Source organism: Equus przewalskii, chromosome 16 (genome assembly GCF_037783145.1).
Source record: "Equus przewalskii isolate Varuska chromosome 16, EquPr2, whole genome shotgun sequence".
Classification (NCBI taxonomy): Eukaryota; Metazoa; Chordata; class Mammalia; order Perissodactyla; family Equidae; genus Equus; species Equus przewalskii.
In genome coordinates, this window is record NC_091846.1 from 16,512,643 (window position 1) to 16,739,364 (window position 226,722).

The window sequence follows — 226,722 nt, forward strand, 5'->3', positions numbered from 1 at the left end:
ATCTGGGCAAAATATATTGAACATCATCAGGAAAGGATATACTATTCTAGATGCCATTAAGAATATTTGTGATTTGTGGGAAGAGGTCAAAATGTCAACATTAACAGGAGTTTGGAAGAAGATGGTTCCAACCCTTATGGATGACTTTAAGCCATTCAAGACTCCAGTGGAGGACTTGAGTACAAATGTGGTGGAAGTGGCAAGAGAATTAGAATTAGAAGTGAACCCTCAAGAGGTGACTGAATTGCTACCATCTACCATGATAACACTTTAACAGATAAGGAATTGCTTCTTATGGATGAGCAAAGAAAGTGGTTTCTTGAGATGGAACCTGGCATCTATGCCTGGGGAAGATGCTGTGAATATTGTTGAAAGGACAACAAAGGATTTAGAATATTATATAAACTTAGTTGATAAAGCAGCAGTAGGTTTTGAGAGGATTGACTTCAGTTTTGAGAGAAGTTCTACTTTGGGTAAAATGCTATCAAACAGCATCACATGCTGCAGAGAAATCATTCGTGAAAGGAAAAATCAATTGATGTGGCAAAATTTATTGTTGTGTTATTTTAAGAAATTGCCACACCCACCCTATCCCTCAACAGCCACCATTCTGATCAGTCAGTGTCATCAGCACTGAGGCAAGACCCTCCACCAGCAAAAAGATTGCACCTCACTGAAGGCATAGATGATGGTTAGAAATAAGGTATTTTTTAACTAAGGTATGTATGCTCATTTTTTTAGACATAATTCTATTGCACACTTAATAGACTACAGTATAGTGTAAACATAACTTTTATGTATACTAAGAAACGCCAAAATTTGTGTGACTTGCTTTATCGCAATATTTGCTTTATTATGGTGTTCTGGAACTGAACTTGCAATATCTCCCAAGTATGCCTGTGTATACAATGGAATATTATTCAGCCTTAAAAATATAAGAAAATTCTGCCATTATGATAATATGGAAGGATCTAGAGGGCATTATACTAAGAGGAACAAGCCAGACAAAGGCAAATATATTATTAGCTATGTGATCATAAGCTACTCCCTCATATTTAGGTTTCTTCACACTTGTTCAAGTATCTCTATATACTAGATCAGTAGAAGTAAGATTGATGGTGCAAAAGGAGGTCCATTGTCCTAGTCATGGTTGTTGATACCAATAGTGGAACCAATTTAGTTAGCTTAGGCAGAAAAGTACTTTGCTATAAGACGACTGTGTGGTTCAGAGCATCATCAGAAATCTTAGAGAACCAAACTCAGAAAAAGTCAGAAAACTAGGAAGGCAGAGTAGCCAATGTCTCATCATGGGCTTGTGCATCTGTTGAGACTTAAATGATATGCATTTCATTATTTTTCTGAACATAAAATATTGCAAAGATCAGGGCTCGCTGGCAGTGAACAATCCTCACCTCAGCACTGGGACTTTAATCCCACCACTGCCACCAAAATGACCCCTCCCTGTCCCTACACCGTGTCAATTCTCTCAGAGATCAAAGTCCTGGGCAGGAGTATCAGACTGACCAAGGTTTAATAGTGTTGTTAAAAAATTTGGAGAAAAGGCATCTGCTTCACTGAAGCTTTTGTGCAGGTGTGGTCCTGGATGTCTGCAAATTAAAAACTCTATCCAGATACTGAGGAACCTCAAGCAAATTGCTCAAAGTATATACACATTTTCAATGTTTATAAACACCATCAAACTTCATTTCAAATAAATTGTACCAATTTACACTTCTGTCCATAGTAGGTGAGAATATACCTTTCCCAGTAAGCACTGAAAATTATGAATTTTTCAACTATTGCTAAAGTGACAAAAAATGAAAATTATCATTGCATGTCACAACTTGTATTTCCCTGATTACTTATCAAGATTAATATCTTTAAATTTATTTTTAAATTCTGAGTTTCCTAATAATAAATTTAGCATATTTCTTTTTCTCACTTTTAGGGGCTATTTTTATTCTGGGGATGTTAAATGTTTATTTAATTAAATGATGTGAAGAATTTTTGAAATATATTTGGTTCTGGCTGACTTCTTCCAACATATTTTCTATCCCTCTTTTGTTTTGCGAGGTCTTAAAATTTGAGAGTATACATAGTATTTGCTGAAAAAAAATGAGTTGGAATAGAATGTGTTTACATGACATAGCCTAGGAGCAAGAAGTCTCTGATAGTTTAGAAAGGACTGAGATTAATATTCACAGGTAATTAAACTACGTATAAATCCACCATTAGGACTAACATTTCTAAGTTGCCCAGTTGAGTGTCATGAAACACTGTTAAATCTATTTTTGCTAAGTTAAAAACACACTATTATTTTACCATCAGGTTGATCAGACACTCTATCGCTTAAGGAAGTGAGGGCCTTTTTCTCAGCTTGGTGCCGTCATCTCACTTTTACATTCTATATTCACTCAACAATATTTATGGACCAATTACTTTTTTTCTGGGCAGCGTTCTAAGTTTTGGAGATACAGCAGTGAACAAAGCAGGTGATCTACTTTCACAGGACTTACACTGTATAGGATGAAACTGGCAAAAAGCATAAAAATGAATAAATGTATAGTGGTTCAGATGCATAGAAGTGCTATGAAGAATGATAGTGCATTGAAAGGGCATGAGAGAGAGCTGAAGTGATGCCTGTGTGCTGCACATAGATTGGCCAGGGCAGGCTCCCTGAGAAGGCGATTTTTGAACAGAGGCTTGAATGAGGTGAGTGGTGAGTCTCTTGCAGGCAGGCAGAGTGGTGAGAGCCAAGGCAAGAAGGCAGGGTAATGCATCAACAAGAGACTTGGTGTACTGCACAACAAATTAAGAGAGATGGTTCTAAGACATAGATAGATGGCACTCTAGATTACATAGGACCACAGAGTCATGGTAAGGAATTGGGTTTGTGCACTGAGGGACGTGGGCAGCCATTGCAAAGCCATTTGAGAGATGAAGTGATCTAACTTGACTTATGTTTTTAAAGGGTTGCTTCACTGTCCTGTGGAGAAGAGACTACAGAGGAAGAGGAAGGGTAGAAGCAGGAGACCATTCAGGAGATCTATTGCAACTATCTAGGCAAAAGATCACCAGGGCTCAGAGTAACTGAATCATTCTAATATTTTTACATGAGAAGGCATAGATTTCACAGATTAGTTGATTTCATGGACGTTTTCTATCCGTGTATATTGCGAGAACACAAGAACTCTAGAACCGCAATGTGTGGTACCACTCTCATCTCTACCAATTATTAGCTGCGTGATCATGAGCAACTTAACTTCTCATCTTCAGTTTTTTCATGTTCGAAATGGGGTTATTGTGAGGATTAAACAATTTATCTGTATAAAGTGTTTACAGTAGTGGCTGACACAGAGAAAGTGCTATGTAAATGTTGGCTTATTATTATGTTTATTTCAGGCAAAACTCACAACAAAATTTCTAGAGAAATCATTATGGCCAAACTGAATGTCTACTAGTCTGTTACATTCTCATAAAGTAATGTTTTCAGACAAACACAAGTGAATAAAAGTCCTTTCAATTAGATACAAGTCAATGGTTCTCATTTAGGGGCGATTTTGCCCATTAAGGGACATTTACCAATGTCTGGAGACAATTTTAATTGTCATTTATTGGGATGGGGGAGAGATGTTACTGATATAGAGGGGGTGGAGGGTTGGGATGCTGGTAAGCATCTTAAAATGCACAGAACTGTCCTCTACAACAAGGAATTATCTGATCTAAAATGCCAATAGTGCCATGGTCGAGTAAACCTGATGTAAATTCTAGACAGAGATTAGCACAAGTATTCAACCTTTTAAGTTTGCTTAAAAGGATTTCAACTGGAAAGTTTTCACTATGTGCCACACTTCTACTTTTCTCCATGTGACAGTCACAAATATACCTCTCTCTTCCTTTTCTTTCTTCCTTAAATCTTTCCATCTCTGAAAAGTTTATCCCCAAATCAGTATAGTTTTTAAGACAACAAAATTTCCTGGTTTTAGTGTTTAAACCTGGCACTATTACTAAAGAAAGCTCTTGGAGCTTGAGTTCTGCTATTTTCAGCCTTTTCCATGTCAGATCAGTCTATCCCAATCTTCACGATAATATTTGAACTTTCTCATGGGATTTGTTTTTTATGTGTTTATACAGTCCTTTTTAGAGTGCATTTTAACTGAGTGTACCAGATAATTCATTTTATTTTGTATGACTTTTCCCTTTATAGGAAACTTCTTTGGATTATCCAGTTGAATTTTCAGAAGAATGGACGTAAACGTGGAACAGTATTAGACAAGTACCTCAAACAACTGTAAAGCGAAATGCATATGAGGTCACCCAGTTGGCGCTGTGGAAGCACTCACAACGTTTTCTCACTAAAAGACATGAAAAAAGTTGGAAACTTTTTCCTGGGGCTGCTTTAATCACCTCTCTCTTTTTCTTACTGATAGTGTGTATGCTTTTACAACTACCATACTTCTCAAATTGTTTGCAGACATTAGTGACTCCTCTGTATTATCCATGTGTTTTCACTGGGTCTAGGTTACTGGAAATCTGAGAATACGAAGGCCTAGGAAACTCCTTACTTCCTATTTAGGTAAAGACTTTCAATTTATTCTTCTTATACTGCTTAAAAGAGGAGCATTCTAACATAAAACTATGAGTCACACCAGCTGCGTGGACTTTATTTTGTGGTGTTTTTAAAAAATTTTTTTACTAGTGCCTTCATTAAGAGCTGCAAGGACAAATGGCTCTCAGCGGTAGGGCGGGGCTGGCTCTTACCTCTTGGTGAGAGCCAACTATGCACATTCCATCCTCTCTTGACATTCAACCATGTCTTATTGATAGCATAAAACTGGCTGTGGCAGAAGAATTTACACTACTGATGTTGGCAAGTGTTACAGGCCAGGCTTTTCTGTTCCAGAGAGCTGGTTCTTAGCTTTAGTTTCCTCCTAGGCATCCAACTTGTTCTCCTTGTTTTGTTAGAAACTTGCATAAGAGCTCTACAAGCTTCCCCAATGGTTTCAGTGCAAGAGTGTCCGGGAACATTATCGTCAAGCTGGGAATTAGAGTTTATTTCAAACTGTGTCCTCCTACTTTACATGAGAAATGTATTTCTTCCAGCTTGTGAGATCCACTGAGATACCTTCGTCGGTCCAGGTGAGTTGAGCAATCCCTTTTCAGTTCCTCCCATGATGGAGTGACTGCTAATTTTTCTCAATGCTTTTTATTCATGTCTTCCTTGCTGAGTGACTGTTATTAGGTAGGTGTTTCTGGCAGGTAGATATCCACAGATATACCTTAGAATAAATATTGTATTCACCCCCTTTGCTTGTTTTGGAACCTTTCAAAAATAATGATGGGTGGATTGTTATTGCTTTCAGCATTCACTGAAATCACTGGGTTGCACATCTGAAGTTGGAGTCACTAATTTTTCCATAATTATATGTTGGTATTTAAATCTATAGACTCCAAAAACAAAGATTTGTAATTTTATGTAGTATCTGCCATTGAATTCATCTCTGAAAGGATCTTTCACTTGGGGTTCTGCTCAACGTTGTTCTCATCTGTTCTATCAGCTAGGCTATAATTTTTGGTAGATGCTTTCATCCAAGGGCATATGTCTTTTGCCAGCATGTTTGGAGAGGGGTATTTCATAAACACAGCACCTCATATTCCAAATACATGTCTTACAGGTGCAGCATTTGTGTGAAACCATTTAGGACTCCTGTATTACAAAGTATATAAGGCTATTTAGGACTCACATAGCAATTAGCCTGCTTGCTAGTTACAGATTCTCAAACTCTAGTCCTATCCCCAAATCTCATATTTTAATGCTGCTTTCATTAGGAAAATACTTAGGAGTTTTTAGATCTTAGTGAAATGCATTTGCTTTTACATAAATCACAAAAATGTAAAAATAAAAAAACCATGAAATTAGAACAAATGACACAACAGTTCCCCAAGTTCTTAAGCATAAGCCTGCCTTCCTATCACTTGAATTTTCCACACGAATATCCCTTTTCTAGAAATTCTCACCTGACAGGATTTGGGGCTTCTCATTTAGAAGCATCTTACTCCAAACTGGAGGCTTCAGGAGTTTGGTTCTTTTATTCTGCGTTCTATACGTCCAATGCCTCAGTCTTATCAACTCCCTGTAGGTGCCACTGCCCACAGTTCCTTAGCTGGTGTTAACAGCTGTGTCTTCTTCCTGCAGGCAGCCCCACTTCTCTCTGAGCAATGGCTGAGAACAGGCTGCTCAGCAGTTCCAGGATGGTGACCCACAATGGGGCTGTTGTCCTTGTGATGTTTGTGCCTATACACCATGCTAACCTGCTTTTCTTTATTGACATTATATTGTAAGTATTTCTCTATGTTATTTAAACTCTTCATAAATGTTGGCCTTTATAACACTTTAAAACATTTTCTAAATACGGAAGTCATAAATGTTCAATGCAAACAACTTGGCAGAAGTAGAAAAACGTAAAGGAAAAGTAACACACAAAACTACCTAAGACTTTGGGGTATATACTTCCAGTATTTTCCTGTGCCAAATTTTTCATATCTTTTATTTTTAGCTTATTCTATAATGAATATTTTCCATGTGATTGTGTATTTTTCTCACTATGTTTATTTTTAATGGCTGAAATCAGCTCAGTGTCTATTATATATTGTTAGCATAACTTTATCAATATCTAGTGTTGGAATTTAGATTTTTTTTAAATAAAAAAATGTGATTAGTATCCTTGTATACATAGTTGTTTAGAAAGTTGCTTTAAAATAATATTACTGAGCCCAGTGAAAACTAATAACATTTTAAGGCACTTAAGATATTTTTCCCAGTTGTGTTCTATGCAGGCTGTTAAGATACATACTCTATCAGCAATACACAAAGGTGCCTACTCTCACACACCTTGGCTGCTCGATAGGATGCTCAAAGAATTATAGTTCTTCATGAATTATATCCCAAGAGGAAGAAACTTAAACTTGACCATTTATTTTTTCAATAAAATGCTTACATATAACCCTCTGCATTTAGGTTGGATGCCTAAGGACTCAATATTAATATCTTAACATAGAGAGCACGGCTAATATTTTCAAGAAATAGCCTCCTTGCTAAGTATGCAGAGATCCTTGTTTTTTGAGCTTTTGTTCTCCCATAGTCCATACTTTTTATGGTCTTTTGAAGAATATTATTACAAAATTTTGACTAAAGTTGCTTTATATAGGTGATAGGTGATGTCTTAATAAATGACAACAAATTGTGATAGGTCCTGCTGATGTCATATTTATTATATTTGACTTGGGGTTTTATATTTTAGAGTATTTTAATTACTCCAACAGAATAAAAAATGGATTGTTAGTAGAATATGAAATATGTGATTTTAGCACAATAATAACAGAGTGATGTAATAAAAAAGGGGCTAAACAAAGAATTAATTAGAATTGCTACATATGAAAGTATTTAAGGGAACATATTTTTATGCAGTGTCATTTAAAAAGTATGTATTCAACACTCATATGGATTGAATAGGTACCATACATGGTCAGTATCTGCCATTTATTATTCAGAAAAAACTCATTTTCTCCATACTCCTATGGTCTATTTTTCATTTAAAAGCAAGACTTTCCACTTTCTAATGTTTCTGATTATGTCAGATAAAAACCACGTGTGACAATCCACAAGACTTTGCTTTTATCACTGAAACCTACATGCTGAAAACAATTCATCACCATTTTTACAGAGTTTACAATTCAGTTCGTATGTATGAAAAGAGCTTACTACCTTCCTCACTCAGCTTTTCCTTTGAGAACACTGTTAACCCAATTCCTAATAAGGAAACTGCTTTGCACATTTGCAGGAAAAAAGGCACGAGTTTCCTTGGCAACTGGAGCCATGTGCAATCTCTCAGAACAGCTCCTCCTACACTCAGGTTTCCTAGGTAGCAGCCTGCAGATAGTTTATAAAGACAATGGGATAATGGGGTAGATATTACCCTGTTCAACCCTGCATGTGAAAAGCTTCAATGGAAAAGATGCATTTGTATAATAACTGGCAATTTGAGAGAAAATATTAATTGTATAATGAGGTGGCTTCCTGTAATTCAGGAGTAACAGTTTAATTCAAAGTCCAAAATATATTTAGGTATTCATCAAGAATTTTCTACAGGTGAAAATAACTGTCTCCCATCTATTTCACACCCATCACATCACCACCAAATTAACTCATATATGTTTGCTGCTGAAGCCAAAGTTAAGTTGCAGGTGAGCGCTTTCGTGGTAAATAGCGGTTACTTCACACTCTCCTAGAGCTCTGTCACTGAAGCAGGGAAGCTAATCCTTTATCTCCCAGGAAGGGAAAGAAACTCAATTTATCCTGACATTGACTGCAAAGTGTCACAAAAGTTTAAAACCTCTAAACAAAACTTGTCTATAGAACTGGAAAATATTAGGGAATGAATCATATATGGCCTAAAAGAAATGGATACTCACAGTTAAATAAAAAAATTAAAAGGATAATCATTGAGATAATTGCCTATGCACAGTCTATACACAGGATTATTCTCTGGGTGTAGGAGTGGCCGGAAAAAGTTAAGTGGAATCATTTATAATAACAGATTCCTCTGTTTTTCTAACATAAAAACATTCAGAAGACATCAAAGAGCAGATGTACATTATTATTAAATGTGGACAGAGCCAATGCAAAATTTTCTGGCTAATTAGGAATCTTTACAAGTCAAATACTGTTTTTAAAATTATTTTTGAAACCTTTTAAAATTCTTAATTTCGAATATTAGGAACTCCTATTCTCTGACATGCAACTCCTATTCTCCCTCAACGTAATTAAGTATAATTACCCATTGAGCTACACACAAAGAAAAATATAATTTATATGTAATTAATCAGCTCTGGAGCATTTTGAATTTTAAATTATGTGCAACTAGAGGAGTACACATTACATTGTTTAAACCTGTTTTGCTGAATACTTAGAAGGACATCTCTGCAACTAGAACCTAAAGGGAAGAATATCACAATACACTCATTTTTATATTCTTCTTGCAAGACACACTGTGGGACATTCTATATATGTTTATTTTTTGAATCAAAAATTGGGGCAAGTTTTTGAATAAAAATTTGGGACAAACATTTTTATATTGCTTTTTCAAATATAAATACATTTAATCTCTCTCTCACACCCACACACATTCTTTTCATCCAATCACTTTTATTGGATTAATTGAAATACTATGTTTTCCTTTAATGCATCATGGGCTGTTTTTCAGGTCAACAGGTGTAATATAATGTAGCTATTTTTAATAGATACATTTTATTCTAGTGTATAAAATTAACACAAATTACTTAAAAATTTCTCCTGTGATGGATATTAGTTTCCTTCAATTGTATATACATCACACACACACGCTTATCCTTTTTCTTTCCCTATTTGTATGATTCCAAACAGTATCTGTTGAAAGGTTTGAGAATCAATCTTGGAAAGTGATTTTGAGGTTGCAATAATGGATTATCAATAATTTATGACAATAACAGCACAGACTCCTTATACTGGAATTGCTGGTTTAGTGCACTGTGGGGTATGACCACTCCATCTGTGGGTTTATCTGTCTCGCGATGCAGATTTGCTAAGTTTGTGCTCAGCAGCATCCTTGTTAATTCTTGCTTTTATTCAAGTGCACCTTCCTATTCTGCCCCAAAATTCTTTTTTTTTTTTTTGAGGAAGATTAGCCCTGAGCTAACATCTGCTGCCAATCCTCCTGTTTTTGCTGAGGAAGACTGGCCTTGAGCTAACATCCGTGCCCATATTCCTCTACTTTGTATGTGGGACGCCTACCACAGCATGGCTTGACAAGCAGTGCCATGTAGCAGAACATGCGCATTTAACTGCTGAGCCACCAGGCCGGCCCCTTCTCCAGAATTCTAAGTCCAACTTTCCCTCTTCTGTTTTCAAAAGCAAAAATGCAACAAGAACAATAATAGACATTGACTTAGTTATTTAATTACCGCGTTAGTTTTGGTTTTAGTCTGTCCTAGGTACCGAGTGTTTGCCCTGCATTAGAGGGTCAAGTATCCAATATTAATATCTGGTAAATGATTATTTCATTATACTTTAGTCTTATTTCCAATATAATTTTATCAGGCAATTCTGTTTACATTTTTTGTGCCTGCCTATAGTTTAAAGCCCATCTTCTAGTTGGTTGTAAGATAAGTTTTATTTTGATTTTTTAATCAGGAAGATCTTTCCCATTACCCCTAATAGTGCACGATGAACATATATGAAAACATATGAAAATGAATAAAATAAGAAGAGGAAAACTACTAGCATCTGGTTCGGTTGTATAGAAGCAATGCTTTTTCCGATGGGTCACTAAACTATGCATCATTTGTAACTGATGATTAGTTGCCATGCGGCACAGGAATTCCAGAGAAAGAATGTCAAATTCTTTGTGTATGCGTTCTACCATAATTGAATTTTATCTTATGGTGAATAACACTAAAATCAAAGTAATACTTGATAGGCAAATTTAATTTAATATATTTCTAATTTTAGTTACTTAGTTTATATATTATTATACTATATTTAAGAAAAAGATGTTTGAACTGAACAAAAGATATTAATTTAGTTTGCTAAATGAATTAACTTTTCTGGAATGTTGCAGACAGAATCTCTTGCTTGGATGGATTACCTGGATTTTGCCTGCAAGCCCTTTTTCATCTCTAAGATACTCTAATTCTCATGCTGCAGTCTTGTCATACAGATCACTAGTAAAGTTTTGTATGGTGCTGAACTTCATCCTTTTCAAATCATGTCAGCTCCATTAGCCACAGATAGGACCTTTATACCCCAATTCAACAGAACGGTTAAACTTTACCTAAAACTGGCAGAGTAATATTCTTTAATTAGTTAAAGCTATGATGTAATTAAGATACATCTGGCTAACTATTTTGGAATATATACATATTCTTATATGAAAGTGGCAACTTACAATTTCCCAAGAAATATAAATCCATTTGTAAATGGTATGAATATGTGATTGAAGAGCCAGCAATGTCACAAAAGCCAGTTTCCATTCGAAGGATTATTGAAGTGCATAAAATAGGTCTTCCATTAATCTTTTATGAGACTATAAAAAAAGAGTCTGAAAATATGCATGACTATGAGGAATTTTCAATTTTGACGCTTAAAAATATATTCTTTAAGTTTATAAAAATCTACGTGTAAACATAGACTTCATATTCACAAAAATGTGTTTCTTTCCTCTCTGAAGACAACACACTCAGATATGCCCTCCATGCTCTATAGGATTGTCTACAAAGGGAGAAATAACCAATTATCTTTTACTTTGCCCAACATTAAACTGCTTATTTTGCAACATATTATTCAACATATTGTCATATGTAATGAACTCTAATCCCTACAGTGAAAGCTTTCTTATTTGATTTGCTTAATAGAAAATCGTAAGAAAATGCAAAATATGTCTGTGACAAATGATATGGAGTATCCTCTTTCTCATACAGGATGCGAAGTGAACTGTCTAATGAAAGAAGCTGATATTGTCCCAGTACTAAGAAAACAATAGTTGTGTATAGCAGTTTAAATTTCTCTATTTTTGCTTTATCAAATTTCAATGTACTGGATAAACACAAATAGATAGAAGTAATATAAATATGACTGACAGAGTAAAATGATGTAATAACCATTAACCTCCACCCAGTACAAGGACTAAAATATAGTCAATAACGTGTATTACCTATTGCTGATTTTTCTCTCTCTCTACTTCCCTCTATATTTTATCATACGTATGTTTTTCAAAACAATAAGTTGCTTAGTTTTTCTTGTAAATTGGTTAATGGAAGATGATATACTACAGGCAGTTTTGTAATGCAAAACTTGTTGCTTTCACTCAAACTTATGCTTCCAAGATCCATTCATGTTGCTCTGTGCAAGTGTCATTCATTAATTTCTCTGCAGTGTAGTGTTTTATTGTGTTAATATAGCACAACTTATGAATGTGGATGGTTTCTAGAGTTTTTTCCTAGTAAAAACTGTATTGATGAGAACATGTGTTTGTACATGGTGCAGCAGGCAAAGGTTTCAGGATAGCTCTATGAATGGGATTGCTGGGAAATGTGTCTGCATATATTTTGCTTTATGAGATGCTGCCAGATTATTTTCCAAAATGGCTGTAGGGGTTTACATTTTCATTATGTATATGAAATGTATAAAATAATGGTTATATTATTTGACTTCTTAATTTTGAAAAGTTAGAGTGTATAAAACTGTTTATCATTTTCGTTTTAATTTATATATCCTAGGTTAATACTGATTTTCAGCAGCTATAAATTGGCCTTATGTGTCTCTTTTTGTGTCATGCTTTTGGCCTATTTTTCTATTGCGCTGTTTTACATTTTGTTTTATTTATTGATTTTTAGGAGTTCTTTGTACTCTGCCTGCTAAAACTTTATTAGACATACATGCATATAAACGCACACTCGTACATTCTCCCAGTTTGTGTTATAATGTCTATCAATGAACAGGATTTGTGGAATTTTACTTTGGTCACTTTTTATTAATATTTAGACTGTCTTTGAGTAGCCAGCTTAGTACAAAGAGGCCATAGTTTTTTTTCTCACATCAGGCTAATCACTTTGGGGTTCCTAACCACAGGCAAATAAGGAAGTTGGTGAGTTTGCATGTAACAGCCAAACAGTACATACTTACAAATCTTCCTGTCAGGAGCCTGACACAGGGAAATGAGGAAGCCATCCTGCAAACAAGCAATATTTGCTTTGCAACGAATGGCTGCGGGCCAACCCAGAGCTGCCTCTGCCATCACAATCTCTAAGGCTAAGGGACTGATTTACGTTGTCCAGCTGGCGCACTCCCCGCGCGAAGTATCTGTTCCTCGCTATAAAATGGGTCATTTCTCAGCGGGCTGTCTGGACATGGCCTTGGTCTGCACCATCACGTAAAAACCACACTTATTGATAAAATCACTGCCGGGAATTTCACAGTGTTCCTAATAATACTGTTTGGTGCAGAGTGAATATAATTCCTAAGACTCTGCCTTCACTCCCTCAGCATCACAATTTTACTGAACTTTCATTGTTACAGAAATCAGTTTTGATTCTATCCATTAAAATATCCTTCCATTCAATGCTTAATTAATAATATAATTTGGCCTGGCATCTGGGATCATATTTTACTTATCACAGGCACATGTTCAGATTTTGAAGGTCACAGATATTCCTTCTCTGAATTACATGTTTTTAAGCCCGTCAATGTCAAATGTCAGATTCAATATAAAAGAATTTATAGCATGTTATTATAGCCTGAAATTTTGGTTTGTCAAAACGAGAGAGAGAAAGGATTTGGGAGAGAAATGTAATGTCCTTATTGTTTCAGTACATCCTTCCTCAAGCATTCTTTCTGTGCTCCATACGTCTCCACTAAGTTGCCAAAGAGCTGGGAGAAGGGCACCAGTCAACACAGTCAATGTTCCCTTTTTAAGGACAAGGACTTGCCTGGGTAGTGGCTCCCGCTCCAGCTGGCACTCCCTCCCCTGTGCCATTACAAGTTCAGAGATGAGAAGAGGAAAGGCCATGCATTGTCGCAAACTGAACTGTTCCAACTTCAACCTTCTTTTTCCTTTATCCCTCTCTCTTGAGCCTTGGACATTGCTTTAGTAGAAGACTCTGGCTCCTTCCCCTTGCCTCACCCTGATTAAGCCTTTATAGAGAGGCACCTCGAGTATCTTGGGGCCGAAGATCAAATATTAGAAGTTTAGCAGTGCTGAGGTGCATTTAATGTGTGAGTTAATAAAAGAATGGAAGTCTCCAAGTAGATTCCAAATCTACACAGGGCATATGATTGTAAATTGAAGACCCTCAGCTCCCCCAGTTAGCTAGGCACAAAACCTCAGATGGATCCTCTGCCTGGTTCCCAACATCTGTTTTCGTATTTGCTGATTGTATTTCACCATTACTTTTCATTTTTACCTCCACCAGCCTAGTCTAAGTCTAACTTCTTGTTTAGGTTCTACTGTTTATATCTTGTTTGATCCTCTCTCTTCCAGGCACTGTTTTCTCTAATCCAGCCTACAGTCTACTGCCAGGTTAGACATCCTCAGCTCTAATCATGTCATTTACTCACACTTAAAAATCTTCCAATACTACTTGATATTTTCTGATAATGCCCTAAAGTTCAATTCTGGTGGCAATGAGATTGAAAGGATGGCGATTTCTCTGTAGAATGACAACTTTGAAAGTGCTCCAAAAATGTACACTAGAGAATTGAGTATCTGAAGTAGTAGTCTTGCTCTTACTTTTGTGCTATTAAAATAATTCATTTTTGCGTTCTTGTAAATTAAATAATATACACTAGTGAAGTCACTGTGCATAAAATTATTTTTAAAAAAATGACGACTAAAAGAAGGCATTGGGCAATGTATCATCCACATCGAAAAGAACTGTTTGAAATCATCGTTATTCACAGTCCCTATGTATGTGGCATCTGCAGGAGCCCAGTAGGCAGGGTGAGCCTGCTTTAAAAGCAAGTCATTCTGCCCTAACAGATGCTTACAAGGTTCTAGTCATTACAATCAGCTATACTTTACTGCAGACTTACAAACGCATGCCTTTTCACGAGACAAAGGAACAAAGTCCTATGGGGAAATGAATGAGGAGATTAAAAACCATTATATAAAAACATAGAAAACAAACAAACCTCATTATCAAATATGAAGGTGGGCCCAGTTTTAGGATATGTACATGCCAAAGAACACTCTGGTCTTTTCACTATGAATAAATTGCCTGTATATATTACCACAATATTCTGAATATAAATCCTTTTTTTGAAGTAGAAATGACCTTTCTCTTGCTAAGATATTTTGACAAAAGAGGTCAAATCCATTTTTTGTTGGTTTTTCCATCTTATTGTTTAAATGTTTTTTATTGAACTAGAATATACATGCCAGAATTGCACAATTCAAAAGTGTACAACTTGATTTTTACAAACATGTGAATCCAGTGATCAGTACCAATGTAAGAAAGAAACCGTGACCAATATCCGAAAAGCCTACTTCTCAATCACTATTTCCTAACATCAGGTAACCACTATTCTGATGTCTTACTCTATAGATGTGTCTTACTTCTTCATGACATTTTCATTAACAGAATCATGTAACATATACTTATTTGTACCTGTGTTCTTTCATTCAAAACTGTATTTTTGAGATTTACCATTTTTTATAAGCAGTAACATTTTCAAATTTAGTTTTGTCTTTCCAACATTGGCTACTATTATTAATACTGCTATGAATATCCTTGTACATTCTATTGACAAACACATATCCATACTTATGTTTGGATATACATAGGAGAGAAGTGGCTGAGTCTCTGGGTATACATACTGTAGTTGTATTAGATACTGTTAAACACTTTTCAACAGTGGTTGCCAATTCATTCTTCACTAGTGTCTGAGAATGCTGGTTGCTCTACATCTTTGCCAACATTTGCTATTATCTATCTTTTTCATTTTAGTCACTCTGGTAGATGCATAGTAGTAGTAATTGTGGTTTTTATTTGAATTTCCCCAATATAAATCAATTCCTTAAGCATATTTCCGTTTTATTACCTTGATGGCATCGTAAAGTGTGGGTTTAAGTCTTTTGTCCATTTTTCTGCAGAGCCAATGATCTTTTTGTTACTGATTTTGATGTGGTTAGATATGAGTGAGATCTTTGCCAGATACATGAACAATAGATATCTTCCCCAGTCTTGCCTTTGCAGTCTCTTTATGATATCTTTTGGTAGACTCAGGTTCTTAATTTTAATAGAGTCCAATGATTAATTTTATTTAGTGGTCTTAGTGTCCTGTTTAAGAAATCTTTCCTACTTCACTAATAAAAAGATATTTTCTATGTTTGTTTCCTAAAGTTTTATGTGGTTACATTTCATGTTAAGATCTAAAATCAGTCTAAAATTGATTTTGCAAATGGTCTATGGTGGGGGCAAGATTAATTTGCATTTATTTATAATTGTCATTTCCCTCACTGTACCATGGTATGACATTTGTCACAAACCAAATTACCCTAGATGTGTGGGTCTGCACTCTTTATTACATTAGTCTACTGGTCTCTATGTATACCCACGTGGCATTGTCTTAATTACACCATGTTGTTTTCCATTGTACTTAACAGTAAAAATTCTCTAGCTTTGCTCTTCTTCAAGATTTTCTTGACTATACTTGGTCTTTTGCAGTTCCACATTAATTTTAGCCAGCTAGACAGTTTACATAAACACACACACGCACGCACATGCACACGCACACATACATAGATATATACAGTATTGTTGGGATTTTGAGTTAGTTTGAATTTGTAGAATAATGTGGAAAAAATAATATCTTTAAAATATTGAGCCTTGGGGCCGGCCCGGTGGTGCAGCAGTTAAGTTCACACGTTCCGCTTCTCGGCGGCCCAGGGTTTGCCCATTCGGATCCCCGGTGTGGACACGGCACCACTTGGTAAAAGCCATGCTGTGATAGGTGTCCCATGTATAAAGTAGAGGAAGATGGGCATGGATGTTAGCTCAGGGCCAGTCTTCCTCAGAAAAAAAACAAAGAGGAGGATTGGCAGTAGTTAGCTCAGAGCTAATGTTCCTCAAAAAAGTAAAGTAAAATAAAATAAAATAAAATATTGAGCCTGGAAGTCAATTAACATGATTTACCTTTCCATTCATTTAGTTGTTTTTAAATTTCCTTAATAATGTTTTTGGAGTTTTCACTTTAGAGTTCTTGTAAAACTGGTTTTAGAATTATTTTTAAGTACCGGTGTTCTCTTGATAATGATAGAAATGATCTCATTCAAGCTTTACTAAGTGTACTTATAAATCAGTGGTATTGGAACCTTTTTCTTGGCACAGCTCGTAAATTTGTGATTGCATGCTAGCCATTGGAGGTTGGGGTGATTTGTTTCTTCCAAAGAATGTCTACCCTTTCAGGCAGATAGAAGGGGCTGATCACTTCAATATAATCAGGGCAAAGCTGTCTAAATGCTGCGTTGCAATGTTGGCAATGTTCCATCCACCGGCCTCTGGATTGCCTCTGCTTCTGGGGCAAAGTCTTCCAGGGACTCTCTCTGAAAACCTGGGACGTTTGCAGTTCTCCCTATGGCTGATCCTGAACTAAAATTTACTCCTCATTGTACAGAACTTGGAAAATATAATCTGCATTTTTAGCCTCTTGCTCTATGCAGTTGCAAAATGTAGTAAATAACTTTAGAGGAAAAGCAGCAAATTGTGCAGGTCATATCTTGGACACTCCCCTCCCTCCTTAACACCAAGACTCTAGTTTCACAAATCTCTAACTTTCACTTTTCTAACCCTTGGAAACTACCTATAACATAGTCAATTTTACTGCCTTTTAATGGTAGCCACTCTGACCAGGCACTCTGCCTGGATCTCCAGTATCTTGCCTCATATGCAGAATGTGCAAATGTCCTGAGGTTACCAGAGACTGCAGAATGATGTCTCACCTTTTATTCTTTTCTGGAAATTTTACCCACAAGTCTAGCTTGTCCCAGTACTTCTCAAATGCCTTTAAACAAGTATTCTCTCTCTCACACATCTATTATAGTTTATTGGACATTTTTTCCTGCCTGCTTTTGATGGGATATTTGGTTTGTACAAGCTACTCCATTATATCTGAAAGCAGAAGTCCCTCACTTACATTGCATCATTTTTTATGGCATTTCTTTTCCTATTTAAAGAAGGAATCCCTGAAAATTTGATTTTATTTTTCTTTCATTACTTCTGAAAAGATATCACTTTAATTATTGACTTCAATTATTTTAATTAACCAATGTATTAGAGAAAATAAGTATATCAAGTTAAAATATTTTTGTTCATTACACAATGGTGTACTGTGTATGTGTATTTTTATTTTTGTTTTTTTCTTGTAATGTGAAACTTAGTCCTTCAGCCAAATGAGATAACTTATGTTGGTTTTTTTTCACTTTTCTTCTAACCATCAGTGCTAACTCAATTATATTTCAAGCCAATATGTGTTCTAACCAAATACATAACCTACAATTGCCCCTAACTTCAGTCATCTTAGGATGTCAGACAGTTGTTTTTGATTTTTCTATTTCAAGCCAGAAAGATAAAACCCAAAGTAAAATTTGCAGTAAGCTCATTCCATAGCTACACATTTATGTAGACAGTAAGAACGGTCTAGGTACACAATTGGATAATTAATCAGTTTCTCAAAAAACAATACAAACAAACAGAAAACCACATATTTCTGATTGTAGGTGTGGAAAGAGAACAATTGTTTCGCTGTTTTATTTTAAGAAGACATGGAGACTTCCTAATCTTTTCTAAAAGGTCTACATGTTTATTAACTGCTAAAGGAACCAATTCTTGTATGCCGACAACATTTACAAAATCACTTATCATTTATCTGATAAAATGTGTGTAATTCTTCCCAAAATGAATCAAATAGCCAATAGATTATAAAGACAAATGAAAAGACCACATAAATTCATTCCTCAAAACATCACATATGACATAAAATTTCTCTTTAGTAACACAGTTTCTGATTAACCAGGTACACTGGGAAGGACCTCTTCTGTTATTTGAAGAGAAACAAGATCAAATTTGCCCAATATCTCTTCACCTCGGGAGGTAGAACTTTTAATTTACATGTTCACTTTTGTTCTTTGCCTTAAAAAACACTAACATTGTTATAAAAAAAATTATGAAAGAATATTCCAGTTAGCAATTCTGTATTCTTTTTCTAAACCACACTTAGAATCAATTTCATACTCAATATCATGGCTAACATCTCTGAACTCATCTTCTGCCCTCTAATCCCACTTATTACCTTGAACAAGCTGCACTTGCAATTTCTGTTACCCTCACAAGAAATGCCTTTCCTCAAGATTTTACCTGTCCTACTTCATCACTTCATCCAAATCTCTGTTTTAATGGCTCTCTTCAGAAATACCTTCCTTATTATGTTACGTGAAATAAGCTAGATAGAGAAGGACAATCTCTGTATGACTCTACTCATATGAGGAATTTAAAAATGCAGACAAAGGGAACAGATTAGTGGCTACCAGGGGAAAGGTGGGGTGGGGGGTGGGCACAAAGGGTGCAGGGGTGCACCTACAACATGACTGACAAACAATAATGTACAACTGAAATTTCACAAGATTGTAACCTATCATTAGCTCAATAAAAATTTTTAAAAAAACAAAGAAATGCCTTCCCTGCCCCAAATATCAAAATGACACTTAAAATCTGCTTAGACTGTGAAAAGGCAGATCTTTGGGGGAAAAATCTTGAAAACTTTCCTTTTAGTTTTAAAATAATTAAACATACTTATTTGATTTTCTTCAGGGATTTTTAAGTTCAGGCATATAATGAAGCTTCTCTAAAATCTAATCTAACAGGATCTCTTATTATTGGGTATGTCCACATAGTCGATCTATGAACATTGTGGTCTTGTCAGTGATATTTACCACCATACCTCCAATTTCCTTAATGGTATATGTCAGTAGCTCTGAAAATAATCAAACCTGCAGTTTAATAGCCTAGTGTCACAGCTGGAAATGAGCAAAAGATCATGCAGCAAGAAATGTCTATGAGGAAACACCAATTCTCAGCACAAATTGCCGTAAAACGTATCACTGTCAGCAGGCAAAGTAGCTAGAGTGTGACATTTTGCTAAGGTTTTGCCACTGAAATCAATTGTGCTAATCAAGTGCTCTAGTTGTCAATACTTAGTTTATAAAATGAAGAAATTCAACTATGTTTTCTTTATAATCAATAAGACTGCAATAAGTGTTAATCTATTATTAATTCGCTCTTCAGAGTAATCCCCCATCAAAAGCAATTTCACAGAAAAACAATGAAAAAGTTAACGTTAGTGAAAACTGTCATTCAGGTTTATCCCTATGACAAGAGAAAAATATCTATAAATTATACGTAGTATAAGGTGTGTCTTTTTTCTTAGAAAATATTGATAAGAGAATTGGAGAAGCAACAGTTTAAATTTTAAAAGTGGGATGCATGCTCATGATGCGTCTGTTTATGAATGACATCACATACGTTCCAAAACTGAAGAAGCTTCAAATAGAAGTGGATTATTTTCCTTTAACTTGAATACATTTCTACTCAAATTGAAGCTGGGATATATTTTAGAAGATATCTAAAATTGGTTCTTTTTGTTTTTCCCAGCTGTAGTTTCTAATCTTCATCTTTAAGTTAATTTTCAGTCAGTTACACTTACAGGGAGAATTCTCCTCTTTCCTCCTGCCCATCCTCCTTTGGTAAATGTGTGCCTCCCACAGAGCTTTGCTTGAGCCCCACTTGGTGGGAATGTTTGAAATGAAATCATTTCTCTCTCAGTCTGTCTTACCCGAAGTATATTTCTGCCTTACTTTTCACATTCCTTTCGATTTCATGGATAAATCCAAGGTCTCCTTGTAAAACAAATGACTAAGTGTTTTCTACTAAATGTCAGAGATGTGCTTTTGAATGGTACCAGGATAGAAAGTCTTACCTCGTTGAATGTTAGATGAGATGAATAATGTCATTTTCATATAAAAGCTGATTTTAAAGAGAAGACTCCACTATTTATATCAACAGTTGCTTTTCTTTAGAAATCCTTAGAACAGAAAGCATGTCAAACAGTTACAATTCATTGCCAAATTATGGTATATTATCAAAAATCTCAAATGATGCCAATTTTACTTAATTGACTTCTGCTTTTAGAAGTACTCTGGACTGGATATCCTACTTAAAAATATCCTGATTCTGGGTAAATTATAGCAAATGTGATTTTAAATGTCTTGCTAAGCTCACAGAATATTAAAGACAATCCCCAAGAAACGATCAAACAAAAAAAGAAATAGCTAGTTGAATCAGTGTTAGGAAAAACTAAAACTTTTCTTTTTTGCAGAAGGAGGAGGGGTTGTCTCTTGCAAATAACTTGATAAATTAGACAGTGAAGACCACTGTCTCAGAGAAAGACTGGGAGTGAAGGAATTCAAATATGACTGTGAGCAAAGGGACCCAAAGAATAACTGCCTGTGTCTTAGCTCCGAATTTAAAATGGTCTCCCGTGGGTTTTGTAGTGAAGGCCTCTCTCACTTAGGTCTAGAGTTTACATCTGTAGTGTACATACAGTTGGAAGATCTCTAGTGAAGACAATGTATACCTTGACACACACAGAGGTCGGTTCAAAGTTTCTAAATGCAACCCTCTTCAATAAACACCTTCAAGCTAATGTTCAGGTAAAATTAACTCAAAATAAAGAATTAAAAAAACAGACAAAGAAGTCAGTCAATATGAGTGAATATAAGAAAAAGATTCAAGGATTTAAAAGGACTTATCAGAAATAAAACATAAATGGTTAATTATGTACAAAATTATTAAAAATTAAAGATGAACTTGAAACAAAGAATCATGGATTAAAAGACTATCAAAAATATCCAGAAAGATTTTTAAAATGGACCAAGGAGCTTCTAGGAATAAAAAAAATAATAATTGAAATAAAGAGCAATTGGGAGTAATATAGCAGATTTTGTGATAGATTAAAAATTATTGAACCACAAGATATACCTATGAAATTACATCTCATGCAGTATACAGATATAAGAAGAGATGGAAAATATGAAGGAGAGTTTAAGATATATGTAGAATAAAATGAGAAAATTTAATATTATTTTAAACAGTGTTCCAGAAAGGGAAGTGATAGTTTGAGGATATAATATCTGAGAATATTCCAGAAAAAAAAAGAAAGACTCAAAAGCTTGAGTTCAAATAGCCCAGTGAATTTTAATAATAATAAATAAAATAATGGTCCAGTCCCAGTGACCTAGTGGTTAAGTTCAGCACACTCCACTTCAGCGACCCTGGGTTCAGTTCCTGGGCACAGACCTATACCACTTGTCTGTCAGTGGTCATGCTGTGGCAATGGCTTACATACAAAAAGAGGAAGATTGGCAGTGGATGTTAGCTCAGGGCAATTCTTCCTCAGCAAAATAATAAAAATAAAGTAAAACCACATCTAGTCCTATTGCAGTGAGAGTGCCGAGAACTAGAGAAAGTATTAAATTCAGCAAGAAAGAAAGGAAAGATCACATACAAAGGAATCACAAAGAAAACTAACATATCTTGGAATAATGCATTCAAAACACTAGGAAATAGAACTGCTAACCTAGAACTTTATACTAGACAAAACTGTATTTCGATAATCAGTGAGATAAATAAAACAAGAGGAAAAAAAATGACACTGGAATAAGAATATGTCCAAACTCAACAGAAAACAGAAGAAAGAAAAAAAAGTCATAGAAAAATCAAGGCAGATTTAAAACGTAAATTCAATGTGCAAAAGATATGAAAATAGGCTGGCCCCATGGCCAGGTGGTTAAGTTTGTGTGCTTCACTTCAGTGGCCCAAGGTTTTGCTGGTTTGGATCCTGGGCGCGGATCTAGTACCGCTCATCAAGCCATGCTGAGGTGGTGTCCCACACAGCACAACCAGAAGGACCCACAACCAGAATATACAACTATGTACTGGGGGGCTTTAGAGAGAAGAAGAAGGAAAAGAAAAGAAGATTGGCAACAGATGTTAGATCAGGTGCCAATCTTAAAAGAAAAAGATATGAACAGCCATTTTATGGAAGAAAAGAGACGAGTGGTCAATTAATACATGAAAAATGCCCATCCTCGTTAGTAATCTGGGAAATTCTAATTAAATGAAATATAATTTTATATCAAACAAACAGTAGAGTATGTGGGAAGTACCAACTGTTGGTGAGAACATGCAGCGATGGGATTTTGCGTATAGCATTTTGAAAGTATATTAGTATAAACACTTTGAAGACAGTATGACACTATCCAGGTAATTTGAAAGATATGCACGCTTGTGACCAAGCATTTTCAGTCTCAGGAAAGTACCAAAGAGAGTCTCACATAAATGGGCATCAGGAGGCATCTGCAAGAATATCACTGCTATACTGATTTTAAGACAAAAATGGAAAATAGTCCACCTGTTTGGACTTCGCACTTTGACACATTGAGTCAGTGCTACTCTTATTGAAGAGTAGATAAATGAGAGGTAGAGGGATAAATAAGCATGGAATTCCCAAACATAAATTAGGCGCACAAAGCGAGTGGCGGAACAATACACTAAGTGTAAACAGCATTATACCATTTACATAGGAAATTTGCATGCATGTATATATTTATATAATTTAATAATATATTGCTTTGGTATACATACATCTGTGGTAAAATTATAGTAAAAGTGAGGAAAATATAAACAGAAAAATCAGAGAAGCAGTTAATATTGATGAGAGAGCCACAGGGGTAGAGAAATGGAATGCAATTAAGAAGTAACAAAGTTGGGTCCTTAAAACTGTTAATAATATTCTATTTTTAAAGATGAGTGGTTACTACATATGCTTTGGCCTATTATACTTCCTGCTATTTATATTTTCTATAAAATATCATTTTCTTCACATGTGAATATTTCCTTATTAATGAATTAGGTAATTGGCCAAATATCTATTACTTTTAAATTTAATTTAAATTTGCTGTACAGTGCCTGACAATTATTTATCAATATCAAAAGCCATATATGACTTTAGAATTACAGTATTAAAGTTTTACTTCAATTAATTATAATTTAAAAGATATAAATAGCATTGAAAATACTATTTCTGTTTAGTGTATCCTGTATTTTTTGAGTTAGAATGGTTTTTGTTTCCCTGAAGAAGCTTTGGGGCTGATTTTCCAGCGTGGGATTTATTATGGAGCATGAATTATACATAAGGGAACTGTTATCATCATAAGAGAACTGTTGGGCCAAATTCATTCCACAGAGATCTTAGACGTAAGTCCCAAAGAAGGTCATGAGTCTCACTGTGGATGCTGTTTACACTTTCTTATGTACTTTTTCCTTTTTTTTTACACTCTGTCAGTTTCTAAGGGTTCAATTGTGTAGCCAAATTCCAAGTTTCAACAAATTCTCTCTCTTTAACTAATCTTTAACTTTGAGCAAAAAAAAATATGTTAATTCTTCCCAAAACATTGAGAACTCATTATCAAGATTTTATATGCATGGAAACTGAGGATCAGAGAGATTAAGTAAATTGTTCAGGATCACACAGATAGTAAGTGACAGAACAGATTCAAACCTATATTTGAATAACATACTCTATCTTATTTTCGAAAAGATGATGCTGAAAGAGGAATTTCAATGTATACATATATATATATATATATTTGAATATAGGCTCCTAAATGAATATATGACTCAAAACATTTTTACCATGGGGAGAATTTTCATTTGGTACATCTGTGTATTCTACTGTCCTGATGACTCTGCATTTTGGCAGTTTAAGACATATTCTCAGTATTACCTTATTCAAATTAGTATTTATTGGAGAAATCTCCTACCACATTGGTCTAATACCGTCCAGGCTTTAGATACACACTAACTGTTAAAAGTTCTTATGTATAACTCATCCACTTTCTCTAGATTTAGCAAATATACAGTAAATTGTGCTTTGTCTACAAACCTAAATTTTGAGTTGTGTTAGCATAATTTAGCAAAATTCTTCTGTCCTAGACTATGGAAAGTCTGCTTTCAAAGGGATGCCAGGAGCTCCCTATACAATCCTGTTATAAAAAAATCTGATAGTATATATGGTGCCTTCCACTCAAGAATTTGAAAGGAAATCATTTATACAATACTCTTCTGCCTAAAAGACATTTTGTTTTTATCACTAGATGATTCCATGTGTTAGAAACATTTTGCTTTTAATTCATTTTATTTTGAAATGGAAATGTATATATTATCAAGGTGTAATAACTATTAGAATGCATTTAATGTTGAATGACGCATCAAAGATGACAATGGACAATTAACCAGAAAAATATGGTGTTACTTCACAAAGGCAATATAAGCTTTCATGATCAGCAGGTCATTTAAAAAGCAAAGACCATAAAGAAATAAAATCATTGTGTGAGTATAAAAAGTGTAAGCTTATAAGAGATCACTTGAGAATATTAAAATTGATTCCTTGATACAGATACAACCTACTTTTAGAGTCATTAATTAAAAAAAAACTTTTACTTGTTTTAGGGCTAGAACCATTCTCCGTGTATGTGTATTCTGTGTGCATATGTATTCTCTATGTAATACAAAATCTCAGTCTTCAAATTTAACCTAATTGAGCAGATAAGACCTACATAGGTAAAATGTGAGGATTAGGTAAACATACAGTCAACAACAGCTTAGACTGTTAGCTCTTGAGGAACTGTGAAAATTTGAATAGATGGAGAGAAAATTGGCACATTTCTAGTCAAAAGGGTTGGGATGAAGTGGGCCATGTCAGGTGGCACCTAATCCTCTTTTGAGACACCGCTGTTCTCCCAGTTCCCAGGAAGGAGTCCCATTCTCTCAGTCAATTACATTAAAAGTTGTACTTGCTATGCTATGACTCTGTCTGTTTTCCCTCTTATTGTCTTATTTATTTAAAATAAATTTAATTATTTTTAAATTAAGTAACCTTTTTATTAAATGTACTACAGAAGTAATAAAAGCTTCATTTGAGTCAAGCTTACCCTCTGTTTATTAAATGATATTAGGCCCTTATTAGTCAATGCTGCAGAAGCTGTATCTCCAGGATGGATGGTGAAGGGCTTACTGACACCGCAGGAGAGGGCAGGCTGAGTAGAATACAGACATGAAAGCAGGAATGGCCCTGAGGAAAGGTTACTGGGAAAATGATGTTCATCTATAAAGAGGAAAGGGAATTACTTTGTTCTTTGATTTTTTATGACATTTTCCAAATATACACTATTTCTTCTCTTTTTCTGGAGTGTGTTTTTGTGTGTGAAATGCATAAAGTGTCCACGCCTGTATTCAAGTTCTTTGCATTGTGGCCATGGTGTCTGACTGCAGGCAGTCTGCCCACTTGTCACCATCCACCGCACAGGAAAGCATGTCTGGTCACACGATGGCGCAGTGTACACTGAGCCTACAGCCAGGCAGCAATGCAGAGAAGGGGCTTTTAGCAAGATATTGTAAAACTGCAGAGGACTCTCCACAGTTTAGCTTTGCCTATCAACTCACATCTTCAAGTACCGTCAAAATCTATCAGCGATCTTTTGAAAATACCTGATGAGTAGAAGCGATGTGCAGAAATGACCAAGACGAACAAGTTATTTTGAATGAAACTGAGAGAATTCATTGATTAGATGAAAATAATAAGAGGAGCCACTGAGAATTTTGAAAGAGTGTTGCATCCATCAACCAAAAGTAAGATAATGAAAAGGCTTTTGGAGTTTTTGATTGTTTATTCATTTTTAAATCTCTGCCTATTTTGCATTAAATTCCCTAATATTTTGTTTTAAATGGGGGAATAGTTTATATCTTTTTGTTGATAGGTTGTTTGACATCTTTTTTATTGAATTGTGAGAGTTCTTTATATATTCTAAATACAAGTGCATTGTCAGATGCAGATGTTGAAAGTACTTACTCCCAGACAGTGGCTTGCCTTTTCAGTTTCACAGTAGAGTTTTTGAAAGCCAAAATGTTAATTTTGATGAAGTCCAATTTATTGACTTATTTTATTTTTATTTTGTAGTATTTCATTTTTTGTGCTCTATTTAAAATTTCTTTAACAAGTCCGGAGTCATCTGATTTTCCCCTATGTTTTCTTTTGGAAATTTTACAGTTTGGGCCTTTATCTCTTTGAAGTAATTTATATATATATGGTATGAAATATTATGTGGTATCTACTGTGATTGTAGCTTACATTTCTTGCATTTCCCTATTAATAATGACATTGAGCATTTTTCATATGCCTTATGTCAAGTCATATCTCTTTTTATTTTAAGTTTCTGTTTGAGTCTTTTGCCCATTTATTCCCCATTGGCTAATTTGTCCTTTTATTATTGAGTTGTAAGAGTTCTTTGTAAATGCTTAGATACCAGACCTTGTTCATAATTTTTGGTGAATATTTCTGTCTGGTCTATGGATTACACATTTATTTTCTAATTGATGCTTTTGATAAACAGATTTTCTAAGATTTTCATGTAAGTATAGTTATTGCTTTTTGTGAACTAGCCAAAAACACAAAAACAAAACAAAAGCTTGTGCATTCCAAGTCATGTGGATAGTTGCTTATGTTTTCCTCTAAAATTTCTATGCTTGTAGATTTTGCCTTTAAGTCTATGACCCGTATTTAATCATTTTTTTCTGCATCATGTAAGATAGGAGTCAAATTTCTCTCCCTTTATTTTTCCATATGAATATACAGTTTCTCTGGAAAAATTTATTGAAAAAATTTTATTCCTCTATTTTACTAATGTGACACCCTTTTTACAAGTCAAATGTCTGTACAAATGCGAGTGTATCTTTGAGCTCTCTATTTACTTACATTGATCTTTTTGTCAATACATGAGCCAGTACCACACAATCTTGTAACTTTGTAGTAATTCTTGAAGTCAGGTAATGTAAATCTTTCTACGTTGTTTTTCAAGATAACGTTGGTTAATCTTTATTTTGTAATTTCATATAAATTTTAGAATTAACTTGTCAATTTCTACAGACAAAGTTTTCTGGTGTTTTGATTTGGATGGCATTGAATTTATAAGTCTATTTTCTAAGTCTATTTGGGTAAAATTGACATTTTAACGATAATGAATCTTCCATACATAAGTCTAATTGTTTAGTTTGCCTTCGATTAGGTCAGCAATATTTTGTACACCTTTATGCAGAAGCATTGCGTATCTATTATTAAGTTTATTCAAATGCACTTTATGTTTATGGATGCTATTTTAAGTGGTGTTTTCTCTTCACTTCTTTTTACGTTTACTTATGGCTGATATTTATTAACCTGTTCTCTTTCAAACTTGCTAGATGTATTCATTAGTGCTAGTAATTGCTTTGTAGATTCTTCAGGACTTTCTATGTAAATAATCATGTCATCTGCAAATATAAACAGTTTTACCTCCTCCTTTTCTATCTTTATTCTTTTTTTATTTCTTTTTCTTTTCTTGTTGCATCAGAGAAGAGCTCTAGTACCTTGTAGGATAGAAGTAGTGGAAGTGGGCAGCCTTTCCTTTTTCCTGGTCTTTGGAAGAAAGTGTTCAACATTTCAATATTATTCAGTATTATTTTAATACTTTAAGAAATATTCTATTTAGTTAAGAATTTTTTAATTGCTGAATTTTGTTGTATGTTTTTACAGCATCTATTGAAATGATCACAGGTTTTTTTGTCCCTTATTCTTCTTTTTATGGTAAAATATAAGATTGATTTTCAAATGTTATACCAATCTTGCGTTACTGGGATAAAAACTTCTTTTTTGGCGTCTAGTAAGCTTTTTAAATATTGCTGGATTTTACTTGTTAATATTCTTTTAAATAATTTTGCATTTATATTTATGAGAGATGTTTACATTTTTATTTATTTTTACTCTCTCTTTGTGTTTTGTGTTCATTTTGTTATTTTGTGTAAATGTTTTCTTTGGTGTTAGAGTTATGTTGGTCTCATGAAATGAGTTTGGAATTGTTCCATCCTCTTATGCTTTTTTGGAAGAATTTGTGTGATGTTGGCATTTCTGCTTAAATAGTTGGTAGAAGTCATCTTTGAAGCCATCTGAGCCTGAGGTCAGCTTCGTTGACCGAATTCTTATAACACGTTCTATTTCTCTAAGATATATAGTGATTTTTCATTTTCTCTTTAATTTTGAATCTGTTTAGGTATAGCGTATTTTTTGAGGATTTTTTTTCTCATCTCATTTAACTTGTCAAACATTAGCCAACAATTCATCATAAAATTTTTATTGTCCTTTTATTGTTGTAGCATCTACCACAATTCTCAGCTTTCATCTCTGAAATTAGTAATTTCTAATTTGCCTATCTAAGAGTTTATCAATTTGATTGTTCTTCCATGGAGCCATTTTTGATTTCGTTAATTTTCTCTATTATTTATATATTATTAATACCTCTATTATTCCCCATCCATTGATTCTTACTCTTATCTTTATTTCCTTTTTCCTATGTACTCAGCATTTGCTTTGCACATCTGCATTTAAAGCCACACATGTATGTCAAAGCACTGCTTTTCCTGTATCTTGAAAATTTTGAAATTGCATTTTCAATGTCATTTAATTCAAATATTTTCTAGTTTATTTTGTGGTTTTGTTATTGCTTTATAGATTATTTAGAAGTGTGTTGTTTAATTTCTAAATATCTGATATTTTCCTAGATATCATAAAATTATTATTCATTTCATACTAGTCAGAGAATATAATCTGTATGATTTCAATGTTTTAAATTTATGGATATGTGTTTTATGGCTCAGTCTATGGGCTTTCTTTGTGAATACATTATGTGCTCTTGGAAAGAAAATACCCTGTAGTTCTAGGGTGTGTTGTCCTTTAGTATCAGTTGGGGCAAGGTGGTTAGTAGTCTTGTTTAGATCATTTCTGTCTTAGTGATTATTTTGTCTATTTTTCTTTCAACTGCCGAGAATGGGGTGGTAAAATCTCCAGCTGTGATTGTAAAATGGGCTAAATTAAATCCCTTTAATTCTGTAATTTTTTTCCTTAATGTGTTTTGAAGTTATTTCTTTAGGCACATACACTTTACAGTTTTATGTCTTCCTGATGAAAAAACTCTTTTTATCATTATGAACTGTTCCTGATTTTCAATCACAATATACTCTGTCTTGGAGTCTATTTATCTAATATTAATATAGACAACCCTTATTCAGACAAGCTTTATTATCCTGTTTGTATGATACACACTTCCATCAACTTACCTTCAACCTCTATGCTCATTTATATTTAAAACCCATTTGTTTAGAAACCACATTGATGTCTTTTTTTTAATTCACTCTGTCAGTCTCTACTTTTTAGTTGTTGTGTTTACTCCATTAACATTTAATGTGATTATCAATAAAGTTTCACTCTATTCTACCATTTAATCACTGCCTTCCTTCGTGTCTCCTCTATTTTATAACTATTTATAAAATTAATTTCTTTTTCTTCTCAAATTCCTTAGCTTCTTTTAAATCTCTTCTCTGGCCTCCTGAGTTGAATAATATAGGTAATTTGTTTTCAGTTTTTTACTGTTTTTGATAAGTATTTAACTTAGGATTTAAATAACAGAGTATTATTGAAAACACTTGCTATTTTAGTAATTACATTTAAAATCATCCCGCAGTATATGCCGGTCACTTTATATCACTTGATCATATCTACTACTGGGACTTCATGAAGACTTTAAAGGAATTTGTCAGAAATATGTACAAAGCCAATTAGTTTGGAATAATAAAGTTACAAATTCAGTATATGATCCTCTGGGTAGGAAGACAAGCAGCAATAATTAATTGTAGGCACAATATTTTAAGCATCATTTTTCATGCTATTTTACAGAATGTGTTCATTATAGCCACTGGCTTGCCCCAGTTACTAATTGTCTGCCCTTTATGATTTATTTTTTCCTGTCTCCTTTTTTCCTTCTTCTCAGTTCTTACATCATTTAAATACTCAGTGATTAGTGCCATCATCAACTCCTTTTCTTCCAACATGTTGATTTAATTCAGCATGTGCAGTTCACAGCTGCATGGTTATTGATAAAACTTTGAAAAACAAAGATAGGTTTATTTTAGTACCATACAACTGGTAGACACTTTAGAGTTTTACGTGTTTCCTTTGAAAATGAACTGCCAAAAACTTTATTTTTTAGCAGCATTCACATTTCTTCTTCCAACCGTATGCTTAACACTCTAAATCTCATCTAAATGGTACCTTCCCTGAAAATTTTACTTTTGAAGTTAAAAAATAGTATAGAAACCTCTGCTGAATTATACAAATTATTTACTAACAGCAGGTTTTTGTCAACTATACAACAGAATAATTTTTTATCTTTTGATATGTTAATTACATCTATATTAATATTTCTTTAAGGTATTATTAACAATACCTTATTTATGAATTTTAAAATTATATATCAATTATTTCATCATCTCAGTAATCCTAAGAGGCTAACAAGGGCAGATATTATTTATGCTTTATGATTAAGAAAAAAACGGCTAACTTAATAGAATGAGCAAGTTGTTGAATGAAAATAAAGACTAATTATTCTGATTGTTTGAATCTTAGAAAATTCATCATTATTAAAATAATTATTCTGCATTGACTCCTTTTAAAAATACATCTTGTGGTGTTCAAAACTTGAAGTTAAAGAAAGGATTAAAAGAAACCCTTGGATAACACTCTAAGCAAGATTTTAATCTCTCTGAAGGGTATATTTTTCTTTTATTTCAACAAATGAGAAAGTATGTCAACCAAGTAAGTCATGCATAAAATTTTATGTTGCTTTCATTTATTAATAGAAAGCTGCATTTAGACATCATTTAAGTTTGCTGTGACCAATAATAGAAAACCTAAAATAAAGTATAGAATAAAAGAACGCTAAAATCAAGATCTTATGAAGAATTTTCCAATGTATTTACTCTAGATTTTCTCAGGGTAATTAAAAAGAAATAAGGAGGGGCCGGCCCCGTGGCGCAGCGGTTAAGTGTGCATGTTCCGCTTTTCAGTGGCCCAGGGTTCCATGTTCAGATCCCGGGTGCGAACATGGCACCGCTTGGCAAGCCATGCTGTGGTAGGCGTCCCACGCATAAAGTAGAGGAAGATGGGCATGGATGTTAGCTCAGGGCCAGGCTTCCTCAGCAAAAAGAGGAGGACTGGCAGTAGTTAGCTCAGGGCTAATCTTCCCCAAAAAACAAAAAATAAAAGAAAGAAGGAGAAAGTATAGATAGAAAACAGAAATGATACAAAGAAAAGAGAAATGATAATGAAAATAACATTGCAAACATCTTCTATATTCCTGGAATATTACCCAAATAATAATAATAAATAATTTCTAAATCTTCACTTAATCCTGACAAAATCAGTGCATAGGTACATGCCTATTATATAGATGATGATAAAACTAAATTTCGTGAAGACTCAGTAATGTGTTCAAGATCACAGTAATGAGAGTGATAGAATGAGGATTCAAACCAAGGTCTTTCTGTCTCCAACACCCATGATGTTCCCACTATACCATATAAGAAGGGAAGAGAAAGTATGGGAAGGAAAAACAAGACAGATAAAGGGTAAATTCAAATCTATGGTGCAGTGCTAGCTAATTTTACACACAATACTTCATTATTTGCGATTTAGTTTGGTATTTTTACTTTCATTTATTTTTAGCAAATTAAAAATCTGAAATTCAGAAATTAGTAGCTGTGCCCCAGGACTAAGTTGGTAAAGAGTGGAGCTTAGATTCAAAAATATGTATTTCTATTCTTGTATCTTAATGTCTTATTCTCCTAAGTTCAAGACCTACATACCACTATTAAGACAGTCTACAATGGCACAGGTGGCTCCAAATAAATGTCTTAAACCACCTTATCTTGTGTAACCTCTCCCCATCTCCAGTGTGTTTTCTCTTGCTTGATGAATCCTACTAATATTTACCCAATAATAAGAAATAAGAGCCCCAGGTGTATTCTATGCGAATGCATTTTAGTACCACATATTCAGAACATCAAACTGAATATGATGATAGAATACAGGCATACCTCATTTTATTGTGCTTTGCTTTATTGTGCTTCATAGACACTCTGGTTTTTACATTTGAAGGTTTCTGGCAACTCTGTGTTGAGTAACTCTGTTGGCACCATTTTTCCAACACAATTTGTTCATTTTGAGTCTGTGTGTCACATTTTGGTAATTCTCGCAATATTTCAAACTTTTTCATTATTCTTATATTTGTTATGGTGACCTGTGATCAGTCATCCTTGATGTCACTACTGTACTTGTTTTGGGGAGCCACAAACTGTGCCCAGGTAAGACTGCGAAGTTAATCAATAAATGTGTGCGTTCTGACTGCTCCACCGAACAGCCATTCCCCTGTCTCTCTTCCTCCCTGAGGGCCTCCCTATTCCCTCAGACACAACAATATTGAACTAAGGCCAGTTATTAACCCTACAATGGCCTCTAAGTGTTCAAGTGAAAGGAACAGTTGCGCGTCTCTTACTTTAAATCAAAAGCTAAAAATGATGAAGCTTAGTGAGGAAGGCATGTGAGAAGCTGAGACAGGCAGAAAGCTAGGACTCCTGTGCCAAACAGTTGGCCGAGTTGTGAATGCAAAGAAAAGTTCTTGAAGGAAATTAAAAGTGCTACTCCACTGAACACATGAATGATAAGAAAGCGAACCAGCCTTATTGCTAATGTGGAGAAAGTTTCAGTTGTCTTGGCAGAAGATCAACCCAGCCACAACATTCCCTTAAGCCAAAGCCTAATCCAGAGGATGGCCCTAACTCTCTTCAGTTCTCATCTATGAGGGATGAGGAGGCTTCAGAAGAAAAGTTCGCAGCTAGCAGAGGATGGTTCATGAGGTTTAGGGAAAGAAGCCATCTCCGTAACATAAAGGTGCAAAGTGAAGCAGCACGTGCTGATGTGGAAGCTGCAGCAAGTTCTCCAGAAGATCTAGCTAATACAATGAATGAAGGTGGCTACACTAAATTACAGATTTTCAATGTAGATGGAATAGCCTTGTATGGGAAGAAGATGCCGTCTAGGACTTTCATAACTAGAGAGGAGACGTCAATGCCTGACTTCAAAGCTTCAAAGGACAGTCTGACTCTCTTGTTAGAGGCTAATGAAGTTGGTATCTTTAAGTTGAAGCCAATGCTTATTTACAATTCTGAAAATCCTAGGGCCCTTAAACATTGTGCTAAATCTTCTCTGCCTGTGCTCTATACATGGAACAACAAAGCTGAGCGACAGCACATCTGTTTACAATATGGCTTGCTGAATATTTTAAACACACTGTTGAGACATACTACTCAGAAAAAAAGATTCCTTTCAAAATATTACTGCTCATTGACAATGCACTAGGTCACCCAAGAGTTCTAATGGAGATGTACGAGATTAATGTTGTTTTCATACCTGCTAACACAACACTCATTCTGTAGCCCATGGATCAAGGAGTCATTTTGATGTCCAAATCTTAGTATTTAAGAAATACATTTCTTAAGGCTATAACAGCCACGTGATGATTCCTCTGATGGATCTAGGAAAAGCAAATAGAAAACCTTCTGGAAAGGATTTACCATTAAGAACATTCATGATGCATGAGGAGAGGTCAAAATATCAACATTAACAGGAGTCTGGAAGAAACTGATTCCAATCCTCATGGATGACTTTGAGGGGTTCAAGACTTCAGTGAAAGAAGGAGCTGCACATGTGGAAATAGCAAGAGAACTAGAATTAGAACTGGAGCCTGAAGATGGGACTGAATTGCTCCAATTTCGTGATAAAACTTTAATGAATGAGGAGTTGCTTCTTGTGGATGAGCAAAGGAAGTTTTTCTTGAGATAGAATCTACTCCTGGTTAAGATGCTGTAAATATTATTAAAATGACAACAAAGGATTTAGAATATTACATAAACTTTATTTAGAATATTTAGAATATTTAGAATATTACATAAACTTTATTACATAAAGCAGGGTTTGAGAGGATTGGCTCCTATTTTGAAAGAAGTTGTACTGTGGTTCAAATGCTATCAAGCAGCATCACGTGCTACAGAGAAATTGTTGGCGAAAGGAAGAGTCAATCGATGTGGCGATCTTCATTGTTGTCTTATTTTTATAAACTGCCATAGCCACCCCAACCTTCAGCAACCACCACCGTGATAAGTCAGTAGCCATCAACATCATGAAGACCCTCCACCAGCAAAAAGATTACAACTAGCTGAAGGTTTCAATGATAGTCAGCATTTTTAAGCAATAAAGATTTTTTTAAATTAAGATATGTACTTTTTTTAATACGCAATGCGACTGCACACTTACTGGACTACAATATAGTGTATACACAAATTTTATACACTCAGAAACCAAAAATTTGTATGACTGGCTTTATTGCGATACATGTTTTATTGCAGTGGTCTGGAACTGAATTGGCAAGATATCCAAGGTAGGCCTGTATATGAATCCAGGTCTCTCTTAAATTCTATAAAATATGGTTTATTTCTCTATAAACAGAGAAAAAATGATCAAAGAGTATAATCACTATACTTTAAGGTAATAACAATAATAACAATAGCTAACGTTTATAAATTGTTTTGTGCCAGATACTGTTCTACACACTTTAAGAGCTTTAATTCATTTAATTTTCATTTTATTACTATTTGCAAATAGGAAACTGAAGTAAGGACAGGATTCCATCCCGAGTGTCTGAGGACACTGAGACAAGGACACACTCCCTGTGAAGTGAATGGTCATGCTTAAAATCCAGGTAATTAGTCTCAAGAGTCTGTGTTCTTGATCTCTATGCCACACTGATTTAGTGATTTGAAATAGGTAAGGTCAACATACAATGACCGACTCTAGTCCCAGGAGTGTAAGAATGTGGAGTGTATTTCTTTCAAACTCAGTACACGGGGACCAGAGAAAAATTCAATATGACTATGGAGTAATTACCTGTGTGATTTTAGGCAAACTATTTAATATTTCTGGTTATTAGTGTCATCATATGTAATATGAGGGATCTGCTCTGATAAACTTTAACATGCCTCTGTGCACTAAAATTCTGTGTTAAATAAATACATTAAATCTATTATTCTCTTAAAATCAATCAATATATTGAAATGAGAATTTTAATTGAAATGTCTCTTAAGGCGAAGAGTACTTAAATTTAGCACATGACATGTTGTGGAAAAGTCATCTCAGATCCCAAAATCACCCATATAGCTGTATATCCGACTAGAATGTTAACTCTGTGAGAGAAGGAAATGGGTCTGTTTTATTCATCACCATTCCCCTACTATCTAGAGTACTGCCTAGAGGAAAGTTCTGTCAAATCAATATATCTTGCTATTTTTGAAAGCTAACTACTGAGTTAATTAATCACTGGTAGAAAATAATTCATGTCATGTCCTTGCTTGTCATAAAACAAACAAAATAATGAAACGCTAAACACCAAGACAGTCTTTTTTCTGTACATTTCAGCCTTCCAAAATTATAGCCATCTTGAAAAGAACACTGTTAGCTCACAGCGCCAGTGAGATATTCTGGAAAAGACTAGAGATGATCTCTAAGGCAATTGTCTTGTTCCGTTGGGGCTGCTATAATGAAATACCGCAGAGCAAGTAGCTTATAAATAATAGAAATTCATTTCTCCCAGTTCTGGAGGTTGGAAAACCAAGATCAGGGTGTCAGCATGGTCCTACACGAATAGCTTTGCCAGTTATTTTCTAGTCTCTACATTCTCTTTGAGAAAGATTGTTCTGAAAGCAGACGGAAACAGTTGTAAGTGTGAAAGCACTCTATCGTCTCCTACCCACTATTTCCTCTTTTCTAGTTCTTTCAGTGACAGCTGGCACTGAGACAAGCTCATAAAATAATAAACACATTTTTACATGAAGCCGAGTACCAATTTTGGACTAAATAATATGAACCTTTAAGAACAACACCTCTTCACATTTGTATAGCTTACCAAATAGATCTCACAGACATCATCTCAGAGATAAGAAAGGGAGGTGCTAACTTGGGAAACTATCACATACTGGTTATAGGTGCTGCAGAAGAAAATAACAAAGTAAATGTCAGAGTAGTTAATAGTCCTGGGAGCGAAAGTGCCCAGTTTATGCTCTACTGAAAGATTGAAGGGGAAAGAATGCAGAGGTCCACAAGGGAATGCATAGTTTTCGCATTGCTGACTGTGTTCTTGGGCATGAACGTGGTACAGTGTAGTATACACTCTTTGTTGAAAGGAATGAGGTCATAACCAAGGCATCAGAACCTGGAGTATCAATGGACCAGTATCTGGGCAGAGGCTCAAGTGAACCTAAGAACATGGGAGAGAAGGAAGAAATTCTGCTCCTTTCTCTACACATTAAAGAATGCTTAAAACACTCAGGTTGAAAATGAGACATCAAATCTGTTAATATTTATTTGGAAATAGACATAAGATTCATTGAAAGTCTCAAAACAATGTATTTTGTATTAATAATTTTATGGATGTAAGTATATATATACTACTAGTAATGACAGGTATGAGCCTACAAGTAGATATATAGATAATATGGAGCCATCAAATCCACACGTTAATACTGTCTTACATACTTATACACGTGAAATAATAAGATAAAGGGGCAATTAGCTTTATATCTTCCTAAATTTCACTTATATTCTTAAAAATATGCTTTATTGTTTTGTAATATGGTTCCACAGTCCTCTTCCCAGAGACATTTTGGGGTTTTTCTCCCCACTGTACCCATTGATGGTACATTTGTATATTGTATTTTTGAAACAGTCATATCATGAGACATCAATATCATACTTAATTGTAATGACCTTTTAACTGATACACATTACATCATTCTTATCTTCTTTATCTGGAATTTAAATTTAACAATTTCTAATTGAAAGTAAGAATCCAATAACTTTTGTGTTTTTATAAGTTGTATTTTGTACCATATAAACGCATTTCAATGATTCTTTCACAAGTTCACTGACACTTTCCTTCCTTAACATATTTTAAAAATATGGTAATGACAATATCTTCCACAATAAAGTAAGCTTTATTTTGAAAGTACAGATCCATAGAATTTTTTTTGCTGAGGAAGTTTCACCCTGAGCTAACATCTGTCACCAATCTTCCTCTTTTTGCTTGAAGATTTGTCCTGAGCTAACATCTGTGGCTAATCTTCCTCTATTTTATACGTGCATCACCGCCACAGTGTGGCTGATGAGTGGTGTAGGTCCACGCCTGGGAACTGAACCCGTGAACCCGGGCCGCCAAAGCAGAGCAGGCTGAATTTACCCACTAGGCCACTGGACTGGCAGCCCCCATATAACTTTTTAAAGGATTTTCTTTTAGTCTTTTCTCCTTATTTAACTTCTAAGAACATCTATATTATGTCTCCTTATAACATGGAATTAGAATATAACGTTATTATTCCCAAATGTTTAATAGATCAGTATACTTCCCTTATGTGAGATACTTAGAAATGTGATTTTCACATATTTAAGAAATAAAAATGAAAAGCAGAACTAAGGAGTCTTTTGAATTTAGAATATTTGTAGCACAAAGGCCTTGCCTTTTAAGACAATGGTTTAGATTTTTTTTCCTCTTCGGATACCTGTTTCTAAAATATTTTACCTAAATTTGTTCTGGTGAGAGAAGTCAAGAAGGAATATATCCACTTTAAGGAATTTGAGAAGAAGCAAGTCCCATACCATTTGGTTTAAACTAGACCCTTGAGTATGACTGAGCAACTTTGCACTAAAGACCGTATGAGAAGACCAGTGAGAGGGTTTTCATAAATGTTCACATTTGCCAAACTGTAGCTATGCTAGGGATTTTTAACCCATTATTTCATTTGATCTTCAAATCATCCTGAAGGGTAAATAGCATGAAGCTGAGGCTTGGAGATATTACATACCTTCTCCAAGGTCAAGTGGTTATCAAAGCACAGCTGGAATTCAAACTCAAGTTCTGACAAACTCAGGACATTTTCTGCCATGGCATAGCCACCTGCTTATATGAATTGCTAACATATCCCTGGGTATTAGGACTATTAAGTTGGAGATGCTTAAAGTATTATGCTTTACAAAATTAAAGGAGAGGATAGAGCCTTCTTTTATTAGAGTATAAATGCAAATGTCTTTTCCAAATCATATACCACCAACAGGAAGCCTGCAGAAATTAATAATTGTGCCAGCTATCAATCTTTTCATGCATAAAATTCAAAATTTGTTACTCTGCCTACAGATGAAGTGTCACTTTATAAAAAGCTAATAATATGCACCCACAAGTTTGCCTGTCAGCACCAACAAGCCAACAGCAATCTGCAAAAGCTAAAATTGAGTATAATATTAAAATCATTTGAACATAGGCATAAAATTATATAGTTTATTCAAACTGTGTTGAATATCAATAGAATTTGGGAATAAATCAGAGGCTTTTGGAGTTACAAAATTAAGGGTAATTTGAATGATATTAGAGCTCATCCTGACACACCTAATGGCATAGGCAAGGACTCCAAGGGACAGAGAGAGAAGTGAATAGCTCCTACCTGGTAGAAGTGAGGCTGACACGCAACCTCTTTTCTTTCACTTTCATTCCAGTGATTATCCAGTACCTCATCTTTAATTTCCATTCTGTTCCTGAAGTTGCGTAAGAATTATTCATTTATTTATTTAAATCTATTATAACTCATTCCAGAAAATAACTGAGACAGCTTACAAATAGAATTTTAAAAGATGGAGCAAACTAAAAGTAAGAGTAAAAGGAGAAACAAAAACAAAGATTGAGTTACAAATGGCCCTAGAAATAAGACAACGAAAAGCATACCATGAAGACCTACATATGTAATTTTAAATTAGTTTTCCATTTGGCTGTAAGTTTTGTAGTACAAACACAAGAATTAAAATTTGATCTGATATCTAACTGTATCCACAGGATAAAAACTATGCTTATCCTGTAGGTAGTGGCATTCAGGAGCTTGGGTATACTAGCTCAAAGCTCTTCATGGGATTGGTTATAAGTATCTCTTCCCAACCCTGAGTTCAGTGATGTCACACTGGTATCTTGAAATCAGCCACTGTGGAAGAATTTACACCATGGAAATCAGCAGAGGCTACAAATGAGGGCTTTTTGTCTCCTGGAGAGCTAGTTGTAAAACGTTCACTAGCCACCACTACTTAAAGGTCTTTTCAAAAACAGACACTCATCTTAAGCCTGTCTTATAGCATCCCTCAGTATGGGCATGATATATCAAAGATACATTTCAGTAAAAAAAAAAAATCTCATCCCAATATATTATAGTTTGGAAACTCTCATCTTGGTTAATAAGAGTCAAAGCATAGGGGCCGCCCCATGGCTGAGTGGTTAAGTTCACATGCTCCTCTTTGGCAGCCCGGTTCAGATCCTGAGTGCAGACCTACACACCGCTCATCAAGCCACACTGTGGCGATGTCCCACATGGAGGAACTAGAATGGCTTGCAACAGGGATATACAACTATGTACTGGGGCATTAGGGAGAAAAAAAAGAGGAAGATTTGCAACAGATGTTAGCTCAGGGCCAATCTTCCTTACCAAAATAAAGCATAAAAAAGAGGTGTATTCTTTGAAAAAAAGAAGAATCAAAGTACAGATTTTAGAGTCTACGGAAAAAAGTAATGGACCACATATGCTGCATGCCACCTTCTTTAAATATCTTTCTCTGATCTGAGTATCAACCAATATTGGGCAGCAATTAGTTCAAGATGATGGTATCTGACAACTATTTGGAATTGAACAAAAAATAATAAAGCCGAGATAATTGAGCCACTTTAAAAAGATAGATGGGGAAGGCTTTCTTTCCATTCATTTACTCCTGGTTAATTTCCACTCCCTCAAATTGAGTATTGAAGTCCCTACCCTCAAATAAATCAGAGCTGGGGCAGGAAGGATGTTCCCTAAACCTAGAAAAGCAGCTAATGAGTGGACTTGTAGTTCCACTAAACAGGTTCTTGACTTATAAAGTTGTGTTGGTCTGAAGATGCCTAGTAAAAGTATCTCAGCAGAGATGCGTGGGGCACCTTGTGGTGTGTTGTTGGTCTTCTTGCCTGTCTGTGTCAGCCAATTCTTAATGCATACTATGTGAGTATATGGTCAACTTGTGTACATACATGTACATATATATGTGTGTATAGATTTATATATTAAATTCTAAGGTTTGACATACTATTCTGTACCTTAGCCATAATGCATTATGAAAAGTTAATTTTGAAGGTCAACACGCATGTTTTGTAATGACTGACTAAGTTTTGTGTCCAGCCTTAAATGCCATGAAATTCTTGGTCATGACCTCTGCATTCTATAAGAGGGATACAGCCTATTTCACTCCCTTGGCATCTTCCACTAGCACGTGATTCGTGTGTGAAATACAACTTATAAAAGTAGATGCAACCTTGTTTTCAAAGGACACCATCATGGATGTGAAAGGACAATCCACAGAATGGGAGAAAATACTTGCAAACCGTATATTGATAAAGAACTTGTATCTAAAATATATAAGGAACTCCTATAACTCAATAATAAAATGATATATAACCCAGTTTAAAAATGGGCAAAGTGTCTGAATAGACATTTCTTCAAAGAAGAGAGACAAACTGTCAATAAACATATAAAAAGATCCTCAAGAATATTAACCATCAGAAAAATGTAAATCAAAACCACAAGATACCACTTCAAACATACTAGAATGGCTATAATAAAAAAGCCAGCTAATAACAAGTGTTGGAGACGAAGTGGAGAAATTGGAACTCTCACACAACAGATGGGAATGTAAAATGATCCAATCCTTTGGAAAACAGTCTGACAATTCCTCAAATGTTTAAACATAAAATTACCTTATGACTCAGCAATTCCACTTTTATATATACCCAGTTGGAATGAAAACACATGTTCACACAAAAACTTGCACGTGAATGTTCATAGCAGCATTATTTATAATAACCCAAAAGTGAAAGTGACCCAAATGTCCATCAACTGAACAACTGATCAAAAACGTGGTACATCCGTACAATGGAATACTATTCATGAATAAGAAGGAATGAAATACTGATGCATGCTACAACATAGATGAACTTTGAAAGCATTACGCTAAGTGACAGAAACCAGCGAGAAAAGCCCGCATATTGTATGGTTCAATTTATATGAAATGTTCCAAATAGGAAAATATAAGACAGCAAGTAGGTTAGTAATTGCCTAGAACCGGGGGCAGAGGTTGAGTATGAGTGGGGAGTCATTGCTAATGGGGATGAGGTTTCTTGGGGGGGTGACGAAAATGTTCTAGAATTTATTTTGGTGATGGTTGTGCACCTCTGTGAATATACAAAAGCTATATATGTTAAAAACTATTCAATAGTACCCTTTAAGTGCATGAATTGTGTGTTATGTGAATTATTTCTCAATAAAACCATTATTAAAAACGTACCACCAGTCTTCCAAGGAACTTATCCCTATTATCATGGCTATTAGACTCAGTTCATATGATAATTCTGAGCCAATCCTGTGTCTCCAAATAGGGCGGATGTCATGACTTAGAAACCGCAACATTCATCTGATGTAGAGGACATTTGATTTTTCATCCTGGCTTTGCTGCTTACTATTTGTGTTGCCTTTATCTTTGCAAGTCACCTCTCTCTGCCTCAGTCCACTCAAATAGAAAATGAGTAAATTAAACTAAGTGGTTTCTAAGATCCCTTCTAGAAGTGTGATACCATAGGGGACGTGGTATATGACCAGATTTAAACAATTGATATTTTATACCCTTTAATAATAGATCTGTCATATAAAAGTGATATAAAACCAATATAGACATCTCATTCAGATAACTAAATGGCAATATTATTTTCTTGTTCCTGAGCTAAGTGATAAGAACGTCTTTAAAGTAAAAATTAACTAGGTAATTGTCCATTAATTTTTTTCTTATTTTTCCTCTATAGATCTCACCTCTGCCATTTTCTGGCTGTGTGACTACTTCTAAAATGGGGTCATAATAGTACTTATCTCAATGAATTATCATGATGACTAGTGGAGATGGTCCCATTACCTGCAAAAGTGTGTCTTCAATAAACGATTTTTTTTATCACAAAAGAAACATCTTCATTTATCTAAAGAAAAATCTTTCACACTGATTTATTCATTGGGGACCAGGCTGAATTCTATATTTACCTGATAAAATCTGACCCACACATTAACATCTGTAGAATTCCAAGGACCTAATCCCAAATCTCTCTAACTGGCCTCCTTTCCAGTCAACTATCAGGCTATCAGCTTTGGTGTGCTGAAAGAATACTTCCACGAGTCTCCAGATGTTGCTTGCATACTTGTATTTGTTAGTTGATTAATCATCAGTTCCATGTGAATCAAACCTGGGTCATATTGTGAAAGCTTTATATACTTTCTAGCAGCTTTTTCAATAATTAGTCATAATTTCAGATAAGTTAACATTGACATCAATAATTGAGAAAATTTTAAATGTGTTTTGCAATCATTATGATTACCGGTAAATACTCTCAAAATCTCCATCTTCAGTAATACTGCAACTTCCACACAAATGATGTATTCAGTAAAGTACTTGAAAGTCAGTTTTCATGTTTTAGTTGTTTTCTTCAGAATAGTGTATATTTAATTATTAAATATATTTATAGTTAGCATATATTTAACGCGCATCTTCCGTGTCCTCTGTATTTTGGCACGTATTGGATATATAATGGATTACAAGGTAACTGTCTCTTTGCAGTTTCAAATCTATTTATATAGACCATAATTGCTGAATGTTTATAACTTATTAGAAAAAATAATTAAAAATCTACCAAAATTAAACATAATTGATTAATGGAGCAAAATGTTCAGAGATATTTTACTATAGGTAACAACAAGTAATTTTATCTTTGAAAATGGGAATAAGTTGGGACATGATCCTCTTGAAACTTATTTGGTTCTTAAAGAACAATGCCAATGAATTTAGGAGAAATGTGTCCTAGCTTTGATTTTTGTCACTAAGTACATGTGTGATGTTGAATTGATAAGAATTTCAGCTTGATTATGTGCAAAGGAGGGAATTAGACAAATTCCAAAATCCGCTCTGCCCGTAAAATTTTATTATTATTCAATATAAACACTTTTCTAAAAATATTCTTTTAGTTTCTTAAAATTAATCCTTTTTCCCCCTAAACCACTAGGTTCACCGGCTATAAAAACTTTTCAATCAGTTGAGACTTTTCATTAGAAAAAGAAAACCTAAATGGAAATTGCTTATCAAAATATGAGCAGGGGCTGCAGCACTCTCTGACAGGTGGCATTTTCCTTCCAGAGAAATGAAAAGCAGCTCATGCTTTCATTTTTAGAGAAAGGTCGTATCCACAGCTGCAAAGCCAACTTTCCAAGTTTCGAAAGCCCCTCATTTGCAAGTCCCCCACCAAGAAATGCAGCAATCTTCCCCGGGAGATATGACAGCAGGATGTATCTACTTGCTAACAGAGGATGGAAAAATCAATTTCCATGTGACTGTGCACACAGAAAAACATGTTTCATGCTGCCTCATGCACTCTGCTGCTATAAAGAGAATCTATAATTTCAGGTGGTGAAACGCCGGGAGAATATATGCATATTTTAAAGAGATCTTTAAATTTGACTGCAAGTTATATTTTTTGTTTATAAGTCAGGCCTTTAACAAAGCACCTTAAATTTGCCACATCTCTATATTCTCATTAAGCACACTGATATATTGCATATCCGATAATTTTCGTGCTGAAAATTCCCAATTTAAAACTAAAAGGTAGAGAAATACATGTTTTGAAAATCTTTCTGCTGCCTGAGTTTGGATTCTTTTTCAACTCCTTAATGTCTCCAGGAGAGAAAGAAGAGGAGTCAAAAAATCTTGCTCAAGCTATTCCTGTCATTAGGGTAAAATACAAAGTTTACAGTATCACAAAGTAAAATGAAAGAACTTGTTCAAAATTGAGCCGGTAACACCATTCATTAAAAACAATCCTCAGCCCCTTACCGCTGCAGCCTCTAGTCAGGACTATGTAGACATTTTCTGGGGGACTCCTGACTCCTGATGCAGCCTGCTGGAACTCCTGTTTAGATTGCGGGCCAGAGATTCAAAAAAAGGTTTCCTTTAAAACCCAGGTTGATAGGAATCTTTTGGGATTTACTGTTTAGATAATCCTCGCTTGTTATCTGGTTAACCATAAGGCTTTTATTCCTCACCTTGCTCCCCATCCCTCACTTCTCTTTCACACACATGCACACACAAAACTTTGTTGAATATAGACAGTGTGGTATATTAGAAGGAGTACTATTACAACAGAAATTTTAAAATATGTATTTTTTACTATTTTATTCACCACTAATTGCATGTGATATTTTATGCAAGCAAATTAGCTCTTTCAGTTTCCTTTCCTCCCTTCAAAATAGAAATGTATTTTATATTTCTTCATCAGAGTGTTGTGAGGTGATGTCTGATAGTACTGAGCAGTATTAGTAAGAACCCTGAGTCAATACACTCATGCTTTAGAGGACAAAAACGACAGCGACTTGTGTTCTCAGGATACAAAGATAAAGATAGTTAACTTTTTTAAACATATTTCCTTAAAAGCCATCTTTAATAGAGTATGAGTAAGATATATGTACAGCTTAATAAGTATGACCTACTAGATACTATTTAATTTTATGGTGATGATTCAAGGTTCAGGGTATTTTGGGATAACAATTATGAATATCAACCTTCCTTATATAATCCTGCAGATGTAAAAATCACTGGAGATTAGACTGAATATATATGGACTCCAAGTTTGTATGCTAAAGAACATTTCTTTACCCCTATATATTGTGTACTTTTTTTCTTTGTATTTATCTTTTTCCTATGAAGACTTTGTTTTTTTTAATCACATAAGACTGATTTTACATGAGGTCATATTAAAAGATGTGTCTTGGATATTATTAGATTTTCCTCCATGCCGTAACAATCAAAATACATCCTATGACTATTTGCAGGTATTGGAAAGCAGTCAATGAAAGATTATGGTCTATGCAAAAAGGAAGCATGGAAGGCTAGGACTACATGCACTCCAGCTTTCCTCCAAGAGCATCTTCCAATTACCAGGCTGCTGCATGGATCCAACATGAAAGAGGCGGTCTCACTAAGCAGAAGAAAGATAGATGGAGTTCTGGGGTGCCAAAGTGGTTTGAATAGCGGGGGTAGGGTTCCATATTGGAGGAGTATATGGAAAGGAGCCTCAAAGTGTCATGAAAATTATCCCTGGGTCCTTGGCCAACTCCTAAGCTGTAAATGCACAGGGAGAGTTTCTAGTAGGCCTAGCATAGAATAACTTCTGGAAAGTGGAGATCCCAACAGATACCACAGAAGCAAAATAGTACTTGGGAGATTAAAAATGACATTGGTATCCACTATAGTGGAAAGAATTTTTTTTGTTGTTGAGTTATTGATAGGTTACGATCTTGTGAAATTTCAGTTGTACATTAATGTTTGTCAGTCATGTTGTAGGTGCACCACTTCACCCTTTGTGCCCACCCCCCACCCCACCTTTCCCCTGGTACCCACTAAACTGTTCTTAGTCCATAATTTTAAATTCCTCATATGAGTGGAGTCATACACAGATTATCCTTCTCTCGCTGGCTTATTTCACTTAACATAATTCTCTCAAGGTCCATCCATGTTATTGCAAATGGAAGGATTTTGTTCTGTTTTACAGCTGAGTAGTACTCCATTGTATATATGTACCACATCTTCTTTATCCATTCGTCTATTGCTGGACACTTAGGTTGCTTCCACGTCTTGGCTATTGTAAACAGTGCTGCAATAAACACTGGGGTGCATAGGACTTTTGGGATTGCTGACTTCAAGCTCTTTGGATAAATACCCAGTAGTGGGATGGCTGGATCGTATGGTAGTTCTATTTTTAATTTTTTGAGGAATCTCCATACTGTTTTCCATAGTGGCTGCACCAGTTTGCATTTCCACCAGCAGTGTATGAGGGTTCCTTTTTCTCCGCAACCTCTCCAACATTTGTTGCTATTAGTTTTAGATATTTTTGTCATTCTAATGGGTGTAAGGTGATATCTTAGTGTAGTTTTGATTTGCATTTTCCTGATGATCAGCGATGATGAGCATTTTTTCATGTGCCTATTAGCCATCAGTATGTCTTCTTTGGAGAAATGTCTGTTCATGTCTCCAGCCCATTTTTTGATTGGGTTGTTTGATGTTTTGTTGTTGAGTTGCGAGAGTTCTTTATATATTATGGATATTGAGCCTTTGTCAGATATATGACTTGCAAATATTTTTTCCCAGTTAGTGGGTTGTTTTTTTGTTTAGATTCTGTTTTCATTTGCCTTGAATAAGCTCTTTAATCTGATGAAGTCCCATTTGTTTATTCTTTCTAGTGTTTCCCTTCTCTGAGAAGGCATGGTGTCCGAAAAGATCCTTTTAATACTGATGTCAAAGAGTGTACTGCCTACGTTTTCTTCCAGAAGCCTTATGGTTTCAGGTCTCACCTTTAGGTCTTTGATCCATTTTGAGTTTGTTTTGGTGAATGGTGAAAAAGAATGGTCAATTTTCATTCTTTTACATGTGGCTTTCCAGTTTTCCCAGCACCATTTGTTGAAAAGACTTTCTTTTCTCCATTGTATGCCCTCAGCTCCTTTGTCAAAGATAAGCTGTCCATAGATGTGTGGTTTTATTTCTGGGCTTTCAATTCTGTTCCATTGATCTGTGCACCTGTTTTTGTACCAGTACCATGCTGTTTTGATTACTATAGCTTTGTAGTATGTTTTGAAGTCAGGGATTGTGATGCCTCCCGTTTTGTTCTTTTTCCTCAGGATTGCTTTAGAAATTCGGGGTCGTTTGTCGCCCCATATGAATTTTAGGATTGTTTTTTCTAATTCTGTAAAGAATGTCATTGGGATTCTGATTGGGATGGCGTTGAATCCGTAGATTGCTTTAGGTAGAACGGACATTTTAACTATGTTTATTCTTCCAATCCATGTACATGGAATGTCTTTCCATCTCCTTATCTCATCATCCAATTCTCTCAGAAAGGCCTTGTAACTTTCATTATATAGGTCCTTCACTTCCTTAGTTAAATTTACCCCAAGGTATTTTATTCTTTTTGTTGCGATTGTGAATGGTATTGTATTCTTGAGTTCTTTTTCTGTTGGTTCATTACGGGAGTATAGAAATGCTACTGATTTACGCAAGTTGATTTTATACCCTGCAACTTTGCTGTAGTTGTTGATTACTTCTAACAGTTTTCCAATGGATTCTTTGGGGTTTTCTATATATAAGATCATGTTGTCTGCAAACAGTGAGAGTTTCACTTCTTCCCTCCCTATTTGGATTCCTTTTATTCCTTTTTCTTGCCTGATTGCTCTGGCCAGGACCTCCAGTACTATGTTAAATAAAAGTGGTGATAGAGGGCATCCTTGTCTCATTCCTGTTTTCAGGGGGATAGCGTTCAGTTTTTGCCCATTGAGTATGATGTTGGCTATGGGTTTGTCGTATATGGCCTTTACTATGTTGAGGTAGTTCCCTTCTATGCCCATTTTGTTCAGAGTTTTTATCATAAATGGCTGTTGGATCTTGTCAAATGCCTTCTCTGCATCTATCGAGATGATCATGTGGTTTTTATTTCTCAGTTTGTTGATGTGGTGTATCACGTTGATTGATTTGCGGATCTTGAACCATCCCTGTGTCCCTGGTATGAATCCCACCTGATCATGATGTATGATTCTTTTGATGAATTGCTGAATTCCGGTTGCCAAAATTTTGTTTAGAATTTTTGCATCTATGTTCATCAGTGATATTGGCCTGTACTTCTCTTTTTTCGTGGTGTCCTTGTCAGGTTTTGGTATCAGCGTGATGTTGGCCTCATAGAATGTGTTAGGAAGTGTTCCATCTTCCCTAATTTTTTGGAATAGCTTGAAAAGGATAGGTATTAAATCCTCTCTGAAAGTTTGGTAGAATTCCCCAGGAAAGCCATCTGGTCCTGGGGTTTTATTCTTTGGGATGTTTTTGATTGCTGTTTCAATCTCTTTCCTTGTGATTGGTCTGTTCAAATTGTCTGCCTCTTCTTGAGTGAGCTTTGGGAGATTGTAGGAGTCCAAGAATTTATCCATTTCTTCTAGGTTATCCATTCTGTTAGCATATAGTTTTTTGTAGTATTCTCTTATAATCTGTTGTATTTCTGCAGAATCTGCTGTTATTTCTCCTTGCTCATTTCTGATTTTGTTTATTTGAGCTTTCTCCCTTTTTTTCTTTGTAAGTCTGGCTAGTGGTTTGTCAATTTTATTTATCTTCTCAAAAAACCAGCTCTTTGTCTCATTGATCCTTTCTACTGCCTTTTTTGTTTCAATAGTATTTATTTGTGCTCTGATTTTTATTATTTCTCTCCTTCTGCTGACTGGGCTTCATTTGTTCTTTTTTCTCTAGATCAGTTAGGTGTGCTTTAATGTTGCTTATTTGGGATTTTTCTTGTTTGTTAAGATGTGCCTGTATTGCGATGAATTTTCCTCTTAATACAGCTTTTGCTGTATCCCATATGAGTTGGTATCACATGCTATCATTTTCATTGTTTCCAGGTATTTTTTGATTTCTTCTTTAATTTCTTCAATGATCCATTGCTTGTTCACTAGTGTGTTGTTTAGTCTCCACATCTTTGTGCCTTTCTCAGCTTTTTTCTTGTAATTAATTTCTAGCCTTATAGCACTATGATCTGAGAAGATGCTTGTTATTATTTCAATTTTTTTAAATTTGTAGAGGCTTGCCTTGTTTCCCAACATATGGTCTATCCTAGAGAATGTTCCATGTGCACTTGAGAAGAATGTGTATTCAGCTCTTTCAGGGTGAAGTGATCTATATACATCTGTTAAGTCCAATTGTTTTAGTTTTTCATTTAGCTCCACTTCCACTATAGTGGAAAGAATTTGAAGAATATCCTGAACTTTAGCTTGAGACCCAATGGGACTATTTTACAAAAGTGAGAACCAATTTCTTCAAATAAGAGCAAAACAGATAGAGGAACTTTAAAAAACCTAAAACCAAACTTGAAAGGATTAAGATGTGCTTGGATTTAACTGCTTGCCAGAATAAAATTTAACAGTCTTTGGAGGAAGACAATATAATCCAAAACTCTTTTAATGTATTTTCCACAATAGTCACATGAAAAATCAGGGGAAAGGGAACTGACAATACAGAGAAAAAATAGTCAAGAGAAGGAGACCCAAAGATGATCTAGATAGTAGAATTAAGATTAAAAAACACTTCAACAACTCTGATTGATACACTAAAGAAATCTGAGGAAAATATAATAATATAGAAGAAAATATGTGAAGTCATTCATTAATTGAATTGACAGCAGATTAGATACAGTAGAATAAAGAATTAGTTAATTCAAAGACAAGTTAATAAAAAATATACATACTGAAGCAGAGAGAGAAAAAATAATGAAAAACAAAAGAAAGTAAGAAACATATGGAATATGATCAAATAATTGAATTGGAATTGTCTCTCAGAAGGAAAGAACAGAGAACATGGAACAGAAGCAGTGTTTTGAGAAATATTGGTCAAGAATTTTCAAATCATATGAAAGCTATCAACCCACATGTTTTTAAAGCTTAGTAAAACCCAATTTGCATAAACACAAAGATGACTACATCTGGGCGTATCATAGTCAAGTTGCTAAATATCAAAGACAAAGGGAAAATTTTTAAAATGGTCAGAGACAAAAAGTCATATTATCTTCAAAGGAAAACCAAGATTGGTGGCTAAATTTTCATCAAAAACTATGAAAGCCAGCAGATAATAGAACAAAATCTTTAAGATATCAAAGTAAACATCAATAACTCTGACCACCTAGAAATCTATACTTAGCGAAAATACCCTTCAAAATGATGGAAACAATTATATGCTGAAATAATTCATCACTAGAGGGTCTTCTCTAAAATGGACACTAAATGACAGAAGAAGAATCTCAAATGGAAGTGTGGAGTGTCAGAAAAGCATGAAGATTATCAAGAGTAGGTATGTTTGAGCGTATGTAAATTAATATCGAGAAACTAAAAGATGAGTGATATCAGATTTATATAACATGCAAAGTAAAATATAAGACAACAATCTGACAATGGGAGGGGCTGCTGAATAGTACTAAACTGTTTTCGCATATTTGCGGAGTGGTAAAATGCTCACACTAGGCAGTACTAGGTCAAGGATCCATTTTTAAATCTTTAAGGTCACAATTAAACAAAAAACTTTAAAGTTACAACTAAAAAGCTAGAAAATAAGTAGTGCCCTGCATGTGGTTTTTATTTTTCTCCAATTGGTTATTGCAAATACCTTCAATATTTTCCTCCACAAATTTTATGAAGTCGTCTGAGCAGATGTGCGTTATATATCACAGAGGATATCTAGATCCTAGTATCCGCTGTCCTAGCATCTTCCCAAAGCGCAGTTTTTATTTGTAATATTTGTAGCTCTGCTCCAAGATCGATGAAATCTCTTCCTACTAGCACAAAGTAAATAGTTAAGTTGTCCTCTCATAGGAACTACTGTTACTGAACAGACATAGCCATGTCTGGAATTTTCAATGTACTGAAACAGCTCTGTGTTTAATGTAGAGGTGGGCAGCATTCCTCAAACAATTCGCCCCCTCAGCAGAACTGTGTCTCAGTGACTCTCCCCTCTCCCATTTTAAAAGTGAAAACAGCTCTTTTAGTTTTAATTTTTACACCTTTCTCTTTCTAGGACACATACAAGTATCTAGGGTAGATTGGTATGAAAAGAATTCAGACAGAGTGGTTTTCAACGAAGGGCAATTTTGCCCCACCCCAGCAGATATTTCTCTGGTATCTAGTGCCACAGAGCATCTTAGAATGCACAGGACAGCTCTGGCAATAAAATATTACCGGTCAAAAATACCAATAGCCCCAAGATAGAGAAACTCTGTAATTATACCAACCCCATGCTCTACCCTGAATTACTTACGGCTGAGATTTCATCGTCTCTTTCTTTAGGATTAGTTCTGGTCTGAGAGCTCGTCATTCCCTCAATACAAAGACACGTCTTAACGAGCTGAGCTTTCCACACCAGGATTCAATGAGTTAGCTTTGTTTTATCACTAACACTGAAATATAAAATGTATATACATTTTATTTATGCCTAATGGCATTCTAATTGAGAGAAAGAATAAATATATTCTTTGAAATTAATTTATCATAATTCAGCTAAATTAGTACATTCTACATGCAACAGGCATTTATACTTTCTTGTGTATAAGCAACAATTGATTGACTAAATTTCAGTAACATTCTGTGGAAAACCATAACTAATTTCCAAACTCATTTTTGACTGTCTAAATTAAGGTTTCAATAAAGATGAGTAGGAACAGTTGATAATAGGGAAAAAATTAACAGGAGTGCTTCAGTGTGCAGAATTTGCACATAGAGGTAGATAGATTTTAACTCAAATGATCTCTGCCTCTTTTGCACTACATAACCTTGAAACACTTTGTTAACACTCTGAATCTCAATTTCTATTTTGTAAGATAAGGAGAATAATATTTGTCCTGAAGGGCTGAGTTGGGGTGGCATTTTATTTTAAAATAATTCTTTAACAATGAAGGATGAAAAAGGTGCAAGATCCATTCAAGGAAGTTGTTGTGTCTCTTGTCTTCAGTGGAGAGGATGAGCAAGAGGCTAATTCTTAATCCAAGGCAATTTTGGGTTATGAAGTTACACGAGAGCATTACTTTTCAGATTGGATAATCCTTTCTGTATGTTCTCTTTTTTTTTGTATCTATTTTTTTTTTTTGCATCTTTCCAATTGGTTTTCTCCTTTATTATATTCCCATCAAATAATTCTTACTTACTGGTGGTTTCAACTTTTATCTTACTTTAGATTGTGTTTAATGTGATACAGATGTCCCATTTCTCTCATGACTATTGAGCTCACCTCAGACACCTGTATCTCTCTGCTTCTGTGCCCAAGATCTTGCTCCAGGACGTGAGAGTTTACTGAAGTCGTGCCAAGAACGCCCAGAATGGCAGCCCACCTCCAATACTGTGACGGTTACCTTTCCAAAATTTTTTTTTTAATTTACATTTGAATAATTACATTTGACATTTAAAAATATACTTGGAACTCAAAAAATAAGAATATTTTTAAAGCATAAGGATATTAAAGTATAAATTGGGGAATCTACTAATATATGAAACCATTTCAAGATTATGAATTAAATTTAAAGAAAATATTATGTAGATGCTCATCTTTTTGAAAAATCAAAATAAACTATAACAGGACTTGCCATTTTAGAATGCACCATTGTTAAATGTGCTATTCTCAAAGGTCTACAGAATCCTTATGTAATTTGTATTTCAAATAAGTGGAAGTCACCAATGAGTTTACAAGTTTTACAAAACATTTGTATCCCATACAAAATGTATCTACATTTCAACTTCAAAAAAATGGATTTAAGTGAAGCCATAAATCTGGTTACATTTAAATGTTACAATGTTCTGAAGTTTATAATGGAATGTTTTCTATGCCAAGTTATTTACTTTGTTTCCTTAACTGAGTTATCAAGAAAAATCTGGCAGGTAAGAAATATCCTATTCCTAACTAACCACAAAAATGAGTACTAAGTATGACTAGCAAAGTAAAGTAGTTTCTTCTATTTATTTTAATATCAATGTATATATATTGTAGATAAATTTCAATTATATAGAAATAATCTAATAGTGACCAATATATTTACCACTTAGATTAAATAGACATTAATATTTTATAACATTATCATCAAAATTATTATTATTATTATTTTTTGCTGAGGAAGATTCACCCTTAGTTAACATCTATTGCCAATTTTTCTTTTTTTTTTTGTTTTGAGGAAGATTCATTCATCTTGAGCTAAGATCTCTGCCAATCTTCTATTTTTTATGTGGGTTGCCACCACAGCATGGCTGATGAGTGGTGTAGGTCTGCGCCAAGGAACTGAACCCATGAACCCAGGCTGCTAAAGTGGAGCACACCAAACTTAACCATTAGGTCATGGGGCCGGCCCCTCAAAATTATTTTTTCATTTAAAAAATAGCAACAGCTACAAATTTTGATAAAGCTCTACACCTCCATTCCCTCTTTCTTTCTTAAAGTTGGTGTACTACATTTTCTTCTTTGATTTCATACTTTACTACATAAGTATTATATCTAAAATTTTTGTTTTTCACATTTACATAAACCTATTTTACCATATGCATTTTTCTTAATATTATTCTCTGAAGTTTATCTATTTTGATTACTGTAGTTATATTTCATTAATTTTAACTAATGTACAATTTCTCATTGTATGAATAAAGGAATCCAATATGTAATTAATATTAGCTTACATTTTTTATGCTTTGGTTAAACTTATGTTTAATTTTTGCATCAGATTTGCTTGATGAAACTAGTACCACACCCTAAGTCTCCCTTCTTCCATGAGGTTTGTACTGTATTTTCTGCAAATGATATTTTTCATTTCTAATCCACAGGATGTGAAATAAATTCACATGACATTGAAAATAATATCAGATATGATCACATATACTGCACTCAATGTAATCATGAAAGCATCTAGAATTTGTTATATATTGGTTCTGTTCATTCCCATGATTCTTTTGTATATTTTTGGAGAGGCATTTTCCCAGGATAAATAGAAAATAAATGGTGTCTTCAAAAACCTACATGACAGACCTGACTTTTTTGTCTTGCCTTCCTATCCCTTGCAGTGGGCTTGCCTTCATTGGTGTAATTTCTCCTTGGCAGGTAGTTACCCTCTGGAGTATGTTAATCATCAAGAAGGAATCTCTGGGCGAAGCATACTGAACAAAATTCTTAAAAATTAACTGATTAGAATGCCTTCTGCAGAGGTTATAAGAGTGCTATAAGAAAGGTGAATGGAAAAAGGAGCCATGGAAAATTCTTCAGAAACTTTACAGTGATTCCCTTTACTCCTCTTGTACCCCAGTAAGTGTCAAGATGCAAATTCAATTGTGGTCTAGGAGTCTTGGGTTTTTCAATGTCAGTCAGCATCAAATAAATCAGGGCCAAAAAAACCCACCTGTTTTAAGAAGTTTAACTTCATCTCTAATAGTTGGGTTATTTTTGTCCCCCTTTGGCCTTGCTTTGCTCTTAGATGAACTTATAATATCTGGTGCACATATGAGAGGAACACAATGAATATCTCTGAACTGATGAATAAAAGAGTGTCCATATTATGATTTTATTTCTGATACGCCTGGATCTGTGAAGCCTATTTTCACTCTCATGTTTAACTAAACTTAATAAATTAAAAAGTGTTGAGTTTTGGAGTTTACATTTATTGAATAGAATATTATGGGCAAAATTTGCATTGTTGTCATTTAAAAAAAATAGGAGGTGACAACCTTATTTCTAGCTTGACTGGTATGGTAGCCATTGCCCCTTACAGAAATAAAAATAGCACCCATTCATTCATTCACACATTCATTCATGCAACTATGTATTGATTCTTCAGGGTATGCCATAGAATTCTGTTATATACAAGTGATTCACAAGAGAAAAAGAGACACAGTTCCAGGTTTCATAGTCTATTGGAGAGAAAGTTTTTAAATGGACATTTATACATAAGTAATATATTACAATCTTTGCTCCTCTAAAATGAAAAAAGCATAGATTGATGTGAGAACATATAAAATTGCCAAACAATATTAATCTGGGTCTTAGGAAAAGTTCCCCTGAAGAAGTATCATTTAAGATGTGACCTAAAGAAGAGGAGCAGGTTGTCATGGAAAGAACATTTAAAGTAAAGGGCCAGCTTATGTAAAGACTCTAATTTTGGGGAAAGCTTGTTATTTTTGCAGGACAGAGCGGAGGCTGTCTCTTTTTCTTGCACAGAAAATCTTAACTCTTATTAGGATTAATGCATTTTATTTAAAAAGTTAAATAGCTGATTTCTAGTCTATCATATAAAGGGGTTGGAAGTCATCAATCTCACTCCCACAACAAGAAACAAACTAAAAATCAACAACTCTTCTTAGATACATCAGAGAATAGAGGTCACAGGGCAACTACTGCCCCCCAAATTGAAGAGAGAGACAGGTAGATATAGAGATCACAACTTACCAGAGTAGAAACACGGAGCAGAAACTCCCCTGGGCACCATGCGAGGGTAGGAAAGCAGAAATTTGAACTCCAGAAATGAATTGCTGGATGCTCACTGTGGCCAAGCTTGAGAGTAAAACCGTAGGCTGGCCCAGTCTTAAGGGGATCCCACAATCCTGTGAGTTTTACCTCCAGGAGCCCTCCCAGGTCTCACATGAAGATCTGGGGGAATAAAAGCCCCTTATGATTTGGACGGGTGGAGGGAAAATTTACCATTTTGAAATTACACCCAGAGCATCTTATTCTTAAGAAGGCCTGCCCCCAAGAGGAACTCTCTTACCAGAGCTTAACTGCCTGGAGTTTTGCCATAGACTAACAACCAGAGGAAGGAAAATACTCAACCCCAGCCCACTCTTGCCTTTACCATGGGAGAAAGGAACTACCCAACTTTAGCATCTTCTAGCCTTCCATGTGGGCAAAAGGAAATGCCCAACTCCAGGCCTTTGTGTCTCACCTAAGCAGGGTGAAAAACACAAAATATCCAAAACCTGAGAAGCATTTGTGAAAGAAACAGCCCAGGGGCACAGTCTCAATAAAAGAAAGAGATCTCTAAACAAGAACACTAAAGGAAAGTCTCCAAGGAAACATGAAGACAGCAGAGGAGACAAACAAGGGTATCTGAGGAAATTTTAACCTCTGACACCTACAAGTACTGCAAACAGTAAACACAACCCAACTCCGAGTCAGATAAATATAAAACCTCATGTGAAAGTCCTTTCTACTTCTCTGTTTACCTAGCACATCATGACCCTCTTTCAATAAAAATTTTCAAGGCGTGATAAAAAAAAAAACTACAGTTTGAACAAAGAGACAGATCAAGCATCAAAACTCAACTCAGATATGGACGAGATATTGGAATTATCAGACCAGAAATTTAAAACAACTATGAATAATATTCTAAGGGCTCTATTGGAAAAAAGGTACAACATGCAAGAATATGTGGATAATGTAAGCAGAGACATGGAAATGATAAGAAAGAATCAAAAGGAAGTGCCAGAAATCAAAAATACTGTAACAAAAGTGAAAAATGTCTTTGATGGGCTCATTGATGGATTGGACATGGCCCAGGAAAAAATCAGTGAGCTTGAAATGATGGCAACAGAAACTTTCAAAACTGAAATGCAAATGGAAAAAAGAATTAAAAAGACAGAACAGAATATCTAGGGATTGTGGGACAATTACAAGAGATAAGCATACACACAATGGGAATACCAGAAGGAGAAGAAAGAGAAATGAACAGAAGAAACATTTGAAGCAATAATGATTGAATTTCTGAAAATTAATTGTAAACACCAAACCCAGACCCAGGAAGCTTAGAGAATGCCCAACAAGGTAAATATCAAAAACTACACCTAGGCACATCATATTCAGAAAATCAAAAACAAAGAGAAATCTTGAAAGAAGCCAGAGAAGAACACTTTATCTATAGACGAGGAGAATAAGAATTCTATCAGACTTCTTTTCAGAAAACATGCAAGCAAGAAGAAAGAAAAGTGAAATATTTAAAGTGTTGAAAGAAATTTTAAAAGCCCCCATCAACCAAGAATACTGTATTCAGTAAAATTATCCTCCAAAAGTGAAGGAGGAAAAGACTTTCCCAGACAAACAAAAGGTGAGGAAATTTGTTGTCAGTAGAACTGCCCTGCAAGAAACATTAAAAAAATTCTCCAGAAAAAAGGCAAAAATTTTCAGTAACTCAGATCTAAATAAAGAAAAGAATATTATTAGAGAAGGAATATATGAAGTGAAACAATGTTTTTAATTCTTAATTGATCTAACAGATAATAGTTTGCTTGCAACAAAGTATGTGGTAATTACAATTTATAGATAGCGTAAATGAATGACAGTAAGGAATGGGAGGGAAGTATTGGGTACATTCTGCTGTAAGTTGCTTGTACTCCCCATGAAATGCTATAATGTTATTAGAAAGAGGACTTGGATTCATTGCAAATGTATATTGCAAATTCAAGGGCAGCTACTTAAAAAAGTAATAAAAGAAGTATAACTAACATGTTAAGGGAGGAGAGGAAATGGAATCATACAAAATCTTATAAAATGCACAATTAAAACCAGAGAAGGCAGAAAAAGAGTAGAAGACAAACAAAAACAAAGAAAAGAAAGGAACAAAGAATAAGGGCAAAAAATAGAAAACTAACAAATATGGCAGATATCTACTACTGTATTAGTATCTCCAACTATCTCAACAGTCTCTTTAAACATAAATAGTCTAAATATACCAATTAAAAAATAAAGATTGCCAGAGTGGAGAAAAAACAAGATTCAACTACTATATTGTCTGCAAGAAACACGGTTTAAATGTAAAAACACATGTACATTAAAAATAAAAGAATGGAGAAATAAATACCATGCTAATAATAATCAAAAGAAATTTAGAACAGCTATATAAGTTAAAGACAAAGCAGACTCAGAGCAGGGAAAATTATCAAGGATATTTTGGGCATTAAATGATAAAAGGGTCAATTCTCTAAGAAGACTTAACAATCCTTAATGTGTATGCACCTAACAACAGAGCATCAAAATAGGTAAGGTAAAAACCAAGAGAATTGATAGATGAAGGAGAAACATATGAGTCCACTATTACAGTAGGAGATTTCAGCATACCTCTACCAGTAGTTGACAGATCCAGCAGGCACAAAATAAATCAGGACATAGTTGAACTGAACAGCACCCTCAACTAACTGGATCTAATGGACATTTACAGAATACTTCATCCAGCAACAGATTACACATTCTTCTCACATTCACATGGAACATTCACCAAAATAAAACACTTTCTGGACCATAAAACACACCTTAACAAGTTTAAAAACATACATATCATACAAAGTATTCTCTCAGACCACAATGGATTTGTGAGACAATTTGAAGAAACTACAAATGGACAAATACAGGACAGTTTGAACATTGAAAAGAATAACATGCAGAGAGTTAAAAAAAAAATCATTAAAATTTTCAAATCTGTGAGTTCCTAATAATAATTTAAAAATTCTTTTTGGACAATTTTTGTGGTTGCTAGAGTATCAACCTATTATTCAGAACACTGACAAATGAATAAAAATAATCAAGTATTTGTTCTGTCTTTTTTGTAACTAAATAACTAATGAAAGAGGATGTCTTTTCTTTACAGAGGAACTCCAGCTAAACAGAGTGCAGACAGAATGATGGAATTTGACTATCACTATTTTGAGAACCCTAATGAAACAATGGATTAAAAAATTAATGTTGGCTGCTAAAACCATAAAATAAAAGGCTGATGGGGAATTTTGTAGTACATGTATGAGGCTGCCCACAACTAAACTAACTGATCAAAAAGAGACAAATAGACATTATTCACATCTTGATATAATGCCATAGGAAGTGCACAGCAGCATGTATGAATAATTATTGTTGAAAAAATTCAGCCTGAATCTTAACTAGCACCTAGATCTGGCTACCAGTTATAGGAAACACAGGGGGGCGGAGGAAGTGTTAAAGACACCAAAGAGATGCAGTTAGCAAACTCAAGAATTTGGAAAATCTTAAAAACCGGTGATTTGGCTTATTTTTACAAATGTATATATTAAAATAGATGCCAAATACATATCAACCAAATATGAACAAATTAATTATAGAAGGGAAATTAAAATTCTCACAAGATAGTAGATGATTAAGAAAAATCCTTATATCTTAGAAATGAATTATTTCAAAATTATATGATATGATGTCTTGGATTTGTTTTTGTATGTCTTTATTTTTTTGTGTAGATATATTTATTTAGTGTAATTTATACCAGGTATACTCATATATCATCACATTATAATATATTGCAGCAAATATTATACATTGCATGTATTCATGTTATAGTGTGATAGGTCCATTTGAATTATTACTGTTATTCTTTTCCTATTTGGTTTTCATGAGCTTCCATAGATGTATTCATTTTTTCTATTGAGATATAATTGACATATAGCATTATATTAGTTTCAGATATATAATATAGTGATTTGATATTTATATACATTCCACAATGATCACCACAATAAGTCCAGTTAACATCTGTAGTTACAAACAATTTTTTCTTGTAATAAGAACTTAGAAGATTTACTCTCTTAGAAACTTTCAAATATGCAATACATTGTTATTAGCTATAGTCACCATGCTGTACATTACATCCCCATGACTTATTCTATAATGGGAAGTTTGTACTTTTTGGCCCCTTCACCTATTTTGCCCACCCCCCCAGCCTCCACCTTTGGCAACCACCAATCTATTCTCTGTATCTATCAGTTGGTTTGTTTTTTTGTTCTTGATTTTGTTTAGATTCCACATAAAAATGAGATCATACAGTATTTCTCTTTCTCTGTTGGATTTGGTTTAAAGTAATATGGTGGTGGTGGAGAGAGAGATATCTAAGGAGGAGAGATGAAACAAAACTGACACATTCTGCAGGGTGTAACTAGAATCCTGGAGAACCCTGCTGCTACTTAAAGTAACAGGTACTTTGGGCCACCCTAGTAACAATACATTCACATAGCAATACTTCTCTTTCTTTAAAGAAAAGGAAATTAAGGAGTGAACATGTGTGTGCATGCACACACACACACACACAAGGTGGTAAAAGTTGGCTGGTCAAGTGATATTCCAGTATTTCAACCAGTGGAGGGGCTGTGGTGCCTGAAGTTCATAGCCCTGGTCCAGGGCTTGCCAGTAACCAACAATTATAAATTCTCACAAAAAAGTTTTATACAAATATATAACTCATCTTTAAGGACTCTTCTAAGTCCAGAATGAAGGTAACCAAAGTGGAAAAAATGAGTATTTAAAAATTGTTTTCTGGTCAAAATAGTGGAGGAGTGTATCAGCATTTATAGGAGATTCAGGAACAAAGTAAATGGTGCTCAATTTTCTCTCCCTCAGAACAAAGTGTGCTGAGTAAACGGCATTGTAAAACTGACATTTCCCAAAGAAAGGCTTGTCTGTTGACATGTGCTAAATGCTTCACTCTTTCTTTTTATTTTCCTCCAAAACAGCGAGGGCTCTGAGCGTGTAACTATTGATCTGATTAGTCCATTATATCTATGATTTTCTTTGTGTGTCCTATCTTAAACAAGTCTCCTATATTTCAACTCAAAAATACAAATCATAAATCATAAAGAGAAAATGTCACCTTTTCCAGAAAGATTTAATCATTGTTTTGACTATTCTGCAATTCCGGTGCATCAAAAATGCAGTGAACTTGTAAATAAAAAATTGACTATTTAACATTTTTAGAAAATAGCTCTGGTATAGAGGTGGGGCATAAGTATACCTTAAAGGACTGAGATTCACCCTGCATTTCAATGATATAGGAGGGAAGAATAGCTGAGTGGGCTATATACATGGGCTCTTGAGTCCTCTGTAATTTGTTTGAAACCAGACTTCTTCCACTTGCTAACCGTGTAAAGTTGGACAGGTCATCCTGCTTCTCTTCAATTGCCTCATCTGCAAAATGGGAGCAACAATAATGTCTACTTAATTTTGTCATGAGGATTAAATGAGGTACTAATGTATTAAGTGCTTAGAATAATGCCTGCCCCATAGTAAGTGCTCGTTAATATCAGTTGCTCTAACAATCTGTTATTTTTGCTACTAGAACTACCAGAATACTAAGTATGAGAAGTTTCTCTAGGAAACAGAAACTTAAACTATTTTAACTATGAAAAATAAAGTTTTTTTCAAATCTCTAAAATAATTATTACTTTCTTCTGGCATACGTGGAGAGTAGAATTATTTAAAAATATTGCTGGGATCTCAGATGGCTTGTATAAATGAATAATAATCTTTTCAAGAAAGTGCCTTGTTTTCTTTTTTCTCCAAATACTCTTTTATTCCAGATTTAATTTTTCACTATAACCCATATATTTGGAAAAAACGTGAATACTAATATTTCATGTTATTTTTACGTTTAAAGTTATAACAGCCTAAATGAAAAAATTTCAAATTACAACAGAATGTGTACCTGATCTCAACGCCATTTTGAGATAAACTCTGGGATTTTATTTATTGAAGTCAGTGCAGTATCACCCTTAAGCATAGTTTCTCTCTATGGTATATTGTCTGACAATTTGTATGGTTCATGACAATTGAGGAGTATTTCTAACACATATGGTTTATGCTTTGCCAAAATCCCGAACAGTCAAGGAAGTAAAATCAATCAAGCATTAAATATGTGTATGAGTAAAAAAGAGTTTGCTTGATAGAAATTTTAATACATAGTTTAAACAGTTACTAAAAATTACCAATATTTGATTAAGAGATTATGATCCGTTGAAGTAGGCAATTAAATCTTAGGTCCATTGCTGCATCATATGTCACTACGTCATATACATTGTATTTTAGGCTTATAGGGAGCTTTAAAATAGCATATCCTGTACAATTACATGAGTTCTATGAATTTTCATCCTTCAATGAGCATCCTACCTTTGTCATTGCTTCCATATTTTCATATATATTTATATCTCTATAACTGACAGATAAATACATTTGCTTTCTCTAACAGAATCTTCAAGGTATTCTTTTAGATGTAAATATTCATAAATATTCCAAGCATTTCCTTGTCTTCCTATTCTACTTTTTTTAAACATCCTCCCTTTTCTTCCTACCTTCTCTTCCACTGCTGGGGATGACAGGTGGGATGATGTCAGCCTCACAGCCCGGCAGGGTGGTGACGGAAAAGGCGCAGCACAAGGTCCTGGCGCCTGAGAAAGCTGGAAGCTAAGGGGGAGGGTATGCTGTAGAGGCTTGGGGGGCAGAGCCCTGAGGGACCAGGCACACATGTGGCCTGTAAAGGAGACAGCAAAAGAGAGAGCCAAAATGGTTGTGAATTGGAAGAAATTAGGCAAATAAGTAAGTGTATTGACAGTTGTGGGGGTCAAGTTTTTTAGTGTCTGAAAAAGGATTAGTCGTTATGGAAAGGTAAACAGCTGAAAAGAATCCCAAGGTATTGCATTGAAAATTGGAAGTATTGGAAAGATTGGTATGAACTCATTGATTTCCATTATGTACACACACACAGAAATAAAAAATAGGGATAGATGTGTGTGTTTGCATACATATACATACAGCCAAATCTTGTTACCATGGTAGCTATGTTCTATAAAATTCTGTGGCCACGGAATTAGCAAATATTGAACCTTTGCTTCTAGGAAAAATACAGTTAGGTTCCTGCAAATTTTGGTCACATTTTCATCAACTGAAAAAACTGTTTTATGTGTTTCTGTTTAAAGACACCTTATTCAGGGGCCAGCCCATTGGCACGGGGTTAAGTTCCCTCACTCTGCTTCGCTGGCCTGGGTTTTGCCAGTTTGGATCCTGGGTACACATCTAGCAGCGCTCATCAAGCCATGCTGAGGTGGCATCCCATCTGGAAAAATTCCAAGGGTGTATAGCTAGGATATACAACTACGTACTGGGCTTTTGGGAGAAAAATTTAAAAAAGAGGAAGTTTGGCAACAGATGTTAGCTCAGGGCCAATTTTCCTCACCAAAAAAAAAAAAGCATACCTTAAAAAAAAGATATCTTATTCAATACATAGTATTGATTCATGGCCAGCAGCACTATAACGCATGCCTGAAGGAAGCTTATCTAACACACATATTTATTTTGTAAGACATGCCACAGGCTTCTTGTACTTAAGAATGTTAGCAATTTAGCACTATCCTTGAAGGCCATTTTAAACAGCAAAATCACCAACAAAAGCAAAATTGAAAAACAGCACTAAATAAACCGCAGAAAAGACACTTGTTTACAGTGTGAGTTGAAATAAGGAGAATTGCCTTGTTTGACCTTAGGTGGGAATGTGTTTGTAGAGAAACTCAAATTTACCATTCTGTGCATTTCATGAATGAAGAAAAAACACCCAGATACTGATTTGGAGGTTACAAATAAATTTTAAGGAGTAGGCAAATTTACAAAAATGGAACCCATGAATAACGAGGATCGACCACATATCTATATGTCTACATACTTGTACCTATTTCTTAGCTCTGTCTATTGGGAAAGCTGAGAAACACTGAGCACATCCAGTGTCAGGATATGGTATCTAAACACAATCCTCTACTAAAAGGAATCAGGGAGCTTTTCAAAAATTGCTGATTTCAGAACTTGCACAAAAAAAAGTATTCGATGAGCATGGAACATTGTATCGGGCCAAAGAATAAGGGACAAAAAAAGTACTCAAAGAGTAATGGAGCACACGAAAAGAACACAGGAGCCAGCTTGAAGGGGCTCCCCCTGGCTAAGTTTAGGATCATTTCAGCATCAAAAAACTAATGGAGTATTAGACTACAACCCATCGAATAAAATAGGAATCCGTTAAACCACATGTATATGTGTGTGTGTGTGTGTGTGTGTGTGTGTGTGTGTGTATGAAAAGCTCCTGCTTACAGAGGAAAACCAGTGAATAAATGTAAAAAAAAATGATAGAAACCATATAATTACTATTTGACAGTCATCACAGTGGTAGTTGGTAGGTATGGGAGTTATCAATGGATTCTAAGGATGGTGGGAAGATGTTTGATGAACGGGATATTAGCATATGTGACAATATTTTTTCACAAAATATTAATCAAAACTTCACAAAAATGAAATCATTGTATAGAATTTTTAAAATTACTCAAAATTACTTTTCAATTAATAATAATTAATATTCTTCAATTAATAATAAAATAATTTCTTTAAATTTTAACCTTCTTTGGGGAACACAATGATTATTTTATTCTATTAACTTGTATAAATATTCTTGCACTAAAGGTTTTTATTTTATTCAATGGTTTAGTATATCTTTGTCTCCCAACTAGATTGGAATTACCTGGAGGAGAAAAACATACCAAATTCTTCCTAGGCATTGTTCTCAGTAACAATCACAGCTAAATCATCTAAATGTTGCTGTACCACCATCATCGTTATGATCATGAATGTCTGTATCACAGTAGATACCCAATGATTTGTTAGGCCAGAGACCCTGCTGTAGTACTGGAAAAAGCAGTCTCATGTTTTTAGACACTTTCTCATGCCATCCCAGTCCTATGGTTCCCATGGACTCTTTCATTTTAACACATGACCGCATTGTATGGACCACTGTTTATCATCCAGAGCTGAACTGGGATAAACACGTAGTTCTCTGAGCCTTTCAAAACTGAAACAGGGGCCCTTCCAAGGTGGCAAATGTGTGAGATATGAGGTCTGAGAGTCTTTGAATATATGTCCTTTAACACATGGAACAAGCACACCAGAGTGAAAGTATTATTATTATTACTAAATAATATCAAAGACATAGGTAAATGAAAGATGAAGAGATTGGTTCCTATGGTGTCTGAAATTCTCCTCTGATTGATGCTTCCCAAGATTTTGTTACTTCACTCCTCAGTTTACCTCTAAGTTAACACATTTCCTCTTCATGAGCCATGGAGCCATTGTCACTTGCGAAAAACAATTCTGGTTAAATAAATTATCTTCCATCTTCTCATCTTATTTATCAAAAAAAACCAACAATATCAAATATTTTTGAAGTAATAAAGTCTGCAGAAAGAATCTCCTTTATCAAAATAAGGGTATATATAGAATACCTATATATTGTAATCGCCTTTTTCATAAATATCATGTAAAAATGTAAAGTAAATAGTTACTTTTCATGGACAAAGAAACAAGAATTTAGACAGATTTCAGAGGAAAGTAGAAAGTTAATGATCTGCAAAAATTTTGCCTTTGGAGTCTGAAGAATGCTGAGACTCCATGAACCTGTTTTTCACAGTCCTCATTTGGCAACAGTAGAAATGTTAAAGCTGCCATAATGAATTCGTTCTTTGATGTATATGTCACAGAGAGATTTATGATGTGTTATTTTACTACTTATGAAGATTGCATTACTTCCCTCAATGTATAAAAAGTTAAAGAATACAAAAATTTACACAATACCATTTCCAATTTCCTTGCCTGTAAACCCAATTTTAAAGTACCAGCCACTGTTAATTAATATTAAATCTAAATGTCTGTATTATATTAATGGAACAGGTCATAAGTGAAATGAGAAGAGAAAATAAACAGAGTAATAAAGCAGAAATAACCTGGAAAAGCAAATAGTAGAAGCTAACTAAGGTAACACATATTGCCCAAATCTGTATGGTAGGTTTACCACTTTCAAGCTCAGTGAACTTGGGCAAATTTCCAAACCTTTCTGCCTTTCTGAGGAGAGTAATATGACCAACCTCATAGTGTTACTGTGACTGTTAAATCAATGAGTATATGTAAAGCTCTTAGAATAGTGCCTGGAGTCTATTACACTTTCATGTTAGTATTTTTAAATAAGATCATTTTTGTTTACTACACTACAATTTTAAAAAGTTGTGGATAAGTAAAATGATCTAAGAGATTTAAGGTTGCTTAAAAGTTAAAAAATTTGTTTTCAGATGCCTAAATCTGGTCTGTCATTACACCTTATCCACAGCACACAGTATTTTGTTCAGATGGGTTATGAAATGAAATTCACGGAATAATATCTAGTCTATTGCTCTGTGCCAAAGAAAAGTGTCTATCTAACTTTTATGTGGTAGAGTTAGTTCTCTAAATTAGCTTTGCACAAACTCAGTATCATCAAAGAACAATTTATTGCTCTATAATAAATAATCCCACTGATAGTAAAAACTGGAATCACCGTATTGATGTACTATTTTACTATTTATTTCTTTTGGTTTTCAAGCAGGAATACGTATTTTTATTTCCTTGACTAAAAAAAGTTAAGAGACTTCATTTATTATTAGTCATTTAGGTATTTTGTCTTGTGAAGTGACTGATTAAGTTTTTGTATTCTTATTGGCTTGTCTGTCTTTTTTTTTTCATTTACAGGAGTCTATCTGTCTGTATGTCTATTTATTTATCCTGTGTTATCTGTCCATCTTGTGTCATGTGTATTGTTTGCAAATATCTTCTCCCCCATTATAGCATTTTTTCACTCTTGTAATGGCATATTTTTAAGAAAAAATTCCTAATATTGTTCAGTTTATCATATCTTTCCTTTTGGGGTAAGTATATTTTTATCTTAAGAAGTCATTGTCTCCCCCAGTGTCATAAAGATCCATGTCTATGTTATCTTAAAGAAACTTTAGATTTATATATGATATTTAGATTTACAGTCCATCTTACATTGATGGCTTTTATTGGTTTTTATTTATTTATTTATTTTTTTGGGTGAGGAAGATTGGCCCTGAGCTAACATCTGTGACAGTTTTCCTCCACTTTGTATGTGGGACACTTCCACATCATGGCTTGATGCACATTGTATAGGTCCAGGCCTGGGATCTTTGAACCTCAGGCCACAGAAGCAGAGCATGTGAACTTAACTACTACACCACTGGGCTGGCTCCCATCCTAAATTGATTTTTGTGTATGGTATGACTGTAAGAGAGAAGTCTATCTATCTATCTGTCTATCTATCTATCTATCTATCTATCTAATCTATTTACACACACTCACATACATACATACGCAAAGCATTATATTTCCATTTAAATATCAAATTGACTTGGCACTATTAAGTGAAAAGACCATGCTTTCTCCTTTGTACTTCTGTATCATCTTTGTCATAAATTGTGTTATGAGGGTCTGTTTCTAGAAGATATTATGTTCCACTTGGTAGTTTCTCTAGCTTTGAGTCAAATCCACACATCTTAATAATTATAACTTTATAATCTTGATATCTCTATTGTAATACTTCCAGCTTCGTTCTTTTTTATGATTATATCTCTTCTTACCTTTGAATTTGCACGTGAATTTAGAGTCAATTTACTGTTTCCACTCAAAAAATACATGCTATAACTTTAATTATAGGTGCATTAAGTGTACAGAATGATTTTGGAAGAAGTAACATACTAAAAATATTGAATCTTCCAAACAATGCACATGGTATAGCTCTGTTTAGTTAGTATATCTTTGCATTCTCTCAATAACATTTTGTATTTTTTAGTCGAGAGATTGTGCTTATCATTTACTAGATTTATTCCTAGCTAGAGATGTTTGTTAATATAAGTATAAATTTTAATTTTGAATTTTTTGTTGCAGGTATACTAAATAAATTACCATTTTAAATCTTGTTATATTGCTAAATTCATTTATTAATCTCTAACAGTTTATCCATAAAATCCTTTGAATTTCTACACATACCATCAATCTTTTATGAATAATGCCAATTTATTTCTTTCATCCCAATTGTTATAAATTTAATTATCTTTCCTGTCATATGGCTCTGGCTATTCTGTCCAGTGAAATGTAAAATGAAGGCAATTAAAACCTTTTTGGTTCCTTATCTCTAGATAACTACTTTCAATAATTCACCATTTTGTATATGATTCCTGAAGAATTTATGTACATAATCCTATTCAGATTAGGAAGTACTCTTCTGTTCCTGGTTTGCTTATATTTTCATTTTCATTCTTTGGTAACATCAGTGAGTGTTACTAACTGTTGAATTTTAAGAGATTACTTACATCTACTGTATTAGAGTGTAGTGTTAGATTTTAACCAGTCTAACTTTTGTCTTATAATTAGAGTACTTTGCCCATTTACATTTAAAATAAATTCTATATTGTGTTTATATCTGTGATCTTACTATTTGTTTTCTATTCAATCGACTTAATCAAATATATTTCATTGTTTCTTTCTTCCCTCTATTAACATGTTAATTGTACATTTCTTTATTATTTATCCAGAGGTTAAACTAAATGTTAAATCTTTCATTCTTGAATTAAAGCCTAATACAAATAATTAATTTAACCATTTTCTTGATTTTTCTAGAACTCTAAAATAATCCAATTGCTAGCCTCTTTTCTTATGTGTCATTGTTCCTACGTTTTAATTCTATGTAATTATTTAAACTGCATGTCATTTATTATTGTTATTATTACTGCTACTATTTTGTTGAATTAATATTCATTTAAATTTGTCCACATATTTAACCTTTTGGGTATTTGAATTTTAATGTATTTGTCTAAAATCCTTTTACTTTTTCTAAAGAATCATTTTAGTATTTCCTTTCGTTTTCGTGTGCTGGCAATAAATTCTTCGCGTTTGTTTGTTGTCAATTGTTTCCTTGAAGCATCTTAATAATCTCATTCCCTTAGCTTTAGGCTTCCATTATCACTATCAAAAAAATTAGTTTGTCATTCTTGTTGTTGCTTTGAAGATAATAGATTTTCTCCCAGGCTGCTGTTTTTGCTTTGAGTTTTTGTTTTTTACATTTCTATCCTGATAAGCCTCAGGTAGTTTGCTCTATACTTATTCCACTTGGGGTTTACAGAGATTCTGAATCTGTACTGTAATATCTCAGTTTAGCTTTAGAGAATTCTTGGTGACTTTCAATCTTTATTCTGTACCTTCTTTCACTCTTCTCCTTCTAAAACTTAATTTAAACATATGTTAGACCTGTTAATTTTGTCCCATATATCTGTTCTGAATTGTCCATAAAATTTTTCTCTGGCCTGGATTCTAGATGTTTTAAAATGATTTATCTTCCTGTTTATTAGTCAATTCTTCTTTTGTGTTTGACTTTATATTAATAGCAACTAGTAAGTTAATTTTGATTATTTTATTTATTTATATTTTTTCAATTATTTTATTGAGAGGTGATAATTGTTTATAACATCGTGTAATTTCAGGTGTACGATACTATTTATCAGTTTCTGTATAGATTGCCTTGTGCTCATCACCAATAGTCTAATTTTTATCTGTCACCATATATATGTGCCCCTTCACCCATTTCACCCACCCTGCTCAACCAAGCCCCTTCACCCCTGGTAACCACTAATCCATTGCTTTTTAAAATTTTTTGAGGAAGGTTAGCCCTGAGCTAACAACTTCTGCCAATCCTCCTCTTTTTCCTGAGAAAGGCTGGCCCTGAGCTAACACCTGTGCTGATCTTCCTCTATATTTTTTTATATGTGGGACGCCTGCCACAGCATGGTCCATGCCCAGAATCAGAACCCATGAACCCCAGGACACTGAAGTGGAGTGTGCGGACTTAAAAGTTATGCCACTGGGCTGGCCCCACACTGATTTCTTCAAGTTCTTTGGATAAATACCCAGTAGTGGGATGGCTGAATTATATGGTATTTCTATTTTTAATTTTTCACGAAGTCTCCATACTGTTTTCCATAGTGTCTGCACAAGTTTTCATTCCCACCAGGTGTGTATGAGGGTTCCCTTTGCTCCAAATCCTCTCCAACGTTTGTTATTTTTTGTCTTGTTAATTATAATCATTCTGACAGCTGTAAGGTGATATCTCATTGTAGTTTTGATTTGCATTTTCCTAATGATTAGTGATGTTGAAGATCTTGTCATGTGCATGTCGGCCATCTGTGTATCTTCTTTGGAAAGATATCTGTTCATATCCTCTGCCCATCTTATTTATTTATTTATTTTTTAAAGATTTTATTTTTCCTTTTTCTCCCCAAAGATCCCCGGTGCATAGATGTATATATTTAGTTGTGGGTCTTTCCAGTTGTGGCATGTAGGATGCCGCCTCAGCATGGCTTGACGAGAGGTGCTATGTCTACGCCCAGGATCTGAACCAGCAAAACCCTGGGCCCCCGAAGCGGAGTGTGTGAACCTAACCGCTTGGCCATGGGGCCAGCCCCTCCTCTGCCCATCTTTGGATCAGGTGGTTGTTTTTTTGTTGTTGAGTTGTATGAGTTCTTTATATTTTGTGGAAATTAACCCCTTGTCAGATATATGATTTGCAAATATTTTCTCCTAGTTGATGGGTTGTCTTTTCGTTTTGTTCATGGTTTCCTTTGCCTTGCAGAAGCTTTTTAGTCTGATATAGTCTCATTTGTTTATTTTTTCTTTTGTTTCCCTTGCCTGAGTAGACATGGTATTCGAAAAGATGCTGCTAAGACCAATGTCAGTGTACTACCCATATTTTCTTCTAGAAGTTTTATGGTTTCAGATCTTACATCAAAGTCTTTAATCCATTTTGAGTTAATTTTTGAGTATGGTGTAAGATAATGATCTGTTTTCATTCTTTTGCATGTGGCTGTCCAGTTTTTCCAAAACCATTTTTGAAGAGTCTTCCCCCTCTCCATTGTGTGTTCTTGGCTCCTTTGTCAAATATTTACTGTCCATAGATCTATGGTTTTCTTTCTGGGCTTTCAATTCTGTTCCTCTGATTTGCGTGTTTGTTTTTATGCCAGTACCATGCTATTTTGATTACTATAGTTTTGTAGCATATTTTGAAGTCATGTGATGCCTCCAGCTTTATTCTTATTTCTCAGCTGCGTTGACTGTTCAGGATTTTTGTTGTTCATCTAAATTTTAGGGTTCTTTGTTCTATTTCTGTGAAGAAGGTCATTGGGATTCTGATTGGGATTGTGTTGAATCTATATATTGTTGTAGGTAATAAGAACATTTTAACTCTGTTTATTCTTCCAGTCCATGAGCATGAAATGTCTTTCCATTTCTTTATATCTTTTTCAATTTCTTTCAATAATATCTTATAGTTTTCATTGTATAGGTCTTTCGCCTCCTTGGTTAAATTTATTCCTGGATATTTTACTCTTTTTGTTACAGTTGTAAATGGGATTGTCTTCTTGATTTCCCTTTCCACTAGTTCATTATTAATGTATAGAAATGCAACTGATTTTTGTAAGTACACTGCAAATTTGCTGTAGTTGTTGATTATTTCTTGTAATTTTCTGATGGACTCTTTAGGGTTAACTATATGTAGAATCGTGTCCTGCAAACAGGGAGAGTTTCATTTCTTCTTTTCCAATTTGGATTCTTTTTATTTCTTTTCTTGCCTAATTGCTCTGCCCAAAACTTCCAGTACTATGTTGAATAGGAGTGAATAGGAACACCCTCGTCTTGTTCCTGTTCTCAGAGGGATGGCTTTTAGTTTTTGACGAATAAGCATGATGTTGGCTGTGGATTTGTCATACATTGCCTTTATTATGTTGAGGTACTTTCCTTCTATATCAATTTTATTGGGAGTTTTTATCATAAATGGTTGTTGAATCTTGTCAAATACTTTTTCTGCATCTATTGAGATGATCGTGCAGCTTTTATTCCTCATTTTGTTAATGTAGTTCATCACATTGATTGATTTACAGATGCTGAACCATCCCTGCATCTTTGGTATAAATCTCACTTGATCCTGGTCCTTTTAATACGTTGCTGTATTCGTTTTGCAAATATTTTGTTGAGGATTTTTGTATCTATTTTCATCAGCGATATAGGCCTATAATTTTCCTTCTTCACGTTGTCTTTCTCTGGTTTTGGTATCAGGGTGATGTTGGCATCATATAATGAGTTAGGAAGCATTCTGCCCTCTTCAATTTTTTGGAATGGTTTGAGAAGGATGGTATTAAATCTTCTTTGAATGCTTGGTAGAATTCTCCAGAGAAGCAATCTGGTCCCGGACTTTTGTTTTTCAGGAGGTTTTTGATTACTGTTTCAATCTATTTACTTGTGATTGGTCTATTCATATTCTCTATTTCTTCGTGATTCAGTTTCAGAAGGTTGTATGAGTCTAAGAATTTATCCATTTCTTCTAGGTTATCCAATTTGTTGGCATATAGGTTTTCATAGTATTATCTTGTAATCCTTTGTATTTCTGTGGTATCAATTGTAATTTCTCCTCTTTCATTATTAATTTTATTTATTTGAGACTTCTATCTTTTTCCTTAGTGAGTTTTGCTAAGGTTTCTCAATTTTGTTTATCTTCTCAAACAACCAGCTCTTAGTTTCATTGATCCTTTCTACTCTTTCTTTTAAATCTGTTTCAATTATTTCTGCCCTAAATTTTATTATTTCTCTCCTTCTGCTGACTTTGCTCTCTGTTGTTTTCTTTTTCTAGTTCTGTCAGGTGTAGTGTAAAATTACTTATTTGAGATTTTTCTTGTCTGTTGAGGTGGGCCTGTATTGCTATGAATTTCCCTCTTAGAACTGCTTTTCTTCATCCCATAAGAGTTTGTATTGTGTATTTTCATTTTCATTTGTCTCCAGGTACTTTTTTATTTCTCCTTTGATTTCTTAATTGATCTAATTGTTGTTCATTAGCATGTTGTTTAGTCTCCACATATTTGTGACTTTCCCAGCTTTTTTCTTGTAGTTGATTTCTAGTTTCACAGCGTTGTGCTCAGAAAAGATGCTTGATATGATTACAATCTTCTTAAATTTATTGAGGCTTGCCTTGTTTCCCAACATATGGTCTACCTTTGAGAATGTTCCATGTGTGCTGAAGAAGAATGTATATTCTGCTGTTTTTGTATGGAATGTTCTCTCTCTCTCTCTCTCTATATATATATATATATATTAAGTCCAATCTGGTCTAGTTTTTAATTTAATTCCACTACTTCCTTGTTGACTTTCTATCTGGATGATCCATCCAATGATGTAAGTGGGGTGTTGAGGTCCGCTTAGTTGGTAGTATCTCCTTTTAGGTTTGTTAATAATTGCCTTATGTACTTTGGTGCTCCTGTGTTGGGTGCATATATGTTTATAAGTGTTATGTCTTCTTGATGTAGAGTCCCCTTTATCATTATATACTGCCTCTGTTTGTCTCTCTTTACCTGTTTTATCTTGAAGTCTACTTTGTCTGATACAAGTATGGCAATGCCTGTTTTCTTTTGTTTGCTGTTAGTTTGGAGTATCATCTTCCATCCCTTCTCTCTGAGCTTACATTTGTCTTTAGAGCTGAGGTGTGTTTCCTGGAGGCAGCATATTGTTGGTCTTGTTCATTAATCCATCCTGCTACTCTGTGTCTTTTGATTGGATAATTCAATGCATTTGCATTTAGAGTGTTTCTTGATATATGAGGGCTTAATACTGCCATCTTATCACACGGTTTCTGGTTCTCCTGCATGTCCTTTCTTGTCCCATGTATAGTGGGCTACCAATTTGATTAGGTAGTTTTCTATTTTAGTTGTCTTCATTTTCTCCTTGTTTATCATATATGTCTTTGTTCTAATTATTTGTTTAGTGGTTACCATTAGGTTCATATAAAAAGTCTTGTAGATGAGATAGTCCATTTTCTGATTGCCTCTTATTTCCTTAGACTATACTGATTCCATCCCTTTCCTCTTCCTCTTCTAAGTTATTTTTATCATATCTATTCTATCATGTATTGTGAGTTTGTTGTTAAGGTGATGATATAATTTTTATTTTGGTGTTTTCCTTTTCTTTATCCTTGATGTAAGAGTTAAGTATTTACCACCCTGATATGATAAAGAGCTGCCATTTTCTGATTATTACCTACCTATTCATCTCCTTGCTCAGAGCTTTGTAGCCCCTTTCCTGTTTTTGTTGTTTTTTCCTTTCAGGTATGAGGCCCTTCTTAGGATTTCTTGTAGGAGGAGTCTTGTTGCCACAAACTCCATTAGCTTTTGTTTATCTGGGAAAGTTTTTATTTCTCTGTCATGTCTGAAGGAGATTTATGCTGGATAGAATATTCTTGTCTGGAAGTTTTTCTCTTTCAGGATTTTGAATATATCATTGCAGTCTCTCCTAGCCTGTAAGGTTTCTGCTGAGAAATCTGCTGAAAGCCTAATAGGGGTTCTTTTGTAAGCTATTTTCTTCTGCGTTGATGCCCTTAATATTTTTTCTTTGTATTTGATTTTTTCCAGCTTTACTACTATATGCCTTGCAGAAGTCTTTTTATATTAACATAGTTTGGAGTTCTGGTAGTCTCTTTCACGTGGATTTCTGTCTCCTTCTCTAGGTTTGGGAAATTCTCCACTATTATTTCCTTGAACAAGCTTTCTGCTCCATTTTCCTTCCCTTTCCCCTCTGGAATGTCTATAATCCTTATGTTGCATTCCTAATTGAGTCAGATATTTCTCTGAGAGCCTCTTCACTCTTCTTTAGTCTTCTCTCTTCTCCTCCTTCTGAAGCATTTCTATAGTATTGTCTTCTAAATTGCTAATTTGGTCTTCCATATTGTCAGTTTTGTTGTTCAGGGAGTCCCAAATTTTTAATCTCATCCATTATGCTTTTTGTCTCCAACAATTCTGATTGATTCTTTTTTAAAGTTTCAATAATTTTTGTGAAAAAGCTCTTGAATTTGTTAATTTGACTTTCTGTGTTTTCCTGTAACTCATTGAGTTTTTCGTGATAGCTATTTTTGAATTCTTCATCATTTAGGTTATGGATTTCTGTGTCTTCTGGGTTGATTTCTGGGTACTTGCCATTTTCCTTCTGGTCTGGAGATCTAATATACTTTCTCATCCTGCTTGCTGGTGTTGGCTTTTGCCTCCACGTGTTGTTATTATCTGGTTGTTGCTGCCATGTGCCTCCACTTGGTGAGGATCAGGTACTGCATATTCTGGGCCCAGCATCATCCCAGGCTTCCCAGCTCTCGCCATTGACTACTTTTCTTACTGTGTGATGCTCTGGCCAATGGCAGATCTGGAGCACTGGGCAGGGGGAGGTGTTTTCTCCTTCTTCTGTACCACCCCCTACCTCTGCTTCTCTCTGTGCAGAGCTCTGGGTGATCACAGGACTGGAGTGCCAGGTGGCGGAAGGGTTACTTTCTTATACCTGCGTACCTCCCCAAACCACTGCTCCTCTCTGTGTGTAGTGCTCTGGTTGCTCATGGGGCTCCACCAGCCACTGCTTCTCTCTCTATGCCATGCTCCCAGCAATTGTGGAGCTGGAGCATGGGGCTGGAGTACCAGGTGGGAACAGGGCACCTCTCCCTAGCTGCGCACCTCCCCTAGCTGGCAACCTTCTCACTGTGCCACTTTCCTGGCAAATGTGGGGCTGGAGTGTAGGAGTGGAGCACTGAGTGGGAACAGGGCGCCTCTCCCAGCTTAGCCCCTCCCCCAGCCAGCCCCTGTCTCACCGTGCTGCTTTCCTGGTTAATGTGGGGCTGGTGCATGGGATTATAGTGGAGGGCGTGAATGGGGCACCTCTCCGTAGTTATGCACTTCCCCTAGCTGGCGCCTCTCTCACTGGGCCGCTTTCCTGGTGCACGTGGGGCTAGAGCACTGCACGGGAACTGGACACCTCTCCTCAGCTGCTCACCTCCCCCAGCTATGGCCCCTCTCTCTTCACAGGGCTCCTGCCAATCAGCTTCATCTTCTTCCAGAGGATCCAGCCCCACAACTACCTTCAGGCGTATGGCTGCATGAGTCTCCCAGACATCTCCTGCGTTGTGTGTGTGTCCTCTGTTGCTGTTTGAATGTCCTTTTGGTTGTATTTTAGAAGGGAGAGTCTGAGGGAAGAGCTCACTCTGCCATGATGGTCCAAGTTGGATATTTCTTGAAGAATTTCTTCATATTTTTCAAGTCTTAGTTCTCTCTCCTCCTCACCACAAGCCATTTCTATATTTCTGTCCTCTAAATTACTAATTCTGCCCTCCATAACATCAGCCCTAATTTTTTAAGGTTTCTAAATTTTTTTTTTTAATATTATTCATTATCTTCTTCATCACCAGATTTTCTGTTTGATTTTTTTTTTTTTTTTAGAGTTTCACCCTCTTTGGTGAAGTATTCCTTCTGCTCATTCATTTTATTCCTGGGTTCATTGAACTGTCTTTCTGAGTTTTCTCTGCGCTCTTTGATTTTCCTTATGACAACTATTTTGAACTCTCTGTCATTTAGATTGTAAATTTCTGTGACTCCAGGATTGATTTCTGGAGACTTGTCACTTTCCTTCTGCTCTGAAGTGTTTCTGCAGTTTTTCATGGTGTTTGGTGAACCAATCCTATGCTGAGGCATTTGTAGTAGTTATCAGGCCACAGATTCCACCTGCCACCTCTGGGCAGGGGCAGGAGCTGTGTTTTCTGACCCCCCTGCATCTGCTGGAAATTGTATCTATTGGGTTCATCTGCGTTTACCCACTGGCCACAGCTTCTTGGTGAGTCACACACACACCAGCAGGCACTCTGGTGCAGAACCATTGCCTTGGCCAAGGACCAGTGAAGCTGGTGCACTAGGTGAGAGAGGAGAGATGCATTCTTTCACACATGTGAGCCTGCTCTGTGCTCATAGGCAGTTTTCCTTGGCTGCTGTGCTTGATGGGGACATCCATGCGGTGTCTGAATCTTGCCACTTGGAGTGCAGAGTTCCTGTGGGCTGGGCTGCAACTCCAAAAGCAAAAGTGCTAAAATGCAGGCCTGCCTGCTGCCCCCCCACCCAGTGCCTCCTCTTACAGTCAGGCACCAACTGCTGTGTGAGGATCCACAACCTAGATTGCTGCTGCTGGGGAGGGGGAAGGGATTGCTCACCTTCTGCCCCTGATTCCTGGGGATCCAGTACCCCCACCTTCAGATATATGGCTGCCAGGATGTCTCAGATGTCCTATTGTGCTTTGTAGGGAATCTTCTGTTGGTTAATGAATGTCCATTTGGTTGTCACTTAGTGAGGAAAGACTAAGGGAACAGCTCACTCTGCCGTTTTCTGACATCACTCCACTGAATTATTTTATTTTTAAGTTCTAAAATTTCTATTTTATTCACTTTTACACACTCCAATTCTCTGGTGAATTTGTCCATCTTTTCATCTCTTTTCTTCATTCTTTTCTTTATTTTCTTGATCATAGTTATCACAGTTATCTTAAAGTTATTGTTATTCTCTCCAATATCTGTATCACTTAAGGGTCCATTAGTTTTGTCTATTCTTTCCCATATTTTCAGTTGTTTGGTTTTGTCTTTTGCTCTGCCTGGTAAATTTTCATTGAAATTTGAATATTTTGTATAAAAGTTACAATGTCCTGACAATATTACCTTATTCCTGACAGAATTTATACATATATATATTTTTTTACAACTGTTGCCAATCTTCCTCTTTTTTATTTTTTTTTTAAAGATTGGCACCTGGGCTAACAACTGTTGCCAATCTTTTTTTCTTTTCTGCTTTATCTCCCCAAACCGCCCTACACCTGGACATAGTTGTATATCTTAGTTGCAGGTCCTTCTAGTTGTGGGATGTAGGACACCACCTCAATGTGGCCTGATGAGCAGTGCCATGTCCGTGCCCAGGATCTGAACCATGGGCCGCCACAGCGGAGTGCGTGAACTTAACCACTCAGCCACGGAGCTGGCCCAGAATTTATATTTTTGTTTGCTAAAGTTTAGGCTATTCATCTTAAATCTGTTAGAGACTGAACTCTATTGAGGAAAGGTTACAGTTTTAATGTAGTTCCATCTACTTCCACTACCTGGCTTCTGTGGAATAACATTCTAGCAGTTCCAACTCTGAGCTGTTGTTAACTGAGCTGGCTGTTAACTCACCTTCTCCCTTGATGGTTTAGGCATTGTGCTTAATACAAGACTGCAAGAATCTCATTTCAGCTTTTCAAAGACTTTCTACTTAGCTTCTTAGACTCCCACTTTGTATTTCAGATAATGGAAAAAAATTTGAGGGGAAAACCAATTGTGTCATGTTAATCAGGCTTTTTTATTTTCTATATGTTGATGCTTTGGCAGGTTGGAAACTTGCTGACCCCAAAAGGACTGCCCCTCCCAAGACTAGCCAATTCCTAGAGATAGTAATGTAGTCACATTCAAGCATGGCTTTCATATGGAAATCAGTGAATCCAAAGCCCATATCCCTAACCACTTCCTTTATTGGACTCTTACACTCTGAGTCATTATCACTCTGTTTCTATCACCTCAGGGCCAGGTATCAGACAACTAAGGAGAGCCCCTACTCCCCAGAGACTACTGAAGTTATTCAAACTAGCCAATCTTAAGACCATTTCCTCTTCCTTGAACATTCATTCCCATGGAAGACTCAATAAAGGCTCTTGCCCACATTTCCCCCTTACACACTCCACCTCCTCACTAACCCTTGTGCTTCTCCCTGTAAGTCCCCTCCTCATGACATAACATGACCCCTCCCCTTGGCATCTGTGAGTATGACAAACTGTCCTTTCAATGGCAGTTTTCTCCTGATCTGTTGGCCTCACCATCTATGAATAATAATAAAACTTACATTTTAATATGTGTATTGAGGTCATTTCTCCACCTCTCTCTTCACATTAAACTGCAAACCTCTAGTGATTCCAATTGCTCTATCTCCACTTCTATGAGAATAACAAAGGCTCTGATATTTTCTATGCCCTCTAGGAGCAGCCCTCTATCTGAGTCTTTCATTCAAAAGTTCACCCACTTACTATTTTTCCAGACTTGGAAAATGTTCCAAGGAAATAGTGGCTAAAAATGTCCATCTACCTCTACAACCACATCTCAGCCCTGAAATTTTCTGCATTTTAGTATTATAACATTTTTTAAGTACCTGAGTACTAAGTCTATTACCATTTCACCCATATATTTTAAATAATAGCCAAATACATAAGCCAGGGTTTCCCCTTCTACCTGACCCCATCCCTTTCCAACATATATGAGAATGTTAGTTGATCCAGCTTTCTGGGGCTCCCAATTATCATTAGCATCGGTATTCTTCTTGCCCTTTGACCAATGAGTAACGTAATTCCAGAATCCCAATTTCAGAATATACTACCGAGGCTAATTTTCAGTGTATTTTCTCCTGATCAGTAGTATATTGTTTGTTTCATTTATATCACTAATTGAAGGTGTCAGTTTTTCAATTAAGAAAAATACATATTTAGAGTATGATCACATATCCTTAATATGCACAAACATGTATCCTAAATGTAGCAGAGCAATCTTGCACATCTCACTCCCCTAACGCACTCATGCAATTTTCTTTATGCCTATTGCATCATTTTATTACTTTCACTATGTGTAATCTATATTGACAGATCTTTTGGCACTATTACAGTTGGCTGTACCAAACAATTCATGAACACTGGAAATTTGGTGTTCTTGAAAATCTTCAGTCAGTTACTTCTAAGTTATTATTTAAGTTGTTCTTTGCTATAGACAGTGGATATTATTCATTACATGATACCTTGTATTGATTGCGTCCTTTAACTTTAGGGTGAGCTGTTTATTCATTTATAATGTACATCGCATTGTAAAATAATTACCTGGTACAGACAGAAGTACATATTCATCACATTTTCCTAGGACTATGTTAAGTTTCCTGATCATTGTCACAATATAATCTAAAAGAGCCTTTATCATTTGACATTCCACTAATAGACTTTTGAAAGGGGTTTGAAAGTATTGATTTCCATGGTAAGTCACATTCATGCCGGAGGATGGGATAGATGACAATTCAGGAAGCAGGACATTTCCTTCAAGATCAAGGACAAGTTACTGTACCTTTCACTCCTACCACTAAAAATGAGGTATAGCACTTCATAAGTCTTTTTAAATTTTGCAGAATGCATATTCCATACTATAGAATACCACATTAACCATTTATTGAGCAACAGAAGGCTTATGGTTTTGAATGGATATCAGAACAAGAGGAGGCTCTTCAGCAGTTTCACTGCAATATAAGCAGCCCTAGCTTTTGGCTATGTGACTTATCAGATCCAACTGTACCAGAGGTACTTATAATCTCTGGTAGGAAGGTTGCAGAACAGTTCTAGAATGGGGTCATATTCTCTGTACCATTTTAGAAGCAGCTTGTGGTGTGCTACTGGGCTCTAGCCAAGACTGAGCACCTGACCACGGGATATCAAGTGACTATGTGACACGAGATGCCCATGATGAGCTGAATAGGATCAGAACCACCAGATAACAATATCAGGCAGGGACAGCAACAATATATTATACAATGGAAGCAAAACTTTCTTTTTCTTTCTTTTTCATTTTTCCGGGGAAGATTCACTTGGAGTTAACATCTACTGCCAACTTTCTTCTTTTTGTCTGTGAGCTGCCACCACAGCATGGCCACTAATAGACAAGTGGTGTAGGTCTGTGCCTGGGAACCGAACCTGGGCTTCCAAAGCAAAGCATGCTGAACTTAACCACTAGGCCACCAGGACTGGCCAGGAAGAAAAACTTTCTTGGTCAGCTTTGAGAAGATCTGGAGGGCACAAGTAAGTTACTTATTCAGGTGTCCTAGACCTTAATGTTGTCTACCTCATTTGCAATAATGCCTCTGTCTTGGCACATACACACTTATGGCCTTATGGGGATGAATTTACCTGTAACTACCACAATTAGCTAAAGAAAAAAGAAAAATAGAAAAACCCCAGGCTTAGTTCTTAGATGGATTGGCTTGGTTTGCTAATATGAGCCAGACATGGACTACTGTCACACAACTATACTCTCATGAGTATACCTTGAAAGATTTTGTAAGGGAAAATTCTCCCTCTGGGAAGAGCTTCTATCAAGATACATGGTTATCAAATGTATGTGATGGGAAAAATCTGAAATAAGGATAATATGATACCTGGAGAGTAGCAAATAACATGGCTAATTAGCCAGGGGACTGGAAGAAACAATGTTTGAAGACTAGAGATGAGGAAATATGGAGCAGAGACATGTAAATGGACCATGGGAAAGGGTACAAATTGTGTGGAATGCCAGTGCTATCACAATGAGCCAATGAATAGCATAGCCGTGACAACAGGGATGAAAGCAGCCTAGGTGCATGAGAGCATGGGCTCCCTCCCACCAAGGCTCTTCAAGATACTGTTCTTGCTGAATATCTAAACTGTCAGCATCAGAGACCCATGATGTGTCCTTGAAAGAGTATTATTCCTTAGGATAACAAACATATTGATTGGCTCAGTCATAGTCCCCCTTAGAGTGGGAAAAGCATCATTCTTAACATTGATATACATTCCGTGTGGAGGTTTACTTTCCCCACCCACAGTAGTTGGACTAGAATTATTATCTAAGGGCTTATAAAGTGTCTTATTTATAAGCATGGTCTATAGCACAGACCAAGTGACATTCTTTAGAGTTAAGGAAGTATGACAGAAGATCCACTAATTCTATCATATACTTATATACCACATCACCAAATCCTGATATGGACTCCTGAAGCCTCAGCTACAGAGCCAACTGACATTCCGTGGTTTTGAGACAGTTTTGCAAGATGTGGCAAATATTTGGAACCAAAAGCCATTACATGATGCTGTATCCCTTGTAGCTAGAATCCCCTTCTCACCAATATTCCCAGTGGCATATGTGGGGAATTTGTACTTCCTGTCCCCACAACTTAATGCTCTTCTGGATTAGAGTTCCTGCTTCAAGGAAGGACATGATACTACAAGAGAACAAAATGAGTGTTCCACTAAACCTAAAGCTGGAGCCACTACATTAGGGACTTTTCACATAAATAGGGCAGTAGGCAAACAAAGGAATTATTCTACTGGAGTGAATGAGTTAGCACAGTTATTATGAAGAGATAAGGTTGATGTTTTATAATGAAGCAGGACTGATTATTTTTGAAATACAGAGGATCAGTGGGGTGGCCCTTGCTGTTTACATGACCACTGAAAAATGTAAGTATAAAATTGTAGCAACTGTGGTCATACAAAGTCGTGGGAACCAGGGGCATGGACTATTCAGGGAGGAAAGTCTGAATTGTCAATCCACAAGTCAAGCAATCTAGATCAACTGAAATGCTGACCACGGTTGAGGGAAATGTTTAATGGGTGACAGAAAAGGGGAATAATGACTATCAATTACAGCCTTGGGCCAACTACAGAGGTAAGGATCGTAGCTCTGTGGCTAAGTGTTATTTTAAATTGTTATCACTTGTAGAATAAGAGACAAGCAGAGTGCAATCAATGTGGCGCCCAAGTGGATCTGGGTAATGCAAAGGAGGGTCTGGTCTATAGCAAATATTGTTGATGTCTCATCCTCACCCCTTGGCAACTTATTCTTACATTGCCTATCAACAGCTTCTTAATATAAGAATCTATGACTCTGTACTTGAAGGATTTCTATGGACACATGGGAGAATGCTTTTCTTGTGAGCAAAGTAGTCCTGAAGTGCCAAGAAACTAAAATCCACGGGGGCAGCCCTCAATCAAAGGTAAATGCAAATTGGTCAAATATGATCTAGCTGCATGTGTAGCGGGTTATCCCGCAATGGACTGCCTGCAGAGGCAAGCACTTGCCTTCCCTGTATTAATACTTCACTCACCTGTACATACTTCCTGTGCCCACTTTCCAAATAAACAACTTGTTCTCAAATCTTTGTCTCCACATTTGCTTCTTCTTCTTCTTTTTTTTTCCTAGGGAAGATTCACCCCGAGCTAACATCTGTTGCCAATCTTCCTCTTTTTGCTTGAGGAAGATTTGTCCTGAGCCAACATCTATGCCAATATTTCTCTGTTTTGTATGTGGGTTGCTGCTACAGCATGGCCACTGCCAAGTGGTATAAGGTCCATGCCTGGGAAGTGAACCCAGACTGCCAAAACAGAGCACACTGAACTTGACCACTAGGCCACAGGGCCAGCCCCCAGCATTTGCTTCAAAGGAAACTCATTTTAAGGCAGTGACTAACTGAAGAGATTGGAAGTCAAGAGACAAGTAGATCATCAAGTGTTCTTTACTTTGTGTTTATAATTTTGTTTACTTTTCTCCTAACTTTATAACTTTGAACAAAAATGATATCATTTGGGTCCAGGAATTTTTAAGGTTTATCTAGAATAGATAAAACTATGAATAGAAAATAAGATGGATTTTCAAAATACATACACTCTACTCATTTTTCCCCTTACTTTGCATCCTTGTCATCAGATAATCTTATTGGCTGTTTTTTTTTCCAGCCTGAAATCAGGCCAGAAAGAGAAGAGTTGTTTACTAGAAATCTAAATTTTAAATGTATAATCCATTTCCTCTGGGCCTAGAATAAAAATAAATGAGCTCAACAAATATGTCCGTTCAGAGGGAAAAAACATTTTACTATTTATTACATTGTTTGATTGAGGTTGTTAATAGTTGGTACCCCTAACAATAATGATAATTATTAGTGGAGACAAACACCTTTAAGTTCTGAGAAGCTTACATAAGAACTACAGAATGATTATTATAATGGTCACTGCAATGAAACACAATATACAAGACAAATGATGACATGTTAACTAGATTGTGTTGTCACTGTTAATGCCACCAAATAGTAAACATGACTAAAAACATTTGGTAGCAGATATTCATTAAACATCAATGTTTTGCCAGATACTCTGCTAGGTTTGGTGGATATAAAGATGACTTACATGTGGTTCCATATCTTATGTCATAAACAGTGTCTGCATTTCTTTATGAAGTTTATCCTTGCTGTCCTTTATGAAGTTTACCCTTTATGAAGTTTATCCTTGCTGTCCTTTATGAAGTTTACCCTTTATGAAGTTTATCCTTGCTTTATGAAGTTTATCCTTGCAGTTATCCTTGCTGTCTTATTTATTGACGGGGACTTGAATGACAAGAAAGTACCAAAAGACTGCCACTATAATATTTACCTAGAGCTCATGTTTCTGATGGTCTAGCAAAATGCACAATGAAATATTTAAGCCATTTAATTATTTCTTGTGCAAACTGTTGTAGCTACTATACCTATAGCTGGTCTAGATGTGAATGACTTGATAATTGCAGAGAGAAATAGAAAACATTTTTATTGCAAATTATTAGTGTGTGAAATAAGGTACAGTCATTGGTTGCTTAACAGAGGGGACATATTCTGAGAAATGAATCATTGGCTATGTCATTGTTCTGTAAACATCATAGAGTGTACTTACACAAACTGAGATGGTATAGCTTACTACACATCAGGGCTATATGGTACTAATCTTATGGGATCACCATTGTATATGCAGTCTGCTATTGACTAAAATGTCATTATACAACACATAGCTATATACTAATGTAAATATTTAATCTTGGATTTGGTACCTCAAAGCAAAATTAGAGACAAGGATCTAAATGCAGATAGTTTACTTAAGATGCAATCCCAGAAAGCAACAAGAGCAAAGCATATAAAGAGTGAATTATCAACTTGCTGGTAGGAATGGAAAGTCATACAGGCACTAGGGAAAACAGTTTCTCAGTTTCTTAATAAACTAGACATACAAGCACTAAATGACTCAGTAAACGCAATCTCAGCATTTATCCCAGAGAAATGAAGATTTATGTTTACACAAAACCTGCACATTGGTGTTTGTAACAACTTTATTTGTTATAGGCAAAATCGGGAGACAATTCAGATATTTTTCAATGAATGAATGGTTAAAGAAGCTGTGGTACGTGCATAGCATAGAATATTACCCAGCAATAATAAGAGAACAAACTTTTGATACACAAAACTTTCTGAATGAACTACCGGAGAATTATGTTGAGTGAAAAAGGTCAACCTCTATATGATTCTATTTATACAACATTCATGCAATGACAAAAGTATAGAATTAGAGAACAGATTAGTGGTTTCCAGGGGCTGCAAAGTGAGAAGTGGGGCAGAAATGGGTGTGGCTATAAAAGCCAACATGAGAGCTACCTTTGGTGATGGAAATGATCTGTATCTTTGTTGTATCAATGTCATTACCCTGTTCTGCAAGATGTTACTATTGGAGGAAACTGACAAAAGGTACATGAGATCTCTCTGTACTGTTTCTTGTATCTTACAACTGGATGAGAATCTACAATTATATCAAAAGTTTAATTTAAAAAGTGACACAAATGTCTATACACAGAGTTTACACTCTAGTGGAGTAATAGACAATAGACCAAATAAATCAATACAATGTTAAATATAAGACAAGATAAGTAACAAGGACATAAAAAATATAGAGAAGTGAGTTGGATGCAAAGAGTAGAGTGCGATGTTAAGTGAATGAAAAATATCAGAGGTTATATCTAAGTAATGAATTCAAGAGAATGGAGGAGCAGGTTCTGGAGTTAATGTATGAAGAGGATTCCAGGAAGAGGGAACAGCATGTGTAAAGACTCTAAAGACATCACTGTGACTGGAGAAATGTGATAAAGCAATAGAGTAAAAGGATTTGAGGTCATGGAGGAAACGGAGTAGATCAGATAGGGTTTTGTTGAATACTGTAAAGACTTTAGCTTCTCCTCTCCGTGAAATGGGGCAGATAAAAGGAGAGAGGTGAGAATTTCCAGCAGGGTGTTTAGAATCTAGAACTGACTTTATCCTGAATCAACTGCCAGTTCCAAGACTAAGATCCAGTCTATGTAATGTGATGTCCTACTCTTCCCATTAGATTCTTGGTCTGCTTGTTTCCACCTGAATCCTTATAAAGTCCACCAAACAACCAACCCAACACTTGTGTGTTTCCAGCAAATTTCTGTGTCTCTGTCAGCATAAAAACTTAAAACAAAGAGACTACCATGATAAATATTATCTAAGGGACACCAAGACATGCAAGACAGGATTTTTTTCCAACAGGATTCTATAGTCTGGTCGAGAAAAAATAAAAATGGAAAAAAGAGACAGAGCAAAATGTGGAGGTGACCGACGATATATCAACCATGTTCTACGGTGGAAAAATAGGAATAAATGATTAATTCTAAGAGAGTAAAATAGGCAATTCATTATGGGGGAGACAATCAAACTGAATCTTGAAATATATGTAGGATTTCACCAAACATAGGTGAGATAAAAGTATAATAAATGCACAACTTTTGCAGAGACAAAAAGTTGGAAACAATCTTTCAAGTATAAATTTGGCTAATATTAATTTTGTCGCACATTTTTTGTCAGTTTTGACATTTTCACTATAAGATTAGTGTGTGGATGTTAAAGGTAAAGTAGGTAGAAATAATGACAATTACAAGAAATATTACTTTGATGAGTTGCTAAGTTTGAGGAGAAATCTTAAAATCTTTACTTAAGTATAACTATTTTTATAATGTAGATATTTTTCAACCTGATTTTCCAAAATATTTACCTTGAAAAACAAAATTATAATTCAAAGAAACTATTTATGAGCACAGGAATTTGATGAAACAAGATCCTGTATATTGTAGCAGAAATGTTGCTCTGTTTATGTAATGAATACAATATGCCTTGTTATGACAATGTAATTAATTTTCATATGATAGTTTTAGGAAGTAATTCTAAACTGCATGGAGGAGCACAGGAAGATATGGTTAATCTTTTTTATGGAATAAATTCCAGAATATACTCAAAATGCAGCAAACCAAAGGGGTTATAATCTTTAAAAATATAAAGTGACATCTAAATTCATTCTTTCACAAAATCATTTTCTCCTGATGCCATACTAATACATTAATGCATTATAAAAATATATAACAGAGACTTTCCCTTTAAATTTATTTAATAATGACCACTAAGTCTGATGATGTAAGATTAAGTCCAGGAGAATAAGGAGAAGGAGAAGGAGGAGAGATAAGCCCTTGAAAAGTGTTTGGGACAAAATTCTCCATCAGTCTCACATTTGTGCACATCTTGTGAGCCAGGCAGTAGTTGCTTTGTTCCAGATGATCATTTCAAGAATGTTTGTGTAGCAAATAATCTTGGAAGAAAGAAATTATGTCTCCCTTCAGAGCGAAGGACAGGTTTGTTTAAAATCTTAGAGATATAGATAGTGGCCCCCTCTGGAGCACAAGGAAGATATATTTACTGTCCAGTATGATAAAGATAATATCTCCTATTGGAGGAAAGCCCAGGTATTTTTTGCTGTCCATTAAAAAGGATTTGGGGTCAGGATTCCTCTCCCATAATACCACCCATTGGCACCTGCCGGTGTTAACTGGTGCTTTCCACGGTGCCTTCTGAGAATTGGCAAACTTGTACAAGAAAACTCTAATACTCTGGCTACCGCCATTGCTAGGAGTAATAATGTCCTTTGTCTCTAACCCAGGAGTCTTGTATCTCTTGTCAGCATCTATGAAACTGTAGCAGGCTAACTTGTTAGTTTGCAAGTAGGGTAAAAATCTCAGACACTTAGTTCCTGACAAGATGATGATTTCTATCTTGGTATTGAGGGAGTTTTTTAAATTGCATTATCTTGATTACTCACAATAGTTTTTCAGCACATTAGCAGTCCTCAAATTGCAGAATATGCCCTTAGAGTTCTCTGTCAGCCAGGGCATTAGTGATAGTATCCAGAGCTGCATTGCTCCACACTTGGAAATATTGAAGACTGGTAAAATTTAAAATATACAATATTCTTAATCTAAGGAAAACTGCTGTTTTCCTTTCCCAGTGTTCTTTGTATGATGTGGTGAGAATTGAGTGTTTTATTCTGGGAGCAATTCTACGAGTGAGAACTGACAGCCTTGTGAACAAACTAATAGCCTGGTCATCAGAGGTTGGCATAGTATTTTTTAGGTTCTTAAAGGCACTTCAAGAAAGAGAAGCAGAGTTCTTGCTAAGAATCTGCTGATAAATAGCACATGTTTAGAATTTGTTATGCTTTTCTTGAAATTTTAAAAAATCAGTCTTAATAGAGTACATTAATTTCTATCTTACCTACATCATCCATGAAAATACATATTTCACAGAGACAACCAGATTAGAAATTCTCCATTCTTGTACATTTTTAAAAATCAGGGCATTTAGAGTTTTTCCAGATTACGATACTAAAAATATGCATCTAATTTCAATCTCCCTGGTAAAATTACAACAAAGAGAATATTTTTTTAAGGACAAAATTCTAAAGGAGATCGGTAACAGAAGAAAAGACAGCAGTAACAAAATTCTAGAAATAGGAATGCAAGCTGATGTATTAATTTACTTTAGTTAGTAGACCTGAGAAAGCAAAATCCTAAACTAGAAGTCTGGAAAAATGAAAACCAACCCAAACTGACAGAGAATCCTCTAGGTCCTAGGAAACAACAGTTTTAGATTCATCCAAAATGTGGTAAAGTTGAGTCTAAAATAAATATAAATGTTTTAAAAATGATTGACAGGGGGCCGACCCGGTGGCACAGCGGTTAAGTTCGCACGTTCCACTTCCACGGCCTGAGGTTCGCCAGTTCAGATCCCGGGTGCGGACATGGCACCGCTTGGCAAGCCATGCTGCGGTAGGCGTCCCACATATAAAGTAGAGGGAGATGGGCACGGATGTCCGCTCAGGGCCAGTCTTCCTCAGCAAAAAGAGGAGAACTGGCAGCAGATGTTACGTCAGGGCTAATTTTCCTCCAAAAAAAAAAAATGATTGACAGGAGTTAACTCCCTAGATCCCCTCTCCTATACACAATCATGGAAACTGCTCTTCCGCTGGCTGGGCAGGAGCATCAGGTGGAGTGAAGGGCATCACTCTACACTGAATTCTGTGGCTCCTGGCCCTCTGTCTCCAGGGAGCTCCCAGAAAGCCAGCAGCTAAGACTTCATCCTTTCAGGTATTAGCATCCACAGGAAAGTGAGAGGAGATATCACGGCGATAAAGCTAAAAATGAATTCTAGTATAAAAAGAAGAAAATGTGTTTTTGGAAACTCATTTGGCCAACTCAAGTGGAAACCCAAATAGCAAAAACAAAAAATTGAAAGAGGTGTTAAAAGATCAAGTTTTAGGAAATATCTCAGAAACTAGAGTGAAAATGTAAAGATGTAACAAATTGTAGAGAAAATTTAAGAAAATACAGGGCTTGTCTAGGTGTCCAACGTCTGAAAAAGAAAATTTTCTGAAAGAGAGAAAAGGTAAATGGGGAGAAGAAATCAACAACACTGAGGAGGATAATCAATTCAGGCTGCAAATTATGTTTTAAAAAGCTGTATTGGGAGCAGTTGTTGCCAGATGTGCTCAGTCTTTGTCCCATCTTTAAACTGGGAACATTCATCTTGACAATGTGGTAATAAAGCTTGAGTCCTTGCATTCTCCAGTGCCTGGAACAGCTGAAAATATTTCTTTAATCCCAGAGAGGTGTCCTATTTTGGCCTTCTCCTGAGATCTGGCATAGGTCATGATAAACTTAGACGCAAGCCATAAGGAGCAGCCTGGCCCCTGAACTTATTAGGGCTGCATGGCCTGTAGTTGGCTGGCGCTGCAGCCTGATAAATATTTCTACTGTGGTGAGGCATATGTTTCACAAGACTCCTCTATAACATCGACCGTTAACTTTCCCAGAAGGAAATTGTTATAAATTTTATAAATTCTCAGGGAAGCTGAAGTCAGACCATGATCCACTCTGTCTGGCTTGTCCTCTCCTGGGCGAGGTAATTTGTCCTTTCCTTAAAGATAAGGAATTATGTCACTACTCAGCTTTCCACAACTAAACAATACACTTTGCAGGTATAACTAAACTGGACATAAATTATAAAGAAAAGCAAAGGAATGGTTAACATCAGGTTACTAGTTGCCTCCTCTGGGAAGTGGGAGAGGGATGTAATTAGGGAAAGGCACAGGTGCTTCTAAGGCACTGGTTACGTTCTACTTCTTAACCTGGTTGGCAGATAAATGCATAGATCAATTAAACTGTGCTTATAAATTGATACACTTGTCTGTACATATGAATTATTTCAAAATAAGACTTTTAAAAAAAATACTTATTTTATGTTTCCACTAAAGTCAAGATGGTAAATAAGACTATTAAAATATGTCACTTTTTCTTTTTAAATTCTATGGTCATGTTAAATAAAGTCTGTAAAAAAGACAATTATAAGTATGTACTGGTTCTTACACTTACTGAAGAAAATCTATTGAAGATAAATCTTCATCTATTTAACGTATATTTTTCTTCCATTATTTTTTGTCGTGTGTGTGACTTTACAGGATATTTTTCTGTCTTCAGGCTCTAATGATAGATGGAGAGCAGAAGAAGGTTGCGAACATTCTAAGGGAGGGCGAGAGTAGTGAGTGTAACTAGTGCCAACAGAATTCAATCGTTATAATTTTTCTAAATAATGTTTACTTATTTGTTAAAAAAATAGTTTGCATTATATATTTTAGAACATTTTCTGCATTAATAGGCTGTCATATTATTTTCCAATTATCTTTAAAAATTCTTGGAAAGTGTGCAATCAACTATTGCTATAGACTAATACTGTCACAGTTTGGTAAATAGATAAACTTCATTATTCTGACCTCTGCATAAGTACATTATTATGTAATTAGGAAGAGCAACAGTTCATTAAGCAATGCAAAACCCCATGTCTTTCTGCTTTATTAAAAACCTGTTTTGTTTTACAAAAAGTTGCTTCAAATACTATTACAACCTGTTTTAAAATGGTTAGAAATGCTTTTGTCCTTTTTAATTTAAATCCAGAAGAAAATGGATTTACCATTGATAATTTAACAACTAAAATCATGAAACATTTGTCAAAAGGCTCTTTGCTAATACAATTTATTATCTTGCAAGAGATATTTGGTCACAGAAAATATGCATGTATCTCTAGTGCTAATTGTTTTGCCGAGGTTGGGGGAAAATGGAAATATCCAAGTATTAGGTTTTGAGGGGAGGAAAAGAAAATTCTATTTTATATACTTAGAGTAATTCAAACCAGCAAGAACTTGGAATAGTCTCCAAGAAGAAATAATTATTTCCTTATATCATTTACAAAGAAATATAAGATTGGGCAAATGATGTTTAACTGATGATACAATAGAGAAAGAAAGAATTGAGTGGTCAGGGCCAGTATAAAATGGACTGTATCAATTTGGATTTGGCCAGGAAAAGGAACTACCTGGATAATATAAGCAGGAAGTTAGAAGCCTGCATTACTACTGAAAGGAATGAGGGGGGAATTATCAGCAAAAGCCCCTACTTGTTTTAAAAATGCAAGAGAGAAGGGTCTGGCACGAGATAAATGTCAATCACCTCAGCTGCAGGTCAAAGGACAATGCCAGGAAGCTACCGGCAAATCCTCATCTCATCAAAACCCATGTTCATGCCTGGAACGGTTTCTCTTTGTCTGCCTTCCAAAATTCATGTAACTGACAGAATCTAAATGGGACCCTGTTGGCCCATTTAGATAATAAAGATTTAAGGTGTAAATTCCCAATGTTAAGCTATGATTCGACACAAAGATAAATAGTATCTAGGTTAAGACTAGTAATCCATCAGTTATGAAATATAGCAAATTCCTACCTCAGGTACTGGATAGCATGCATAATAAACTATCATGTTTCTAAATTCAGAACTTCATTCATTTGAAAGTTTGAGTACTATTTTGTCTCAGTCTATGAAAGCCATAATGGGAAATACAAAATTTGATTACAGTCATCCCCTCTTATCTTGGGGGGGGATACTTTCCAAGACCCCCAATAGGTGCCTGAAACCATGGATGGTACGGAGTCCTATGTATACTATGCTTTTTGCTAACTAATGGGCTAACAGGTGGATAGCATATACAGTGTGGAGACACTGGGCAAAGGGATGATTCAGATTCCAGCTGGGACAGAGCAGGGCTGGAGTGAAGGTTCATCTTGCTACTCAGAATGGCATGCAATTTAAAACTTGTGACTTGTTTATTTCTGGAATTTTCCATTTAATATTTTCGGACCATGGTTGACCACGGATAACTGAAACCATGGAAAGCAAAATCCTGGATAAAGCGGAACTACTGTGACTAAAATGTATCTTCAGATATGCAAGTGCTTTTTTTACTTAACTATAGTACTAATAACTTTAACCAAGACAAAACTTAGCACATGACACACGTGATTTCCCTTTATAACAGGCATAGGAAGACAATTCTAACTGATGAATTTAATAGTTATTAGAGATAGTCAGTGGTCTCATACACTGATTGACTTAGTATTTTAATGACTGACTGAATGACGAGTGTGTACTGCAACATAATTAAACAGCCTTGTGAAAACTATTTTTTGTCATTGAGAAGGTGTCTTCTTAGTCCCACTGAAGTAGGAACACTGTGAAAGTTGCTTATTTACTGTTTTACCCAAACTTTATTGTCTTCTTTCTTTGACCAAATCGTGATCAATTTAACTGGCTTTTTGCCCTAATCCTACAGTTTTCTTCACCCATTTCAATCTCTCTTAATGGTATTACTCCTCTGACATCTACACTATTTATTTTCAGATTAAAAAAAAATCTCCTGGGAATCAACTTCAGCCACAAGATGGGATAAGATGGCACAAACCCCAACTCAGGTGCTCAGAGGCTTCCAAGGACTTACAATCTCACAGTTCTTTCTGCCTGTGCATTCCAGCTTAGTATGATTATTCCTCTGTGCCACCTCAAATTTATTGAAAAAAAATGCTATTTTAAAAAAATGAAGAGAAAGGATAAAAACAAAGAGAAATGAAGGAACAGAATTTTTTGAAGAACAAAAATAATCTATCATTGGTATTTAGGAAAAATGAATAGAGTCAGCCACAGTCAAAAACACGTGCAGAACTCTGCAGTGGAAATGAGAGTTCTTTAGGGAAGCTCCAGGTTCAGAGCCTGGCATTGACATAATATTATTATTATGCCTCTACTACTAGTTGTAGCAGCAGTAGCTGTAGTATTTATCAATATTTTGGAGGAAAGCAAAAACTCTTTATACCTCGCCCTTTCATTTTATCTCCTAGTGATAAGTATCCAGATTTGCTGTGAGTCTTTCTACTGAATGATAAACTAGCTCCTGGGGCAGCCTGGCAGCACAGTGCTTAAGTTTGTGCATTGTGCTTTGGCAGCCTAGGGTTCGCAGGTTCAGACTCTGGGCACAGACCTATGCACCACTCATCAAGCCATGCTGTGGTGGCATACCACATACAAAATAGAGGAAGATTTCCACAGATGTTAGCTCAGTGACAATACTCCTCAAATGAAAAGAGGAAGATTGACAACAGATGTTAACTCAGGGCCACTCTTCCTCACCAAAAAATAAGTAAATAAAAAACAAACAAACTAGCTCCTTATATTTGAAGAAAGGCTGATAACTGTCTTAGTTTGTCTCCTAACCACCCAAATTCCTTCAAAGACACAAACATGAAAATGATGACCTTTGAGATCATGTGAATGACCTCCTCACTAGTGTAGATTCCTGACAGATAATCCAGAATTGAATACACAAAGGGCATAGTGGGCCATACAGAGTAATAATAAATGTTGCCTCCAATAGTTGGTAAATTGCTATTTGAAATCCAAAAGCAATTTTTCCTATAATGGGTTTTGGCAAACTTTAAAAATGATCAGCAAAAGCCCTGGTAAGTGAACTCAGTGGTCTCATTAAATCCTCCCAAAGCTTTTAGAGGGAGATAGCACATAAATGTGTTTACTAATTCTTAAAACACCCACCAGAGAGAGACCTTTTACATAAAGTTATCATATGAGATACTTCATTTAGAATAAAACGTGTTTTACATCAATGGTTTAAAGTTCTGCAGAAGTTGTCTCTTTAGCCTACTCCCTTTGAACACAGATTTTTCAAGAATTTGTAGCTGACCATACTTCTGCATATAATAGTTTTATCCTTCAGAATCTGTAAGCTGAAAACTTTACTAATACTTATGATTGCATTAAAATTTATATCATCTCAAACAGATCTTCCCATATAAAGATGAGCCAACATCTAGGCTCCTAATTGAGATTTGTACAAGTTCCCGTTAAAATGTAATCAGAGAGGAGTTCCCTCTCTGAGGATCAACTTTTTAGAATAATAAATTCCAAATGCTGAAATGAGATTTGTATCCAGTAATAAAACACATTATTGCAAGTTAACTGGGGTCTCTTGCATCTGGCTCGAGTTCTTCCCAGAGGCGGCGCAGGTAACGAGCCTCAGGTAGGAGCCCCGACGGAACACTCGCATGGCTGATCCTGTTCTGTGTGGTCCTTACTGCTTTCATCAGTACTGAGCAGGGTTTGATTCATTCTTCAGGGTCTAGATTAGAGGTCTTTGCTAATAAACCCAAGAATGTCCAAGTAGAAAAAAATGCAATGAAAACAAGCCTATCATAGTAAAATTGCTGAAAAGAAAAAATAAAGAAAAATCTTAAAAACTGCAGTGAATCAATATATTAATATTTTTTTTAGTCCTGGTGATAAAATCTCTCTGCCTTTGTTTGTCTGGTCTTCTTTCTATCCTAGGTAAAGTTTTCTTGGGTCTGGTGCTCTATAATGGCAGCTATTTTCTTTTGACTTTTTGAAGGCCTGACTCTCTTTTCACTGGTCTTCACGGTGTCTCCTAAGAAGTTAGCTTTTTGTTGTCACTCCTTGGGAGTTTCTAGCACGTCTTCACTCTTGCTGGATAGTCGGGTTGCTTCAGCATCCCTCACCTCTTCCGAAGACTATTATCAGTGACTTTGGATCAAGTCCTGAAAACAGCCCAGGACTTTACTCCACACATTAGCAAACACTCAAGCAAGCACATCCTCTTCCATGAGGTGAAATGAAGCAATTTCTCTTTCTCTGAAGTAACTTTAAAAGAAATTTTTTTTTGGTCTATGAAATCCCTGTTCTTCTATATCTGAGTATAAGCTACTACATATTTCTATATTATTCCTTCTGAGAATATCACAAGCTTCTTTTCCATACACCACAAACTGGGAGATATGGCAATGAAACTATTTTTAGGAGCCTAAGAAGGTGGTAAAGGTACCTTTTTCTGTCTTATTCCAAATATAACAGAAACTCTTCCTTGAGGTAAGTTTGCCTCACGCGAAGTGGCAAAGGGAAGCCAGGATGTAGCACCTGTCATGTGGAGTCATGATCTGCCTTCCTTTTTTGGAAGAGCTGAGTGTCCACTTTTCTAGATTCTGCATGGGTACTCAACTTCCACTTGTAAAAGAGTTAATAACGGTGGTAAACATTGCCTGAAAATGTCCAGTGGCGTTTCAATCCCAGGAACAGTCAGAGCTGTCTTTAGCAGAGATCCCTGTGTCTAAAATTTGGAAAGGTAGAGCTTGAATTCTCCATGTTATCTGATATAAATGAAGATTTTGATGTGACATTAGACTTGCTTTGGGAAATTATCTCTGTTTCCTGACTATCATGATAGAAAAAATTACATCTGAATTCCCTGGAAAGGAATAATGACTAAGAGCATTTCTTCTCATTCCGTTAGACTCTGAGGTCTGCGGCACCACAGTCCAACTATTCTGTAGAGAACACTCTCCTACTGCCCAGTCGCCAGCGAGGAGGAATTACAAGATGGGGGCTCTGGGCCTGGCCCATCCACTGCTTGCGCCCAACTCCATCCCATCACACAAGCTCCATCTTGCTTCATTGCCTAGAAAGCCATTCAATTTTTTTTGTTTTGTGAAAAGTCTGTCTTTAAGATATTTTAACTTAAGCATAATTGACATAGAATAAACTGCATATTTAAAGTGTACATTGTTCATAAATTTTGGCAATATATACATCTGTGAAACTATCATCATAATCAGAATAATGAACACATCCATCACCACCAAAAGATTCCTCACGTCATTGTCAGACCATCCCTCACACTCAACCTCCCTGTTCTCCACTTAACTTGTTGAACACACAGAATACAGTTATAATCATTGTTTTTACGTCTTTTTCTGCTGCTGCCAACATCTGTAATTCTGCATCATATTCAATTGATTGATTTATGTCCTCATTATGGGTGATATTTTTCTGTTTCATTGCATGCCTGGTTATTTATAATTGTTTTATTGGATGCCAGACATAGTGAGTTTTACCTTGTCAGATGATAGATATTTTTTTGTATTTCTATAAATATTCTTGAATTTTCGTCTGGAACACAGTTAAATACTCGTAATCAGTTGAAACAATGTTTGGTATAGGCCTAATTATTCCCCACGTCAGAAGCAAGAGGCCAGCCCCGGCCATGTAGTGGTTAAGAGTGGGTGCTCTCACCACCACCTCTAGGGTTCCTCTCCATGTCAGGGACCCACACCACCCATCTGTTGGTTGTCATACTGTGGCAGCTGCGTGTTGCTGTGATGCTGAAAGCTACACCAGCAGTATTTCAAACACCAGCAGGGTCACCCATGGAGGACAGGTTTCAGCAGAGCTTCCAGACTAAGACAGACTAGGAAGAAGGGCCTGGCCACCCACTTCCAAAACAATTGGCCATGAAAACCTTGTGACTAGCAGCAGAGTATTGTTTGATATAGCATGGGAAGGTGAGAGGATGGTGCAAAAAGACCAGGCAGGGTTTCACTCTGCTGTCCCCAGGGTTATTAGGAGTCAGAATCAACTCCATGGCACTAAAAGAAAGACCCCTCTGTGTACTCTACCCAGTAACCAATGGATTATTAGTTTTTTTGGTTTGTTTGTTGGAATAGGCATAATTCTCTACTGTGTGTATACACTGGTACTATTTCCTCTTGTCTTTTGGGGTGGTTCTCTTCTTGCCCACAGTAATTTCCTCACATACAAGTGCTGTGCAGTACTGAGCTGAATATTTGAGGGGGAACCTCCGCAGATCTCCAGAGCTCTCTCTCTGTGCAGCTTCCTCTTCTCAGGCACTCTGTCCTGTGAACTCTAGCTGCCCGATCTCCCTGGACTCTCAGTTCATCTCAACTCAGGGAGTCCCTCAGGATCTGAGTAGATTTCCCCTCACTGCCCTGTGGCTTGAATACGCTCTCTAGGCAGTAAGCTGGAACCACCACAGGCTCACCTGGATAGTTTCATCTCTTCTAGGCATCTACCCCTCCTTGTTGGATGGCTGGTATCCTATACATCATTGGTTCAGATATTTTTGTCTGTTTTTCACTTGTTTCAGGTTGCAGGGTAAATCTAGTCCCTGTTTCTCTGTCTGGCATAGAAATAAAAGTGTCTCATCAAAATTTTACCTGTAAGTATTTTAAAATACATAATACATTTTTCCCTGTTCTCCCATTCTTTTCATTTTTGGGGTTGTTAAGTTTTAAGTCTTTGCACTGTGATTTTAGAGATTTTTATGGGTGAGAGAAAACACAGGCACACATATAACCTGCCATATTGAACCCTAAGTCTATGGTATCCCTTAGGAGCTAACTCAGACTAAGATAAGAAAGAGAGCTTTCAGAACCAGCCCTGATGGCCTAGTCATTAAAGTTTGTTGTGCTCCTCTTTGGTGGCCCAGGTTCAGTTCTGGGTGTGGAACCACACTACTTGTCTGTCAGTAGCCATGCTGTGGCTGTGGCTCACATAGAACAACCAGAAGGACTTACAGCTGGAATATACAGCTATGTACTGGGGCCTTGGGGAAGGGAAAAAAAGAGAGGAAGATTGGCAACAGATATTAGTTCAGGGTGAATCTTTCCCAGCAAAAAAAAAAAAAAAAAAAAAAAAGGACAGCTTTCAGAAAAGGATAGCTGATGTAGGTGTACAAGTCAGGGGTTCTTGTGGTAATAAAGACAAAAGAATATTGAAGAATAAAAATAACACAATACTAGTGAAAATCTAGAATAAGAAAGGGGTTTGCTAGGCATATATAGTTTTTAAAATATAATTACAACTATGAAGAAATTAGAAATAAAAAATAAGAGGGAAGTTATCAGCATGTGTAACTAAGTGGTTGGGGACTCATTTTCTGTGATAGAAAATGCAAATATTGACATGGTTTTTAATCAGTGTGAGTATGTTGAGAGGGAGAGAATGAGTTTTCATTTTGGACAAGTTTTATTTGAATTGCCTCTGGGACAATCAAGAACTGAGTCCAGAAAGAAATATCTGTCTTAACTGAGAAAAATCTTTGATTTGGTTTTAGTCAGAATATAGGTAAAAGATGAAGCCAGTGAAATGGTTTAGGTCTTCCTGGAGGAGTCTGTATTTATAAGGAAAAAAATGAAGGGAAGAGAAGAGAAAAAAAGGGGGGTAAAGAGAGATTCCTGATGGCCTTGTGGGAAGGGGAGATTGGCAGAAAATTCCCGCATGGTGCTGAAGGAAGAAGTGCTAGTGAGAGAGGCAAGGGCAGAGCACAAACACGTCTCAGAAGAATTCACAAAAATTAGTTTGAACTGCAATTTGGGAAGTTTAATTAAGGGCATAACATGCAAGAAATACTGAGAAGTTAAAGGAAGTTATTTTATTTAGCAAAAGTAGATTATCATTAACTACGTTAAGATCAGTCCAAATAAACCTGTCTCTTCAGCAGCAATATTAAAATGTGTTGAGGAATGATTAGTATGTGAAGAATGAGAGAGAGCCAGTATAGAGCACTGTTTCGAGAAGTCTAATTACTACAGAAAGATTAGACATTGGCTAATAATTAGAAGGAAAAACAATGTTGATGATTTTTCTTTGCCTTGATTTTCCTGTGAAAGGGAAAAGATCGCATATTTTTGTGGATTTATGTTGGATTAGGAGAGAGAAATAAGTGCCTTTAAGTTTGAATGTAATGAGATGGTAGAAGACAGAGATTAAATATAAGAAAGGACATTGGATAAATGACAGAGCAATGTCCAGAGAAGACAGCAGAGAAAAAGATCACAACACAAATGGGACAATCTTGAAAAATTTGCTGGAATTCGTGTCTGTTCTGCAGTCCCTTGATTTCAAAGATTAAATTGTTTATGTGAGCATACAGGAGATGTATTTTTTGTTTAAAAGAAACTGGAGAGTCTTTTCAATGGTCTGGTTCTGTTTCAATGATCTGGTTCCAATTAGCCTGGTTCTAAGAACTGTCTACTTGACCCACATATTTGCTGTATGTATCTAATTAATTAAATGATGAAACAACATTTCTTCTACCTTAAACATACACCATGAGACTTCTATGGTTTCTTTTCACTTTCCTTGCTCTCCTCCGGGTCCAAGCCATCATTATCTCTTGCTTGGGCCGCTGAAATAACTTTCTGACTTGTGTTCTTGCTCCTTCTCTTGCATGTTTAAAGGATCCCTGCAAACTGAACATCGTAGATGTCACATCTCTGCTCAAACCTGCATTGGTGGCTACACCCCACTGAGGGAACAAGCCAAAGCTCGTACAACAATCCCCAAGTGCCTGCACTGTTCGGCTTGTCACTACCCCTCTGACACCATGTCCTGTCCCTGTCACTCCACTCCAGTCTTGCCTGTTCCCCAACACCTTACATGTGCTCTGCCTTAAACCTTATACACTGGCTGTTCTCACTGCCTAAAATCCTCTTTCTCCAGATATTTATGTGGCTATACTTCTAACCTCCTTTAATTCCTGTGGGCCCTGCCTTTTTAAAAAAATATTACTTGTCATCATTCCTAATGTCATCTCCCCATTTTTAATTGAAACTAGCCCCCAGCCCCTCATCCTCTCCACCAACTTACCTGGCTTATATTCAATTATTTACTCTATGTTACTTAATTCCACAGTGTCAATCACCTTCAATACCAGCACATATTTTCCTCATTTGTCACTGCCTGCCTTTACGAAAATGCCAGCTCCAAGAGGGCAGGGACTTTTGTCTGCTTGGTTTTATTGATGTTTTCCCAGTGTCCAGAAGACTACCTAGCACAGCAAGTACTCACTAAATATTGGTCGGAAAAAATGCAGGTAGTGTCTTAAACTGCATAGGCGCCCAGCCCAGTTTAACCTATGAAAGCACTCCCAGTATAGCCCCGTGCAATCCAAGTCCAGGCAGAAAGTATTGGTTCACAAAAGGGCTACAATTTCCCTACCATCCTTCTTGTTTGACACTGGTCTAGGGTCTAGTCACACTTAAGTCACCAGTTTGTCACAAATGCCAGTCACAACCCAATTTGGTTTCCTTATTTTGATGTGGTATTCCTTTTGCTCGGCTTGGAAATAGACAAAATATTACAGGTAATATTCTTTGGTAAATTGGGCCTCATTGATTCTTAATCTATACTCTAGCCTTATAATTACACCCCCATCAAAGAATAGCTCAGCATTAAACGTCAGAATAATTATGACTTTAATTTTATCCTAATTTTTTCTCATCATTTAAAAACTGAGGAATCAAAAAAGACATAAAATATTTCAACTAAAAACTATAAAGATGCCTTTATAGTCTGTAGTAGGCTTAATACATATACATAAAAAGGAAAGAAGTCTGACTTATGTTGTAGTCCCAGCCCTGCCAGAAAAATCTGTGTAACCTCAGGCAAATTATAAACCTCTCCTGGCATCAGTTTCCCTATCTGTAAAAACAACAGCCACAAAGAAACAAGGATATTGGATTAGATCAATAAACACAGATATCAGATTAGATATACAAAAGAAATCTCCAATTTCTTTTCAGTTGTGAAATTCTTTTCAGTTTGTGAAGCTCAGACATACTTCTGAGATATTGTGAGTTGGGTACCAGACCACTGCAATAAAGTGAATATTGCAATAAATTTAGTCCCAGGGATTTTTTGGTTTTCCAGTGCATATAAAAGTTATGTTTGCACTATACTGTAGTCTAGTAAGTGTGTAATAGTGTTGTGCCTAAAAAAGCAACGTAGATATCTTAATTAAAAAATACTTTACTGCTAAAAAATTCTAACCATCATCTGAGCCTCCAGAAAGTCGTAATCTTTTTGCTGGTGGAGGGTCTTGCCTCAATGTTGATGACTGGGATCTGATCAGCGTGGTGGTTGCTAAAGGGTGAGCAGCTGTGACAATTTCTTAAAATAAGACAATAATGAAGTCTGCCACCTTGATTGACTCTTCCTTTCATGAACAATGTCTCTGTAGCATGTGACACTCGTTGACAACATTTTACCCACAGTAGAACTTTCAAAATTACAGTCATTACTCTCAAACACTGCCGCAACTGTATAAACAAAATTTGTGTAGCATTCTAAATCCTTTGTTGTCATCTCAACAATCTTCACAGCATCTTCACCAGAAGTAGATTCTATGGTAAAAAACCACTTTCTTTGCTCATGCATAAGAAGCAACTCCTCATCCATTAAAGTTTGATCATGAGATTGCAGCAATTCAGTCCCATCTTCAGGCTCCACTTCTAATTCTAGTTCTCATGCTATTTCTACCACATCTGCAGTTCCTTCCTCCACTGAAGTCTTGAACCCTCAAAGTCATCCATGAAGACTGGAATAAACATCTTCCAAACTCCTGTTAATGCCAATATTTTGACCTCTTCCCATGAATCACAAATATTCTTAATGGCATCTAGAACGGTGAATCCTTTCCTGAAAGTTTTCAATATACTTTGCCCAGATCCATCAGAGGAATCACTATCTATGGCAGCTATAGCCTTATGAAATGTATTTCTTGAATAATAAGGCTTTAAAATCAAAATTACTCCATGGGCTGCAGAATGGATGTTGTGTTAGTAAGCATGAAAACAACATTAATCTCATCGTACATCTCCCTCAGAGCTCTTGGGTGACCAGGTGCATTGTCAATGAGTTATAATATTTTGAAAGGAAATCTTTTTGTCTGTGCAGTAACTCTTAACGATGGGCTTAAAATATTCAGTAAACCACATTGTAAACAGAGGTGTTGTCATCCAGGCTTTGTTGTTCTATATATAAAGCACAGGCAGAGCAGATCTAGCATAATTTTCAAGGGCCCTAGGATTTTTGAAATAGTAAGTGAGCATTGGCTTCAGCTTAAAGTCACCAGCTGCATTAACCAGGAACAAGAGAGCCTGTCCTTTGAAGTTTCACAGCCAGGCAGTGACTTCTCCTCTCTAGCTATGAAAGTCTTCTTCCAATATAAAGCTGTTTCATCTACATTGAAACTCTGTTGTTTAGTGTAGCCCCCTTCATGAATTATCTTAGCTAGATCTTCTGGAGAACGTGGTGCAGCTTCTACATCAGCACTTGCCCTTCACATTGCACTTTTGTTATGGAGATGGCTTCTTTCCTTAAAGCTCATGAACTGACCTCTACTAACTTCAAACTTTTCTTCTGCAGCTTCCTCACCTCTCAGCCTTCACAGAATTGGAGAGCATTAGGGTCTTGCTCTGGATTAGGCTTTGGTTTAAGAGAATGTTGTGGCTGATTTGATCTTCTATCCGGACCACTGAAACTTTCTCCACATCACAATAAGGCTGTTTCACTTTCTTACCATTCATGTGTTCACGGGTGTAGCACTTTTAACTTCCTTCAAGAGCTTTTCTTTTGCATTCACAACTTGACGAACTGGCACAAGAGGCCTATCTTTCTCTTTGTCCTGGCTTTCAACACGGCTTCCTCACAAACTTAAGTATTTCTAGCTTTTAGTTTAAAGTGAGACTCATGTGACTCTTTCTTTCAGTTGAACACTTAGAGGCCATTGTACGGTTATTAATTGGTCTAATTTTAATATTGTTTGTCTCAAGGAGTATGGAGGCCCCAGGAAATGGGGTAGATGCAAGAGCTGGTCGATGGAGCAGTCAGAATACACACAACATTTATCAATGAAGTTTACCATTTTATATGGGCACAATTCATGGCACCCCAAAACAATTACAACAGTAACATCAAATATCACTGACCAAAGATCACCATAACAAATAAGATAACAATAATGAAAAAGTTTTAAATACTGTGAGAATTACCAAAATGTGACACAGAGACACGAAGTGAGCAAATGCTATCGGAAAAGTGGCACCGACAGACTTGCTCAGTGGAGGGTTGCCATAAACCTTCAATTTCTTAAAAAAGTAATACTTGCGATGAACAATAAAGTGAAGCACAATAAAACGAGGCACATTTGTATTAAAAATTACCTAAAGTGTCGTCTCAAATTGCCCCAGTGTCTACCCAATGAAAACATGAATCACATTGTTCATTTACACCACATGGAGTGCTTCTAACAATTGAGTGTTTATATGTCATTCCATCCCATGATTTCTTTACAGTTTTACTTAATAGTTAGATCCTGGGTCAGAGACCTTGTCTAATTTATGCTCACTAACGCTGAAGTTTATTTATGGTACTGAATAAATGATAGTGTAACAACACATTTGAAAATATCTGCCTAAGAGACAAGAGTTATGGCATTAATTTGCATTTTTCTTTCTAAAATTTAGATAAATACAAGTATTTATGGAAAGAACAAATGTTGTGTGTTGGCTCTAAGATCTGTCTTCAGTATGTACTGGGGTGTTTATCTTACTGTTATTTTGGTACTGAGCTCTTTTCAAAGAGTTGTAGAATAGTTAATGTGGCAGAGATGAAAGCAATGTTGATTCAATTACATTGTCTGTATTTTTTTCCTGGTAGTTTGCAAAGAAAAACAAAAACAGTTAAATCAAGCCAAATTCTAAATTTGTGACAGGATGTAAAAAAAAATTACTGATTAATTGTAATTCAGATTTACAACAGTATTTGTTTTTGAATGAAATAAGTTTCCATTAAAATGTAAATCAGGAGCAAACCTAAAGAAAAACTTGATCTGTGTTTAGTAAAGTAAATGATTGTTACAATTTCTACAACCTTTGGCTAGGGAATATATAGTGAAAAAAATATGAAAGTGGTGTTTAAAAACAAAAACAAAAAGCTTAATTTTTAATTCTCTCTTTTCCAAAAGTCTCATTTATATTCTCTCAATTCTGATAGCAATTAAAATATCTCCCTTTGTAAGATACACAGTGTTTTGAAAGGAAATGAGCTTTGAATCTAACTGTACGATAATGGGGACAAATCCTAGCTTTACCAGGTGTTAGCTGAGTGACTGTCCAAAGCACTTGGACACTTGTATACACAGCTTCCTCATGCATGAAATGTAAATAACGATGCTTATTAGTGACATTCCATGTGTAAAGCAGCTGTGATAGAAACTGGCGTATAAAATGCTTGGTCAATGCTGGTTCCTTCCACTTATACTTATTTTTATCCCAAAGTCTTCTCTCAATCTAGCCTCATGGAATATAGACTGTAAAATTCTAGATACCTCTTATTTTTATTGTTTCTGCTTTTATGTATTTGTTAAATTTATTATTGTAAAAACTAAGACTGTTTAGCAGCAGGTCATCATGCTCAAATTAAACAAAGGATAATAAATGACTGGCTTTCCAATGTTGCTAAGGATGAGGCACAGAATGGGCGAAATGCTAATGGTAGTTTGTTTAGGGTAAGATATTGATAACTGTTGTTCTTTTTTATTTTACTACCTTGACTTTAAAGTAAATGTATGTTTTAGTCCCTATCATGCAATGCGAAACTCAGAAAAGGAAACCTACATGTACGTACAGAATGATTGAGACATGTAGAAGTAGATAATTTAGTGCTAAAGAGATATAGTAGTATTATCATATGTATGAAAAAATCAGAGAGATTATGGAATCGATTACGGAAGACTTCATAAAAGAGAAGAGTTTCAGACAAGTTTTATAGAAAGGGAGAGATATTCTTGTGTAGTAAAGAGTAGTGACAAAGTCGTTCAAAAGCTCTCATTGTCACTATACTTGTGAAAGTCATGGTAGAAAATCCTACGTCTCAGAGAACATTTGGTGCTGGCCTTGTGTCTTATAAGCTAAATACTATAAAATGGAAAAATATAGAAAAGGTTCACATTAGGATCATTTTACCAGATTTATTTTGGAAAGAATAAACAAACTTTCTCTTCATTGATTTTCGTTCACCATTGAGTCACAGTCGTTTGTTCATAAAATGCTTCATTTTCTTTCAATTTCACTTACTTGTCGTTTCTCACATTTAATGTTACCTTTATATGCATAGCAATTGCTGGCCATCAAATGAATGTGACAGTCCCCTCAGACACAACAGATTTTTCTGTGGCTGTGATTAATACTGACTGAGTCACTGATATTAGATGGAGCATGTATCTTTCCTTTGAGATTAACTCCATGTGGGCAAAAGCACAGCAGTAGTTAGTTACCTTTCAAGTATTCTTCCCCCAGAAACCAAGAGGAAACTAGGCTAAACTTTAGTTAAAATTGTGACACAAAATAATATTTTCCTTGGCAATTGTCCATTCCGTTTATATATTCTTTTTGTTGTGCTCCAATGCTAAGGGAGAGTGCCCTGTTCTAATAGCCTGTAGAACCAATGCCATTATTTTACCATCTCCTCTCCTCCATCAAAATGTCCACTTGCCCTATGGTTCTACTCCATAAATAGCTAATGTTTAAGCTAAGGTGTCAAAACTGGTAATGAGACTTTATTTGTTCTATAGAAGTGTATTTCCTTCTTTCTGTAACTGTTGTATAATTTTTCCTTATTTTTCATTCAGCAAACATTGATGAAGCATTTAGAACACATTGGGAACAAAACTAATTCAGGAGACACAAAGATGAATATTACACATTGCCTGCCTTCAATGAGCACACAATATTATAGACGGAAATATTTGTAAACTGATAAACTATATTATAATAAGAAGAGAAATAATAGAATTATAAACAAAATATCATGGAGATAGAGAAATGAATACCTCAGTCTGCATCATTTCATTATTCTCAGATGCATATAAGTGAGAACTGTGGGTAGTTAAGTAATTCCGATAGATCAGTATTGGGCTACTAAAAGGTTATTCATATGATGTAGACAACCAGCTAATCAATCAATACAGTGTTATCCTTGCCAAAGAGTGTAGTTTTGACACATATATTTTTAAAAATTAGTACAAATAAAGTGTTATTGGAACCATAATTTTGTTGCTCTTTTGATCTTTTTAAAACCCTTTATTATTTGTATTTTTGTATGGTTAATGAGGATAATATAAAAACTATGAGAGGTAGACTGGTTAGAGTGACACGGTTCCTTGGGGACATCAGTCTCCTCCAGCCCAGAGTACATGGGGATCTGGGATCAGTCGCTGGTTAAAAAGTTATTGAATGAGTATCTGCATTAAAAGAATAGACCATTTCAACAGCAAGAGAAGTGACTGTAGTTAAATTCAAAGGTGAAAATCTATAAAAGATTGCCTTTCTGTCAGTGTCATTCTCACTTTTTGTGGAAATCATAATGTTGAAAGCAAGGCTCAGTCACTATTTCCGTAACTTGTTCTCACCTCTCCACCTCATAGAGCCACCTAACAAAATCCATTCTCTCATATATTGGATTGTGAACATTGAAAGTCAGAGATTTTCTCTATTTTATTATCAGTTGTTTCATTTTATGACTTTTTAATTTACAGGACTTTTGAAATTCCTTTCGGTTTAACAATCTAAGTGGCCAGATTTCTTCTTTCCATAGGCTTGCAACTCAAGGAAGTCCCAAAACCATCGAAATCTGAATCGACCATTTATCATTTAAGTCATTAAAAATTAAATAAACAAACAAGACAGAGACAACAGATATTAATAGTTTAGATTAATTAATTAACAGATTAATTAATTAATAGATTAATACATCTTGGAATTGTATAGCTCTGAAAATAATGAATAAACTTAGCCAGAGAGAAATAATTCCCAAAGTATATTTTTTCCTCTGGTTAGCACAAAATCTACCAGATGCTTATAAAGTCCTTTTCTTTTTCCTTCCTGATTCACTCAGCATTAACTTGGCAATCTGTTTAGGTCTTTTATTCTGCTCTTCTCAACTTGTAAAATCTTGGCCACATGCAATTTTTAACATTGAACTCTTGATTTATTTTTCCCCACCTCCTAGGTATATTTTTTTACAGCTAAGTAATTCTGAGGTTTTATAAAAACTCTCTATTTGGTTTAAAAAATGAATATATCCAAATGTTTATAATGTATTTTCACAATTTATCATACATATTTGTTATTTATAAAATAGTAATTATTTCTAATTATTTATAATACATATTTGTTAAATTCTATTATTTAAAAAAATCAAGTCATCTTTTTGGGTTTTTTTTTCTGGGGAGAACTATATGTGGTCAGATGTATTACACAAAAACACACATTTTTATTGAAGTCAATTTAATAGTACTTTTAATTGAGATATAATTGACATATAACATTACATTAATTTCAGATGCGCAACATAATGATTCAATATTTGTATACATTGCAAAATTATCCATCAACACACATAGTTACAATTTTTTTTCTTGTGATGAAAACTTCAAGATCTACTCTCTTAGCAACTAGTATTTATGTAAAAAAAGTGAAGCTGTGTTCATTAATTCTTGGATTTGTCTTACATTTTTAAAAAATTGACTTAGGGTTCTATTATTGTGTCTTTTTTTGGTCACCTATTTAATTTGTAAATTACCATTTTTGTACTTTGGGCTTAATTTGCTAGGCTTTCTCTAATTTTTTGAGTTGGACATCTTTTCTAATACATGCATTTAAGTAAAACTGATTTCTGCTAGTACATACATGAGCCCATCGCAGTTGTCAAAATATTTAAATCTTTCTATTCAGATGTGTTGAAAGCCATTATCCTGAACCACCACCCTTCAGTCCTCCTACAAGTCCCCAGCTACCCAGACCCTTTCCTGGACCTTCCACCTCCACCAGACAGGGCTGGGATTTGAATGAGGCATGTCACACACTGGCTTAGGGGACAATACAGGAGGACTCCAAAGAAACTTAGTAATTAAGATAAATAATATTTCATGGAATATTTTTAAAAATCAAAATGCTAAAAATCTATGGTAAACAAAATACCAAATTAAAACAGTCAATTGCTGTTTGCTTATTTTAAGACCCTGTAACAGGAACAGTCATTTCCAATCGGCCCACAGTTCTCAGTCCGCAGGTCACCAGCTGGACGAGTTTATGAATGTTGACAATGGCATTGAGACAGATAGAGCAACACAAGGTATTATATATGATCACGTTTTTTTGACCGTAGAGCTTTTCAATAATAGCTCTTTTCCACTTGCTTCAAAATATAAGAGGATTATCTTGATAAGTATATATAGGAGCCACAATTTTCCTTTTGGCTCAGCACAACACTGCCTTCAGACTTACCTTGTTCCAAGCTCAAGTCATTCTGATTACTCAGTGCCCTAGCAGTCAGCACCTCCAAATTCTTACTTCCTAAACATTGCCATTTGCACTCCCCAAGCATTCCAGATATACAGCCAAAGGAAACCACAGGTGGACAAGACATCGGCATCAACCATCTCACTGGTGGTCCTGCACACTGAACTCTGTCTCCCAAAGTCTACATAGAGTGGGCCTGGCATTCTTGGCAGCAGAGGTTCCACCCTTGGGGGACAAAAGCCTATCTGGCTTCCCCATCTCAGCTATGACAGTTTCTAGGAGGGACAAGAAAAGCTAATGGCTGGTGTTAAAGAGCCACTGCTGGCTTTAGCCAGGCACTGTGGTGTCCGATGGCATGGTGAACACTCCAGCAATAGGAGGAAGACAATGGTACAGAAGACCATGGTACAGAAGGAGACTTTGGCTGGTCTGGGACCATGAACAAGAAAGATGTGGGTTCACATTGAATTTCGTGCCCACTTAATTGCACTGGGGCATAAAAAACCTTCAAATATTCACCTATTCTAGATAATGAGCCCATTTTTATTAACACAAATGGAATTAATGCTTATAGAGCATTTGTTCTGTGCTAGGTATAATTCTAAATGAAAGCTAACTTATTAGAATGATATAGATTTCATTGTCATCTCCTTTTTAAATATGAAGAAACAGAAACTCTGATAGGTCATTTCACACTTGGATGGTAGAGCTGTAATTGGCAGCCCAGCAGTAGAGCCATGTTCTCAATTATCCTCCTATGCCATGGGTCATCTAGCCTGAAGAATTAATGAGAGTCCAATCCATGATTCTCAAGACTTGGTCAAAAATGGAGATTAATGAAAAAGGAAGAAAAAGCTCTGCTTAACAGTAACTGTCTGTCTGTAAATAACTTCTGTAGAGTTTGATCCAAAAGCTGTTATTAAATACTGATAAGGCAAGCCTTAAAAAAAAAAAAGAAATGGAGATGTTGATTACATGAAGATCTCAGACAGTATTATAAGTATTATAAAATTGATGAAGTCTTCCACCAACCTAAGTTTTGCTGTTTTATGAGTAATCTCTTGTTTCTTTCTAGGTGTTTTAAGGACTTCTTTATTTATCTTTAATGTATTTGCAGTTCAGCAAAAGTAGAGAGAGGAGGTAGTCACATCAACAATGTCATTGATTTTCAGAGAACTTTTTTCTTGAAATTATTTATCATCTAATAGCTATCAATTTAATTGTGGAGGTCATTAAAGAAGTCACTGTTATTCTTTAAAAGACATCATGGCAGGAATAAAAACAACATTCAGCAAGAAAAAGATTCTTCAAACAAAATACCATACTAATAATTTCTAAAACTAAATAAATTTGGAATTTGCCAGGATTATTTATGAATGATTGCACTGCACATTATATCACTTGCAAGCTAATCTGAAAATATATAGTTTAGTGTAAATGAAATGGAATACATATTTTAAGTTTTAACTCACATGTTGGTTTTAAATTAATATAAAAGTCCAAACCAGTTATTAAATAGTTTGACTATCACACCAGCATTAAAGGCTAACAATTACCTTACTATTTATTGTTATTATTTTCTAGTATTGACAACTTTTAAATACTTCTCAAATTAGTCAGTGTTATTTGCCTTATCGATTTTTGAAATCAATTCATGTCTAGATTTAAATGTATATATATTCTTTCCTGCATCTTTCTGCTTTCTGGACTCAACTTCCTTCTTCCTGAAGTATATATTCAGTAACTCTTTCATTGAAATCATGTAATTTGATCTTTTAAAAAAATCTGCGTATTCCTTGAAATTATCTGGGTGCTTTTAAGGCTTATTATAAGACTGTAGTGGTCTACAGTTTTTTATAGTGTGACTAATTAAGGCATTTTTTAAAAATTCTGCTCAAAACTTGGAGTGGTTTTAAATTTTAAGATCCATATTCTTCCCCAATTCTGAAAATATTTTCAAATACTGCTTCTCTTCCATTATCTCTATTCTTTCTCTTTGAAACTCCTTTTACAGATAATTTGTACATCGTCCTTCTATATTCTGTCTCCTTTCCATCTCCTTAACTCTCTATGCTGAATTTTGGGTAATTTTCCTAGGGCTGCCCAATTATTTATTTTTTAAAATTTATGTAATTTCTCTGTTTCTTATCTGTCTCTTTTTTTTCACATTGCCTTATTATTTACTTAGGGGATCCACACTTTGTATTTCTCCAATCATTTGAAACAGTTACGTCATAATCTCAAGATTGTAGTTTTAAGATCTTTAGCTTTTCGAAAACACATTTTCTTTTGCAGTCACTACTGCCCTTGTTTACAATGGACTGTTTCCTCTCCTATTTGTAATATTTTTAAATGATCTCATCTTATGTCTGACATAGGTCCTTTCTTCCCTTGTGAAATTCCTATGCAGCATGAGTTGACGTTTCTTTCCAAATAGACTTTTTTCCTTTGCTTTTGTCAGCAGCCCTAACACTTAACCAATTTATGTTATTTCTCAGTTTGAGTTTTCTTGTATTGTGTAGTTAGTAGTGAATTCTGGCCTTTGGTAGATTGAGTTATGTTTTATATAAGAAAAAAATAGGACTCAAGGGAGACACAATTACTGTTACCTCCATGAACAAGTGGATGTAGCGCATTAGTGCCCTCTCACTGGGGTCTGCAGCCTTTAATTTTAGCTGTGCGATGACATCCCTCATTCACCCCCTTCTCTTGGGGGCCTGATGATCCTCCAGACCTGCCACAACCATCACTTTCTGCTCCTAACACTGTGTATCAGCTTCTTCTTCATTTCTAATCCCTACAGGTTTGCTTTTCTTTATTGTGAGCTTGGACAATTATTGAAAATCATATATTTATTTTTTGCATAGTTTATATGGGGAAGGATTCTGGCCAGCCTGGTCTACCATTTTGCCAAAATCAGACAGATTTCTTTTTACGTTGTCATTTTAAAGCAGGTTTTCTTCTATACTTGGGAAGACGCCATCATCCCTAATTACAGAATAATTTGCAACAAGGCTTATGTCTGCACATGGGCCTGAAACTCTCTTCACACTGAAAAAAACAATAATCTACACATGCAAAAGAGAGTCAGATGGTGAGATGAGATACAATTTAGCATATTTATAACTTGCTCTATACTAATGGGGACAGAATTATGTTAGGGAGACCTGTGGTGAATGCCAAGAGAAGCTGTTCCAAGAGTGTGACAACGGTTACAAGAACACCTGCTGGGAAGGTCTTGTGCTTCAGAGGTTGGTATGGGGTGAGTGCATTGATAGCATATAGTGCTTCCAAAGCAGGAAGTATATGAGAATCACTAAGGGAGCTTCTCGAAAATAATCGTTCCTGGGCCTGAAAATCTTTCATGTGTTTTGCTGGGCCTAGGCATCTATACTGTGCTAAGCACTCCAGGTGATTACATGGAAGTATGGAATTATGGTATATTAAGCTGCTTTGGGAACCACTGGGAAAAGGCATAGTAAGAAATTAATAGGGGGGAAAGGAAATTGGCTAATAATAAAGTGTTTTGAAGCCTCCAAGAAGGAATCAATGCTTTATTTAGATGAGTGATGGGAAGACGGTGAAAATCTCAAAAAGGGAAGGTGATGTGAAAACAGCAGAATGTAAGAAATATTTATCAGTAGCACAAACTCAATAACTGTTAAGTCTATGTAGATATCTATAGTGAAATATGAATGAGATTGGGGATTAGAAAGCTATATCCCGAGGGCCAGTGCAGCACCTGGCTTGTTTTGTATGGCCAGTGAGCTAAGAATGGTTTTAAGAACTGTGGGGGAAAAAAAGAGAGTATGCAACAAAGACCATATGTGGTTCCCAAATCCTTAAACATTTACTGTCTGGTCCCTTCCAGAAAAGTTGCCAAGTCCCTGAATTTAGAGAGACTCAAAGTTTTCCCAGTATCTGTGGCAAGTTAGCAAGACTTCAGCTACAGTGAGACTAGGAGACTATATGGAGAGGCAGCTGCATCAGAATGAGGTGAAAACAGGTAGGGATGGACTAGAAGCCATGGTCCAAACAGCTATCAAAACAAGGTTATTAGAGCATTAGATCGAGAAAGTGACCAAAGCATCTTCCATGGGATCACACAGTGACCTTTTCAAAAAGCAAGTCTAATCATGTTTAAATTGAAATTCTTCACTAATTTCCAACACCCCTTAAGATAAAATCAAAACAGCATAGTACAGCAGGCTCTTCATGACATATTCCAGACTCACATCCTTCATTATGTCAAAACTGATCCACTGTAATCCATTCACATGCAACTTCTGGTTTTTGTTAATTTATTTACTTAGTTATTATTTGTTTTCAAAATAATAAAGTACATCCTTTAAAAATCAAATCGTGCTTGTGTTATAACGAACATCAAATGTTCCAAACTCCACTCTCAATTTCCCCCAACAAAGGTCTGTCTATGTTTTCTGATTTCTTTATAAATTTACGTCCATAATTCTAAATAATTTCCTTGTACTTCTATTTCCTAATTTTCCTTATCAAATATTATCCACTTGATTCTAATTATTGAGAAAAAGATTTAGCACTTTTCCACCACTCACCCCCTCCACACAATCCCTTCCTTTCTCTCCCAATATTATTTCACCCTTTTGATATGCAATGTCTTCCTAGAACTTCTCTTTTTCCGATGCTGGGCATCTTAGATTGAATCTCTGATTTTCACATCTCTATTGTCTTGTTTTCCATCTCTTAATCATCTGCTTTCTGGAAACTTTGCTTAATACTATCAGTTAAACCTTCTGTTCACTTTTTAAAATTTTCAGAGATAATGTTTTAAAAATATCTTCCTTTCTCTCTATCAATTTTTCTTAATAGTTTTTCCTTCTCTATGACTTTTAGTTCTATTTTTTCCTCAGCTTCCTGCATTGCTTTATTTCCTTGAACTTTCCCTTCCACTTTACTATTGATTATCTGACTTGTTCTCTGTCTTTCATATTGGGAATCTTCTTCACACCTTTCTTCAGATATCTTTGATTTCTTTGCTGTCCACTCATACTTAAGAGTGAGGTCTAAAAAAGCTGTCTAGAATTCCATATGCAACTGTGAACTACTGGTGGATTTCACCATGGAGTAATTAGGCAGAAGCCCGTTTACACTGTGTGTCTTCTGTCATTATTTTTCTGTCATTTTCTCCCTTTGATCAGTTTCTGGGGAAGAATTCCTCTAACAGTCTGCCTGAGGGAAACTGCCATATGTCAAAGATGACTGGGGAGGACATTGTGGTGGTGAAGGGAGTACCTCACCATCTAGCTGTTACACTGTTGCATATTCTCCAGCATTAAGTTTGACTGCTCACTCTCACTCTCCACTTTACTGGGTGCTCCAGAGAAAGGTGTTGCTCTATTTCAAATTCTATAGAGAACGAACCTGCTGTCTCCTTCGTATGTGCCTATTATACAGTAAGTTCCCAAAAAATGAAGTAGAATATACAATAATGAGAAATAATAAGCAAGTGTCAGGCTGAGCATGTAGACAGTTGTTTAGAGTTATGAACATGGATTTTGTTAAAAAATAAAAACATACAGGAGTAGAAGGACTAAAAACAGTCATGGATTTGATAGAACAGGGTGAACTCTAGTCCACAAGCAAACATCAGCCTGGAGACATGGGGAATGTTGACTATGCCAAGAAATAATGATGTCTCATCTGGATTGGTCAACGGAGACTCGTCAGTTCACTAAATTTGTTCCAGATGGCAATAGAAAAGAATGGAATGTGAATCAAGATTAAATCTGATTCCTGCCACAGCATGTGGTTGTTTGGGTTTATTGTCTCAGTCACTGTCTACCTGAGGTTCTGAGAATTGTCAGGCTCTATCATGAGCTAATTCTGTAATTAGTACAGTGTCAGCCAAAGGAATTAATTAGTAGTGATAGGAGTCTGAACCAGAAAATGGAGAGGAAGACCAGTTCTCTGTGCTCATCGATGGGAATTTATTACTGGCCTAGGCAAGACGATAATCAATCATCCAACTAAGCAATCAATGTAGCTTTTCTGCCTTATTTATAAGCCTTCTAGTGCATGGATCTCTCTCTAAACTTAAGGGTGACTATTTTGAGGTGACCTGGAACAGCAGTAGGAGAGGCCACCACCTTAATCTGATATTTGTTCTGAGTAACTTTATTCAACTGAGAAATTTTATTAGCCCTGGATATTCATGGCCTTTTTAACTCCCTGTTTTTCTTTGGGGGGATAAAAGTAATCTCTTTCAAAATATGCAAGGCCCTGAGTTTCTGGACCTTTTCCATTGCCTTTCATTTCTGATTTCAAACCAGCTAATTCTTTACCAAGTTCATTTCCTCTTTCTTGCAATACCTTGCCAAATGCAGCTAACAATAAGCAATGCACACTATTATGGCACTAGTTTCCAAATTTTCCCCCTAGAGCTACAGACAGAGCAGGCACATTATCTGCATTCCCAGTTATAGTAGGTGAGAGTTTTATTAAACGTTTTGCAACAACATAACATGAATATTCAGCCATCTGTTCTGGTATATCTCTTCATTTGCCACTTCCAAGTGACTAATACCATATATTTTATCTTGTACATTGGTTAAAACAAACGATATGTATTTTACCTTTTCCATACAATAGTGTCCCAACTCAAGGTAGTAATTACTTGTATAGGTAATGATAGCACACAGTCCATGCTATGGTAACAATCATATTTTGACATGTCAGTGGGTTACCTCAGTAAGAGTTTATATCTGCCTCACATTATAGGTTGAAGCAGTTTAAGCAGATCAACAGGCCAGATCTGCCCCAACTGATGACACGGGAATCTGGGGTCCTACCATCGTGTGTTTCCAAAATACTGAAATCCTTAATATCCAGCTGCACTATTAAGAGAGAAAAAATGTGTGAAAAGCTACTTGGGTCTACATAGATGTAACATACAGTAATCACATACACATTTTATTGGCCAGAACTAGTGAAAAAGCCTCCCCTGGATATGTGATTTAAACACATGTGCAGAAATAAAAGAATAACATTTTGATGAACACTGCATGATTCTGCTGCAATATTCATAGTGTAAGATTACACAGCCAAAAAGTTATAGCTGGGGAAATAAAATGGACCCTTGAAATCTGTAATACAGAAATACTTTTAAATCCATAATATGGAGATTAAAAAATGGTTTATAGGTCTTTATATATCTCCAGAATCTCCTACTAGTTGAGAGACACTAATTTCTTAAGCATATCATTATTTAACAATTTAATTGCCTTTCAACTTAGAATACATTTTTATCTTTTACCTAATGTTATTTTTACACTAAGATTTTAAGTGCTTTTTGAGATGTACTAGCACATCTGTCAATTAGAGAGTAGCAGAGACATAAAGTGCTGTTGATACAGGGCTCTTTTAAGATATGTCACAGGTTTAGGTATTTGTATAAAATACACCTAAAAAAGAGCAGAAAAATTCCCAAACTTGGCAATTGAGAAGACTAATAAAATTGACAAATCTTTGATATGACTAGTGAGGAAAAAACTAGGCCCAAACAAATAACAGGAATAAAAAAGAAGCACATAAATGTAATACTATGATAATATGAGATCATGAACAAGATTATTCCAAAATATTTTAAAGTTGAGAATATTAGAAAATGCAAAGAAAAAAATAGAGCATACTAAAAATAGAATATCTGAATAATTCTACATTAATTAGAAAAATTAAAGCAGCAGTTGAAGATCTAGCCACAAAGAAATTTCCATGCATCAATCAGTTGGAAAAATAATTAGAAACATAGGCAAACTCAGAGATTAAAAAAGTGATAATATTTCTCAGTTTGTTTTTGGAGGCTTTTAAAACCTTGGTTACCAAAACCTGACAACCAAAGTCTGCAAAAGGAAAGTCTCACATTAATGTCACCTATAAGCATAGTTAAAATTATATTATCAAACATAATTCAGGCATATATAAAAATGATAATATGTCATGGTCAAGAAGTGGTTTGCTACAGAAATACAATGTTTAACATTATAAAATGAATTAATATCTTTCACCTCATTATTAGACTAGGGAAAAAAATCATATGTAGACATTTCAATAGAAGAAAAAACATCAATTTATGATGAAAACTTAGAAAACTAAGAATAGAAGGGAATTTCCCTAACCTTATAATTGTTATTTACAAGAAACATCATATTATGAAACATTGAAATCTTTCCCTTTGAGATTATACTGACGAAATTTTGAAATCTTTCCTTTTGAGATCCAAAGTAAGAAAAGAATGGCACTATCACCATGTCTATTAAACAGTTTTGAGCTACATTACTCAACAAAGAAAGCAAATATCAAAAAACGTGATGTATAAAGAATGCGAAGGATAAAAATAATCACTAATTACAGATGATATTGTATTTGCAGAAAATCTCAAAAAAATCTTCTCATAAATTATTAGAGTTGATAAAAGGCTTAGATAAGTAGTCATCTAAAACACCAAAATAGAAACCCATTGTATTTTTAAATATCACCAACATTCTGTTATAAAATAAAATTTTAAAATACGATTTACAATAACACCAAAAATGAACTACATAGAAACAAATCTAACAAAGGATATGCAAGAGCTTTGAAAAACTATGATAAAGTTTTTTAAATAAACATTGAAGTGCATAGATAAACATATATCATGTTCATGGTTTAAAAACAACAAAACTTGATGCATATATTCAAGGCAATTGGAGTTAAAATACAGATTTATTTTTATGACATTTGATAATTTGATTCCACACGTTACACAGAAGCTCAATGGCCAAGATAACATTGAAGAAGAATACAATGAGAGACCTTTCTCAACTAGATATCTCTCTATGTATTTTATATGTATAGTAATTAAGACAGTTTGACATTGCCCACAGGATAGGCAAATATCCAATGGAATGGAGTAGCATACTCCAAAAGAGATCTACTCATATTTGGATATGTGGTATATGAAAAACTAATCTAAATACACCAAATAAATGATTTTAAGAAAATTGAAAATCTACATGTCACACCACATAAAAAATAATTCTTGTGGTTTGAAGATTTAAATGTAGAAGTCAAAATTATAAAGATTTTATAAAAATTAAATCTAAGAAAATAGATTCATGATTTCAAAATACAAAAGTATGTTTTTAACAATTTGGAAAAAATGTTAATATTAAAGAAAAAAATGATAAATTCAACTACACAAAAATAAGAACCTTCTGTTCATCAATACACATCATGAAGAGAGTGAGAAAACCAAAACCTAACTTGACTTTTCAGTTTACAAAGGAAAATATTCGAAAGCTCAAAATCCACAAGAAAACATGATTGACCATGCTGAATTATTCATAGAATGAGAATTAAAAACATAACTGATAAATGGGCAAAAATTTAAAATTATGACAATTAGCAAAGCTTGTAAACATAGGAATGAATAAAATAACCCAAATGCACTAACGGTGGGAGTATAAATTCCCATAAACACTTTAAAGAATAAATTGTCAGTTTTCCCAACACCGTTTATTGAAGAGACTCTCCTTTCTCCATCGTATGCTCTTGGCTCCCTTGTTGAATATTAGCTGTCCATAAACGTATGGGTTTACTTCTGGGCTCTCAATTTTGTTCCATTGATCTGTGTGTCTGTTTTTGTGCCAGTACCATGCTGTTTTGGTTACTATGGCTTTGTAGTATAATTTGAAATCAGGGAGTGTGATACCTCCAGCTTTGTTCTTTTTTCTCAGGAATCCTTTGGTTATTCGGGGTCTTTTGTTGTTCCATATAAATTTTAGGATTCTTTGTTCTATTTCTGTAAAAAATGTTGTTGGAACTTTGATAGGGGTTGTCTTGAATCTGCAGATTGCTTTAGGAAGTATGGACATTTTAACAATGTTAATTCTTCCAATCCAAGAGCACGGAATATCTTTCCATTTCTTTGTGTCTTCTTCGATTTCTGTCAACAATGTTTTATAGTTTTCGGTGCACAGATCTTTCACCTCTTTCGTCAAGTTTACTCCTTGGTATTTTATTCTTTTTGTTGCAATTGTAAGTGGGATTGTATTCTTAATTTGTCTTTCTGCTACTTTGTTGTTAGTGTATAAAACAATGAAATAGACCATTCCCTTACACCATGCACGAAAAGCAACTCAAAATGGATTAAAGACTTGAATGTAAGACCCGAAACCATGAGACTTGTAGAAGAAAACATAGGCAGTACGCTCTATGACATCAGTCTGAGCAGCATATTTTCAAGTCCCATGTCTGACCGGGCAAGGGAAACAAAAGAAAAAATGAACAAATGGGACTACATCAAACTAAAAACTTCTTCACAGCAAAGGAAACCATCAATAAAACGAAAAGACAACCTAACAATTGGGAGAAGATATTTGCAAACCACATATCAGATAAGGGGTTAATATCCAAAATATACAAAGAACTCATACAGCTCAACAGCAAAAAAAACAAACCAATAATCCAATTAGAAAATGATCTGAACAAAAGATCTGAACAGAAATTTCTCCAAAGAAGATATACAGATGGCCAACAGGCATATGAAAACATGCTCAACATCATTAACTATCAGGGAAATGCAAATCAAAACTACAATGAGGTATCACCTCACTCCAGTCAGAATGGCTATAATTAACAAGACAGGAAATAACAAATGTTGGAGAGGCTGTAGAGAGAAGGGAACCCTTCTTCACTGCTGGTGGCAGTGCAAACTGGTTCAGCCACTATGGAAAGCAGTATGGAGTAGCCTCAGAAAATTAAGGATAGATCTACCATATGATCCAGCTATTCCACTGCTGGGTATTTATCCTAAGAACTTGAAAACACAAAGGCATAAAGATGCTACGTTCATTGCAGCATTATACACAATAGCTAAGACTTGGAAGCAACCTAGGTGTCCATCAAGGGATGAATGGATAAAGAAGATGTGGTATTTATACACGATGGACTACTACTCAGCCATAAGAAATGATGAAATCCGGCCATTTGTGACAACGTGGATGGAACTTGAGGGTATTATGCTGAGTGAAATAAGTCAGAGGGAGAAAGTCAAATACCATATGATCTCACTCATAAGTAGAAGATAAAAATGACAAAAAAAAAAAACCCCAAAACATAGCATTGGAGTTTGGACTGGTGGTTACCATTGGGGAAGGGGGGAGGCGGGGAGCAAAAGGGGTGATTAGGCTCACAAGTGAGGAGATGCACTATAATTAGTGTTTGGGTGGTGAACATGATGTAATGTATACAGAATTCAAAATATGATGTACATCCGAAAAAAATAAAAATTAAAAAGAAAGAATAAATTGTCGTTATTTAGTAAAAGTAAGGATACACATATCCTATAAAGCAAAAACTTAATTCTGGTATATATCTTAGAGAAAGTCATCTATATTTGCACCTTGGTACATTTATAAGAATGTTTTTGGTATCATTGTTTCTAGCACAGAAAAACTGACATAAAAAACAACCCAAAAATCCATAAATAATGGAACGAATTTATAAACTTATTAGATATTTATATAATAAAAACTTATATGCAGTGAAATAAACACGTCACGATAAAGTATAGCACCATGTATTTATCTCACAAAGTTAATGTTGAATGCAAGAAAGACATGAAAGCATCCATACATGCAGTGTTATTCCATTTATATAAAGTTTAAAATTAGGCAAATTAAATTATGTGACTTGGAAATCCACATACACTTGTTAGAACTATAAAGAAAAGTGAGAACTTGATTATTACAAATTCAGAACAGCAGCTAGGAGAGAGTTTGAAGGGAATTTGGGGAATATTATGGGTGCTAATCATTTTCTCTTTCTTGCCTTGAGTAGAGTAACATAGATTTTAGTTTCATAATTATCTGATAAAATTTGATATATATAAATATATATTTTAGTTATATTTTAATATACCATATTAAGCAACTAAAATGAAAACAAAGTAGAATTTCAAAGATATATAAAGAAGTTTTTTTAATGCTATGTTAATTAAAATCTAATTGCAAATCAAGGAAGGAATCTAATTGAAAATGAGACTGGGGGAAAAAAGATTGCCTTTTTCTTTGTTTTGGTCAACTTTCTTTGTTTTGGCTGGCATTTTGCGTATAGGAGTTTATAATGTTTTCCAAAGAACTAACTGTCCTAAAGCAAATGTCCGGTCAGACTATTTTTCTAGGGTAGGATTTCTTAAATTTTATTGTGTGTATGTATCACCTGGGGATCTTGTTAAAAATGCAGATTCTGACTCAGTAATTACTGTGTACGGTGGAGCCTGAGATTCCAACAAGGGATCGTGCCCTGGCTGCTCGGCTGAGAACTGCTCTTGGAGGAACAAGGCCCCAGGCCACGTGTGGCAGGTGATGCTGGATTAATTCTAATTCACTGGCAATCTCTAAGCAGAGTGACTATGGATTTTTCACTCAACTGGGACACATTTGGGAGTGAAATGAAGTTGTTATTAATAATTGTGTTGGACCACAAGGCATAAACAGGAACTTCCCCCACAAACCTGGGACACCTGTCCTCCCTAGGTTTGAGTTACAACAATCTTTTATGCACTCTACAATTTAAAAGACATTCCAGGAAACTGAACACCATAAATCCCCCTGAATATCACACCAACGTTGTCCCAAAAGAGAAAGAACTTGAAATGCATAATAAGCATTCTGAGAAAAGGGCTTTGAGTCAGTGAGTAGAAGCTTGTATTTTGTAAAATGCACAGTAGAAAAAAAAAGTTATACCCTAGTAGAAGTGGGTGTAGATTTCCCATCTGCTGCTAGCTAGACAGTCTGGACCCCGGATTCTTTTCACTCCTGAAATACTCACAGGACATGATCTTATTCCATTTTAATGATATAATCTCTGTCTACCGTATGAGATTTGTTTTGTTTTCTTTCTTTTACATTTTCATTTTTGAGCTTAAAGTGATTTTGCTTGTTTTTATCTACTTTTTCCTCATATTCTATAATTTAAAAATTACTTATATCAACTTTTTAAAGCAAAACAATAACTATCTGTGATTCGACAAACTCAATATCTTTAGGGCCCAAAATGAATGTTTACATTTTTATAAGGAAGTCACAATACATTTTGAAAATCATTTAGTATAGAGGTTTTTATTCTTAGTATGAGTGTGAAAAATAAGTGCTGGGGTTCTCAACTACTTGATTAATTTATTTGTAAGATGTTTCCGTTGAAAATTTTAAATATTTAAGACAATGACCTGAAGCTCTAAGGGAAAAATATAAACAGCAACAAAAACAACAAAAAAGAAATTGCATTTTTATAAAACAAAATAGAAGTAACATAGATCTAATCTAAAATTATGCCAATAAAAATTAATGAATAAATTTCAATATAAGATGAAATCATTTATACAATATTTCATAAAACTGATATTGGAAAACAAAAGAGGTTAAAAGATAGCCATTATAATTAAAGTGAAAAAGCTAAAGATTCTTTTTGTCTTTGAAATACCAGACTCTTCCTATCTTATCTTCTAAATGTCATAGTGAAAATTTTACTGCTGCCAGTTTGAAAGGGGATGTTGACGAGCTTCATTTAATATCTCTATTCATAGTCAAACAAAATGTTTTTAAGTAATGGAGATAAATGATTATGGTTTAAATCATAAAAAAGTTAAAAATAATGAATCATATTCAGTACTGAAAGAGCCTTAAACCTGAGGTATGATTCTTTGATAATGACATATGGTTTTCAAAAAAATAGCAGAAACTGACATTCTAGAAAAACAAAATGAGTGATTCACACCCCGGCAAAATCTAATATCACTTCCAGGATATTAAACGCTTCATGTGCCAAGTTAGTCATAGATTCTGGCCTTACTGCAGGAGGCACTACTGACGTTGTAGTTTTTCAATTTTATTATTATTATTTTTTAGTTCTTGTGAATCCATGAAAATTTATCCACATATTAAGAATTCATAATGAATTGCAGCGTAGCACAAAATAAAAATAAATGTTTCCAAGGAAATGCTTACTGACTGTCTGCTGAAGACTCTGCTCCAATTTGGGAAAGTGTCTGCTATAGGGGTCCCCAAGATTCTAATCAAGAGGGAAATATTCGTCAAAGTTGGAATTGACTTTGTACATATTTCCATTTCCATCACATTTCATATTACATCTAGTCTCTCTTTGTTTGCTGGTTGGTTTTTAAATACACTTCTATTTTGCCTCTGCCCTATGATGTGTGGTTCACCCGCAGACCCTGCTTTAATCACCACTTTATCTTCTGAAGATTTTCCTTCTTATCTGTGTATTAAAAATATCTCTGTCAAATGTTCCCTTTCTTTGCCCCTCCAGATTGACTTTGGATTTCATGTTCCTAAGACCGGTCCTCATACATGTGAATGGTCCTGACTTCTCAGGTCCCTCACCGTCATTGGCCTGAAACGTACAAATGACAAATGGTAATAATTTCATTTAAGATGCATATGAGAGTTAGACTTGTGATAAGCACCCTTTTAAGTCTCTTATGGGTATTTTCATTTAATCTTTACAACAAACCTATGAGGTGGATCCATTATGAGGCCATTTCACAAAAAAGGAAACTGAGGCATGGGAACTGCCCAAGGTCATGCAGTTAGTAGGTGGACTGAGAGGATCAAAGATGATCCTTTGATTGTCATTCCCATATCTCTCTCCATATAGATCTCCTAGGAATTAATAAATATATAAATATATATAAATTATTTATCTATATAGCTATAATTCACCAGATTATTCTAAAAGACTTTTAAAATAGTTTTGAAAATCAATGTCTTTACTACACACACATGAGGGGCTAAAACAGACTGGCAAGAGTGTGAAGACTCAGAAACTTTCATATATTGTGAGTGGGAATGTAACATAGTAATTCTATTTCACTTTGGAAATGGAATCTGGGATATGTATCATATATATGTGTATAAATATATGTATATGTATATCATATATCTCCACTCTGGCCAAGGAATTTCATGCCTAGGTATTTACCCAAGAAAATTGAAAAAATACTTTAAAAAATTTGTACTGAGACTATCCATAGTAGTGTTATTCTTTGTAATAAAAAACTGGAAATTCTCCAAGTCCCTATCAACTGGAGAATTAATAAATAAACTGTGATGTATTCATACAAAAGGAATGAGTTACCAGTATATGCAAAAATAAAGACGAATCTCATAAATGTTATTCTGAGTAAAAGGAAGCTTTCACAAAAGTCAATGTGTACCAAAGAATTGGCATTCTCCTATTTTACTGAGAAAAAAGGAAATTATACTTCATACCATGGTTTGTTCTTTTTTTTTTTTTTAAAGATTGGCACCTGAGCTAAAAACCATTGCCAATCTTTTTTTTCTGCTTTATCTCCCCAAACCCCCCATACATAGTTGTATATCTTAGTTATGGGTCCTTCTAGTTGTGGCATGTGGGATGCCGCCTCAATGTGACCTGACAAGCAGTGCCATGTCCGCTCCCAGGATCCGAACCCTGGGCCGCCAGAGCGCAGCATGCGAACTTAACCACTCGGCCACCGGGCCGGCCCCCATGGTTTGTTCTTAATGAATTCATATTGGAACTAGTATTTGCTTCATTCCTTTCTTATACACTACTCTGAAGCAACCTAAATAATTGACATCAAGGTCTCATACAAGTCATTCACCTCTTTTTAAAATTTACTTATTTCCCTGCATCCTGGTCACCTATCTCATTCTCCATGGTTTGCCATGATTGCCAAACCTGACTCTGGACTTTCTTTCTGTGTTCTGATAATTGTTCCGGCCTGGAGGTGTGCTGACCTCGGAGTGCTGGAGCTGTGTGCTCTCTCCCTACCTGCTCAGCTACACTGGGATGTAAACAGCACCTTATCTTCCTCTAATAGTTTCAGTGAGACAAATTCCCCTTATGAATATGGCAAAAGCAAAACAGAATTAAGTTGTTCTGTTAACGTTATACCATCTGTTCCAAGGAATGGAACTCTTTCTTCCTTGTTCCTCTTCCTGTTTTGAATCTAGTAAAAGTGTTCTTTTTATTGTTCCTAGCATATTTTGCAAGGCTTGGACTTTTTCTTTTAGCCTTCCTGTTACAGTTTCATGCAATTCTTACATTTGTATCTAGGTTCAAGCACCTTCTTCTCTGCTTTTTTTTCTAAATGTACAATCACCATAGAACCTTCCAAGGTCACAGAGATTTCTTTAAATACTATCACATTTTCCTCTCTTGAGACATTTTTCTTATGTAGGCTCTAACCATGGAATTCCCCACTGTTTGCTTAGGGGTATATTTTTTTCCTAAAATGAAAACAAACAAAAATACTATGATTGGGGACTTGAATGTGTATGTCCAGTTAGAATTGGAGTGAGCTGTGATAAAAGAGTAAGGCTCACAAATATACTTCCCACCACTCCCCTCTGTTCAAACTAATGACATTATATTTTCTCTCTAAAGTAAGAAATTGCTTTGTTATTTAATGATTTCTTGGTGGTTTCTTCCTTTCTCTGTGAAAGACTAAGGAATTTTTCATTGAAATTTGAATATAGGCCTCCATGAGAATAGATCTATGGAGAATCCTAACAAAATCAATGCATAATATTTTAATATATTTTTAAGCAAAAAGAAAATCTATAGTGATGTTCATCAATTCCTGTTTTTTTTCTTTACCTAAAAGTCATAATTGTTCAAAATGCTCTCATCAGGGCCATGGCATTATTGTCAATGACATGATATATGTCATATTATTTTCAGGATTAAATATTAATGCTGTAGGGATTGTTCAGAATTATTCCAAACAAAAAGTTTAAAAATGAACTAATAGGTAGTACAGGGAAAGGGGCATTAAGGCTCTTCCCCATTCATGTCAAATGGAGACAGTTGAAACTCATGGGTGGGATTTGAACTTTCACCTGCCAGTGAATTGGTGGTGTGGTTTAGAACAGGCAATTTCACTAAAGTTTGCATGAAAGAAGTCCCCTCATAGCTACACATTCAGTTAAACATCAATCAAATACAACAGCCGACTCTCTTTATAGACCACTTAGGTTGCTAGGATAGCCTCCTAAATGGTGTCTCAATCATCAGGGCCTCCCTGTTCTGTTCCTCTGCATTGCTCTAGAGAAGAAGTATAATCTAAATTCCCAAGTGGGCCTTCAGGGTCTTTCATGATCTGGATCCACTCCATCTTTTCACAATCTTTAAACAATTTACCATCATCTGTAAGCAATTTTATTCCATATATCCTGCTCTCCAGCTGTTCTAAAATTCTTTTTTAAACATAGTTATACATATTTAAACATATAAATAGCTAAACACTGTTATATCTCCTGACATTAGAAGTGGTAGCCATGCAGTAAGCAAAAACAATCCATACTGTACTTTGGAAGGATGAAACATCTATTACAAACACTTCTGAAATTTCCATTATTTTGAGTAACACTATTACTATCATGAATATCAATGCATTGGCCTCTCTCTAGTCTTTCTCCCCCTTCAGAGGTGGAATAAGAATTGGGGAAGAGAAATTGTGCAAGTGTAGCCAAGCTCCTTTCACTCTGTTTACTTATGGGATCCTGAGAATACTGCAAGGAACATACTCTCTTTTCCTTTTCTTCAAGCTATATGTTTGCAAAGACAAGTCCTCACATAGAGAGGCCTCTGGTGGTTCAATTCTACCAATGATTTGGGAAAAAAATTTATATAGTTTTTGGGATTCGATATTAGAAAGTCCACATGCTTCCAAATAAAAGAAATTGGCCCTTCCCTGGTAATGAAAATGACGCTGTTTCTCCGCAAACTTTATATTTTAGTCATATTAACTAATTGGTTCAGAACCTATCTGAAGAAAATGGTTATTTAATGGATTCTCCTTCAATCTCCATAATATTTCTCATCCATTTTCTCATAAATATTGAAATTAGTATATATTCCCTCTTAAAATTTGTCATACATCCTTATGTGATGTTTGGATTATGTGCTCTTGCCATTTTTGTTCTTAAAAAAATTTTTGGCCTCCTTTCAGGATCATCTAATAGATAGTTTGGATTTGATGCACCAGCATGCCAAAATCTGCAACCGTAAAATACTATATCTTGATCCTTCCTGTTTAAAACACAGGAGATCTTTAGATTTGCAATTATGTGAAAATCTTAAAGAACAAAGTGGTGATTACTTTTTGTTTGTTTGTTTTTCTGTTTGATTGTTTAAGAAATTTCTTTCTAGATGAAACAGAGTTGATACTATTTAATTTATCTCACAGGTTATATCTATATTAAAAAATGTGTACAACATCAAGTCAAAACAAAAAGTGTGTAGCTATCTACAATCTGACAAACAGGTAGCTGCCTTAGCATTGAGAGTGTCTCAAAACAAATAGATGGGATACCATTCAGGAAAGATTCCATGAGATCCTACTCCACTGTAAACATCAAGAAAAATGGGCAAAATATATAAAAAAGATAGTATTTTATGACATTGGAAAACAAACCACACAGGGCCATAAATTCCAAGGGAAGGAGAGCAAGAGAGGGGAGCCCTGGAATTTCAGTTTCTAGACTGCAACACTGGAAGGCAGATCCCAAACGGAGCCCAGTGGTCTTACTGAGTTCAGGAGACAGAAATGGCAGTTTAGGTAAGCTGAGGCAGCTAGAATTTGTGTGACAGCATAACTGAGAAGAGGGATCTATACACAGGAACAAAGAGCTCTGGATTCCTTCTGAGATATCTCAACAATTCTTTGGCCAAATGCTTATGTGCACATATGTGGGAAATGATCTCTAGAAAGCAAAAAGTGGATTAATTCCTAGAGCTCAATTAGAGCTTGGAATAGATTGAATTCCTACCAGCCAGAATGGACAGACCACATAATACAAGGAACATTAAGTAGAATGCTCAAAAATGTTTTGCCTCAATGGGCTAAACTAGGCTTCAATTAAAATCTTCTCTGGATAGATCCCTAAGAATCAAACTGAAAATAACAAACTAGGAAAAGAATCAAACTGATCCCAAACAATCGTATGCAAAATAAGTCCAACATTATTTGTTAAAAGTATAACAAAATACAGCACACAAAACAAAAAATTTAGTGCACTGTATCCAATGAGAAGTTACTAGACATGTAAACAAGCAAGAAATAGGACTTTTAACCAGAAGAAAAATCACTTCATAGAAACAGATATAAAAATTAAGAATGTGATGTAATTAGCCGACAGAGACATTGAAAAAGCCATTATGAATGTATTCTATATGTACAGTACTATAAATTCTACAAATTTTGATTTGTGTGTCACTTTTCCTAAATCCAAGATATTGCTGAAAAATAGCGATAAAGGGAACATTTTAAAAAGAGCTCAGGAAAAAAACATTATGTGTAAAGTAATAAGAATGACAGTGGACTTCTCCACAGAAAAGATGAAAGCCTGATGACAGTAATGGAGAGATATCTTTAAAGTATTGAATGATATAAAAATTGTCAACTTAGAATTGCAAAACAAGAAAAATATATTTCAAAAATAAAAGCAAAATAAAGACATTTCAGACAAATGAAATCTGTGATAATTTATTTCCAGGAGAACAAATATGATATATTACAAAGAAGCTCTTCATGCAGAAGGACAATGAAGCAAGGCGGAAAGTTGGATATACACAAAGGAATGAGATTATAGGAAATGGAAAATATGTAGGGGACTATAAAAGACTTATTTTCCTTTCAGTTAACCTCTTTAAAAGATTAAAAGACAATTGACTCTGTAAGCAAAACTACTAATACTATTGTATGGGATTTATAACATATATAGAAGCAATTGATTGATAATAATAATAGAAGAGACTGGAACAGAAAATGGAAGTTTATTCTTGTAAGATACTCACAGTGTAGATGAAATACATATGAAACAGTCACCAAGAGAGATAAAATTCTAGGCTATTGAAAGTCTCAAAATTTAAAAGGACTGAAATCATACAAAGTGTTTTCATTGTACATAACAGAATGTAGCTACACATCATAACTGAAAGATATATTGAAAAATCCACTTGTTCAGAGATAGTTAAGGTAGGTTTCTAAATAACCCATAGGTCTCACTACTAAATAACATGACTTGAAAATATTAATAGAATTTAGAAAATATCTTGGGAAGAATGAAAATTAAACACAAATAAAATTTCATGGAATTTACCAAGAGAGGTGATTGGAGGGACATTTAAGACATTAATTCATGTTAGAAAAGTAAAAGGATCTAAATTTTTCACTTAATTAGGGCAATAAGTAGAAAATAGTTACAAATATGATAAATATTAAACTACATATTTAAATATGGATGGTCTAAAAACAGCAATTAAGACAGAGACTTAAAGTGGACTATAAAACAAGGCCCGACTATATGGTGTACTAGAAACTCACTTTAAATATAAAGACACAGATAGATTAAAAGTAAAGGAATAGAGAAAGATATATAAAGTTTACGCTAGTCGAAAAGCAACTGGAACAGCAATATTAATTTCAGATAAAGCACATGTTGAAGGAAAGAAAATTATCAGGAGCAAAGAAGAGTATCATATAATGTTAAAGGGGTCAGTTCTCTAAGAAGACACAACAATTCTGAACGTGTTTACATCTAACAACAGAGTATCAAAATACATGAGGCAAAAAATTGATAGAACTTTAAGAAGAAATAGACAAATCTACTATTACAGTTGGAGATGGCAACACCTCTCTATTAGTAATTGACATACCCAGCTGGCAGAAAATCAGTAAAGACATGGTTGAACTGCACAGTACCATCAATTAGCTGGATCTAATTGACATTTATAGAATACTTAATCCAGTGACAGCAGAATGCACATTATTCTCAAGCTTACACAGAATATTCACGAATATAGACAATATTTTGAGCCATAAAACACATCTTGACAAATTAAAAATAAAACAGAAATTATACAAAGTATGCTTTCAGACCACAATAGAATTAAACTAGAAATCAATAACAGAAAGATAGCTGGAAATTCCCAAAATATTTGAAGACTAACAACACACTTCTAAATAACACATATGTCAAAGAAAAAGTCTCAGTAGAAATCTAAAATATATTTTGAACTAAAAGGAAAGGAAAATACAACTTTTCAAACTTATCCCATAGGATGCTGTGAAAGCAGTGCTTAGAGGGAAATTTATTGCCTTAAATACATGTATTAGAAAATAAAAAATATTTGAAATCGATAATCTAAACCTCGCCTTTGGAAACTAGATATAGAAAAGCAAATAAAATCCAAATTAAAAGAAGAAAAAGAATAATACAAATCAGAGCAGAAATCAGTGAAATTGGAAACAGGAAAACAGTAAAGAAAAATCAACAAAATCAAAAGCTGGCATTTTGAAAGATCAATGAATAGATAAACCTAGCTAGGGTAACCAGAAAACACAGGGAACAGATATGAACTACTATTATCAGATGAAAGAGACACCATTACAACTGATCAAATGAAAATCCAAGAATAATAAAGGAACATTATGAACAACTCTATGCCCACAAATTCAATAACCCAGATTAAATGGTTCAATTCCTTGAAAGACATAATCTACTAAAACTCAAACATGGAGGACTAGATAATTTGAATAGTCCTCTATTTATTAAAGAAGTTGAACCAACAATGGATAAATTTCCAAACAGAAAGCACCAGGCCCAAATAAATCCACTGATGAATTCTACCAAAAATTTAAAGAGAAAATGATATCAATTCTCTACAATCTCTTCCAAAAAAAGAGGCAGAGGGAACATTTCCAATGCAATCTAAGAAACCAGCATTACCTTAACACCAAAATCAGACTAAGATATTACAAGAAAGAAAAATTACAGACCAATGTCTCTCATGAACATAGATGCAGGAATCCTCAACAGGATATTAATAAATCAAATTGAACTATGTATAAAAATTATATACCATGAACAAACAGGATTTATTCCAGGAATGCAATAATTAACGTAATGCATCACATCAACAGGCTAAAGAAGAAAAATTATATGATCATGTCAATAGACGGAGAAAAAGTATTTGACAAAATTCAAAACCCATTCATTATAGAAACTCAGCAAACTAAGAATAGAGGAGCACTTCCTTAACTTGATAAAGAACATCTACAAACCTACGCTTAACATCCTACTTTCTGGTGAGAAAGTAGATGTTTTCACCCTAATATCAGGAACAAGGCAAGGATGTCTCCCATTACCACTCTTTTTCAACATCATACTGGAAGTCCTAGCTAATAAGATAAGGAAATAAAACCTATTCAGATTGGGAATGAAGAATTAAAACTATCTTTGTTTGCAGATGACAAGATTGTCAATGTAGAAAATCCAAAGACTCAACCAAAAAACTCTTGGAAATAATAGCCAATTACAACAACGTTACAGGACACAAGGTTAATATACAAAAATCAATTAATTTACTATCTACCAGTAATGAACAATTGGAATTTAAAATTAAAAACACAACACTATTTACATTAGTATCTAAGAAATGATATACCTATATGCATCTAACAAAGTGTGTTCAAGATCTCTATGAGAGAAACTACAAAACTCTGATTAAAGAAATCAAAGAACACCCAAACAAGAGCAGAGATATTTTATGTTCAGGGAGAGAAAGTCTCAATATTAGTAAGATATCGATCATTTTCAACTTGATATTTCGATTCAACACAATCCCAATCAAAATCCCAACAAGTTATTTTGCGAATATTAACAAAATGTTTTGGTAGTTAATATGGACAGTCAAAAGACAGAGAATAGCCAACATATTACTGAAGAACAAAGTCAGAGAACTGACATTACCCAACTTTAAGATTTACCATAAAGCTACAGTGATCTAGACAGTATAGTATTGGTGAAAGCATATACAATTATATTAAAGAAAAGTATACAGAGCCCAGAAATAGACCCACAAAAATATTCTCAAGTGAACTAGGACAAAAGGGGAAAAGGCAAAGCTATGAAGAAAGAATAGTCTTTTCAAGAAATGGTACTGGAACAATGGACATCAACATGTTAAAAAAAAGAATGAATCTAGATACAGACCTCAGACTCTTATGAAAATTAGCTCAAAATGAATCATATACCTAAATAAAAAACAGAAAACTATAAAGCTTCTAGAAAATAAGATATGAAAAAATCTAGAAGACCTTGAATTTGGTGACTGGTTTAGTGTCTACAACACCAAAAACATGATCCATTAAAGAAAAAAGTGATAAGCTGAACTTCATTAAAATTTAAAATGTCTGCTCTATGAAAGATGCTTTTAACAGAATAAAGACACAAGCCACAAACTGGGAGAAAGTATTTGCAAAACATGTATCTGGTAATGGATATGTATCCAAAATATACAGAGAACTCCTAAAACTCAACAATAAGCAAATAAGCAACTCAATTAAAAGACAAACAAACAAACATCTGAACAGACATCTCAGAAAAGAACACGCACTGATGGTGAATAAGCATATGAAAAGACGTTCAACATCATATGTCATTAGGGAACTGAAAATTAAAACAATGAGATACCACTACATGCCTATTAGAATGGATAAAATCTAAAACCGAATGTATTCACTTGCTACAGCTGCCATGACAAAGTACCACAAACTGGATGGCTGAAACAACAGAAATTTATTTTCTCATAATCCTGGAAGCTAGAAGTCCAAGATCAAGGTGTTGGCAAGGTTGATAATCTAATGGCAGGCACATGGCATTATAATTTGTCAAAAACACATAGAACTATACAACACAAAGAATAAATCCTACTATGGACTTCTATGTTTATGTAAACTATGGACTTCTGGTCTGGTTTAATAATAATATATCAATACTAGTTCATCGTATCAAATGTACCACACTAACATAAGACTGTAATTATAAGAGAAACTGAATGCTTGTGTGTGTTGGGGAGTGGTGAGAGAAGGGGTAAATGGGAACTCTCTGCGTGTTTTGTGAAATTTTTTGTAAATCTAAAACTGTTCGTAAAAATAAAGTCTATTTATAAAAAACTTAAAAAAATAAAAACAAAACAGAAAAGCTACTAAAGCTCACAAATTAATTTAGAAAAGCTGCAAGGTACAATGGATTTTTTTTTAATTTATTGTATTCATATACATTAGCAAATAATGTTTGGAAACTGAAAATTTTATGACATTAAAATCATGAAACAGAAATAAATTTAACATAATATGCACAAGATCTGTGCCTCAAAAACTACAAAACATCACTGTGATAGTTAATGTTAAGTTCACTTGACGAGGCCATGGAATGTCCAGATTAGACATTATTTCTCCTTGTGTCTGTGAGGATGTTTCTGGATGAGATTAGCATTTGAATCCCTGCTCAATAAAAGCAGACTGCCCTCCTGAAAGGGCAGGTCTTATCCCATCATTTCAGAGGACAGGAGGATCCACCTCCTCCCTGCCTACCTACTTGAGCGGGAACATCAGCCTTCTCCTGCTCTTGCACTGGGATATATACCATCGACTCCCCTGACTCTTAGGTTTTCTAACTCAGACTGGAATTACACCACCAGCTTCCTGGGTGTACAGCTTGCAGACTGCAAATCATGAGACTTCTCAGCTTCCATAATCACATGAGCAAATTCCTCATAATAAATCTTCTTTATGGCTATACATATACCCTGTTGGTTCTGTTTCTCTGGAGAGCACTGACTAATACAGTCACTGAGAGAAATAAAAGATGAACTAAACAAGTACTATGTTCATGGCTAGAAGACGTTATTATCAAGATGTCAACATTTGCAAAGTAATCTGTGGATTTATGAAATTTGAAGCAAAATCCCAGAGGTATTTTTTGAAGAAGTAAGTAATCTTGTTTTAAAACTCATGTGAAAATGAAATGACCTAGAATTGCTTAAAAAAAAAAAAGGAAGATAAGACCAAACATTGAAGGGCTTACACTAGTGTCCTTTAAGACTAATTGTGAAGCTACAACAATCAACATGGTGTGGCTTTGGCATACAGAGTGACTCAGAGTCATAAATAGAACAGAGTCTAGAAATTCTCAATAATATGGTCAATTGATTTTGACTTGAACTAAAACAAATGAATCACAATGAAATTAAATGGTAAATTGACTTCATCAAATTTAGAAGATATAAAGAAAAGCCAAAAAGTAGTAAAATACATTAACAAAATGTATTTCTGATATAGTTCTTGTATTCAACGTCTAAATAAACGCCACTTAAAACAATAATAAGAAGATAAACAACTTGATTTTTAAAATGTACAGGAAATTTACACAAATATTTCTCCAAAGATGATATGGAAAATAAGCACAAAAAAGTGCTCAGCACCATTAGTTATTAGGGAAATGCAAATTAAAACCATAATGATGTACCTTTCTACAAGACTTATCACTGTAACACTGGAAAGGTTAAAATTTAAAATTCTGAAAACATCAAGCGTTGTTTAGAATGTGGAGTAACAGAAATTCCCACACACTGCTCAGAAGAAATGCAAAATGGTATAGCCACTTTGGAAACAGTCTGAGTGTTTCCTATAAAATTAAAAATTCACTTACCTTCAATGAGGCTTAAATTAGGCTGTTTGAAGGAAACCAGGCAGAGAAGACAGCAAACTATATGATTACATGAATAAGAAATTACAGTAAAGGCAAAACTAGTCTATCGTGATAAAATATCTATTGTTGTCATAGCCAAGGGTGAGTGGAGATTGATTGTAAATGGACATAAGGAAACTTTTTGAGGTGATGAAAATGTTCTATGCCTTCCTTGTAGATAAGGTTACACTGCACTAATACATTTGTCAAAATTCACCAAATTACTCTTAAAATTAGTAAATTTTATTGTACGAAATCTCTGGTTATAAATATAATTAAAATCATATAGACAAAAAAGGAGAAATAATAATAGAAGCTTTGTAATCTAGTCCTGCTTCTTAATAAGCTGTGTTTTAAAATTATCATCTCTCATACTCATATATTTCATCTGTAAAATAACAAAATTGCCTCCTCTATCTGTTCTATCAATCTTAAAAAATCTTGCCTCAATTGTCAGATAAAAATGCACCTTCCATGAATGTGCTTTACAAACTATAAAATATCCCTTTAAACATATTTTGATTATTGTAGGTATGTTTAATGGGTAGTTGAATAAGATACTTCGGGCTATGTCTGTGCTTGTGGGAAAAGATGAATATGTGGCAATCATTTATTTTCCACTTTTTTCTCATATTTATAAAACTGATGGCTGCATTACAGCCATAGGCATTATTTTCAAATACTTTCATCTCTGAAAAATCCTGCTATCATTTCCTTTCCAAATGATTTGAATGAGCCTTTGTTTTAAAAAGCCGTCCCATTTCTGATTCACGTACGCTGGGCAGGAGTAGCTGCTGCTTTTCCCCTAAGCCATCCACCGGTAATTCACTGCTTCCTTTCAGTCAACAAGCAAAGGGTGAACACCTACAGACAGGCATTGTGCTTGGCTCAGGCGACACAACGGAGAATAAAATGATTTTGCGCATCTGTCTCTTTACTAAACTGCCCTACTACCCTCCCCTTACTTTTCTATTCCACTGCCACATCTTGGTTCAAGCGTCTGTTATTTTTGCCATTTCCTCTTAACAGGAGCCCCATCTCAAACAATTTCCCCAAAGGTCACCTTCCACATCTAACTAAAGCACCTTTCTGATTATTCTACTCTTCCATTTAAAAACTTGCAAAGACTCTCCCTTTTCCATTGATGCAAAATGATCCAGCAGAAAGGAAACCATCTTTGAATCAGATAAATCTGAATCTAAATCCTGATTCCTGCTGAATGACTCTGGACAAGTAGTACATCTTTTTAAATCAAGCTTCAGTTACTTTATTTGTATATTTTAATTCTTATTAAACCAATAATAATACATCATATGGCAGATATTATAATTTAAAGAGCTTGAGACAATATCTGACACATACAGTAGCTGTCTGGTAACTAGTAGTGATTATTAAAGAAGAAACACTGCAAGTCTTAGTTTATCTTTAAAGTCTTAGTTGGCCAGGTTTGTATCTCCAACTAGTCCCTATGCTCAGCCTCCTGAGTTAGACAGATAATATGCAGTATTCTATATTAGCAGCAAAACTATAGCGATGTGGTCCGTGCAGCATCATGGCTCATGGGCTATTTAAGATCCCAAGGATCTATGTACAAGAAGAGAAGCAGCAGCAGTAGGCAGCAATGTAAAACACACTTCAAGAAATGAATTACCTTTCTCTCTTGAGGTTTTTCTCTGACTTGCTCACAGTAGATAATTCAATTCACAGTTAAATTAAAATTTGATTTTGTATAGTAGCTGGACTCTTTTAGTTTTACATACATATTGTCACATTTTTCTTGTAGTGCAAATGCATATGTTTTAGAATTCAAAGATAATTTCCTGTTTATTCAAATAAATTTGTGTGTGTGCATGATGGCCTCTGTTGCGTTTATACTGACTCTGCTGCATTTCGATTAAACATATTTAATTGACTGGAACATGAGGTGTCTTTATTGGAGGGGTGTGTGTGTGTGTGTATGTGAGTGCATGTGTTTGTATGTATTTTGCAGGTATGTTTCGGGATGATTAGGGAGAAAATGATGGGGACTGAGGAATTGAGACTGAAACAATGGAAGCTGGGAGAAATATATACAAATATACATTTATTTCCCACTAGAAGAGAGAGAGCTTTCAAGGAAAAGAAATTTCGTTATATTTTTACCTAGTTTCAAGATGCATCCTTATACAAATATCATTAAATCAGAATGCAAACTCCTATATTAATATGTTTGCATTATTTCACTTTAAATAAATGGCTCAGTAACCCAAAAGGTACTGAGGTTTACCTTCTTTGTGATAATTGTGTTGCTGGGACCATTGGGTGGAAAATGAGGGATTTCCTGAAAAGTGAACATCCCCTCCATGACTTATCCTGTGAAGAGTTGTTCCCAAGAAAGGCAATGGTTAAGGAGGAGGTGAAGATTGGACTGAAGGAAGGAAGATACTTTTATCTCATGCTATACTTTCTAAGAGTAAAGTCTTGAATTCAAAGGAAGAAACAGTGTAACAGACACTGCTATTTGGGGTAGACAGTCCTGTTTCTAATAGGAAAGAAAACACAATCACCAATTTCATGAGGTGGACCTGAACTCAGTATCTGGGTTATCCTTATTTTTCACTACCTCTCAACCTCACTACAAGTTTGTCAAATTACGATCTCCTCTTGACTATCACGGACTCAGTTCTCCCAGCTTTTATGTTTTCCTTCTCCCTAACGAGTCTCCTCTGATCCTTAACGTAATGTGAATTTCCTTTATTTGAGACCATTCGATTCTTCTGCAGAAAATAAGAGAACAAACAAATAATGATGATAAATAAAAGTAAACATGGAGAGAAGTAATTTGCGAACCATAAACAGAATTCATGAGACATGTTAACTATATGTAAGTAAATCAGCAAGCTATGTGACCAATTAGGCATAGATAACATAAGTAAAGCATGTATGTGCTAAACTTATAGATACAAAGATCAAGTGGCATTAATATTACTAATATACTAAATATAACCAAGGCATGTAAAATTCCCAAAACACAAAAAATTCATAAGGCTCATGAAGTCACCCAATATTTATGAGTTCTAAATTGGGCAATCTTACCTGCGGGCCCTACCTGTGGTCTCCCAAAAAGCATAAAGTCCACAGCTGCTTATCAAGCTAAATGATGAACTACAGCACGGCTAGGCATACTTCCAACCATATTTCTCTGATAGAACATATCTCAGGACTCAGAGAGTATGTTCTTACTATCTTTCTTGTACTCTATCCTAAATGCATTATCCTATCTGTATTCTCCCCCTTTGGCTCCCATCGTGTATCTTTAATTGATTTACAATTTCATGTTATCTGAAAATCTCAATTTGGTCAGTGAATCTTTCTGTTCTTTGAACTCTGGGATAGATTTCCTGATGGTATAATTACAGGACACCAATGAATCAAATTAAATCTCCACACGAGAGTCAACACGCTCATTACACTACCTTAAGCAACATCGGAATCCTTGAAAATAGCAATTGGAGATTTACAATGGTGTCTTTAAGTTCCTGCATTTATCTGGTGGGTGAGAAGAATATAAAGAAGAGCTTGCCACAGACTTCCACCTGTCTGCACCCAGAGCCTGTAAAAATTTTGTTCTGGTTGGACAGAGTTCACTGAGCATTTTTCTTTGGCTGGCATGTTGTCACCTTGGATGAGTGGACCCAGACGTAAGAAAGGCTCCAGTGCACCAGATATTACTTTGACTTACCTTTACCACTTGCTTTTATTTGTCCTTAGTCCTGATTCTTTTTTCTCCCAACACATAGCTGCCTAAATCTTCTTAATGTACAATGGTTTTGTATACCATTTTTCTATACTTCACTGTCTGCCTTGGTCTTGCCTAGTGAAGCTGGACTTCAGTAAGCACTGCTGAAGTATTACCAGCACTGGGGAGAGAGGATACAAGACTACGAAATAAGTGCTGAATGAAGGAGAACCTGAATCTTACAGCAATAGACTTTTATCAATTTACTTTTGTTTACTCAGTTGTATCTTGTCTCCCTCTGCGGCAATTTTAACATTGCAGAGAATTTTTGTGCCACGGAGACATTAGATGCAATTGGTGGCAAAATTCTAAAGCCATCCACTAGATTCTTTTCTCTTTTTTTTCACTTTTGTATTTAATATGTTTTTTCTTTTCCTTCTTCTGTCTCTGCCTCTCATTATTTCTACACTCTCTTTCCTTTTTTTTCTTCTAATCCCTTCTGGTTTTTTTTCCTCTTGCATTGCTATCCATTCTTTCTTTGCCTTTCCAAAATATTGATTTATTTCTTTTCATATATGGTTGCTTCTGGTACCAAGCAAGTCCCCTTTATATCCTCTCTGGTTTGAACTTCTAAAATGACCAAAAGTTAGGCATTCAAAAGAAGTGAAAATGTGTAGCATTTTAAAATAGCACTTACACAAATTTCAAAGAAAGTAAAAGAGAAAGCCGAATAGAAAAGTCTTGCTTTTGTGCTTTTCTTGTGAGCTTTTATCCCGAGACAAAAAGAGACAGATCCTTACTGGTTCTGTATTTGGATAGCTAGAACTGGCTAGCCAAGAACAAGAAGAAACCTTAAGACTATGAGCATTGTTCTCAGTTCTAAACACTCCATGGATAGACTCCCACATTTTAAGAACAGTAATTAGCAACTTTATTATTTTAAATAATATCCCTTCCTAAGGAAGACAGGCAGTAAAACACAATGCCTCCACATATTAAAAAATATCCGTGCTAATGATGATAATATACCCCTAAAAGTAAAGTCATTAATAGCTGTGTTTTCAGTGGGTGTTTTCCCAAAAAGATTTTTTAAAGTGATGATAACAGATGCTAGTTGTATTTTAAATCTAGGCTTTGGCTGTCTTGTTACTCAGGGCCTACAGTCAGAAAAATTGGAAAAGAGGCCAAGTTTCTTTGGATTTCTCTGGTTCCTTTTCCCTTCTCCTCCTGTGCGGTGCTTCAATATCACAACCACTACCCTTGAGAACTTCTCTCACATCTGCTTTTAGGATAGGGCCGGCTATGTATTAGTTAATCCTATATTCTGCTTTTTGGTGCATTTGCATGTGAAGCATCATTAAAAAATAATTTGATATTTCAGCATGTGTTATTTGATCAACTACCAGGCAGGAGATACTGTCTCTTGTGATTTTACAATCATGTCAAGTTATAGCAAATAGATTCTGCCTTCGAGATGCTTAAAACCAGGGAGGAATGACACAAACAAAGGAAAAATTATGGTGGCCCCAACAAAGTCATAAAACAGCTAGTGATTAGCTTCCCAGGAAGTGGCAAATGTCTCATTTGCCAGAAAAGAAGCTGTTTTCTTTGATAAAGGAACTTCAGACATCAGTTGTTAGCTAACTTGGGAGTGGTGCTTCATTCCCGTTGCAAATTACACTGCATTGTATAGTTGGTTGGCCACTCCATGAGGGAATGAGAATATTGTTCCAGAAGCCTAACTAAATGGAAGATAAAGGGCTTTGGGTACAATACATCAGAATTTGATCTTAATTTGCTATTCATTAGTCGTGTGACTTGGGAAAACTATTTAATCTTTCTGAATATTAAATTTTTAATCTATAAAATGATAATGACAATTCCATCTCACAAGAATTTTCAGAGGCTAACAAATTCAATAATAATATAACATATATGTGTTTAATACATAAGAAAGTTCCAACAAATACCAGCAATTATCATTATTAATTATTATTTCTCTAAATGTAAAGTATCTCTTTGAGTACTAGGAAAAACTTGGTACAGGACATATATAAACACATTTAATGTATTGCTATGTTAGAAATAACTTGTGTTGAAATTTTAAGATTAAAAATTATCACAGGAAATCATACATCTAATCAAGTTTCTCTTGATGCTTCCACGTGTTCTCAGAATTCCATTCACTCACATCCTTTGAGGGATCTTGCTTTATTGATTATGTCCTGTTTCTCCTGCATCTTTTTTTTCTTTCTCTTGACCCTTTTAAAAATATATTTAAGGTTTTTAGCCTATTTAAGTCTCCTCTATCTTGTAAAATTAAAAGAAAAATGTCATGCCACTCTGCCATTTAACGTTATTCTCTCTCTCTCTCCTTCTCATAGACAAGCTTCTTGAAAGAGTTATCCACACTCTTTGCTTAGCTTTCTCACCACCTCTTCCTCCTCTACAATGGCTTCACAGCAACGGCTTATCTGGGGTTGACAGTGAAGTTCTTGCTGCTGCATCAAATGACTGCCTCTTCATTCCCACTGGACTTGGCATCTCACAAGTCTTGGCTTTTGACTCCTCCTTCTCCCTGTTGTAGGTTTCTCTGTGTCCCTTTGAAGATTAAACTATTCTGTTACTTTCTTTTTTTCTTAACTCTTTGGCTGTTTCCTTTTTGTGTCATTTGTGGCCTCTTCTTCTAAAGTTGTTCCCGAAATATTGGAGTCTCTCTGGATTCTGTCTTCTGCCTTATCCACTTCTCACTCAGCAACTCTCTACAGGTAAACTCACTTATTCCCATGGCCTCTAAAACTTTGTATATAATGATGGTGCCCAAATATCTATATCTGTTCCAGATTCCTTGAATGAGTCTCAGGCCTGTATGTCTAGCTGACTTCTGGGCATCTCATCACAAGGCCTGAGGACTCATGGTAACTCAAACAGAACTTATCATCTCCCTCCTCTGCTACATCTGTTCTTCCGTAGTGTTCTTCTCTCCTTATTTTAGTGAATGGGTCCACCTAATTACCTGTTTCCCATTCCAAAACCAGAGTCTTATCTCTGATTCTCCCTGTTCTTGACCTTATATTCAAATCATCGCTAAGTAAAGTTGATCCAAACTTCAAAATATCTCTTGATTTTCTCCAATTATCTATTTTTCCCTACTTAAAATTGCTATCATATAGTTTCCACTTTAACTTTTTCCAATCCTTGAGTCTTTAAAAAAAACAGATTTGTTCCCTGCCTTTTTTGTTTTTATAAGTATTGCCATTACCTATGTGTGATTCTGGGTCTCTACCTCCACCTTACACCCAAACCGGTTCTTATCTCCTTAAATAATACTCTATTTCAAGTAAATGCCCATAAATAATTCTTGAATACACACATCTGCTCTATTAGCAAGTACTTTCAGTTCCCTATTTAAAGTATTTCTTGAGACCAGGTACTGATCCCTGTACCCACTACCACTCCCATCCATTTCTAGTCAGGACACCTGCAGGAGCTCCTGATGGGGCCCCTGCTTCCCTTCTTGCCTCTCCAGCAGTTCAAAGGCCAATCTTCTAAAGTATGCAAATCGGATTTTTTCACTTCTCTGGAAAAAAAATTTGCCAATGGCTTTCCCAGTTATTTATCTTGCCCTAGAGGATGCTCTTAACGTGCCCTCTCAATATGTCTTTAACTTCCTTCCCCATCATGCTCACCATTACTTGCTCTATCTCAGTCACACTAGTTACTTTCTGTTTCTTAAACAAACTGGAGCTTGTTCCTGCCTCAGGCTGTTCTTCGTGCCTAGAATCTCTTTCCTAAGTTCATTTCTTCTCTTCTTCATTTAATTCATAATTAAGTATCACCTTCTTATAAAGCTCTTCCTGCACTATCTTATTACAATGCCCCCCTCCTCCCCACTCCAACCTAGCCATTGCCTTCAACTATCTGCCTCCTTATCATGCTGTATTTCCCTCACAGCGCTTATCAGCATCTGGAACTTTGTCACTTGTTTTGTACATGTTCATTGTCTGTCTCTTCCTCTAGAATGCGAGCTCCCTTGGGCAGAGACTGTGTCTGTCTTAACTAATGATTTATCAATACACAGTGCAGAGCCACTGTCTGACACATGGTAGATAGTAAGTCAATAAATTTTTGAATGAATGAGTGTTGATTGATTTAATCTGTGAAACTTTGAGTAAATAATTTATCAAATAATTTAACCTCTCTTTCTCTTGGATTTATCTCCTGTACAATAAGAACACTGGGGCAGAGGATCTTGAGGCTGCCTTCTAGCTCTAAATATCCAACTCCTAAGACACTATGGCAATTCCTTTTTCCAATAAGTTCCACTGTTGTGGCCAGAAGCAGATAGCACAGCTCCCTTTAACAGAAGTCATGTAGCTAAGATGCGTGGAGAACCTGGGATGGGTGATCTTAAGTAATGCTATCTTTCAACCTACCTCATGAGCACAGAAGCAAGATACTTTTATTGAAATAGCATAGCCCTTAGGGACTCCTTCTCTCTGTGACTCCTTCACCCACTTCCCACTACTGCAGCCCTTGAAACATCTCATGTAGCCCTTTCTGACACTGAAGAGCACAATTTGAAAACAACCGGCCTAGAGAAACATTAACATTTTGTTAGCCATCTTACTATAAACCTGTTTCACAATCTTTCAAAGCCAGAATAAAGTAACTCATCAGAAGAATGGCTCTCAGATACACACAGAATTGAGCATTAGGGAAGAAGATTTGGACGGACTGTTTTGGATCTGCCTACATGGTAGGTGGAAACATTAATTCTTATTAGCTAAAAAATAATTCAAAAATGGTGAAATATTCACTGTATTGGATGGTACATATGTAACTACTAGAATCTCTCCATTTGGAGTAATAATTTCTACCATTGGCTAAAAGTTGTAGACAAGAGTCAGCCAGGTGGCATAGTGGTTAAGTTCACATGCTTCAGCAGCCCTGGGTTTGCTGATTTGGATCCTGGGTGCAGACCTAGGCACCGCTCATCAAGCCATGCTGTGGTAGGCATCCCATATGTAAAGTAGAGGAGGATGGGCATGGATGTTAGCTCAGGGCCAGTCTTGATCAGCAAAGAGAGGAGGATTGGCAGTGGATGTTAGCTCAGGGCTAATCTTCCTCAAAAAAAAAAAAAAATTTGTAGACAATACAACTAAAATAAAGTGCTGATTTACCGGACCTTCATTTGCTAAAATTCACGAATTTTGAGTTGTGTTTTATACTTTTGTTTTGAAATGTGTGACATCTCTGCTTTTTTCTGTAATTTATGAAATCAGTACCTGAAACAATAAAACTGCATTCTACACATTTTCTTAAATTATTTAAAACTAAAAGGGTATTGGCAGCTATGATTAAAATAGTGTAGGTCTAGAGACTATAATGCTAGTGAAAACTTAAAGTAATGGCAAGTTTGTCAAATGTTAAAAAGAAGCTTGTTAAAGCAAAATTGATAGTTCTTGTGAAAGAATACATATTAGCTTTACAATGGTTATAGACCATTTTCTAGGGCAAGAAATATTAGGGCCATATGTTTTTAACTGTATATATCTGATTTCTTCTAATGCTTATTATTTGGAACTATTAGTTCGTTTTTGTCTATATTGGAAATCTCTGAATATTTCTTTCTAATTTCTGTTTATATGTATAAATTAAATCTTAAGAGATACAAAGGTTAATATTTTTCCCAATATGAAAATGTGCGATGTATTTTTAGTGATACTTGATGCATAAACATGAAGGATTCTGCCAATAACATAGATTACACCACAGAAGATTGTACCCTTATTTATAGGACAACAGTCTGAGGAGCAAAATAAACCCTAAAAATTTTGCCACCAAAATAATTAGAGATATGCTGAAATGCACAATTCTGTAGATAGATAGATAGATAGATAGAGAATTATATTTGAGCCAATCACTGCAAATGAAAACGACCACAGAGAATACTGAGTTGGTAGGCTTAAGTTGGCTTTTGTTGAGGATAAAAGGGTTAATAAGCTACACTGATTGCTCTCTATTTTGCATGTGCTTTTTTATTATTAACTGGTTACGAGGTCGTAAAGGACATTTTCATGATAGTTGTCACTGATTAAAATCTCCTAACCAATTTTCTATCTTTAAATAACGTCTTCTAAATGTGTGTGTATGCATACACATGTGTCTTACATACGTATACAATGACTTTTTATGCCTATGTCTGAGATTTTAACTTTGTACTTTTCCTTAAAGGATTTTACTAAAAATGTATATTTAATAAAATGTTTCACTTTAATTGTGACAGATATGTTTATTGTCTATGATCTAGGGCCTTTTTAAATAGCGATTGATGAAATAAAAGCAAAAACATCCAAGGAATGGAGAAAGGATTGCTGTTCAAGAAGATCTGTGAGTACTGTTTCCTCGCAGCGTGGATTCTCAACGGCTATTGCTGAAGGTACTATCTCCCTTGCTGAGAAATAAGAGAGTCTGCCAAAACCTGGAAATATGCACCCCTGTCGTTTCAGGATATGCTCATCTGTTTGCTATACAATTGCAGAACAAGAGCCCCATGACCAACTCTGAGAAGGAACATTTTGCAATATGGATCTCTTACAAAAACTAGTGGTGACATTTAATCTATTGTAAACCCCAGATGGAAAGCTCTAGCCCTATTTGGTGAATTATTTAAAAAAGATAGCAAGATAGCTGCTCCAGGTAACTTAGTGTCACAAGTTGCCACTTGCAAGAGTTTTATTTTGGCAAAGAACAGCAGTCAGTTTCTGTTCAATTTCCTTAACAATCTGGATACTGTTTTGAAAACTAAAGCCATGGCTTTGACTATCCAACCTAGGCTTTGGTGAAAAATTACAAACAAATAACTGACAGCTTTTATTGTTATTAACGCAAACACCAAATTTACGGTTACGATCTATTTCTTCTCATAGCGTTTTGTTTACTTCTGGTTTCCTAATTGAGAAAATCATGTACGTTCAATGTAAAAAATTTAAACATCTACAAATTACAAAATATTGAGAGAAATAAGGTTTCACATCATTCTACCATCCAGATACATGGTAGGTATGGTTCATGGTCCTATGGTACACATGACTGTATTTTCTTATTTTGTTCTGTAGATTTGTGAATGGAATGGATATATAAAATACCTAGCTATTGACCAATATATATTTTTAATGAAAAGTTTTGGTCAGTGCTTTCAATATAGTTTTACATTCTCCATTTTTCATGTGATAATAATGCTTACTCATGGTATTATATTTAATCTTAAAAAAAATTCCTTGTGGTACTGTATAATTTTCCAATACTTCATTTAACCAATCCCTATTGTTGGACTTTTAGATTGTTTCCTTTTTGTTTATTAATTTCTTTGCTATCATGGATAAAGTTTTATACATATATTTTTATAAACTTTCTTTACAAATTTTTATTTCCCTAAGAAATTATCTTAACGTGGAAATTCTAGGATTGAGTGTGAGTTATTAAAAAATATGTATATGCATTTTAAAACTCCTTTTCCTACAGGTTAGACCAATTTCATTTTGACCAGCAGTGGATAGGAGAGCCTGTCTCACCGCCTTGAGGACCATCTAAGAAATCTTAGCCAACTTGATGTATGTGAAATAGTGTCTCAGTATTGTTTTAGTTGAATTCCTTTGCTTAAAAATCAGGTAGTACATTTTCCATATACTGAATGATTACATGTATTTATTTTTAAAACTATTAGTATATCCACTTTCCTATTTTCCTTCTAATCTTTATGGTGTCTTTGGATGTGTGTTACTTTCAGTATGTGGAAGTTTGTTTATTTACACTTCTTTAGGGGAATTGGCTATCTTATTTTATCAATAAAGTTTAGAGATTTTACTTTAAAATGGGTAATAGCAAAAACTCAGAAGAATGCTTTCATGTGTTTGTGTTTTATTGTGGTTCTTTGTGTAATGGGACTGCCTAACAATCTGGTGTGCAAATAGGACCATGCTTTATTCCTTCTTTCATTTCTCCAGTTAAGCACTTGAACATTCAACAGGCTTTTTTTTTTTTTTTTTTTTTTTTTTGCAGAAAGTCCAATCTTTCTCTCACAGGTCATCCATCTCTTCCCTTTCCTTAAATTGTCTAAGTACCACCGGTACTCACTCAGTTACACTTGCATTTACTTGCTCCAGTCATGTTTTCAATAGCAAAGGGAAACAAGAGAACTGGAATGTCTCATCAGTCCACTGGCATTTTTAACCAGTTCTTGCCAAAGCAAGTAATTTTGAACACTGGCGGTACATAATATAATGATTCTTCCCCTGCACAAGTGAAACACTGGCTATTTCAGATTAATACTGAGCTCCAAGATTTTCACTTGTTTATTCCACACTTATCGGCTGAAATTCTTCTCAAAGCGCTACCATTCATCAGGCAGATGAGTCTGGAGAAGGTTACAAATTTGGTTGCATGCTGGCTCCAGACAAGCCCTCCTGATAGGATTTGTGTTCAACTCAGGTCAGAAGGTCTCTTTTTTGGTTGTAGAGGGGCCAGATGCAACCACTTATCCTTCACCTTAAAAGGGATGTATTGAAATATCTCATACCACTGGACCTCTAGGAATTTCACTGAAGTAGAAACCCCCTGAATTTTTGTTGAATTTATTTGCTAGCCTCTGACGAGCAAATGCCTAGAGCAGTTGCTACTTCTAGCTCACTAGGTTCAGTCAGTATAATGTCATCAATCTAATGGTCCAGTGTGATATTCTGTGGAAGGGAAAGGTGATTAAGATCCCTGAGAACTAGATTATGACATAAGGCTAGAAAGTTTATATATCCCTGAGGTAGGACAGTGAAGATATACTGCTGGCTGCACCAGCTGAAAGCAGACTGATTCTGGTGATCTTTATTGAGGTGGATAGAGAAAAAAAGCATTTGCTCAATCAATGGCTTATATCAGGTACCAGGGGATGAGTTAACTTGCTCAAGCAATAAGACTACATCTGGCACAAGAGCTACAAAACCAGTCACAGGCTGGTTAAGCTTGTGAAAGTCCATCACCATTTTTTCTACAGCAAATAGGAGAGCAACTCGTAACACTATCACTGGGTGATGGGGAGGAAGAAATGATCCAGAAACTCCATATCATTGAGCAAATTATTCAAGAATATCAGACTGATCTTATTTAAGAGTTTGCCATCAGAACAAGTCCTTAAGTGTCTCACACCCCTCTTTATCCAGTTACCAATAGTAATGCAAACTTCTTGGGTTATTTGTAATACCTTTACTACAATATTCACATGGCTATTAAGAGATGGGTATTTCTTAAACTGATCCAATCACCATACCTAGTCATCCATGCAACCTCATATGTGGAAACAGCAAGCTTGTTTTACATCCTCTCTACCTGACTTTCTTCTCCAGATATTTCTTGTATTCTCCATCAATTCAGAAAAGACTACCCAGCTTACTCTACCTGAAGAGATCCACCCCACAAGTCACCTTCTATTTTGCCACATTGTTTATTTCAATGCATGTCACTGTTTCTACTTACATATTTATTACTTACTTGTTTTCCCATTTCTTTATTTCCTGAAACTGATTGTAATATGAGCTCAATAAGGCCAGACACTTGTCCTGTCTTATTTACCCCTGTAAGATACTTTTCAAAGGGTCAAACAGATCTATGGATCCAAGAATTCAGATATTTCTTGAGCATATGGATGAATGAATGAATGAAGACCCTAAATAGTCAATCCATTGGTATGTTGTCTTTATAGGTGTATAGATTTGAGAGAGAAACTTTTTTGAGCTATGTGAGTTCCATCAGTTTTTTGCCATTCTTGTAGTTTAAAGTAGAAATAAAGAATTTTTTTAAACATTATGAAGTCTTTGTAATTAATAAAGACAAGTATTCACAGGTGGTGTTTTAGTCATTGTTCCCACTGGCAGCTGGAACTTTGGAAGAGAAAGAAGTATATGGGAATAAAAACATTGGGTATGAAAATGGAATTTTAAAAATGTACATTTCCAAATTATGACTCAAGATACCAGACTGATTCATTTTATCTCTTGCCAATAAGCTATGTCATTTGTATGGGAAAAGTATTATTCCAGAGATAGATGGCTTGATAATGAGGGATTTAAACTGAATTTGTAGACAGATGGAAAGAAGTTACTCAGGGTAAACACATTAGTCTAGTCTCTATGCAAATAGTCAGTTTAACATGGTAAGAAAAATGGAGGAGATGGTCAGAGATTCACCCATGAAAACAATATTACTTGATATTAACTGAGCACAGATATGCAACTTAAATTCTAAATACTCACCTACTTAGAGGAAGAAAATGGATAATACACAAAATAGAGATTACATCACAGCATTGCTCATAGTAATGCTCACTCCTCTAGAAATTAACAAATTTAGATAAGTTTAGACTGGGTGTTAGAATGTGGAAAGGAGAGAAATGCACTACTACACAGAAACAGACTTGTTAATAAAGGACAGGAAGAGAACTAAGTCTTGGTCAAAAAACAGAGACGTATGGAAAAATTAATAAACCTAAAAGTGAAATCATCGTAGGGAGACTGTGGATGAGAATAAAATAAAAACGGAAACAAGGGATAGGTTAAGGGACTACCCTGCACAGCCAGATGGAAGAAATGGTGTCTTCAAAATATCAGAACTTTTGACAAAATCTGTAGTAAGTCTGCAGATTAAAAATTGATATTGTTTCAGTGTTAATTTCTTGATTTTTTATTGCAGTTTTGTAAGAGAACGTACTTGTTTTGGGGAAATACACACTGAAGTATAAAGTGGCAAAGGGGCATCAGGTCTGCAACTTACTCTGAAACTGTTAAGAAAACAAATCAGTATTTTTCCGGAGAGAAACATAAATATGGCTATATTGGATTTTTTAATATTATAGATGCAACTTTTCTGTCTTAAATTATGTCAAAATTTTAAAAAAATTAAAATAGGACACAAAATGAGAGATGGAAAAACTGTGTTCATATTTTAGATTATGACTTACTAGCATTGTGATTGTGAACAAACTCACCTCTTTGAAACTCAACTACCAAATGAATTTCAGACCTGTTTCTTCATTCATTGTGATCATCAAATGAAATTGTACTGTGCTTTGTAAATGACAAAGAATAATGTTAACAACATTGGCTGTTATCATAATAAGAGTCTGATGAAACTTATAGTAGACCCAAGATATAGTAGCTTTGGGAAATCTTAACTCCTTAGGTATCTGCTAGAAGTTTTTCAGCTAAAAGAAGTTTTGACTTGTATGGTAACAGTTTAATCCCTCCAAGAATAGAATAAATGACTAGGGGAAACTAATTCTGAATCAAATGGGTAAAATTTGTAAAAAAAAGTTACAATAACACTTGTAAGATGGAAAAAGAAACACCTAAGTATTTAATATGGGAGAGGTAAAGAATGGGATCGTGTAAACTTGAAAAGCATACTTTGAAAGGACAAAACTTACAAAATAGTTTAAATTTTGCAACATAGAGTAAGATTATGGAAAGGAGGTATACCAATCAATGCGTACTCCATAGCCCTGTCTGTGCAATCTCAAATCACCTAGAGAAGGAAGAGTGATACAAAGGAATAGTGATATAAAAATCTTCTGGCAAAGGGAAATATAGTCAATAGTATTGCAATAACTTTGTATGATGACAGACGGTTACTAGACTTATTGTGGTGATCATTTCGTAATGTATATAAATGTGAATCACTATGTTGTACATTTGAAAATAACATTATCTTGTATGTCAACTAAGAAAAAGAAAACAATCCACAAGAATTTACTAAATAAACAAATAAATAAATAAATAATCTGCTGGCATCAAGAAATACATTTACGTAGAAGATCTCATATAGTAGCACCTACTACAAGCCAGGAAATATGTTAGGAGCAGAACTCAATGGCGAAGAAGGAGGATCATTGCCCTTGCAGAGCTTGCACTCCTGCCATCATCTCACAGACACCCATTAACTTCTATATGCTTTTATTTCCAGATTTAATAGAAAGCTTCGCAAGTCTTAATTTCTCCATGTGTCAAAACCCATATAATTTTAGATCATAAAGAATGAAACTTAATGTGTGCAGATTTAAAAAATCAAGTAGGAGAAAAAATGTAGACTGTGACAAAATAATCTTGGTGTATAATACGCTTATGACATAACCTCACTCAAGTGGGTGAGGAAAAATGTTATGATCTAAGTAACTTTGGAAATGACTGGAAGCTATAAAAGTAAAGCAAAAAGAAATGTATATAAGCACTTTAATTGATAAAATTATTTCTCACAAGGGTGAGGGTTAACGGTTATGGATGGTGGGTGGAAGAGACACATACTGTTGGAATGGGAGGTTAGAGATGAGCAAGGAGGGAGATGAAACAATTGGTACTGGATTAGAGTTGGAGACGTCAGAATGAACTCTTATTCAATTTAATATAGATAGAAATATTTATAGACATCGGGTACACACGGGTTTCATGCATGCTTATATTTCTTAGCTTTGTCTGCTAAGGCGGCCTGGAACAATGACACTCCAATAGCAATGAGTACACTAGTACCTAGAATTAGTTTCTAATAACATGCTTCAATAAAAAGAACCAGAGTTCCTTGGAGAAAGGGCTGATTCTAGGACTGGGGAAAGGAATACACAAAGAAACCTAGAGCATCTTGTAGTTTTAGAAGGAAGGAGGTATACAAAAAGTAAAGTGAGGAGGTATGTCCAAGGGACACAGGATCCAACTGAAAGGGCTCCCAATGGCCAAAGTTGGAAAAAATTGAGGAAAAAAAAGTAAATAACAAAGTATTGGATTATAACCCAGAGTGTAAAATAAATATCCATGAGTCCACACTAATATAAATAAATTATTGAGTAAATAAAGAAATGATGGAGAATAGACAAGTCTTTTGTACAGAATAATTCCAAATAATTATGTAGATACTTCCCCTGCTGACGAAGTGGAGCATACTCCCCACCTCCTAAATGTGGCCTACACTTAGTGACTTGCTTCCAAAGAACACAGAATGAAAATGAGATGGGAAGGGAGGTGAACAATGTTACAGTGTAGAAACCTGATGATCAAGGTTAACTTCATCAGTGATAAGTCATGTTGATAGTGTGTAGCCTTGATATGATGTCTTGAGAACAATACGTCACTTTTGTGGTCTTCCTCCCTGAAAACCCATCACCCCAGTCTATGTCACAGCCCAGAGTAGCTTAAGGATGCAGAAGACTAAATGCGATGTGGTAACTAGGATAAGATCCTGGAACAGAAAAAGACATTAGGAAAAACTAATGAAATCTTAATAAAGTGTGAAGTTTAGTTAATAATAATGTGTCAGTATTGGTTGTAGTTATGACAAATGTACTATAGTAAGATAAGATGTTACTAATTAGGGAAACTAGATTCAGAGTATATAGGAACTCTCAGTACTATTTTTGCAACTTTTTGGTAAATCTAAAGTTATTGTAAATAAAACATTATTTAAATACAAAAATATCACACAGGCATACTAGACTTAAAAAACAAAAGTAGCTTCTCAGATTCCACAAGGTGATTGTCTTAAAAAGGACTTAAAACTTAATGAACCTGATGTATATGGACAAAAAAATAACAGCAACTCTTTGTGGTTAATGGCATAATGATGATGGTTAATACTGAAGGCTTTGGTTCATTATCCATAATGTTTGCACACAACTGTGTCTGTGTGTGTGTGTACCTGTACATTAGCAAAATAGCTAAGATCAGATTCTCAATGGTGTTTCTTAAGTATGAGAAAGGGTTGGTGGGATTGGATAATTTTTAAGCTTTCTTACATCGCAATGATTTTCTGATCCTGATCCTGAGAGCTGTGAGGTAATCTTGTGATCCTTAGATGTTATTATCTCTTGCTATAGAATTCTCACAAATCAGGTAGTTTAGATTCCAGAAGCTAAAATCCAATACAACAATACTATGCAATGCTGAACAAATAAAGTGTTAGATACAGTACATAATCATCCAAGAGGGTTGTATTTCAGACTTGGTTTTACCACTTATGAACCACATGTACACTGGTCAAAATAGCCTTTTAAAATGGGGATAATCAATTCTATACCGTTATGGCAAACCACATTAAGAAAGGTGTTAAATGTTATTCATATACAAGATATTATTGTTGTGCTGGCAAGGATATTCTGTGCTGTCATGTTTTCAGAAGTTGGAGTATTGATCCTGTAAAAGGAAATTATATTTTAAATAATGAAGTGTTGTATTTGGGGTTATCCTAAACAAAATGCTAATAGAATGCTGACAGAAATTCTCTTTTAAAATATCCAAAAATGATAAAACTAACACCATAAAGTAAGAGCACATACAATGCCAGAAATAGAGAAGAAAGAAAGGTTATATACAATATTAATCTTATCATTTCAGATGGAAGATTAGGCAATGTTTTCTCAGGCTCCTAGTAATGTATAAATTTTTCTCTTTTAAAATCATTTTTCCTTAGGGTAATTATTTCATTAAGCTCTATAAATGGCATATAAAAGCCCTGTGTTTCTAAAACAGTGTCAAGACAATTTTATACACTAAAATTTCCTTAAGCTTTCTAGATTACCTAAAAGAATAACAACAATATTGTCTTCCTAATGTTTCAACTTAAATTATTACCTCCAACAGAGGCTAGGCCTGGCTTCCTCCTCCCAAGTGATGGAGGTGGCGGTTATGATTAAGCCTGTACAACTATAATAGGTTCTTTACTGCCCTTTCCCACTGTCTGCTAATACTTTCCCAAAGCTATTTCTTTGTTATTTTCCCATTAGCGCTTCTATTTCATGCTTAATGAGGACCTTTGGTGTAATTAGTGCATAAATCAGATAGGATCACACACCTGTCCTTGTGTTTTTCTCCCTTTTCTGGATACTGAAGAAAGAAAATGAGATCAAATTCCTTCTCTCTCAAAGCCAAATCAAAGGCTCTATGGACTTTATAAAATTACATCAGTTTGACAAAGAAGTTTATCAAACATATAAGCTAATCCTACAAATTTATGAAAAATGTAGAAATATTCCCATGGCATTCTCTAAAAGAAAAATTGCACTAGCCAGAGTTAAACAGGCAAAGAATACTTTATTCAAGACTATTGTACTACAGAGAGATTAAATTCAACTTAACTGAAACAAAAGGAAGGAAAGATTTTAGGTCTCAGGATGAGTGGTAAATACTGGAAATAGTGGAAAAATACTGGAAGACATTAGGGATGCAGTTTGTTAATGTAATTAGGCCATCTGTGTTTGCTAATTAGCACTGGTGCTTATGGAATTTAGGCTTCTACCCTCCCACAAAGACTGGGAGATAGGGGTGCTATTTTCTTGATGATTACATTTCAAAGAGATGGCTTCCAGGTCTTTAAGAAAGACATTTCTGGGTTGTAAAACTGGCCAGAAGCTGAGAGAATGTTTACATCTCAAAAGAGCAGAGAAAGAATTTGTAATTGTAAGATTCCAAAAGAAATACCCTAAGGAAAGGGAAGTCTGGGGGGGCCTATAGTCCTGAAGAATCTGTCTGAAGTTTAGTCAAGCTGAGGGGGTTGCTAAGGTTAGCTGTCTTTGTTAGTTCTAGTTTAATTCTACCCTATATTTTAGTATGGGGGAAGGAAGAAGAGAAAATACCCATAGAGAGTGTGTTCCTTACAAATATGAAGGAATGGAGTTGTTTTTCATCTTCCTGAAGGTAGGCTATTTGACTACAGGAGTGGCCCTAAGACAGTGTTGTGAGCCACAGCAGGAAAATCACTTGGACTACTTGTTTTTTTAAAAAATAAGGATTCACAAGTGACAAACTACACTTTACAAATTACACTTTAGTACCACTGAATCAGTGATTCTGAGGGAACTGATTGGTACTTTATATTTTTAAAAAGCTACACTGGTGTTTCTGATTTATCACCAAGATGAGAGCTACTGTACTATTGTTACTGAATCAAAAGTGAGTTTGCCTCCTGGCAAGTTAAAATCAGACTCTTGACCAGAAGTAGTTGTTACACAAAGTAGAACTTATTTGCAGTAAATCGGAGGCCACATGGAATCATTTCTGAAGTCATGGCTGTCCCCGAACACAGGAAAGCAGAGGGCTTTTATTTTGGATGGGAATAAATATTGAAAGGGAAAGGTGGGTATTCGCTTGCACAGGCTCAGTTGGAAAACATGCTTCCACATTCACTGCAGATAATGGTAATAAGAATTTAGCTCCTCCCAGAGAGGAGATTTTAGCATTAAAAATGAGGCCAAGGTCATAGGCATAGCTCTAGTGGTGGGGCTTGGTGATTACATCTCTTAAATAGTTAAATGCTTACAAAACCTCCTTTGATTTTCTTGGGGCAGTTAGTTAGTGACATTGTCACTTCTGAACCTCTCATTCTAATAAAAGGGAACAGGAGAGAAATTAGATACCACTAGCTATTACAATGGCAGATCATACCAAGTTTTGGAGAGGATGTGGAACAACTGGAACTGGTAAAACTGCAGGCGAGAATGAAAAATAGTACAACTACTTTAAAAACAGTTTGAGAGCCTTTTGTTTCACCACTTTTAGGTATTTATTCATGAGAAATGAAAGCATGTACCCATAGAAAGGAAAGCATGAACCTGCATGTTCATAGTGTAACCATAAGACCAGAACAGAATTTCTCTCCCCAAAATATGCCTCTTTGGCATGAGAATTATTTTAGGCTGATTATTTTTAAGAAAGAGTAGACACAGGGAAAAGCTCTGAAAACCCAGTAGAAGTTACCCATTTGTAAGGGAATTTTACATTTATAAGAGAAACCTCTCTTTGTAAGGGTGCCTTCTTCTCTGTGCCAGGAAGAAGACAATGACTAAATCTCTAGAAACTCTTATCAATAGAGAAGACAATGACCTAAATCTACACAACTTTACCCTTGTTTAGTGTGCTGACCTCATCCTAACAAGAGAATGTGAAAGCTACATTTCAGGGGTAGTGAGCCAGATAGGAGTAGGTACAGAAGAGAAAATTTTGAGCTGCCAATTGAAACTCATCCTGCCAATGTTTCCACATACAAGCTTGCCCTCCTTGATCTCTTAAATGTTACCCTATACCTTGCATTGGGGAGACAGAGGTAAGAGTCTTTCCTTCTGTCTCCTTGTCAATCAACTGTGTAGTAAACTTTTGTGAGGGATCAGAATTGGCCACCCCAAAATGTGTCTCTTTGGTTAAGGACAAAAGACTCTGAAGGAAACTTTGATCTTCTCTCTAACTGCCTGAAAGAATTTAAGATATAAGGCCTGTCTATCACTATAGATAACTCTGGGTATTGGTAGACTGTGAGGATCCATGCTAAATCCATTGTCATCAAAGTTCTGTCTACCAAACATTTGCTTTTCTTTCTCCATATGAATTGCCTTACCCCCCTTTGAAGTCCCAAACCACCACCCCCAACATCCTCCTTCATCTTTAGCTGAAGATGATATTTAAATTGGCAGCTTTGGCCATTTTGGTGAGTTACTCAGCTTTCTTGGGTTTCTCCCATGTATATATGTTGTAAAGCTTTGTTTGATTTTCTCATGTTTTTCTGTCTTCTGTCAATTTAATTTTTAGACCACCCAGAAGGACCTAGAAGGTAGAGGAATTGTCTTCCTCCCCTACAGTTTGATGACTTGCTTGGGATAAAACTTCACTGCATGGATGCTGCTCACTCTTGGACTACCGCAGCTGAGAGATCTTGGACCCCTGAAAAGAGCTGGCAGGAGGTAAGAGTTCTTACCACATCAGTCTCCTAGATCTCTGCCTACAGGGTCCAGTGGAAGTGAGAGTGGTGAGTTTTGCTTCCTTTTCTAAATTTTGATTAGCAGGAGAAAATATTGCTGAAGTTAGCTTCTTTGACACTAGGAAATTTGGTTTGTATACTCCTTGGTTGATTGGTCCTTTTCCTCCCAGAGATGGTCACTATTTTTCCTTGTCTCTGTCTTTTGTGTCATTTGCCATAAGAAGGAAAGACCATAAGGCAAGACACAGTCATTTCTACAAGCCTGTTGTTTGGGATGGTCCTGAAGTAAACTTTGCCATGGGTTATGAGGTTTTTCTTTTGTCTTGAGAGCTTGACTTTGTGACCTCTTTGGTCTCTGCCATCCGGAGGATGCACATATTGGTATACATCTTGGTGGCCAGTGGAATAGACTGGGGTTCCAAGACATACTGTCTTTGTCCAGCTGTGTCAGCTCTCAGGGGAGTTTGTCATAACGGGTCCCAACTGCCTTCATTAGGTGCCTTTGTCATTTCAACTTTCATTGCTTGTTAGTGTGCTCTGCCTATGCAAAGAAGGTCTTTGCTTTCTTACACTATTTTTGGGAGTGAACTTTCTGGATCTTGTGGTGGCTGCTTATTTTGTACTCGCTTATGAGGATTCCTCCTGCATCTATGGTTAAGCTATAAAAGGCTTGTTAATTTGAGCACTGTTAAAATTCTACTCATGCCATTTTGTACAGCTCCTTGGAGTATCTCTCTACTTGCTAGATTTGGTGGCAGCAGCAGGATTCAAAGCGAACTTCCGGCAGCATTTGAGGACATTGAGAAACACAGTTGGCCAGGGGGAGGAATTCCAAGATGGCGCCGTGAGTAGTCCTCTTTGTCTCTCGCCCTTCGAGTCTACAATTATTTGGACACTTATCGCTTGACAAAGGATATCCAGACAGCATCTCAGGACGTCTGAGACACCCACGCGACTATACATCGGAAGGCGGACGGACTTTCCTCCGGGAGGATGTGGAAATAGGTGAAAACTCTCCGACCCCGACGGGCAGCCTAGTACCCGCAAGCGGCTTTCTTCCAACGGACGCCCCCAGAGGATCCACACACATCTAGGGCAGGAGCAAGAACACAACAGAGGAGCGACGGTGGAAACAGGTGACCAGAACCCTACTTAAACCCCCCGCAATTACTCCTAAACGCAGAGGGAAACTTTGGAGTTGCACACCTGAGCCCGCGGGGAGAGTCTCTCCCCGCCATTGGCGGGGAGACCCGGCCTGGTGCTCGGGGCGCCCGGAGGGTCCCAGAGAGAGACACGGAGGGCACGGAGGTCTCCCAGCTGCCGTTGCCCGCCCCGTGGGACTAGGGATTGCCGGAGATCTCGGAGAGGACCGGGGCGGGGGAACTTTCAAAGGCCGGATCGGCGACCCGGAGGGGAAGTGCCGGAGCTCCCCCAGGCAGCAGACAAAACTCTCTGTCTGCCGGTAGCAGAGGGGCCACGCTGAGCACTCAGGGCTCCCGGCAGAGGCTCGGACAGAAGCCCAGAGGGCGGGGCGTCCCCCAGCTGCCGTTGCCAGCCCCGTGGGACTAGGGATTGCCGGAGATCTCGGAGAGGACCGGGGCGGGGGAACTTTCAAAGGCGGGTCCGGCGACCCGGAGGGGAAGCTCCGGAGCTCCGCCAGGCAGCAGACAAAACTCTCTGTCTGCCGGTAGCAGAGGGGCCACGCCCAGCATTCAGGGCTCCCGGCAGAGGCTCGGACAGAAGCCCAGAGGGCGGGGCGTCCCCCAGCTGCCGTTGCCCGCCCCGTGGGACTAGGGATTGCCGGAGATCTCGGAGAGGACCAGGGCGGGGGAACTTTCAAAGGCGGGTCCGGCGACCCGGAGGGGAAGCGCCGGAGCTCCGCCAGGCAGCAGACAAAACTCTCTGTCTGCCGGTAGCAGAGGGGCCACGCCCAGCATTCAGGGCTCCCGGCAGAGGCTCGGACAGAAGCCCAGAGGGCGGGGCGTCCCCCAGCTGCCGTTGCCCGCCCCGTGGGACTAGGGATTGCCGGAGATCTCGGAGAGGACCGGGGCGGGGGAACTTTCAAAGGCGGGTCCGGCAACCCGGAGGGGAAGCGCCGGAGCTCCGCCAGGCAGCAGACAAAACTCTCTGTCTGCCGGTAGCAGAGGGGCCACGCTGAGCATTCAGAGCTCCCGGCAGAGGCCCAGAGAGAAGCCCAGAGGGCGGGGCGACCCCCAGCTGCTGTTGCCCACCCGGTGAGGCTAGGGATTGCCGGAGATCTCGGAGAGGACTGGGGCTGGAGAGAGTTCCAGAGACCCAGCTTAGTAGCCTAGGGGGAAACCCTACAGGCTCACAGAAGCCTTAGGGAAAGCCTCCGCACAGCACCAGTAGAAGGCACCCAGCCGCCAGCCACAAGGCTGGAAGACCCCAGGGCAAAAGCAGCATAGCTAGGTGTACTAACCACAGACTGTAGAAGATGCCAATAGCTCTCCTGCGACCCATAGAGGACAAGTGAGATTTGGTGGGTGCCGACAGCAACCGAGCGACAAATAAAAGTGATCCCACCCCTGGCCGCTGGAAAAGCCCATAACACCGTTGCAGACCCCAAGGAGAGAGCGCATCTAGGTGGGCAACAACAGTAGGCACCTGCAGCCTGAAGCCCCCCGTGACGGCCCCCACGGCAGAGGAGGGAATCCAAAGGGCCACTGTGGCTACGAAGAGGGGCCCAGGCCCAGTTAGCAACTACGGACAGGGTTCCTGGTTGGTGAAGTATAAACAGCTGCTCCCCCCACTGCAGCAGCTGAAACAAGTGAAAGGAGCAACTAAACTCTATCTCCATGCGGAGGCACAAATCAACATCATCAAGCAATATGAAAAAATACATTAAATCTCCAGAACAGAAAGAAAGTAACAAATACACAGAAAACAATCCCAAAGAAAATGAGATATATAACCTAAATGATGATGACTTCAAAACAGCCATCATTAAAATACTCACTGAGTTAAGAGAGAATTCTGACCGACAACTCAACGAGTTCAGGAGCTATGTCACAAAAGAGTTTGATACGATAAAGAAGAACCAAACAGAAATACTGGAAATGAAGAACACAATAGAGGAGATTAAGAAAAATCTAGATGCTCTGAACAGTAGGGCCGATAATATGGAGGAAAGAATTAGCAATTTGGAAGATGGCAATATAGAATTGTTGCAGGCAGAGGAGGAGAGAGAAGCAAGACTTAAAAGAAATGAAGAAACTCTCCGAGAATTATCAGACACAATTAGGAGATGCAACGTAAGGATTATAGGTATACCAGAGGGAGAAGAGAAGGAGAAAGGGGCAGAAAACCTATTCAAAGAAATAATGGCTGAGAACTTCCCAAATCTGGTGAGGGAGATGGATCTTCAGGTGACAGAAGCCAATAGATCTCCAAACTTTATCAATGCAAGAAGACCAACTCCACGGCATATAGTAGTGAAGCTAGCAAAAGTCAACGACAAGGAGAAAATATTAAGGACAGCCAGGCAAAAGAAACTAACCTACAAAGGAACCCCCATCAGGCTATCAGCAGATTTCTCAGCAGAAACTTTACAGGCTAGAAGAGAGTGGAATGATATATTCAAAAATCTGAAGGACAAAAACCTACAGCCGAGAATTCTCTACCCAGCGAAAATATCCTTCAAATACGATGGAGAAATAAAAACTTTCCCAGATAAACAAAAATTAAGGGAGTTCATTGCCACAAAACCTCCTCTTCAGGAAATCCTCAGGAAAACCCTCATTCCTGAAAAATCCAAAAAAGGAAAGGGGCTACAAAACCAAGAGCAGAGGAGATAAGTAGAAGGACAACAACAGAGAGTAGCAGCTCTACATCAGAACAGATTAAACCATGGGACGAGAAACAAAGGAAACTGAAGAAAACCGGAAAACAAGACACAAAATGGTAGTGGTAGGCCCCCACGTCTCAATAATCACTCTAAATGTAAACGGATTGAATTCCCCAATCAAAAGACACAGAGTGGCAGGATGGATCAAAGAACAAGATCCAACAATATGCTGCCTCCAGGAAACACACCTCAGCCCCAAAGACAAACACAGACTCAGAGTGAAGGGATGGAGAACAATACTCCAAGCTAATAATGAACAAAAGAAAGCAGGTGTCGCTATACTAATATCAGACAAGGTAGATTTCAAAGCAAAACAGATAAAGAAAGACAAAGAGGGACAGTATATAATGATAAAAGGGACTCTCCACCAAGAAGACATAACACTTATAAATATATACGCACCCAACACAGGAGCACCAAAATTTGTAAAGCAACTCTTAATAGAACTAAAAGAAGACATCAACAACAATACAATAATAGTAGGGGACCTCAACACACCATTAACACCAATGGACAGAACATCCAGACAGAAAATCAACAAGGAAATAATAGAATTAAATGAAAAATTAGACCAGATATTAATAGATATATATAGAACACTTCATCCAAAAACAGCAGGTTACACATTCTTCTCAAGTGCACATGGAACATTCTCAAGGATTGACCATATTTTGGGAACCAAAGCAAACATCAATAAATACAAGAGAGTTGAAATAATATCAAGCATCTTTTCTGATCATAACGCTATTAAACTAGAAATCAACTACAAGAAAAAAGCAGAGAAAGGTGCAAAAATGTGGAGACTAAACAACACGCTTCTCAACAAACAATGGATCATTGAAGAAATTAAAGAAGAAATCAAATATTATCTGGAGACAAATGAAAATGAGAACACGACATACCAAATCATTTGGGATGCAGCAAAAGCAGTCCTAAGAGGGAAATTCATCGCAATACAGGCTCACCTCACTAAACAAGAAAAAGCTCACGTAAGCAACCTCAAACGACACCTAACAGAACTAGAAAAAGAAGAACAAACAAGGCCCAGAGTCAGTAGAAGGAGGGAAATAATAAAAATAAGAGCAGAAATAAACGATATTGAAACAAAAAAGACAATAGAAAGGATCAACGAAACAAAGAGTTGGTTCTTCGAAAGAATTAACAAAATTGACAAACCCCTAGCCAGACTCACCAAGAAAAGAAGAGAGAAATCGCAAATTAATAAAATCAGGAATGACAGAGGAGAAATCACAACAGATACCAATGAAATACAAGAGATCATAAGAGAATACTATGAAAAACTATATGCCAACAAATTGAACAACCTGGAAGAAATGGACAAATTCCTAGACTCCTACAATCTCCCCAAACTGAATCAGGAAGAAATGGAGAATCTGAATAGACCAATCACAAGTAAGGAAATAGAAACGGTAATCAAAAACCTCCCCAAAAACAAGAGTCCAGGACCAGACGGCTTCTCTGGAGAATTCTACCAAACATTCAAAGAAGACTTAATACCTATTCTCCTCAAACTGTTCCAGAAAATTGAGAAAGATGGAGAACTCCCTAACACATTCTATGAAGCCAACATCACTCTGATCCCCAAACCTGACAAGGACAACACAAAGAAGGAGAACTACAGGCCGATATCACTGATGAACATAGATGCAAAAATCCTCAACAAAATTTTGGCAAACCGATTACAGCAATACATCAAAAAGATTATACACCATGATCAAGTGGGATTTATACCAGGGACACAGGGATGGTTCAACATCCGCAAGTCAATCAACGTGATACACTACATTAACAAAATGAAAACCAAAAACCACATGATCATCTCAATAGATGCAGAGAAAGCATTCGACAAGATCCAACACCCATTTATGATAAAAACCCTCAGTAAAATGGGTATAGATGGAAAGTACCTCAACATAATAAAGGCCATATATGATAGACCCACAGCCAACATCATACTCAATGGACAAAAGCTGAAAGCCATCCCTCTGAGGACAGGAACAAGACAAGGGTGCCCACTTTCACCACTCCTATTCAACATAGTTCTGGAGGTGCTGGCCAGAGCAATTCGGCAGGAAAAAGAAATAAAAGGAATCCAAATAGGTAACGAAGAAGTAAAACTCTCGTTGTTTGCAGACGACATGATCTTATACATAGAAAACCCCAAAGAATCCACAGAAAAACTATTAGAAATAATCAACAACTACAGCAAAGTAGCAGGGTATAAAATTAACGTGCATAAATCAGTAGCATTTCTATACACTAACAATAAACTAACAGAAAAAGAACTCAAGCACTCTATCCCATTCACAATCGCAACGAAAAGAATAAAATACCTTGGGATAAACTTAACCAAGGAAGTGAAGGATCTATACAATGAAAACTACAAGACTCTCTTGAAAGAAATAGGCGATGACATAAAGAGATGGAAAGACATCCCTTGCACATGGATTGGAAGAATAAACATAGTTAAAATGTCCATACTACCTAAAGCAATATACAGATTCAATGCTATCCCAATCAGAATCCCAAGAACATTCTTCACAGAAATTGAACAAACAATCCTAAAATTCATATGGGGCAACAAAAGACCGCGAATTGCTAAAGCAATCCTGAGCAAGAAAAACAAAGCCGGCGGAATCACAATCCCCGATTTCAAAACATACTACAAAGCTACAGTGATCAAAACAGCATGGTACTGGTACAAAAACAGGTCCACAGATCAATGGAACAGAATTGAAAGCCCAGAGATAAAACCACACATCTATGGACAGCTAATCTTCGACAAAGGAGCAGAGGGCCTACAATGGAGAAAAGAAAGTCTCTTCAACAAATGGTGCTGGGAAAACTGGACAGCCACATGCAAAAGATTGAAAATTGACCATTCTTTTTCACCACACACCAAAATAAACTCAAAATGGATCAAAGACCTAAAGATTAGGCCTGAGACAATAAGTCTTTTGGAAGAGAATATAGGCAGTACACTCTTTGACATCAGTTTCAAAAGAATCTTTTCGGACACTGTAACTCCTCAGTTGAGGGAAACAATAGAAAGAATAAACAAATGGGACTTCATCAGACTAAAGAGCTTCTTCAAGGCAAGGGAAAACAGGATTGAAACAAAAAAACAGCTCACTAATTGGGAAAAAATATTTACAAGCCACTTATCCGACAAAGGGTTAATCTCCATAATATACAAAGAACTCACACTACTTAACAACAAAAGAACAAACAACCCGATCAAAAAATGGGCAGAGGACATGAACAGACATTTCTCAAAAGAAGATATGAATATGGCCAATAGACACATGAAAAGATGTTCATCATCGCTAATCATCAGGGAAATGCAAATCAAAACTACACTAAGATATCACCTTACCCCCGTTAGATTGGCAAAAACATCCAAAACCAAGAACGACAAATGTTGGAGAGGTTGTGGAGAAAGAGGAACCCTCATACACTGTTGGTGGGAATGCAAACTGGTACAGCCACTATGGAAAACAGTATGGAGATTTCTCAAAAAGTTAAAAATAGAAATACCCTATGACCCAGCCATCCCATTACTGGGTATCTATCCTAAGAACCTGATATCAGATATCTCAAGAGTCCGTTGCACCCCTATGTTCATTGCAGCATTATTTACAATAGCCAAGACGTGGAACCAGCCTACATGCCCAGAAACTAATGATTGGATAAAGAAGATGTGGTATATATACACAATGGAATACTACTCAGCCATAAAAAAAGACGAAATTGGCCCATTCACAACAATGTGGATGGACCTCGAGGGTATTATGTTAAGCGAAATAAGTCAGTCAGAGAAAGACGAACTCTATATGACTCCACTCATAGGTGGAAATTAGTATATTGAGAAGGAGATCTGATTGGTGGTTACCAGGGAAAAGGGGGGGTGGGGGGAGGGTACGGAGGGGGAAGTGGTGTACCCACAACATGACTAACAAAAATGTACAACTGAAATCTCACAAGGTTGTAATCTATCATAACATTAATAAAAAAAAAAAAAAAAAAATTCTACTCATCAATGTGGCCAGACAATGGATCATTTAAATTGGAAAAACTTCTAAATTGGAAACAAAAATTTTGAGAGCACTTGTTGTAATTGTTTTATTGGTACTTATGAAAAGACCAAATTAAAAAGGAAATACAAAAGAAAATGACTAAAAGTATAAATGTTGAGGGGCTGGTCCTGTAGCGTTTTGGTTAAGTTTGCATGCTCTGCTTCAGTGGCCCAGGGTTCGCAGGTTGGATCCTGGGCATGGACCTACATACCACTCAGCAAGCCATGCTGTGGCAGCATCCTATATACAAAAAATAGAGTAAGATTGGCACAGATGTTAGCTCAGCAACAATCTTCCTCAAGCAAAAAGCAGATTGGCAACAGATGTTAGCTTAGGGCCAAACTTCCTCACATACAATAAAAGTATAAATGTTGATGAGATTATAAAGGTTAGAATAGTTGAACTAATTTTATATAAAGAGGTTATATCAACTTTGCCTGAGTATGTTTTAAAGATATCTGACTGGGAATGCTGCCCTTATCCAAAATCATAATGCCAAGACCTATTGATAAAGTCCTAACAAATCTATGATTAGAAGTATAAGAGTTGATGAAATTAAGTGGTTACATCTCTTTTACATGATTGTATCATAGATTGTATTGTGGGGATAGTCATTGTGTCTCACTTGGCAAAAGGAACATTTCTCCTGTCTGATTATAAGACAGCATATAAATCCGTCCTTCAGACAATGTTAATTAAACATGCTAAAGGGAAGTCAATAGGGTTGCCTGAGCCTCCACACTGTATAAAATAAAAACTAGAGGCTAATATCAGGAGCTGAAAAAAGATAACAACCCCCCCCCCGTCAGGTAAATTGGTCTAGGGATAAATTGTACACTTAGAAAGAGGGCCTTTGTTAAACACTATGTGCAGACTTTTAAAGGTGTGGTACATTGTCTTAAACTTTTAAAAAAATAGCTGTGGAATCTTTGCATATCTGTGTCTCTATGTATGTTATATATGTGTGATATTTTATCTCCAGAAGGTATGGCCAAAACTAAGAGCTCTGTTTAGTTGGCCTAAAGTAAGTGTTTACATAACTTATTTCTAAATGTAATAGAAACTAACCCAAATGTCTTTCAGGTTAACGTGATATGTAATAATCTTTGGTAAACAAAAAATTTTTTAAGTTTGTTGGTTTGATTAAAATAGGCATGTCCTGAGAATTATTAGTATTGTATATGAGGCAGACACGCAGCCTAGGTTTACTAGTCAAATAAGCTCATATTAACCCTCTTACAAATTTGTCAACAAAATAATAACCTAGAATGACAGTTAATTTTGTCTCATGAAGTTTTTGTGGATAAAACATAATTATAGGTAGGAAATAATTTACATGTAAGTGAGATAAGACTTTATAGATAAACCTTTAGCTCTATAATTATAGTTTATGGCATGTATATTTAAAATAACTTCCAAAATCTCTTTAGTAACTTGAAACTTTGAAGTTTTGCTTGATTAAATTAAATGATGTAAAGCTCATTGAATAGCTACATTTTATCTAAATAAGAAAATATTAGACATTAATTATTAAATATAGGTTTACCTACTTTTGGCTTCTTATTACAGAGAAACTAAAAAACGTTTGGGTCTATTAGTAAGCATGTCTCATATTTTATTAAAATGTTGTACTATAAAATAACATGCTTCTAGAAATTATAAAAAACATTTATAAATTTGTCAAGCCACAGAATGCTAATGTAAAAGACAATTCAAAACTCCTTACTTCTTAGTTTTCACTAAAAGTTAAGGTTTACAAACATTAAGAATTATAAGAAATATGTGGTAAAAGCTACTAAAAGTTAATAAGGAAAACATCTTTGTATTCAAAGAAAGTAACATGTAAGATGTTTGTTTTCAGTAAAGAGGTATAAAGAATGGAAATATTTTTGTTTTGTTAAGAAAGATAAAGATTTCCTAAAGTACAAGAAAGGAAGAAAGAAGGCATGGGACAAATTCTCAATGTGAAAAGGAAGTTATACAAGGATTGCGAAAGAGGAATTCTGAAAAAAAGAGTTTTGTGCATGGTCAAGTTGGCTAAGATTAAAATAAATTTAATTAAGTAAATAAGTTTTAATATCAAAAGTAAGCTAGTGCAAAGTTAGAATTTGTTTTTTTTCCTCCCTTAAAAGGATAATTTACTTAAACTTTTAGTCTGCTCTTGGTAAAGAGATTATGAAAGGTTTTTTCTTTGAGTAGCCTACAAGAAGCATAGGGATTTTATTTTTTATCAAAATTAATATCCTATATTGTTTTTAGCAGGTCTTTAATCACAGGTGCTAAGGGTTTTCTTACAGCTATTTAATTCTCTGCATTCACCTGAAAATCTTTAATTGTTACCATGGTTAAATAGATAACTAAGCATTGTTTCATAGGGACCTAAGATACTGTGTGTGTCAATGTTATTGATATGTGTTGTAAAAATTATATAACGTTCCTAAAATTCTGATCTGTCCTGGTTATCAGTCATAATTCTAGTTTTATCTTATAGTGTTGTGTGTCACAGAAATAACCATATTTCTTTGTCAATTGCTATTTTTAAGTGTTTTGTCATTTACAGACAGTTTTGTTTTACTCTACTTTTACAAATATTTTCATATTGAGAGATTCATGAAAAGGACTCTGACACTTTCTCTAGGATACAGGCTTCTGATAAACTTTCATATAAAACTGAACTGGGTAAAAATATTACAGAACTCTAACAGAGAAATGATGACTTTATGAAACTGCTAACAGAAGATCAAGATCAAACGTTTATTACATTGGACTAAATAAACTGAGGATGATTATAATTTTTGTGACTTTTCATTTAAAATATTGCTGATTTTCAATGTTTGTTTTTTCCAGATTTAAAAAAACTTCTTTTCCTCTTAAGCTAACTATGACTTATAGCAATTATGCCTTTGTAAGCAGAATTGAAACGTTTATCTTTTTCTCCCTACTTGATCTCTGCAGAATTTGAACACTGTTAGTGAGAGGGTATTGTTATTTTCATGGCAATATAGTTATTTAAGTAAGTTCAGTAAGAATCTGTTCTCCTTATAATAGGACACATTGGAAACATAGGTTATATTACCGAAACTTTAACTGAAATTTCCTATTTGAGAAAAACGTAGACTCAAATTGGACTAGACAGCTTTTGAGGAACAAAGACTGGACTTTATAAAATAAAGCCACCTGAAATATTGGCCTAGTATCTTGTTTCAGGGTTCCCAGAAACCTTAACAGGCGAGTAAAGAAGGTCACTTCTCTGGCAGATGCCTGGAACCTCAGAATATTTGGGGGAACCTCAAAAGGAGAGAGTAATTCACCCAAATGTATAGGTACTACAGGCCTTGTCTCATGACAAGTCCTTGACTTAGCCTGGCCTCGAGAAACCCATAAAGTTCAATCTGAGATTCCTTATAAAATGTTCCATCAAAGTGGATTTAAAAGAGCCTATATGATCAGTTGCTATTCTTGCTACAGTTATGTAAATAATTGGGTCAAATTTATTAAAACTACACTTATTCTGCAAACCAGCTAGTCTTAATTTAGCTATCTGGTAAAATGAGCATAAATTTAGAGAGAAAAATTACATTTCAGTAGAAACTATAATACACATTTGTGGATATTAGATTCTAGCTTTGTTAACTGTCTTTGATGTTTTTCTTCTCTGTCTATAAACTGGACTGAATTCTGAATTCTTCTGGTCTCCTGAAGTATCTGGCTACAAATCTACAAACTAGCATTTACAATTTTTTCTATCATTTTCATTTAGAATCATTGAGAACTGAAATCACCCCTTTTCCTGAAACCCTACAAACTAAAGTTGGATAATTTGATATAAACTTAAGAGAGATCACCACAATAGCATGCCTAATTCTATGTAAGACACTCAAAATGATACCTGAAAACCAGATGACATCATCAGAGACATTTCAAACTGCAAAAGATGCCTAGACCCTAATATCTAGAAATCTTGACTGACTGCCCCCTGGGCTCAGAAACCGGTTTATAATTTGCTCTGACCATTAACCTTGTTTTTCTTTTTGTTTCCACAGAAATGCTTCTTAATAAATACCTGATTGCTTGCTTGCACATTATAAGCTTAACTTGGGACCTCACCTACACCACCACCTCCTGATATGAATTTAACTGGACTAATCTATTACCAGGACTAAGAAACGTGTCCAGGGAGATAGAACAATCTTCCAACTCAGCTTCTTGACTATGAAACTTCTTAAAGTTTCAAGGCAGGACTGGGGGGATCCGAATTGGCCATCCCAATGTGTGTCTATTTAGTTAAGGACAAAAGACTCTGAAAAAACTTTGACCTTTCCCCCACCTGCCTAAAAGAATTTAAGATAGAAAGCCTGTTCCAAAGATAGGTCATTACCATAGATAACTCTGAGTATCAGTAGAGTAACAGTAAACTGTGAGGGTCCATGCTAGGACCACTTTTATCAAAGTTCTGTTTACCAAACATTTGCTTTTCCATTTCTGTGTGAATTGCCTTCCTCTCCTTTGAAGGCCCAAACCACTACCCCTAACATCCTCCTTTGTCTTTAGCTGAAGATGATATTTAAGGTGGCAGCTTTGGCCATTCTGGCAAGTTACTCAGCTTTCCTGGGTTTCTCCTATGTATACATGTTATAAAGCTTTGTTTGATTTTCTCCTGTTTTTCTGTCTCATGTAAATTTCATTCTTAGATGAACCAGAAGGACCTAGAGGGTAGAGGAATTGTCTTCCTCTCCTATGATTTGTTCCCTCAAAGAATGATGTGCTACAGTATTGGCTTTTGTGTGCCTGGGTGGAGGGAGCCCTTGCAGATTCATCTGTAATGGCCAAAGACAACAAACAACACAAATATTCCTCCACAGCTGAATTGAAAAAAAAAAAATGTTGTATATCCATGCAATGGAATCTTTTTCAGCATTAAAAAGAAATGATCTATTATACATAAAACAACAGAGATGAATCACAAAAATCTACTGAAAGAAAGAAGCAAGACAAAAAATTTGTATACACAGTATGATTCCATTCATATACAATTCTAGAAAATTTAGACTAATCTAGAGTGACAGAAACAGATCAACAGTTGCCTGCAGATGAAAGCAGACAGTGCTTGAGGGAGAATTACACACACAGGAAGGAATTTTTGGGGCTGACAGATGTGTTCATGCCTATATTGTGGTGATGCTTTCCACTGATTTATCAATACGTCAAAACTTATCAAATTCTGCATTCTTAATATGTACAGTGTATGATAAATAAATTATATCTTGAAAAAGTCATTTATATAAAATCCATTTGAAGGAAAATCAGGTAGCATTTAAGGAAAATTAGAAGGATTATGATTTGAAATAATAGCCAAAAGAGACAAAAGCAGAATCTATCCCTTGTTATTCCTTCATGTTTGTGAAAAGGCTGAGACAGATTGCATTTCTGCTCTAAAAATAAAACTGAAGAAGGAGTTTTCTAGAATTAATGGTAAAAACTAGAATTTAACACCAAAAAACAGATTATCTTTATTATGTATATATATACACACACATATACACACACACTGTATACATACTGTGTTTATATACACCATATATGTTATAATTATGTTTATATATTATACACCCTATATATATACTATCTAATCACTCTAAATCCTTTAAGGTTTTTTTAAAAAAAATTATCTAGTTTGTTTTCTATTTATTTCTTAGCAGTTTCCACTTAACATCTGGCTCCAGTTGGTTCCCACAGTGCTCAAAACAAAGACAAAGACGAAAAGATTTTTCTGAGGGGCCAGCCCCATGGCCAAGTGGTTAAGCTTGTGCACTGAGCTTCAGTGGCCCAGGGTTTCACTGGTTCGGATCCTGGCATGGACCTAGGCACTGCTCATCAAGCCATGATGAAGTGCATCCTACATAGCAGAACTAGAAGGACCTACAACTAGAATATACAATTATGCACTGGGGGACTTTGGGGAGAAGAAGACGAAAAAGTCCTTAAAAATATATATTTTTTGAGTTATATACCTCTTTTCTTCCTCTAGAAACTAGTATATATGTAAGAAATTCAAAGTATATGATATTCTCTCTTACCATTATATACTTAAGCACATTTAACCCATTATGTCTGTGTTATCTACCTGTCTATCAATTTATCTTGCTACCTAGCACCATCTATACAGTCTTTTAAGGAGTGCCTACTATATGCCAGGCCCTGATCCAGTTGTTTCAAACTTTTGCATATATTTATTTAAATCTCACAATAAATTTGTGAAATTTCAAAGCGGTTACAAGTAAACATGATATATTGCTAGATACAAAGTGGAAAATGATAGGAAATTATAGTATAAAGCAGTCTACAAAAATTATACAAATTCAGAGTCCTAAGAGATGAAGAAACATCTTGAAAGTACCTAATCCTCCTTGCCTCATTTAATATTTGTATGAACTGAGTTCTCCAGGAGTTTGAAGTTTACCTGAAGTTACAGTCTTGTCTGAGCCAAAGCTGGAACTCAGGAACCATAATTCCTCACCAAGGTTGCTTTCCATCATATTACACGGCCTTTCTCAGTTCTAATAGCTGGCCAACCATAATGTAACTTTTCGAGATGTTTGAAGGAAGGGACGATTATTCTGGCTGGTGCTAATTAAGAGTTAGGGAAAGCTCAGGCATCTGCCTGTTCCACAGAATACAACCATTATGCACACTGAATTTGTTCTCTTTTAGAAATACCCTAGTATTACAGTAAAATATAGGAGGGTTTCTTTATTCTTTGGGGACTTCATGGAACACAGCTATTGGAACTTCATGGAACATACCTTTTCTGTTTTACAGAGTTCCTCAACACTGCTTGAACACATGGGAAACTCTGTTAGTTTTCCATTTTATCATTACCTTTCCTGTGCTCACCAATATGCTCACATCACCTAAATCTTAGACAGATAAAACAATACAAAAATGGTCTTAAAATATAGCTCTTAAACACAGGGAGAAACGAAATAGATGTGAAAGATGTGAAAGACTGCCTTAGAGGTCTACCAACATCTTACACATTGGTGGCTGGAAACAGAAGGCAAATGAAGAGGAAATGTATTATGCACCTAGTTGATGAAAAGTCAGTTGCGTTTTGTTTGCACTATACTTTCATAAACTGGAAGGCACACATAAGAAAGTTTGTGCTTGGCTGATTACAAACGAACTGCATTAATTTCCTATTTCTGCTGTAACAAAATTACCACATACTCGGTGGCTTTAAACAATATAAATTTATTTCCTTACATTTCTGGAGGTCAGAAGTACAAACTCAGTCTCAGTGGGCTAAAAATCAAGGTGGTGGCCGAATTTGTTCCCCTTAGAGGCTCTAGGGGAGAATCCATTCATTTTTTTGCCTATTCAAGCTTCTAGAGACTGCCCATATTCCTTGGCTCATGGCTACATCACTCAACCCCTACTTCTGTCATCACATCTCTTTCTCTGATTCTGACCTTCCTGCCTACCTCTTATTGAGACCTTCTGGTCACCTTGGGCCCACTTGGATAATCCAGAATAATCTCCCCATGTCAAGATCCTTAATTTAATCACAACTTCAAAGTCCCCTTTGCCACATAAGGTGACGTATTCACAGGTTCTGGGGATTACGCCATGCACATCTTGGAGGGGCCATATTTTTTCTACCATAGGAACCATCTGTTTCTCAACTATGATAACACTATATTTCTCCCACCTGTTCCTCACTAAGTAGAACACATAACTTCATGCAAAGAAGATGAGTATGTTTTTGTGTTGCAACAACGTTGTTCAGAAAACAGGTAACTACTTTTGATCTTCATCTTCAGGGTGATGAAATACCTTGGACAGCTAATCCCATCTCCTTTAGAATGCAGGTGAGATATGGTAGTTGAATAAGCACTGGACTTGAGGACAGACGACACAGACCCAACTCCTAGCTCTGTGAGAGTTCCTCAGCATTGTGCCAGGGCAACACGAAGTGCTTAATGAATATCGATTGCATGAGATTGAAGGCAGTACCAAAATCAGCCAGTTTGAACTCTTAAAAGGGTGAGCACAGCAGGTGGAAAAAGAGAAAAGGCAAGACCACAATTTATCTCACAGCTTTATTAAGACACAGTGTGCTTCCTAAATTGAGTTTTTTCCCAATATATAGATTTTCCCAACTATTATTAACTGTAATTAGACATTAAGATGTGAAATATGAAAATGAACCTAGTTTTATTATGCAGCATCTAATGAACCATGCAAGGTACGGAAATTATTTTTTAAAAATAATTACCTATATATACCAGATAATAGAAGAAGATTTGGATCTTAGAAGCAATTTGAGCTAATTTGGGAGGAAAATGAAGAGTGATTAACCAATTAACAATACAGACATTTTCCAAACAAGGACATGTAAATAGGTTGTGGTGTTTTCTTGGATTGGTGATTGGAGAAAGAATGATGAAGCAAGTGAAGGATCATTACTCAGGGTAAACTAAATGTACACAACACAGTTTGTGGAATCAGGACAGTGCCAGAGTGTTTGTCAACTACAGTCATCATCGCCATCCTCCTTCCCTGACCTTATCCTGTCCTGTTCTTGTGAACTACCATTTTCAGAGATTGTTATGGCAACTCTTTTAGCTGTATTTCCTAGCATTCCTCATAACAGTAGTTCCAATCTGCATTGGCTCCGATTACCTATAGGTGCCAGGATATGTGGGCAGCTCAGCACTGCTTTTCGGCAACACCACTTGATGACAGCTTAAGATAGTTTTCCTAATAAGTCTACTGTAGCAGCTCACATGTCTTAGCTAATAATTACCCTTTAAGAATATTGTACATAGCATCAGGCTTCCTTCTTTGATGTTGAACATTGCAATTTGTCACATTACCGGTGTCTCGTCCTTCTCCCTTTTGCTGTACCCTGAGGCAAGGTACTTGTCCTTAAGCTCTTTTTTGGCCCAGGAGGGCTCTCATTTTTTCCCAAGGCTGTGTGTGTGTGTGTGTTTGTGTGTGTGTGTATGCGTGTGTTTGGGTGCGTGTGTTTGCTCCAGTCAGTTGAGGGTACAGCAGGGAAGAATTCCAGGATTTTACAATATGAAGTTCTTCAATATATCTAGGTATTGTCTCATTTCAGGAATCTTGACAGAAGTCCTCAAACATGCTCATGTCAACCTGCACCACCAGATCACAGAGACAGCTCTACAAATTAACTTCCAGGAATAGTCCAGGTTCTCAGTTCTCAATAATCTTAGTTCTCCTGGACAAATAGCCAATATTTCATCTATTACATTAGGCAAATATGCCTGCATTTGTTTTAAATATACCTCAACTATCAGCTGCCTAAGTAGTTTCTGCAGTACTTAAAATTAAACTAAACGTGAGTTAGACAACTTACTAATTCTATTTAAATTTGAAATTATCTATTAAATCTAGTTAAGTGAGGGGTCAAGAGGGGACATCAGTTAGGAAAGAGACAGAACCAAAAGACAGGAAAAGCAGAGGTAAATACTCCCTCTCCTCTGCCCACTGGTATTCAAATCTCCTGCTGACACCTCCTATTGGACAAATCCAATTGCAAGTCATAGGGCAAAAGAGTCTGGGTATTGTAAACCATAGAAGTCAGCCTCCCAGAAAGGCTGAGGAGGACAGACAAGGACAGAGAATGGATAAAGATCAAATGGAGAGTAAAGAGAAGTTCCGTGTTGTCTCTTTTGTGTTTCTCTCCAAAAGCAACCACTTGACACTCTTTAACTTACTCTTCTGAGATTTACCTCCACATCTCTATTAAACTCATTTATATTATTTGTTCTTGGTTCCCCAGTAGTAGACATTTTCTACTGACCTCTCGCTTTTAACCATTCAATGCAATCTCATACACACACACATACACATTTAATATTTCTATCTTCCTTATGTTGTTACATGGCAAGTTTGGTTTTATCCTTATTCTGTGTTTGCGTTACTAAGATTACACAAATGCCATTCACAGTTGAGACATATTTTGTACCATGGCTACTTTTTCTTTCTTGCACAGTCTGTTTGTTTGTTTCTTTTCTCAGTTTCCTAGGTCTAATAATATCCATTTTTTTTATTTGCTCAGTTTACTAAAACATTGTCATCAATTCAACTCCTGACTTTCCACCAATTGTATAAATTTGTTTTTAAACCAATCGGATGCATTAGGTATTGCATCAGTTTCTTCTTCTTGGAATCATCTCTCCCAGAGCTTCTGACATTCCGGTTCTGACTGTTTGCTCTCGAAGTTAGGTGCATAGTTGTTTCCCTAGGATATCTCATCATATCCATAATCTGTTGTTTTTGGTTCTCCTCTTTTGCATATCTTATGTCTTTACTTTTTAAAATTTCTTCCTTAATTATAATGGAACGTGACTTACAGAAGATTACTGAGAGGAATGTATAGAAAGTAAATTTCTGAGAACTTACATACATGAAATTGTCATCATTCTACCCTCATACTTAACTAATACTAGCTCAGTATAGTATTCTAGGTGGGAGATATTTTCGCCTCAGACTTTTGAAGAGGTATCTCCATTGTCTTGAGGCTTCCAGTGTTACTACTAAAAAGAACTCAGTTATTTGGGTGCCTAATCCTTTTAGTGTGACCTATTTTTCCTCACACCTTCTTTTGTCCTCAGTTTTATGAAGTTTTAGGAATATGTGCTTTGGCTATTGTAAGAATTTACCATCTTGTGTTTCTGACAGGATCTCACCCAAAGTAAGCACCGGCTTGGTGATACCAGGGGTGCTGGAGAGGGTGTGTAGCCTTAGGAAAGTAGTTCAGTGACTCTCACACATTGTCTTTCCATAGCTCTACCTGAGAGAAGGATCACATGTATCACATTTCCACTAATTATGATCAGTCACTGATGCTATCTAGGTAAGACTGGTTAAAATTATATGCAATTATTGACTCTTTACTATATAGTGTCTTTCTCTACCTCCCAAATCATTGTCACTACACTGTGTTTTAAAAAACACAGATTCTGAAGGAACGTCCTATCGTACTAGGAGGTAAGGAGTCTGACAGTCACTGAGATTGATTAATCAAGGATCATACATCTAGCATGAAGTAGAGTCGAGATGCCTGCCCATGTGCATAAGTTAAAGTCTGTGCCCCTTAATCATTTGGGCACAGAGGGGAAGGTTATCTACAACTTCTCACATCTATGAATTATTTAAGTCTTTGGTTCTATAAATTTTCCATATGTTTTATATTATGTATTCTCACTTTTAATACCCTCTGATGTGCCCTTACATGTGATTAGAATTAAAGCATATGAGGCCAGCCCTGTGGCCAAGTAGTTAAGTTCCCACACTCCACTTCGGTGGCCCAGGGTTTCACTGGTTTGGATCCTGGATGCAGACCTAGCACTGCTCATCAAGCCATGCTGAGGTGGCATCCCACATAACAGAACTAGAAGTACCCATAACTAGAATATACGATGGTGTGCTGGGGGGCTTTGGGGAGAAAAAGAAGAAGAAGAAAAAAGAACTAAGTATGATACATTTGGGTAAATAAAACCAGCACATTCTTTAATTACCACTATACGACCTTTAAAATTATTAGATTTTGAGATTGTCCTCCTGAATCAGCTGTATTATTGCTACAAGACTACCTCTCAAAGAACCACTGAGCCACCTGTATTGAGTTTCATCTGCATAATTAACACTATCCTTTTCAGTAACAAAGGAGAATCAGAAATTTTTATGCTAAAGATGTCTGGTAGTAGATAGCAGATTATCATTTACTTGAGCTGAGGGCATCGTTTTATTATCTGCATGTGTTTTAAGAATACCTATATGGCTAAGATGTACTACTGTACATTGTTGTTTTCTTAGAGAACGGACACAGGATTTGCCTTAAAGATGTCCCCTCCCCTTGGGTTGGAAGTCAAGTGACCAGAAAAATACAGAAAATGAGACATAAATACATTTGTTCTAAACTGGCAGTTATACATAAAAGCAGGAAAGGATTATCAAGCCATATAATCTGATATCACACATTTCAAAGTCAATGTTGACCTTGAAGGAAGAAGGAGTAGATATTTTTTTAAAGTAACAATGGGACCACAGAGAATTTCATCTTAGAAATATAATGTTAAATATGATTCTTATTGCCTAAGAGTTTGGCAAATATCTCAAAAGTCAACAGCACCACAATTGATTCCAACTAACCTTATATTCTAAGCCATCTTTGGTGGTCTAGTGGTTAAGACTGGGCACTCTCACTGCTGTAGCCCAGGTGCATTTTCTGGTCAAGGAGACACACCACTCTCTGTCAGTTGTCATACTGTGCTGCCTGTGTGTTGCTGTGATGCTGAAAACTATGCCACCAGTATTTCAAATACCAACAGGGTCACCCATGGTAGACCAGTTTCTGTGGAGCTGACAGACTAGGAAGAAGGACTTGGCAATCCACTTTCCAAAAATTGGCCATGAAAAAACTGTGAATACCAGTGAGGCATTGTCTGCTATAGTGCAGGAAGGTGAGAGGATGGTGCATACTGACCGGGCAGGTTCTGCTCAGCTGTACAGAGTCGCTAGGAGTTGAAATCCACTCCACGGCACTAACAACAATCCTATATGATAAGCAAAGTGCAAGACCATGAATACAGGGTATTTAAGAGATTGAGAAACAGATGCCAGCATTAGCCCATCATCCATTGTTTTGGAAACCTTCTTCCTATGTACTGTGTGTTCTTTCCTCAAAGTGAAGCGAGGAAGTGAATGTCTCCTCCTTATTGAGTCAAAATGGGGTATCTATCTTCAGAAGAACTGTTTGGAGGGAATTTAGCATTAGTCCTTAGGCTTTGAGTGATATAGGCATGGGTATCTGATTCCTGCCTAGTAGATTTTAAAGGTGAGAGGCTGTGGTTATAGTTGTCCCTTATTGGTGGCATTAGAGAGGGAAGAATTTTCCTGTACCTGTAGGCACAGTGATTAACAGTGTTGGTTTTCTCAGGACTGAGAGATTTACTGACATGGGACTTTCAGAGCTAAAATAAGAAATGTCTTGGGCAAGTCAGGGCTAATTAGTCACCCTCTTCTAGGACTTCCTGGTGCAAGAAGATATGCATATTTCCCTGTGGCCAGATTAGGGCCTTATCAAGGAAGCCTAAATGAGTAGTCTTAGGAGAGCTTCATTCAAGAGATCCACCTGGGAATTTGAAATGACTCAGAGAGTGTGAATACCTAAAAAAGAAGGAGTAAGCTAGAATTCTAAGTGGCCAGTCAGATGCAGAAATTCCAAGAGTAAATGAACTGTAAATGAGATATATCCAGGGATTGAGAGCATCTCATGAGAACCCACCAAAGCCACCAGAGTAGAAAGCGTGAGCTTTGGCCATCTGCTAGATCCAGAATGTAACACGCTAGGTTATAAATGTACCCAACAAGTAACATGTTTTCTTCCTCTTACTACTTCTCTCTCCCTCCACTAGAACCCTGGAGAGGCCCAAAACAGTAGCTGACATGTGGAGGCAAAGATGGTACAAGAATAATGAAGAAGCCAAACACAGTCTCTTCAACCTAGAGTTTTGCAAGCCTGAGGTAGCCACAAACTACGAGGCAGGAGAAGTTTTAAATTTATGTGATCATTAATCTTCACTGGACATTATATTACCAAAAAGTGACTAGAGGACTATATATTTATTACCTGGAATCATCAGAAAAACTTATAGACTCTGTATTTTACCAAGAAGCAGGTAAAAACAAGTTGAGAGAATGGGCTTGAAGCAGCAATGTGAGAAAGAATAAAAATTCACATTTAGTTCATAAAATAAAATGAGTATATTTAACCCCTTCCAGGCTCTGAGGTTAAGGTGCAAGATTATAAACAAATGTCCTCTTTAAGAGTGTAACGGGAAAGTATATTCATCCTGGGACACTAAGGTTTTAAAAGAAACGTAAAGGGAATATTTATGCAAGAGTTTGAGGATGTTGGAGAATTTTAGGGCGATAAAACTGAAGTTCCAGACAACGCAGAGGAAGAGTTGGTCCATATGCAGATGGGCCACCTGGAAGCCTTGGAAATATGGTGCTGCCTGAGGGAAACATCCACGTGAGTGCTGATGGGTTCAAGTCAGTTAGAATCTCACAGGAAGGTGGGCAAGCCATTTGGGACATAGTCTTCTCTACTTAGTTGGAAGTTGTAGGACCACTGGGCTGTTGTTCTTTCCTGCACTTCTTACACTGTGATGCTGGCCTGGCTGGTAAGGATGCATGGAGTGGGTGCTGAGATTTCCTAGCAAATACCAGGACAGAAGAACCAGCACTGAAGGGCCTGATGATACTTTAGTTCTCACCTATAACTACAGTAACTCTGGTGCATTTTAACAGATTAACTTGTCATTGGTTCTAAATTGATTCACTACACACTATTGCTCAGGGTGTGCCCTACAAAAGGGTGCCTGAAGGAGGAGGTAAGCGGAATGGGGAATGCAGCCTGCAACATGCTTGTCAAGCTCTATGCCTCTGGTGTTGCAGCTGCCAGGAAGCAGTGGCTATTTCTGATTCATACAAAAGTGCTTTGTGAGCTACGGGAGAAGACTAGAAGCAAAAAATCAAGTCTACTTATAAAGAAGAGAAAGAAACCAAGCCTTTAAACTGAGGACAAATAGAAAGTATTCCCTTGATCAAGTCATTACCCCTGTTGAATTATATTTATTGGAAACTTTAGCTTAATTTTATTGATTTTAGCTTAAATTTGGATCATTATATCTTAAAATGTTTTCCTGAATATTACAATAAGCTATTACATTAACACCCAAAAAAGTGTTTAGGTATGCCAAAGTTTGCCAGTGATAGACAATTTAATTAAAGGTATTAGACAACAGGAAGTCTCTTAGAATAGTTATAGAAAAGGTCACAGCCAGGAAAGGTGGGTGTGATGGATTCTCGCACTGAGAACTATCAGTAAATGTCTCACAATTATCTATCTAAACTTTCCAGGTGATTTTCAGCAGAAGCTGTTTCTAATCTGTTCGGAAGTAATTAATTCAAGGAGAAATGAAATCTAAATAGTACTTAAAAAGGAATGACAGTGGTATTATTGCATATTCCTCAACATTTTACACCACATCTCAAAGAGACTAGTCGGTCTTAGAGAATGAACCTGAATTAGAATGAGCAACCAGTCACTGCTGCTATGCAGCTATCAGAAGACTGTATATCTGGGATGAGAAGAAAGTTTCAATTAGTTCTTTAGAAAGCTTAAATAAATTCCAATGATTTTTTTTTCAAGTTCAACATCTTGATGTAGTAATCTTTGTCGCTCATATTTTATTTAATATTTCACATTAACTATAAATAAAATAAGTTCTAGTTTTCCTCAGGTTTTACCATCATAGATAATACATATTGTTGGTGCTATATGTTCCCTGAATATCCTTTAAAGATCATATCAGTACAAATGGATCGAACTCATAAGTGTTGCTTTAGGAAGATAGGAGGAAGGGCGCGTATGCTTTCCTATTTTCCAGAGGGTAAATATTTACAACTGTCCCAAATATAATATAACTGTCAAAGAACATGAAATCAGCTCTTGGTAAAAAGTAATCAGCAATAGTGGAAAAAGTCACCAAGTCAGAATGTAAGAAAAAGAACTTTAGTACAGAGAGACACTGGATGAGAGGAGATTACCTCTCTTCTAGCGATTAAATCCAGTATTTAATGACTTTGAGGTATGTGTCATTTCCCTCCTAAAATAGTTTTGTCAGTTTATAACTATGCTTTAAGCACTATGTATGCTAATTATTTATAAGCTTTCTAAATGTTCCTCTTAGGTATAGGTATATTCAGATTTTCTGCTAATTTTGACAATTTGGCAGTTTATCTATTTTCAGAAATTTATTCCACTGAAACTGTTTAATAAACAGTTATCATCTATTACATATCTTGTTGTGTATCCTTATCTGCACCCCTCAATCTCCAAGAGCCTACAAATACAGCAGTTATATGCACAAATTAAAATTTCTAATTTTATTCTGTCATCTGTAATCTATCATTCAACAAATTTCATTCAGCTGTAATGAATCACTCAAAATTGTCACTAAATCCATATTTCATGAAAAAAGCATAAAGAAATCCATAGGAGTTTGTCCTGGTAGTTGATGGGGCCTTAGACTTCATAACCCCCATACACATGGCATGGACTGAGAGAAGAATTTTTCCGCTCTTAAAATTTTAAAACTATCAGAAGCACAAAATTAAAAGAAACTTTACACTTTCTTATTGTCACCAACTTTATTTCCCAGTCTATGTTGACCCATTAATGAGGATTTATTGTTTTTCTAATTCTCTAAGTGAGGCTCTCCTTGGGCATGGCCCTAACTTACCTTTGTCAGAAGGAGAACATTTCAATTTAGAAAAAACTCTTTAATTGAGCCTTAAATCTACTTTACATAATGTAACATGGATGGGAAAATCTGCAGAAATTTCTACGTTGCTCTAAAATACTCATGGATCTTCTCTTTATTTACAGGAAACATTTTTGCCAGTTCCAACCCCATTCCCCATCTTGGACACTTATGAAATTTTGAAAAAGGATTATTGGGAGAGGAGGGTCTCCGGTGTTTTCACTACCAGCATATTAACATATAACAATATATATTAATATATAATATATATGAATATTTCTTGCAAGTTTCCTTCCTTTGATCCTGAAGATAATTACTTGGTGCAAAAAAATAAAACGAAAATGACTTTCTAGGGAAGTCTATGAAGCCATTTCAAGGGAGGTAAATGAAACAAAACTGAGCAATCACCATGGATTACATTTACCGCATGCATTCCTTAGGTTTCTCTAGTCTCTTACTCAACAAAAAATATAAAATATGTAAAAACTTTGGATATATACATGAGAAACCCACTGCATGTTTGCCCTTTTCAGATTCTCTTCTTCATTAAAATGTGAAAGGAATTGTCTCAAGAATGTTCTAAATTTTTACAAAGCAGTGAAGCAACACTTCTGGGAGAGAATATGTCATCTCCAGACAATCCTAATCCCAACACAATAATAATGAGTGACTCATGATAATGTCAAAAATCGTGGTTGATGTCTGTATTCACAACCCAGAGCATGGAGTGGAACAATCTTCTAGAGTCACCACAAACATAGCTTAAGAAAAATCTTTTAGAGACATGAAAAATATAGTTTCCTTTATTATGAAATGTTTGTTTCAAGAGTGACAAGAGAGTATTTATTAACTTATCAGAGATAATGCTTATAATGTTTGTAGGTTATTAACAATGCTTAGTATGTATATGTTATATTTTGTTAAAAATTGTTTTAAAACACATAGACACAGAGATTAGATTGGTGGTTACCTGAGAGGAAGAGAGAAGGAAGGAGGGCAAAAGGGGTAATAGGGTACATATGCATGGTGAGGGATGGTAATTAGTCTTTGGGTGGTGAACATGATGTAGTCTGCACAGAAATCGAAATATAATAATGTACATCTGAAAGTGTATATAATCTTATAAACCAATATAACCCCAATAAAAAATCCCTTTAAATTTTAGCATTTAGTAATCATATTAGTAATAGTAATATAGACTTCACACTATATTTTCCTAGATTAGCACTTCCATTTTTTAAAATAACACTTCCTTTCCATATTGAGTTATTTCAAGCATCTTTGGTTGACTAAATACTTCTTTGAGTAATGCTTTTTCAACAAAATACAAATATAGAAGAGCTTTTAGATATCCGATAATTTTTCATTGAATTTCAGCATGAATGAGATGTTTACCTAGATAGTAAAAGTTCTATAGTTGCAGTATTTTCCCCTCAGAAATTTTATTAGCTTCTTTTACTTTAAATTTAGAAAGAAAAACTCAGATTTTGTTTATGTGTTTGAGTGTCTATGTTTTTCTTCCTGAATATTTCCAAGAGATTTTTTGTTTTGTTTTTTCCTTGAAAGACAAATATCAGTCTAGTTATAGTCAGATGTCTGTGCAATTTTTTTCATAATATTTGATGACCCCTTTCAATTTACAGATCACGCCTACCAGTAAAAATTAAAAAAAAAAAAAACTCCCTAAAAATCTCTAATATATCGAGATGAAAGGAATAGAGATGATGAACAACACAGTTGAGAAGTACACAATAAGCATGTTGAATTTGGGTGTTAATCACAAGAACCAAACCAAGTTTCATAGCTCGTTAAGCAGCCAATTAGCCCAGAGATGCTAAATGTGTCAAAAGGAGGTCAGTTAATAAAGGGATTTATCAAATAAAGATCAGCTAAGTAGACACCTCTCCAGCAGCTATCAGAACGTTCTCAAACATGTAATATAATTTTTTTCTCCATCTCTACTTTTGGTCATTCTCATTACAATTTTATGTTAAGAAATACATGGAATGTGTTGCTTAGTAAAAAGGTTCCTAAAATTCTTTTAGGCAGTGAATTTAGACTTCAGCTTTATTTACACAATACAATAGCAAACAGGATTGAAAGCAAGATTAAATATTCAATGATTTTATTTCTTTAACTTTTCAATTCTAGGAAAGATTTTCCCAATAAAATGTTAAGTCAAATAAGTTTTGTGAATCTCTGAAATTGGGTATTTATATTGTGTATATTTTGATATATTTACTTAGACCTATCAACAAGTGTTAATAAGTACATTCAAACTTTCTTATTGTATGGTTAACAAATCTAATACCATACAGTTGCTGGCAAATACCAAGGCAAGAATGTCAACTATTACCTAGAGAGAAGTTTAAGGAATACAGAGTGCTTTCTATGTGGCCTGTAATATTTCAGAATTTTATTTTACCACTCTTTATTATAGCATCAAAATCTGAAGATAGGAAATAAGGACAGGAAATTTGTCTCTTTGAGGTTTTGTCTGTAGTACCAATAATGTGGAGATATACCTCATTTGTCTAACTCTACAAAATTCACCTCAGAAAGGGGCATTCTTTGCTACTTCCAAGGAGGGACTCTGTAAGTGTTTTGCCGCTAATGGACCATAGTCTTTGTTCCTACATTTGAAGTACAACATCTGCTCCTTAACAGCAAGCCACTGTTCTGATTGAATAAGATACATCTTTAAACACAACACATTTAGTAAGGCCTTAGCAGTGTAGTTGTTTTGCCCATTCATATCGAAGGAAAAAGAAGACTGTTTACTATTGAAACTAATGCAAAATGAAGAGATAACGTAAAAACATTCAATGTTATATCTAGCCATCATCCTGAGTAATTCTGGTTTTTTTTAAAAGTCAGTTGCTATCTTCAAATTTCTTGCATAATAATCATAGACTCCACCAGTGAGACTATCTAAAAATCTGACTTTATCAATATTTTTAGAGTTAGCAAAATTCAAGTTTAAAGTCCCTTGTTAAAGAGGAGTTGGGATTTCTCTAAATTTAACCTCTTGTCAAAAGTACTCATCCAATCTGTTAATAGAGCCAGCATCTGTAAATTCCCCTGAGGATTTTTTAGATTTCAGGAAGTTACAAGAATTGATCTACTACGATTACCTACATAATGCTTTCCCTTGTAGTAGATTCTGTAGGGATGTGCTTGCATTAGTTTTCTATGTTACATAACAAATTACCACAAGTTTAGTGGCTTAAAATCACACACATTTGTGAATGGATTGAACTCTCCAATCAAAAGGCACAGAGTGGCAGGATGGATCAAAGAACAAGATCCAACAATATGCTGCCTCCAGGAAACACACCTCAACCCCAAAGACAAACACAGATTCAAAGTGAAGGGATGGAAGACAATACTCCAAGCTAATAATGAACAAAAGAAAGCAGGTGTTGCCATACTTATATCAGACAAAGTACACTTCAAAGCAAAACAGATAAAGAAAGACAAAGAGGGGCAGTATATAATGATAAAAGGGACGCTCCACCAAGATGACATAACACTTATAAATATATATGCACCTAACACAGGAGCACCAAAATTCGTAAAGAAACCATTAACAAAACTAAAAGGAGACATCAACAGCAATACAATAATAGTAGGGGACCTCAACACTCCATTAACCCCAATGGACAGATCATCCAGACAGAAAATCAACAAGGAAATTATAGAATTAAATGAAAAATTAGATCAGATGGACCTAATAGATATATATAGGACACTTCATCCAAAACCAGCAGGTTACACATTCTTCTCGAGCGCGCATGGAACATTCTCAAGGATAGACCATATCTTGGGAAACAAAGCAAACATCAATAAGTTCAAGAGGGTTGAAGTAATATCAAGCATATTTTCTGATCATAATGCTATGAAACTAGAAATCACCTACAAGAATAAAGCTGGGAAAGGGCCAAAAATGTGGAGACTAAACAACATGCTACTGAACAAACAATGGATTATTGAAGAAATTAAAGAAGAAATCAAATATTATCTGGAGACAAATGAAAATGAAAACACACCATACCAAATTATTTGGGACACAGCAAAGGCAGTGCTAAGAGGGAAATTCATTGCAATACAGGCTCACCTCAATAAGCAAGAAAAATCTTACATAAACAACCTCAAACGACACCTAATGGAATTAGAAAAAGAACAAACAAAGCCCAAAGTCAGTAGAAGGAGGGAAATAATAAAAATTAGAGCAGAAATAAATGATATTGAAACAAAAAAGACAGTAGAAAGGATCAATGAAACAAAGAGTTAGTTCTTTGAAAACATTAACAAAATCGACAAACCCTTAGCCAGACTCACTAAAAAAGGAGAGAGAGATGTCTCAAATAAATAAAATTAGAAATGAGAGAGGGGAAATCACAACAGATACCAAATAAATACAAAGGATCATAAGAGAATACTATGAAAAACTATATGCCAACAAATTGAAAATCCTGGAAGAAATGGATAAATTCCTGGACTCATACAACCTCCCCAAACTGAATCAGGAAGAAATAGAGAATCTGAATAGACCAATCACAAGTAAAGAAATAGAAACAGTAATCAAAAACCTCCCCAAAAATAAGAGTCCAGGACCAGACGACTTCTCTGGAGAATTCTACCAAACATTCAAAGAAGATTTAATACCTATCCTTCTCAAACTATTCCAGAAAATAGAGGAAGATGGAGCACTCCCTAATACATTCTATGAAGCCAACATCACCCTGATCCCCAAATCTGACAAGGACAACACAAAGAAGGAAAACTACAGGCCAGTATCACTGATGAACATAGATGCAAAAATCCTCAACAAAATTTTGGCAAACCAAATACAGCAATACATCAAAAAGATTATACACCATTATCAAGTGGGATTATACCAGGGACACAGGGATGGTTCAACATCTGCAAGTCACTCAACGTGATTCACTACATTAACAAAATGAGAAGAAAAAACCACATGATCATCTCAATAGATGCAGAGAAAGCATTCAACAAGATCCAACATCCATTTATGATAACAACACTCAATAAAATAGGTATAGAAGGAAAGTACCTCAACATAATAAAGGCCATATATGACAAACCCACAGCCAACATCATACTCAATGGACAAAAACCAAAACCCATCCCTCTCAGAACAGGAACAAGACAAGGGTGCCCACTTTCACCACTCTTTTTCAACATAGTACTGGAGGTTTTAGCCAGAGCACTTCGGCAGGAAAAAGAAATAAAAGGAATCCAAATGGGCAACGAAGAAGTAAAACTCTTGCTGTTTGCAGATGACATGATCTTATATATAGAAAACCCCAAAGAATCCATAGAAAAACTATTAGAAACAATCAACAACTACAGCAAAGTTGTAGGGTACAAAATCAACATACATAAATCAGTAGCATTTCTATATGCTAACAATGAACTAACAGAAAAAAATCTCAAGAACTCAATCCCATTCACGATTGCAACAAAAAGAATAAAATACCTTGGGATAAATTTAACCAAGGAAGTGAAAGATCTATACAATGAAAACTACAAGACCTTCTTGAAAGAAATCAACGACGACATAAAGAGATGGAAAGACATTCCATGCCCATGGATTGGAAGAATAAACATAGTTAAAATGTCCATACTACCTAAAGCAATCTACAGATCCAACGCTATCCCAATCAAAATCCCAACGTCATTCTATACAGAAATTGAACAAAGAATCCTAAAATTCATATGGGGCAACAAAAGACCCTGAATTGCTAAAGCAATCCTGAGAAAGAACAAAGCTGGAGGCATCACAATCCCTGACTTCAAAACATACTACAAAGCTACAGTAATCAAAACAGCATGGTACTGGCACAAAAACAGGCACACAGATCAATGGAACAGAATTGAAAGCCCAGAAATAAAACCACACATCTATGGACAGCTAATCTTTGACAAAGGAGCTGAAGGCCTACAATGGAGGAAAGAAAGTCTCTTCAACAAATGGTACTGGGAAAACTGGACAGCCACATGTAAAGGAATGAAAATCAACCATTCTTTTTCACCATTTACTAAAATAAACTCAAAATGGATCAAAGACCTAAAGATTAGGCCTGAAACAATAACTCTTCTAGAAGAGAATATCGGCAGTGGACTCTTTGACATTAGCTTCAAAAGAATCTTTTCAGACACCATAACCCCTCACATGAGGGAAACAATAGAAAGAATAAACAAATGGAACTTCATCAGACTAAAGAGCTTCTTCAAGGCAAGGGAAAACAGGATTGAAACAAAAAATCAGTCCACCAATTGGGAAAAAATATTTACAAGTTATTTATCTGACAAAGGGTTAATCTCCATAATATACAAAGAACTCACACAACTCAACAATAAAAAATCAAACAACCCAATTACAAAATGGGCAGGGGACATGAACAGACATTTCTCCAAAGAAGATATACGGATGGCCAATAGACACATGAAAAGATGCTCATCATCACTAATCATCAGGGAAATGCAAATCAAAACTACACTAAGATATCACCTTACATCTGTTAGAATGGCAAAAATATCCAAAACCAAGAGTGACAAATGTTGGAGAGGCTGTGGAGAAAAAGGAACCCTCATACACTGTTGGTGGGAATGCAAACTGGTGCAGCCACTATGGGAAACAGTATGGAGATTCCTCAAAAAGTTAAAAATAGAAATACCTTATGACCCTGACATTCCACTACTGGGTATCTATCCTAAGAACCTGAAATCAGCAATTCCAAAAGTCCCATGCACCCCTCTGTTCATCACAGCATTATTCACAATAGCCAAGTCATGGAACCAACCTAAGTGCCCAGCAACTGATGATTGGATAAAGAAGATATGGTATATATATATAATGGAATACTACTCAGCCATAAAAAAGGACAAAGTCATCCCATTAACAACAACATGGATAGACCTTGAGGGTATTATGTTGAGTGAAATAAGCCAGACAGAGAAAGACGAACTCTGTATGACTCCACTCATAGGTGGTAGTTAACATAAGGACAAAGAGAACTGATCGGTGGTTACCACGGGAAAGGGGGGTGGGGGGAGGGCACTAGGGGTGAAGTGGTGTACCTACAACATGACTAATAATGATGTATAACTGTAATTTGACAATGTTGTTAACTATTATAACCTTAATAAAAACAATCACACACATTTATTATCTCACAATTTTGGTGGCTCAGGAGTCTGGGCACTGCTTACAGTTCAATAAGGCTGGAATCAATGTGCCAGCCAGGCTGGGAGCTCATCATAGGTTCAACTGGGGAAAGACTGCTTCCAAACTCCCTCCAGTTGTTGGCAGAAATCATTTCTTTGTGGCTATAGGATTCATTTGAGCTTGCTTCTTTCTTTCTTTCTTTTTTTGAGGAAGATTAGCCCTGAGCTAACTGCTGCCAATCCTCCTCATTTTGCTGAGGAAGGCTGGCCCTGAGCTAACATCTGTGCCCATCTTTCTTCACTTTTTATGTGGGATGCCTACCACAGCATGGCTTGGCAAGTGGTTCCATGTCCCCACAATATATTTTATCAGTTTTTTGCTTTAAAAAGTCAAGGATAGAAGAGTTCTGTTTTCGGTAGTGAGCTTGGAAGTTGCCACTCTGTCTTAACAACAAGTAAAAAGCTGAACAGACTGAAAAATCAACAATTCTTCATGGATCCCTAAGAGAGGGGAAGAAACAGGGCAGACCACTGCCTCCAAGATTGGAGAGATCAACAGGGAAATGCAGAGAACAACAATTTACCTGAGCAGAGACTCAGGAGCAAACACCTCCATGGGAACCAGTGCTGGAGTAGGAAAAACCTGAACTGTAATGGATGAGTTACTGGGGGTTCAGTGTGGACAACTCTGGAAGCTAAAATCACCAGGAGGAGCCAGTCATTGGGAAGCCCCACAATACTGTGAGATTCATTTCCAGGAGTTCAACTAGGTTCCCATAGTAAATGTCAAAGAAAAATCACCTCTTATTTCTGACAGGGGGAGGAGAAAAGGAACCATTTTAAAATGTGCTAGAGCACTCTGTTCTTTGCAACAAGTCCTGCCCTCAGTGGAAACTAGTTAACCAGAGTCTAACTGCTGAGGTATTATCAGAGCCAAACTGACCTGGAGAAGGGAAATACTCACCTTCAGCCCACTCTACCCAGCCTGTCCCACCTAAGAGGGGTGAAAAAAACTGAGAAGCACTTGGAAAGTTCACAGTCCAGAGGCAGAGGCTCACAAAAAGACTGTGACCTAATCATGGAACTATAGAATGCTTCCCCTCCCCTCATACCTCACCACCACATTACTAAAAGCCTATTTTTCACAGTTTCTTTTACCTGATACATCATATCTGGCTATTAAGAAAAATTACAAGGCATACCAAAGGTAAAAAACACAACTGAAGAGAGAGCCAGCATCAGAATTAGACATGGCAGGGGTGTTGGAATTATAAGACTGGGAATTTAAAACCATGGTTAACATGCAAAGGACTCTAATGGACAAAATGTATGGCATGCAAGAACAGATGGGCAGTGCAAGCAGAGAGGTGGAAATCCTAAGAAAGAACCAAAAAGAAATGCTAAAGATAAAAATCACTGTAACAGTAATGAAGAATGGCTTTGATGAACTTACTAGTAGACTAGACACAGATGAGGAAAGAATCTCTGACCTAGAGGATATATCAATGGAATCATTGAAAACTGGAAAGCAAGAAGAGCAAAGAGTGAAGGGAAAAAACGGAACAGGATATCCAAAGACAGTGAGACAATGACAAAAGAGTAACCGTTGCATAAATATGCATAGGTTAATAATAATAATAACCTATGCATAGAAATACCACAGGAGAAGAAAGGAACAGAAGACATATCTGAAATAGTAACAATCAAATGTTTCACCAAATTAATGTCAGCCACCAAACCACAGGTCCAGGAGCCTCAGAGAACATTATACAAGATAAATGCCAAAAAACTATACCTATGGATATCATCTTCAAACTACAGAAACCCAAAGATAAAGAAGAAAAATCCTGAAGAAGCCAAAGGACAAAAACACTTTACCTATAGAAGAATGAAGATAACAAATACAAAGACACACATAGATTAAAAATAAATGAATGGAGAAAAATATACCATGCTAACATTAATCAAAAGAAAAGAGGAGCAGCTATATCAATTGCAGAGAGCAAACTTCAAAGTAAAGAATGTTATCCAAAATAAAGAAAAGCATTGCATAATGATAGAGGGACCAATTTTCCAAGAAGACATAAAAATTCCCAACATGTATGAGCTGAACAAGAAAGCATCAAACTATGTGAGGCCAACACTGATAGAACTTCAATGAGAAAATGATGAATCTATTATCGTAGTTATAGACTTCAACATCCTTTGGACAGAAATGGACAGATCCAGCAGGCAGAAAATCAATAAGGATATAGTTGAACTCAACAGCATTATCAGTGAACTGGATATAATGGAAATCTATAGACTGCTTCCTCCAACAAGAGCAGAATATGCATTTTTCTCAAGCTCACATGGAACATTCATCAACGTTCTAGGGAATAAACACACCTTAACAAATTTAAAAGAATAGAAATCATGTAGTGTCTGCTCTAAGACTACACTAGAATTAACCTAGAAATCAATAACAGAAAGATAGAAGGGAAATCTCAAAATATGTGGAGCTCAAACAACATACTTCTAAATAACACTTAGGTCAAAGAAGAAATCTCTAGAGAAATCAAAAATATTTTCAACTAAATGAAATGAAAATGAAAATATAACTTACCCAAATTTGTGAGATGCAGGAAAAGCAGTGCTTAGAGAGAAATTTATACCATTGAATATATATACATTAGAAAAGAAGAAAATCAATAATCTAAATTTCTACCTAGGAAACCAAAAAGAGTATATTAAATCCAAAGTAATCAGAATAAAAGATAAAACAAGAATTAGAGCAGATCAATAATATTGAAAAAAGAAAATCAACAGAGAAAATAAACAAAACCAAAAGCTGGTTCTTTGAAAAGATCAATAAAATCGATAAGACTTTAGCCAGGCTAAGAAAAAGAGAGGATACAAATTATTAATATCAGAAATGAAAGAGGGGACATCATTACAAATCCTATGCCATACTATGAAAACCTCAATGCTCAAAAATTTGATAACCTAGGTGAAACTGACCAATTCCTTGAACGAGACAATCTGCCAAAACTCACACACGAAGAAATAAGCAATTCGAATAGATCTGTATCTATTAATACAATTAAATAAATAATTAATAACATTTCCAAACAGAAAGCACCAGGCCCAGATGGGTTCACTGGTGAATTTTATCAAATATTTAAACAAAAAATAGTACCAGTTTTCTGCACTGTCTTTCAAAGGATAGAAGCAGAGAGCATACTTCCAACTCATTTTATGAGGCAAGCATTATCCTAATAACAAAATAGGCAAAGATATTACAAAAAAAGAAAACTACAGACCAATGTCTTGTGAATATGAGGCAAAAATCCTCAAAAAATATTAGAAAATGAAATCCAACAATTCATAAAAAGAATTATACATCACAACAGAGTGAGATTTATCCCATTTATGCAAGGCTGGCTCAATATTTGAAAATCAGTTGTAATCCATCACAGTAACAGGTTAAAAAAAATAATCACATGATCACATCAGTAGATGCAGAGAAGCAGTTGATAAAATTCAATACTAGGAACAGAGGAGAACTTCTCAACTTGATAAAGACAATCTATGAAAAACCTACAGCTAATATCACACTTAATGGTGAGAAACTCAAAACTTTCTCATTAAGATCATCTACAGGGAAAAGATGCCCTTCTTATCACTCCTGTTCAACATTGTACTGGAAATTCTTGCTAATACGATAAGTAAAGCAAAGGAAATAAAATGTATACAAATTGAGATGGAAGACATAAAACTGTCTTTGTTCACAGATGATATGATTGTCTATTTAGAAAATGTAAAAGAGTTTACAAAAAGAATCCTGTAACTAATAAGTGATTATAGCAAGGCTGTAGGATATAAAGTTAATATACAAAAACCAATTGCTTTCCTATATACTAACAATGAACAAATAGAATTTGAAATTAAGAATACAATACTAGGGGCCAGCCTCATGGCCTAGTGGTTAAGTTCACGCAGTCCACTTCAGTGGCCCAGGGTTTGCCGGTTCAGATCCTGGGTGTGGTCCTACACATTGCTCATCAAACCATGCTGTGGCAGCATCTCACATAGAAGAATTAGAATGACTACAACTAGGATACACAACTATACACTGGGGCTTTGGGGAGGAAAAAAACAGGAAGAGGAACATTGGCAACAGATGTTAGCTCAGAGCCAATCTTTCTCACCAAAAGCATAGTTAAAAAAAAAAGAAATAATTAAAAAAAATGATACTGTTTATATTAGCATTACCCAAAATGAAATACATAGGTGTAAATCTATAAAATATATACATGATTATGTAAGGAAAGCTATAAAACTCTGATGAATGAAATGAAAGAAGAATTAAATAAACGAAGAGAGCTGCATGTTCATGGGAAGACTCAATATTACCAAGATGTCAGTTCTTCCCAATTTGATCTATACATTCAATGTAATCCCAATCAAAATACCAGCAAGTTATTTTGTTAGTATCAATAAACTGATTCTAAAACTTATATGGAGATGCAAAAGATCCAGATTAGCCAATATAATATTGAAGAAGAAGGGCAAAGTTGGAGGATTGACACTATCTGACTTTAAGACTTACTATAAAACTATAGTAGTTAAGAAAGCGTGGAATTGGCAAGAGAATAGATAGATCAATGGAACAGAATAGGGAAACATAAATAGCCCCAAATAAACATAGTAAATTTATCTGATGAAGGAGCAAAGGCAATGCAGTGGAAATAAAATAGTCTCTTCAACAAATGATGCTGGGACAACTGGACATCTACATGCAAAAACAATAAATATAGACACAGACTTACACCTTCCCAAATTAACTCAAAAACGTATCATACACCTAAAACACAAAACTATAAAAGTCCTAGAGGATAACATAGGAGAAAACCTAGATTACCTTGGATATGCTGATGACTTTTTAGATTCAATGCAAAAGACAGAATCCATGAAAGAAATCTTTGATAAGCTGAACTTTATTAAAATTAAAAACTTCTGCTTTGCAAAAAGACAATATCAAGATAATTAGAAGACAACCTACAGATTGGGAGAAAATATTTGCAAAAGACACATCTAATAAGCTGTTATTCAAAATACACAAAAACTCTTAAAACTCAACAATAAGAAAATAAACAACCCAATTAAAAAATGAGCCAAAGACCTTAATAGACAATTCATCAAAGAAGATATACAGATGGAAAATAAACTATACAGATTAAAGGTATAAGACATACAGATAAAAGGATGTTTTACAATATACATTATCAGGGAAAGGCAAATATAAACAATGAGATAGTACTACACACCTATTAGAATGGCCAAAATCTGGAAAACTGACAACATCGAATACTGACAGAGATATGGGGCAGGAGGAACTCTCATACATTGCTGGTGGGAATGCAAAATGGCACAGCCATTTTATCATACAATCCAGCAATCATGCTCCTTGGTATTAACCCAAAGGAGCTGAAAACTTCAGTCCATACAAAATTCTGCACAGAGATGTTTATAGCAGCTTTATCATAATTGCCAAAACTTGGAAGCAACCAAGAAATCCTTCAGTAGGTAAATGGATAAATAAACTGTGGCACATCCAGACAATGGGATGTCATTCAGTGCTAAAGATAAATGAGCTATCAAGCCGCGAAAATACATGGGAAAAGCTTGAGTATATATTACTAAGTGAAAGAAGCCAATCTGAAAAGTGGCACTATATGATTCCAACTAATGACAGTCTAGAAAAAGTAAAATAATGGAGATAAGAAGATTCATGGTTGCTACAGGCAGAGGGCAGGAAGGTTGCTCTGCCTATTCATCTCAACAGAAATGAACAGAGAGACCACAGATGATTTTGAGAGCAAGGAAAAATACTCTGTATGATATTATAATGATGGAGATATATATATATATATATATATGATATAAATACACATTATATGCTTTTCCAAACCCATACAATGTATGCATTATGCACACCCACAGAATTCAAACCCATCATATATATATTATACATTATAAAATCATAGAATGTATATATCATACATTTTTTCCAAACCCATAGAATGTGCAATACCAGGAGTGAACCCTAAGGTAAACTATGGACTCTGAGTAATTAGGACTTTTCAATGTAGATTCATGCTTTGTAAAAAATGTAGCATTTGGTGAGTGATGTTGATAATGAAGGAGGCTATGCATGTGTGGGATCCAGGGGTATATGGGAAATCTTATACCTCCCTCTGAGTTTTATTGTAATCCTAAAACTGCTCTAAAAATATAAAGTCTTAAAAAAAGTCAAGTATCTTTTAAAAGATTTTTTAGTATGAAAAAAAGCATTTCAAATCTTCTCACATATGTGCCATTTCTGTTGCTCTCCATTCTTTTATGTAGATGAAGATTTCCATCTGGCATCATTTTCCTCTTGCCTGAAAGGCTTCCTTTAACATTTCTTTCTTGATTACAGATCAGCTGTTGAGAAATTCTTTCAGCTCTTTTGTGTTTAAAATGCCTTCATTTCATCTTTGTTTTTGAAAGATATTCTTGAAATATTGGGCATAAAATTTTAGGTTAACATTTTTCCCTTCAGTACCGTAAATATGACACACTTGCAGTATTCCCAGTGAGAAGTCTGCTGTCATTCTTACCTATGTTTCTCTGCATATAATGTGTCTTTTTTCTCAATTAGATTTTAAGATTTTCCTTTTATCACTGGTTTTAAGCAATTTAATTATGATTTGCCTCAATATATTTATTTTCTTGTCTATTTTCCAGGATGTGAGCTTCTTCAATCTGTGGATTTAGAATTTTCATCAAATTTGAAAAATTTTTGAAAAGTTTTAAATATTTATTTAAATATGTCTCCTTTCTTCCCCTCTTCTTCCACTCATTGATTCTCTGTTCTTATTTTTCCAGGCTTTTTTCTCCTTGTGTTTTATTTTGAATAGTCTATATAACTATGTCTTCAAGTCTGCTACTATTGTTTCTGCAGTGACTAATCGATTGTTAATTCTATTCAGTATATTTTAAATTGTGGCTTTCTTTTAATTTCTAGAAGTTCAATTTGTTTTTAAAAAATATCTTCTATGTTTCTCCATAACGTATTCATGCTTTTTCTTTTTTGTATATATGATATATAATTATAATAATTTTTTTTGCTCTTCAAATATTTTTGTTTTATTTTGTATTTTAAGTTTACACTAAAGAAATATTTTCTACTTTTGAAGCATGGAATAGTGATTTGGCTCAGAAAAAAAATACCAGTTCTTTATTATGAAAAGAAACAGATTTGTTAAATATTTCACTGAAGTTCAAAAGCTTTGGGGATCCTTTGCTCTCTGTTAAGATGCTATTAATTCCATAATTTTCTCTTATTCTAATTGTAGGCAATAGGGTTATTTTTAATTGAGTCATTTGGTGTTTCTCTGTGATTTCATTGGCAACATGAAGTTGTGAATGCTTAGTAAAATATCACCAGATGAACAGTAGGCTTTGACACTCTCTGACTTACTCTTTTTTCCTCCAACTTTATCGAGGTATAATTGACAAATTAAAATTGTAAGATATTTAAAGTGTACATTGTGGTGATTTGATATATGTATATATTGTGAAATGGTTCCCACCATCTAGTTAATTAACACTTCCATCACTTCACATATTTCTTATTTTTTTCTTTTTTGATGAGAACATTTGAGTTCTACTCTTTTAGAAAATTTAAATTATATGATAACTCTTTTTTTTATAGTGTCAATAACTCAACTCCTTCTTTGGAATTAGTAAAAAATTGACATTTGTTTCTGGCTTTTAGAATTCCTGTATGAAGTGTTATAAAGAGTTTTCAAAAGTTTTTCACACTTGAGGCTCTATGAATTATTATGCAATCTGATTATGAAACTATTTCAAGTGATCTCTGTCACTAAGATGTGCTTCACTTTAAAGAGAGGATGGTGGCAAAATTTTGGTTGAACATTCAGATAATATTGTTTTTCTTTGAAAAATAAGCCTGCATAAGTATTATACATTGCAGAAAAGAAATCATGGACTCAGTTGGAGATTAGTCACACATAGAAAAAAATGGTAAAATTACAGCTTTTCTATGAAAACTGGCATTCAAAAGAGAGAGGCAGAGCTGGAGCTGCTAAAGGACAGGAGCAGGAACTCTCTGAAGGACAGAGAAAGATGTAAATGGGGAAAGAATTAAATCAAGGCATGAAATTTTGGTGTTAAAATGAACATTGAGACAAATAGATATGAAGAAGCCTTGCTAGTCGGGAGGTTAATCTGAAGTAGTGAAAAGTTTGTACCACACATAATCTTTAAAAACACTCTTATTACTTTCAAGTTTATACAGGAATCTGGCACAAGCTTCTGCCAGCATTCTTGCCAAGTATAAATGCTTAGACTCCCTTTAATGAATAGATAAGATACGTAACATATTTACGGGGAGTAGATACTTCCAAAATGCTTAAGTAAAAATTTGTCCTCTTAAATTGTTTGAACTATCTTCTTAATCTTGTCTAGAATAAGTTTATTTAATGTTCTTATTGACAAATTCTATCCCTTGTGTCATTTCTTTGACTTTTTAATGATTAATGTTTCTCTTATTAGGGGTTATATTTTCCTAGTCATTTGCATGCCAAATAATTTTTTATTGGATGCCAGACATTGTTAATTTTTGCTTTTTGGGTGCCACGCAAGACTTGCTTAGATTTGTTAGGCAGGTCCAGAGCAGCAGTCTTGCCTCATGTAATTTCTTCTGAGACACGTGCTAATAGGGACACTCTGCAGGTTTCCAGAGCTCTCTCCAGGCAACTCCTTCCTTTCCTTGCAGCTCTCTCCTCTCCAGCAGTCTGCCCTGATAATTCTAGCCACCTTGGCTGTCACAAATTCTCAATTCTTTCCTTTAGCAGGAAAACCACCAAGCACTGCCTGTCCCACTGTCTCCTTTGCACAGTACCATACAAACTCTTTCTAGATAATGAGTTGGAGCATTCATACAGCTCATCTCATTTAATTCCCCTCTATCAGGAATCACCATTTTTGTGTGGCCTGTTGGTCATCTTTTGGAAAAGGTTTCAAACTTTCTGTACAGTTTTTAATTTTTTTTTAAGGTGGGAGTGTAAATCCATTTCCTGTTACTCCATCATGGACTGAAGGAGAAATCCTCCACTGGTGTTTCCACACTCAGGAACTCAGAAGAATCCTTCAGTTCTGGGGCTCAGACTTCTAGGAGAGGGCACTGCCCAGCTGGTACTGGTATCTCTGCAAAGATGCTGTTTCAAGGAGTAGAAGAAAGAGTGGATTTCAGTTCCAACTGTCACTGGATGCAACATGCATGGCTGGGGCAGTTTAGCTGGGTGATGCTGGCAGAACCAGCAAGCGAAATAATGGAACAAGTTCTTTCTCTCTTCCAATCTCTCTCTTGTGACTTTTTTTCATTAGAAAGTAATTGGGAGCCATCTGGCAAAGGAAAAAATATGGGTTTCCAACCCCAGCATTGCTAAACAGAGCATAAGGGTGATGTGTGGTGATGTGCCTGCACTGGCCAGGCCAGTTGTCAGCAGTGTCACTCTGATAGCACCTTCAGAGTTTACCTTGGCTGCCGAGGGCTGCCTTATTCGAGAGCATGCCCATTCCTGGGTAGTTCATATCTAATGACTCTTCATTATGAGGATATAAAGGTCTGGCCATTTCAGCAGACTGTGGGATATCTCTGATGTGCCCTATATACCCCAGACCTCCACACGGAACTGGGCAAAGTTTTGGCAATCCTACATTGCAGTTATTTCAGCTCAACTTCTCCCTCTCCCCAATCTTGCTTCCCACCTGTCCTTCTATATATGTTTCCATTATACTCTACTTGCCAACTCAGTCTCAGTGTCTACTTCTGGAGCACCCAGTCTGGGGAAGGTGGGTATGGAGCTGAGACAATAGCTTGACAACCAATAGAGTTCACCTCTTTGGCTAGTCAGTATCCCATCTAAATATATTCCATGTTCTATGTAACAGTTACAACTTCATGCCTTCAATGAACAATTTCTCCTAACAATTATCCTTTGAACAAATGAAGACATTCTCACAATCTCCTCCTAAAGGAGAAACTCTAAGTCCCAACAGTCACTGCACGCATTGCTGGGTAGTAGCTACACGATCCATCTCTAGGAGGTGTGAATTATTCCCCAAATGCAGTAGCAGCCCCACCTCAATGTTCTGAAAGTAAACACAAAATTATAAAATTAACCACCATAACAATCCTTATTTAAGATAATAAATAGTAGGAGAAGAAAGAAAATACTAGTTAATAAAAGCAGAAACTTGTACATAATAAAAGGAGAAAACATTCATAGCTGCTACCATTCTCATTCCTGTAATTGGTCATGAGTCAATAGCTGATATTAGTAACATCATATTTCTACTTCCTACTTCCATCTGCACTGCCCATTCCATGTTTTCTTTATCTCCTTGAGGACCTCAGCTTTTTCTAAGATTCTTTATCTTGTGGAGCATCTCAAGCCTTCATTTCTCAATTGTCTGATTTCACAGTGATCCTGCCTTTTATGATTGCCACAGGACATGAAAGTAATAAGGGCGCCACCCCAGAGAATACTTAGGCCCTCTATTCCACACTGTTTCACAGCAGCCCAATTTATCATTGGTAATTGGAACCCATCACCCTAACCAGTAGAGTAACCCTCTTTCTTTACATGTTGGTTCAGTGTCATGAGGAGAATAAAATTGCCAGGTGGCTGTCTCAATTTCCAATTCAGCAGAACTATTGCTGAGTCCCTTGGCAGAAACATTTCTCCCTTAGAAATGAGGACCTCCAAATCAGCAGAGCTCAAAGCTTTAAAAACAGAAACCAACAATTCCGTAAATGGGTTAGTAGATAGGTGAGTTAGAAGAAACTCCCCCACTTCCCGCTTGATTTCTGACCTATATATTCTGGGTATGGAGGAAATAAACTTGTACTTTAAAAGTAAGAACAAATCTGCTCTGTGGACTTAAAGGGCCACCTATTGGGCACTCTGTTTAAAATTGTTGTAGCTACTGAGGTACTTGTTTAGAAATGAAGTCATCTTCAGAAATCAGTTTGAAAACTACTGCCCTAGGAGGATTATAAACTGCATTCTATATAACAGAAGACCAATGTTTCAGAGTGTTGTTTCCCAACTTGTGTTATAATTACATTTTCAGATGACTATTACTCTGCACTACCAGTCTAGCCTGCCAAAAAGAAATGTAATTTTCAGAGTCCCATCTCCAGCATAATAAAGTAGAACATAGAAGAGTGGGTTTGGAGTCAAAAGATAGTTTATTAACTAGAACAACAGCTCTGAAGGAAGGATAGTGTGCAGACACTATATGCCTATGGATCATAAATAGAGTTTGAACTCATTCTCAGGGATATGATATTAGAAAGTTTAGTAAAGCAATGACACAATTTGATTTCCTTTTTGAAATATCACTCTGGCTGTTCTGTGGAGAAGAGATGCTCTCTTTGAGTGTGTGTTGGATGAGATGGAGAAAGTCGAAGATAATAATTGCATGGCAGTTATTAATCCAAGAGAAGCTGTTGAGTAGGTAGTTGGATAATCTGGTGCTCAGTGAAGTGGCCTGCACTACTCATACATTGAGTCATAAGCATGTAGAGACTAGATAGATAATGTGATTTAGGTCAGAGACTTATTAAGATGACCCAGAGAAAAAGTGTAGCTAGAGAAATTGAATGAATTAAAGACTGGGTTCTGTAGCTTTCCAACATTTATAAGTCAAGTAAGAATATATGCATCTTGGGAATCTGATTTGGTAAAGACTCTGGCGGCTAAGTTACACTAGAACATTGTTTCCAAATACCTATTTAAAGCAATTCCCAAACATAAAATCTGGTAAGAATAAATGGACTCTGATTTAAACAGTAGACAGGAGCTCAGTGCCCTAACCATGGGGCACTTTTCCCAATATTAGCTGTGGTTCTGAGGCTCTTCCACAGACTGGTAGCCACCTGCAGAGAAGAGTTTGAAAATTCTTACTTTAACAGGCAACTTATAAGTTTAAGTTTGACCTTTGGCATAGAATGGACACTGGTCTCAAACGATATTTGTGTTTGGGCCCAACAATCATTACAGAGTTAACACTCCTCAAATGTTGTCCATACAAGAGGGAGGCCCACATTTATTCTTTTAAGGGTGATTCTCTCCTCCTTTTTCCCCTACATTATCACAAAAGGGCATATTCTTAGGGCTCAGATGGGAAACAAAATCTTGGAATTTTCCTCTAAGTATCAATGAAACAAAATAGACAAAATTATAGGAGCATGGGGAGTTTTTCATTTGTAGCTCATTTTGACAAATTCTATTGATTATCACAATCAGAATATCTTTTTTCCTGAGAACCTCTCCAGGAGATTGATTCATATGTCTGGAGCAGTGCCCAGGATTTGAATGTTTCAAAAGCTCCACAAATGATTCTGGATATCAGCCACATTTGGGAAACAACGTATCTGGATGTCCCTAAGAAGGACCTTAATGAAAGCGAATTTATGGAAGTGGCTTATAGTTGAATTAGCTGGTCAGTGAAAGGGTAATGGATATGGTCACAACAAATATAATGTTACAATTGCTTTAAAGAGGGAAATTTTCTACCAAACTAAGAGTCAAGGAGAGAATCATTTAATTAACAATAATGTTCTTCTAGCTAATCGCCACCATACCCAGAAGAGGGCTTGTGGCACTGAGAAGATACTTCAATCTTCATATAGAGTAGCTTGGTGGTCTGTGAGGACATGCACCTGTGACAACCCATCCACCATGGATGTTAGTTTGCCAGAGGCATCAGGGCACAGATGACCAGTCGAACAGCTGCAGATCCAAGTGGGAAATTATCGAGTTTTCAGTTTGTTCCTGGTGACACGATCCCTTTCTGTGACCTGTACCATTTCCTTTTTGTTGCCCAGAGAATTCAGCAGTGAGATTTCATCATAAACAAACTCTCATTAAGGTCCTTCTTAAAGTATTTAGATAACAAGGGTATCTGTTAAACGGTGTTTAGATGCACTTTTTCCCCAAGTTAGTAATTCAGCTAAATGAATAAATCTGTTGTGTAAACACAAGTCCTGGGATATATATGTATTCTCGCTTACATCAAACGGTGTTTATTAAACACTTAATCACATATTTCTTTTTTTTTCTTTTACCACAAGTAAGTTTATGCCTTCTGGAAGACGGTATGTTATAAAACCCCCCCTGTTACTTTGGCTGTTTATGAATATAAAAATTATGAGGACTTTCATGCACTAGCACCTCTTGTAGAATAGTTGATACCCCTTTCAAATTCTCCTGGAAGAAAAGATTTTGCAATACATCATAGAGTCACACATGGTCAGTTGGGGATCAGAGTTACAACGCAAAAACTTATTGTTGCTACAGAGTGCTTACCCAAAGCAACTCACACATCACACAAAATATTAATTTGTCACACTCTGCTGTGGTAAGGTTAGGAATATTCAGAGAGTATGAAGAACTATAGGTCTTATTCATACCAACACAGAATAAAAGAGAACAAGTTGAATCTTTAACCTTCCTTTATGTTTGGATGATGCCTTTGGGAATAGTAAATCAGGAACCTGACTCTAAAATATCAAGACAATAACAACTATATAACCAGCAATAGCAGCAGCAGCAGCAGCATTAGTTATCACAGCCAACACTACCATTGTAGCTTCTATTTAATAAGAATCTCCAAAATGTAGGCAGAGTATTAACACTTTACAATCTCTTTAAGTTTCAATTATATTTAATCATCTCATTGGCTCTCTAAAGTAAGTATTATCTCCAATTAAAAAGTAGAACAGTGGAAAATAAATAGTTTGTCTAAGGCGATACAGCTAGAAAGTCATGGAGTTAGAATCCTAACCTAAGCTTTTATTAAACCGGGTTAGACCTGAAGATGCCTTTGGTTGGCTGACACAGCATTGTAATGGTTTTCATTTGAATGTGGTTAGGGAAGCAATTCGCCTGTCTTTTTGTTTCTCCTTAATTGTTTTGTTTTGTGTTAAATGCATATTTTATAGTGTTGATTTTAATTTCCTCCCTCGTTTTTTGCTCATGTTTTAACTATATAGTTTTAAGTTATTTTCTCAATAGTTGCTCTAAAGGTTACAGTATGCATTTTAATTTATCATAATCTGCTTCAGAATAATGCTAATTCCACCAAAATATGCAAATGTTGTTCCAATACTGCTTAATTCACTCCTCTCTCCTTTATGCTATTATTGTCATATATGTTACTTCTAAGTCCAAAATCTGTATTTGTGACAAAATCTGCATCTGTGTTTTATGCAATCTTATATGTCTTTAAAGGAGTTAAAAGAAGAAATGGAAAATAAGTCTATACAGTCTCTTATGTTTACACTCAGGTTTACCATTTTGGATATTCTTTATTTCTCTCTGTGTGTTTTAGTCACTGACAAAAATTGTTCCCTTTCAGCCTGAAGATCTTCCTTTAGGATATCTTGTAAAGCACCTGCTTAGCAGTGATACCCCCAGGCTCTGTTTTTCTGGCAATATCTTCATTCGTTTTCATTTAAAAAAACTGTATTGAGGTGTATTTTATATACCATATAATTCAACCATTTCAAGTACACAATTCAAAGTTTTAAAAAGCAATTTAGAAATTGCACAACTATTACCACAAAACAATTTCAAAACATTTCCATCACCTCAGTAAGATCTCTTATGTCTATTAATTACCTCACCTCCTAACACCAGGCAAACATTAATCTACTTTCTATCTTCATAGAATTTCTTCCTTAGACAAATCATAAAAATAGAATCATATAACAATTGTCCTGAGGTCTGACCTCCTTTACCCAGTGAAGTATTTGTGACGTTCATCTGTGTCACATGCACAACAGTAGTTTGTCCCACCACCCCAACACTGAACATCATTCTATGGACACCTAGGCCATCCCCAATCCCCAGCTAACATGAACAAGGCTGCTAAGAATATTAATACACAAATATTTATGTGGATGTATATTTTAATTTCTCCGGGGTAAACACACTGGAGTAAAGCAGCTGAGCTGAGTTCCTTCTGTAGTTTCTAGAATAGAATCTATTTCTTTGCCTATTTCAGCTTTTAGAGCCTGCCCTTAGCTTGTGGTCCTCTTTCTTCATTTTCCAAGGCAGAAATGGCTTGTTGCCTGCTTTCAGATACCTTATTCTGACCTCCTCTTCTGTCTCCTTCTTCCACTATTAATGACCTTTGTGGTTATATAAACTCACTGGATTCTATCCAGAAAAATCTCCCTATTTCAAGGTCAGCTGATTAGCATACTCAATTCCATCTGCAACTTTAGTTCTGTTTTTTGATGCAATGTAACATACGAGGTTTCAAGGAGTAGGACATGGAAATCAAAGGGGACCGCTATTCTACAGATTTTTTTTTTCTTTCAGCACTTTGAATATGTCATCACATTTGTCCTTTAGCCTTCATTGTTTCTGTTGAGAAGTCAGGCATTAATCACACAGATTTTCTCCTGTATATAACTAGTCATTATTTTCTTTTGCTGCTTTCAAGATTTTCTCCTTGTCCTTGGATTTCAACGTGTGATGGTGATCTGTCTAGTTGTACATGTCTTTATGTTTATCCTACTTTGGCCTCATTGAGGTTCATGGATCTGCAAATTAATATTTTTATCAACTTTGCAAAATCTTAATCCATTGTTCTTCAAATATCTTTTCACTCTCTTCTCTTTTTGGGTCTCCTGTTACATACATATAGGCAGGCTTGATGTTATCCCACAGATCTCTGAGGTTCGGTTCATTTTTCTTTAATATTTTTTCTTTCAGCTACTTGGATTGGATGATTTCACTCTTTTCTTCTCCCAAATCATATCTACTATTGAACTCTTCTAGTGACTTTTGCATTTTGATTATTTCAATTTTCAAATCTATCATTTCCATTTATTTCTCTGTATAATGTTTATCTCCTACATGAGAATCTCTATTCATTTATTATTACTTTATGTTCCTTTAATTCATTAAACGTTTTCTTTAATTCTTTGTACATATGTAAAATAACTGAAGTCTTTTTTTTCTGTGAAGCCCAACATCTGAGGACACTAAGAATAATTTTCTATTGACATTTTTCCTTTTAATGTTGTCATACTTTCCTGGAGGTTTTTTGGTCATTTTGCTTTTGCTTTTGTTTAGGTGGACTTTTTAGATAATGTTGCAATTTTAGTTTCTTATCTTTACTCTTCATGGTTGTTATTGTTCTTGCTGGGACTTTTTGTTGTTGTTTTTGCTTCTTGGTTTGTGTGTTTCTTTTGGTTTGAATGTTTCTTTAGTTTGTATGCCTGGGCTATCTCTAAAATCCGTTTCTACTGTGCTGTACAGTCACTAATGTTATCTCTGCTCAGGTTATTTTTAAAATACATCATCTTGTTTTTATTTTTAAGCCTCACTTCTTAGGGGCCACTGCCATGTCTCTGATTTATAGTTGTTATCCAATGACTGGATAGAGATCATGTTCAATAAATTCAAGCCAATAAGACTTCCTTCTTCTGTTGATAGATCTGTGTGTTGGTAGGGGAACACATTAAATATTCAGACCATTTTCAAGTCTTCTCCAAGTCTGACTTTCAGTTTGTGCTGGTATCCTGTGCACATGCATGCAAAACTTGCCAGGAGCTCCTTGCCCTGAACACAACTCAGGATAAAAGAGATGTTGGCCCTCCCTGCTCACTCATATCTGAGATCACCACTTCAATCAACACTGCTTCTGGTCATTGATCACCAATTCTCCAAAAATAAGTGATCCTCCTTCAACTATGACAGTGAAACTAATGGATCTCATGGTCTGCCTCATTCAGGCACCTATTCCATGTATACCAAGCTGAGCAGAATGGAAGCAGCCTCAGGATAGAACACCTCAGATTCTCACTCTTCTTTCCTGAACTTCAGCCATTTTTTCAAGAATATATGCTTTTTAGATTAGTGTATACTTTTGGTCCAATTCCAGGGTTCTGAAATGGTAACATATGCCTATTTTGTGGGAAGAAGATATGCCAGTTTTCTCACTTGGGCAGTCATCAAGAATTTTTTTTAACATTTTAATTATAAAAATATTATAATTGAGATTAGCAGAGAACAAAAGACATATAATCTTGCAAACAGATGCATGTAAGTAATTTGATAATAACTATCACTCATTTATAGTTTAAAAAATGATTCTGAACAAATTAGGAACATGAAAAAATCTCCTTGCCTGATATTTATGAAAAACCTGCAAAAAAACTTAAGTATAATCACTATGACAACCTCAATTTAAACTCATTTTTAAAATCCTGGCTAATATATTAAGTGAAATAAAAAGGAATAAAAAGTTTATAACTTTGAGGGGGAAAGAATAAACTGTCCTTATTTCAAGATAGCATGACTCACTAAAAAGAAAATCCAAAAAGCTTGAAAAATAAGCCCTTAGAACTAATAACAGATTTTAGGATATAGGCTTGCTAGACATGAATTTGCCAGACAATAAAACCTTTATACAGAAATCAATAGTGTTCCTTTACACCAAGAATAATCAATGAAATAGATTGTTTTAAAAATAGAATTTTTAAAAGATAATATTTACAATAGTAAGAAACTTGTTAGGAATCTAGTAATAAATCTTAAGACCAGAGTGCTAAGGGGGCAAGGAAAACAACAAAACAAAAGAGGGAGTTTAGGGGCTGGCCCAGTGGCATAGTGGGAGCTCTGCTTCAGCGGCCCGGGAGTAACAGATTCAAGTCCAGATGTGGACTTACACACCACTCATTAGGCCATGCTGTAGCGGCACCCCATATACAAAATAGAGGAAGACTGGCACAAATATTGGCTTAGGGCCAAGCTTCCTAACCAAAAAAGAGGGGGCAGTTTAGAAAGAGACCCTCCTCCAAAATATGTTTGAATGTTATATGTGACTAGTTTAAAAATCAGTGGGGGGATATCTGCTCATTAATAAAGTACAGGATTTGCTATTGATATAAAAAAAATAGAAACCTTAAATTACATTATTAACAAAATCTATCCCAATATATAAAGCTATTAGGTTTAAAAGCAAACCTTCAGTGACTTTAGGGATAAAAACAATCTATGAGACAATTTGTATGACAGCAGTTTAGGGAAGGTTTTCTTGATTCAACTTTTAAAAGCACAGATCACAAAGAAAAATTGTCCACATCATGATGGAAAACAAAGGGACTAAAAAAAAAACCCCACTTTGTTTTTTAAATGCTACAGGCTGATGCAGGACTGATGTGAATCAGCTTTATCGTTTCTTCTTTATTTAATTATGTTTTTATTTTTTTATTGCAGTAACCTTGGATTATAACATTATATAAGTTTCAGGTGTATATAGTAATATATTTTAAATTCTGTGTAGATTATATCATGTTCACCATCCAAAGACTAATTACAATCCATCACCACCCATATGTGCCTAATCACCCCTTTTGCCTTTCTCCCTACCCCCTCCCCCTCTGGTAACCACCAATCCAATCTCTGTTGCTATGTGTTTGCTTGTCATCGTTTTTATCTTCTATTTATGAGTGAGATCATATGGTATTTGGCTTTCTCCCTCTGACTTATTTCACTTAACATACTACCCTCAAGGTCCATCTATGTTGTCACAAACGGCCAGATTTCATCATTTCTTATGGCTGAGTAGTATTCCATTGTGTATATATGCTACATCTTCTTTACCCATTTGTCCCTGGGTTGCTTCCATTTATTGGCTATTGTGAATAACACTGCGATGAACATAGGGGTGCACGCATCTTTATGCATTTGTGTTTTCAAATTCTTTGGATAAATATCCAGCAGTGGCATAGTTGGATCATATGGTAGATCTATTCTTAATTTTCTGAGGAATCTCCATACTGTTTTCCATAGTGGCTGCACCAGTTTGCACTTCCACCAGCAGTGCATGAAGCTTCCCTTCTCTCCACAACCTCTCCAACACTTATTGTTTCCTGACTTGTTAATTATAGCCATTCTGACCAGAGTGAGGTGATACCTCATTGTAGTTTTGATTTGCATTTCCCTGATAGTTAATGATGTTGAACATGTTTTCATGTGCCTGTTGGCCATGCATATATTGTCTTTGGAGAAATCTCTGTTCAGATCTTTTGCCCATTTTTTAATTGAGTTGTTAGTTTTTTTTTTTTTTAATTGTTGAGATGTATGGGTTCTTTGGATATTTTGGATATTAACCCCTTATCTGATACATGGTTTGAAAATATCTTCTCCCAATTTTTAGGCTGTCTTTTCATTTTGTTGATGGTTTCCTTTGCTGTGCAGAAGCTTTTAGTTTGATGTAGTCCCATTTGTTTATTTTTTCTATCGTTTCTCCTGCCCGGTCAGACATGCTATTTGAAAAAATGCTAAGATCAATGTCAAACAGCATACTGCCTATGTTTTCTTCCTGAAGTTTCATGGTTTCAGGGCTTACATTCAAGTCTTTAATCCATTTTTAGTTGATTTTTCTGCATGGTGTAAGATAATGGTCTACTTTCATTCTTTTGGATGTGGTTGTCCAGTTTTCCCAACACCATTTACTGAAGAGACTCTCCTTTCTACATTGTATGCTCTTGGCTCCCTTGTCGAATATTAGCTGTCTATAAATGTGTGGGTTTATTTCTGGGGTCTTGATTCTGTTACATTGATCTGTGTGTCTGTTTTGTGCTAGTACCATCCTGTTTTGGTTACTATAGCTTTGTAGTACATTTTGAAGTCAGAGAGTGTGATACCTCCAGCTTTGCTCTTTTTTCTCAAGATTCCTTTGGCTATTTTGGGTCTTTTGTTGTTCCATATAAATTTTAGGATTCTTTGTCCTATTTCTGTGAAAAATGTTTTTGGAACTTTGATAAGAATTGCATTGAATCTATAGATGGCTTTAGGAAGTATGGACATTTTAACTACGTCAATTATTCCAATCCAAGAGCATGGAATATCTTTCCATTTCTTTGTGTCTTCTTCAATTTCTTTCAACAATGTTTTATAGTTTTCGACATACAGATCTTTCACCTCTTTGGTTAAGTTTATTCACAGGTATTTTATTCTTTTTGTTGAAATTGTAAATGGGATTCTATTCTTAATTTCTCTTTCTGCTAATTCGTTGTTAGTATATAGAAATGCAACTGACTTTCATATGTTGATTTTGTATCCTGAGACTTGACTGTATTCCTTTATTATTTCTAAAACTATTTTTAGTGGATTCTTTTGGGTTTTCTATATTTAAAATCACTTCGTCTGCAATGAGTGACAGTTTCACTTCTTCTTTTCCAATTTATTTCCCTTTTATTTCTTTATCCTGCCTGACTGCTCTGGCTAGGACTTCCAATACCATGTTAAATAAGAGTGGTGACAGTGGGCATCCTTGTCTGTTTCTGTTCTTAGAGGGATAGCTTTTAGTTTTTCTCCATTGAGAATGATATTAGCTATGGGTTTGTCATATGTGGCTTTTATCGTGTTGAGGTATTTTCCTCTTATACCCATTTTATTTAGAGGTTTTATCATAAATGGATGCTGTATCTTGTCAAATGCTTTCTCTGCATCCATTGAGATAATCATGTGATTTTTATTCTTCATTTTGTTAATGTTGTGGGTCATGTTGATTGATTTGTGGATGTTGAACCATCCCTGAAATAAATCCCACTTGATCATGGTGTGTCATCTTTTTAATGTATTGTTATATTTAATTTGCTAGTATTTTGTTGAGGATTTTTGCATCAATATTCATCACTGATATTGGGCCTTTAATTTTGCTTTTTGTGTTGTCCTTGTCTGCTTTTGGTATCAGGATAATATTGGTTTCATAAAATGAGTTAGGAAGCTTCCCCTCCTCAACAATTTTTTTTGGAAGAGTTTGAGAAGGATAGGTATTGTCTTTGAATGTTTGGTAGAATCCACGAGGGAAGCCACCTGATCCTGGACTTTTATTTTGGGGGAGGTTTTTGATTACTGTTTCAATCTCCTTAATGGTGATTTGTCTATTCAATTTCTCTACTTCTTCTTAATTCAGTTTTGGAAGGTTATATGATTCTAAGAATTTATCCATTTCTTCTAGATTATTCAATTTGTTGGCGTATATGTTTTCATAGTATTCTTTTATAATTTTTTGTATTTCTGAGGTGTCTGTTGTAATTTCTCCTCTTCCATTTCTGATTTTATTTATTTGAGACTTCTTTTTTTCCTTGGTGAGTCTAGCTAAAAGTTTGTCAATTTTTTTTTATCTTTTCAAAGAACCAGCTCTTGGTTTCATTGACTTTTTTCTATTTTTTAGCCTCTTTTTCATTTATTTCTGCTCTGATTTTTATTATTTCCTTCCTTCTGCTGATTTTGGACTTTGTTTATTCTTCTTTGTCCAGTTACTTTAGGTGTACTGTTAGATTGTTTATTTCAGATTTTTCTTGCTTGTTGATGTACGCCTGAATTGCTTTAATCTTTCCTCTTAGAACCGCTTTTGCTGTATCCCATAGATTTTGGAATGCCGTATTTTCATTTTCATTTGTCTCCAGCTATTTTCTGATTTCTCCTTTGATTTCTTCATTGATCCAATCGTTGTTCAGTAGCATTTTGTTTAATTTCCACATTTTTGTGGCTTCTCTGATTTTCTTCCTGTAGTTGATTTTTAGTTTCATACCTGTGTGGTCAGAAAAGATGGTTGGTATTATTTTGATCTCCCTAAACTTATTCTGACTTGTTTTGTGGCCTAAATGTGATCAATCCTGGTGAATGTTCCATTAGCTTTTGAAAAGAATGTGTATTCTGAGGTTTTTGGATGGAATGTTTTATATATATCTACTAAGTCCATCTAGTCTAATGTGTCATTTAAGGTCAATGTTTCCTTATTTATCTCAGTTTGGATGATCTATCCATTGGTGTAAGTGAAGTATTAAAGTTCTCTGCTATTACTGTGTTATTATTTCTCCTTTTATGTCTGTTAATAATTGCTTTATATATTTAGGTGCTCCTATGTTGGGTTCATAGATATTTAGAAGTGTTATATCCTCTTGTTGGATTGTTACCTTTATCATTATGTAGTACCCATCTTTGTCTCTTGTTACCATTTGTGTTTTAAAGTCTGTTTTGTCTGATATAAGTATTGCTACCTCTGCTGTATTTTCTTTGCCATTTGAATGGAGTATCTTTTTCCATCCTTTCACTTTTTGTTTGTGAGAGTCTTTAGGTCTGAAGGATGTTTCTTTTACGCAGCATATATATGGATCTTCTTTTTTTAACCAATCGGCCCCCCTATGCCTTTTGATTGGAGCATTTAGTCCATTGACATTTAAAGTAGCTATTGATAAATATGTACTTATCACCATTTTGTTACTTTTTTCTGGGTATTTTAGTACTTATTCTCTGTTCCTTTCTTCTCTTGTTCTCTTCCCTTTGGTTTGATGGTTTTCTTTAGTAATATGTTTGATTTCTCTTCTCTTATTTATTTATTATAGGTTTATGCTTTGTGATTATCATCAAGTTTGTATAGAATATTCTACATAAATAGCAATCTATATTGGGTTGATAGTCTGATTAGCTTGACCTCTTTCTAAAAACTCTACTCTATTACACCCCATCTCCCACATTTTTTTGTTTTTGAAATCATACTTAATCTCTTATTTTGTGTGTGTCTATCCATTACCCTCTTATCATTGAAATAGGTAATTTTAGTGCTTTTGTCTTTTAACTTTCATATTATCTTCATAGGTGGTTGGTCTTCTACCTTTACTGTATTTTTGCCTTCATCAGTGATTTTATTGCCTGGTTTCTTTTTTTATTTTTGATACTTTTCTTATTCCTATTTGTGGCCTTCTCTTTCTCACTTAAATAAGTCCCTTCAGCATTTCTTGTAGAACTGGTGTTTTGGTGACACACTCCTTTAGTTTTTGGTTATCTGGGAAACTCTTCATTTCTCCCTCCATTCTGAATGATACCCTTGCTGGATAGAGTATTCTTGGCTGTAGGTTTTTTTCTTTTCATCACTTTAAATAAGTCGTGCCACTGTCTTCTAGCCAGGAAGTTTTGGAAGTCTGCTGATAGCCTTATGGGATTTCCTTTGTGTGTCACTTGTTGGCTTTCTCTTGCCATGTTTAGAATTCTCTTTTTATCTTTAATTTGGGACATTTTAATTATAATGTGTCTTGGTGTGGGCCTCTTTAGGTTTATCTTGTTTGGCACTCTCTGTGCTTCCTATACTTGGATGTCTGTTTCCTTCCTTAGGTTAGGAAAGTTTTCAGCTATTATTTCTTCAAATAGATTCTGTTTCCCTTTTTCTCTCTCTTCTCTTTCTGGGACACCTATAATATGAATGTTAGCAAACTTGATATTGCCCCAGAGGTCCCTTAGACTGTTCTTATTCTTTTTAATTCTTATCTTTTATGTGTTCAGCTTGGGTGATTTCCTCTAGTCTTCTATCCAGTTCTCTTATCCATTCTTCTGTATCATCTACTCTGCTATTGAGTCCCTCTAATGAATTCTTCATTTCCAGTATTGTATTCTTCATTCCTGATTGGTTATTTTTTATATTTTCCAATTCTTTGTTGATGTTATCACTGTGTTCATTTAGCCTTCTCCCAACATGAGTGAACATCCTTATGAGTTTTTGTTTGAACTCTTTGTTAGGTAGATTGCTTATTTCTGTTTCATTTAGTTCTTTTTCTAAGGTTTTGTCCTGTTCCCTTGCTTAGAACATATTCCTTTGCCTCCTGATGATTCTTCTTTCTCTGTGCTTATATCTATGTATTACGCAGGTCAGCTATGCTTCCTGATCTTGGAGAAATGGTCTTATGGAAGAGATGCCTTTTGAGGCCCAGCAGTGTGCTTCCCTCTTGTCACCAGTCCAAATGTTCCAGGAGTAACCCTTGTCTGGGCTACTTGTGTTCTGCTGCTGCAGCAGGGTTGCTCTTACTGTAGATACCCAGGGAGTCTACGCTTTCCCTTCCTGGACAGCTATTTATAAATTGAGTTTGGGGAACCTCAGCACTGTTGGCAAGAAGGTCTAATAGCACACTCCTGTTGCAGTTTTCTTGTTAAAGCAGTAGGCCACCAGTGCAGCTGGTTGCTAGGCTCAGGGCCTTATAATTGCTGTTGGCCTCAGGCCTGCAAGGCTGTTGTCATCTCTCTTGGGATTGCAGCTAAGTGGGGCTGGCCCCAGGCATGAGAGCACCCAAACGTTTCAGGCTTTGGACAGCAGGGCTGATCCCATTTGTTTGTGGCTGTTTGTGAAGCACAGATTTCCTGACACTGATAAGCCTCAGCCCCCACAGGTCCACACACCATTAACACAGTCCTGGCCTGTGCACACTTCCTGACCCCCTGGAATGTACCCAGTCACCCCACTACAGAGGCCCTTACCTCTCCACCAATGCCCCACACAGTTTACATAGTCTTCACACAGGCCCTGCTCCACAGAGGCAGACACACTCACCTGCCTGTAGAAGATCAAGGCACCCAGTCTATGCAAGCCGATAAGTAGCCTGAGGACTTGCTGTTGGGTCATTTGTGTGGTGCCAGTCCTTAGGGCAGACAGTCTGCCCTGGCTGAACTGGATTAAATCTGCACTCTAGTTGGTGTGGCAGACCCTGGACTAACAGGCCAGGGGAAGAACCCCAATGGCATATGCCAGCATCTGTGTCAGCATACCTCTACAAGGTGACAACAATGGCTGCCACCAATGTCTCAGTCTCTGGAGAGGTCTCACCTCTTACCGAGATGAACCCAGAGTCTACCTGGTGAGTCTCTTTTCACCAAAGGAGTGTGCACCTTTCTTTCTGGTGATTTTAGGTTTATCTCTGAGATAGGTGAATTTGTGTGTGGGCCCTTTAAGAGTTGGCTTTATTCCGTTTATGTCAATAGCTTTTCTGGGGGTATTCCTTGTTGCAGTTAATAGCTAGTGCGGCCAGATAGTATGACACTCATCTCAGTTGTGCTGAGTTTGAAGGATGCTTATAGCAGTAACATGCCCCTGCTAAGGTCCCCACTCCTCCAGGGAGGGCTGCATACCTTAGGGTAGCTCCCTAGGTGCTGGCTGTGAAGCTCCGCTGCTCGCAAAGGTGGCTTTTTTCTCTCCAGAAGGAATTTCTGCCTCTTCCACCTCAGTCAAGACTGTCCTTTGTTGTGGGGTTTCTTTTCAACTAGTTTTCTGTTCTCTCTCTAGGGTAATTTTTCCAAGAATAGTTGTAACCTAGCTGTGTTCATGGGTGGAGGCGAGTTCGGAGTCTGCCTATGCCACCATCTTGACGAGTGAGCTAATTATATTTTTAAAGGTAGATGGCTCTCCAGTCTCCATAACAAAAGGGTAATCAAAGCAGAAGTCAATGTATTGGTCATCCTCAAATGGATATTCATTGTTCACCTTCAATTATAAATGAAATTAAATAGAGAAATGAAAGAAATAATCAGAGCACAAATAATTAGAGTTACTTTGAAAATACTAAACTGTTTAAAAAGCTAACAACAGCATCAGAGGATTCCTTACTCTCCACATATCTTGGTTGCAAAATAATAAATTTTTGGGGATTTTTTACTAATTCTATTTTCAATTTTCCTTTAAAAATTCACATCAAGTATCAAAAAATTAATTACTATTGTTACTTTAAAGTATCTCAAAAAATTCTTATGAGAAATATAACTTTTGGTTTTATAGAGTAGATTATACATGCAAATTTTCGAGTGTGTTTAAAATAGTTTAAGTCCTACTTTCATTCTTAAAATAATAGGTAATGTAAACTTGTCCAAGACAAATTCTGTTCTATACTAATATATTTTTCCCAAGTTGATCTTTTTCTCAAAAATAATACAGACAATGAGACAGTTGTCTACTAGTAAAAAAAAAAAATGAAGACTTCTTTCAAAACAGAGCATACATGACACAGTAAAACTAAAAATGTGCCCCAAGTTTTCCTCTGTAATTGAAAAAAGTAATTGAGAGAAAACACTGTTTATAAACTAATTATATACTTTTGTAAGATACTATTTTTTAAAAGCATAAGACCCATCTGGCTTAACATCTGCAAAACTCCTATAATTAAAAAGGAAGGAAATAAACATAGTGGAAGTTATTCAAGGATTTTTTATGCTTCATTAAATTTTCTATGCTTTTAATTTGACCATAACTAAGGAGTTTATAAAAACTATACTTTGTTGACATTGAAGGTATAAAATTTTGTGATCAGAATTGTAAATACCTGATTTTTATCCTGTCTACAATAATTTTTGGTTTCTTCTATTGCTTATTATAAACTTGACTGTGTAATTTACTTCTTCATTTCTCGGTTGGCCTGATGAGTTGAACATGTCTAAAATCAGATAATACTAGATCTCTAACCATTAAACTGACAAATGGAACTATTTCAGCTGTCTAATTTAATGAGTAATTTATTCACTCATTTGAAATATATTTTCATTGACAAAAATGTATCTTTCATGTACTATTTTAGGTGCTGATATATAGTGGTGAAGAAGACAGCAAGATCCCTGCTTACTTGGTTTGCTTGATAGTTCTTTTAAAGTTTTAGCACAAGCACAGAAAGAGAAATTCAGAGTCCTGGATCATGCCAAACCAAACAAGGTTGCAGCCCCTTCTTTCTGTCTCATATTGAAGAAATAAATGATTCTCCTCTTAATTTTTCATTTAGTTTATGACATTTAATGAGCTGTAATAGTTGGGAAAGGATGAGGTTACATACTCATTGTCACTGAAGTTAAAAGAATGAGTAGACCAAAGATTTTTGTCCCAATTCTGAAAAACTATACGGAAATACAGATGTATAGTTATGGATTCTGCATAGCATTATTCGGTTTTAAGTTTTAGGTGAAAAATGCTTATGCAGTTTTTATATATGTCAGAGACAATATCCTAGACATGCTGAAAATATTCACTCATTAAATCCCTCTAAAAACACCATGTGGCAAATATGATTATTATCAGAATTTTACATATAAAACAACCAAGGACAGAGAAGTTAAGTACTTTGGCTCAGGTCACACAGCTCGCATGTGATAGAGCCAGAACTTGAATCTAAACAGTTGAACTTAAGAGTCCATGTTATTACTCACTACAAATGCTGCCTTTCACATCTTCTAGGAGTTATGTTTTCTGGGACCTCAAGTGGACTTCACAGGACATATCAAAGACATTTCTTTTCTTTAGTTACTGGAAAAGAGTCAGTTGTTATAATACTTCAAAATATGCCAAACTGGTAAAGAGAAACAAATTTGAACAAAACTAATTCTGCAACTCTGCTTTCTAATTTAAAAAATGTTTATGTAAGTCTTTCTTCTCTAAGCCATAGGGATATGTGTTTAATAGTTTGAACTGGCCTTGAAAGGCTGTCAAAAACATATTGTTTACTTAATAAAGGGCAGAATGGGAACTTCTGCAAATAAGTACTTACACAAAAGCAACAAAAACATTGAGAAAAATTATCAAAATCAACTCTTTGGAACTCAGAAAATTAACCAATGGCTTGCAAAAATCTCAGGAGCATTTATTCGAGAAAAACTGCTGGACCTAGGTGAGAACAGCCCAGATTATGACATTCTAATTTCACCTATTTTCATGTCCAACTGCCCAACTCCACAGATTCTTTGAAAACTGGCAGCCTTGCAACCATTAAGCTGTGTAAACCAGCAGCATTGCAGCCACTTGAGGGAGCAGATGAGTTTGGAGCTCACAAAGAATCTCTATTCCCAGAGCATTGCCACTATTTGACCAGTCTCACAGCAACTTGGAAAAGCTTCTTTTGCAGGATGTTGTTAATTGACCTGATTTTGAGATCACTACATGGGGAAACTCCATTTCTAGGAAATTTATTGAAAACAATCGAAGGCAATGATTTAACATCAGTACTCTCTAAGGCTGCGGATACAAGGTGGAACAATCAAGAGATTTGCCAAAACATAAAAGGAAAATCTGTGGAACAAGATGTCCATAGAGAGTTTTGAAAAGCTCTGACATATTCCTGGTGATCTAGAGGACAGTATACATGTGGAAGGCTATGTACATGCCAGGAAGAGAGGGTCTGAATATACCACTGCTGGCTAGTCTTGAGGCCCTATATAACCAGGAAGAAAAGGCTAAGTCAGAGTTTTAAACTGCCTGAGTGCTGAAGGTGTGTCCTAATATAAACACACAGAGCCCCTCAACAAGGGGGTAAGACAATGTTTCAAGAGATTAAATGAATTCTCTGACCAATCAATAGATTGTCACTAAAATAAGTGAGTACACACTTCAGCAGCCACACTCTACAAGGAAAATAAGACGTCATATAATTAGTCTGAAAAGTCACTAAATTAACAAAACAGTAGCAGCAACAACAACAAAAACAGCAACAACAAACTGGGGAGGGAAGTCAATTGAGAACAATATGTAGAACAGAAAGAAAAACCACTGATGAAAAATGAACAGAATCTCAGAGACAAGTGGAACACTATTAAGTGTGCCGACATACACATAGGTCCAAGAGAAAGAGGAGAATGTGAAAGAGACAGAAATAATATTTAAAGAAAATATGGCTGAAAGCTTCCCAAATTTGATCAAAAACATTAATCTACACATCCAAGAAGCTCAAATAATGCCACGTGATATAAATTCAAGGAGTGATATAAATTCAAGGAGTAATATAAACTCAAATAATATAAACTGAATACAAGGACGTGTCTTGATCTACATCTAGACACATGGTAGCCAAAATACAAAGATAGAGAGAAAATCTTGAAAGCAGCAATAGAAAGATGACTTATCATGTACAACAGATCCTCAGAAAGATTCATAGCTGTCTTCTCATAAGAAAAAATGAAGGTCATAAGGCAAGGGGATAACATTCAAAGTTCTGAAGGAAAATAATTGTCAAACAAGAATTACAAATCCAGCAAAACCATCCTTTACTTTGGATAACAATTTTGCATGTTAAACATGGAGATATTAAATGACTTGGCAATTCCACTGACTGGTGAAGAGAGAATTTTAAACATGTCCACACAAGAAGTTGCACGTGAATGTTCATGTCAGTATAATAAAATAATAATAATAAATATAAAACTCAAATATTTGTCAACTGATGAATGGATAAACAAATGTGGTATATCCATACAATGCAAAATTCTGCCATAAAAGTTATGAAGTATTAATACATGCTACAATATGGATGAACTTTGAAAGAAGCCATTTGCAAAAGACCACATATTCTATGATTCCATTTTTATGAAATGTCCAGCATAGGCAAATCCAGAGACAGAAAGTAGATTAATGGTTCCCTAAGCCTGGGGGTGGGGCATGATAAGGAGTAACTGTTAATGGGTATGAGTTTTCTTTTGGGGGGTGATAAAAATATTTTAATACCAGATTATGGTGATGGTTGCATAACTCTGTTAATCTGCTAAAAATCATTTAATTTTACACTTCAGATAGGTAAATTTTATGGTATCTAAATTTTATCTCAATAAAGTTCTTTTTTAAAAAGCCCACTGTTTTCAGCTTCTACATTTTCTCACAATCAGAATTTGTCTAATTCTTAATAAAAGCCCCTGAAAAGACGTTAATATCCAGAATATATAAAGAATTCCTACAACTCAACAACAACAAAAACAAATAACCCAGTTGAAAATGGACAAAGGACTTGAACAGACATTTCTCCAAAGAAGATATACAAATGGCTGATAGACACATAAAAAGATGCTCAGCACCACCAGTCACTAGGCAAATGTAAATCAAAATCATGAGATACCACTTCACACCCATTAGGATAGCTGTTATCAAAAAAACAGAAAATAGAGTCCGGTCCAGTGACATAGTGATGCAGTTCGCACACTCCACTTCAGCGACCCAGGGTTCATGGGTTTGGATCCCAGGTGCAGATCTGCACACTGCTTGTCAAGCCATGCTGTTGCAGCATCCCATGTGTAAAATAAAGGAAGATTGACACAGATGTTAACTCAGGGGCAATCTTCCTCACCAAAAAAAACCCCACATAAAACAGAAAAGAACAAATGTAAGAGGGGATTTGTTGAAATTGAAACCCATGTGCATTGCTGTTGAAAATGTAAAATGGTGCAGCCATTATGGAAAACATTTTGGCAGTTCCTCAAAAGGCTAAACATCTGGGGCCCGCCTGCTGGCAGAGAGGTTAAGTTGTTGTGCTCTGCTTTAGCAGCCCAGAGTTCACCAGTTTGGATCCCAGGCGTGAACCTATGCACCGCTTATCAAGATGGCTTGTGGCAGGCATCCCACATATAAAATAGAGGAAGATGGGCACAGACGCTAGCTCAGGGTCAATCTTCCTCAAAAAAAAAAAAAAGAAAGAAAGAAAAGGCTAAACATAGAAGTATCGTATGATCTAGTAATTCCACTGCTGGGAATACCCAAAAGAATTGAAAGCAGGGACTCAAACAGATACTAATATGTCAATGTTCATAGCAGCATCATTCACAATAGCCAAAAGGGGGAAACAACCCAAATGTCCATCAACAGATGAATGCATACATACGTGGTATATACATACAATAAAGTATCATTCAGCCACAAAAAGGAGTGAAGTTCTGACACATGTAATCATATGAAGAAGCTTGAAGACATTACGCTAAGTGAAAGAAGCTAGGCACAAAAGTATGAACTTTGTACGATTTTACTTAGATGAGGTACCTAGAACAGGCAAATTCATAGAGACAGAATGTAGATGAGTGGTTACTAGGGACTTGGGGGGAGGGGGAGTGGAGAATTAATGCTTAATGAGTACGGAGTTTTCTCTTTGGGGTAATAAAAAAGTTTGGAAATAGTAGTGTTGTCACCACATTGTGAATGTCACATTAATGCCACAGAATTGCACACTTAAAAACAGTTAATATGGTAAATTTTATGTTACGTGTATTTTACCACAACAGAAAAAAATAAACAAAAACTCCTCCTAACTCATCTGAACCTGTACAGCATCATTCACTTAGTAATGTTTAAAAGCTCTTCTGTCTGCCCTAAATAACTACAGGTGCCCTTTAAAGTTATCTACATTTATGTGACCTTTCCAGAGGATGAGATTATAAATTCTCCATCTTTTTATAAGCTTTCTCATACTTAAAACTTACTACAAATACCCACTTTTCTCTCTCACCCAAAATCAGTACAAAGTGCTTTGATCTTCTCTAAAACACCCTGTACTTGAATCTTTTACTTTTATCAAAAACTTTTCTTTATTTATGTTTGAATTTTTCCTGTTTTCTCTCAGGTTGGAGACAAACTAGAAAAAGCACTTAAGACAGAATGTGACAAATACTAAACATATTGTGGAAGCTGAATTTTTGCCTTATGAAAATCCGATATCCATCTAAATTTTTTTACAATAATGTGTATATGGCTTTTTCTTCCTTGTCTTTCACTCATAATTTCCAATTCTCCTTTTATTGTTTCTTCTCAATTTGCACTACACATTTACTCTTGTTACTACACAGAAGTAGTCTCTCTAAAATTCCATTCTGTAACATCTAGGCACTTCTCTAAAGTGTCTTAATTTTTAACTCCCCCTGGCTAAGCGCGGGGCACCTCCTCCGTGTCTGCCATGGACTTAATGAAAAGGCTTACTAATCCATCTCACAGGTCAGACTTGCCATTTACCTCTCAGGACTCTGGGGGAAATTAGTGAGATGATTTTTCTAGTGGTATTTGAAGACTTGCATTTTAGAAGAGCTATGCCAAAAGTCTCTAAAGATTTGTACCATGAAATTGCTCATTGAGAAAGATGAATTTTGCAACTTTTTAGTAGATTTTAAGAACATTAGGTATTCAAAGGAATGGACCCAACTGTTGGAAACTTGAAAGGCAAGTTAAAGTCAGAATACCCTTACTAATATACCTTTACATAAAATGTAGGGATAGGTGGAGAGTTTAAATACAAATATACACATATTAATATATAATAAATTATACAAATATCTCAAAGACAAGTTTATCCTATCACTCATCATATCTTAGGAAAAACAAAAAGGAAATGATAATACCGAGGTCAATATTAATTCACTGTGTTTGAAGAATATCCATCTGTATCATAACAATATAATTTAATCATTCTTAGAATGTTTTGAAAACACACATTAGGAAAATTGCCCACAGTTCATAACATAAGAGTTCCATCAACATTTTGCCGTGTTTTCCTTGATTTCTTTGACTATGTACATATTTTCAATGATGCTGAATAAATACTATATTTTGAATATTATGTGCTAATGTTAAAGGTATTTTTTCATTGCACATACTATATAGAAATATTGAGCCAAAAGATAAACATAAAAAGAAAATTAAATAAATTTCTATTACTGTTAACATTTTATATAGTTAAATGTATTTTTCACATATTTTTAAATTTTAAGTTCTTTTTAACATAATTGTCTGTTTTAATGACTTTATTACATAAGAATGAGTGTTCATTACACAAAAGCACGTAATGAAAATATACAACAAGAAAAAAATTAAAAACCATGACTAATTTCACCATGCAGAGACACTTCTATTAATATTTTGGATTATAGTTTCTTCTCTTTTGAGATAGAAATATGGGTATATGTGTACACAGAAATACAGATGCACAGATAAAGTCATATGCTATAGACTGAATTTTATGTGCCCCTCCAATTCATATGTCGTTACCTAACCCCCAGTGTGAAGGTATTTAGAGGTGGGACTTTAGGAGATGGTTAGGTTATGAGAGTGGAACTTTCATGAATGAGATCAGTGCCCTTATAAGAAAGACCCCTGAGAGCTCCCTCACCCCTTCCAACATGTAAGGATGTAGTGAAGACAGCTGTCTATGAATTAGGAAGGATGCCCTCATCAGTTACCAGATCTGCCAGCACCTTAATCACCTTGATCTTGGATTTCCCAGCCTCCACAGCTGTGAGAAATAAATTTTTCATGTTTTATAAGTCACTTAGTCTATGGTATTTTTGTTATAGCAGCCTGAATGGACTAATACACCATAGGTAGACATATAGGTAGTCATATGGATATACAGATATACACACAGTATTTTATAATCACATTTCCATAAAATAAACACAATCTAAAATATCATGCTTAACACCTACATAATATTCCAATACAGAGAATGTGGATGTAGAAGAGAATAAAAAAGATAAGACGTAAGTTCTGAAGTCAGAATGCTTGAATCATCTCATCATTCTACCACTGATAATGGGTCTTGGGCTAGTTTTTCATAAAATCATATCTGTAAAATGACAGATAAGATAAAATTATAACAGAATCATGGTTCTATCATGAGGATTAAATGTAATAATATATGCATAAAACTTAGGTGACATATAGTAACCACTTAGTAGTGTTTGCTCATTTTCATCATTATGACAACTTAATAAGCTAATTTCTATTTGTTAACCATTTTTCCTAATTTTTCATTACTGTAAATCATGCTGTGATGACAATCTTCATACAATATATTTGCACAGTTAATTACTTCCTTCCAATAAGACTAGAGAAGAATTCCTTAGTTGAAGGGGAGCTACTTTTCAGGATCTTCTGATAAATTCCCAGGTTGTACTTTAAAAATATTTTGTTAATTTCCTCTCCCACCAGATGTGCATCAGAATGGCTGTTATACCCCTCCTACCAAGATTAGGTATTATCATCTTTTTTAATATGTGCCAATTTGAAAAGAAAAAACAAATTTTTAAATAAAGACTGTTTGAATATTTTTATAAATGTTCTCAAATTTCTCCTTTTAGAAATTGTCTCTTCATTTTTGCTTGATAATTATTTTCCTATTATGATGTTCATTTTTTTCTATTTATCTTGTAAGTGCACTTATAAAACTCTCCCTACAGTCATTTCCTAAACGTTTTGTCTTTACTATTCTCACTGGTTTGTTCTTCTTTGTCCATTTTGGAATCTGTTTTTCCAGTCCAAGAAAAAAATATCTTATCTAAGAGTCTAAAATTTCTCTTCACTTTTTCAAGATTTTCAGAAATGTATATTTAAAAATTACGTTCTCATGAATTTCCTGAACATGTTTTAGAATTGTCCTTGTTAAGTCTATTTTGTCACTTTGAATTGGAACTTGCTTTGTACTGAATTTCTAATTCAGTGATTTGATTATTATTGGTGTCATTTCTGCTTTACTCCCTGCAATATTAATTTCAATTCTGCTACTGAATTTGTGGTGCCCTTACTATCTTACCTTATCTTTCTATTTGCCTTCTTATATCAACTAATTCTCTCCTAATACATTTTGATTCTTATTTCCAAAAGAATACTAAAATTTTTCTTTTGCAGAGAATTCAGTGGAAATATTTTCTTCTGAGTCTTGAATTTGTTCTTTTTTCCCTTTAAAAAAAACATGCAATTTTTATGTTCTTAGAGATCAAAGAAGGGATTGACTCTAATAAATGTGTGATGATAGTAATATTTAGCTTTTATTAAGTACCTATTAAGTGCAGTCTTTTTATATGTATTATCTTTATCTTCCTGCAACTCTGCAAAGTAGTTGTTAATATCATCATTTTATGGATAAAGAAATTGTCTTGGATTAAGTAACTTGTTTATGGTTATGCATACATCTATTAAGAAAAAAATTTGTGATTTAAACTTTCGTCTATTGCCTAATACCTCATTTGTTCCCACTTAATATGCTATCTTAAATAATTACTTTTTTGTCACATTTAATCTGAAGGAGCTAACATTGGAATATAAGTTATTTGCAAACACTTAGAGAAACTTATCATCTATAGGAAGATATAATCATAATTGGACAACTGTGATAAGGAATCAAAATGCACTCTTTGGATAATAAATTCTGTGTAATGTGAAAAGGGGATGATAAAGCTATTCCACCTAGTGTAATTAGAACTTGAGTGCAGGCATGTAATAGTTAGGGACACAGAGAAAGCTAGTCTTTCTAGAACCTGGTGTTTATTTTGGAGAAAGTGTCGATGTAGGGTCACATTGTTTCTAAAATGGTAATTGCGACTTCCAGAACCATACCTCTAACTCTAGAATAACTTTGGATATTTGATTGCCTTGAATATCAAACTTTATTCTCTAGAAAATCTGGGAATCAATAAATAAATAGCATTAAAAAATAGTATTGGAAGAATTAATTGCATATTCAGTCAAAGAATCATCTGTTTAAAGATGTTTGCTGTGCGCCTGTATAGGGCACAAAGATATCAGAATGAATGATGCTCCATTGCCTATTTCTTGCCCTTCAGCAGATTACACTCTCTGGTGGAGGAAACTCATACATTCACAAATCATTATAACAGAGTCATAAACATTGAGTATATGTGCTAAATGGTTCACAGACAGTGGCGCAGGCCCAAATAGTTATAATACATTGAGGAACATCCTATTATAGGGTCATAAACACAGAGTTATACGTGTAGAGAACAGGTAGGGCAATGGTTAACAGGGAGGACTATGAAATCCTCATAGAAGTGTTGATTTGTGATAAGAGCCAATGAAATTCATGGGATTCTGTCAGCCAGTGAGAAAGGGGGAAAGCAAATGTCCTCTTTATAATTTTTTCATTATTTCTTTGCCTTAATTTCTAAGAGTTTTGCACATGTTCAATACGTTGACGTTTTCAATAGCTCTAAGTCAAACTTACAGGACAGGTTTTGTGCCTAGAGAGCAGAGAGAAACCTTGGGTCATATTGGTCATAGAGAGACATTAAGACTCCCTATTATATTTCAGACCTTACTGTATTTCCGACCACAGAGTGTTTTTTGATACCCTGAAATTCTTCTTATGAATGTGGAACTTAGATGAGGTGGGGATGTTTATTAGCTATGTGGTAGATTTAGGATCAGACTCCTCTCAGTGTTTTTAGAGAATTCTTCTAAACAGGAAAAGACAATTTATGTTTAAAATAAAGCAATGTTCTTAGAAGCTGCCTTTCTGCTCTCTCACTTTCCCATTCAAAATCATACAGAACAAGAGACTGCTCAGATTCAGACTAAATACTAAAGGTGACTCAGGATCCTTTAAAAATACAACCTAATCCCTGGTCTTACTAAATGGAAATCTAGGGCTGCTTTGAGGGTCAGGCTATGGCTGAGAGGTGCCAGCCCAACAAGACTACAGGAGGTCTCATGGCAAACTGCCAAGTAAGCAAAGGGAACTTTGTATATCCTCTGCCTTTCCCTTTTAAAATCTCTCTCTTTATATTATCCTTGGATCCTTTTGTTCTGTGGCATCTATCCTGCTGTCCTTCATTAAAATGATAATTTGCTCTCAATTCATCCTCACTAAATTTAGCTGATTATGGTTTAAAGTATCCCTTTATAAAAAGGGCACTCTAAAAATTCAGAAAGGCTTTTAAGGCCCAATGAGGCAGTCACGGATGGTGTGGTTTCAGGGACCATAACAGCCAGCTGAAGTAGATATTTTTGGGTGAAAAAGAGCTAGTCATTTTACATACCATAAGGTCATAGAATTTCATTCTCTCTAATCTCATTGTCATACTGTATTATGATGATGTGTTTATGTGTCCTCCTCCGGACCTTGAAGGACTGTACCTATCTCGCATAAAAGACTTGGTATAGTGGAGCAGTTAAGATCTGGGATTTGTAACTAGATAGACTTGGAGTAACATATGCTAGAGCTTAAATTCTGGCTCTTCCATTTATGAGCTGTGTGGATTCTGTCAAATTTCTCAATATTCCCAAGGTTCTTTCATCTGTAAATGGGGATAATATTTAAATTACAAAATGAGTTAGTTTGTGCAAAATCTCAATTCAGTGTTTGGCACAGTCGAATAAACAATAGGGATCATTTTCTTTATAGCTACACTGCTTCTTAGATGCTGAAAAATAGTCTTCAAAATATATACTCAGAGTGAAATTCAGGTAATAGAAAATTTCCCAGGACATTTTCTGAAGTTGATGCTTGTGGCAATTTGGAAAAATGGCCACAAATACCTAGGAGCAATTCCCATTAAGAGGTAAAATTTATTTCTTCACCTTTTGATTATCAACTGGCTTTGTGACTTGCTTCAACCAATAAAATGTAGCCAAGGTGAAGTTGTCTCAGTTTTGATCCTATGACTGAAAAGTTCTTCAAGCTTTCTCTCTCACAGCTTTCAGAACCCTTTCATCATCTTATGAACCAGGATGAGCTACTCTCTTAGAAGATAATGTGGAACAGACAGTAGGTATCCCAGTTAGCTCCCCAAGACCATTCAGCCCTTAATCAATACAACAATTAACTATATATACAGCACAAACCCAAACAATACCAGCAAAATAACTCCTCAGTTAAGCCCAGCCCAATTTATCAATCTGCAGAACTGTGAGATAAATAATTGTTGTTTTAAACTCCAATGTTTTGCAATGACTTGTTACACAGCAAAAACTGATATAAGGCTACAGTTAAAGCATTATTTAGAATGGCAGGTGCCTTTTTGAGGTTGGGTGAAACAAAGAGAAGCTTTTGAATATTTACCCTGTATAACACGCCAAGTGTGATATACAGTTCTTAGAAAATTTTAAGAAATTTTACACACACATTTCTCCAAACATTAGAGATTATAGTTATTTTTTTGCTGAGGAAGAGTCACCCTGACCTGACATCTGCTACCAACTTTCCTCTTTTTGTTTGTGAGCTGCTGCCACAGCATGGCTACTGACAGACAAGTGGTGCAGGTGCGCACCTGGGAAGTGAACCCAGCCCACCAAAGCAGAGCGTGCTAAACTTAACCAGTAGGTTACCAGGGCTGGCCTCAAATATTAGAGAAATTTTAAAAATAGATACGATAAGTGTTTAAAGCATTTCCTTAGCTTCATTTTGGAGTAATTTTGAGATTTGAAGTAATAGTCATGAATCAGAAATTTTAGGTGTAGATCTTTTAATACTAAGGGAATTTATTATAATATCAACTATTGAACACCTTTTTTCTTCAATTATCTAAGTTCTTGACCTACACATAAATTATGTAGTATAGTAAAACATTAGTTCATTGGTGTGTAGTCTACTCTTAAGACTAACCTAGGTTAGTTTTGATCATTTGTTTCATTATTTGCTTCTGGTCACTTTGCCATTATCCAATCTTTTATGCTTTGAAACTGTAGGCAGCTTAACTATTGGGAAAATAATGAAATCTTTGATGATTTTTAAGTGAAACTCAATTGATTTAGGAAGACCTAATGGGAGGAAGCTGGCATTGTGAATAGTACTATAGGTCTCTGGGAAAAGAACAATATCATAAAACTGTGAAAAATAAAGATATTGATTTTCTGCTTTGAGATAGGCAATCACAGGAGATTGGAAATTTTTATATTGAGATGAGCAGCTTCTGTGGGGCTCCAAGATGCAGTTTGGCAGGATTTTTGTTCCTCAAAATTTGGTATTACCTTAACAATCGTATGGAATGCTTCATTGACCTCTCTGTAACTCTCAAGGGCAGCTTGCTAATTTCTCACTTTAAAATGCTTTTAAAATAATTATTTACAAATATTTATGACAACAATAAATCCTTCTATGTCTCTTGTTTTGCCTAAAATACTAGGTCTAATTTTACGCTTTATAGTATATTCAGTAGACTAAATTCACTTTCTCCTTTCATTCAGATAACAAAATTTATTTGTAAAATGCTGACGTTTAAAAAATAACCTTAGAGGTAATTTAAGACTAGTTCCTTCATTTTATAGATGAGAAAACTGAGGTCCAGAAATGTGGAGTTTTTCTTTTTTTCTCCTGGTTTATTAATCTTAAAGATCACATAATCAATTTTACCTTTAAAAAAAGGTAGGAAACAAAACCATGTAAGAGAGATCATATATTGTTATATATTTTTTTCCATTAATGTCATGCTTTTCCCCCCTATCTTGTAGACTTCCTATCATTGAGCTAAACCATGAGATTTACAGTAAGGGAAAAGTGGATCATCCTTGAGATAGGAAGTCTGCAGAGCAAGGAAGGAAGCTATGAAGCAAGTACCTTCCATAAATAGAAAGGAGAATTAGAAAGCCCTTGTGATAGTTGTAGGAGAAAGAGGAGAAAATGAAGAAAGAGGGAAAATGGGAATTGTGAGTGTCCTCAAACCCCCTTCTTTCAAGGGGGATAATTCAAGGGATAGGAAAGTTAAGGTTAATAGGACACACACTCAGAAAGGTGGAGAGATACGTATCCCCTAATAGTTGGCTTGCTATTCACTTAGCAGAGCACACCCTGGGAAAATTACAGACACTTATAAATGTTGTACACTCAGTGCAGTATCAGACCAACAAGTTGAGCCCTGGATGGGAGACTAGATATGGTTGAATGAAATGTATATGATGATGGTGCTAATATATCTTCCCTCCACTCTCCACAGCTTACCTATGTTTCTAGGGAGGAGAAATGCTCTAGTGTACAGTTGAGAGTGAGAAAGTGCTCTGGGTCCAAAGTATAAAGGGGAACAAAACTGCTCTTTCTGGGGAGAAAGCTCTGCATATCTCTTTTATCTGTTCTGTATCCCTTTGGATGGGCTTTCTCCAAGGAATCAGAAAAAACAATCTATGTCTCATGATCTCATTCTTCTTGAGGGAAGACCAAGAAAACACTCTCTCTGTCTCAGGACTAACCTGCTTCCAAGCAGCTAAGAAAGTTCAAGGCCTCCTCACTAGCTGGCATTACTTAAAATAGACCTTCCTTGTTTTGGGTAGTGCTATTCAAGACACAGGTAGGTGTTTCCCTTCTAGATTCTGGATTGCCTGTAGCCTATGTCAAAGAAAGCCTCTATTTTATCTAGTGAAACTCACTAGAGTCCTACACAAGGTTTCGTCATCAAAGTTGAATAT

The 226,722-nt window shown here is 35.7% G+C and overlaps 1 long non-coding RNA gene across 2 annotated transcripts; it reads left to right on the plus strand.

Annotated features, from left to right (window-relative positions):
* Positions 1–4,587: 4,587 nt before the first annotated feature.
* Positions 4,588–179,242, plus strand: LOC139076326 (uncharacterized). Of its 2 annotated transcripts, XR_011527784.1 has the most exons (6): positions 4,588–5,139; positions 6,197–6,338; positions 143,922–144,050; positions 145,136–145,224; positions 155,215–155,366; positions 176,794–179,242. It is a non-coding gene; the product is annotated as an uncharacterized lncRNA (long non-coding RNA). The 2 variants fall into 2 exon arrangements; XR_011527785.1 differs by lacking the exons at positions 143,922–144,050; positions 145,136–145,224; positions 155,215–155,366; positions 176,794–179,242 and adding an exon at positions 35,285–35,418.
* The last annotated feature ends 47,480 nt before the right edge of the window (positions 179,243–226,722 follow it).